Below are 288,358 nucleotides of genomic sequence, written 5' to 3'. Positions count from 1 at the left end.
CAAAGATATCCCAGGGCTGATCTCCTTCTGAATGGACTGGTTGGATCTCCTTGCAGTCCAAGGGACCCTCAAGAGTCTTCTCCAACACCACAGTTCAAAAGTCCATCTAGTCAAGGCTATGGTTTTACCTGTGGTCATGTATGGATGTGAGAGTTGGACTGTGAAGAAGGCTGAGCACCGAAGAAATGAATTGATGAGGGGTTAACACATATAAATGTTGTCCCAGGGTGACCTTGGAAGCCTCATTAACCAACAGGGCTGTGATTGTTACTGCCCACAGGCATCTTGGGCTATCCCAGAGCCACCAAGTCTAGTTTAGAAAAGTAAGCCACTGGTCTCTGATTGGTTCCAGCTTTAGGGTCAGGACTCCTAGTGCTATCACTGACCTCTTGTGAACACACGGAGTAAAGGACTTGTCCAAATTTGGAAGCCCCATTGCTGGTTCTCTACTCAGTCTTTAGAGTCTCAAAGGCCTGCTAGTTGTCCTTATTCCATTGAAGGGGCTCCCTTTCTCCTCTCTTTAGAGCCTCATATAGGGCTTAGCTATAAGGCCATGATTTGGAATCCTGATACAACAGAATTCAGCCATTTCAAGAAAGCCTTGGAGTTCCCTCTTTGTGGCTGGAGATGGTAGTGCACTAACTACTGTCTATGATCTATGGCCAGGGCACATGCTCCTGGAGTCAACACAAATCCTAAATATTGAACCCATTGCTTTAATATCTGAGCCTTGAAGAGATTTTATATTCCCTTTTTGCCATAAATTTAGGACCCTAACAGTATTTTGATTTTATCCCGTTGCTCATCAAAAAATCATCAACATTTAATAGCAGAGTTCCCTTCTCAAGACTTAGTTCCCTTGCTAATGTATTTCCCAAAAGATAGGGGCTGTTCTAAAAACTCCACAGAAGCATTGTAAGATGTATATTGTGTAGCCTCCAGGGTGACAGGGTCTCTTCATTCAAAGGCAAAATGGTATGGAGAGTCTGGATGTATAGGAATACAGAAAAATGCATCTTTGAGGTGAGGTCCCAAACAGAGAAATACTGGCTATTCCCTGGCACTTGCATGAGGAATGTGCCAGGGTTTGACACTCATGGGTGATTGGAGATGACTGCTTCATTCACTGCTCATAAGTGTTACACAAACCAATACTCCCCAACAGTCTTCTGAACAGGGAAGATTAGGGGTTGCAAGAGGATTGGCAGGGCCTAATGAGTCTGTGCTTTAGGAATTTGCTGAGGAGAGTTTGGATTTTCCTCAGGACTTCAAAGTATAAAGGATATGATCTCTTCCAGGGGTATTTCCCCCAGGCTTTATTTTTAATGAGGGAACACATTTTGTCCTTCCTGGTACCAAGGTATCCCAAATTTCAGAATCTACTCTAACTTGGGAGGGAAGGTCTTGGGGAATATTTTGTTGCCCAACAGGTGACCTGGGACTACTAATGGGTTCATTCTCTGTTTGGATTCCTTATATCCTTTTACTCATCCTGTCTAAGAGTGTACTAGCTCCTAACTTATTTAGCAAATCTCTCCTGATGAGGGGGACAGGGCATTCTGGTATATACGAAAGAAGAGTGAGTAATAATAATGGACTGGATTCCATGAGTAAGGGCAGATGCAAATCGCCCTACCTTTGGCTGTCCATCAACTTGTCACAGTATAGTTACAACTGGAGACGGAGCCACCTGGCGAATTCAGAACAAAGCAGGTGGCTCCAGTGTCTACAAGAAATTCAGTTCTCTTCCCTCCACATCAAGGATGACCTGAGGCCCTGCTCGAGTAATGAGGAGGGACAGAGTGAGATCTGGCACCCCATTGGTCAGTATGCAGAAGTCTCTCATCCAAGAGATTTGCAAGGAACTGGGGCCTGTTGGGGTCACCCCATGGGCATCCCACAGGAGGGCATTCAGGACATTCCCGCTTCCAGTGTCCTCTTTTCTGACAAAAGGCACACTGGTTCACACCCAGGTGATTTCTTGTTTTGTTCAGTCTCCTCTGCCCTCCAGGGTCCCCTCAAGGTGGTGGTTGAATCAGGCAGCCAAAAGCTGTGTTTTTTATTTATCCCTATTAGCCTCCTCTGTTAAGTCTCAGTTGTTGTAGACCTTGAAGTCCTCCTTTACCAAGTTTGACAATGGGGTTTGGGGCCCAGCCTGAAGCCTTCATAATTTTCTCCAGGTGTTAGGAGTAGCCTGAGTGATAAAATACATGGCCAACTGTATCCTCCCTTCTGTGAAGTCAGTATTTGTGTACCTCCCAAACACCTCCTGCTTTCTTCAGATTAGTATTAGCATGGTGTATTCGGCCCCACCCCCCACCCCCCTGCTTATATTTACTGTTCATCTATTTTATCCTTAAAGTGAGTTTCTTATCTTTATTGACTGAGAATTTCCCCATGCAACATCAGTTCTCTAGAACAAATTTCCAGATCTCCTATATGTCAATGCTATGAAGTTTCTATGGGTGCCCTATGGTGAGTCATCAGGAAGTACTAGAACCTGAGGGCTGACTAGAGAGTATTTACTCAACACTGGTAAGACCTATATGGAAATAAGTGCCAGAACATTACCTGGAATTGGAAATTTTGACAATAGGAAGCCAATGGAGAGGGTTTTTCCTTCCAATTAAAATTTATATTATTTAGAACCATTAATTATTCCCATTTACTTAAGATTTCCCTGGTCTCACTTAGTATTTCTTCTTTCTTTACTCAGTTTTTGCTATTTTTGTTTCACTGTAACTATTACTTTGTGGCTATATGTATTTCACTTCTGTTTTCATCTCTCTCTTCCTTGGAAGGAAATTCTGGCTGATTGAGGGTCCCCTTTTAAATGATGCATTTGCACAATAAAGTAAAGTGAAAGTCACTCAGTCGTATTCAACTCTTTGCAACCCCATGCACTACACAGTCCATGGAATTCTCCTGGCCATAAGACTGGAGTGGGTAGCCTTTCTCTTCTCCAGGGGATCTTTCCAAACCAGGGATTGAACCCAGGTCTCCCTCAAAGCAGGCAGATTCTTTACTAGCTGAGCCACGAGGGAATACCAAGAATACGGTTGTGGGTAGCCTATCCCTTCTCCGTGGATCTTCCAGACCCAGGAATTGAACCAGGGCAGCAGATTCTTTACCAACTGAGCTATCAGGGAATCCCCCATTTGTACAATAAAATTATTATATTCAGTTCAGTTCAGTTCAGTTCAGTTGCTCAGTCGTGTCCGACTCTTTGCCACCCCATGAATCGCAGCATGCCAGGCCTCCCTGTCCATCACCAACTCCTGGAGTTCACTCAGACTCACATCTATCAAGTCAGTGATGGCATCCAGCCATCTCATCCTCTGTCATCCCATTCTCCTCCTGCCCCCAATCCGCCCAGCACCAGAGCCTTTTCCAATGAGTCAACTCTTCGCATGAGGTGGCCAAAGTACTGGAGTTTTAGCTTAAGTATCATTCCTTCCAAAGAAATCCCAGGGCTGATCTCCTTCAGAATGGACTGGTTGGATCTCCTTGCAGTCCAAGGGACTCTCAAGAGTCTTCTCCAACACCACAGTTCAAAAGCATCAATTCTTCGGTGCTCAGCCTTCTTCACAGTCCAACTCTCACATTCATACATGACCACAGGAAAAACCATAGCCTTGACTAGACAAACCTTTGTTGCCAAAGTAATGTCTCTGCTTTTCAATATGCTATCTAGGTTGGTCATAACTTTCCTTCCAAAGAGTAAGCGTCTTTTAATTTCATGGCTGCAGTCACCATCTGCAGTGATTTTGAAGCCCCAAATAATAAAGTCTGACACTGTTTCCACTGTTTCTCCCATATTTCCCATGAAGTGATGGGACTGGATACCACGATCTTCGTTTTTCTGAATGTTGAGCTTTAAGCCAACTTTTTCACTCTCCACTTTTACTTTCATCAAGAGGCTTTTTAGTTCCTCTTCACTTTCTGCCATAAGGGTGGTATCATCTGCATATCTGAGGTTATTGATACTTCTCCTGGCAATCTTAATCCGTGCTTGTGCTTCTTCCAGCCCAGTATTTCTCATGATGTACTCTGCATATAAGTTAAATAAGCAGGGTGACAATATACAGCCTTGACGTACTCCTTTTCCTAATTGGAACCTGTCAGTTGTTCCATGTCCAGTTCTACCTGTTTCTTCCTGACCTGCATACAGGTTTCTCAAGAGGCAGGTCAGGTGGTCTAGTATTCCCATCTCTTTCAGAATTTTCCACAGTTTATTATGATCCATATAGTCAAAGGCTTTGACATAGTCAATAAAGCAGAAATAGATGTTTTTCTGGAACTCTCTTGCTTTTTCGATGATCCAGTGGATGTTGGCAATTTGATCTCTGGTTCCTCTGTATTACAAACTATTTTGAAAATAAAATTCAGATTATTTCCTAAGGAACATGTTTAAACAAGACTGATACAGAATGTAATATCTTCCTATACAAATGAAAAAGTCATATATAGTTGCCATTCTGTGCATGAAAACTGGTTTCAATTCCCCTTCAATTTATTGGAAGAAGCTCTTTTGTTTTTAGTTATCATTTAAAGGGACTTTACTTAGTCTTGGTATAGCAGTTAAATTAGTATTACCTTCTTACTAGAGAAATGAGGTCATGGATATTCCAAAATCATTTTCTCTCTGTACCTATGATTTGGCTCCAAGATCCCCTACTTCCCATACCAAAATCCACAAGTCCTTTATATAAAATGGAGGAGTAGACAGGCTGGAATTTGAGACATGATTTGAAATAGCTGCTATGTTACGTTTTTAGTAATTTCTGGCATTTGGTTCAAAAACCAACAAAACCTCAAATCATTTTACTGTGATGAAACTTGCATCAGTCATTTCTCACTCACACTGTCAGCATGGTTTCAGTGTGCTTTACTGTCTTTCCTGGGAGTTACTGATGGCATACTTCAGGAAATAAACTTGCATTATAAAATTGTTAGGTACTAACTTTAGCTTAATAATGAAAATATTAGTTGCTGCTGAAGGCAGCCCGCAGGTGCAACCATATAAGGATAGGGTTGTGTTTATGTAAATTCCAATTAAATTTGTTGGTTGTAAACTAAGATCCCCAGGACTCTTGTGCTTATTAAATCTGTGTAATATGTTTATTAAATCACACAAATCCTTTGCCAGATTTAAGAATGTAATTTACTTTCTTGGTTTGACTCTCATGCACGAATATTTATCCATGGTCAGTTTGTCTGTATTCCACAATATCAGTTTTTCTATTACATTTTAACTCATTTTAATGTCACATCAGGGAATAGAACCGATATTTTCCTTACAACTAAACCCTTTATATAGAATTGGTGCCAGCAGTACTTATAAATTCAGCAGGTGTAATGTATAACTATGACTATTTATATAATTTGCAATGTTACGTTACCAATTTTTGTTTAGTTAGTTATATATACGTGCATATTAGTTATATATAGTGCATAAACTATGTGTGTTGCCATTAAGGAATATATTATATTGGGCTGGACATAAAGTAAGTTCAGGTTTTTCCATAGCATCTTATGGGAAATCCTGAACAAATTTTTTTGCCAACTCAATAGAAAGGATATGCTATTGCAGTATGACTGAGAATATAATTTGTAAAATCCAAAGCCCTTATAAGAGCCTTGCAAAGTCCTTCATTATGTAACCTAGACTTCATTTCTTAAAACTTTCCTATTCACCTGTCATGCTTCAGCACATTTACCTCCTGTTGTTCTTCAAACACAATACACCTCAAACATGAAGTAACATTAGGATAGCCTAGTCTGCAGATTGCAGTGCTCAGTTCCAGAGCTTCTGGGTTAGTAGTTTGAGGTAGAGAGCAAAATTTGCCTAACAGGTTCATTGATGATGGTGATGCTGCTAGTTCAAGGACCCCAATTTGAGAACACCTGCTCAAACAAGGAAAGCTATTTCCCACCTCAACCCTCTTCTCACTTCCTATTTCATGTCCCTGGAAAGCCCTTCCCCTAGAGACATTTTCCTTGATACCCTTCAGGCTTGTACTCAGTTGTCGTATCTTGGGCCATTTGTCGGGAAACGTTTCTCCTATCTAAAGTAGCGCTCTTGTGACTCTAGACCCTTTATGCTCTTACATGGGCTCTACTCCGTCCCTGTATCTGTCTTTTTCAAGCACACATTATAAAACTATGTGTTTATATAATATATAGTATACTGTTCAGCTGAAAGATTTATGGTCTGCTAAAAGATTTACTCTTGGTTTCGGGTTCAGAGGATTTACTGGCAAAATATCTGCTCTACACTGAAGTAAGCAAGAAATAAGAAAGTTTTTTATAGTAGTAGTATGTTACAGTAGGAGGACAGGTAATATAGTAAGATGTAATTATGTATACATGTATACATTGCTGCAAGAAATATATGTCACCAAATTGGGGAAACATATCCAGATTCAAGCAATACTGGGAAAGTCCCTCATTGAGAGGTCCTGGGCAGTATTGAAAGGTTGTTGTTGAATCACGCGAATACACCGGGATTCTTGGCCCCCGGAGGAGAAGAATTCAATCCGGGGCCAGAGACGAGGCTTGATCGCTCAGAGCTAAAATAAAGTTTTAGTAAAGTATAAAGGAGATAGAGAAAGCTTCTGACATAGTCATCAGAAGGGGGCAGAAAGAGTACCCCCCTGCTAGTCTTCAGCTGGATGTTATATAGTCACTAGCAGTCTGTTAATGAAAGAAAGGAATGTCTTAAAATTCAGAATGGCACCACAGGCCCCTCACCCATAAGATGCATTTTGGGATAATCTTGGAACCAAATGGCCTATCCTGGGCCATAAAATGATTAACTTGAATCTTGAAGAAGGGCAGAGCACCATACAAATAGTTTCATTTACATAGATGAGGGGAACAATATCTGAGTATAACATACTGGTTTGTCAAGTAGGTTCTGGGCCAAGAGGCGGAACCGACTTGGAGACAGAGTTTGGGGTAAAGGCATAGTACATTAGCATGGCTTAAGACAAACATTTCCATAAGAAAAAGGCATTGGTTATCTCTAGGCTCAAGAATAGCTAACTTCAGGCGAAACCAGGTGTCGTTTTGGCAACACAGTATTTTAAGAGAAACCTGCCTTTAAATTTGTATAGAGAAGGAAAAAATATTGCTAGTTTGTTTCCTCCTGCCACTTAAGAGAGATAAAAATGTCTGACACTTGTAGGCTATTTCCTCCATTTGGAGACCCCTGGCCTTCCTGCCTGTTACCCTCTCATTTTCATCGACTCCAGTCCCCAGGTCCTGGTCTACAAAGACTGTGAAAAGTTTGTCCTTTCTTCCTCCTTGAGAATTCCAGACCCCTCTCTCCTTGGGGATCCCTAGATTTCCTATCAACCTGCCTAGGAAATGACTCTCTCAGTATGTCCACCCCACGGTTGAGACATCAGACTGCCATCCAAAGGAGTTCTTCTTTTATCACCAAGCTGTAAGCAGATAGCCATCAGCTTACATGCAAAGATGCACCTCTGACTATTATGTTAAATGGTTACATCTCTAGTAGTTAGGAGAAGGCAACGGCACCCCACTCCAGTACTCTTGCCTGGAAAATCCTATAGACGGAGAAGCCTGGTAAGCTGCAGTCCATGGGTTGCTAAGAGTCAGCACGACTGAGCAACTTCACTTTCACTTTTCACTTTTCACTTTCATGCATTGGAGAAGGAAATGGCAACCCACTCCAGTGTTCTTGCCTGGAGAATCCCAGGGACGGGGGAGCCTGGTGGGCTGCCCTCCATGGGGTCGCACAGGGTCGGACACGACTGATGTGACTTAGCAGCAGCAGCAGCAGCAGCTAGTAGTTAAGTCTGAGAATGTTCGCTGATCTCCAGAAACTGGACAGATTCCCACGGCCCAGGGAACTTTGTGACTTATTATCTGTTGGTCCCTAAGACCTGTTAATACTTTCGCCATTTCTGCTGGTCAGCAGCTCCTCATGTAATTCCTTTCAGGGTCTCTGTTCAATTAAAGGCCTATTGTTGCATCTAAAGCCTGAACAGGACTACTTATATTAATTGTCCTAACATATAGGGAATAAATAAATATAGAACTTTTTTATTCATTTATTTGCATGAAATCTGCCTCGTGTATTAGAATGTGATACCCTTGATGAAGAGGACTTTTTTGTTGTTGTTGTTTAAGTAGAACAATGCCAGTCACATAATAGGCTTTCAACAAATATTCATTCATTAAATGAATTCATTGTGAATCTGTCATACTCCCTTTTCTAAAAGTATGAGCCAAGCTGAAAGAGTTATGAAGAGTAAAATTTGAGGCTATATAAAAAATATACTCTTTATATAGAGTAAAGAGTAAGGCATACTGAGTAAGAGTAAGGCATATTGGTCTTTATGGTACAGTAGAATGGTTCAAAGGAAAGAATATTAGACATAGAAGAGTGCTTCCTGAATTTCAGCTCTGATCATGTCAAGTAAACTGTGAAACTATGAGTGAATCTCACTTTCTTCACCTAATGACCACACGGTTATGATGACTAAGTGAGACAACCTCTTTAAAAATCTGTTATTCAGTAGGATCTGAAAAGACTCTATAATCCCCTTTGGCATAATCCCTTTTAGGTAACAGAGATTAACGTTTCCTGATATCTCTCAGTGATTGAAAATTAGAAAGTGAAAGTTAAGTTGCTCAGTCGTGTCCGACTCTTTGCGACCCCATGGACTGTAGCCCACCAGGCTCCTCCGTCCATGGGATTCTCCAGGCAAGAATACTGGAGTGGGTTGCCATTTCCTTCTCCAGGGGATCTTCCCAACCCAGGCATTGAACCCAGGTCTCCCACATTGGAGGCAGATGCTTTAACCTCTGAGCCACCAGGGAAGCCCTCTCAGGGATTACATGACTCTATAAAGAACTGCTATAGGAATCTAAGTTACACTAGAGTCTCTCTTGATACAAGGAGAAGTATTGTTACTATGATATCAACACAGTGCTTAAATAACTCAGATATCCATTAGAATTCATGGGAGGGCAATTCCTTTCAGGAAGATGATAAAGATTCAAAATACAACCGTGTAGATTCAATTATTACTTAGAAATACCCATCCCTTCCCCCCTTCCTGCCCCCCAACACTCCATGTACAGAGTAGTCTCTGCCCCTTAACTTTGGGTTTATCCCTGGAATATGCTTAAGCCAATATAATGTTAGTAGGCCTGATGTAGTCATAAAGTTGCAAAATTCTTATATCATTGTGCTTTCCTTCTTATACTTTGCCTTTGCTAAAAGAATTACATATTCAGAGTGGCCTGACAATCCCATAATAAGTATTGCAAACATGTGGAACAGAGTCTCCTGTTGAGCCTACAAAGTAAACTTAAACTTAAAAGCTTTGACACAGCAAAGAAAATCATTAATTAAAAACAACTACTGAATGGGAGAAAATATTTGCAAATGATATGAGTAATATGGGGTTACTGTCCAACATACATAAACAGCTCATAAAACTTAACATCATAAAAACAGCTCCATCAAAAAATGGGCAGAAGGCCTGAATAGACATTTTCCAAAGAGTAAATGTAGATGGCCAACAGGCACATGAAAAAATGCTCAACACCACTAGTCATGAGGGAAGTGAAAACCAGAACCACAATGAGATTATCACCTCACACGTATCAGAATGGCTATCATCAAAAAGACCACAACAAATTTTGGCAAGGATTTGGAGAAGAGGGAACCTTCTGACACTGTTGGTGGGAATATAAATGGGTGCTGCCACTGTGAAAAACAGTAGGGAAGTTTCTCAAAAAACTAAAAGTAGACCTACCTTATGACTCAGCAATTTCACTCCTGAGTATACATCCAAAATATCCAAAAACAGTAATATTAAAAGATAAATGCACCCCAATGTTCATAGCTTTATTATTTATAACTATCAGGGTATGGAAGCAACCTAAGTGTCCATCAACATATGAATGGATGAAAAGATGTGGGGGGGGTGTGTGTTTATAAATATATGTATATAGGTAGACAATAGAATACTAAGGTATAAAAAAGAATAAAATAATGCCATTTGAAGCTACATGGATGGGCTCAAAGGATATTATGTTAAGTGAAATAAGTCAGAGAAAGATAAATACTGTATAATATCACTCATATGTGAAATGTAAAAAAAAATATATATATATGACTGCCTAGGTAATAAAACAAAAAGCAGACTTGGATCTAGATAACAAACTAGTGGTTATGAGTGAGAAGAGGAAAGAGGGCAAGGGTGATAATATATGTATAGGAGGTTAAGAGGTTCAAACTATTATGTATAATACTTGTACAAGGATATATAAAACACAGGGAATATGGCCAATATTTTATAATTATAAGTGAAGTATAACCTTAAAAATTGTGAATCACTCACTATATTGTACTAGTAACATGTAATATTGTACATCAACTATACCTCAATCTTTTAAAAAGTGCATCTATAGCTCTGTTGGGAAAACATATTTTCTTCACTAGGAAATATATTCTATTATGTATTTATGACTGTGTTTGGTCTTTGTTGCTGTGCAGGCTTTTGTTTAGTTGTGGAGAGTGAGGGCTACTCTAGTTGTGGTGCACTGACTTCTCATTGTAGCAGCTTCTCTTGTTGCCAAGTACAGACTCTTGAGCACTCAGGCTTCAGTAGTTGCAGCACATGGACTCAGCAATTGTGGCTCCTGGGCTCTAGAGCACAGACTTAGTAGTTTGGGTACATGTGCTTAGTTGCTCAGTGGCATGTAGGATCTTCCCAGACCAGCAATTGAACTCATGTCTCCTACATTGGCAGGTGTATTCTTTACCACTGAGCCACCAGAAAAGTCCAGAAATATATTCTAAATAAGAATTTTTTAACAGAGTTGCTATGGATTTTAAATGAAATGCTATAAGTATTAGGTAGTACTCTGTTATAATCATATGCACTTATCAGGCACTGTGCTAAGTCCTAAAACTCAGTTAACCATTGCAATAACATTGTAAATTAGAAACTATTATTATTCTTACTTATCTCAAATAAGGTAACTGACGTTTTTAGAAGTTTGGAAATTTTCCTACAGACAAACTGCTAAGAATTATTAGCAGCTCTCTCTTGGTCCAGAGTTCATGACATTAACTACACATTTGTGCTACTATGCAACTATCCTGATTTCTTCTCCCTACTGTCTTACTTTATAAGACTATTTTTGGGGGGGGCGGGGAACTGCTTATGGATTTAGCATTCAGTGAGTTTTTCCTATTAGTTTTACTTTTATGATAAGTAAATATAAGCCATACCTATGCTGTTTTGATTATTAAAAAAATATTGAAACATTCTAAAGAATGTTTCAATGGTTCCATATGTAGGATACAGGGATTTCCTCGTGGATTTGATAAATTGCTGATAACATTAAGCCCACTGTTCAAACATATAAATTAAATGTTCGTGGATTGTTATATTTTTTAAAGCTTCATGAAATGTTATATGCAACTTCTGTCATTTTATATAATATTCTCTGAAATGTTTTAACACATAACTTCCTTCAGTGCATTAGATAGCTTTATGTATTTTTATATTAGGCCCAAATACTTCAAAAAAAATTATCCTCCCAGAAAAAGATGGTAATTTAAAACCGATATTTTGTTTTTATCCCCAGAGAGTATGTCTAAACATTTTTTGGGAAAAGTCTTTGAAAGGAAGCAATTTGTAAGTGTTTGTTTTCAAATAAATGTTTGGCAATTATGTATCCTAACTTCCTTGAAATCAGAACACACCAATGACCTGTTCTGGACCTATTTTTCTATTACTCAGATTGTCCTCTTCTTAAAGCCTAATGGATCAATCTCTCTGATTATAAATCATAAGACTTTCTTCATGTATTTCCTAGTAATTTGAACTCACCAGTTTCTTCTTATCTTGATCAGATAATGTTCAAAATATTCCTTCATACCAACAATTACATAGTTGGCAAGTACCTTCTATACTTTAAATGTTTGACTTATACTGTCCTGTTGCCATTTAAGTCTCAGAGAATGTGAATCTTCATTTTATAAAACAATTCACCTATAAATGCAGGCATGAATTGTATTAGCCAATCAAATGTCAGCCTTGGAATATATTGAATATAATTTTATAAATGCTTATCTGTGTGGGGCACTTACTTTGAAAATGTGACATTTGTCATTAGGTTATATTGCAAAAAATTTCCTTATACTCTAACCAGAAAATAGCCTTATTAATTATTATACATTATTGGAAATATCAATAGATATACAATCACAGGCTATGATTCACCTGGAACCCATAATTTCATGGAAAATAATTTAAACTCTTTTCTAAAGGTTGAAACATGTAGTAATAAGCCATTATTACTCATTACATAAGTAATTACATGTAATTACTTATTACATAGTAATGCTTATTAATTATTACATAGTAATACTTATTACATAAGTAATAATTGATTACTTATTGCTTATTACATAATAATAAGCCTGCTGTAAGCCATTTTGAATGGAAAAATAATAAATCTCAAAACTTTTCAGGAAGAAATTTCTGTAATATAAAGGAGCACTATTATATGAACCATACTCAAGGGTCAGGGCTTACTAATTAGAAGCAAGAAGTGGTTACTGGAAAAATGTCAAAATAGACTGGCATTTCCCATCCTCCAGTATCACTTTTGAATGAAATATTCTGTGCAAGGAAAGAGAAAGAAATGTGCTAAAACTGAAAGGATCATATTTATTATGTGCCAAATTCTCTGTTGGTAGGAGAAAAGAACTCATAAAGATCAGAGGAGAAATAAATGAATAGAGATGAAGAAAAGATCAATGAAACGAAAAGATGGTTCTTTGAAAAGATAAACAAAAGTGATAAACCATTAGTGGAAATTCCAGGAAAAAAAAAAGGGGGGGGGGACACTAAAATCAATAAAATTAGCAATGAAAAAGAAGAAAGTACAACCAACACCACAGAAATACAAAGGACCATAAGAGATTAAAATACTAGAAAACTGAATCTAACAATATATTGAAAGGATCATACACCATCATTAAGTGGAATTTACCCCAGGGATGCAAGGATTTTTTTCAATATCAGCAAATTAATCAGTGTGATATACCACATTAACAAATTGAAAAATGAGAAGCATATAGTCATCTCAATAGATGCATAGAAAGCTTTTGATAAAATTCAACATCTATTTATGATTTAAAAACTCCAGAAAGTGGACACAGAGGGAATATATATAGCAAACCAACACCTAACAGCATATTCAATGGTGAAAGTGAAGTTGCTCAGTCATGTATGACTCTTGTGATCCCATTGACAGTAGCCTACCAGGCTCCTCCATCCATGGCATTTACCAGGCAAGAGTACTGGAGTGGGTTGCCGTTTCCCTTTCCAGGGGATTTTCCTGACCCAGGGATGGAACTCAGGTGTCCCGCATTGCAGGCAGACGATTTACCCACTAAGCCACTAGGGAAGTCCAAGAAATAAAATAGAGGTTTTCTTCTAGAGAATTATCTTTTATAGGTTATATTTTCTCACCATTTTTGGATTTAAGTTATATATATCTGAGTATTGGGGGAGAACAGATACTACTTGGAAGAAACTTTTCAGGTGACATATATACTCTACTTTTTGTCTCATTTGAACTAAATCAAGGTTTATTTTCAGTTCATTGGCTCTGAATATAAATAGATATTTGATCATCATGCCAAGAGGCAAAGCAATTTATCTGTAGTGATTTGGGAACTTTAGAGGTGGGGAAGACAGCATTTCTTCCTGCAAGAGGCTTTTATTGAAATTGATTTTGTTTTTAGCTTTAAGTTGGTTTTACTTGGAATATGATCTATACCTTTTTAAAGCAAATAGACTTCTAGAACAACTCTCTTGAGAGTCAGAATGACTTAACAGACATGAGAGTGCATCCTGGATCCAGACTGTTAGGGTTTGAATTCTCACCTTTGTAATGTGAACAAATTATTCAACAACTCTTGCCTTTATTTCCTTTTACACAAAAGAAGATAACAGCATCTGCTTTACATGTTTGTTGTGAGGATTAAATGAAATAAACACATTAAGTTAATAGTATGCATTCAATAAAAGTTAGCTATTAACACTATTGCCCCAGGAAATGTCCTTTTATATTTTAATCAACTATCTAAAAACAAAGAGTTTTATCCAACCCTCTTCAGGAGCTACATTCCCTAATAATCACTTTACCTTAATCCTTCCAGTGCTCATGAAAGCAGCAAAACTCATCAACCTCCTAACAAAACTGATTCATTGTGCTCTCTTGTCTTAACAATTTGACTTTATTTTTGAATGCCTTCTTTTCTCTACTAAACGGTGCTATGTTCTTACTAGTCTTTAAATTTTTCTCCTTTTCAAGAAATTCTTTATTAATTGCCTCTCTAACCCAGTTTCTTTCAACATTTGAATGTGTTTAATACGTTTGGTTTCTTCAACAAAATTATGTCACTGAAGAGACATTTATTTCACATTAATCCATTCTCTTAAGCATCTCTTACAAATGAAAAGTGGATATAAATACATGGTGGAAAGCTACTGATTTCTCATCTTACATACTTTAGCATTGCACGTATAAAAATGCTATCCACAATGCTTAGATTTTATTTATTGATATCTCAGTTGCCTTTTGAAAATGTTATATTTTTCATTAAATCTCTAATGGCTTTCCCCCTAGTATGAAGGCAAATAAATCACTGAACTTTGAAAAGTACATAGACATGTTATATATATGATTTTAAAGTTAAGATTAAAAACCACAATGGAAGCCATTTGTCCTAAAAATCTGGTGGGTTAAGGTCTGGAGTTCAGCTCAGAACTTTGCTTTCTGAGCTGAACTCACACTTTTTAGGTCTCTTTTCTCTATCTCTCATTAATTTATATTCCACAACTAAATGCACATTCTGTCAGAAATTACATTAAGCATAGTTTAGTTAATGGCTTATGTTGGGTCTCATATGTCCTTCAGGTTGCTAGAAAACATCATTTGCATTTCAGGAAGATTTTCTTGTATAAATTGTTCCCTTGATGAAGCCTGAATGGCTTTTCAGTTGATAACTAATTCCCCTAATATCTCATTCTCATTGTTAACACTGTTGTGTGCCTAATCTCGGACTTACCTTTAACATGGTCAATGTTGCATTCAAAGTGTTATTGAGAGCACTTGAGTATAAAGTACCTGCATTCTCAAATAGAAAACTCTATTTTATCTATTAGTTCAGCTTTAGAAAATAAGTTAATTGTAACCCATAAAGTATATTCTGAGGTAAGGTCATCAGCTTTACCATGTTGATTTAATGAATATGAAATTATAACCATATTAGAGAGTTTTACTTACCCACTTCCTTCAATAAAGATAAACACTGAAAATAATTGGACATATTACACTCAAAATTTTGGGAGCTTTGACATTCTTTCACATATTGTGACAGTGTAGAGTCTGTGTCTTAATGTTGAATATTATACATATTGTATTCAACAATGTATATTATATATACATATACACATATATACACATTATATATACACACACACACACACATATATATGTCTCATATTCAGCAGCACACATTTTTTGATGATCTACTATTAATATCTGTCAAATGTTTTGCTGGGTATCAAGAAACAAAAGGAAATGATATATCCTTCAAGGAGGTTATAGTCTAGAAGAAAGGTAGATGAGTGAAAATTAGTGCTAATATAATGATCAAGCACTAGTTAAAGAATGAACACAGTCTTTTCACAAAGGTGAGGGAATATTTCTCAAAGATCTCAATACATTATTTCTCAATACATCTCAAAGATGAGATGCATTTAGAAGGAAAATTTCCTAAGTTACACTTACATACATGTTTTTGATTCCTTTATGAGTGAATGAGTGAAAGTTGCTCAGTCATGTCTGACTCTTTGCTACCCCATGGACTATACAGTCCATGGAATTCTCCAGGCCAGAATACTGGAGTGGGTAGCCTTTCCCTTCTCCAGGGGATCTTCCCCACCCAAGGATTGAACCCAGGTCTCCTGCATTGCAGGTGGATTCTTTACCAGCTGAGCCACAAGGGAAGCCCTTCATAGAGTCTCTAAATTCCATAAGTTAAAGACTGTGGACTTGTGCTCAATAAATGTTCTACAAAGCATGTAGCATTAGTCCATTTTTTGAGATGGAAAAATTTGATTCCTGACTTGTCTAATATAATTAGCTTTTAAGTGGCTCAGCTTTGAGATCCAGTTTTTAAAAACCATGATTCATAGCCTGACCTTTCATTGAAAATATTAAACTGACAGTTTATATAAGAGATGTAAGATACATTCACTCTTAACTTGTTCATTTTCTGTCCTGTGGTTGTCAGCATAAGGTATTCTACCAATAAAAAGCATTCATATAGGAAAATTGAAATAGATGATTATGTAGATAAGACTGACTCCATAGCCTTCAGAAAAATGTAACTGTGGATTCCTGCTAAGTATAGAAAAAACAGAGGAAGATATGAGTTTAAAGGCCTTCTGTTTAGCAGAAATTATTTTAATTTTAATACTAGTCATCCATAGGGTTACAAATAGCATATGTAAATTTAGGACTTTGAAACATCAAAAAATTTACCTTTTATAGAATGAATTAATAATCAAAGAATAAATAAATGAATCCTAATACAAAAGTTCACTGGTTCCAAATCCTTCTACTTCCTTTATTCTCTTAGAACTTTCTCTAAACAGTGCCATAGACATTTGGTTGCTTACAATTCTTTACCTGGGCCCATCTGTATCACATGCTCTCATGTTTTCCCACTCATCTTCCCATTTTTGGACTTTGGCATTCCCTTTATTCCATACTACTTCTACAGTTTATATAATCACCTCTTCCCTGGCCTATAGTTGAACTCTGATTTGGATTAGGCTGTCTTTAGCATCCATGGACCTGACGTTCTCTTAGATGGTCTTAATTAAAATAGTTCCCCTTCAGCAAAGTCTTTATTAAGAGCGTAAGGTAGGAGAAACATTTCCCTCTACCTTTCTAGTGTCTTGACTGAGAACTCTCCCCCAGAATAAGAGATAGATTAACAGGAGAAAAAATATAAATTTAATTACATGTATACCCCGTGAATACATGGGAAATACTCCGAAAAACTGAATAACTCTCCAAAGAGGACCAGGCCAGTACCTTAAATACTATCTTCAGCTAAAGACAAAAAATGTTGGTGGGGTGGAAGTAACTTTTTAACGGTTACCAGGAAAAGCACATTAAACAAGAGTAAGGTAGTTTTTCAGATTTAGGCTGTTCCTTTCTCTATTGACAAGAGTTTGCAGAGATTGAGAGTCACCCTTTTTGATACAGAGAAGGAGACAACTTTACAAATGATTTCCCTTATACATATAAATATCTCTCACAAAAAACCAAGTTCTATCTACTTTTCAGAGATTCACTTGTGTCTGTTTTTCTTAAAATTAACCAGCTCAAAATAACCAATATGCTAAAGGGGCACATGTTGGGGGGTATATTTTGCTCCCATTCAGTAGGAACAAGACAAATTCAAATGGCACAGTTAGTACTGCAAAGTGTAAGAAACAGAAAATAAAAATAGAGAAAGGTTATCATCTTTTTCATTTTTATGAATGTATTTTCTAGCTTGACTTCATCCAGAGTGATTTTCACTCACATTTCTCTTTGTACATTGACATCAGCCTACAGTTAGGAGTCAAAATTCAAGCTGATGTGAAGTTATATTCTCTATAATTACATTTTTAAAAGGCTCACAAGATATGATATTCCATATCCTTTTCATTAAGTGTGCTGTCTGTTTCAAAGTTTTCTTTGAAATGGAAATGAGGGAATGAAAGAGCAACTTTTAGCTGATATGATTGAACAAAAAAGCCATTATCTTTGTTTATGCATAAAGCTCTGCCTACAAATGGAGACACTATGAAAGTATTATCATCATTCTTTGCACTTTCCTAGTGAATGTTAAAAAATTTAAGTATTTATAAATTAGCATTGATGAACTTTGTTCTCTTAACTGAAGAAAACACTCTGCCACTTCTACTGATTCAATGCTCCAATTCATCATTTCTCAACAATAACCTGAGCCAACACAAATGGCTGCTAGATAATGCTGAATTATTTTTGGATGACAGACGACTGGGCCCAGCCCCACCTCCACACTTCTGTTGCCATGGTTTTCAAATTAGATGTTTCTATGGTCAAAGCAGACTCTCACTGTTGTATTCATCACCATTTAACTACAAGAGCTGCTGAGTACATCTATGATCTCTCTTTCTCGTGATGGCAGACGGGATGAACATAAATGATTAGAAAACACCACCTGCTCAGTGCTTAATGCAGGAGGGAAAAAAAACAGCTGTGCCATTTGGGATGGAAAACACATTAGCTTAAGCTCAGCATGCCACTTATATAACCAACCATGAAAATTGCAAGTTATTGAGAATGTAGGATGAAATACTGCATGACATATAACCTGTTTTCTATTCAGGAATTTCCATCTGAAGACTGTCAAGCACACAGTGACTGACGATGCCTCTGTGGAACTTCCTCTAAATCTCCATACTTGCTATTTGAAGTGTGAAAATAAGAGTTCTTGTGAAAGCCACAAGTCATCTATAAAGTGCCTACAGAGTGGTTGTAGCTATGGCAGCCCTGTTGTAAAGAGTGACAGAAAAGATTGTTTTCAGCTGGCTTTCATTGACATAAATACATCAACCCAGAAAATTTTCTCTGCAGCTGGATAAGAGAGCCACAGATCATATGAACTGATAACTTAATTTTTGTGCAAACAGTTAATTGGAATCATTAAAGTATGAATGGACAGATTAATCGCCAACAAAAGTTGATCTCCTTTTCCAGATGTGTCTTCCCTCTCTTAGCATGCTGCCAGGAATGAATGTCTTCTTTTTTAAATTACCTTTTTTAAATTAAATAATCACTTTTCCAGGTTTTACCTTTAATCAGTCAGTTCAGTTCAGTTCAGTCACTCAATTGTGTCTGACTCTTTGCAACCCCATAAATCGCAGCACGCCAGGCCTCCCTGTCCATCACCAACTCCCGGAGTTCGTTCAAACTCACGTCCATCGAGTCAGTGATGCCATCCAGCCATCTCATCCTCTGTCGTCCCCTTCTCCTCCTGCCCCCAATCCCTCCCAGCATCACAGTCTTTTCCAATGATTCAACTCTTCACATGAGGTGGCCAAAGTATTGGAGTTTCAGCTTTAATCAGTCAGGTGATATCTAATGTGACAAAGTTGTATTTGACAGGTTATTATAGATTTTACTCAAAAAAAAAAAAAAAAAAGTTGATCTTGAGGACAGTAATATATACACTATATATATATACACACACACATACATAATTAACCCACATATGTGTACTATATAACCCCAGTTTAAACACAAAATGAATGCATAAAATTATTGAATTCCAGTTACTATTTTTAGTTGGCATAGGTTAGCAAATATAATTGAAGAAGGAAATGGCAACCCACTCCAGTACTCTTGCCTGGAGAATCCCATGGACGGAGGAGCCTGGTGGGCTGCAGTCCATGGGGTCGCTAAGAGTCGGACACGACTGAGCGACTTCATTTTCACTTTCACTTTCCACTTTCCTGCATTGGAGAAGGAAATGGCAACCCACTCCAGTGTTCTTGCCTGGAGAATTCTGGGGACGGGGGAGCCTGGTGGGCTGCTGTCTATGGGGTCGCACAGAGTTGGACACGATTGAAGTCACTTAGCAGCAGCAGCAGCAAATATAAAACTACTATGTATTTCAAAATTGAGCAACTTAGTCATGATTATGAGAAAAATTGGAGCCAAATTTCTTACTTCTCCAGCTTGCCTGAGATAAAATTGACATATTAACACTGTATAAGTTTAAGATATGTAATGTGAAGATTCAATGTATGTACATATTGCAAAATGATTACAATAAGTTTAGCTAACATCCGTAACTTAACAAATTTACTTTTTTGGTCTGTGGTAAGAACTTTTAAGATCTACTCTCTAAGCAACTTTCAAGTATTTCAAGTATATTAATTTTTCACTATAATCATCATGCTGTACATTTGATCCCCTGAAGGTTTTAATCTTATAATTGGAAGTTTGTATCCTTTGACAACCTTTACCCATTTCCTCCACTCTCTGGGCCCACACCCCTTGCAACCACGATGTACTCTATGTTTCTGAGTGTTTCTTTTTAGATTCCATATATAAGTAAGATCATATAGTGTTTGTCTTTCTCTGTCAGACTTACTTCACTAAACATAATACTGTCAATATTTATCAATGTACTAATGTATTCATAAATGGCGTGCTTTCCATCTTGATTATGGCTGAATAATATCCCACTGTGTGAGTATATGTATGAGTGTGTATACACACACGGCACATCCTTCTTTATGAATTCATCCTTTGTAGTATACTTAGGTTATTCCCCTAATTGGCTTTTGTAAGGGAATTCCTGATATTTTATGTAAGTTTGAAATGACATAACAAAAAGCAAAAACATATTGTTTAGAAAAAATAAGTAGTAATTAAGAAAACAAATTAAACTAATAGAAAAAGGAAATATCTATGAGACAGTGGTTTTCAAACACTATTTCCCTAAATATTAAGAATCAACACAAATAAACTGAAGCAAAAAAAAAAAATAATAACAAACAATATTAAGTGAAAAAGGCTAAAAATGAATCTGTCTATATCTTTGTATGTTATAGACTCCACACAAAACTTACTCAAATGGACAATAAAATGATGCCATAACTTGTGTCATGTAAAGGAATGGGGAAAGACAACATTTGAATAAGCCTTTACCGAAATGCTGAAAATAAACACACAAAATTGTATTTAGAGTAAGAATGTCTGAGTACCTTATAGTTCTGGAAAAGTCTTCAGAAGAAATTACTTTTACAGCTTGAATTCTTTTAAAGTGCTACTATTAAAGATTCAGTGAATGTTATTACAGTATCAAGCATTCTGTAACAATACTATTCTGTGAAGCTGAAAGCAAGATCTTTCTGTGGCAAAAACTTATATGCTTCTTCTGGCAAAGAGACTGAGAACTCATAGAGACTTTGACTCTGGAGGCCAGTGGGATTTCACTGCAGAACTTACACTGGACTGCAGAAACAGACTCTTGGAGAACACAAACAAAATCTTGTGCATACCAGGACCCAGGAGAAAGGAGCAGTAACCTAACAAGACACTATCCAGATATGCTTGATAGTGTCCAGGAGTCTTCAGCGGAGGCATGGGTCAGCCATGACCTACACCAGGGTAGGGGGCACTGAGTACAGCACTGCATACACAGAACCTTTTGAAGGAGGTGCCATATTTTCATTACCTCCACCATAGTTTGGCCTCAAGTCAAACAAGAGGGAGGGAGCAGAGGCCCAGCAATCAACCGTAGATTGAATTAAAGATTTACTGATGGCCCCATCCATCAGTCCAGTTCAGTTGTTCAGTCATATCCAACTCTCTGTGACCCAATGGACTGCAGCACACCGGGCTTCTCTGTTCATCACCAACTCCCAGAGTTTACTCAAACTCAAGTCCATCAAGTTGGTGATGCCATTCAGCCATCTCATCCCCTGTAGTCCCCTTCTTCTCCTGCCTTCAATCTTTCCCAGCATCTGGGTCTTTTCCAAAGAGTCATTTCTTCACATCAGGTGGACAAAGTATTGCAGTTTCAGGTTCAGCATCAGTCCTTCCAATGAATATTCAGGACTGATCTCTTTGGGATTGAACGGATGTATCTTCTTGCAGTCCAAGGGACTCTCAAGAGTCTTCTCCAGCACCACAGTTCAAAAGCATCAATCGTTCAGTGCTCAGCTTTCTTTATAGTCCAACTCTCACATCCATATAGGAATACTGGGAAAAAAAAAAAAAAAAGCCTTGAATACACAGATCACTGTTGGCAAAGTAATGTCTCTGCTTTTTAATATGCTGTATAGGATGGTCATGGCTTGTCATCCAAGGAGCAAGGGTCTTTTAATTTCATGCCTGCAGTCACCATCTGCTGTGATTTGGAGCCCAAAAAAGTAAAGTCAGACACTGTTTCTATTGTTTTCCCCTCTATTTGCCATGAAGTGATGTGACTGGATGCCATGATCTTAGTTTTCTGAATGTTTAGTTTTAAGCCAACTTTTTCACTTTACTCTTTCATTTTCATCAAGGGATCTTTAGTTGTTCTTAGCGTTCTGCCATAAGGCTGGTGCCATCTGCATATCTGAGGTTATACATATTTATCCTGGCAATCTTGATTTCAGCTTGTACTCCATCCAGCCTGGCATTTAGCATGCTGTACTCTGCATATAATTTAAATAAGCAGGGAGACAGTATACAGGCTTGACGTACTCCTTTCCCAATTTGGAACCAGTCTGTTGTTTCATGTCCAGTTTTTATGTTCCTTCTTGACCTGCATTTAGATTTCTCAGGAGCCAGGTAGGGTGGTCTGGTATTCCCATCTAATGAAGAATTTTCCACAGTTTGCTGTGATCTACATAGTCAAAGGGTTTGACATAGTCAGTAAAGCAGAAGTAGAAGTTTTTCAGGAACTTTCTTGATCATCATTTTTTTGATGATCCAATGGGTGATGGAAATTTGATCTCTGGTTCCTTTGCCTTTACTAAATCCAGCTTTAACATATGGAAGTTCACCTTCATGTATTATTGAAGACTAAGTTGGAGAATTTTGAGCATTATTTTGCTAGCATGTGAGATGAGTGCAATCATTCAATAGTTTGAACATTCTTTGGGATTAGAATGAAAACTGACCTTTTACAGTCATGTGGCCACTGCTGAGTTTTCCAAATTTGATGGCATACAGAGTGCAACACTTTCACAGCATCATCTTTAAGGACTTGAAATAGCTCAAATGGAATTTCATCACTTGCACTAGCTTTGTCCACAGTGATGCTTCCTAAGGCCCACTGGCATTCCAGAATGTCTGGCTCTAGATGAGTGATCACACCATTGTAGTTATCTAGGTTATGAAGATCTTTTTGTATAGTTCATCTGTGTATTCTTGCCACTTCTTCTTAATATCTTCTGCTTCTGTTAAGACCATACCATTTCTGTTCTTTATTGTGCCCATCTTAGCATGAAATGTTCCCTTGGTATCTCTAATTCTCTTGAAGAGATCTCTAGTCTTTCCCATTCTATTGTTTTCCTCTATTTCTTTGCACTGATCACTGAGAAAGGATTTATTTTCTCTCTTTGCTATTCTTTGGAACTCTGCATTCAAATGGGTATATCTTTCCTTTTCTCCTTTGCCTTTAGCTTCTCTTATTTTCTCAGCTATTTGTAAGGCCACCTCAGACAACAATTTTTCCTTTTTGTATTTCTTTTCCTTGGGGATGGTCTTGATCATTACCTTCTGTACAGTGTCATGAACCTCCATCCATAGTTCTTCAGGCACTCTATCTATCAGATATAATCCCTTGAGTTTATTTGTCACTTCCACTGTATAATTGTAAGGGATTTGATTTAGGTCATACCTGCATAGTCTAGTGGTTTTCCCTACTTTTTTCAATTTAAGTCTGAATTTGTCAATAAGGAGTTCATGATCTGAACCACAGTCAGCTCTCAGTCTTGTTTTTGCTGACTGTATTGAGTTTCTCCATCTTTGGTTGCAAAGAATATAATCAATCTGATTTCAGTACTGACTGTCTGGTGATGTCCATGTGTAGAGTCTTCTGTTGTGTTGTGGGAAGAAGGTGTTTACTATGACCAGTGCGTTCTCTTGGCAAAATTCTGTTAGCCTTTGCCCTGCTTCGTTTTGTGCTCCAAGGCCAAATTTGCCTGTTATTCCAGGTGTTTCTTAACTTCCTAATTTTGCATTCCAGTCCCCTATGATGAAAAGGACATCTTTTTTGGGTGTTACTTCTAGAAGGTCTTATGGGTCTTCATAGAAACATTCATCTTCAGCTTATTCAGCATTACTGGTCAGGGCATAGACTTAGATTACTGTGATATTGAATGGTTTGGTTCGGAAATAAACAGAGATCATTCTGTCGTTTTTGAGATTGCATCCAAGTACTGAATTTTGGACTCTTTTGTTGACTGTGGTGGTTACTCCATTTCTTCTATTGGATTCTTGTCCACAGTAGTTGATATAATGGTCATCTGAGTTAAATTCACTCATTTTAGTTCCTTTTAGTTCACTGATTCCTAAAATGCTGATGTTCACTCTTGCCATCTCCTTTTTCACCATTGCCAATTTGTCTTGACTCATGGACTTGATTTATTAACATTACAGGGGCATCTGGTCCCATCACTTCATGGGAAATAGATGGGGAAACAGTGGAAACAGTGTCAGGCTTTATTTTTTGGGGCTCCAAAATCACTGCAGATGGTGATTGCAGCCATGAAATTAAAAGACAATTACTCCTTGGAAGAAAAGTTATGACCAACCTATATAGCATATTCAAAAGCAGAGACATTATTTTGCCAACAAAGGTCCATCTAGTCAAGGCTATGGTTTTTCCAGTGGTCATGTGTGGATGTGAGAGTTGGACTGTGAAGAAAGCTGAGTGCCAAAGAAATGATGCTTTTTCACTGTGGTGTTGGAGAAGACTCTTGAGAGTCTCTTGGACTGCAAGGAGATCCAACCAGTCCATTCTAAAGGAGATCAGCCCTGGGTGTTCTTTGGAAGGAATGATGCTAAAGCTAAAACTCCAGTACTTTGGCCACCTCATGCGAAGAGTTGAGTCATTGGAAAAGACCCTGATGCCAGGAGGGATTGGGGGCAGGATGAGAAGGGAACGACAGAGGATGAGATGGCTGGATGGCATAACCGACATGATGGACATGAGTCTGAGTGAATTCTGGGAGTTGGTGATGGACGGGGAGGCGTGGCGTGCTGCGATTCATGGGGTTGCAAAGAGTCGGACACAACTGAGCCACTCAAATGAACTGAACTGATGCAATATTGTCCTTTACAGCATCAGACTTTACTTCCATCACCAGTAACAGACACAGCATGGTGTTGTTTTTGCTTTGGTTCCATCTGTGCCCATCAGAATAAGACCCAGTTTCCTCACAGTCAGTCTCTCCCATCAGGAAGCTTGCATAAGCCTCTTATCTTTCTCCATCAGAGGGCAGACAGAATGAAAACCACAATCAAGAAAACTAGCAAAATGATCATATGTACTACAGCCTTGTATAACTCAATGAAGCTATGAGCCATGCTGTGTAGGGCCACCCAATACGAATGGGTCATGGTGGAGAATTCTGACAAAACGTGATCCACTGTAGAAGGGAATGGAAAACCACTTCAGTATTCTTGCATTGAGAACCCCATGAACATCATGAAAAGGCAAAAAGTTATGACACTGAAAGGTGAACTCCCCAGTCAGTAGGTGCCCAATATGCTACTGGAGATCAGTGGAGAAATAACTGCAGAGTGGAGAGATGGAGTGAAAGCACTAGCAAAGTAATGCTCAAAATTCTCCAAGCTAGGCTTCAATTGTATGTGACCATTAACTTCCATATGTTCAATCTGGACTTAGCAAAGGCAGAGGAACCAGAGATCAAATTGCTGACATCTGCTGAATTACAGAAAAAGCAAGAGAGTTCTAGAAAAACATCTACTTTTGTTTTATTGATTATGCCAAAGCCTTTGACTGCATCACAATAAACTGTGGTAAATTCTTTAAGAGATGGGAATAACAGACCACCTTACCCGTCTCCTGAGAAATCTAAATGTGGGTCAAGAAGCAACAGTTAGAACTAGACATGGAACAATAGACTGGTTCCAAATTGGAAAAGTGGTATGTCAAGGCTGTATATTGTCACCCTGCTTGTTTAACTTATATGCAGTGTACATCATGCGGAATTCCAGGTTGGATGAAGCACAAGCTGGAATCAAGATGGTCAGGAGAAGAATCAATAACCTCACATATGCAGATGACACCACCCTATGGCAGAAAGCAAAGAGGAACTAAAGAGCCTTTTGATGAAAGTGAAAAGGAGAGTGAAAAAGTTGGCTTAAAACTCAACATTCAGAAAACTAAGATCATGGCATTTGGTCCCATCACTCCATGGCAAATAGATGGAGAAACAATAGTAACTGTGACAGACTTTATTTTCTTGGACTCCAAAATCACTGCTTATGGTGAATATAGCCATTAAATTAAAAGATACTTGCTCCTTGGAAAAAAAAGCTATGACCAACCTAGACAGAATATTAAAAAGCAGAGACATTACTTTGCCAACAAAGGTCCATCTAGTCAAGGTATGGTTTCTCCAGTAGTCATGTATGGATGTAAGAGTTGGACCATAAAGAAAGCTGAGCACCAATGAATTGATGCTTTTGAACTGTGATGTTGGAGAATATTTTTGAGAGTCCTTTGGACTTCACAGAGGTCAAACCAGTGAATCTTCAAGGAATTCAGTCCTGATTATTCATTGGAAGGACTGACGCTGAACCTAAAACTCCAATACTTTGGTCACCTAATGCGAATAACTGACTCATTGAAACAGACTCTGTTCCTGGAAAAGATTGAAGGCAGGAGGAGAAGAGGACAACAGAGGATGAGATGATTGGGTGGCATTACCGGCTCAATGGTTATGAGTTTGAGAAAGCTCTGGGAGTTGCTGATGGAACAGGAAGACTGGTATGCTGCAGTCCATGGGGTTGTGAAGAGTCAAACAGGACTGAGCAACTGAACTGTCCTGAGCTGATATTGTATGTCCTGCTACTCAGAAACAATTTGTCCATTAGTATTCCTCAAATCTTCTGAATGTGGACCCGATTCACAACTGTAGTGAGACTGCATTAAAACATACATTGTGGAAACAAATTTTTTACTTATAGGATTTAGATAGTTTTGTCTTCATAGCAGAAACCTTGGATGAAGCATTGAAAAGTTTATGCCATCTGATTGAAAATTATAATTGTTTTTAGCTCAAGGGTTTTTAATTAGTATGTTTGCTTGGCTAGTCTACCTGTATTGATGGCTAATTTTAATCAGATAAATGTAGTTCAAAGAGAAAGGTAATTATTAACTTGCCTACAAGCCTACTCTGACTTTTGGTTTCCTGGCCCTCCTTTGATCTTATTATAGGATAGTGGTTCTTTATTGGTGCAGTTTGCATTTAGAGATATAGATTCTGGACCAAGTCATGTGTGAATTCTGGGCTCTGTCTTGTATCTCTGTCTTCTTGGTCTTTCTGGCACTAATTTCCTCAACTCCAAAATAAGGTAAACTAATTTTAATTTCTTAAGTGCTAAATATTTCAGAGATCCTAATGATGGAATCTTGGGCCACTGGATTAGCTTTCTAAAAAAAAAAAAAAACTTTGAGAGCTTATTGGTGAAAAATGCAGTCAAAAATTTTTATTTGACTATTGGTGGACCATGCTGGTTAGCAGTTATGCAGATCCCAATCGGACTGCTACTACTTATTGTGTCAGCACCAGCCAGAATGTCAGTCAGCTGAATTTCTATACATGGAAACATAAGCAATATGATATTATTTAGGAGAAAGACTTGTGTCATATACTTCTGCTCTGTTTCCTTCCAAACAAGAGCGCACTTTTGACTGTGAGGTGAAGATCATCAATAATATGAATTCTAGAATAAGAACCATCCATTCATATGTTGGAATTTTTCATACTATATTTGCAATATCCCTAACTTAGGTTTAATATCCATTCCCCAGAGGTAAAAAAATCTGGGTATCATGATCATTTTACATGAAAATCTCAAAAATAATATATAATATGTATATTTCATATTGCAAAATGTACTATTTTGAAATATCACTTCATATATTTTGCCTTCCTATGAGCTTCTCTATAAGTGGAATCTTGCAATATTTGTCCTTCTGTGACTATTTTATTTCATTTAGCATAATGTCATCCAGGTTTATACAGGTTGTTGTAAATGACAGGAGTTCCCTTTTCTTAAGACTAAATAATATTCCTGTATATTTATATACCATATTTTCTTAATCCATTAATCTTTGTAAGCAGGAAATAGGGTAGTTGCCATGGGTAGGGGAGAGAGATATAGGGAGTTGTTGAATTGGTGTAAAATTTCATGCAAGGTGGCTTAAGTTCTAGAGATTTGTTGTACAACAGGGTTATTATAATTATCAGTACTGTGTTATGCACTTACAAATTTAAGAGGCTAGATATAAAATAAAAGGGACACAATGATATTTCTGGAAGTAATGGATATGTCTACTACCTTGATTGTGGTGATGGTTTCAAGTACATAAGCCTATATGCAAACTCAAACTGTATGTGTTAGATAAGTTCAGTTTCTGTGTATCTATTACAACTCAATCAATCTGTTTAAAAGAAGAAATATTCTAAACCTTGGTCTTATTCATTAAACATGGGTAGTATTAATGCCTTTCTCATTGGGTTGTTTTGAATTTTAATGCATGGATCCATTCACTCAACAAATATTGACTGAGCAACTTATCTGTATCATAACTATTCTAGGTAATGTTTGGCCTTCATTGAAAATCAGATTTCAGTGGCAACAGACAAATAAATAGAAGTATATTTATATTGCAATATTTGCTTTCCCTTCTCCAGGGCATATTCCTAACTCAAGGATTGAACCCTCGTCTCCTGCATGATAGGCAGATTTTTTACTGTCTGAACGACCAGGAAAGCCCAAAGTAATACACAGTAAGAGAAAGATAATATTTTAGATAGTCATTAAGGAAAGCTGTCTGATATGGGGACATTTTATAAAATAAGTCAGATATGTGAAAAATTCTGTGTGTGCTAAGTCACTTCAGTCATGTCCAACTGTTTGCGACCCCATGGACTGTAGTTTGCCAAACTCCATCTGTCCATGGGATTCTCCAGGCAAGAATACTGGAGTGGGTTGCCATGCTCTTCTCTGGGGATCTTCCTGACCCAGGGATCGAACCTGCATCTCTTATATATCCTGCATTGGCAGACAGGTTCTTTACCACTAGCGTCACCTGGGAAACCCTGGAAAATTATGGAGAAGGGTTAAAACTCTAACTCGGTAAATAAAAGTCTTGAAACATGCACGAATTTAAAGAAGAGAATGGGGTGATAACAAAATGGACAATGACTAAGAATTCATTATCAACACATGGCTGAAAGGCTACAGCCATAATGTGACCATGGCCACAGCAGGTAATGAAAAAGATGGAGTAAGAATAGAATCTTAAACACCTTGGCCTGGAAGAGCAGATAATATGTACAGAGGTACATGACAGTTAGTGAGTAACATTTTCTGCTATATAGTCAATTCACTAACTCCTCATTTATCTAGGTTCATCTCCCCTTATTTCTCACCTAAAATATATTTTTTATTTGCACCAAACTTGTATCATGCCATCCATACACCATGAAATTACATTCACATGTCCCTCATTCTTTCAACTTTATGGGTTCATTAATGGCCCACTCACAAGTGAAGACTTCTCCAAAGCACCATCTCCCCCAGGAAGTTTCCTCTGAAATTCAGAGCTGAATTAAGTGACATTCCTCTATGCCCAATAACATCTTTATTGTAGCATCTACTACATTTATGAAAATGTTTAAATACAAGTCTGATTTTGTTTTATCAATCATTTATTCTAAGAAATCAAAGAATATATGATATGTATTTGATGACTGATATATGTTTATTGGGGTTTCCCTGGTGGCTCATTGGTAAAGAATTGGTCTGCCAGTGCAGGAGACATGGGTTCAACCCATGGGTCTGGAAGATCCTCTGGAGGAAGAAATGGCAACCCATTCCAGTATTCTTGCCTGGGAAATCTCATGAACAGAGGAGCCTGGGAGGCTACAGTTCATGGGGTCACAAGAGAGTCAGACACAACTCAGTGACTAAACAACAACCCCGTTTATTATCTATAATTTTATTTAGAAAGAGAACTAGATTTCACGACAATTCTAAGAACTAATCTTACAATTATTTACTGGAGAATAAGATCAGCAACTGAGTATTACACTTCCCTTCTACAAGACAGTTCAGAGAATAGACTATCAGAGCATGGTGTCTGGAGTCAGGCTGCACAACTTCATATTATCCTGAATCCCTTAATGGCTTGCTACATGAGCTTCAGATAGTCATTCAATTTCTATGCCTTAATTACTTTGGCTATGATATAGGAATAAGGATGACACTTCCTAAACTGATTGAGGATTAAACAAATTAAACTTATAGTACGGTTAGGGCCAATGCACGGACTGTAATAAATAACTGATAATATATTAGCTGAAATTATTAGCAGCTGTCAATATCAGAAAAGTATGGATAACAAACATTTAAAAGTAACTGCTTAAGATAATTTCAAAAATTATTAAAAATTACTGGTAAGACAAAGGAAAATCAGATGTCATTTTTGAATAATCAGGTAAGAAATTTTAAATGTGAAATGATGTTTCAGTCATTTCAGTTCATCGCTTAGTCATGTAGGACTCTTTGCGATTCCATGAATTGCAGCACACCAGGCCTCCCTGTCCATCACTAACTCCCAGAATTCACACAAACTCATGTCCATCGAGTCAGTAATGCAATCCAGCCATCTCATCCTCTGTCATCCCCTTCTCCTCTTGCCCCCAATCTCTCCCAGCATCAGAGTCTTTTCCAATGAGTCAAATCTTTGCATGAAGTGGTCAAAGTATTGGAGTTTCAGCTTTAGCATCAGTCCTTCCAAAGAACACCCAGGACTGATCTCCTTCAGAATGGACTGGTTGGATCTCCTTGCAGTCCAAGGGACTCTCAAGAGCCTTCTCCAACACCACAGTTCAAAAGCATCAATTCTTCGGCGCTCAGCTTTCTTCACAGTCCAACATTCACAGCCATACATGACCACTGGAAAAACCATAGCCTTGACTAGACAGACCTTTGTTGGCAAAGTGATGTCTCTGCTTTTGAATATGCTATCTAAATTGGTCATAACTTTCCTTCCAAGGAGTAAGTGTCTTTTAATTTCATGGCTGCAGTCACCATCTGCCTTGATTTTGGAGCCTCCCAAAAATAAAGCCTGACACTGTTTCCACTGTTTCCCCATCTGTTTCCCATGAAGGGATGGGATCAGATGCCATGATCTTCATTTTCTGAATGTTGAGCTTTAAGCCAACTTTTTCACTCCCCACTTTCACCTTCATCAAGAGGCTTTTTAGTTCCTCTTCACTTTCTGCCATAAGGGTGGTATCATCTGCATACGTGAGGTTATTGATATTTCTCCTGGCAATCTTGATTCCAGCTTGTGCTTCTTCCAACCCAGCATTTCTCATGATGTACTCTGCACATAAGTTAAATAAGTAGGGTGACAATATACAGCCTTAACATACTCCTTTTCCTATTTGGAGCCATTCTGTTGTTCCATGTCCAGTTCTAACTGTTGCTTCCTGCCCTGCATACAGGTTTCTCAAGAGACAGGTCAGGTGGTCTGGTATTCCCGTCTCCTTCAGAATTTTCCACAGTTTATTGTGATCCACACAGTGAAAGGCTTTGGCATAGTCAATAAAGCAGAAATAGATGTTTTTCTGGAACTCTCTTGATTTTTCCGTGATCCAGCGGATGTTGACAATTTGATCTCTGGTTCCTCTGCCTTTTCTAAAACCAGCTTGAACATCTGGAAGTTCATGGTTCATGTATTGCTGAGACCTGGCTTGGAGAATTTTGAGCATTACTTTACCAGCGTGTGAGATGAGTGCAATTGTGTGGTAGTTTGAGCATTCTTTGGCATTGCCTTTCTTTGGCATTGGAATGAAAACTGACCTTTTCCAGTCCTGTGGCCACTGCTGAGTTTTCCAAATGTGCTGGCATATTGAGAGCAGCACTTTCACAGCATCATCTTTCAGGATTTGAAATAGCTCAACTGGAATTCCACCACCTCCACTAGCTTTGTTTGTAGTGATGCTTTCTAAGTCCCACTTGACTTTAAATGTGTATGCAAAGTAAATTTGTTAATAGCACTTATGCTTGAGTTTGTTTTAGGTGGCCAAAAGTGGATTAGAGATTTTTATTCTCATGTGGAAATTTAAAATAATTTGAATCTTGTTGACAGATAAACCACAAGCACCACATACTACTCATATCAATGTATACATTATTGTAGTATTTGGGGCACAGTAAATGTTCTCTATTACTTATTGCTATCTTTATTATTTTTAACTCACTTATTTTGTTATTTAATTTAGAAGAGGAGTAGATAGACATATTATTGAATATATTTGGAAAAAGCAATTTCTTTCAATGAAACAATCTAAGTGTCCATAGGTGGATGAATGGATAATGGAAATTGAGGTGTGTACACACACACGGAGAAGGAAATGGCACCCCACTCCAGTGTTCTTGCCTGGAGAATCCCAGGGACGGGGAAGCCTGGTGGGCTGCCATCTATGGGGTTGCACAGAGTCAGACACGACTGAAGTGAGTTAGCAGCAGCACACACACACACACACACACACACACACACACTGAAATATTATTCAACCATAAGCAAAGAATGAAATTTTGCCATTTGCAGCAACATGTCTGTGCCTCAAAGGAATTATGCTAAGTGCAGTAAGTTGATAGAGAAAGACAAATACTGTATGATTCTTTATATGTGAAATCTGAAAAACAAAACAGAGAACAGATTTGTGGTTGCAAAAGACAGGGGGTAAAGGTAGTAGAAGTGGATAAACTATTATTTTTGCTTAGATAAAAAAATCACAAATAAAAATAAACTTCAAAATGTGTTTCCAGAATGAAATATAATTTATAACTCCTTTGAATAAAGTTCTTTAACAATTTTGTTCTAGAAGGATCAGTTTGTATAAATGATACTCCTCAAATCTTGATTATGACACTGAGATTGTGCTTTAAGTTCTCAAAGAAAGTACTCTTCTCAAGCCTGGGATGACAGAATTTAGAATATTTTGGAAATGAATGCTTTTACTCCTCTATCTTCTGGAGTGAAACACAAGGCTATGAAGTCTACAAGGACATTTCATCATAAAATCTCGTGCATCCTATAATATTCTATCATAATTACTATGAGGGGTTTCAGCACATGTAAGATTAAGGCAGAAAAACTGAGATGGAGATACCCCAAGGAGATGAACTAGAGGGAGAACTCTGTTTAGGAATTAAGTTATTTTGGGAAGAAATGAGTCCTATAAGCAGCAGGTGTGTATGCTAATAGAATGACTCTGTTTTAATTAAGCAGCATTTCCTCACAGAGTAATTACATATGTTGTTTACTCAACTTTTTTTAAGTTCATTAACACATCTCTATACTTTTTTCTTCCCATCTTACAAGTTAAAAGTTTTCTTTTAATGTGTTCTCATTATGAAACTTTTTCTTAAAATGAAAGAAGCATATAACATGTAGTACTAAGCTTTATGGAAAATGTGTGTTCCTCAATTCAGGAATTTAAATAAAAATTCTCATAATCTTACATACATAGTATTCTCTGAATCTATAAGATGCATTGGGATGTTTTATTCTAAAGAATTATGCTTTAAAATTTACAGCAAAGAAAAATGTTTTGAGATAGTCTCAAGTGAGTATCACTGAAGGAAACTTCTGCCACTAGCTCTTCTGGGTGCTGCATGAGCTGTAATGAGAGGCATTATGAGTTAATTCTTATAGCTGGGAGCTGCATGGCATGTTATATTTTGAACTGAACAGTTGTAAACTGAATTTACATGGACATATCCAGAAATATATCACTTTTATTCCTTATGAAAGAAAATATCTGGAAGTCACTACAAAGTCATCATGAGAACTCTAAAAGTTTCATATTTGTTAACATTCCTAGAAGATCCTATAAAAATAGAGCACATGTTTAATACTCTTATTTATACTTAGACAGTCACAGATTCCAAGTGCTTTATGAAAATATGTACTGGAGTTGCGTTCCTAAGAGAAAGACTACTCATTAGAGGAGGCCAAGAGATTAGATAATTTAAAAAATTTAATTAGAAAGTCTCAGGACTAGAATAATCCTGCTCTATTATATTTCACAAGGTAAGGGGGAGGAGTAGAAGATGGAAGAGTAGAAGGATGTGCATTCATCTTCTCCAGCAAGAATTCCAAAATTACAACTCACTGCTGAACGACCATCAACAGGAGAATGTTGGATCCCACCAAAAAAAGATATCCCACTACAAAGGGCAAAGGAGAAGCCCCAGAAAGATGGTAGGAGGGGCTAAATCTTATTTAGAATCAAACCCTATACCCTCCACAGATGCTTAGAAGGCTCAAAAAAACCTTGTGCACACCAGGACACAAAGACCCCACAGAGACTGAGCCAGAATTTTGTTTCAGTGTCTTCTATGGAGCCACTGGTCAGCAGTGGCCTGCCTCAGGGGCAGAGGCTCTAGTGCATCAGTAGGGCATAAGTCCTCTTGGAAGAAGTTGCTATTAACCCCACCATAGAGCCACCAAAACTTACACAGGACTAGGAAAACAGACTCTTGGAGGATGCAAACAAAACCTTGTCTGCAACAGGACCCAGGAGAAACGAGCAGTGACCCCACAAGAGACTGATCCAGACTTGCCTGTCAGTGTCCATGAGTCTCCAGCAGAGGTGTAGGTCAGCAGTGGCCTGCTACAGGGTCAAGAGCACTAATTACAGCAGGGTGTGCATGGGACTTTTGAAGGAGGTCACCGTATCTTCATTACTTCTACCATTGGTAATGGTGGCTCAGGTCAAACAAAAAGAAGGCAACAGAGATATGCCTATCAATAGAATAATATTGGATAAAAAATTTACTGTGCATAACCCCACCCATCAGAACAAGACCCAGTTTTACCCTCAGTCAGTTTCTACCATCAGGAAGCTTCCATAAGCCTCTTATCCTTGTCCATAAGAGGGAAGACAGAATGAAAACCACAATCACAGAACTAGCCAAACTGAACACATGAACCACAGGCTTGCATAACTCAATGAAACTATGAGCTATGCTGTGTAGGGCCACCCAATACGAAAGGGTTATGGTGGAGAGTTCTGACAAAACGTGGTCCACTGAAGAAGGGAATGACAAACCACTTCAGTATTCTTGCCATGAGAACCCCATGAACAGTATGAAAAGGCAAAAAGATAGGACAATGAAAGTTGAACTCCCCAGGTTGGTAGTTGCCCAATATGGTACTGGAGATCAGTGGAGAAATAACTCCAGAAAGAATGAAAGGATGAAGTCAAAGCAAGGACACACCCAGTGTGGATGTGACTGGTGATGGAAGTAAAGTCCAATGCTGTAAAGAGCAATATCGCATGGAAATCTGGAAAGGTAGGTCCATGAATCAAGGCAAATTGGAAGTGGTGAAAAAGGAGATGGCAAGAGTAAACATAGGCATTTTGGGAATCAGTGAACTAAAATGGACTGGAATGGGTGAATTTAACTCAGATGACCATTATATCAACTACTGTGGACAAGATCCCATAGAAGAAATGGAGTAGCCATCACAGTCAACAAAAGAGTCCAAAATTCAGTACTTGGATGCAATCTCAAAAACGACAGAATGTCTCCGTTTCCAAGGCAAACCATTCAATATCACAGTAATCCATGTCTATGCTCTGACCAGTAACACTGAAGAAGCTGAATTTGAAAAGTTCTATGAAGACATACAAGACCTTCAAGAACTAACACCCCAAAATATGTCCTTTTCATCATAGGGGACTGGAATGCAAAGTAGAAAGTCAAGAAACACCTGGAATAACAGGCAAATTTGGCCTTGGAGCACAAAACGAAGCAGGGCAAAGGCTAACAATTTTGCCAAGAGAACGCACTGGTCATAGTAAACACCCTCTTTCAACAACACAACAGAAGACTCTACACATGGACATCACCAGATGGTCAGTACTGAAATCAGACTGATTATATTCTTTGCAACCAAAGATGGAGAAGCTCTATACAGTCAGCAAAAACAAGACTGGGAGCTGACTGTGGTTCAGATCATGAACTCCTTATTGAAAAATTCAGACTTAAATTGAAGAAAGTAAGGAAAATCACTAGACCATTCAGGTATGACCTAAATCAAATCCCTTATGATTATACAGTGGAAGTGACAAATAAACTCAAGGGATTATATCCGATAGACAGAGTGCCTGAAGAACTATGGATGGAGGTTCATGACACTGTACAGAAGGTGGTGATCAAGACCATCCCCAAGGAAAAGAAATACAAAAAGGAAAAAATTGTTGTCTGACGTGGCCTTACAAATAGCTGAGAAAATAAGAGAAGCTAAAGGCAAAGAGAAAAGGAAAGATATACCCATTTGAATGCAGAGTTCTGAGAATAGCAAAGACAGATAAAAAAGGATTCCTCAGTGATCAATGCAAAGAAATAGAGGAAAACAATAGAATGGAAAAGACTAGAGATCACTTCAAGAGAATTAAAGATATCAAGGGAACATTTCATGAGAAGATGGGCTCGATAAAGGACAGAAATGGTATGGACCTAACAGAAGCAGAAGATATTAAGAAGAGATGGCAAGAACACACAGAAGAACTGTACAATAAAGATCTTCATGACCCAGATAATCATGATGGTGTGATCACTGACCTAGAGCCAGACATCCTGGAATGTGAAGTCAAGTGGGCCTTAGAAAGCATCGTTACGAACAAAGCTAGTGGAGGTGAGGGAATTCCAGTTGAGCTATTTCAAATCCTGAAAGATGATGCTGTGAAAGTGCTGCACTCAATATGCCAGTAAATTTGGAAAACTCAGCAGTGGCCACAGGACTGGAAAAGGTCAGTTTTCATTCCAATGCCAAAGAAAGGCAATGCCAAAGAATGCTCAAACTACCACACAATTGCACTTATCTCACACACTAGTAAAGTAATGCTCAAAATTCTCCAAGCCAGGCTTCAGCAATATGTGAACCGTGAACTTCCAGATGTTCAAGCTGGTTTTAGAAAAGGCAGAGGAACCAGAGATCATATTTCCAACGTCTGCTGGATCATGGAAAAAGCAAGACAGCTCCAGAAAAACATCTATTTCTGCTTTATTGACTATGCCAAAGCCTTTGACTTCGTGGATCACAATAGACTGTGGAAAAATTCTGAAAGAGATGGGAATACCAGACCACCTGATCTGCCTCTTGAGAAATGTGTATGCAGGTCAGGAAGCAACAGTTAGAACTGGACATGGAACAACAGACTGGTTCCAAATAGGAAAAGGAGTTCGTCAAGGCTGTATATTGTCACCCTGTTTATTTAACTCATATGCAGAGTACATCATGAGAAATGCTGGGTTGGAAGAAACACAAGCTGGAATCAAGATTGCCGGGAGAAATATCAACAACCTCAGATATGCAGATGACACCACCACCCTTATGCAGAAAGTGAAGAGGAACTCAAAAGCCTCTTGATGAAAGTGAAAGTGGAGAGTGAAAAAGTTGGCTTAAAGCTCAACATTCAGAAAACGAAGATCATGGCATCCAGTCCCATCACTTCATAGGAAATAGATGGGGAAACAGTGGAAACAGTGTCAGACTTTATTTTTCTGGGCTCCAAAATCACTGCAGATGGTGACTGCAGCCATGAAATTAAAAGACACTCCTTGGAAGGAAAGTTATGACCAACCTAGATAGCATATTGAAAAGCAGAGACATTACTTTGCCAACAAAGATCCATCTAGTCAAGGCTATGGTTTTTCCTGTGGTCATGTATGGATGTGAGAGTTGGACTGTGAAGAAAGCTGAGCACAGAAGAATTGATGCTTTTGAACTGTGGTGTTGGAGAAGACTCTTGAGAGTCCCTTGGACTGCAAGGAGATCCAACCAGTCCATTCTGAAGGAGATCAGCCCTGGGATTTCTTTGGAAGGAATGACGCTAAAGCTGAAACTCCAGTACTTTGGCTACCTCATGCGAAGAATTGACTCATTGGAAAAGACTCTGATGCTGGGAGGGATTGGGGGCAACAGGAGAAGGGGACGACAGAGGATGAGATGGCTGGATGGCATCACTGACTTGATGGACGTGAGTCTGAGTGAAATCCGGGAGCTGGTGATGGACAGGGAGGCCTGGCGTGCTGCGATTCATGGGGTCGCAAAGAGTCGGACATGACTGAGCGACTGATATGATCTGAAGCCTTTGGAGAAGGAAATGCAACCCACTCCAGAGTTCTTGCCTGGAGAATCCCAGGGACAGAGGAGTCTAATGGGCTGCCATCTATGGGGTCGCACAGAGTCTACATGATGGAAGCGACTTAGCAGCAAGCCTTTGTCTGTGTGAATCAAAACTAACTGTGGAAAATTCTTCAAGAGATGGGAATATCAGACCACCTGACCTGCCTCCTGAGTAATCTGTATGCAGGTTAAGAAGCAATAATCAGTACTGGACATGGAACAAGAGACTGGTTTCCAGTTGTGAAAGGAGTATGTCAAGGCTGTATACTGTCACCCTGCTTATTTAACTTATATGCAGAGTACATCATGAGAAATGCTGGGCTGGATGAAGCACAAGCTGGAATCAAGATTGCCAGGACAAATACCAGTAACTTCAGATATGCAGATTACACCACCCTTATAGCAGAGAGCGAAGAAGAACTAAAGAGCCTCTTGATGAAAGTGAAACAGGAGAGTGAAAAAGTTGGCTTAAAACTCAACATTCAGAAAACTAAGATCATGGCATCCAGTCCCATCACTTCATGGCAAACAGATGGGGGAAAAAATGGAGACAGTGAGAGACTTTCTTTTCTTGGGTTGCAAAATTACTGCAGATGGTGACTGCAGCCATGAAATTAAAAGACCCTTGCTCCTTGAAAGAAAAGCTATGATTAACCTAGACAGCATATAAATACCAGAGACATTACTTTGCCAACAGATGTCCATCTAGTGCAAATAATGGTTTTTCCAGCAGTCATGTATGAATGTGAGAGTTGGGCTATAAAGAGAGCTGAGCGCCAAAGAATTGATGCTTTTGAACTGTGGTGCTAGGGAAGACTCTTGAGAGTCCCTTGGACTGCAAGGAGATCCATCCTGTCCATCCTAAAGGAAATCAGTCCTGAATATTCATTGGAAGGACTGATGCTGAAGCTGAAATTCCAATACCTTTTGCCACCTGTTGCGAAGAACTGAATCACTGGAAAAGACCCTGATACTCGGAAGGATTGAAGGTGGGAGAAGAAGTGAACCCCAGAGGTTGAGATGATTGGATGGCATCACTGACTCAATGGAGATGAGTTTGAACAAGCTCTGGGAGTTGGTGATGGACAGGGAAGCCTGTCTTTCTGCATTCCATGGGGTCGCAAAGAGTGGGACAAAACTGAGCGACTGAACTAAACTGAAGTGATTGCATTTCAAAATGTTGCATAATTGGGTCCTGTATATTTTCATTTTAGTGCTTCTGATTGAGTTACTCTATATTGTTATAGTGATATCACAAAAGTAGTCACAAAATACTCAGTTACATCATAAGAATCTTAAGGAAAGAAGAGAAAGTGTTTATAAACTAAATTACAAGATTGAAAAAAACAGTTATCTTCTTTATTTGCTTGTCCATATCAATTGTAGAAACAGATGTTCAAAAAGCATGGCTTCAAAATACATATGTAGATTTTTATTCCTATTGCAGTTAAAATAATGAACCAATTATGGCAATATACTACATATATGTTTTCATATCTGAATGAAAGTATTCTGCCTGGCTGCTCAAGGAATGATTTTTTTTTTTTTAATGCCTTTTGAACATCTGTTTTTGACAATTTCAGTATGAAAACCTTGCTGGGAATTTCAAAGTTCTATTTTTGTGAACAGAAACACCAATGGTGTGTTGTTTTTAAGTACACCTTCCCAGACTTGAACTGCAATGTTTTTCTGAGTAGATATTACTGCAACTGATATCTGCAACATGATGATAGGTTTTATAACAAAACAACGTGTTTGGGTATTTCCCGCATATAAATTGACTGCATTGACAGTTACACACATTTCCTTAAATATAGAATATGAAAGTTTTCCTTATAACTTATTTTCACTTATTGAAACAAAATAATAAAGCTAAACTTTGTAATGCATTTCATAGATATCACCTTATATTTGCATGAATTAGCTGGCATAATTAGATTAAAAAATAAGACTAGAGTCTCATTTGTCAATCCAAAAGCTTCCCAATTTTTAAGGAATATAGGATACATCACCACTATTTTTTTGTTAATCTAAAACTGGCCTGTTTCATGGAATCTTAAAAATATGCAAAAATTAATCCAACACTTAACTCTATGCAAAACAGTCTTTAATACTTACAATGAATTACTTATAAATCCTTTTGCATCTAATGACCAAACTAGCAGTATAGTTGATTTTTTTTGTTTTGCTTTGTTTTTTTGTTTGTTTGTTTTACTATCTTCCCTGAGTTTAAGGCCCATTAATAGTCTTTATTTAATTGTTGTGAAATTGCCTTCAAGGCCCTTGGTCTTATCACCTTTTGCTATACCTTGCTTATACCTGTCCTCAAGGAATGTGAGAGTGAATTTGACTATGATATAATTGTAAAGTTCAGCTTTATTGTCTTCTATGTATATTACATAGATGTGAGGACTAGACTGTCATGAGAACTATGGATTTATTACTTTGTTTCTTCTATACCAGACAGTTGGTGTTCCACAAAGAAGGTTTCTGAGATTTATATGAGAACCTCAAGTAAATCTTGAGCATCAGGAATTAAGTGAAGAAGTATAATACAGATTAAGATTCTGACATTCTCCTTTATGTTTAATATCATGGGTGAATGAAATATATATATATATATATACACACACACACACACACACACACACACACACACACACATTCATGGATTTAAATCTTATAGTGATAGTATTCTGGAAGGAAGAAATAATATCAGGTCATATTCTTGTATGAAGAACTGAGAATAGGATAATTATCTATTCAGTCCTGGTGGTAGCTGTTTCATCATGATATTTCAGGAAGACTTCCTGCATAATATATGCTTTGACCTCATATTTCCTTTCTGTATTTCTAGACACACTACCCAACACTTTGTTACCCTATGAACTATAGCCCGACCAGGCTCCTGTGTCCATGGGATTTCTGAGACAAAATACTGGAGTGGTTTGCCATTTCCTTCTCCAGGGGATCTCCCCAACCCAGGGATCAAATTCATGTCTCCTCAGTCTCCTACATTGCACACAGATTCTTTACCCACTTGAGTCATCAAGGAAGCTCCAGACATGCTACAGTATTTCCTAAACCGTGTTTTGATTTTCAGTAATGAAGTGTGAAGTTGCAGTGTTTCCTGCTTTATTTTTTTTAATAAAATTGCAAGAAATAAGTAAATGGCAGCATTAACATTTTTAGGTTAACACTTTAAATGTAACGCCTTCAGTAATATTTTACTCTTTTAATGCTTTTAAAATTCTTTAGATTTCACTCTCACTTAGTCTAAATGAATATATTCCTGCTGTGCCATATTTTCATTAAAAATTACTAAAAAATTATTAGGATATTATTATTTTATCCATTTTGCTTTATTTTATGATATGCTTATTGTTTTAGATACAGGAACTAAGCAAGATTTCTTTATACAGGGGAATTAATTGGTTTGCGAATGGCCATTATTTGAAATAAATGCAAATTTCATCTAAATATAGTCTTGAGATACTAGCAAAAGACAAATTTGACTCATGAAATAAACTGCAATAAAAACATATGACAATAAAAGTCTTCTAATAGCAAATATAAATTAGAAATTAAATTTATGATTGCTTCCTGATGCTTTGAACTGCCCTGAATAACAGGTTCCCAGCTGATAGCTCCATTGGATATTTCTAGCATTTTCTTTTAAAAGGGAAAATTGATGGATGTATTTAAATTATTTTGGCTCTATCAGCTTTAATGAAGATCTATGTCTCTAAAAAATAAAAAGCTAAAGATTTTTATGAACTCTGGATTCAAGTTTAGGGTCAGGTGTGTGTGGGCTTCCCCATGGCTCAGCAGTAAAAAAATCTGCCTGCAGTGCAAGAGCCCCAGTAGATGCAGGTTCCATCCCTGTGTTGGGAAGATCCCCTGGAGGAGAAAATGGCAACCCACTCCAGTATTCTTGCCTGGAAAATTCCATGGACAGAGAAGCCTTGTGGGGTTATAGTCCATAGGGTCCCAAAGAGTCAGACACAATTAAAGTGACTTAGCACAGCACATGTTTGGTAAACAGAATTCTGAGATGGCTTCCCAAAGATTCTCACACCCTAGTTTAACTGCTTTCTATAATTTTTTTTCTTGACCAGGAGTAGGAAATGGAAACCCACTCCACTATCCTTGCCTGGGAAATCCCATGGACAGAGAAGCCTGATGGGCTATAGTCCATGTGGTTGCAAAGAGTCAGACAGGACTGAGCATGCACACATACACACACACATGATTTCTTCCCTTAATAGTACATATGACAGGTAAATAGCAAAAAAAAAAAAAAAAAAAGTACATATCAGTCCTACTGATACAAGAAAATATTTCATCAGCTGAGAAATTCACTTTAACTTTATTATCTTTTGCTCACATTATTTGATTTTACTTGACAATGAAAATAATTTACCTGTGGAGGCATTTTCCAGATTGACTTGATAAATGCCCCCATCAGAGTTAAAACATGTTGCCTTCTACATTATTTTTTGCTTGTAATACAATAGATTAATAAAAGGGTGCTGTTAATGTGCTTCATTCAATATGCCAGCAAATATGGAAAACTCAGCAGTGGCCACAGGACTCTAAAAGGTCAGTTTTCATTCCAATCCCAAAGAAAGGCAATGCCAAAGAATGTTGAAGCTACTACACAATAACACACATTTCACACAATAGCAAAGCAATGCTCAAACTTCTCCAAGTCAGGCTTCAACAGTACATGAACCGAGAACTTCCAGATGTTCAAGCTGGATTTAGAAAAGGCAGAGGAACCAGAGATCAAATCGTCAACATCTGTTGGATGACAGAAAAAGCAAGAGAATTCCAGAAAAACATCTACTTCTGCTTCATTGACTACACTAAAGCCTGACTGTGTGGATCACAACAAACTGTGGAAAATTCCGAAAAGGATGGGAATACCAGACCACCTTATCTGCCTCCTGAGACATCTGTATGCAGATCAAGAAGCAACAGTTAGCATCAGACATGGAACAATGGACTGGTTCCAAATTGGGAAAGTAGTACATCAAGGCTGTATATTGTCTCTCTGCTTATTTAACTTCTATGCAGAATACATCATGAGAAATGCTGGGCTGGATGAAGCACAAGCCGGAATCAAGATTGCTGGGAGAAATATCAATAACCTCAGATATGCAGATGACACCACCCTTATGGCAGAACGTGAAGAACTACAGAATCTCTTTTGAAGGTGAAAGAGGACAGTGAAAAAGCTGGCTTAAAACTCAACATTCAACAAACTAAGATCATACCATCTGGTTCCATTACTTCATGACAATTAGATGGGGAACCAATGGAAACAGTGACAGACTTGGGCTCCAAAATCACTACAATTGGTGACTGCAGCCATGAAATTAAAAGATGCTTGCTTCTTGGAAGAAAAGTTATGACCAACCTAGAGAGCATATTTAAAAGCAGAAACATTACTTTGCCGACAAAGTCTGTATAATCAAAGTTACAGTTTTACCAGTCGTCATAAATGGATATGAGAGTTGCACTTTAAAAAAGACTGAAAATAAAATAAAATTTAAATTAAAAAAAAAAAAATAGACTGAGTGCCGAGGAATTGATGCTTTGAACTGTGGTGTTGTAGAAGACTCTTGAGAGTCCCTTGGACTGCAAGGAGATCAAACCAGTCAATCTTAAAGGAAATCAATCTTGAATATCCATTGGAAGGACTGATGCTGAAGCTCCAATACTTTGTCTACCTGATGTGAAGAGCTGACTCATTAGAAAAGGCCCTGATGCTGGGAAACATTGAAGGCAGGAGGATAAGGGGATGACAGAGTTATGAGACAGTTGGATGGCATCACCGACTCAATGGACATGAGTTTGATTAAACTCTGGGAGTTGGTGATGGACAGGGAGGCCTGGAGTGCTGCAGTCCATGGAGTCCCAAAGAGTCGGACACAACAGAGTGACTCAACTGAAACGAATCATGGTTTGGTCTTTCTGAAGGCCAGTCCCCACCCAGGAGCCCATCAAGAGTCACCTCATTAAAACAAAAGACATTGCTACCTCACAGGAAATTCCAAGGGATATTAGGGATCTGTGTCAAGATTAAACTTTAGAACACAAGATGCTCCTGTGCTCTTATAACTTTCAGAATGACAGTATTTTTAGGACTTCTCTTCAGGAAGTAGAATGAAAGACTAAACGTTAGAATAAATGTTCTGTTGGCACTCTTCCCAGGGTTTTAGGAGCTCTGTTTCAAGAACTGAAGGACAGAGACTAATATATGTATTTCGTACCTCACAGGTAGCTAAGAATTAAGGACTAATCATCTGCAGCAGTAAAAAACAGTTCAGCTTCTGGAAATAATCTGTATGCTGAGCTGTAATTTGGTAATCTGCTATTAATAATAGGTTTCATCAAATGTATGAAGATGGTGAGAACTTGTCATTGAAGGTGAGTATCAGGAAGGAATCTGGGCAAAGACAACAAGATTAGAAGAGGAACATGATCGTCAAAATAAATAAACTGCCTTCTACTGGAGAGTCTAATCCAGTAGAGATATAACTGTAAATGTATCATCTATACCAACAAAGATAATTTAGTAGAAGAAAGGACACTTAAATATTCATGCAAAAATTTTCAGTATATCTTTATCAAGGCCCTCATTCTAACTAGGAGTTGATTTTGAAAGTGAAAGTGAAGTCACTCAGTCGTGTCCGACTCTTTGCGACCCCACGGACTGTAGCCCACTAGGCTCCTCCGTCGCTGGGATTCTCCAGGCAAGAATACTGGAGTGGGTTGCCATTTCCTTCTCCAGGGGATCTTCCCGACCCAGGTTTGAACCCGGGTTTCCCGCATTGCAGGCAGATGCTTTAACCTCTGAGCCACCAGGGAAGGCCAGGAGTTGATTTTAGGAAGCGTTTTCTAGAGAGCTGAGTTGGACCGTTTCTAACTCTCACTGTCCTCTGATAGAAAGTTTAACAGAGCTGTAGCTTTGCCACACAAATTATGGATACATCAATCTTAAATAAGTGTACTTTGAAAACACTTGGAAAAATACTCTTTGAAGAAAAGCTAGTGTTTTTTTGAAATTTTCTTATCCTGAATTAAAGTGTTGTGAAAGTGAAATTGACTGTCTTATGTACTGATCCTTAGTGCTGGCCAAAATCAAAGTGCACTGTTGAATCCATCAGTATAAATTCCCTACTTACAAACTGCAATGGAAATTGCTTAAAAATCTTCTGAGTTGGCATTTTTATACATATTAAATACGAACTGTTTACTATTCATATTATTCATAGCAGGCAGTACAGTAGAGCAGGCAAGAGTAGTAGAGTTAAACTCAGACTGCCTGGATCCCCATTCCACATCTGTTGTCTTGACAAAGTGAGTGAATATGGGCAATATATGAGTAAATTCTCTCCATTCCTGCTCATATGTAAACTTTTGTTAAAATGCGTGGCTCTTTCGTGGAGATTGATTCTGAAAATACATTAAAAAAAATCTTGCTACATATCTGGCACATAGTAATCCTTCAACAAATTATTATGGCATTATGATAAAATAAGAAATATATAATACTCTTACTACCAAGTACTTATTTAATCTTGAGAGTGTGTATTGATCTCTCTTGGCCTCTTCCTTATGGTACCTCCCACCTCACTGTTTCAACAATAGATTATCTCTGTCTGGGTGGATACATAACCCCATAAATGATCTCACATAATTTCAAAAGGAAATAATTTGATGATGGGCTGCTTATTCAATAAAAAAGTCTCCACACTAAGCTATCTTCATATTTATTCTCCAATCCCTGATAGTAAGCATCATTATGTTATCATAAATAACACACAGTAGGTTTTTAAGAAATACATATATAATCTTTAGTTATTTTGATTAGATATTATCCTCAATCCTAAGAGATTTTGAAATATTAAAACATCAAGACTAAATAAAATACTTCTATGGAAAAATATGGAACCTCATTCTGTAATGTATGCGATTTTATTCCTATAACTGTTGCTTTCACAAGAATGCTTATGTACCTTCTCACCTAGGGAAAAGCATCTTCCTATAACATAAATGTTGTTTCAACTTCTATATCTAATAAGTAAGGTCCTAGTATGAATGGGCCTTAGTAAAAAAATCTATTAAAATGTCATAAAGACTAGAAATATTTAAAAATCAGGAATCAGGACATAAAAGTCACTATTATACAACATTATATGAGTTACTATCTGACATAATTAAGTTAACCAAAATAGAAAATCAAAAATAAATAATAGTATAGAAATGAAACAGAATAAATCAAGCTGCAATTATAAGTAGATTATATGGACTCTGATAGATTTTTTCATTAAGATATTTTAGTAATGTTATCTATAAATAAGGCCAATGTACAAAATTTATTTACAGTGCTTTAGACTAAAAACAAATTTTGAAAGATAAGAAGTAAACATCTAAAACTATATAATATAGATGGCAGTCATTTTAACAAAAGCTATTTAAATTCTGTGAGGCGCAAAGGGTACATCTTTAAACAAAAACAGCAGAAAAAAACCTATATATAGGACTATATCCATGGATTACAATTCTAAATATAAAAAAAATCTTTACTTCCCAACCTGATGAATGGAGTAAATGCTCTTCTGAACAAATCCTAACATTGCTTATGTGGAACTGGCATACTCATTATAAAATTTAAATAACCATGCCTCTCTTGAAGAACAAAAGAAAAGGACTAGTCCTGACAAGCAAAAGGAAATTGACAACTTTAAGTCATTAAAGTACTAATGCAGAAAGACAGAAAATACCAATGTTAGAGTGCAGGAGGACCCATATTATTCATATGTTGCATAATATATGGCAAAATGGGCTCCAGTGATCTGTAAAGATGTGCTAAACTATTCAACTGAAACAACTGAGTTGTTTCGATATAAAAACAGTGAAGTTTTAGTCATACTGTGAACAAAAAGAATTACTACATGAATTAAAGGAAAATTTGAAAGTGAAAACTTAAAACTTATGAAAGAGAATATAAGAGAATAACATTATGACCTTGGTGTTAGATTTCCTAAACAAAATCGTAAAAGGAATAATCAGCATCAAAGATTGATAATTTAAGCTTTTTTAAAAATTACAGTCTTTCATTTATCATAGAATACCACAAAACCAAAAATACAAAAAATTATAAAAGTTATATGACATAAAAATAAAAGCATATAATTACCTCATTAAAAAGCACATACAAATAAAAAGAAAATTCTGATGGAAAAATATGAATAGATTAATGAATAGAAGATACTAATGTCTAATAAACAAAATTAAATATTCATAATGATTAGAAAAGTTTGAGATAAACTTGCAGGAAATACATTCTCCAACCAAAAGAATGGCAAAAATTTTAAGGTTAGGTAATAACAAGAATCAATAAAGAAAAGGGAACGAGAATTCAAACTCCTCAAAAAGTCATTCATTAAAACTGCTTTCCTTATTGAAATATAATTCACATGTGATAAAATTCACATTTAAAAAACTTACAATTCAGTTGCTTTTATTATGTTCACAAAGTTGTGAAACCATCACCACTATGTAGTTCAAAAATCTTTCCATTCAGTTCAGTTCAGTTCAGTCGCTCGGTTGTGTCTGATTCTTTGCGACGCCATGAACCACAGCACACCAGGCCTCCCTATCCATCACCAACTGCCAGAGTCTACTCAAACCCATATCCATTGAGTCCGTGATGCCATCCAACCATCTCAAACTCTGTCGTCCCCTTCTCCTCCTGCCCTCAATCTTTCTCAGCATCAGGGTCTTCTCAAATGAGTCAGCTCTTCACATTAGATGGCCAAAGTATTGGAATTTCAGCTTCAACATCAGTCCTTCCAATGAACACCAGGACGGATCTCCTTTAGAATGGACTAGTTGGATCTCCTTGCAGTCCAAGGGACTCTCAAGAGTCTTCTCCAACACCACAGTTCAAAAGCATCAATTCTTTGGCACTTAGCTTTCTTTATACTCCAACTGTCACATCCATACATGACTACTGGAAAAACCATAGCCTTGACTAGATGGACCTTTGTTGGCAAAGTAATGTCTCTGCTTTTGAATATGCTATCTAGGTTGGTCATAACTTTCCTTCCAAGGAGTAAGTGTCTTTTAATTTCATAGTTGCAATCACCATCTGCAGTGATTTTGGAGCCCCCAAAAATAAAGTCAGCCACTATTTCCACTGTTTCCTCATCTATTTCCCATGAAGTGATGGGACCGGATACCATGATCATATAGATGAAACAGACAAATTTCTAGAAAAACACAAACTACCAAATCTGATTTAATAAAGAGAAAAGCTGAATAGATTTATAATAAGTGAAGATGTTAAAATAGCAATAACATTTCCCACAAAATATTACTCTTGCCTGATAACTCAGTAGGTAGAGAATCTGCCTACAATGCAGGAGACCCTGGTTCAGTTCCTAGGCCAGGAAGATCTGCTGGAGAAAGGATAGGCTACCCACTCCAGTATTCCTGGGCTTCTCTTGTGGCTCAGCTGGTAAAGAATCCACCTGCAATGAGGGAAGTCTGGGTACAGTCCCTGGGTTGGGAATGTTGACATATCAACACCATTGGTGTTAGCCATTCCACTAAGTGTGTGGTCACATACCATTATGGTTTAAATTACATTTGCATAATGACTAATGATGATATGTCATTTTATAGCTTATTTGTCTGGAGAAGGCAATGGCACCCCACTACAGAACTATTGCCTGGAAAATCCCATGGATGGAGGAGCCTGGTAGGCTGCAGTCCATGAGGTTGCGAAGAGTCAGACATGACTGAGCAACTTCCCTTTCACTTTTCACTTTCATGCATTGGAGAAGGAAATGGCAACCCACTCCAGTGTTCTTGCCTGGAGAATCCCAGGGACAGGGGAGCCTGGTGGGCTGCCATCTATGGGGTCACACAGAGTCGGACATGACTGAAGTGACTTAGCAGCAGCAGCAGCAGCTTATTTGTCATCCCTAATAATGTATATTTAGTTTTAAAAACTAAACAATTGATATAAAAATATGGAAAGATTATTTCTAGAGCCTTTGAGTTAACTGGAATCACCAAATAATATAAAACACAATGAATTTATTCTTGGTAGTGATATCTATGATTACATCAAAATTTACTTTACAGAAATTACCTTTGGTTACTAAAATATGTAACACATTCATCATTGAAGGCATGTGGGCTCTGCATATGTTTTTCTAGGAAATCCTAAAATTCTGGAAGTGGTTTCCTAAATGTGTGTGCTGTATTCTATCTTAATCAACTTTCTAATGCTTGTAAAGTAGTTAATCAGAGTAAGTTGCATATTTTGGAGAGAGTTAGAAAGCTTTGCATTATATCAAGAATTTACATAGAACTTCAAATCCAATAAGACCTCAATGAAGTGGTTAAGTTGTAATTTAGATGCTACACTTAATCCTCCAATGTAATAAATGGAGAATTTCAACTATACATTTACTGACCAAATAGTACCCTAGATATCTAAAATGTTTAATGCAACATTCAGTGCTGATTTACTTTAAAGCAAAATATTATGCACCTGATTTTGACTTAGCAATGATATTACTTCATTGTAATTTTCACTCAACTTTACTAGAATATAATAGTTTGTATTGTACAATATGCTATGGAAAAAGGTAACGCCAAGGAAAGTATTAATATTATAAAAAGTAAGTAATTTTATTCATTGGTATCATTTAAACCAATATGATGATCATAATTATTTTTCTATGAATTAAAAACATATATTAATCCAAGATAATTTTTTAAAACTATAGGTGTGCTTTGCTGTGCTTATTCACTTCAGTCATGTCCAACTGTTTGTGACCCTATGGATTATATGCCCCCTTGCTTCTCTGTCCAGGGGATTCTCCAGGCAAGAATACAGAAGTGAGTAGCCATGCCCTCCTCCAGAGGATCTTCCCAAACCAGAAACTGAATCCATGCCTGTTGCATTGAAAGTGAACTATTTACCACTGAACCACCAGTGATCCCTTAAAAACTACACACCAAATTCTCAGTTATTTGAAAAGTGTGAAAATGAGAAATTGGTCTTAAGTAAAAAAAATAAAATAAAATTCTCATTGGACACTCAGTTCAGTTCTGTTGCTCAGTCTTCTCTGACTCTTTGTGACCCCATGGACTGCAACACACCAGTCTTCCCTGTCCATCACACTCCCAGAGCTTGCACAAACTCATGTCCATCCAGTCAGTGATGCCATTCAACCATCTCATCTTCTGTCATCCCCTTCTTTTCCTGTGTTCAATCTTTCCCAACAAAAGGGTATTTTCTAATAAGTCAGTTCTTCACATCAGGTGGTCGGAGTATTGGAATTTCAGCATCAGCATCAGTCCTTCCAGTAAACATTCAGGACTGGTTTCCTTTAGGATAGACTGGTTGGATCTCCTTGCAGTCCAAGGGACTCTCAAGAGTCTTCTCCAACACCACAGTTCAAAAGCATCAATTCTTCAGCACCCAGGTTTCTTTATAGTCCAACTCTCACACCCATACACAACTACTGGAAAAACAAAAGCTTTGACTAGACAGACCTTTGTTGGCAAAGTAATGTCTCTTTTTTTTTAAATGCTGTCTAAGTTGTCCTTTTCTTCCAAGGAGCAAGCATCTTTTAATTTCATGGCTGCAGTCACCATCTGCAGTGATTTTGCAGCCCAAGAAAAGAAATTCGCTCACTGTTTCCATTGTTTCCCCATCTCTTTGCCATGAAGTGATGGGAACAAATGCCACAATCTTAGTTTTATGAATGTTGAGTTTTAAGCCAGCTTTTTCACTCCTCTTTTTCAATTTCATCAAGAGGCTTTCCAATTCTTCTTCACTTTCTACCATAAGGATGATGTCATCTCTATATCTGAGGTTATTGATATTTCTCCCGGCAATCTGGATTCCAGCTTTTGCTTCATCCAGCCCAGCATTTCTCATGATGTACTCTGCACATAAGTTAAAGAAGCAGGGTGACAATATACAGCATTGACATACTCCTTTCCCAATTTGGAACCAGTCTGTTTTTCCATGTCTGGGGCTAACTGTTGCTTCTTTACCTGCATACAGATTTCTCATGGGGCAGGTAAGGTGGTCTGGTATTCCAATCTCTTTCAGAATTTTCCACAGTTTGTTTTGATCCACACAGTCAAAGGCTTTGGCATAGTCAATAAAGCAGAAGTAAATGTTTTCCTGGAACTCTCTTTGCTTTTTCTATGATCCAACAGATATTGGCAATTTGATCTCTGCTTCCTCTGCTTTTTCTAAATCTAGCTTGAACATCTGGAAGTTCATGGTTCACATACTGTTGAAGCCTGGCTTGGAGAATTTTGAGCATTACTTTGCTAACATGTGAGATGAGTACAATTGTGCATTAGATTGAACATTCTTTGCTATTGCCTTTCTTTGGAATTGGAATGAAAACTGATCTTTTCTAGTCTTGTTGCCACTGCTGAGTTTTCCAAATTTGCTACCATATTGAGTGCAACACTTTAACTGCATCATCTTTCAGGATTTGAAATAACTCAACTGAAATTCCATCACCTTTGACACTAATTAGTATTAACTGTTTATTAATATTGATCCTTAAATTCACTTGCTATCAATTTAATCTGCATGGAATTTGAATGGCTGCCTTACAAGAAATTCAGGTCCCACATACCTAAATTGCCCATAGAAAAGAATACCATTGCTCATTAGAGAGCACTGTGGAGAAAATGACTATTATCTCATTGGATCTTGCTGGAAGTCCCCATTATCACTAATACTTTATTAATTAAGGATACATAGGAGTAATTATTTTTTTCTTTTTATCTTTCTTCTTTCATAGGGAAATGTTACTACCTTGGATCATACAGAGTATCCAATATATTAAATCACTTATTACTTTTTGGTTTTTAAAGGTATAGAACATTAGTTTATTCCTACTTAGAAACAGGTTAATATTGGAAAAGGAAAGTTTAAATAAACCTACCTGTAACATGTTTCAAAAGTTTAAAAGAATATGGTAGCTATCTTTAAAAGAGACAGTCTTCTCATTTTTTCTTTTATAATTCCAGGATTATAAAAGTACAAGAGGTTTTCCAGATAAAAATCACATTTTGCTGCTTCTCTCACTGCTACCTATGGCCCTGCAACCAGTCTGCCCTATATACTGGAAGTGGAAGGGATGGGGCATTTTCTGAACAACATTCTGCTGAGAAACTGCTTGACTCTCATGTCCTCTATTCCCTGTTCACAGTCTGTACAGAAGATAGGAACAAGGTTTTTACCATGCAGGGGGAACACTTGGGGATGGTAGATTAAGATACAGAGAAATCTAAGCCTCAGAATGACAGCAACACACTCAGTTGAATGACGAAAATTTGGAAAGACTGATAGTTTCAAATATTGGTGAGGATGTGGAGTACTGCCATCTCCTGTGCATTGTGTGTGGGAGGGTGTAATGGTAGAATCACTTTGGAGAATTCTTCAGTAGTTTCTTATAAAATTAAACACATACCTGCCCTAAGACCCAGCAATTCCATACCTAGGTATTTATACAAAAGAAATAAGAAGATGGGCACAGAGGAGAATATAGAGGTTTTGTGTAATGAGCAGTTTCTTCCTGGTATGATGAAAACACTTTGAAATGATTGTGGTGATTGTAGTACAACTCTGTGCATGTACTTAATGCTACTGAATTGTACATCTAAGATAATTAAAATGTAAAATTAATGTTATGTATATCTTGTTACAATAAGAAAATATATGCCTAGAAAGACTTCCACAGAAATTTCTTTGGTAATTTCATTCATAATAGTGCAAAACAAAATACAATCAAAACATCTATCAAAAATTGAATAACAAAAGATACTCTCACTAACTCACACACAATATGGGTTTGCAAATTACAATCAACTGGACAAATCTGGCCTGGGGCTTATATTTATACAACTTGAATGCCACAGATGGTCTCTATATTTTTAAACAGTTATACATTTTTTAAGTTAATTACATAATAGAGACCAGTGTGTGACCAGAAAAATCTCAGATATTACCATATGACTTTTACATAAAATTACCAACTTGAGTTAGAAGGTAACTACTCAGCAATAAAAAGAGCACATTATTCAAACAGGCAACACTGAGGCCAGGAACAAAAGATATATATCCCATGGTTCAATTCATATGTAGCTATGGATAAGAACAAATAAATGTATTTAACACCAACAAATGTGATTAAATTGATAATGCATGTCTCTCAATGTGATCTTCTGAAAAGGATAAAAAATCAATTATATGATGTCAGTGCCAAATATGCACAATCAAAATTTAATCATCAGAATACATCAGTAAACAAAATCTGAGGGGCATTCTACAGAAAAACTGGCTCAGATTCCTTAAAACTATCAATGCTATGAAATACAAATAGGGACTGAAGATTTATTTAAGTTTCAAAGTAACAAAAAGATTATGATAATTAAATTTAAAGTGTGACATAAAAATATATTCAATTCTATTTATTAGAGAAATGCAAATCAAAACTACAATGAGTTACCATCTCATTCTGATCAGAATGGCCATCATTAAAAAGTCTACATATAACAAATACTGAAGAGGGTGTAGAGAAAAGAGAACTCTCCTACACTACTGGTGGGAATGTAGTTGGTGCAGCCATAGTGTAAAACAGTAGAAAGGTTTCTCAGAAAACTAAAAATGTAACTGCCATATGATTCAGCAGTCTCACTCATGAGCATATATCCAGACAAAACTCTAACTCGAAAATATAGAGGCACCACAATACTTTGGCCACCTGATGCGAAGAGCTGACTCATTTAAAAAGACCCTGCTACTGGGAAAGATTGAGGGCAGGAGGAGAAGGGGATGACAGAGGATGAGATGCTTGTATGGCATCACTGACTCAATGGACATGGGTTTGGGTGAACTCCGGGAGTTGGGGATGGACAAGGAGGCCTGGCATGCTGCAGTTCACGGAGTCACAAAGAGTCGGACACTACTGAGCGACTAACTGAACTGAGCTGATATTTGCAACAGCACTCTTCTCAATAGCCAAGACATGGAAAGAACCTAAATGTCCATAGATAGATGAATGGATAAGAAGATGTGGTATATTTTATATATACAATGGAGTACTATTCAGCCATAAAAAGAATGAAATGTCATTTGAAGCAACAATGGATGCTACTAGAGATTATTGTACTAAGTGCAGTAAATCAGAAAAAAAAAAAAAGGAAAGCACCATATGATATCACTAATATGTAGAATCTTACATATGACACAAATGAACATATCTATGAAACAGAATCAAGGACATAGAGAATAGACTACTGGTTGCCAAGGTGAAGGATATGAGAGGGTTGGGATTAGGAATTTAGGATTAGCAGATACAAACTGGTATATATAGAATAGATAAACAAGGTCTGAGTGTATAGTACAGGGAATATATTCAATAACCTGTGATAAACCATAATGAAAAAGAATATGAAAACAATGAACCATGCTGTGCAGGGCCACCCAAAATTGACAGGTCATAATGATGAATTCTGATAAAATACAGTCCACTGAAGGAGGAAATGACTACCCTTCATTATTCTTGCCTCAAGAAGCCCATGAACAATATGAAAAGGCAAAAAGATATGACACTGAAAGATGAGCCCCCAGATTGGAAGGTGTCCAATAGCTAAGGGGGAAGAGCAGAGGGCAATTAATAATAGCTACAGAAAGAATGAAGCAGATGGGCCAAAGCAGAAATGATGCTCAGATGTGGACATGTGAAGTCTGATGCTGTAAAGAAACATATTGCATGGGAATCTGGAATTTCAGTCCATGAATCAAGGTAAATGGGAAGTGATCAAGCAGGACATGGCAAAATTGAACATTGACATCTTAGAAATCAGTGATCTAAAATGGACAAGAATAGATGAATTTAACTCAGGTGATCATTATATCTACTACTGTGGGAAAGAATCCTTTAGAAGAAATGGAATAGCCCTCATAGTCAACAAGAGTCTGATATGATGTGATGTACTTGGGTACAACCCAACTCTAAAAAAGACGGAATGATCTCGGTCTGTTTCCAAGGCAAACCATTCAACATGATAGTAATCCAAGTCTGTGCCCCAATCACTGATGTCTAAGAAGCTGAAGTTGACCAATTCTGTGAAGACCTACAACACATTCTGGAACTAACACCAAAAAAAGGGAGATTTCCTTTTCATCATTGGGGATTGGAATGCAAAAGTAGGAAGTCAAAAGATACCTGGAGTAACAGCAAGTTTGGCTTTGGGGTACAAAATGAAGCAGGGAAAAGGCTAACAGAGTTTTGCCAAGAGAACATACTGGTCATATCAAATACCATTTTCCAACAACACAAGAGACTACTGTACACATGGACATCACCAGATGTTTCTATTTCAATCAGATTCATTATACTTTTTGCAGCCAAAGATGGACAATCTCTATATTGTCAGCAAAAACAAGACCTGGAGCTGACTGTGGCTCAGATGATCAGCTTTTTATTGCAAAATTCAGGCTTAAATTGAAGAAAATGGGGAAAACCACTAGGCCAATCAGGATGACCTAAATCATATCCCTTATGATTTTACCCACTGGTGGCTCAGATGGTAAAAAATCTGCCCACAATGTGAGAGACCTGGGTATGATGCCTCAGTTGGGAAGATCCCCTGAAGAAGGGAATGGCAGCCCACTCCAGTATTCTTGCCTGGGTAATCTCATGGACAGAGGAGCCTGAAGGGCTACAGTCGATGGAGTCACAAAAAGTCGGACATGACTGAGTGACTAAAACTTTCACTTATAATTACACAAAGAATTGATGAATAGATTCAAAAGATTAGATCTCATAGACAGAGTGCTTGAAGAATTATGGATGGAAGTTTGTAACACTGTAGAGGCTGTGGTGACCAAAACAGTCCCCAGAAAAAGAAATGCAAGAAGGTAATGTGGTTGTCTGAGAAGGCCTTACAAAGATCTGAGAAAAAAAGAGAAGTGAAAGGAAAAGGAGGAAGGGAAAGATAAACCTAACTGAATGCAGAGTTCCAGAGAATAGCAAGGAGAGATAAGGAAGTCTTCTTAAATGAACAGTGTAAAGAAACAGAGAAAAACAATAGAATGGGAAAGATTAGAGGTCTATTCATGAAAATTAGATATATAAAGGGAACTTTCATGCAAGGATGGGCATAATGAAGGATAAAAATGGTAAAGACCTAACAGAAACAGAAAATGTTAAGAAGAGATGACAAGTATACACAGACGAACTATACAGAAAAGGTCTTAATGACCCAAATAACCATGATGGTGTGGTTACTCTCCTAGATTTATCCTGGAGTGGAAGGTCAAGTGGGCCTTAGGAAACATTAGTATGAACAAAGCTAGTGGAGGTGACAGAATTCCAGCTAAGCTATTTCAAATCCTAAAATATGATGCTGTTAAAATGCTGTACTCACTGTATCAGCAAAATTTGGAAAGATCATCAGTGGCCACAGGACTAGAAAAAGTCAGTAGTTATGTAATCCCAAAGAAAGGCAATGCCAAAGAATGTTCCAATTATAACTGTACTCATTTCACACGTTAGTAAGCTTATGCTCATAATCCTTTAAGTTAGGTTTCAGCAGTACATAAACTGAGAACTTGCAGAGGTACAAGTTGAGTGTCAAAGAGGCAGAGGAACCAGAGATCAAATTGCCAACATTTGTGGGATCATTGAGAAAGCAAGGGAATTCCAGAAAAAAACTCTATTTCTGCTTTACTGATTATGCTAAAGCCTTTGACTGTGTGGATCACAAAAACTGGAAAATTCTTAAAGAGAAGGGAGTATAACAGATCACCTTACCTGTCTCCTGAGAAACCTATATGCGGTCAAAAAGCAACAGTTAGAACCAGACTTGAAACAACTGACTGGTTCAAAACTGGGAAAGAAGTAGGTCAAGACTGTGTACTGGCATCCTAAGTTTATTTAACTTAAGTTTATTTAACTTATATGCAGAGTACCTCATGTGAAATGCCTGGCTGAATGAATCACAGGCTGGAATCAAGATCGCCAGGAGAAATAACAACCTCAGCTATGCAAATGAAACCACTGTGATGGCAGAAAGTGAAGGGCAACAAAGAACCTCTTGAGGAGGGTGAAAGACGAGAGTGAAAAAGCTGATTTAAACTCAACTATAAAAAAACTAAGATCATGGCCTCCGGTCCCATCACTTCATGGCAAGTAGAAGGGGTAAAAAGAGAAAGAGTGACACATTTTATTTTCTTAGTCTTCAAAATCACTGTGGACAAGGACTGCGGCCATGAAAGTAAGATATTTGCTCCTTGGAAGGAAAGCTATGGCAAACCTAGGCAGCATATAATCTAGAGCCTATTATATAGAGTAAAGTAAGTCAAAAAGAGAAAAACAAATCTCATATACTAACAAATATATATGGAAACTAGAAAGATGGTACTCATGAAATTATTTGCAGGGCAGCAATGGAGACTTGGACATAGAGAATAGATTTATAGGCATGGTATGGGGGAAGGGGGCAGAAGGAGGGGAGAATGTATGGAGAGAGTAACATGGAAATTACACTACCATATTTAAAATAAATAGCCAATGGGAATTTCCTGTATGACTCAGGGAACTCACATCAGAGCTCTGTAACAACCTAGAGGGGTGGGATGGGGAGGGAGATGGGAGGGTCATTCAAGAGGGAGGGGACATATGTATACCTATGGTTGATTCATGTTGTTGTTTGGCAGAAAACAACCCAATTCTGTAAAGCAATTATCCTTCAATTAAATAAATAAATTTAATTAAAAAAAAAAGCAGAGAAATCACTTTGCCAACAAAGGTCAGTGTAGACAAATCTATCCTTTTACCAGTAGTCATGTACAGATGTGAGAATTGGACCATAAAGAAGGTTGAGTGCCAAGGAATTGATGCTTTCATCAATTCTTCAATGGTGTTGGAGAAGACTCTTGAGAGTCCATTGGACAGCAAGGAGATCAAACCAGTCAACCCTAAAGGAAATCAACCCTGAATATTCATTGGAAGGACTGATGCTGAAGCTCCAATACTTTGGCCACCTGATGAAAAGAGCTGACTCACTGGAAAAGACCCTGATGCTGGGAAAGACTGAAGGCAAAAGGAGAAGTGGGCAACAGAGAATAAGATGGTTAGATATAATCATCGACTCAATGGACATGAATCTGAACAAACTCCTGGAGATAGTGGAGGACGGAGGAGCCTGGGGTGCTGCAGTCCGTGGGGTTACAAAGAGTCAAATATTACTTAGCATCTGAACAACAACAAAAATGTATAACTGGGTTATTTTGCTATACAACAATAATCAACACAATATTGTAATTCAACTATACTTCAATAAATATAAATTAGAAAGTAAATGCAATGGGTGACTAGAGGAAAATGGTATAAAATAATTAAATGGAATAATTGACAAATCTTGCCTAAGGATGGTAGTTTATATACTGAATCAGCTATGTTTTTATATGCAACATTATTAATATATTTTCAAATATATTAAAGATAAGAGACTATTTTTTAAATATCAACCTTTAAAACAATAACATCAGATCAGATCAGATCAGTTGCTCAGTCGTGTCTGACTCTTTGAGACCCCATGAACCGCAGCATGCCAGGCCTTCCTGTCCATCACCAACTCCTGGAGTTCACCCAGACTCACGTCCATCGAGTCAGCGATGCCATCCAGCCATCTCATCCTCTGTCGTCCCCTTCTCCTCCTGCTCTCAATTCCTCCCAGCATCAGAGTCTTTTCCAGTGAGTCAACTCTTCACATGAGGTGGCCAAAGTACTGGAGTTTCAGCTTTAGCATCATTTATTCCAAAGAAATCCCAGAGCCGATCTCCTTCAGAATGGACTGGTTGGATCTCCTTGCAGTCCAAGGGACTCTCAAGAGTCTTCTCCAACACCACAGTTCAAAAGCATCAATTCTTTGGTGCTCAGCCTTCTTCACAGTCCAACTCTCACATTCATACATGACCACAGGAAAAACCATAGCCTTGACTAGACGAACCTTTGTTGGCAAAGTAATGTCTCTGCTTTTGAATATGCTATCTAGGTTGGCCATAACTTTCTGTCCAAGTAGTAAGTGTCTTTTAATTTCATGGCTGCAGTCACCATCTGCAGTGATTTTGGAGCCCAGAAAAATAAAGTCTGACACTGTTTCTACTATTTCCCATCTATTTCCCATGAAGTGGTGGGACCGGATGCCATGATCTTTGTTTTCTGAATGTTGAGCTTAAGCCAACTTTTTCATTCTCCACTTTCACTTTCATCAGGAGGCTTTTGAGTTCCTCTTCACTTTCTGCCATAAGGGTAGTGTCATCTGCATATCTGAGGTTATTAATATTTCTCCCAGCAATCTTGATTCCAGCTTGTATTTCTTCCAGCCCAGCGTTTCTCATCATGTACTCTGCATATAAGTTAAATAAACAGGGTGACAATATACAGCCTTGACGAACTCCTTTTCCTATTTGGAACCAGTCTGTTGTTCCATGTCCAGTTCTAACTGTTGCTTCCTGACCTGCATACACATTTCTCAAGAGGTAGATCAGGTGGTCTGGTATTCCCATCTCTTTCAGAATTTTCCACAGTTTATTGTGATCCACACAGTCAAAGGCTTTGGCATAGTCAATAAAGCAGAAATAAATGTTTTTCTGGAACTCTCTTGCTTTTTCTATGATCCAGCAGATGTTGGCAATTTGATCTCTGGTTCCTCTGCCTTTAAGCAAAGGAGAAAAGGAAAGATATAAACATCTGAATGCAGAGTTCCAAAGAATAGCAAGAAGAGATAAGAAAGCCTTCTTCAGCGATCAATGCAAAGAAATAGAGGAAAACAACAGAATCGGAAAGACTAGGGATCTCTTCAAGGAAATCAGAGATACCAAAGGAACATTTCATGCAAAGATGAGCTAGATAAAAGACAGAAATGGTATGGACCTAACAGAAGCAGAAGATATTAAGAAGAGATGGCAGGAATACACAGAAGAACTGTACAAAAAAGATCTTCACGACCCAGATAATCATGATGGTGTGATCACTGACCTAGAGCCAGACATCCTGGAATGTGAAGTCAAGTGGGCCTTAGAAAGCATCACTACGAACAAAACTAGTGGAGGTGATGGAATTCCAATTGAGCTATTTCAAATCCTGAAAGATGATGCTGTGAAAGTGCTGCACTCAATATGCAGCAAATTTGGAAATCTCAGCAGTGGCCACAGGACTGGAAAAGGTCAGTTTTCATTCCAATCCCAAAGAAAGGCAATGCCAAAGAATGCTCAAACTACTGCACAATTGCACTCATCTCACATGCTAGTAAAATAATGCTCAAAATTCTCCAAGCCAGGCTTCAGCAATATGTAAACAATAACATACTAGGCTCTAAAAAGCTTATTTAAAAAAGTACCCACATAAAATTCTTTATTTGAAGGAAACTAAACTCAATCCTGGATTTCCCTGTAAGCTCAGCTGGTAAAGAATCTACCTGCAATGCAGAGGACCCTGGGTTGATTCCTGGGTTGTGAAGATCCCCTGGAGAAGGAATAGGCTACCCACTCCAGTATTCTTGGGCTTCCCTGGTGGCTCAGACAGTAAAGAATCTGCCTGCAATGGAGAAGACCTGGCTTCAGTACCTGGGTTGGGGAGATACCCTGGAGCGGGGCATGGCATTCAGGCCAGTATTCTTGCCTAGAGAATCCCCATGGACAAAGGAGCCTGGCGAGCTACAGTCCATGGTATCGCAAAGAGTCGGACATGACTGAGTGACTAGGCACACAGCACAAGCATAATCCTAATTATAAAACTGAGTTAGAGATTACATTACTGATTTGGTACTTCAAACAGATTGAATTGTTATGGCTCTTACTGCTCTAGATAGTAGCAAAGGGACAGATTTATGTTTTTTTGTTTGTTTATTTGTTTTTCTCTTCATTTTATAAGGTTTGTGACAGGAATTAGGCTTCAGAATTTAAGAACCTCATATGTTCTCTGAAAGATAATACTAGATTGTATACCTTTGACCTTTTCCATGTTATACAATGTCACTGAATTGTCACTCTGATCCTTTCCTTTACATGCTCAGCATAAAATCATAAGATTAATAACAACACAGAAAATACTATTTGGATTAAAAAGTGACTGAAAACAGATGGTTCAGGCTTGTCTTGTCCAGTGACTTTCTCAGTGTTGATTACTTACTTTGTAACCTAAATAGTACACAGACTTAAAACAAACCAAACAAAAAGATAAGTCAGTTATTGGAGGAAAATATTCTATTGAGGAGATTTATTAACCTCAATTCATTCAAACAAATTTGTTACCTGGATCAGTATATAATTTACACTTTGAGTCCTATAAATACACAATGAAAATTCTGCCACAGTTCACACATACCTGTGATACCAAGAGCTATTATTCACATAAGTAGATACATCCTGTCACCATCAACAAATACTAAGTTCTTGTTACATGTCAGACACTAGAGATAGCAAGTTACAATCCTTCCATTTATAATCTATTTGATCTTATTTATCTGGCAGGGCTGCTATCTGGAAATTAGAATAAAATCAAAATTATTATCTTATTCTCAGGTTTAGAATTCCTGATACTGATATATAGATCCTTAGAATACTCAAAAGTGTTAAGGATATAATGTTAAATAAAATAGACAGCCACTTTTACATGATCTTTGGTCATTCATCTGCCCAGTGTAGGAGACTGGTCCAGATGATGGCTGACAAGCCCTATCAGGTCTCTGATAACACTGAGTCTGCTGCAAGGGATGTACACCCATCTCCCAGCTATTCCCTGTCTATCCATGTTCTGTGGCTACAGGGTGAAGAAAAGAGAATATACCATTCAACTGCTTTTCAGGTAAATACTTATCGACAAACCTGCCTAGCATGGACTCTCTAAGTTGTACCAGGTAACAATAGATAACATTGAAATAGGAGCACAGGGACTGGTGTATTAAAAGCACTGTCAACTGAGAGGAAAAGTTATCTAAAAGTAAACATTTTGTAGCTCCCGCTGCTCTGAAAAATATATTAATTAGCTAAAGAAGTAACTGAAAACCAGAAATAAATATCTCTTTAATTAACCTTTGGCATTCCCAAATAAGGGTATATTAATAACAGAAATCAGAAATATTATGTTAATAAGTTAATATATGTGGGTGCTGTGAATAAAAAATAATCTTGGATCAAGATGTGAAAAAGTTTCTCAATAATCCATTGGTTTATTTATTATGGAGCTTTATTATGCATAAAGTCATAGAACTTGTCTACTTATTTATAATTATTTATTTAAAATTAATAAGCATTTGAGTCTCCTATAGTTTGATACCTTACTACCTTATCTCATATCACGATAAGTATTTGAGCTCTAATTTGAGAAGCAAAGATGAAGAAAGTAAGATAATGAGATAGAAACTAACTCTACCTGAAACACAGCTCAAAATTCTACTGAGTGGTTTTCCTAATAATGAGTGATAAGTCATTATTATATAGAAGGTAAGAATGGAGAATATCTGAAAGGAGACTAGAAACTATATGAAAAAATGTATTATGTGTTCACTAATATATGGTCGAAATCACTCCTTGACTGTTACTAGGATAAATTACTCATGAAGACATTGCTAATAGATGACATATATTGTCATTTTCTCCAGACATAACAGAATGATTTATATCCAAGAATTAGCTGTTTGGGGTAGTTCTTGATTTTTATTATTTATTGCTGTTTCCTTCCAAAGTTTTCATACTTTAATCAATTGATTTATATTTGGTGGTGATCTCACTAATGTTAAAAAGATTACCTAATAAACATTATAGAAGTGGCTTTTCTTTTCTCACTACTCTATTTAATAAAAAAGCATTTCTCAGATATATCATTCATTTATGTCAGACTGCCTGAAAGTGATGAGAGAATTATAAGTTCTTAAATATTATTAAGAGCTTTGTTTTTGACAAATTCTCCTTGATTTCTAAAAATGTTTTAAAGAATTTAAACATGACCTGAATACATTACAACATGACACTTCAGTTTAGATTCTCACATTCTACTCATTTACCTTATTGTAATAAGTTTTTTTAAGCACACTTAGTTATTAAAATGGAGAAGGCAATGGCAACCCACTCCAGTACTCTTGCCTGGGAAATCCCATGGATAGAGGAACCTGGTAGGCTGCAGTCCATGGGGTCGCAAAGAGTTGGACACGACTGAGTGACTTCACTTTCACTTTTCACTTTCATGCACTGGAGAAGGAAATGGCAACCCACTCCATTATTCTTGCCTGGAGAATCCCAGGGACGGGAGCCTGGTGGGCTGCCGTCTATGGGGGTCACACAGAGTTGGACACGACTGAAGTGACTTAGCATAGCATAGCATAGCATAGCATAGCATATGGCAACCCACTCCAGTATTCTTGCCTGGAGAAACCCAGGGACGGGAGTCTGGTGGGCCGCCGTCTATGGGGGTCACACAGAGTCAGACATGACTGATGTGACTTAGCAGCAGCAGTTATTAAAAGCCAAATTTCCAAGTAGTTTTCTTAGCTGGCATTAAACTGTCACATTCAAATTTTGCTTTAAATAGTAATGGCTCTGATTGTACCCCTAAAACATATGTACCTAATTTAATTTTGCGGGTGCAGGAGTTGTGGAGCATCATGACTCAGGTAGAGAAATAGATTTAGAAAGACATTTGTCATAAAATTAGTTCTGCCTGAAATGCCAGGTTTAGAAATATCTCAAATCCTTAGTGTTCTTGGATAACAAAATAAGTGGTCACTGAAGACAAACAGACAAACTAACAGCAAAGTGTATGAGACCCTCAGGGACAACTTCAGAAAAGTATGTAATAATAATACACAGTCTGTAGATTCAGAGATAACGTATTAGAGTAGGGATCGGTTTTCCCTCCAATCCCAAAGAAAGGCAATGCCAAGAATGTTGAAACTATCTTAAAACTGCACTCATGTCACATGCTAGCAAAGTACTGTTCAAAATCCTCCAAACCAGGCTTCAACAACATGTGAACCATGAACTTCCAGATGTTCAAGCTGGATTTAGAAAAGGCAGAGGAGCCAGAGATCAAATTGCCAACATCTGTTGGATCATAGAAAAAGCAAAGAGAGTTCCAGGAAAAAAAAAAATCTACTTCCGCTTTGTTGATTACATCAAAGCCTTTGACTTGTGGATCACAACAAACTGTGGAACATTCTTAAAGAGCTGGGAATACCAGACCACCTTACCTGCCTCCTGGGAAATCTGTATTCAGGTAAAGAAGTAACAGTTAGCACCAGACATGTAACAACAGACTGGTTCCAAATTGGGAAAGGAGTACATCAAGGCTGTATATTTTCATTCTGCTTATTTAACTTACATACAGTGTACATTGTGAGAAATGCTGGGCTGGATGAAGCATAAGTTGGAATCAAGACTGCCAGGAGAAATGCCAATAACTTCAGATATGCAGATGACACCACCCTTATGGCAGAAGGTGAAGAAGAACTAAAGAGCCTCTTGATAAAAGTGAAAAATGAGACTGAAAAATCTGGCTTAAAACTGAACATTCAGAAAAGTAAGATCATGGCATCTGTTCCCATCACTTCATGGCAGATAGATGGGGAAACAATGGAAACAGTGAGAGACTTTATTTTGGAGGGATCTAAAATCACTGCAGATGGTGACTGCAGCCATGAAACCCTAGACAACATATTAAAAAGCAGAGACATTACTTTACCAACAAAGGTCCATCTAGTCAAAGCTTTGGTTTTTTCATCAGTCATGTATGAATGTGAGAGTCAGACTATAAAATAAGCTGAGTGCCAAAGAAATGATTATTTTAAATTGTGGTATTGGAGAAGACTCTTGAGAGTCCCTTGGACTGCAAGTTCAAACCAGTCAATCCTCAAGGAAACCAGTCCTGAATAGTCATTCGAAGGATTGATGCTAAAAATTCCAATACTTCAGTCACTTGATGGGAAGAACTGACTCATTGGAAAAGATCACGATGCTGGGAAGGATTGATGGTGGGAGGAGAAGGGGATGACAGAGGATGAGATAGTTGGATGGCATCACTGACTCAATGGACATGAGTTTGATTAAGCTCTGGGAGTTGGTGATGGACAGGGAAGCCTGGCATGCTACAGTCCATGGGGTTGCAAAGAGTCACACATGACTGAGCAGCTGAACTGAACTGATTCTATTCTTATTTTACAAACCATTTAAGCATGTATCTTTGATCTTGTTTGCCCAATTCTCTGGCCACATTTCCAGACCTATTCCTGTTTAACTTTTTCCTAATGCAAATTTGGAAAACTCAGCAGTGGCCACAGGACTGGAAAAGGTCAGTTTTCATTTCAATCCCAAAGAAAGGCAATGCCAAAGAATGCTCAAACTACCGCACAATTGCACTCATCTCACACGCTAGTAAAGTAATGCTCAAAATTCTCCAAGCCAGGCTTCAGCAATATGTGAACCATGAACTTCCTGATGTTCAAGCTGGTTTTAGAAAAGTCAGAGGAACCAGAGATCAAATTGCCAACATCTGCTGGATCATAGAAAAAGCAAGAGAGTTCCAGAAAAACATTTATTTCTGCTTTATTGACTATGCCAAAGCCTTTGACTGTTTGGATCACAATAAACTGTGGAAAATTCTGAAAGAGATGGAAATACCAGACCACCTGACCTGCCTCTTGAGAAATGTGTATGCAGGTCAGGAAGCAACAGTTAGAACTGGACATGGAACAACAGACTGGTTCCAAATAGGAAAAGGAGTTCGTCAAGGCTGTATATTGTCACCCTGTTTATTTAACTTATATGCAGAGTAAATCATGAGAAACGGTGGACTGGAAGAAGCACAAACTGGAATCAAGATTGCCAGGAAAATATCAATAACCTCAGATATGCAGATGACACCACCCTTATGGCAGAAAGTGAAGAGGAACTCAAAAGCCTCCTGATGAAAGTGAAAGTGGAGGGTGAAAAAGTTGGTTTAAAGCTCAACATTCAGAAAATGAAGACCATGGCATCTGGTCCCACCACTTCATGGGAAATAGATGGGGAAACAGTGGAAACATGTCAGACTTTATTTTTCTGAGCTCCAAAATCACTGCAGATGGTGACTGAAGCCATGAAATTAAAAGACGCTTACTCCTTGGAAGAAAAGTTAAGACCAACCTATATAGCATGTTCAAAAGCAGAGACATTACTTTGCCAACAAAGGTTCATTTAGTCAAGGCTATGGTTTTTCCTGTAGTCATGTATGAATGTGAGAGTTGGACTGTGAAGAAGGCTGAGCACCGAAGAATTGATGCTTTTGAACTGTGGTGTTGGAGAAGACTCTTGAGAGTCCCTTGGACTGCAAGGAAATCCAACCAGTCCATTCTGAAGGAGAACAGCCCTGGGATTTCTTTGGAAGGAATGATGCTAAAGCTGAAACTCCAGTACTTTGGCCACCTCATGTGAAGAGTTGACTCACTGGAAAAGACTCTGATGCTGGGAGGAATTGAGGGCAGGAGGAGAAGGGGACGACAGAGGATGAGATGGCTGGATGGCATTACTGACTCGATGGACGTGAGTCTCAGTGAACTCCGGGAGTTGGTGATGGACAGGGAGGCCTGGTGTGTTGCGATTCATGGGGTAGCAAAGAGTCGGACACGACTGAGCGACTGATCTGGTCGGATCTGAATGTCTGAATAGAAAGTCCTTGTGTGTCCTATCATCTTCTAATGCAGACTGAAATTTGTATCAAACTCTCAGTGCTAACTGCAACTATCAATTAACAGAGGCACTGAGGGTCTTGTTTAGCATTTTAATGTCATTTCTTTACACTTGTGTTCCATGGATATTCTCTCAATAAACTGCTTGAATGAATACATGGACCTGTTATCATTTAAGCAATGACTTTTCTATATTGCTTAATATGAGCTTCTAAGTAATCAAAACCCAACAAATACTGTCAACCAAGTGTGAATTTCTTTCTCTCTCATAACTGAAAGTAAGGAAACTGGCATTCTAGAGAGTAAAGTACACAGTGTCCTCAGGAATCCTGGCTTCTTCATCATTACATTATGCCATCGTGTTGTGTTGCTCTTCTCAAGTTTGCAAGGACACTGCTGCTAACTAAACAATAACTTTAAAAAGTGAAAGTTTATTGCTTTTACTTAAGATATCAAGATATAGGCAGGTATAGTGATTCTATGATAAGATTGTGAACCAATATCTCTTCTCCTTTTTCTGCTCCATTACTATCATCACTTGGCTTTTCTCCATCATACTTGCCATGTTTCTGCTACATCTCTGGGTATCATTGAAGCAGAAAGATGACAAAAGCAGTACAGTGGTAAGATAAAATCAGCACAGGAACAGAGACAATCCCTTGTCTAAAAGCCTTTTCAGAAATCTTATCTCGCAATTCTTGTTTATAATTTAATGGTTAGAAATAGAACCTGACTCCTGTAAGTGGAACAAAGTTTAAATAGATGAGAATTTTTAAATAGAGATAGCAACCCAGACGAGAAAAGAAAAATAATGTATATATTCTGCCTTCCATATTTAATCTATGCTAAGACAGTATATATGGTTCTCTGTGATATTTTATGCTTCCTTGTTCTATTTGTAAACATGCACAAACCTCCCCTTAAAACCTTAAACTGAAATTAATAATAGTGAAATAATCTATATTCATATTTTTACAAACTTGCTTCAATGCCCAAAACTTAACTCAATATAAAAAGTGAGAAAATTTATTGATAATAAAATAACATGCATTTAATTTTGCACATTTACAGATACAACTATAGAACTCATAACAAAGTAGATGTTTATCCTATACGTGGAATCCCATCCAGTGTATGAGTCACAAATGCAGACATACACACAATATTGGTGACCAAACAAAATATTTAGCATTACCATTAGTGATGTGATTTTCTACTTGGAACGTCTCTGACTAGCGTTTTCAACAAATTTAAGTGTAATTTCTATAGATTCACACTGAGGTCTTTTGATTGTAAAAATTTAATGTTTAGTAAACCTGAGAACAATAAATCTTCTGTTTATATGCATAGTGGAGTTAAACTTTATATACTTTAAACAAGAATTTCCCTAAATGAATATCCTAAGGAACTTTTGAAATGTCACTGGGCTCAAAATAATTCATTTTTTGTGTGGGACTTCTAGCACTAGCTGTCTAATATCCCCAAACCCTACATAGTAAATGCCGGCAATGTCCAACAATCTTTGAAATAAAATGTCCCTTATGAAGCTGAACAACCCTCTTGAGAACTACTGGCCTATATTAATATAATTTTTTACTGAACAGAGATATGTTTTTCTATTACCTGTTTTTCTTCTGTTGTAGTTCAGAATGGTATGACTGAGTTCCTTTCTTTACCCAGCTAAAAATGTTGAGGTCACACCACACCATTCGCAATCTTCAAATGGCTCACATCTTTACACTCCCTCAAGATACTGTCAAGGCTGCTTCCTGTCTAAGGAAAGTGTTATTCTGCAGTGTTCTTTTCTGCACAAACCTGCTCACTCATAAAAAAATCAAATAAAAGCCTTTCCTCTCAACCTCACTGATCAGAAGTATCTCATTTATCAGGCAAATTGCTTGATTTGTTTGAATTTAAGCTTCTTAATTCAGGCAAAAAGGATTATGGCAGTATCTCTAATATATGGTTGACTGTTCTAAATTTTAAATGGATGATATATTAAAGGTGCCTAGCACTGTACTTGGAACACAGTATGTTTCCGATAAATGCCTACTCTAATTATTATCATTACTCTGAGAGCCAAACACATAGTATTCCATAGCTCCTTTTTTTTTTTTGGAAAAAGTTATCTTCCTCTTCTAGCTATAAAATCCTTAAAGATATTAATTTCTCCATCAAGTACATGTTTAAGACAATGTGTAGCTGATAGCAGGCATTCAATAAATGTCTTCTTAAGAGAGATTAAGAGCATATATTAGAGTGAAAATGTTAGTTGCTGAGCCGTGTCTGACTCTTTGAAACACTATGGACTGTCTGCTAGGCTCCTCAGTCCATGGAATTCTCCAGGCAAGAATACTGGAGTGGGTTGCCATTTCCTTCTCCAGGGGACCTTTCTGATCCAGGGATAGAACCCAGGCCTCCTGAATTGCAAGCAGATTTTTTACTGTCTGAGCTGCCAGGGAAGCCCAAGAAGAGCATTTATTAATCCTTACTAATTCATCTCTTTAAATCTACTTTTCCACAATATATGTAAAAGTTCTAGGTTAAAGCTAAATAGTATAAATTAATGTAACCACCATGTGATCATCATCCACATAACTAAGAAAGAGGTATTTCTGGAGTAGACTTCATTTTCTTTAAGTAGAAAATCTAATACAAATGAGCCATGCTCAATTTTTATTAAAATACCATACTGCATAAAGCTACATTATTCCATGAGATTCAACAGAAGCATCAGGGTGAAAGGAGAACTACTTGATATACAGAGGAGTTTGGGAATCAGTGGGTTAAATTCCATTAGATACAGTTGAACATATCTCTTTATTGCATGACTTTTCAGAGAATTTTATTTGATAAACTGCATTGTGAGCTCCCAGAGAATGATATGAAAGTCATATTTTCCATCTTTTAAATTAAAAACAATTGCTTTGCTTTTTGTATTTGTTAATTTGTGCTGCTATAAGAAAAAGATACCACAGACTGTGTGGCTTAAACAGAAATTTATTTTCTTTCATTGGGAAACTATTATTGTGATCTCATTTAACATCAATTACCTGCTTAAAAACCCTATTTCCAATAACATCACATTGAGGGTTAGGGATTCCATACCAGAATTTTGAAGGTACGCAATTCAGCTCTTAACACTCCTTTTAGAAAAACTTAGTTTTTGATTAATGTAAATTTAAGAGTAAATTAAATAAAAATGTAGGAACATTTTGGCTAAAGCCTTTGGCAGAATGAATTTTCTAAAGATGCTTCCAAAAATATAGCCCATTCTACATGCTCTTCTTACAATGAGACCTTAATATTCCTCCCACTGAGTACTGAGTTCATGTCCCCTATTCTCGCACTTGGGTAGACTTTGTGACCACTTCAGCCAATGAAGTTTAGCATGAATGATGCTATGACTGAATTCTGAAGCAAATATTTACCCACAGTTCTATTCTTTTGGAACTATGGCCCTGAGAGAAGCCAGCTACCATGTAGAAAGTATAGCTGCCCTGAGGCTCCCATACTGGGAAGAAGCCCAGACTACTGAATGTGAAAACATTATATGGGATGACCTTGAGACTACATAAAGAGAGACATGTCTGAACAGTATCTAGCAGCTCCAGTACCCTGCCATTTCATATCCAGTCAATATCCAACTGCAGTCACATGAGATATTTTGAACCTGGGCTGCCCATCTGATCTTTTTCCAAATTATTGACCTACAAAAGTCATGAATGATGATAAAATGATTATCCTTTCTTTAAGAGGCTATGTTTTGGGGTGGTTTGTTATATAACACATACTAACTGCAAAATAATTTAGGTCTTGGACATATGATAATGAATTCAGGTGTCAGGAGAAAATAGAACATGAATGAATGTTTGCAGAAACATAAAAAGAAAGCTGAGCACTGAAGAATTGATGCTTTTGAACTGTGGTGTTTGGAGGAGATTCTTGAGAGTCCCGTGGCCTGCAAGGAGATCCAACCAGTCCATCCTAAAGGAAATCAGTCCTGATATTCACTGGAAGGACTGATGGTGAAACTCCAATACTTTGGCCACGTGATGCGAATAACTGACTCATTTTAAAAGACCCTGATGCTGGGAAAGATTGAAGGCAGGAGGATAAAGGGGACAACAGAGGATTAGATGGTTGGATGGCATCACTGACTCAATGGGCATGAGTTTGAGGAAACTCTGGAAGTTGGTGATGGACAGGGAGGCCTGGTGTGCTGCAGTCCATGGGGTCACACAGAGTTGGACATGACTGAGTGACAGAACTGAACTGAACTGAAAGGTCCTAAGATGCTGTTCATGAGGAAATGAAAGAAAGCAAGCAATGAATGTGAGTGGAAGCTAAAGATATGTGATCTTTGTTACTGTAATAGTGGAAAGTTTGCAACACTGCTTTCTGCAATGATTTCCTTCACTTAAAATGTACAAATAGGAAATGTACCTAAAAAATTTATTCCTAGTTAGGAAATTTCCAGACTGAATGTGGAAGATACCAGCTGACAACTGATTGACAATATAGAAGGAATATAGAAATTTTCTTAGAGTGCCAGGTTCTGAATGAATAAATGAAAGCAAAAAAGAAACCTAAGACTAATACATACACACACACACACACACACACACACACACACACACACTCTGATGAAGCTCTTGGGCTTAAAGACACCATAAGATTTGAAAATACAAAGCAAATGCTATACAAAACCTGCTGTTTAACCTAGAAAAAGAGGAAAATATATACATGTATCAAAAAAACCCAGGAAGCTACAAAAATATTGCAAAATTCATTAAAAAATTTTGGTCAAATTTTCAAGAAGAAAAAGTATGTTCTATATGAAATTAGCTTAAGAATAACAAATTTCAAGTTTGAAATGTATATAAGTCTTTAGCCCAAAGTAGAGCAATAGAAACTAATGACTCTTCTACAATAGCTAAGGACAGCAAGGAAGTTTTGGGCAAAGACAGAGCTGAAATTGTCAGAGACAGTTAAAATGTACATATAGAAAATTCATGAAATGGTTAACAATTTATGTAAAAATAAGAAGCTCCTGTAAAATTCAGAGTAAATGAGAGCCCATGTCTATTCCATCCTGCTTAGGCTAAAGATAAAGATTTTTCTAGAGAGATGATGTACACTGTCAATCAGGAAGCCTACTAAGAGAAGCAAACCAAAATACTTTAATAGATAACAGGTAGAGACTGAAACCACTCTCTCAAAGTAATAATTAACTGAATTCTTCCAATAAAAGGACCTCCAAGGCAAAATATTAACAGCTTTAATTTGTCCCTCACATGAAGAGATGCAGAATCCTCTATGATCAGTGAAAAATATGCTAGTCTGAAAATTTTTTTTCCCTCTTATAAAGAAAGACATGGGTCTATGTCTGAAGATGGGCCTCATCCTGGCTCTAAAAGGCTAACCAAAATGTCCAGTGAAAGTTAAAGTGTTAGTCATTCAGTCATGTCTGACTCTTTGTGACCCCATGGACTGTAGCCCACCAGGTTCTTCTGTCTAGGGAATTCTTCAGGCAAGAATACTGGAGTGGGTTGCCATTTCCTTCTCCAAGGGATCTTCCCAACCCAGGGACTGAACCCAGGTCTCCTGCATTGCAAGCAGACTCTTTACTGACTAAGACACCAGGGAATTCTATTCTGGTTTTAGGCCACAAGGCAATTACTCATCTAAGAATGCAAAAATGACTTGGTCTTTAATACTATACTAGGGGATGGACTGGGTATGCCTAAGCCTTCAAGCACCAGCCACCTGTGCTCTTAAGACTCACCCTTGGAAGAGTGACCACCTCCATCCAATCACCTCTAATCATCTCTCTAAATATGGAGGTTTGGGGTTCTAACAACTTGCTCCTTCCATTCATGCTGAGCTTTATTTTTAAGAGAATCTCTTTTGGTTTTCATACTTGAGATCTGCTCTCTAATCATTAAGAAAAAATTCATTGAAAACTTTGTCTGATATTTAACTCTGAATTTTGCGATTAAAAAAAAAATGAGATTTCTAGGCAGAATACTTCTGTAGATTTATCTGTTTCAGTTCAGTTCAGTCACTCAGTCATGTCCGACTCTTTGCGACCCCATGAATTGCAGCATGCCAGGCCTCCCTGTCCATCACGAACTCCTGGAGTTCACTCAAACTCATGTCCATTGAGTCAGTGATGACATCCAGTCATCTCATCCTCTGTTGTCCCTTTCTCTTCCTGCCCCCAATCCCTCCCAGCATCAGAGTCTTTTCCAATGAGTCAACTCTTGGCATGAGGTGGCCAAAGTACTGGAGTTTCAGCTTTAGCATCATTCCTTACAAAGAACACCCAGGACTGATCTCCTTCGGAATGGACTGGTTGGATCTCCTTGCAGTCCAAGGGACTCTCAAGAGTCTTCTCCAACACCACAGTTCAAAAGCATCAATTCTTCGGCGCTCAGCTTTCTTCACAGTCCAACTCTCATATCCATACGTGATCACTGGAAAAACCATAGCCTTGACTAGATGGACCTTTGTTGGCAAAGTATTGTCTCTGCTTTTGAATATGCTATCTAGGTTGGTCATAACTTTCCTTCCAAGGACTAAGCGTCTTTTAATTTCATGGCTGCAATCACCATCTGTAGTGATTTTGGAGCCCAACAAAATAAAGTCTGACACTGTTTCCACTGTTTCCCCATCTATTTCCCATGACGGGATGGGACCAGATGCCATGATCTTCGTTTTCTGAATGTTGAGCTTTAAGCCAACTTTTTCACTCTCCTCTTGCACTGTCATCAAGAGGCTCTTTAGTTCTTCTTCACTTTCTGTCATAAGGGTGGTGTCATCTGCATATCTGAGGTTATTGATATTTCTGCTGGCAATCTTGATTCCAGCTTGTGCTTCTTCCAGTCCAGCATTTCTATCTGTTTAGTTTCCTATAAATCATATACCTAGTAAATAATTTAAAATTTGTGTATGTATCACTTTGCACAAATGTTTCTGTTTTATGTTTTTAAAATGTCCTGTTGCTCTAAAAGTGATTGGAAAGCATTGGTGTACATCATACATTTGATTCAGAAATTCAGGAGTTTCCTTTGAACATTAAATATAACTAAAAGTATAGTTTCTAATATTTTGGGAAGAAAAAATAGCCCTCTACAGTAGCCATTTGTGTGCATGTGTGTGTGTATATATATAAATTAAAAAAATTTACAAATATTTGTTTTATAGTAAAAGAACACTTAAAAATCTGTTAAGAGCATAGATCTTATGTTAAGTGTACTATGATTACTTAAAGACCCAATGTTGTATATCAGAGAGAACTTTTCATCTTTTGTAACTGAAGAACTTTTTCATACACTGATTAGCAACTTTCTGTTTCCCCCTCCCCTCAAACCCTGGCAAACACCATTCAATTCTTTTATCCTCTGAGTTTCATTAATTAGAAACATCATGTAAGTTAAATCATGCAGTATTTGTCCTTCTGTGACTGGGCCACTAAATGTTTTCGACTATTACATAATTCCTTGGTTTACATGCCTGCAGACTATTTTTCTAGCATTTAATCATCTTAACTATAACATTTACATTTGATACATTACTTTCTCCCTTTTTTGTTTAAAAAAAAAATGCACTTAATAAAAGCACATCTGTTTCCTGAACCAGCGTCGGTCACTATAAAAGTCAATGTATAAAACTAAAATGGTGAAATGGCAGACATAAAAAGCAAATAAACCCTTAATCACTTCATTTAAATGTTTAGGAGAAAGAACATTGCAGCCTGGTGTGTGAATTTCTTGTTCCCTTTATAGAGATTTTCAACCAAATAGTCATTAAATGCTCTGTTAAACTGCTCCAGTTTACAACACATGTTCCTAGTTTGTTGGAGTTCTACATCTCAAGATATGTGCTGAGAAGCAGCCTACCCAAATTGCTACTGTGTAGCCAAGTTGTCAAATAAATTAGGCCTAACCATTAAGACACCTAAGGGAATTTTAGTCTTAAAGCCTTACTCAATCATGTGTAGAATAAAGATCATAAAAGAGGCCCTAAAGCTTTAATATGTAGCTTTCAGAATGATCTCCTTAGGTGTGTTAGCATTTCCCTATCAAAAAGTCAATCATCTTCTGTTGCACACTTTCACGCTCAAATAAGCAAACAAAAGCAAGATCATCCAAAGAACTTTGCAGGAATTTGCCAAATTTACTACTACATTCTGCTTAAGGAAATGAACTTGCATAATACTATGATTCTCTTTTATCATTTTAATGAAGTATATTTATCTAGATAATAGTAAAATAGATACATGACATAATAGATTTTAAAAAAAGGACATAATGTATGAAAAACAATACCATACTTACTTCTATAGAAATGAATTATCTTTTTTATTAATACTCTAAAAGTAAAACATCTTTCTTATTATCTGTTGGTGATATTTTAATTTATTTATTTAATTTTGGTTTAACTGCTCAAGTGAAATCAAGACTTCAGTGTTTTCTAGAACAGAAACATGGTTAATGTGATTTTTTTTTTTCCCAGATTTATCTAGTGGAATGTCCATGGTACATTAGCCTACTATAAGAGTCACATAGCATTAGTAAATTTTTACTAGTCTATAAAAATGTCAGTATAGACTTACCATTGTCTGTTGGGTCCAAGTTTTATCCTGAGTAAGGAAATAGAGGAAAGCAATAGAATGGGAAAGACTAGAGATCTCTTCATGAAAATTAGAGATACCAAGGGAAATTTTCATGCAAAAATGGGCATAATAAAGGACAAAGACAGAAAAGACCTAACACAAAGAAAAGAGATTAAGAAGAGGTGGCAAGAATACACAGAAGAACTGTATGATAAAGGTCTTAATGACCCAGATAACCACGATGGTGTGGTCAGTCACCTAGAGCCCGGCATCCTGGAGTGTGAAGTCAAGTGGGCCTTAGTAAGCATTACTACAAACAAAGCTAGTGGAGGTGATGAAATTCCAGCTTAGCTATTTCAAATCCTAAAAGCTGATGCTGTGAAAATGCTGCACTCAATATGCCAGCAAATTTGGAAAACTCATTAGTAGCCACAGGACAGGAAAAGGTCAGTTTTCATTCCAATCCCAAAAAAAAACTCTGCCAAACAATGTTCAAAGTACTGTACAAGTGTGCTGATTTCACATGCTAGCTCAAAATCCTTCAAGCTAGGTTTCAACAGTACACAAATGCAGAATTTCCAGATGTACAAACTGGATTTAGAAAATGCAGAGGAACCAGAGACCAAATTCACAACATCCATTGGATCAGAGAAAAAGCAAGAAAATTCCATAAAAATATCTACTTTAATTATGCTAAAGCCTTTAACTTAGTGGATCACAACAAACTGTGGAAAATTCTTAAAGAGAGGCAAACCACCTTACCAACCTCCTAAGAAACCTGTATGCTGGTCAAGAAGCAACAGTTAGAACCAGACATGGAACAATGGACTGGCTCAAAATTGGAAAAGAAATCATTAAGACTGTATACTGTCACCCTGCTTATTTAACTTATATGCAGAGTACATCATGTGAAATGCCAGGCTGGATGAATCACAAGTTGGTATCAAGATTGCCAGGAAAAATATCAACAGCCTCATATATGCAGATAATACCATCCTAATGGCAGAAAGTGAAGAGGAACTAAAGAATCTCTTGATAAAGATAAAAGAGGAGAGTGGAAAAACTGGCTTAAAACTCAACCTTCAAGAAATTAAGATCATGGCATCTGGTTCCATCATGCAATGGTAAATAAATGGGGAAAACGTGGAAACAGTAGCAGATTTTATTTACTGGGCTCCAGAATCACTGCAATGAGTGCAGCCATGAAATTAAAAGACACTTGCTCCTTGGAAGAAAAGCTATGACAAACCTGGATAGTGTATTGAAAAGCAGAGACAGTACTTTCCCAACAAAGGTCCGTCTAGTCAAAGCTATGGTTTTTCCAATAGTTATGTATAGATGTGAGAGCTGGACAATAAAACAGGCTGAGCACTGAAGAATTAATGCCTTTGAACTGTGATGTTGGAGAAGATTCTTGAGAGTCTCTAGGACAGCAAAAAGATCCAACCAGTCAATCCTAAAGATAATCAACTCTGAATGTTCACTGGAAGGAATGATGCTGAAGATGAAGCTCCAATACTTTGGCTACCTGACACAAAGAACTGACTCATTGGAAAAGATCCTGATGTTGGGAAAGATTGAAAGTAGGAGGAGTGCTGAGGTCCAGCCCTGGCTGATCCAGGGAGTTCGAAGGGGAGACAGCTTTGGTGAGTTCACTGAATACAATAGCTTTATTTAAATATTCATCAAAAATATAAAGAGTAATAGAATGAGGATAGCTCAGCAGGAAAATTCAGTGGAGAAAAGAGGCTGAGTAGCTTGGTTTACGTAGAAAATCAATATAAGCTGTGACATCAGGTTAGCTCTGACCATGGAGGCTGCAGGCACCCTCTTGAATAGCGGAAGGTGCTCCACTTTAGGCACCTTCTCGAGTGGGTCTTAGAAGCCCAGGCAAATAAATGATCGCAGAGGACCTCTGCACTCCAGATGGAGACTCAGCCAGAATATGAAAGAAAGAATGACATGGGGAGACCAAGATTCAGTGAGCAAGGCCTGTAGCTTTATTTTCAACAGGGGCTTTTATACCATAAGTTGTACATAGAGGATAATAGGGGGTGTGAAATCATGCAAAGTCAGCAGTCTTTGATCCTTATCGAAACCAGGGTTTCTTTCCTGCAAATTTATCATATACAAATGGTTTAGGTGATTTACATCATCTTCTGGCCAGAAGGCCTATTAACATTTTATGACTCTGACAAAGGTTTGTCAATCCATAAGACTTATTTTCTCTAAGAGTAATTATTTTAAGGTTTGGCGCCATCCTCTGAAGGTGTTAGATAAAGTTGCATTCCTACAGGGCAGAAGTGCAGTGGGTTTACAACAAAGGAAAGAATTTATTACCTTAAGGGTCTAAAGTTGCTAACACCAAGGCCACTACTTATTTTTTTACATACCAACTATATTAATTAATACACATTCAAGGATACAATACAGGGGATGTGGAAACTTGGCAGCAAGCATTGGCTCATCAATGAAATCTTTTACTAGTTTTATTCTGACAGTTCCTAACTCTCTGAGAGGCTCTAAGCTATTTGAATATTTTAAGCATCCCTTGCCTCTCAAGGCTGGGAGACTGTAAACAATTGTATGCATAGCTGTAGGAGTCCAGGTAAACTTGTCAGGCGAGTTAGAGAGCTATCTGAGGTGTTTGGATTTAAACACTCCTAATGCCCAGGAACTTTATTAACTGGAGCTGTAAGTTAACTCTTTATCAGAGAGAGTGAGATGGTGGTGGGGGACAGCCCCCAGTAAAGTCAGAGGTGAGAGCACAAAGCAATAAAGTAGGCAGACTCTGGTTTTGGGGTAGATGCTCAAGAATATCCAGGGGGACTCCTGAGGCTCGATCCCGCCTTTGTGTTTGCTGAGCCTTTCTTCCTCATGACCTCTGCCACATGTGGAGCTCCTCACGCTGGCTCCTGGCAGAGGAGAAGAGGGTGACAAAGGATGAGATGGTTGGATGGTATTGTTGATGCAATGAACATGAACTTGGGCAAACTCTGGGAATTGTTGAGGGACAGAGAGGCCTGGTGTGCTGCAGTTCATGGGGTCACAAAATTTGGACATTATAAGGGCTGAACAACAACAAATGAATTCTCTAGAGTAAAAGCATATTTGTTTAGGCCTATGTATAGCATTAAGTTTTCTGAGACAGAAAAATGTCATTGGTTTTATAATATTATTATTTCTTCTCCCAACAACTGAAAATAGAAGTTGGCAGTGAGTGCTGAGCAGGGAAGAAACAGGGGGGATTCCCCCAAAACAAATAGTTTTGGCAGTTAATGGGAACATCCCCCAAAATACCTGTCTTGGAACCATCTAGCCATGCACAGCTGGCTCATTATGACCATTCTAGTGTGATGCCATACCTGATGGCTTTCCTTCAGGAAACTCAGAGGAGCAAGACACTATGAGGGTACAGCCCTATGCTTATTGCCAAAATCTATCATTGACCTCAAGCCCAGCTGATTGGCATTCAAAATCAAATACTTGAGAGGCAAGTGTTGTAGAAAGGAAAGTTTGCTTTATTCAAGAAGCTGGCAGCCTGAAGAGAAGTTAGATTCCTGTCCAAAGGCCAAATCCCTACCACTGAGCAGGGGGCAAGAATTTTTTTAAAGGGGAGTTTCAGAGGTGTGTAGGTGGGAGGAAGGGATTATGTGCAGAACAGCACAGTCAGCCCTGACAGTCATCGTAAAATTGGCTGTTCATGCCTGTTTTTCATAAACATAAATACCCTCTGGCATTCCTATAACACTTTAAAATATAAAATAATTTAATATATAAATTTAATGAATTGACATTTTTCTCTAGCAATCAAGTGCATATGAATACATCTTTCAGAATCATGTGTTCTCTTTGCAATACCAGAACTCCTACATGTGGCTGAAAAACCTCAGCAAATCAATATTCCATGTTATTTGAAGTAATTAAAATGTCATAACCTATTGAGCTCTTTTTGGGTACAGATTGCAGTTCAACCATTATGCATTTATTGTGTAGCTAGATGATATGCTAGATGGAATATAAGCTTTTATCTTGTAAGTAAGACTAAAGACTGTAGTCTTACTCTTAATGTGCTGAATTCAGAGTAATGGACTTAACTTCTCTAAGAACTAAAAAAAAAAAAAACAAACAAACAATAGAACAGTACTAAGGAAGGATATCTAGAATTTATCTTAGAAAAAAAGTTTTAATTATATATATTTAAAAAACATTATCAGAGGAAACATTTTAAACTACTAGCAACTATTAGGGAGAAGGCAATGGCACCCCACTCCAGTACTGTTGCCTGGAAAATCCCATGGATGGAGGAGCCTGGTAGGCTGCAGTCCATAGTGTCACTAAGAGTCAGACACGACTGAGTGACTTCACTTTCACTTTCCACTTTCATGCATTGGAGAAGGAAATGGCATCCCACTCCAGTGTTCTTGCCTGGAGAATCCCATGGACGGAGAAGCCTGGTAGGCTGCAGTCCATGGTGTCGCACAGAGTCGGACATGACTGAAGTGACTTAGCAGCAGCAGCAACTATTAAAGCAATCAACTTGGAAAATGGTTTTTGAACATTTTTTTATGTGAAATCCAGTGGAGGGCTGCTTATTTTTTTAAAAGCAATTAAAATTAGTCAAATAATATAACATAGAGCACAAATATCGAATGTACTAGTAATGTTTGCTATATATATATCTCTCTCAGGATATACAAATATAATGATTTGTGATATATAAATATATCTCCATATCCTAATTCTCAGAATCTATGAGTATGTAATGTTACCTGACAAAGAATGATTACCTAGTTAACATTGCAGGTAGAATCAAGGTTGCTAATTAGCTCACCTTAAAACAGAGATCTCTGCCTTGGCATGATGAAGGGGCTTGCATAACTCAATGAAGCTATGAGCCATGCCATGCAGGGGCACCCAAGATGGATGAGTCATAGCAGAGTTCTGACAAAACATGATTCACTGGAGGAGGAAATGGCAAACCACTCCAGCATGCTTGCTGTGAGAACCTCATAAACGATATAAAAGACCAAAAAAATACAACACCAAAAGATGAGTCCCCCAGATATGAAGGTGTCTGATATGCTACTGGGAAAGAGCAAAGGAGAATTACAATAGCCCCGGAATGAATCAAGTGGCTGGGCCAAAGTGAATACAATGCTCAGTTGTGGGTGTGTCTGGTGATGAAAGTAAAATCCGATGCTGCAAAGAACAGTATACAGTATTGTATAGGAACCTGGAATATTAGGTCCATGAATCAAGGAAAATTGGGGGTGGTCAAGCAGGAGATGGTAAGAATAAACATTGACATCCTAGGAATCAGAAAACTAAAATGCATGGAAATGGGTGAATTTAATGCTAGGTTTCATCATTATGCAGATCAAGAACTTCCATATGTCCAAGAAGGGTTTAGAAAAGGCAGAGGAACTAGAGATCAAATTGTCAACATTTGCTGGATTATAGAGAAAGCAAGGCAATTTCAGAAAAACATCTATTTCTGTTTCATCGACTACTTAAAGTCTTTTACTGTGTGGATCATGACAAACTGTGGAAGGCTCTTAGAGATATGGGAATACCAGACAATCTTACCTGTCTCCTGAGAAACCTGTATGTGGGTCAAGAAGCAACAGTTAGAACCCTGTATGGAACAACTGGTTCAAGATGGGTTCAAGATCGAGAAAGGAGTATGACAGGGCAGTCTGCAGTCACCCTGTTTTGCTTAGTGTAACCTATACACTTGGGCACACCATGAGAAATGCCAGGCTGGATGAGCTCAAGTGGAATCAAGATAGGTGGGAGAAACATCAACAGCCTCAGACATGCAGATGACACCACTCTAATGGCAGAAAGCAAAGAGGAATTAAAGAGCCTCTTGAGGGTGAAGAACGAGAGTGAAAGAGCTGGCTTAAGACTAAATTAAAACTAAGATCATGGCATCTAGCCCCATTACTGTATGGCAAACAGAAGGGGAAAAGGTGGAAGTAGTGACAGATTTCTTCTTCTTGGGCTCTAAAATCACTGCAGATGGTGGCTGCAGCCATGAAATCAGAGGATAATTGCTTCTTGGATGGAAAATGATGAGAAAACTAGACAGTGTGTTGAAAAGCAGAGACCTTACTCTGCCAACAAAGGTCCATATCATCAAGGCTATGATCTTCCCAGTGTTCACACACAGTTGTGAGAGCTGGACTGTAAAAAAGGCAGAATGCTAAAGAATTGATGCCCTCCAACTGTGGTGCTGGAGAAGACTCCTGAAAGCCCCTTGGACAGCAAGGAGATCAAACCAGTCCATCTAAATGGAAATCAACACTGAGTATTCACTGGAAGGACTGATGCTGAAGCTCCACTATTTTGGTCATCTGATGTGAACAGACGACCCATTGGAAAAGTCCCCGACACTTGGAAAGATTGAGAACAGGAGAAGAAGTGGGCATCAGAGGATGAGACGGCTGGATGGCATCACTGATGTAATGAACATGAACTTGGGTAAACTTCAGGAGATGTTGAGGGACAGGGAGGCCTGGTGCGCTGCAGTTCAAGGGATCTCAAGAGTTGGATACTACTGGGCAACTGAACACAGCAACAACAAAATAGATTATCCTAGATATTCTGGGAGGATCATATATAATCCCAAGTGTCCTTAAAAGTGAAGGATGGAGGTATTGTTCAGAGTCAAAAGGAGATGTGACAAAGGAAGAATGGTCAGAGAAATGGAATGCTTCTGGCTTTAAAGATGGAGCCAGAGGCTGTGAGACAAAGAATGTGTCTGCCCCACAGAAGCAGAAAAAGGCTAGAAAATAGATTCTTTCATACAGAATCCAGAAAAACATGCAGTCCTGCCAAGATCTTCGTTTTAGCCCACTGATATGTGTGAGAAACATCTTATGTACAGAACTATTAAGTAATAAATCTGTGTCAGTTTCAGACACCAGGATTGTGACAATTTATAAAACTACATTGCACACATTTTTGCTAAAAATATGACCTCTTCTGTGAAATTTCAATTTTTGACTTTTACCTAGTCCATTTTAGAAGCATATTTTAAGCAAGGTTTTTTGTTTTTTTAATATAGTTTTCATTCTTAAAATTGTTAAAAATTTAGTAAAATTGGTAACACTTAGTAGCACTGATCAAAAACATAGACCCTATAGATGGAGTAACACAAAGGAGAAACTGACCAATTCTGAGTAAAATTCAGTGGAGGCTTACATATAAAATATTGAAAGTCAGGAAAGAATTCTTGAAGAAGAACAAGTATTTACATTTTATTCATTATTTGATTCAGCAAAATATTTACTGAGAAACTTTCATGTAATTGTATTGTCTCAGGATCCAGGAATATATGGTTAACATAACAGACAAAACCTCCTATTCTCAAAGAGTTTACAGTCCAGTAGGCATTTAAAGCTAAGGGAATAAAAAATGTTCCAATAACATAAATAATTTGAAGCATATGGTAGTAAATACTGAAAGCAATCAATTCCATTGTATATCCTAAATGGGGTAAACATTAAAATAAGGCCAAAAAAATTAAAAGCACATGAGAAAAATAATAAGTAGAAAAGCTAGCTATTGATAATAAAATGTAATCTGAAAAAACTTCGTCTAAAACTCCATTGTTTAGAAAATTCAGTGCAATATATGAACATGAAAATAGTAGGTAGGGGAGGAATTTTTCATTCATTTGTTCAGCAGTTTCCTTTTTGATTTATAGTAATTGAAAGGTTAAACTTTTAAACAATAGCATCTCCTTTTTATTCTCCAAATTAAAGATTTGACTGAATGTCAAGTTCTTTCATCATTTTGGATAATAGTCTTTTATACAGTTATCTGCAGATGTAGTTAGAGGGTAAATACTATGGCATCTTTGACTATAACAATTCTCTTTTTTTACAAATATACAGGAAGATAGCTATATTAGAGAGGGCGGAAGTGAAATGTTGACAATTGATAAATCTTGGTGAAAATAAATGGAGAAAATTATTTTATAAGATTTTGATCAGTTTGTTGTTCTGTTGCTAAGTTGTTTCCAACACTTTGTGACCCCATGTACTGGTCACTTTATATATTTTCAAAATTAATGTGTGCATCAAAATAAAGACAAACATTGTTATAGGGCAATAGTGGGTTTTGGAAGGAAATAGATGATTGGAACCTGAACATACCTTAGTTAGGCTTATGTGATAGAAGGAAGTAAATCCTGTTCATCTAGGATCCAGGAGTCAGGAGTCAGGATGTACAATACACATTAGTTCAGTTCAGTTGCTCAGTCATGTCCGATTATTTGCAACCCCATGGACTATAGCACACCAGGCTTCCCTGTCCATCACCAACTCCTGGGGCTTCCTCAAATTCATGTCCATTGAGTCAATGATGCTATCCAACCATCTCATCCTCTTTGGTCCCCTTCTCCTCCCACCTTCAATCTTTCCCATTAAAAGGGTCTTTTCCAATGAGTCAGTTCTTCACATCATTGGACAAAGTATTGAATTGGACAGACTTTCAGATCTAGTCCAAGCTTCATACACACTTCTTCTTTTTTTTTTTGGTCTGCTCCCAATGCTTAAAATAATTTTGTATTCCTGGAGAATTGGGGGAACCACCCTCTTTTTTAAACACTGTGCTCTTAGAATGATATCTACTATGTTTAATATGTCAGTGCTGAGTGTCTTTGATAGGCATTCCCTACCCTAACAAGAAGAAACATTTTTTTTGTACTTTATGAAAGTTATCCTTTATCTAACATAGTCTAAAAGTTCAGTTGAAAAGATTAATTACACAAGTTATTTGGTCAAATATCTATATTAATAATAAGACTCATTAAAAAATCTTAAAGAATCAAGGATATTTATAGTTCAGCATTCTGATTTATACTTCATACTGATTAGCATACTAAATAAACAAATAGAAATTGAGTATATTGAAATGAAGGTATATAAAAGATATTTTGATGTTTGAATATTCAAGTGAATGGATTTTCTCCATTGTTTAATTCTTATTATTCAGTGCTGCTATATGTACCTGAAATTGTTATAGAGGATATTAATACTGCCTTTTGATTAGAGTATGGTTTGGTCACCTCAAATGTCACAGGATAGATGGATTATTCTTGACACTATAGATAGAAATGAGAGAACAAGTTAATCCTTATTGTGTAGATATATGAAATAAGAAAATATGCAAGTAAAATATAGATACCTAAAGTTATTATTCACATTGAAGAGCAATGATGATTTCAAAGACTATATAGGTATTTGGTGCCCTGTGTTTGAAAGAATAGCTAGAAAAATACTGCATACAGGTACTTTGAAAATCAGTCAAAATTATGTATGCCTTTACATTTTTTTTTCCTTGGTGGCAAGCTCTATGAAATCTATTCTATTCATAAAAAATTTCTAGAACCCCAAAATTTCAACATTTTCAGCATTTCTAGTGGGTTAATACTTGCTAAAACCTCTTTTAAAATTAATTTCAGAAGAAAAAAAAATTCTCATTTGCTTATGGCAGAAAAATCTCAATAATTCATCTTAAAAACTGTACATGTATTTTAAGAGTATTTTATTGCAATTGAATCTCATTATCAACAAGCTACCCAGAGAAAATGAGTTCAGTCACTGTTCATTTATGTCCAGCTTATATGTCTGGCTACAGTTACCAAAATCACTTTTGATACATATACCTATTTGAATGCAGAATTCCAAAGAATAGCAAAGAGAGATAAAGAAAGCCTTGCTCAGTGATCAATACAAAGAAATAGAGGAAGACAATAGGATGGAAAATACTACATATCTCTTCAAGAAAATTAGAGACACCAAGGGAAAATTTCATGAAAAGATGGGCTCAATAAAGGACAGAATGGCATGGACCTAACCGAAGCAGAAGATACTAAGAAGAGGTGGCAAGAATACCCAGAAAATTATACAAAAAAGATCTTTATGACCCAGATAACCATGATGATGTGATCATTCACCTACAGCCAGACATCTTGGGAATGCATAGTCAAGGTGGTCTTAGGAAGCATCACTATGAACAAAGCTGGCGGAGGTGATAGAATTCTAGTTGACCTATTTCAAATCCTAAACAATGATGCTGTGAAAGTGCTGCATTCAATACACCAGCAAATTTGGAAAACTCAGCAGTGACCACAAGACTGGAAATGCTCAGTTTTCATTCCAATCCCAAAAAAGGCAATGCCAAAGAATGTTCAAACCACCACACAATTGCACTCATCTTATAAAACAGCAACGTAATGCTCAAAATTCTCCAAGTCAGGCTTTAACAGTACGTGAACTGTGAACTTCCAGATGTTCAAACTGGATTTAGAAAAGGCAGAGGAAAGAGATATCAAATTGCCAGCATCCGTTGGATCATCAACAAAACAAGAGAGTTCCAGAAAAATATCTACTTCTGCTTTATTGACTATGCCAAAGCCTTTGATCGTGTGTATCACAACAAACTGTGGAAAATTCTGAAAGAAATGGGAATACCAGACTACTTGACCTGCCTCCTGAGAAATCTGTATGCTGGTCAAGAAGCATCAGTTAGAACTGGACATGGAACAACAGACTGGTTCCAAATCAAAAAGGAGTATGTTAAGGATGCATATTGTCATTTTGCTAATTTCACTTATATGCAGAGTACATCATGTGAAATATTGGGGTGTATGAAGAACAAGCTGGAATCAAGATTGCTGGGAGAAATAGCAATAACCTCAGATATGGCAGAAAGTGAAGAAGAACTAAAGAGACTCTTGATGAAAGTGAAAGAGGAGACTGAAAAAGTTGGCTTAAAATTCAACATTCAGAAAACAAAGATCATGGCATCTGGTCCCATCACTTCATGGCAAATAGATGGGGAAACAAAGGAAACAGTAAGAGACTTTATTTTGTTGGGCTCCAAAATCACTGAAGATGGTGACTGCAGCCATGAAATTAGAAGATGCTTGCTCCTTGGAAAAAAGCTATGATCAACCTACCCAGCATATTAAAAAGCAGAGACATTACTTTGCCAACAAAGTTCCATCTGGTCAAAGCTATGGTTTTTCCAGTAATCAGGTATGTATGTGAGAATTGGAGTATAAAGAAAGCTTACAATATTGTAAAGTTTAAAAATAAAATAAAATTAAAAAAATAATAAAATAAAGAAAGCTTAGCACCAAAGAAATGATGCTTTTGAACTGTAGTATTGGAGAAGAGTCTTGAGAGTCCCTTGGACTGCAGGGAAATCCAACCAGTCTATCCTAAAGGAAATCAGTCCTGAATATTCATTGGAAGGACTGATTCTGAAGCTGAAATTCCAATACTTTGGCCAATGATGTGAAGAACTGACTCATTGGAAAAGAGCCTTTTTCTGGGAAAGATTGAAGGTGGGAGGAGAAGAGGACAACAGAGGATGAGATGGTTGTATGGCATCACTGACTCAATGGACATGAGTTTGAGTAACCTCCAGAAGTTGGTGATGGACAGGGAAACCAGGTGTGCTGCAATCCATGAGGTCACAAATCCAACAGGACTGAGCATCTGCACTGAACTGAAGCTAATGAAATAAGAGCTAGTACAGATAATAAGAGATGACTGCTTGGATAAATAATTTAGGAATCAGTGAAGAAATTTACTTGTATATTGTCTCCAATATTGACACACATGTGCAAGCATTTATATTTTTCTTCACTTTGGTGTGTGGTTGTTAGTCACTGTCATGTCCAACTCTTTGCCGTCTCATGGACTGTAGCTCACCAGGCTTCTCTGTGATGGAATTCTCCAGGCAAGACTACTGGAGTCGTTTGCCATTTCCTCCTCCAATGGATCTTCCCAACTCAGGAATCGAAACTGGGTCTCCTGGTAGGCAGATTCTTTATCCTCTGAGCCACCATACTATTCCATAATTATAATAGAAACTTCAAAGGGAACCACATAAGTTGATGTTTTCACTTACCTGAAATGTTGGTTGATGGTGTATGTGCACTGACTAGTCAATAAAAATGTCTAACAGATTAGAAAGGTTTTGGTTATTGCTCTGGTCTAGATCTTCCCATCTTAATATCAGAGACAGCACAGGGCAACATCTAAGAGCCTTAAGTTAGCAAATTTCACATCAGTTGTTCTGAGTGGTTTTGTTGTTAGTTATTACTGAAAGGAACTGTTCTAGTGTCTGTAAAAGCTAAATGCCAAGTAGATGAGTGAAGTTTCATGCATTATTAACCATCTTAAAAAAAAACTCCTAGATGTTCTTAACATCCTCCTATAAATCATAACTCTTGGTTACTTCAGAAATTGCAAGCTCCATTCATGTTGATAAACCAATATTTCATACTACTCTTCATGGGTATCATGGTGACGTTCATAAGCCCAGACAGTTGAATAAAATATAGGACAAAAGAAGCTATGAAATATATGTCTGGAGAATCTTTGATATTTTTTTTTTAAAAGAAGAGAGACTTGAATGTGAAGCTGGGAAAATTAGATTACAATACTGCCAGAGCCGGAGGCATGATTACACAACTGCTGTTATTCTTTGTATTTTTTAAAGAGGCTCAGGAGGATAGATTTTGGAATTAATATATAAAGTTGTATATTTAATAGAATTGTATTTATGTCAAGTCATGTTTATATAAAAGTAGCATTTTGATTAAAAGTTGCAAGCTTAAATTATTTAATGCCACTGCTACGTCGCTTTAGTCATGTCCAACTCTGTGTGTTCCCATAGACGGCAGCCCACCAGGCTTCCCGTTCCTGGGATTCTCCAGGCAAGAGCACTGGACTGGGTTGCCATTTCCTTCTCCAATGCATGAAAGTGAAAAGTGAAAGTGAAAGTGAAGTCGTGTCCGACTCTTAGCGACCCCATGGACTGCAGCCTACCAGGCTCCTCCGTCCATGGGATTTTCTAGGCAAAAGTACTGGAGTAGGGTGCCATTGCCTTCTCTGAATATTTAATAGTGTATCTTAAATATAGTAATTACACTTCATTTTTTTGTTCTTATTTTATTCACTTTGTTTTTTTCTGTGCTTCTTCTGATTAACTAAACATATTTTGCTACTCAATAACTTAGTGATCTCAAGAGGGAAAAATTACATTTTATTCATTGTTCTATGCGGAAAGAAGTTGAACTGTTTATTTCAAAATTGCATATCTTTCTGTACAGAGTTCACTATTTCTTTGTCATATTGTGCTCTTTTTATGCTTTACTTTTCCTGTATCAACTGTGCCTTTATAGAAATATAATTTATATACCATAAAATCTATTTTTAAAGTGTACAATTCAGTGGTTTTTAGTATAGTCACAAAGTTGCACAACCATCAACACAATCTAATTCCAAAACAATTTAATCCCCCCAAATAACTCCCATACCCATTAGTAATAGTCCCCCACCCCCAGCCCCTGGTAACTATTTTCTCTTTTCATATTTGCCTGTGCTGGATATGTCATATAAATGGAGTCATAAAATATGCAGCACTTGTGTCTGGCTTCTTTTACATACTATATTGCTTTCATAGTTCATCAATGTTATAGCATGCAGTCGTACTTCAATCACTTTTATGGCTGAAAACTATTACATTGTATAGATATACATTTCATTTATCTATTTATCAATTGATGAACATTTAGATTATTTCCACTTTTTGCTATGGTGAATAATGCTGCTATGAACATTTCTGTACAAGTTTGTGTGTGTACCTGTTTCATTTCTCTTGGGTGTATACCTATTGTGAAACTGCAGAACCATATAAATATCTCCATATTAAATTTACTGAATAGCTGCCATAGTATATTCCAAGTGCCTGCATGTTTTACATTCTCATCAAAATGCATGCAGGAATTTCAATTCTCCATAATACTTACCAATACCTGTTATTTCTGTCTAGTGTTAAATCTTTACAAACTAAAATTTTACCCTTTTTTTTTTTTTTTTTTGCTTTCTTTGGTTTAATTTCTTTCCATTTTTTTCCCCCAGTTGCTGGGGTCCAGCCCCAGCTGATCCAGGGAGTTCGAAGCGGGGACAGCGTCGGCGAGGGTCAGGATACAATAGCTTCAATTAGATATTAATTAGAGATATAAAGAGTAATAGAATGAGGATAGCTCAGTAGGGAAATTCAGTGGAGAAAAGAGGCTGAGTTGCTTGGTTTACGCGGGAGACCAATAAAACTTCAAGACAAGAAGCTGGCACCACTTACGTAGGCCGCAGGCGTCCTTCCATTCTCCCAAAGGAGAGGAGACACTGAGACCTCCCCAGTCAGATCTTAGAAGCCCAGGCATAGTAAGCATGGTGGGTTCCACGCTCCAGATGGAGACTCAGCCAGAGTTTGAGAGAGAGAGAGACATGGGGAGACCATTCTTTCGAGGAACTGATGCCAATTCTTTATTTTCCATGGTCTACTTTTATACATTGAGATGTTATGCAAAAGTCACGCGGGGTCAGCAGTCCTGACTTTTATCAAAATCAGGTGCTTCATACAAATGTATACAGAGGTCTTAGGGGTGTTACATCATCTTCTGGCCAGGGGGCCTGCTGACAATTTATGACCCTCTCCTTGTGACAACGGTCAGTCAACCAGGACACTTATTTCTCCAGGGGTGATTATTCTTAAAACAGATGTCACCCAAATAAAGTTACATTCCTATAGGGTGAGGGTGTAGTGCGTTTTAATTAAGGAAAGAATTTACTTAGCTTAAGGTCTAACGTGATTAATATCAAAGGTTAATACTTATTTCTTCTATATATTCATTAATGTGTGTAAGGGCAGGGGATGTGGAGACTTAGCAACAAACATTGGCTCAACAAATGAAAAACCCTTCACCAATACAATTTCTAATCAGCCCACTATACTTATACTAATGGTTTTCTAACTTTTCTAAGGAACCTGTTTTTAGAAGGTTTAAAGCATCTCGTGCCTCTCATGGTTGGGAGGCTGTGAGCAATCACATGTGGCCAGAAAAGCCTGTCAGGCAGGCTAGAAAACCTTCAGAGGAGTTTGTAGGTTGAAACATTTCTATCATGCCCAGGAATTATTATTAACTGGAGCTCTAAGTTAACTCCTTCTCCAAAAGAGGTGGTGGGGGACAGCCCCCCGTAAAGTCAGAGGTGTAAGTGAGAGCACAAAGTAGCAAAGTAGGCAGGCTCTGGTTATGGGGGTAGATGCTCGAGGATTTCCAGGGGGACTCCTGAGGCTCGATCCCACCTTTGCGTATGTCGAGCCTCCTTCCTCATGACCTTTGCCATGGGCGAAGTGCCTCATGTTGGCTCCCCGCACCCAGTGAATAATGTTCTTATTCTCTCTGTACTTGCCCTTCTTCTACTCCTCCTTCTTTAGTTAATTTTATACTTTACAGCAGGACTTCCCAGGTAGCACAGTGGTGAAAGGATCCACCTGCCAATGTAGGAGGTGTAAGAGATGCAGGTTTGATCCCTAGGTCAGGAAAGATCCCTGGGGGGGGGGGGGGGGGGAATGACAACCTGCTCCAGTATTCCTGCCTGGAAAATTTCATGGACAGAGGCACCTGGCAGGCTGCAGTGCCCAGGGTTGCAAAGAGTGGGACATGACTGAGCACACATGCACACACATGTACAGACACACACACACACTTTACAATAGCTGAACTATCAATTCTGTTCAGTTCAGTTGCTCAGTTGTGTCTGACTCTTTGCGAAACCATGAACTGCAGCATGCCAGGCCTCCCTGTCCATCACCAAATCCTGGAGCCTACCCAAACTCATGTTCATTGAGTCTGATGATGCCATCCAACCATCTCATCCTCTGTCGTCCCCTTCTCCTCCTGCCCTCAGTCTTCCCCAGCATCAAGATCTTTTTCAAATGAGTGAGCTCTTTGCATCAGGTGGCCAAAGTATTGGAGTTTCAGCATCAACATCAGTCCTTCCAATGAACATTCAGGACTGATTTCCTTTAGGATGGACTGGTTGGATCTCCTTGCAATCCAACGGACTCTCAAGAGTCTTCTCCAACACCACAATCGAAAAGCATCAATTCTTCAGCGCTCAGCTTTCTTTATACTCCAACTCTCACATCCATACATGACTACTGGAAAAATCATAGCTTTGACTAGATGGACCTTTGGTGGCAAAGTAATGTTTCTACTTTTTAATATGCTGTCTAGGTTGGTCATAACTTTCCTTCCAAGGACTAAGCATCTTTTAATTTCATGGCTGCAGTCACCATCTGCAGTGATTTTGGAGCCCAAAATAATAAAGTCAGCCACAGTTTCCACTGTTTCCCCATCTATTTGCCATGAAGTGATGGGACTGGATGCCATGATCTTAGTTTTCTGAATGTTGAGCTTTAAGCCAACTTTTTCACTCTCCTCTTTCACTTTTATCAAGAGTCTCTTTAGTTCTTCACTTTTTGCAATAAGGGCTATAATAAGGACCTGAGATTATGTTATCCTGTTTAATATTCACAACAACCTAACATGATAGCTATTATTATCACCAGTTTGTAGATTAAAAACTACACAAAACGGCTCAAAAACTTTCCTGATGATATACAGATACTTGGTGGCAAAGCCTGCATTTAAATATATCCAGCTTTGGAGCCCACATTTTAGTCTCCACCTCATATTCTCACATTTGCATTATTTCTCTGTGATCTTCTTTCTGTCATGTTTCTTTCCTATTGATAAGCAACCCAATTACCCCTATATCACCAGTCTCCCACTCACCTCCTGTGGGACTGAGAGGAGTTCTGAGAGCTGTGAATTACAGCACTTCCAGAACCCCAAGAGGTTCAGGATAGAAGGAATAGGATTTATTTCACATATGAAAGGGGAAGAGTTTCTCAGTCCTAATAGGGACTGGCTATTAGGAAACAGAATGGGAAACAGATTTTAGTCATGTGACAATACATTCTGTACAAGTTCAGTGTTTTCTGGGCACAGTAGCCATGATTGCCATAAAATATTTGTCTCCAAAATGAGTTTTCATATTGTAGACATCAATTAAAGTGTTTTAAAATGAATTATTTTTGAAGTGGATAAAAATTATATTTATTCTTATTGATAACTTACTATATATTATATAACATGATAAATATTTTGCACAAATTATTTCCTCTTCTGAGGTGAGTTTTTTTTTTTTTTTTAATCATATACTGTATGTAGAACAATTGAAATGTAAAGGCATTACCTAATTCCCCAAATCTCATAGCTGCAAAGTGATAAGATGAGATTCAACATCAGGTCAATGTGACTATAAAATTCCTCATTTTAGGATCTAATAAATATTTGTTCTTAAAGTTAGGATCTAAGTCTTCACCTCATAACCATTATCAAATAAAGATTAAAGAAAAAAAAGTATCTAAGAACTCAAATATTTGATTGATAGACTGATTAATTGATTACAGAGTTTGGTTTTCTACTAATTTATTATATTGTTTAAGAAATGGGGAACACGTGTTTAACTGTGGCAGATTCCTGTTGATATATGGCAATACAATACTGTATTGTTAAAAATAAAATTAAATTTAAAAAAAGAAAAAAAAGAAATATTATAGAAGAAATAGAAGACATTTTTTGTAGTATTTAAGGAAATAGGAAAGATTAGGCTCCTCTTGACTGTTAATAAGATGATTTTAAGGATAAGGTTGAAGGGAAAACAACTTCTAGTTTTCATAGGTGTTTATTGCTTAAATTTACACTGAAGTCTTCAATATTATTACAACCCAATTTATGTATAAGTATTGGTCTTTTGTCCTTATAATCTGTTAAACGTCAGAAGCATGCAAAATTCAGTCTTAGAGAGTTTTCTGTGGGCAAATTTCCTCTACAAATTTCTACCTTCTTCAAGGTAACTAGCCGTTGTTGTCGTTCAGTCACCCAGTCATGTCCAACTCTTTGTGACTCCATGGACGGTAGCACACCAGGCCTTCCTGTCCCTCACCATGTCCTGAAATTTGCCGAAATTCATGTCCATTGCATTGGTGATGACATAGAGCCATCTCATCCTCTGATGCCCTCTTCTCCTTCTGCCCTCAGTCTTTCCCAGGATTAGGGATTTCTCCAATGAGTCAGCTGTTCCCATCAGATGACCGAAATACTGGAAATACTGGAGCTTCAGCTTCAGCATCAGTCCTTGCAATTAATATTCAGGGTTTATTCCCTTAAGATTGACTGTCTTTATCTCCTTGCTGTCCAGGGGACTTTCAGGAGCCTTCTCCAGCACCACACTTTGAAGGCATCAATTGTTTAGAGTTCTGCCTTTTTTACAGTCCATCTCTCACAACTGTACCTGACCACTGAGAAGACCATAACCTTAACTATACAGACCTTTATGGCAGAGTAAGTCTCTTCTTTTCAACACACTGTCTAGGTTTTTCATAGATTTCCTGCCAAAAAGCAATTGTCTTCTGATTTCATGGCTGCAGTCACTATCCACAGTGATATTAGAGAGCAAGAAGAGGAAATCTGTCACTACTTCCACCTTTTCCCCTTCTATTTGCCATGAAGTAGTGGGGCCAGATGCCATGATCTTAGTTTTTGTTAATATTTAGTTTTAAGCCAACTCTTTCACTCTCCTTCTTCACCCTCAACAAGAAGCTCTTTAGTTCCTCTTTGCTTTCTGCCATTAGAATGTTTATGCCTATGAAGCTCCACAACCTCAGATATGTAGATGAAAATAACTACTATCCCCCATTAAATAATAGTAATTTTGGATACTTGAAAATGGAGAGAAATGTTAAAGTTATGAACTATTGAGAGAATCATGGGGCTTAGAATCAATAATATTTATGCATATAATTTAACCAAACTATTAACAGATTGTTAAGAACTATCACATTTGTTCACCTGAAGTTTGCAAAATCATGAGTAACTGTGGTGTTGGAGAAGACTCTTGAGAGTCCCTTGGACAGCAAGGAGATCCAACCAGTCCATCCTAAAGGAAATCAGTCCTGAATTTTCATTGGAAGGACTGGTGCTGAAGCTGAAACTCCAATACTTTGGCCACCTGATGCAAAGAAGTATGGCAAAACCAATACAATATTGTAAAGTAATTAGCCTCCAATTAAAATAAATACATTTATATTTAAAAATAAAATAAAAAAAGAAAAGACCCTGATGCTGGGAAAGATTGAAGGCAGGAGGAGAAGGGGATGACAAAGAATGAGATGGTTGGATGACATCACTTACTCAGTGGACATGAGTTTGGGTAGGCTTTGGGAGTTGATGATGGACAGGGAGGCCTGGCATGCTGCAGTTCATGGGGTCACAAAGAGTCAGATATGACTGAGCAACTGAACTGAACTGATGAGTAAAAAAGATACTGAAATTACCTAGAGTGCTACAGGCCACATCTTTATCCTTTTCTACTGCTTAGTTAGAATCAGCTTGGAGGCTAAACAGCTTAGAAAATGGTGAACTTTATAAACATGAGTACTTTCAGAACTTACTTTGTGAAAAGAATAATAGCTATGCTACATAGTTATTTTAGGCATAAATAAAATGGCAGAATACAGTCTTGATTGTTCTTTTTGTGCTATACTTCTATAATTTTAACTGTGTTTTCTTCAATAGAAATCAAAAGGTGCCAATGAGTGACAGAAGAAAAATAAATCTATCACTGAAAAATAATGGATCTGAAAATAAATCCATCTTGTTGTTGCTGTTCAGTCATTCTGTCATATCCAACTCTTTGCAACCCCATGGACTGAAGTATGCCAGGCTTCCCTGTCCTTCACCATCTCCGGGAGCTTGCTCAAACTCATGTCCATTTTGTCAGTGATGCCATTCAACCTTCTTGTCCTCTTACATTCATTTAAATTCATTGTTTATTTTTTTATTACTCACAAGTAGAAGAAAATGAGGAAAATGTATAAGATATACACATATACATATATATACATATATATATATATATATATATATATATACGTTTCTTTCTAAGCTGAATAATTTTTCAAACTTACAAAAAATAATTTGCAAAGGTTTTATTTTATAGCATTTCCATAAAAGGACATAATGCTTTGAAAAACTAGCCTTTCATGTCAATTTCTGAACTTAGTCAACCTCTAAATGTTTTTTTTTTTTTTTTAATATGTAACATAGTGATTTCAATTTGAAATTCTACAACCAGTAAAATCCACTCTGATCTAACTTTCCAAAATATGAAAACAGAGCATTTGCCAATTAGATGTTTTGCCATCTAAAGATGTGAACATGATGATATATTTTCTAAAAGAAAGACAAATGACATAAAGCATTTCATATAATTAAGAGAGTCCATATCATTTGTGGGCTTCCTTTGTGGTTCAGCCCAAGGAACCATGGAACAACAGACTGGTTCCAAATAGGAAAAGGAGTACGTCAAGGCTGTATATTATCACCCTGTTTATTTAACTTCTATGCAGAGTACATCATGAAAAACGCTGGACTGGAAGAAACACAAGCGGGAATCAAGATTGCGGGGAGAAATATCAATAACCTCAGATATGCAGATGACACCACCCTTATGGCAGAAAGTGAAGAGGAACTAAAAAGCCTCTTGATGAAAGTGAAAGTGGAGAGTGAAAAAGTTGGCTTAAAGCTCAACATTCAGAAAACGAAGATCATGGCATCCGGTCCCATCACTTCATGGGAAATAGATGGGGAAACAGTGCAAACAGTCAGACTTTATTTTTCTGGGCTCCAAAATCACTACAGATGGTGATTGCAGCCATGAAATTAAAAGACGCTTAATCCTTGGAAGGAAAGTTATGATTCGATGGACATGAGTCTGAGTGAACTCCGGGAGTTGGTGATGGCCAGGGAGGCCTGGCGTGCTGCGATTCATGGGGTTGCAAAGAGTCGGACACGACTGAGCGACTGATCTGATCTGATCTGATCTGTGGTTCAGCTGGTAAAAAATCTGCCTGCAGTGTGGGAGATCTGGGTTCAATCTCCATGTTGGGAAGATCCCCTGGAGAAGGAAATGGCAGTCCACTGCAGTACTCTTGCCTGGAAAATTCCATGGACAGAGGAGCTGGACAGGCTGCAGTCCATGGAATCACAAAGTGCGGACATGACTGTGCTCCTAATTTTCACTTTCACGTGTCACCTTTAACTGCCAACCTAACTCAGATGATTTTACTTCTGGATAGCAGAAACTTTGTCTCATCATAACCTGCCTTCTCTCTGCAGACTGGAATTAGGATTAATCTTTTCTTTTGCCTGAAAATGATGAGAGTTTCTTATTTTGCAGAATCATTTTATTCTCAGTTGCTTGTCTTTTGTTCACGAATAAAAGTAAAATACTAATGACAATAACTAAATTTGGAGTAACTGAAGTTCTCTATGTTAGCAAGATTCTTAAGGGCAACATGCATATGATACTTTATAAACCAAGTATTTCTGTGTAAGCTTTAGCATAACTTTTGCTTTAATCTGAATGGGCATAATAATGATTTGTATTTTAATGTTTACATTTTTATTTTCATAACCACTTTTATTTTTACTTAGAAATTTATCAATTAAATCACTGTTCAACAGCTAAGAAAATTATAGATAAACACTTACTATCTCACGCACAGATAAAAATGTTTTTGAACATAAATTGTATAAGCCACAGTAAAAGAAAAAGATAAATCATGAAAAACATAGATCACATAAAAGAAATGTTGAAACACTAACTAGAGAAATGCAAATCAAAACTACATTGAGGGAGTTCCCTGGAGGTCTGGTGTTTAGGAGTCAGTGCTTTCTCTGCCGTGGCCAGAGTTAAATCCTTGGTGAGGTATCACTTTACCCTGGTCAGAATGGACATCATCAAAATGTCTACAAACACTAAATATTGGAGAGGATATGGAGAAAATGGAACCCTCCTACACTGTTGGAGAATGTAAATTGGTATAGCCACTATGGAGAACTGTATGAAGGTTCCTTAAAAAAAAAAAATAAAGCTACCATATGATCCAGGACTCCTACTTCTGGCCATATATCCAGAGAAAACCGTAGTTTACAAAGATACATGCACCTCAGTGTTCTCTACAGTACTGTTTACAACAACCAAGACATGGAAGCAACCTAGATCAGTTCAGATCAGTCGCTCAGTCGTGTCCGACTCTTTGCGACCACATGAATCGCAGCACGCCAGGCCTCCCTGGCCATCACCAACTCCTGGAGTTCACTCAGACTCATGTCCATCGAATCAGTGATGCCATCCAGCCATCTCATCCTCTGTCGTCCCCTTCTCCTCTTGCCCCCAATCCCTCCCAGCATCAGAGTCTTTTCCAATGAGTCAACTCTTCGCATGAGGTGGCCAAAGTACTGGAGTTTCAGCTTTAGCATCGTTCCTTCCAAAGAAATTCCAGGGCTGATCTCCTTCAGAATGGACTGGTTGGATCTCCTTGCAGTCCAAGGGACTCTCAAGAGTCTTCTCCAGCACCACAGTTCAAAAGCATCAATTCTTCGGCGCTCAGCCTTCTTCACAATCCAACTCTCACATCCATACATGACCACAGGAAAAACCATAGCCTTGACTAGACAAACTTTTGTTGGCAATGGAAGCAACCTAAGTGTCCATCAATAGATGAATGGATAGAGAAGATGTGGTATATATAGGGCTTCCTTGATAGCTCAGACTGTTAAGAATCTGCCTGCAATGCAGGAGACCTGAGATCAATCCCTGGGTTGGCAAGATCCCATGGAGAAAGGAATGGCTACCCACTCCAGTATTCTTGCCTGGAGAATTTCATGCAATGGGATATTGCTGAGCCATATGAAAGAATGTAATAATGCCATTTGCAACAACATGGATGGACATAGAGATTATCATACTAAGTGAAGTAAGAGAATGACAAATATTATATGATAACACTTATATGTGGAATTTTAACAATGACACAAGTGCACTTATTTACAAAACAAAAACAGACTCCTAGACTTTAAAAGCAAACTTACAGTTACCAAAGGGGAAAGGAAGGGGGTCATAAATTAGGAGATAAGTATTAATAGATACACGCTGCTATATAAAATAGATAAGCAATGAGGACCTACTCTATAGTACAGGGACTCTACTCAATACTTAGTAATAACCTAAATAGGAAGACCTAAATACCAGGCCCCCTGCCTCTTGAGAAATCTGTATACAGGTCAGGAAGCAACAGTTAGAACTGGATATGGAACAACAGACTGGTTCCAAATGAGGAAAGGAGTACGTCAAGGCTGTATATTGTCACCCTACTTGTTTAACTTATATGCAGAGTACATAATGAGAAATGTTAGGCTGGATGAAGGACAAGCTGGAATCAAGATTGCTGGGAGAAATATCAATAATCTCAGATATGCAGATGACACCACCCTTATGGCAAAAAGTGAAGAAGAACTAAAGACTCTTGATGAAAGTGAAAGAGGAGAGTGAAAAAGTTGGCTTAAAGCTCAACATTCAGAAAACAAAGATCATGGCATCTGGTCCTCTTGCAGAAAGGTAGACCCTTTCCAGGGCCCGAAACTGGGCTGTTGCCTAACACTCAGAAATGAATTGTCTGAGGAGACACATGTGCTGACAAAGCAAGAGATTTTATTAGGAAAGGGCATCCGGGTGGAGAGCAGTAGGGTAAGGGAACCCAGGAGAACTGCTCTGACGCGTGGCTCACAGTCTCAGGTTTTATGGTGATGGGATTAGTTTCCGGGTGGTCTTTGGCCAATCATTCTAATTCAGTGTCTTTCCTGGTGGTGCACGCATCGGTCAGCCAAGATGGATACTAGCGAGAGGGATTCTGGGAAGTGAATGGACATGAGCTGTCTCCTTTAGACCTTTCCTGAACTCTTCCAGTTGTTGGTTGCTTATTTGTTCAGTATTCCTTATCAGGATCCCCTGTCATAAAACAACACATGCAAATGGTTACTGTGGTGCCTGGCCAGGGTGGGTGGTTTCAATCAGTGTGCTTCCCCTTACAATTACCCCCTGACAGACTTCATACTCAAGATACTTCTTGGGAATTGGGGCAGAGGTCTCTTCCTTCTATAACATCTTCCTGCTGTGCATGGGCCTAGGCCTGCCTAGCAGAGCAGATGTCTCTCTCTACCTGATCTAAGTTGGGGTGTTCCACATCTGAAACCAGCTTCCACCCTTGTAGTAACAGCAATTTAGTTTGAAACTATTGGCCCCTTTCAGAGATGAAATAGACAAGGGCCAAATGGTAGACCTAACAGGATGGTCATCTCTGATCCCTGAAAACAGAAGGCAACATTTGGGGTGAGGGTTGCAGGGTTTGTGACCCTTTTTGATTGATTGGTGGTGAGGCAACAGAGCTGTGCTCCAGGAATCTTGTGTTCAGTCTGAAGTTACCATCCTCCACCTGGGTGGGGTCTCAAAGACATTGTTAATGCATATTTCTTTGGGTAGGAACCAGGACTCTGGAGGCTGTACCAACCTTTGATTGTTTCTCTGTTTCTGTATCCCCTCCCTTCCCTGATTAACAACGGTTTGAATCCACCCTTTGGAACTCAGGGAAGGTCAAGGAGGCTGAATGAAGACTATATCCTACAGACAAGAAATGAAGAACACAGAACAGATTTCTACTCCAGAGCCCCACAGAGTTATACTCAGTTTTAATTTAGGGAACTAGGCAACTATGACTGTGATAACTTCCTGTCAAAATGGAGCATAGAACTGCCTCAGCTTGGAGTATAGACACTGAATTGGAAGTATTTCTGAGTTCCAAGTTCTAGATCTGAGTCTTGTATGATTACAAAATCTCAATCCCTTGGTCTGCCATTTTGGTGTAACAAACCCAGTTAGAAGTAGTTGGAGGAGTGATAACTGGAATTTAGTAGACAAAATAAATCTCATTTATTTTTAAAAGAATAGGCTTGAAACCCAGTCTGGACCTGTCACTTCAGGGAGACATGTAGCCAGTTGCCTGTTTTATAAAAAGTAAGGGCACAGTTACTAGCTTCCAGCAGACACTGTTTTGAGAATGGTGGCATCCAAGCCTGACATGACTCAGAAAACTCAAGTGTTTAGCAATAAAAGGTCTAATCTGAAAGTACACCCATAGCATCACCTAGTTATTTCCCAGAATATCTGAACCATAGCTACTCTAATAGCCAAAGCAGATTTCACCATTAATGACGTCAGTGTTTCTCTAGGTATGAGAAGATGCAAGAATTGGGACTCATAAAACCTTCTCCTGAAAAGATTTAACTATGTGAAGGCCTGTTCTGCCAGGTTTTCCCAGAGCACAGAGTGCCTCATTCCTGATTTTCACCCTGAACTACTTTCAGGGGCATTGAAACTCAGTAGTTGCAACAGCCATGATTTAATCTTTGTAGGTGTAGATGGCAAGTGTCAGTCGTCAGTTGGTAGAGCCCCTTTATGCTCATAAACTTGACCATGATTTTGAGGGGGGCATTTCATGACCATTTTATCCCATGGTGCTGAGAATGTCCATTCTCAGGTTTGGCAAAGATTTTGTTGACAGGCCACTCAATGTGCTGTTATTGGATTAGGCCATAAAACAGTATTCAAAATTCTCTGGACCACCTGTCTTGCTAGCCTCTTGGTCCAGGAAAATATTCCCTCTTTTTGCTTCTTCCCATATCTAGAGTTACACTGTTACCATCATCGATCTCATATGGGACTATATATTATTCTATTAGAGGTCTCAGACACACATTTGACAGTGTAAGAAACAGCAATTTTGTAAAATAGGTGAAATACAAATAACATAGCCAGCAGTATTAGTAAAGTCACAAGTAAGACTTAAGTTAATAGCTTCCATTAGATGTAGCCCAGTATATCTCAGGTCATCTGACTTAGTCTGCTCTGTAGAATCTTTATCTTCCAGGGAAATTATATATTGGTACCATCTATAAGGCACATAGCCCCATTTTCTAGTGTTACTAGACTGATTGTCCTTAGTATGATTTAATTGTTTCCTACACAGAGGAGACTTTAAACCTAAATTACCACACCCTGGTGTTATCTATATAAATCCATCCCATAATTGTGGGAGATTTTTTCCTCCCTTGCTGAAACTTTTCTTATTGCTCTGATTGAGCTTGAGTAATAGAAAAAAGCTCAAATTTATGGCCAGAGTCAGAGCAGTCATTATTAATTGGCCCGGTGGGGGATCCCACCTAGTAATATCACAGTAACCTGAATATGACTATAATATTTTTAAAGTAAATTTTCTCAGGGCCAACCAGTTAGAATCTTGTATTAGAGAAATTTAACAAGGTAACCAAGAACTAGACACAGGTAATTGGCCATAAACTCAATAATTGAATTGATTTCTAAAACTAGCATAGAATCAGGCTTATGATAGAAAAACATTTGATTTATATGCAAAAGTCTAAGAAGTCAAGAGTGATCATACGAATCAGGTCCAGCATCTTGGGCAAGCTGTCCACCTCTGATGTCGTCATCTTCTCATCCTGGTGTACTGTAGTTTCTCCTGCTTGAGCATCATTTTAAGGTGAGATCAGGTCAGCTGTCTTCTCTATAGACCAATCCACTGTAGGGGCCTTTGGAAGTGGGAATTAATCTAAGAGTTAATTTCCCTTCAGTTTCATTGTGCATGAGCTAGTTAAGAGTAACTGGTAAAAAAAAAAAAAAAAAAAAGTCCCTCCATCCAGGTTGGAAACAGTCCCTTAAATTATGTCTTTTTCCAGTCCTGGTTGCAGGTCATAAGCCATCTGATCTTCATCCAAAGATAGATTACTGAGATAAGCTTCAGAAACAAACTTAGGGTGTTCTTTAAGAATTCAATTAAATTTTACATTAATATCACATAACAGCAAAGAACTACCTAAGAGATGAATCTTACTAGATGCAGATCTCCATTAACAAACTGGGATTTAATATTTTTTGAAATATCTTTTTCTCCCTAAAGTTATCCTCATTTTTATCAAATATAACCAAATTAAGGCTAGCTTGTTTGCAAAATAGGTCTGTTCTCATTAATTTTGGTCTGATGGTTTATATAACCATCATATGATCATATTGATCATAGACTTTTTATTTTGCTGAAACATTTATAGTGTCTAAGGCTGAACTTTTAAAATAAAACAGGGCTGGGAAACTCACACCAAAGGCTTATCACAGATTTTGCATAACAAATCTAGGTGAATTCTTCCCTTTTTAAGGTCTCAAAAATTTCTTGAGATTTTTCTACTCGTGAGATAACTTTCCTAACTCATTTGATAGAAACCTAAGAATTTCCAATTTTTGGAGGAGTCAGATAGAGAGAAAGTATAATTGTTTTTTTATAACGTTTAATTTTACCAAATTATTGTCATAATTCGTTTGAGAGGAAGGTTTTCCCTACTCCCTGAAAACCCGTAATTTTTCAGATAGAAACCATAAAAGTTATAAGCATATTCATTGGTTCATTCAGTCCTTTTGTTAACTTTTGTGAAGTCATCAAGTTTTCTATTAGAATACCAGGACGTATCAGAATGTTAAGAAATCCATATAATTTATAGGATATCTGTATTAGTAATTTTAACATACATTATACCATGAACGGATTTATTACTAATTTGATCATCTTTTTCATATAATTTAACCAATCAAATAAACACAGTTTAATATCTCTCTTTGGGATGTTTCAGGGGCCCTCTGAAGAACCCCAAAGTTACCCAGAGGTCAAAAGAACTTCAAAAGAAATCTATTTAGGAAGTTTTATTTAAAAGATCAATTAAAAGGGTTTATAACTTTTTGGTCAGATTTAGTCAGTGTGATGGGTGTATCATTCAGCTTGCTGACATGTCACAGATCAGATCAGATCAGTCGCTCAGTCGTGTCCGACTCTTTGCGACCCCATGAATCACAACACGCCAGGCCTCACTGTCCATCACCAACCCGAAGTTAACTGAGACTCACGTCCATCGAGTTGGCAATGCCATCCAGCCATCTCATCCTCTGTCGTCCCCTTCTCCTCCTGCCCTCAATCCCTCCCAGCATCAGAGTCTTTTCCAATGAGTCAACTCTTCGCATGAGGTGGCCAAAGTATTGGAGTTTCAGCTTTAGCATCATTTCTTCCAAAGAAATTCCAGGGCTGATCTCCTTCAGAATGGACTGGTTGGATCTCCTTGCAGTCCAAGGGACTCTCAAGAGTCTTCTCCAACACCACAGTTCAAAAGCATCAATTCTTCGGTGCTCAGCCTTCTTCACAGTCCAACTCTCACATCCATACGTGATCACAGGAAAAACCATAGCCTTAACTAGACGAACCTTTGTTGGCAAAGTAATGTCTCTGCTTTTGAATATGCTATCTAGGTTGGTCATAACTTTCCTTCCAAGGAGTAAGCATCTTTTAATTTCATGGCTGCGGTCACCATCTGTAGTGATTTTGGAGCCCAGAAAAATAAACTTTGACACTGTTTCCACTGTTTCCCCATCTATTTCCCATGAAGTGGTGGGGCCGGATGCCATGATCTTCGTTTTCTGAATGTTGAGCTTTAAACCAACTTTTTCACTCTCCACTTTCACTTTCATCAAGAGGCTTTTGAGTTCCTCTTCACTTTCTGCCATAAGGGTGGTGTGATCTGCATATCTGAGGTTATTGATATTTCTCCCGGCAATCTTGAGTCCAGTTCATGTTTCTTCCAGTCCAGCGTTTCTCATGATGTACTCTGCATAGAAGTTAAATAAACAGGGTGACAATATACAGCCTTGACGAACTCCTTTTCCTATTTGGAACCAGTCTGTTGTTCCATGTCCAGTTCTAACTGTTGCTTCCTGACCTGCATACAAGTTTCTCAAGAGGCAGATCAGGTGGTCTGGAATTCCCATCTCTTTCAGAATTTTCCACAGTTTATTGTGATCCACATAGTCAAAGGCTTTGGCATAGTCAATAAAGCAGAAATAGATGTTTTTCTGGAACTCTCTTGCTTTTTCTATGATCCAGCGGATGTTGACAATTTTATCTCTGGTTCCTCTGCCTTTTGTAAAACCAGCTTGAACATCAGGAAATATACAGTTCACATATTGCTGAAGCCTGGCTTGGAGAATTTTGAGCATTACTTTACTAGCGTGTGAGATGAGTGCAATTGTGCGGTAGTTTGAGCATTCTTTGGCATTGCCTTTCTTTGGGATTGGAATGAAAACTGACCTTTTCCAGTCCTGTGGCCACTGCTGAGTTTTCCAACTTTGCTGGCATATTGAGTGCAGCACTTTCACAGCATCATTTTTCAGGATTTGGAATAGTTCAACTGGAATTCCATCACCTCCACTAGCTTTGTTCGTAGTGATGCTTACTAAGGCCCACTTGACTTCACATTCCAGGATGTCTGGATCTAGGTCAGTGATTACACCATTGTGATTATCTGGGTCGTGAAGATCTTTTTTGTACAGTTCTTCTCTGTATTCTTGCCATCTCTTCTTAACATCTTCTGCTTCTGTTAGGTCCATACCATTTCTGTCCTTTATCGAGCTCATCTTTGCATGAAATATTCCTTTGGTATCTCTGATTTTCTTGAAGAGATCTCTAGTCTTTCCCATTCTGTTGTGTTCCTCTATTTATTTGCATTGATCGCTGAAGAAGGCTTTCTTATCTCTTCTTGCTATTCTTTGGAACTCTGCATTCAGATGTTTATATCTTTCATTTTCTCCTTTGCTTTTCGCGTCTCTTCTTTTCACAGCTATTTGTAAGGCCTCCCCAGAGAACCATTTTCCTTTTTTGCATTTCTTTTCTATGGAAATGGTCTTGATCCCTGTCTCCTGTACAATGTCAGGAACCTCATTCCATAGTTCATCAGGCACTCTATCTTTCAGATCTAGGCCCTTAAATCTATTTCTCACCCATTGTATAATCATAAGGGATTTGATTTAGGTCATACCTGAATGGTCTAGTGGTTTTCCCTACTTTCTTCAATTTAAGTCTGAATTTGGCAATAAGGAGTTCATGGTCTGAGCCACAGTCAGCTCCTGGTCTTGTTTTTGCTCACTGTATAGAGCTTCTCCATCTTTGACTGCAAAGAATATAATCATTTTGATTTTGGTGTTGACCATCTGGTGATGTCCATGTATAGAGTCTTCTTGTGTTGTTGGAAGAGGGTGTTTGTTATGACCAGTGCATTTTCTTGGCAAAACTCTATTAGTCTTTGCCCTGCTTCATTCCATATTCCAAGGGCAAATTTGCCTGTTACTCCAGGTGTTTCTTGACTTCCTACTTTTGCATTCCAGTCCCCTATAATGAAAAGGACATCTTTTTTGGTGTTGGTTCTAAAAGGTCTTGTAGGTCTTCATAGAACCGTTCAACTTCAGCTTCTTCAGCGTTGCTGGTTGGTGCATGGACTTGGATTACTGTGATATTGAATGGTTTGCCTTGGAAACGAACAGAGATTATTCTGTCGTTTTTGAGATTGCATCCAAGTACTGCATTTCGGACTCTTTTGTTGACCATGATGGCCACTTCATTTCTTCTGAGGGATTCCTGTCTGGAGTAGTAGTTATAATGGTCATCTGAGTTAAATTCACCCATTCCAGTGCATTTCAGTTTGATGATTTGTAGAATGTTAACATTCACTCTTGCCATCTCTTGTTTGACCACTTCCAATTTGCCTTGATTCATGGACCTGACATTCCAGGTTCCTATGCAATATTGCTCTTTACAGCATCGGACCTTGCTTCTATCACCAGTCACATCCACACCTGGGTATTGTTTTTGCTTTAGCTCCATCCCTTCATTCTTTCTGGAGTTATTTCTCCACTGATCTCCAGTAGCATATTGGGCACCTACTGACCTGCAGAGTTCTCTTTCAGTATCCTATTATTTTGCCTTTTCATACTGTTCATGGGGTTCTCAAGGCAAGAACACTGAAGTGGTCTGCCATTCCTTCTCCAGTGGACCACATTCTGTCAAATCTCTCCACCAGGACCCGCCCATTTTGGGTTGCCCCACGGGCATGGCTTAGTTTCATTGAGTTAGACAAGGCTGTGGTCCTAGTGTGATTAGATTGACTAGTTTTCTGTGAGTATGGTTTCAGTGTGTTTGCCCTCTGATGCCCTCTTGCAACACCTACCGTCTTACTTGGGTTTCTCTTACCTTGGGCATGGGGTTTCTCTTCACGGCTGCTCCAGCAAAGCGCAGCCATTGCTCCTTACCTTGGATGAGGGGTATCTCCTCACTGCTGCTCTTCCTGTCCTTCAATGTGGGATAGCTCCTCTAGGCCCTTCTGCACCCTTGCAGCTGTGGCTCCTTGGACATGGGGTTGGTCCTCCCCGCCACCCGCCTTGGCCTCGGGCTCACAATAGACCTAAATACCAAGGCTCAAGGTCTCGTGAAGTCAGCTGCACCAATTTGGACCTACTTGCCTCTAACCAGTTTTCTTATGGCTGTGTCATTTCTAACAAAATCCATTTATCTAACTAATTGTAATCCAGTTTTAAAAAATCCTGATCATGCATAACTCTTTAGTATTTTTCATACCTTTTTATTTCTTTTTTTTTTTTTTTTCATACAGAAAACACACTTCCAAGTTTCATTTAGTCACCAAGAACTAACTTTTATATTAGCATTTTATAGATTGGTGAGCATAAATACCAGTGATAATTTCTAAAGCCCTTGCTTTCTTAGAACATTTTAGGATGGCACCAAACATTATTCATCTATAGTCCCAAATCTCTTTAGTTTCTCTGTAAAAGGAAATTAGTGTTTAGTAGTAAATGTTTCAAAATCTTATTTTATTTGGAAATGACCTAACTATTCAATAGACTTCCAACACTTAGCACACTTAGCACAACCCTTAGAAATTTAAGTTTCACCAATCTGGAGAGACTATTTTAAACAGATATTTCTAAAGAATAATTATTCTTAATAGAGTTTATATAAAAGCTCATATCTCATTTACATTTTTTTAGAAGTTTCTTCACTCGAGGTAATTTCCTGGTTGACAAACTTGTAACAGATATAATATTTAACTTATATTAAACCTAGGTACAATGAAAATATTCTACTTAATGTTAATTACTCTAAGACATGTCTATATTAGATAGGTCAACAAACAAACATTAATATTAGGTATTTAATATTGAATGTTTCCCAGTTCATATGAACCTGGAATTAATTGTTTAATTTAGAATTATTTGATTTGTAAGCACTTACCTTTTTTAAGCCAGTTAAATGGAGCTCATTCACAAATTAACCTCAAAAATATTACCCAGAGACAAAGACATACCAAGACATATTTAGACAGACACAGTGCAAGATCTAGCTTCATTTTCTAAGTTAGTCATGAATTAGACATTACAATATAAAATTTACTAGTTTATTAAAAAAAACAGTTGAAATAAATAAAAATTTTAAGTCCTTTTCCCCTTTTCCCTCAGTCTCAGGAGTTAGAGATGGTCTAGATAAGTGTTCCTGAGAGCTCTGGTCTCAAGGCACAGGGAAAGAAAATCAAGTTCTAACAAAATGGCAGCAGGTCTAAACCAAATGGTGGCCAGACAAAGCAAAATGGTCATCAAAAATCAGAACAGAGTTAAAATACACACATATAAACCTGGCAGTCCTCATCAGACACTCCCTTAAATAAAAGAATACAGTCTCTCAGAAAACTTCCTATAGAGACACAGAACTTCAGATCCAAGTACTAACATCAAAGATTTCAAAGGGAGGAAAGGAAGCCAGGTTGAAAGAAGAAGGGGTAGGAGGCAGGAAAGGGGGGTGAAAGGGGTGGCCTTACAGATGTCTCCTGCGACCTACAGATACCCAGGCATTATGGGACTTTTCCCTGGGCCTCCAGAGAAGGGAGGACTGGAACTCGGCCCTACTAGAAATCAGACCAGAACAGAACCAGAATTTGAATTCTCTGCCAAGAAGAGGTGATCAGTCTCCAATTCTCAGCTCAGGCTGAGGGCCCTTCGACCAGATTCCTGGGTCCAGGACCAGGGAGTAGAAAAACAGGGAAGGATAGGAAGGGTTAAGGAGAGGAAAGAGAGAGGGAAGGGGAGAGAGGTCAATAAAGTCTCTTGTTCCTTACTGGTCGGGGCACTCTGGCCAGTTGTCCACGTCAGGAGGAGACCAGGGACAAAAGGGTCCCAGTTGTGGCCGCTGGGTCTGGTCCATTGGCAGGCAAGCTGGCCCCTGAGTACCCCAAATGCTCAGGATGTCAGTCTCAGAGAAGAAGAGTCCCCGCCAGAGTCGCCATTTGTTGCAGGAAGGCGGACCCCTTCCAGGGCCTGAAACAGGGCTCTTGTTTAACACTTGGAAATGAATTGTCTGAGGAGACACATGTGCTGATAAAGCAAGATATTTTATTGGGAAAGGGCATCCATAAGGGAAGTTTCCATTTGTAAGGATTTCTTCCACTATGAAACCAAGAGGAAGATGATCGAATCTTTAGAAACTTATCAACAGAGAAGACAATGACCTAAATTTGCATTAAATCCTTAGATTGGTTTACTGTGCATTTCCTGGTCAATTACCCTTCATAATTGACTTCCCAACTCTTTCACCCTCTTTTGTTTTTAGTTGAAGATGATATTTAAGTAGTGGCTTTATCCCTTTTCAGGAATTACTCAGTTTTCTTGGGTTTCTCCCATGTGTATGGGTGAGACATTGTTATTAAATTTAGTTTTTTTTTGTTTGTTTGTTTCTCTTGTCAATCTGTCATATCAATTTAATTGTTAGACCAGCCAAAGTACCTAGAAGAGTAGAAAAAATTTCCATCTCTACATAAAATACTATGCACTTCTTAGTCACTTTTGTGAAAACACAGATGGAATTATGGAAATTCAAACAAACTAATGCTGCTTGATGAATTATAATTTTTAGAGTGTAAGTCTGAAATAACAGGACAGATGCTTGAGCCAAAACCCATTGTGGCACATAACTTATAATCATATTTATATTTAATATCTTCTATAGAGTATAAAAGATTTATATTTGTAAAATAGTCAGTACCCCAATGTTCATCGCAGCACTGTTTATAATAGCCAGGACATGGAAGCAACCTAGATGCCCATCAGCAGATGAATGGATAAGAAAGCTATGGTACATATACACAATGGAGTATTACTCAGCCATTAAAAAGAATACATTTGAATCAGTTTTAATGAGGTGGATGAAACTGGAGCCTATTATACAGAGTGAAGTAAGCCAGAAAGAAAAACACCAATACAGTATACTAACGCATATATATGGAATTTAGAAAGATGGTAACAATAACCCTGTGTACGAGACAGCAAAAGAGACACTGATGTATAGAACAGTCTTATGGACTCTGTGGGAGAGGGAGAGGGTGGGAAGATTTGGGAGAATGACATTGAAACATGTAAAATATCATGTATGAAACGAGTTGCCAGTCCAGGTTCAATGCACGATACTGGATGCTTGGGGCTAGTGCACTGGGACGACCCAGAGGGATGGTATGGGGAGGGAGGAGGGAGGAGGGTTCAGGATGGGGAACACATGTATACCTGTGGTGGATTCATTTTGATATTTGGCAAAACTAAGACAATTATGTAAAGTTTAAAAAATAAAATTTAAAATTAAAAAAAAAATAAAATAGTCAGCTATTATATATATATATATATATATATTTTTTTTTTTAATTTATAGCTTGTATGTCATGCATACAGAATGTATAGAACGTAGAATATACTGCCTGTACCAAATGTCACTAATCAAACATAGCACTTATTTTCAAACAAAGGTATGTGTTCATTTTCAATGAAAAGTTTGAAGAAGCTGGCATATAATTTGAAAGACATTTGAAATCCCAAATGAGAAGTTTTAATGAATTCAAATGGAAAACATAATTAGTAACATTTCATATACTTTTTTCTCTATATTTATTAATTTGTTAAAATAAATAAGTTATCAAAATTGGAACACAGCAGTACCCTCTCCAAGTGCAAAGGATCCATCCTGCCTCCTGCCTCTAGTTTATAGAATAGCTGAAGTCTCTCAGGCATCCCAAAGTCACAAAGAAGCAGACTCAAGCTGCTAATGATTGGAACAATAGAGTCACACAGACTCAGAGTCTGATGCACATTCCTGACTTGTTTTGCAGATACCATAACTGCCAACAGAGGGGAAAAGCTGAATGCATAATGACCAGACTGCAGCCATGACATAAACTGTTTCATCTTGAACAATACTGAGTCTATGGCTAGCACAATTCCAATAACTGGCCTTAAGAGAATGCAATTAACACTAGTGCTCATAATAATCTATATTTTTGTGGGCATCAAAATAACTGTAGCTTGTTCTGTCCATTTATATAAATTGGCAACCACAACTGTCAGCAAAGAGATGTTACAGACCCATGTGGACATCTTCCACTCTAAGAATATAGCACTTTATATCAGCACAAAGAAGTTACAGAAGACAGACCTTTGTCCATGATCCCACAGAAATGGAATGACAAGTAAGGATTTGTAAGCAGCTTTTGGCAGGAAAAACCCCTTTTCAGGAACGAGCTCTCTGCATGAGTTCCCTTTTGTCTTGCCACTAACCTCAAACCAGTCACCCTCAAGCTCTACTCATCTCCAGTTTTAGCACACCTTTCATATCTTTTGATCACACAATACAATGCCTAATTTGTTGGTACTTCCCATAAATTAAAGAAGAAGAAATGAAGAATAATTAACAGATGATCAGGTATCTTCCCTTGTTTCCCCTTCAGTAAACTCACAAACAAACTGTGTGAACAAGATAGCATCTAAAGAAAGATCATAAAGAATCAACAAGCCTGCACATGGGGGTGGTGGCAACAACTCTGACTTCCTATCTCAATGATTAACTGAGATAACTTCCCTGTTTACCTTTAAAAACATTCATGGCCAAGCATAATCTTCAGAGGTGGTTTTGGGGGGACACTAAGTCTACCATTTCCTCAGATTGTTGGCATTCTGATGAAAGGCATCTTTCCTTTCTACCATTTATGAGTATTGCTTTTGTAAGCTGTGAGCAGTGGGGACACCCCAATCCCCCCCCCATCTCCAATTCATTTGGTAACATCACGATCCAATACTATCTGTATTAAATTTAGCAAATAGAAAAAAAAATGAGATTTGCTCTGAAAAATGCCTCTTTTAATTATTAAAGGGAATTATGACTACAAACACATGTTGATGAGAATAAATACTAACTTTTTTTTTCCAGTAATTCCAGAGTTGAAAATCAAATTTCAAAGAATACAAGGGTCCACAGCTTTAATTTGCCCTATGACTAATAGGGGCTTCCCTGATGGCTCAAAAAGTGAAGAATATGCCTACAATGCAGGAGACCTGAGTTCAGTCACTGGGTTGGGAAGATCCCCTGGAGGAGGACATAGCTAATAGACCAAATACAGTTAAATCGCATCTCTTGGAATAATAAGATATTGTATGGAAAAAAATAAGAGAGAAAGGCTTCTTTATTTCATTCTTGATTTGTGTACCTGCTATTAAGTGTTTTTGTTTTTAATTATTGAACAGTTTTAACTAGCACTAGAGTGAATGCTTCTTAGGGATGGTCTATTTTTCTGCATTACCACTGTGAACTGGGCTTTAATATTTTGTGTCTTGAATATGTTTCACATTTATAGTGGTGTGAAAATTAAAAAGAACAAAATAAATTCTTGATATACAACTTATCCATTTGTTTGAAAAACTAAAGTCTTCACTGAGGTCATCTTTATAGTATGTTAATGGATAACAGCCTTTTGTCAATGAATTTAGGCATTTCTGTCCTCAGTTCAATTTTTTTTTTTTTTCTCTTTTTAGGACTTCTGGGAAATACATTCATTTTTCAGAAGTAAATGTGAATTCCACTTATAGTTTAAGAAATTATAAAAAGACATTGTTTTCTTCTTAATTGGAAAACTGGAATGACTAATTATCAAAGCTATTTGATAAACACTCTTAACTTTAGACTTTCTACTGCTTAATAACTTTAGGTCAGAGAACATGTAATACTCAAAAGGTCATCTGATATGGGATACACTCCTTGTTTTTCTATGAATAGCTTTAAATTCATTCTTGCCTTATGCAGGCCATGATAACTGTGTGCTCAGAAAATATTATTTAGTGAATGTGATGGTTCAGCTGTAAGGAACTAGGCTTTATTATATTAATGAAGGTATATATTTAAATGTGCTAAGGCAAAGAATCCTTCAACTCCAGCTTCTGTATCTGTGGTAAGTATGTCACTCATACTACATTACATAGCATCATAAAATACACAAACTGTTTGCTACATTATATAACATTCTATATGACATAAGGGAATATATCCCTTTAGTTGTTAATAAGAGTAATATAATACTCTCACTTACCCTGAGCAAGTACATTTAATTTATAAACATTATGGATCTTATAATTACTATGTTTTCATATTTACTTGCTTGGAAATACAGGATGTAAAACTACCCATATTAGTAAGTTAAATGATTCTTTGACATGGTTTCTGTGTGTTAAATTGTAGTTTCATGTGATTTTTCCTTCAATTGTTGCTTTCCTTTGTCTTTATTTTTCTTTAGATTGTTTTATATGTCCCATAACACTGAAAACACACATTGTAAATGAGTCATGTAAGCATATGCCTACGTCTTCTTGTTTTGCCAGGAGAATTTAGCAAAAGAGAAGAGGAAAAAAAAAAACTGGCTTCAGATATGCAAACAGATGAGAATTTATATAGTTGCTTTAATTTGACATTTTTATATATAATCATATTCCCTCAAAGAAATGAGATTTTTTCTTTCCTTTAAACTTTAGGATAAAGAAGGTTATAATTATCTTATTTAGGATTTAACATTAAAAAATGAATAGAATTAATGATACAGATAAAGCTAAAACCAGGAATTCTAAGAAGCAAAGAATTGTTTTGTCCATCCGCCTGAGTAGTACAGATGTTTTTTGGCCACATTAATTTATTATCATTACTTTATATACATGCAAATCACAGTAATATTCCACAGGCTGAGACATGATTAATTAGGTTTTATCCAGCAATTCTTATCCAGATAACGGCAGCTGGCTTGTACTCTCCAAAGTTTGGAATTATTCTGTCATTGTCACAATCAGTTAATATGTAGTACAGTGATTTAGGCTAAATTAATATTCAATCTATATCCTGACACTTGGTAACTTAAAATAATCAAGAGCCGTCCTACCCACACGGAAAAAAGGCTCAATCTGTTACAGTATGATATTCCAACACAAATGTGATTAGAATAGAGATAAACATAAAACTTTGGAGCTGTATTATTTTAATTGAGTCAGAGAACATCTCTTATCAGGATCCTATATTAAAATTTAAAAAAAAACTTAGTAGAGGGGCAAATCACAGTGTTTCTCAGAGAGTAATGAATTTGAATTGACAAGAATAATTACAGTCTGCAAATGCAAAGAAAGGAAAAAAAAAAACAAAAAACTGCCTAACTAAAAATGGTACGTACAGGCATGGTAATTATAGCTACCATATATTTGACCTATGTCTTCAATATTCTTGACAAGTTTAAAAATAAATTTAATTAGTAGAACCTCCAAAGTTATTTTCTAATAAAAAAGGAAAGATACTACTTTAACTTTTAATTACTGATTGTCATAAAAATAGAGTGAGTTGGCAGTTAATTTTGTCAATATTAAATCTGTTCATAGTCAACTATGTTTAATAATCTTCCTGTGTATGTTTTTACAAATATTACTAATACTCAAGAGATAGAATCTCAGAAGTCCTTTCTAGTAGTATTATATTTAATTTGCTGAAAAGAGGGCATTTACAAATCTAAGCAACAGAATGAAAATGAGTTGGCCTCGGATTCATTTCAAATGTCTGAGGATTTCCTTTTGGAATGAATATAGAATTGAACAGAGAGACAGCAAAAATTGAGTATCTATGATGATATAAGATTAATTACATATGTGACATACTATGAAATACCAAACACATGTTTTCCTTTTCATATATATTCTGTATGCTTCTTAACAGCTTCTTAAACTGTATGTGTATTAGGCTTTCCTGAATTATGTACTTAAATTACAGATTCACATATTTTAAATTCTAGATTCTTATTTAGTGGGTCTAAAAATCTTCCTTTTTAATCAGCATCTCTGATGTTTCCTCTGCTGAAGTTACAACATAAGCCACATTTGCAAAACATTGATCTGAAAAATGTTCATGAAATCCAACTACTAGTTTTAAAGCTTATAACTTTTATAATCATTGTGAAGCACTGAAAGTGGTCTGGAAAATCTTGAAGAGTTGACCAAAAAGGAACTTGGAAAAAGTAGAGGAATGAAGACAATTTAGTTAATTATGGTCTTCCCTCATGGCTCAGATGGTAAAGAATCTCCCTGCAATGCAGGTGAGCTGGGTTTATTCCTTGGTTTGGGAAGATTCCCTGCAAAAAGGCATGGCAACCTACTACAGTATTCTTGCCTGGAATGCCCATGGACAGAGGAGCCTGGCAGGCTGCACTCCATGAATTTACAAAGAGTCAGACACAGCTGAGCAACAAAGCACAGCAGAACATGATGATACAGGTAAACCCATCATAGTTTCCATAGTTGACATGGAAAGAGAATGATTTTAGAATTAGGTCTACATAATCTGCCTGCAATGCAGGAGACCTGGGAAGGATCCCAGGGTTGGAAAGATTTCCTGGAGAAGGTCATGACAACCTACTCCAGTATTCTTGCCTAGAGTATTCCCACAGACAGAGGAATCTGGCAGGTCAGACACGACTGAGTGACTAAGCATAGCACAGCAGCTACATGCTTAGAAATATATTCTAGTTCAAGTTTCTCCCTTTGGTAAGCAAGAGTGTTACTTTTAATGTTTATTTCTAAACTGACCAGTTCTACTTCAACAGGATTTGAATTGGTTGAGGATGAAGGTTGATTCCTTCTTCAGTAATAAAAATTGTGTTATCCACCCTCTTAAAAGGACTACCATAGATTCTGGATAAAGACTATGGATGAAACACATCAAATATAAAAATATATGAGGAAGTTAGTGAAAATGGTGTTTTATTATTCCTTTTGGACTTAAGGTAAAATTATAGATAGATACATATGTGTGGGCTTCCCTGATAGCTCAGCTAGTAAAGAATCCACCTTCAATGTGGGAGACCCTGGTTCAATTCCTGGGTCAGGAAGACCCCCTGGAGAAAGGGTAGTCTACCCACTTCAGTATTCTTGGGCTTCCGTGATAGCTCAGCTGGTAAAAGAATCCATCTGCAATGCAATGCAATGCAGTAGACCTGGTTTTGATCCCTAGGTTGGGAACATCCCCTGGAGGAGAGCATGGCACCCACTCCAGTATTCTTGCCTGGAGAATCCCCATGGACTAGACTACATGGCACCCACTCCAGTATTCTTGCCTGGAGAATCCCCCTGGTAGACTACAGTCAATGGAATCGCAAAGAATCATACACAACTGAGCAACTTCACTTTCTTTTTCAACCAGTTGATTTAGTGCTTTTCAAAATAACTTTCTGAAGTTAAAAAGATGATATTCTTAGCTTTCTGTTACTTATTTAACTCACAAAGCCTTCTGATTTCTACACTTGAAGTCTTTTACAGAAGGAAGGAATACATGCTATTACAAATCAGAAAATCTGTTAAACTGTTCTTCATTGTTTATTTTCTCTATGATATAGGACAACTAATACTATAAACTGAGGTCCTTCATTTGCAAAAAGGAGATATTAGCATCTGGTCTGCATATATTACAATTATTTTGTGGATATAAAGTGTGATAATTTAAAGCCCTATCATCAACCACTAAGTCCAATACAAATATTAGTAAAGAAGATAGTTATGGTAAGAGACCAAAAATAGAAATCTCTTAGAATTTAATAACCAAGCCAATATATTCAAAGTGATTCAGTAATATACTATGTATGTCATCCTGCTTATTTAACTTATATGCAGTGTACATCATGAGAAACCCTGGGCTGGATAAAGCACTAGCTAGAATCAAGACTGCCAGGAGAAATATCAATAACCTCAGATATGCAGATGGCAACAGCCTTAAGGTAGAAAGTGAAGAAGAACTAAAGAGCCTTTTGATGAATATGAAAGAGGAGAGTGAAAAAGTTGACTTAAAACTCAACATTCAGAAAACTAAGGTCATGGCATCTGGTCCCACCGCTTCATAGCATTTGGATGGGGAAACAGTGGAAATAATGACAGAGTTTATTTTTTGGGCTCCAAAACCACTGCAGATGTTGACTGCAGCCATGAAATTAAAAGACGCTTGCTTGTTGGAAGAAAAGTTATGACCAATCTAGACAGCATATTAAAAAGCAGAGACATTACATTGCCAAAAATGGTCCATCTAGTCAAAGCTTTGGTTTTTCCAGTAGTCATGTATGGATGTGAGAGTTGGACTGTGAAGAAAGCTGAGCACCAAAGAATTGATGCTTTTGAACTGTGGTGTTGGAGAAGACTCTTGAGAGTCCTTTGGACTGCAAGGAGATCCAACCAGTCCATCCTAAAGGAAAACAGTCCTGAATATTCATTGGAAGGACTGATGCTGAGGCTGAAGCTCCAATACTTTGGCCACCTGATGTGAAGAACTGACTCATTTGAAAAGACCCTGATGCTGGGAATGATTGAGGGTGGGAGGAGAAGGGGATGACAGAGGAAGAGATGGTTGGATGAAATCATTGACTCAATGGGCATGAGTCTGAGCAAACTCCAGGAGTTGGTGATAGACAGGGAAGCCTGGTCAGCTGCAGTCCACTCGGTTGCAAAGAGTCGGGCACAGTAGAGTGAACTAAACTGAACTGAACTGATGTGTATATATATATATATATATATGCATATATACATGCATATACACACCTGTATATACATACATATATAGGTACATACATGTACATACATGTGCGTGTACACATACCTGTATATATGTATATATACATACTTGTATATATAAAACTTATATGCATGTACATATGTATGTGGATATGTATACATATATACACATATATGTATGCATAAACATACCTGTATATATAAAAACTTGTATGTATGTACACATGTATGTACATACATATATATGTACATGTATACAAACATACCTCTATATATATACACACAGGTACATATATGTACATATATATACCTGTGTGTGTGTATATATATATATATATATATATATATGTACACACACATACCTGTATATACATACATATACAGGTACATGTATGTATGTGTGTGTGTGTGTGTATATTAGGGTTATATATTTCCCTAATAACTAAGATTGAGCTACATCTAACTGTATCATCCTGTCTAGCTCAATGAATCTATGAGCCGTGCTGTGTAGGGCCACCCAAGATGGACGGGTCATAGTGGAGACTTCTGACAAAATGTAGTCCACTGGAAAAGGGAATGGCAAATCTTCAGTATTCTTGCCTTGAGAAGTCCTTGAACAGTATGAAAAAGCAAAAAGATAAGACACTGAAATGTGAACTCCCCCATGTCGGTAGGTGCCCAAAATGCTACTAGAGAAGAATGGAGAAATAACTCAAGAAAGAATGAAAACATGAAGCCTAAGTGAAAACAATGCCCAGTTGTGGATGTGACTGGTGATGGAAGTAAAGTCAGATGCTGTAAAGAACAATATTACATAGAAAGCTGGAATGTTAGGTCCATGAATCAAGGTAAATTGGAAGTGGTGAAACAGGAGACGGCAAGAATGAACATTGACATTTTAGGAATCAGTGAACTAAAATGGATTGGAATGGGCAAATTTAATTGAGATGACCATTATATATACTACTTTGGGGAAGAATCCTTTAGAAAAAATGGAGTAGCCCTCATAGTCAACAAAAGAGTCTGAAAGGCAATACTTGGGTGCAATCTCAAAAGTGACAGAACGATCTCTGTTGGTTTCCTAGGCAAATCATTCAATACCACAGAAATCCAACTCTATACCTCAACCACTAATGTCAAAGATGCTGAAATTGAAATGTTCTATGATGACCTACAAGACCTTCTAGAACCAACAGCAAATAAGATATTCTTTTCATCACAGGGGACTGGAATGCACAGCTGGAATCAAAATTGCTAGGGGAAATATCAATAACCTCAGATACACATATGACACCAACCCTTATGGCAGAAAGGGAAGAGCAACTAAAGAGCCTCTTGATGAAAGTGAAAGAGGAGAATGAAAAAGCTTGCTTAAAATTCAACATTCAAAAAATTAAGATCATGGCATCCAGTCCCATCACTTCATGGAAAACAGATGGGGGAAACAATGGCAGACTTTATTTTCTTGGGCTCTAAAATCAATGCAGATGGTGACTGCAGCCATGAAATTAAAAGACACATGTTCCTTGGAAGAAAAGCTATGCCCAACCTAGTCAGCATATTAAAAAGCAGAGAAATTACTTTCCTAACAAAGGTCTGTCTAGTCAAAGCTATGGTTTTTCCAGTAGTCATGTATGGATGTGTGAATTGGACCATAAAGAAAGCTGAGCATCAAAGAAGTGATGCTTTTGAACTTTGGCGTTAGGGAAGACTCTTGAGAGTCCCTTGGACTTCAAGAAGATTAAATCAGTTAATCGTAAAGGAAATCAGTCCTGAACATTCCTTGGAAGTACTAATGCTGAAGCTAAAGCTTCAATATTTTTTCCACTTGATGCAAAGAATTGACTCACTGGAAAAAGACCCTGATACTGGGAAAGATTGAAGCCAGGAGGAGAAGGGGAAAACAGAAGATGAGATGATTGGATGATTGAGAGGGTAACAGGCAGGAAGGCCAGGGGTCTCCAAATAGAGGAAATAGCCTGCAAGTGTCAGACATTTTTATCTCTCTTAAGCGGCAGGAGGAAACAAACTAGCAATATTTTTTCCTTCTCTATACAAATTTAAAGGGAGGTTTCTCTTAAAATATTGTGTTGCCATAATGACACCCGGTTTCGCCTGAAGTTAGCTATTCTCGAGTCTAGAGATAACCAATGCCTTTTTCTTATGGAAATGTTTGTCTTAAGCTATGCTAATGTACTATGCCTTTACCCCAAAACTCTGTCTCCAAGTCGGTTCCGCCTCTTGGCCCAGAACCTACTTGACAAACCAGTATGGATATTGTTCCCCTAATCTATGTAAATGAAACTATTTGTATGGTGGTCTGCCCTTCTTCAAGATTCAAGTTAATCATTTTATGGCCCAAGATAAACCATTTGGTGCCGAGATTATCCCAAAATGCATCTTATGGGTGAGGGGCCTGGTGCCATTCTGAATTTTAAGACATTCCTTTCTTTCATTAACAGACTGCTAGTGACTATATAACATCCAGCTAAACACTAGCAGGGGGGTACTCTTTCTGCCCCCTTCTGATGCCTATGTCAGAAGCTTTCTCTATCTCCTTTATACTTGTAATTAAACTTTATTACACAAAAGCTCTGAGGATCAAGCTCGTCTCTGGCCGGATTGAATTTTTTCCTCCGGGGCCAGAATCCGTGTCATTGCGTGATCAATACAACTTTCATGATAACACCAACTCAGGACAGTGAAGGGACACTTGCAGGAGTTGTAGGCGGGCACCTGGAGCCTTCCTGAGTGGCTGGAACTGAGGGACGTGAAAGTAGGAAGGTTAAAGACACTTTCTTTAGACACACTAACCCTAGGTTACTTTTGTAAATGTTGTTTTCCACTCAATAAACTACAGAGTTTATAAAAGAGAACCTTACATAAGGGTTGATATTTCACATTTCCAAAGAAATGTTTGCTGTGGATCCTGATTTTGGCTTTCAAAAATAACTATAAAAAGACTTTTCCACCAATAACATTGTATATGAGAAGCAAACATAAGTTTCATTTACCAATTTAGTCATTTTGTTTCAGGGATACAGAGGAATTTTAATGGCAGAAAGAGAAAAATTTATAAGGTAGTCCTAAGAAACAAATAAATAGAAGATATATATAATTATATATATTCTACAAATGTATGTCTATTACACTGTACAATATGAATAAAGAATATTAAGTCTATTTTATCTAACCTCCTCCACACCCCAATAAATAATTCTACCGTTAAGGATGTGCCAATTACTAATCATAAAGCTAGAAATTTCACTTAAAATAAGTTAAAACTTCAGGACTGATAAAGTCTAAATTAACTGGATATCTCTTCCAATTATTTTTGAAAGAAAGTAATGTTCATAAGCATTTATTATTACTTTATAGCAGAGTGCTTCAAATTGAGAGCAAAGTGATTACAAATATGAATTTATCTAGCACAATGACATATTTCTAAATATTACTCTAATAGACAGGTGTTCAAAATATGCAAACATACAGTAGCTTAAATGCATTTATTAAATAATTTAAGTATTAATAGTTTTGATGCTGAAATACTAATGCAAAAATATATATGACTGTGCATTAGAAAATGGTAGAATCTGAGTTTCTTGAAGGCAAAAACTAGGTCACCTCCATCTCTGAATATTTTTAATATAGTCTTTTAGGTTGTGTGCATGTTCAGTCACTAAGTTGTATCCAACACTTTGTGTTCCCATGGACTGTAGCCCACCAGAGTCCTCTGTCCATGGAATTTTTCAGACAAGAATACTGGAGTGTTTTGCTATTTCCTCCTCTAGAGATTCTTCCCCATCCAGGGATAGAATCCATGTGTCCTGCATTGGCAGGCAGATTCTTTGCCACTGACCCACCTGGGAAGCCAATCTTTTAGGTTAAATCCCTAGAAAAAAATTCTGAGATGAAGGATTATGTGCAAGAGTTTATTTGCTTTCAGGAACAGCGATTTTAAGGAATGGAGGGTGTAAGACCTAGTAGAGGGAACACTGAAGCTAACATGACAATTCAGTTGAGCTAAATTGTGTCAAGGGGACGTTTTTATTCAAATCAACCAGTTGTTCCATGCAAGTTATTAATACTACTAAGGAAATGGAATAAATTTGGGAAAGATAGCTTCCTTATATAAATGCAATTTAGAGCAAAAGGAGCTTTGTCAGCAGCCAACATACCCAGAAGCTGGGAAGCTATATACTTCAATCACCTGTATACCTGTATATCTTGGAGGTTTGGGGTGGCACACCATTGTATCCACTACACCTATAAAAATCTTGATCTCAATAGGTTGTATATTTTTCTTATCTATTTCTTCTATAATATGGAATAAAAATTTGTGTGTGGATGTGAATGTGGGTATAGGGAGATGAATTTGACATAATAGAAGCTAAATGGTTTCTGCTCTAAGAGCAAATAAAACAACTGATGAGAAAGAAGTATTTTAATAAACATTTTCATATAAGCCAAGACTTGTGTCTTGGCTCTGAACTGACAGGTTTTAATGTCTTGTTATAGCCACCCTTAGCCTTTCTTCAGGATGGAAGATATTGAATGGGTCTATAATTCATAGGTCTTATCTTCGGTTTATATCTTTGTTTCATCTTATTTATTGGTAAAATTCTAGTCACTTATAACCCATACTTCTAAGGGAACCTCCATGTTCAAATGTTGACATCTTAATTGTAAATGGAATGACATCTAGAATAAATAAGCCCAATTTATTTAAAAAAAATTCATCTTACAGGTTAGTCTGTCTTGTTTCCTTTCATTGGTTGTAAACATGGGAGACATGGGAATTCCTTACATTGTCAAATCCTGATCCAGTCTGCAGTGTTCTCTGAAACTTTCCACTTCTAATAAGCATGCTGAAGGTGCAGGAGTAAATGTCTCAGTGTAAGGAGGGAAATCTAGGGAGAGGGTACTGTTGGCCCCCTTGGTGAGGAAGAGGAATTGACAAAAGGTATTCCATTCTATAAAAGAGGGAAGACTAAGGATTATTCTTTTTCCAGTTCCAACTCTGCCCTTTGATTCATAAACTTGGACTATATTAGAAAATTCTTCAAATTTCAACAGAACTATGTAGTACACACTTAGTGCTTAATATGTCCCTGTACTGTATTATGTGCTTTATGGAAATGAATTCATTAAATATTCATAAGAAACCCATAAGATAGATGCTAAAAGTATCCTTCTTTTACAAATGAAGAAACTGAATCACAAAAAGTTTAAGAAACTTGACAAATATTAGGTGTTTATTAAAGGACTAAGATTCCATGTCTTGCATTCCAGAGTACAAGCTATATAAAATACTCTACACTGGAATCTTGGCTACCTCCCTACTCTCCGTTCCTATGTCATACCACTAAGAAAGAAAGAACTGAGGAGAATTCAGATATCAAAGAAGAATTGCAAATTATCTAAAAATAAGATTACTTCATTTACAAACTATTTATGAGTACTTCTTAAATGCTAGGAAACCACATATTTTACCAGGGCCAACTAAAGGGAAAATATATGTAGCTCAGATTCCATATCTTCGTTCTTATTTTGTTATCTACCTCAATGCCTCCATACCTCCTCCTCAAATCTTATCCCCATAATCACAACTTGAAGCCATTTATGAAGTCTGAAAAGAAGCTATAGCTTTTTACACAAATGTCACATAAAAATGGATTTTAGTATGTGGATGTATCTTGACAACTGATCAGGTTAACATATTTCAGAAGATATTCTTCTGCCGTACTACTTTTATAAAATAATATATAATCTCTGGTTGAAGTCAGTGGATATTTGAAAATACCAGCAGCAACATCACTCAGAATAGATAGGAAAGATTAATTTCCAAAGTTAGCGGAAAATGATGGCTTTTAGATTGCTCACCAACTGCAAATGATGATCACATAATACAGGGCCTCTTTTGTATGCAGCACTCCACATGAGAGGCAGTCATTGAAAACAGAAGTTTACAAGAGGAAAAAAGTGAAAATATGTATATTTGTTTTCCCAAGAAAATTCAATGATGACCTGTCACTCCTAAATTAATTTAGCATATATCTAGAAGTGGTAGGTGTAGGTGTATGCAAGTTAGAAAGAAATAGTATGTGCTAGACATTCCAGTAAATACAATGGCTAATTTTAAGAATTTGATACATTTGAATTGCTGCTATTATTTTACTCATTCTGAATTCTTATTATAGATGCAACAAATAAAGTTTTCCCCAACCTGATTTTACACAACCTGAGTTGCTTTAATAAAGGATCACAATTTGATAGTGTAATTACTACCTAATTAAAACAGTTAGAAATTGACTTAAGACATCTCTGGAACTAGCTTCAAATTGTTTTAACATTGGTCTTTTGCTGGAATATTATTTCAGTCTATATTTAAGCCAAAGTTTATATCACTTGATTTGCAGGTACAGGTTTAGGATTAGAATTAAGGAGAGGAAATAAAAAAGAAATTCCAATAGACAATTAAAAAAACCAAACTATTGGGCTTTTGTAACAACAAAAACCTATTGTACTATTGTTTTAAATTGAAACTAAGCACATATTACACACACACATTTTTCCTTTCTTTTTAGTTGCCTGTAATTTAGGATTATGTTCCTCATTTAATGTAAAACTGTTGCAGCTAATGGTCATTTGCAATATTGCTCTTTACAGCATCGGACCTTGCTTCTATCACCAGTCACATCCACACCTGGGTATTGTTTTTGCTTTGGCTCCATCCCTTCATTCTTTCTGGAGTTATTTCTCCACGGATCTCCAGTTGCATTTTGGGCACCTACTGAGCTGGGGAGTTCTTCTTTCAGTATCCTATCATTTTGCCTTTTCATAATGTTCATGGGGTTCTCAAGGCAAGAATACTGAAGTGGTTTGCCATTCCCTTCTCCAGTGGACCACATTCTGTCAGACCTCTCCACCATGACCCGCCCATCTTGGGTGGCCTCACAGGACACGGCTTAGTTTCATTGAGTTAGACAAGGCTGTGGTCCTAATGTGATTAGGTTGACTAGTTTTCTGTGGTTATGGTTTCAGTGTGCCTGCCCTCTGATGCCCTCTTGCAACACCTCCAGTCTTACTTGGGTTTCTTTTACCTTGGACTTGGGGTATCTCTTCATGGCTGCTCCAGCAAAGTGCAGCCACTGCTCCTTACCTTGGACGAGGGGTATCTCCTCAACGCTGCCCCTCCTGACCTTGAACGTGGAGTAGCTCTTCTAAACCCTCCTGTACCCATGCAGCCACTGCTTCTTGGAAGTGGGTTGCTCCTCTTTACCACCACCTCTGGCCTCGGGTGGGGGGTAGCTTCTCCCAGCCACCACCAAGAGGTAACAAGGGAACATTTCATGCAAAGATGGGCTCGATAAAGGACAGAAATGGTATGGACTTAATGGAAGCAGAAGATATTAAGAAGCAGTGACAAGAATACACAGAAGAACTGTACAAAAAAGATCTTCATGACCCAGATAATCACGATGGTGTGATCACTCACCTAGAGCCAGACATCCTGGGATGTGAAGTCAAGTGGGCCTTAGAAAGCATCACTACGAATAAAGCTAGTGGAGGTGATGGAATTCCAGTTGAGCTATTTCAAATCCTGAAAGATGATGCCGTGAAAGTGCTGCACTCAATATGCCAGCAATTTTGGAAAACTCAGCAGTAGCCACAGGACTGGATAAGGTCAGTTTTCATTCCAATCCCAAAGAAAGGCAATGCCAAAGAATGCTCAAACTACCGCACAATCGCACTCATCTCACACGCTAGTAAAGTAATACTCAAAATTCTCCAAGCCAGGCCTCAGTAATAGGTGAACCATGAACTTCCAGATGTTCAAGCTGGTTTTAGAAAAGGCAAAGAAACCAGAGATCAAATTGCGAACATCCACTGGATCATGGAAAAAGCAAGAGAGTTCCAGATAAACATCTATTTCTGCTTTATTGACTATGCCAAAGCCTTTGACTGTTTGGATCACAATAAACTGTGGAAAATTCTGAAAGAGATGGGAATACCAGACAACCTGACCTGCCTCTTGAGAAACTATATGCAGGTCAGGAAGCAACAGTTAGAACTGGACATGGAACAACAGACTGGTTCCAAATAGGAAAAGGAGTCCGTCAAGGCTGTATATTGTCACCCTGCTTATTTAACTTCTATGCAGAGTACATCATGAGAAAGGCTGGGCTGGAAGAAGCACAAGCTGGAATCAAGATTGCCAGGAGAAATATCAATAACCTCAGATATGCAGATGACACCACCCTTATGGCAGAAAGTGAAGAGGAACTCAAAAGCCTCTTGATGAAAGTGAAAGAGGAGAGTGAAAAAGTTGGTTTAAAGCTCAACATTCAGAAAACTAAGATCATGGCATGTGGTCCCATCACTTCACTGGAAATAGATGGGGAAACAATGGAAACAGTGTCAGACCTTACTTTGGGGGGCTCCAAAATCATTGCAGATGATGACTGCAGCCATGAAATTAAAAGATGCTTACTCCTTGGAAGAAAAGTTATGACCAACCTAGATAGCATATTCAAAAGCAGAGACATTACTTTGCCAACAAAGGTCCTTCTAGTCAAGGCTATGATTTTTCCAGTGGTCATGTATGGATGTGAGAGTTGGACTGTTAAGAAGGCTGAGTGCTGAAGAATTGATGCTTTTGAACAGTGGTGTTGGAGAAGACTCTTGAGAGTCCCTTGGACTGCAAGGAGATCCAACCAGTCCATTCAAAAGGAGATCAGCCCTGGGTGTTCTTTGGAAGGACTGATGCCAAAGCTGAAACTCCAGTACTTTAACCACCTCATGCAAAGAGTTGACTCATTGGAAAAGACTCTGATGCTGGGAGGGATTGGGGGCAGGAGGAAATGTGGACGACAGAGGATGAGATGGCTGGATGGCATCACCGAATCCATGGACGTGAGTTTGAGTGAACTCCAGGAGATGGTGATGAACAGGGAGGCCTGGCGTACTGCGATTCATGGGGTTGCAAAGATTCAGACACGACTGAGAGACTGAAGTGAACTAATGGTCATTTAGGTGTTTCTTTTGAAAATATACAAACAAAAGTGCGAAAATGTAATTTCGGAGACTTGCTTCTTTGGAGATATTGATGTATAATTGAGCTCGATCTTTCCTTACTGAACTGGAAATGATTTAAAAACATACAATTATAGCAAAATAACATATCTGAATAAATTATTCAGTTTTTCACTCCTTACTCCATGTGCTAGAATATCCCAAATTTCAGAATACTTTTGATATTTAAGATAGGAAAAGTTTTGGGTAATCATTTTAAACTGTTTTTTTCTCGTGTAGTGATAGCTAAAGAAAGCATTTTATAAATCCGTTCCTTTATTTTACAGGGATATTTATCCTTAGCACCCCACAGTGAAAATTGGGGAGCTGATAAAATGAATATTTAAATGATTAGTGTACCTTATGGAAAGTCTTCTAAAGTAGGGCTAGCACCATTCTTTATAAAGTGCAGATAAATACGACCTATTCCCCCATCTTTGGATATCAGACAGGACTCTGAGACTCATTTGTTCTCCTGTGCTGTTCATCATTAGTCATTTAAATATATGGTGTTCAAACCACAGGCATTAAGCTTTATCGTTTCTAGTTCCTCACTGATTTTAGAGTTTAATGGAGTGCTTTCTGTTTTTTGTTTTTTATATACTTTGTATGAACTTTTTCCCATAAATTTCTAAGCCCATAATCACGTTTTGCTTTGTAATCCATCCTTCAGTGTGTCTGCTTTTTACCTTTAAGTTTCTTTTCTCAGGAGGAATGCTCCCCTTTACATAGATACACAATAGTACCAGGATGCATTATTTATGAGCTTGGATTGCCTGGGTTTCCAGCTATAAACACCTATTGCAACCTTTGAAATACTAAGATATTTCTAAAGTTGATTTTACTCTTAAAACAGTTTTATACACTGGCTTTGAATGTGCATCCTTAGATTTTCATGACCCTGTGAAGGTGAAATATATCACTCAAGGAAGGACTCTCCAGTGACATCCTGTCCCAGTGCATCATCAGTACAGTGGGGCTTTAATAATATATTGCCAAGTGTCACATATCAGTAAGCACTGGGGCAAGGAGAGAAGTCACTTTAATCAATTATTAGTGTGATGTATCATCATAGTGTCACCAGCTGGCACTCAAGAACACAAACCTATATGAGACAGGTGATGTCACTGCTATTTTTGTTAGTATCTTTGAATCCAAGGTGAATAAAAATAAGGTTGTTAAGAGGCTTTTTAAAAAGTATGGTGATTTCAATGTTTATAGAAACACTTCCAATGTTTACAAGTAGCAAATAGAAATGTTAGCTTAAATTTCTCCTTAGAATGTTAAGCTATTTGAAAATTCTACACACACATTGTAACTGATTTTACTTTCTTCAGGGTACATTTGATTGTGGATCATGAATATTTTAAAAATTATTTTTGAAGAACTAAAACGTGTACATACCTATGCAACCACAAACTTTTGTCTTTATATGTCTTTTAACTATCTTCATTTACCTAAATTAATATACATTCCAAAATAACTGTAAAACAAACTCAACAAAGCTATGTGCTTGGTTCCTTCATTCTTTTATTTTTTTTAAGATTTCAATTTAATTCTAGTGAAAAACATTGGCTGCTATCATTTCTTGCAAGGGATATTTCTGTGATAGCTACTATAGATTATTAAGTTCAAAAAGAAACACGATCTTAAAAATTTGCTTTAAACTAGCAATTTTTTAAAATGACTTTTGCTTATGATTAAAAGACAAGAAGTTTTACTTCTGAGACTGGATTTTTCAGCTGCCATCCAGGTATTGTGAGTTGGGACTACAAAGAACAGAGAAAAGGCCTTTCTTCTCAGACGTGTCTCCTCCAGTACCTGCCGACAGAGGATTATGTGCTATAAACAGTGGCGAAGTCCGTAGACAATATTTTGCTGTACATTCTAAAGAATGGTCACTAGTTAGGCTTTGGGAATAGATGTTTGAAAACATGTGAAATCTGCTTCTTCCAACCAGTCTTAAATGCTTTTAGGCATTATTTGCCTGTTGTTCAAAGATGACTCAAAATTCACTCCTAAAACTTTAGCTTAAATGTCTTTTAAACCCATCAAATACAGTTAAGTGTTATCTTATTATCATGTCTATGCCACTTTGTAACTATCCCTGTTTCTTTATATTATTAAATTCCTTATGATGAAATTCTATCTCTTTGGATGAACTGTAAAGCTTTGAACCAAAGGACTATATCATTTTTATCATTGTAATCCCATCATCTAACTGAGCGTCTAAAGCAGAGTAGGTCTTATCTGTTGAATTAAATGTAATTCATCTTTAATTTATGTATTAAAAATAGATTTGGAAATGGTGGTAAGTCTCCATAAGTTAATTCCAATAATAAAAATGTAAATGACGTGTAATCAAGGATATGTGTAGCTTGAACTACACATGAAATGTTCCTGAAGACTAGATTTTTCAGCTGCCTTCCAGATGTTGTGAAATTGACCTTTGAAAAAGATTTTCCAGGTCTCAAACTCAGCCTTGAAACTGAAATTAGGATCCTAATTGCTGAGATTTCCATTACATTCAACTGATTGCAATGCTTCTCCTACAAAGTTATATCTGCTTAACTTTCCTAAAGTTATCATGTGAAATGCTGGGCTGGAAGAAGCACAAGCTGGAATCAAGATTACCAGGAGAAATATCAACAACCACAGATACACCAATGATACCACTCTAATGGCAGAAAGTTAAGAGGAACTAAAGAGCTCCTTGATGAAGATAAAAGAGGAGAGTGAAAACCTGGCTTGAAATTAAATATTAAAAAAAAAAAAAAAGACCAGGATCATGGCATCTGGTCCCATTACTTCATAGCAAATATAAGGAGAAAAAGTGGGAAACAGTGACAGATTTCATTTTCTTGCACTCCAAAATCACTGTGGACAGTAACTGCAATCATGATATTAAAAGACATTTGCTCTTTGGAAGCAGAGCTATGACAATCTAGCAGTGAAAATGAAGTGTTAGTTGCTCAGTCATATAATGTCATGTATAATGTAAAATACATTTGATATAGCATAATATAAATCATGCAATATAGAGTACATACATAAGAAACATGAAAATACAGTATTATATTTTGTATTAGGGAATATTAGTATGTATTTTATATTAGGAAAATTTGACATTATAAATGAGCAAAAAAATGATAAAAAGAAAATCTTTTATATGTTGTATTTATGTTATACATATTATAAAATATGTTACAATATTCTTATAAATTACATGATATTAAATATGTTATTCAAATTTAATCTACTACTTATTTTACAGTCTGTTTCCTTGATGAAGAAAATATGAAGAGACTCTATCAAGAGAATCTATTCTCTATTCAAAGAGAATATTCTTTTAAAATGATAGATTTATCCAGAAACAAAATAATTCTTTTACCTCTTATAAAATATGAAGCACTATTTAATTTCTTTCTTATTTAAATGAAGAGATATAGAGATTATATTGAAATGAAAAGACACTGCTGGATGGAATATGACATTCAGAATTCAAGATTTGGGAATTCAGTCTTCTCTTTTAACAAGGAAGACTCAGTCCTTGAAGGCAGATGATGAAAAACTGCCTCCAATATTTTCGTAACAATGCTCTGTGCTCTCATCTCCAATTTCCTCACTCTGGCAGAAGTCACCCTACACTATCTCCCAGTGTCAGCCACTTTTCTGTCATGGGCTCAGCAGTCACTGAGTGTGAAAGGCATAGCTTTGATCTACTGAAAAGCTTAGGCTTTCCCTGGAGATTAGGCTGTCAGTCAGAATAGAGAAAGTATACCACTTGTCAGAAAACTCGCTCTAGTAACACACAGAGAAAGGATTAAAAATAAGAAAGAGACAGTATATCTTCTCACTGAACCTATTCTATTTTTTAGAGTCACTTCTTCTGACTTACTATTTACAACAACTCTCATTTCTAGCAAGTCAAAGATATGTATGTGAGCAATTGTTTATTTGATTCTTCTGCCAGAAGTGGCTTGGTCAATTTATTATAATTAAAGAGTTACCTCCACTAGTGTGGTAACAGAGAACAGAGGACTGGCAAGTAATCTTATATGTTTAAATCGTATGCTATATAATGCCAAAAAAGTCTGTATAAAACTGAAATTTGGTGCTAAAATTAAATTTCTTTTCAACTACTTGCCTCTTTAGCATCATAAAAATTTAAACATCTAAATTTTTTCCTACATTGTTCAAATTATCCTCAACTGCAATTTATAAATCTAGAATCACTGGAATATCCTTCCTCATTAAAGTTATCAAAGAAAATAAAACTTGTTGGTCATAATAACTTTAATTTTAACCTCAATTATTCCATTTAAAGTAATTATTCTAATCTTGATTCGTCAGTTAATAAAAAATATTTATTTTGTATCTGCTTTACATCAGACATTATTCTAGAAGCTGAATAAAAATACCAATGGACAAAAAAGGAAAGTTCCTTGCCCTCACAGAGTTTATATTGAGTTACAGTAAACAGTAAACCAATAAATGAAAAATATTATTACAGATTCAGATCAGATCAGATCGGATCAGTCACTCAGTCGTGTCCGACTCTTTGCGACCCCATGAATCGCAGCATGCCAGGCCTCCCTGTCCATCACCAACTACCAGAGTTCAATAAGACTCATGTCCATCGAGTCAGTGATGCCTCCAGCCATCTCATCCTCTGTCGTCCCCTTCTCCTCTTGCCCACAATCCTTCCCAGCATCAGAGTCTTTTCCAATGAGTCAACTCTTCGCATGAGGTGGCCAAAGTACTGGAGTTTCAGCTTTAGCATCATTCCTTCCAAAGAAATTCCCAGGGCTGATCTCCTTCAGAATGGACTGGTTGGATCTCCTTGCAGTCCAAGGGACTCTCAAGAGTCTTCTCCAACACCACAGTTCAAAAGCATCATTATCATGTTATTAGCCCATGGAAGAAAAAAAAAAGAATATTCTTAAATTAGATAACCAGATTCACACTAGAAAAATCCAAACAACTTATTTGTATTCTTGCTTGCTGATTTGTTTTGTCTACAAGAAAGGTCTGTTTACAAAGACTTGTGCTTAGTGGAATACCAAGAGATCATGCAGTGACTTATAGCTAAGAATAGTTTACCACCCTAGGCCTAAGGTGATATGAAGAGGGAAGGGTTACAAGAAACCACAAGTGTGAAGTTGTCCAGGATTCAGGAACCAGCACAAAGAAACTTCACAGGGAGGGAGATGGAGCTGTAAATTCTCTGGCTTTGTTCTCATTTCCCACCTTCTACCAAAACTCCTCCCAAGCTGAAGCCAAGCAGAAAGGCTATTGATATTTTTATACAGTGAGCCTCGCTGAGAAGAATCCCAGGTGGAGACTCACAAAGAGAATGGATCTGGAGGGGCAAATGGAAGAAATCTGGAACAATACTATAATATATCAACTCGGTGGGCCAGGAGAGGGCAAGCAGGGGCCTACAATGAAATAATAGTGAGGAAAAGCATTTTAGAAGGGATAATGCTTGTGTGATGACACCTAAAGAATGAGAAATGTTCAGCCAACTTGGAATCAGCAGGGAGAGCATCATTTACCTGAAATAAGAAAGAACTTGATGAGTTTAAAGAAGAGAAAGAAACTAAAATGACTGGAGCATACTGAGAAGTCCAAGAATGCAAGAGATGAGAGTGGAGGTTGGAAGGGGCTGGTTACTCAGACTGCTAAATAAATATAGATTATGTATAAGCAAGAGTGGAAACTATGATATAGATAGGAGGCTGTTGTAGGAAGGTAAGAGGGAAGAGTGGTCATATTCAGTCTCCTCTAGAAGTAAATATTCCTAATGAGAGATTATAGTAGAAGATTATATAGCAGGAGTGTTACCAAAGAGGAGAGAAATGGGGAAATATGAAATATATTTTGAAATTAAACTAGTAGGTCTGCTGATGGGATGGATGTGGGAGACAGACTCCAGCAATAGTATGAATGATTGGTGATTTACTAAAATGGAGGCAACTAAAGGGAAAGAGCTTGTTGAAGGATCTAGGAATAGGGAATTCTGTCTTAATGACACTGATTATAAAATATCTAATTATCAAGGTGTACATTTTAACTTAGCTAATTGGTCTTCAAATCTCTAGTTCAGAGTAGAGATCAGGGCTAACCATAAAATTGTTGATGAAGAGATGATATTTAAAATTATGAGGTTAAACAAGCTCACTGATGGAAAGAAAGCAAAACAAGAAAGATCTCATGACTCAGACTGAAGCTTGCCAAAAAACAGTAGACTAAAACCTGGAAATATAATAGACAGTACTGAATATTACCATAGATACCTCATATATTCTCTCATCTATTTTATAAACAAATATCTCTGAGTTCAATTTTCAATTCCTAAAAGGAATAGGGGAATACTTGTGTGTGTGTGTGTATGTGTATACACACATATGCACATAAAGTTTTAGTACATCAAAATAGTTTTCAAATAAATTTTACAGCATATTTCAAATTAAACCATTATGCAACATAAGTGATGATATTTTTCAGAAAATTTAAGTACAAAAGATTGCTTTCTATAATAAGACTTTGAAAATAGAAAAAAAACTGGGTACTATCTAGTTAGGTGATATATTTTTAGGGTGTGCAAAGAGGCTTCTGGAGTCCCAATAAATGAAAAGTAAGTAACATGATTTAGAGTGCAGGATAGGTTATAAATTTAAGGAGAAATATTCTGATGTGTCCTTTCCCTTCACTGGTGTATTGTTAAGAGTAACAAGTGAATTCATAAGACACAGTAGAAATTCAGAAAAAAATCTTTGAAATACAGGGCTAAAATATTTTCCTTTGATATAACAGAGGCAGTGAAAAGTTGGAAAACATTTTTGAGAACGTGATTAAAGCAAACGTGCGTATATTCTATGTGTGTGTGTATTGGAAAGATAAATCTATTTATAGTTTTCATGACAAATTAGTGAGTACTAAAGTTGAAGGCAGATAGATAAATTAAAAGGTTATGATAATAGCCTATGAAATAAGTAATAAAACTTGATTACAACAAACTGTAATTCCGAAAGTGAATCTTACTCTTTCTGGCCTCATGCCAGTTCTTCATCTGAATCTAGGACTTTAAATACATTTTTATATATCACATTCCTTAACATTAACCAACCTTCTTCCATGAGAAACAGACGTGGATATGACTCTTTTTCTAACCTCTTTGTAGCTATCATGTAAGAATTTCAAGTCAAATTAATCCAAATAAGATATCTCTATGCCCTAAAATATTCATTTCTACTGTAGTTTTATACAGTCTCTTCAAAAATGATAATGCAATTGCATTTGGACTCTGCTTTCACTTGTTAATTTAGTAAATATTTTCAACACTCACTGAAAAAGTCACTCTCTCCATAAGTATACCCTAAACTTCGTTGGCAGGAAATCCCTGGTAGCTCAGCTGGTGAAGAAGCCATCTGCAATTCTGGAGACCTGGGTTTGATCCCTGGATTGGGAAGATCCCCTGGAGAAGGGCATGGCCATCCACTTCATTATTCTTGCCCAGAGAATCCCCATGGAGAGAGGAACATGGTGGGGGTACAGTCCATGGGATCACAAAGAGTCAGATGCACACACAGCACAACTTCCTTGGCATCATTAAGTGCATTCTCCTTTATAGTCTCACACATAATTCTATATATCTTGATTATTATATTTGTTCTTTTTATAATTATTTTTTCATCCCCTTTTTCCTTGCTATTCTGGAGTTCCATTAAGAAAATAAGTCATGTATACATAGCTTCTATCATATTACTTGTGTGCAATTCACGTACTTAATAAATGCTTGCTGAGTATATTTTTAAGAAGTGCTCAGAATTAGGCTATACTGTAAAATATTGTAAACATTCCTAGTTTACTTTAAATATTTGATTCTGAACTTAAATTTATATTTTCATTAAAAAATGCATCAAACCAAAATTACAATCATCTTTGTCATCAAATATTAAAAAAGTAACATTAAATGTTCATGAAGACATAAACTGAACTTATTTGTGATGATTTATTCAAATTCTACACATAATATCTAGGAGAAAATAATACTGATCCTGGAGTCATAGCCTTGTCATCTTTATACAATTTAAAAAGCATTATACTTTTCCGTGTATAATGTGTAGCTCAATATTAGATTTCAATTCATATGTGCTTTGCCTTTTCACCTTTGGAAAACTGAAGTGCTTTGTAGAGACATGTATATGTCTGTACATATATACAGGTATACATATGTACATGTATACACATATATATGTATACATATACATGTGAGACGTGGTTTGAAATTTGATTGAGACATAATCAAATTCATACTAACATACAGGATAGTCTAAAGTTTCTAAAGTATATATATTAAGAATATTATCTATTACTATCCATTATTCAAGAAGCACTTGTACATAAAATAAGTTATGAAAATAAGTTAACATTACAAATTCATCTCCATCTCTGTCATCAAAATAGATTATTTGTTAAAATGACATTTGAGCTGATGGTTTATGTTACACTAATCAAGGCAAAAATTAGAAAAATGAAAGAAATTTGTTTTGTAACTATGAATAAGTCATGACTTGCTTTGAAGTCTTACCAGAAACTTTCCTTTTCACAATAAATATATGAGTCTTGTGATAGTGGTAAAAAGTGAAAAGTGAAAGTGTTAGTCACTCAGTCATGTTCAACTCTTTGACACTTCATGGACTGTAGCCTGCCGGGGTCCAGCCCCGGCTGATCCAGGGTATTCGAAGGAGAGACGGCATAGGCGAGGATCAGGAAACAACTTTAATTAAACGTTAATTAAGGATATAAAGAGTAATAGAATAAGGATAGCTCAGTAGGAAAATTCAGTGAAGAAAAGAGGCTGAGTAGCTTGGTTTACACGAGAGACCCATAAAACTTCAAGACGAAGTTTGCACCACTTACGTAGGCCGCAGGCGTCCTTCCGTTCTCCCGAAGGAGAGGAGACACTGAGGCCTCCCCGGTCAGATCTTAGAAGCCCAGGCATAATTAGTAAGCAAGGTGGGTTCTGCGCTCCAGATGGAGACTCAACCAGAGTGAGAGCGAGAGACATGGAGAGATCAAGTTTCGATGAACAAGGCCCGCACTTTATTTTCCAAAGTAGTTTTTATACCTTAAGTTGTGCACAGAGGATAATGACGGAAGGGGTAGAGTCATGCAAGGACAGCAGTTCCTGATCCTAATCAAAGCCAGACTTTCAAACTTATCATATGCAAAAGTTCAGGTGATTTACATCATCTTCTGGCCAGGAGGCCTGTTAACATTTTAAGAAACTTACTTTCCTCTAAAGGTGATTATTCCAAAGTCAGAAGCCACCCTCCAAAAGCATTAGATAAAGTTGCATTCCTATAGGGCAAAGGTGTGGTGGGCTCAATCAAGAAAAGAATTAACTCAAGGGTCCAAAGTTACAAACATTGAGGCTACTACTTACATTTCTATACACCCATTATATCAATCAATACACTCCCAAGGACACAGTAGGTAAGGAGTATGGAGACTTAGCAGCAAACATTGGCCCAATAAGTGAAAAACCCTTCACCAATACAATTTCTAATCAATCTTTTAACTACTCAAAGGAATCTGTGTTTAGACAGTTTAGAACATCTCCTGCCTCTCACAGTTGGGAGGCTCTGAGCAATCACATGTGGCCGGAAAAACCTATTCAGGCAGGCTAGAGGACTTCCAAAGGAGTTTGTAGGTTGAAACACTGTCACACCCAGGAATTATTAACTGGAGCTGTAAGTTAATTCTTTTTTCAGAGAGAGGTAGTGGGGGACAGCCCCTTGTAAAGTCAGAGGTGTAGGTGAGAGCACAAAGCAGAAAGTAGGCAGACTCTGGTTTTGGGGGTAGATGCTCGAGAATTTCCAGGGGGACTCCTGAGGCTCGATCCCGCCTTTTCGTATGCCGAGCCTCCTTCCTCATGACCTTTGTCATGGGTGGAGCTCCTCACGCTGGCTTCCGGCAGTGATAGAATTCCAGTTGAGCTATTCAGATCCTGAAAGATGATGCTGTGGAAAGTGCTGCATTCAATATGCAATATGCACTCAATATGCAATATGCCGGCTCCCGGCAGTAGCCCACCAGGCTTCTCTGTCCATGGAATTTTCCAGGTAAAAATACTAGAATGGGTAGCCATTCCCTTCTCCAGGGAATCTTCCTGACCTAGTGATTGAGCCCAGATCTCCTGCATTGCAGGCAGATTTTTTTACCTTCAGGGCCACCAAGAAAGCCCTGATAGTTGGTGGTACTAGGCTTTTAAATAATACTGAGCAAACTAAGAAAAAAAAAAAAAATGGAAATCTCATCATACTTTTAGGACAAAGGATGAACATATGTTTCAGAAGGCATTCTTCAGCAAAGCTAGAAAAATAAATGTAGTTATCAGAATAATATTATTTTAACTTAATATTTAAGCAGCATTATATTTTGCAAATTTTTGCCTGACCTGAAACTATTACACATAGATTTATATTCAATGTGATGATTTTTTTAAATTTACAGTTATTTACCCATGTTAATGGCATGAGCATTGGAAATCTGAGATTCTAAGATATTTTATATAACAATAACCTTTTAAAGGATTTTACCAAAATTCCTGACTAGACTTCATTTGTTATTCTCAAATGAGGTGTCTGATTATATTTAGCTGGACATTATGAACATTCTCGTCCCCAGGACATAAACAAAAAAGTCAACATGAAATAATACTTGCTGTTAGACTTATAGGCTGAAAATCTGGAATCAACAATGATCTATTTTCTTCTATACTTCCCATAATAGTAATTGTCCCTGTTAATCGAAACTGTACAAATTATATCAATATTTTATAATTTTATGCCTTGCATTTTTGTTGTTACTGCTCTCTTCACTAAATGAGCTCTTTCAAAGAAAATACTGCTCATGTGGTTTGCTTTCAGTGTCTATTCTCCCCATCCATTTTCTTTTTTTGTTTGTTTTGTTTTTGTTTGTTTGCTTTTTAAAAAAAAAAAAAAACTAGGTATCAAGCTGTTAAGCACTTTAATTTTAATTTTATTTTTTTAAATTTTAATTGGAGGCTAATTACTTTACAATATTGTAGTAGTTTTGCCATACATTCACATGAATCAGCCATGGATGTACATGTGTTGCCCATCCTGACCCTCCCTCGCATCTCCCTCCCCATCCCATTTCTCAGGGTCATCCCAGTGCACCAGCCCCAAGCACCCTGCCTCAAGCATCAAACCTGGACTGGCGATCAATTACACATATGTTAATATACATATTTCAATGCTATTCTCTCAAATCATCCCACCCTCGCCTTCTCCCACAGAGTCCAACAGTCTGTTCTTTACATCTGTGTCTCTTTGGCTATCTCGTGTATAGGGTCATCTTTACCATTTTTATAAATTTCATATATATGCATTAATATACTGTATTGGTGCTTTTCTTTTTGACTTACTTTGCTCTGTATAATAGGCTCCAGTTTCATCCACCTTATTAGAACTGGTTCAAATGCATTCTTTTTAACAGCTGAGTAATATTCCATTGTGTATATGTACCACAAATTTCTTATCCATTCATCGCTGATGGACATCTAGGTTGCTTCCATGTCCTGGCTACCGTAAACAGTGCTGCAATGAACATTGGGGTACACATGTCTCTTTCAATTCTGGTTTCCTCGATGTGTATGTCCAGCAGTGGGATTGCTGGGTCGTATGGCAGCTCTATTTCCAGGTTTTAAGGAATCTCCACACTGTTCTCCATAGTGGCTGTAATAGTTTGCATTCCAACCAACGGCATAAAAGGGTTCCTTTTTCTCCACACCCTCTCCAGCATTTATTGTTTGTAGACTTTTGGATAGCAGCCATTCTGACCTGCGTGAGATGGTACCTCATTGTGGTTTTGATTTGCATTTCTCTGATAATAAGTGATGTTGAGCATCTTTTCAAGTGTTTGTTAGCCATTTGTATTTCTTCTTTGGAGAAATGTCTGTTTAGTTCTTTGGCCCATTTTTTGATTGGGTCATTTATTTTTCTGGAATTGAGCTGCAGGAGCTGCTTGTATATTTTTGACATTAATTATTTGTCAGTTGCTTCATTTGCTATTATTTTCTCCCATTCTGAAGGCTGTATTTTCATTTTGCTTAAGTTTCCTTTGTTGTGCAAGAGCTTTTAAGTTTAATTAGGTCCCATTTGTTTATTTTTGCTTTTATTTCCATTACTCTGGGAGGTGGATCATAGATGATCTTGCTGTGATTTATGTCAGAGTGTTTCACCTATGTTTTCCTCTAGGAGTTTTATGGTTTCTAGTCTTACATTTAGATATTTAATCCATTTTGAGTTTATTTTTGTGTATGGTATTAGAAAGTGTTCTAGTTTCATTCTTTTACAAGTGGTTGACCAGTTTTCCCAGCACCACTTGTTAAAGAATTTGTCTTTTCTCCATTGTATATTCTTGCCTCCTTTGTCAAAGATAAGGTGTCCATAGGTGCATGTTCTAAAAGTATAGTAAGTGCCTAACTGAAATAAGCATACTTATATCAGTTAGATGTAGTATGAGTTCACCTCAAAGGCTTTGTCAACATAGGATTGGATATAATTTTTGTCATAAGTATGGAATTATAAAATATTAAATGGCCATAGTTACAAAGCAGTTATATTCCTTAGTAGACATATCTCTATATTCATACTAATACTTTGCCTAAAAGAAACTGTCAATTATGAATTCTATTATGAAGAATTTTCTCTACTAAGTAATGCTTATCCAGAACTCATATTTACTCCTGAAATTTTCTTGTACTCCATGGATATATGCTCTTCAGAGTAATAATATGCAATTATAATACTAACCAAAAATTTTGTAAGAACCTAATAATAATTATTTTTTAAACAAAAAGTACTCTGACTTCCATTAGTATGTGCAAATGAAATTAATATTCTCATATCAACCTATATCTCCATAAAATTGTGTTAAAAGGTAACTTCTTTAAAAACAAAACCACAGCAGAAACATTAACAATCAAAACACCCACAACATAACTACATTTTTAGGTGAAATAAAACTATAAAGACTATAAACATGTGACTTGTAACTGTTATAAAATCAAATAAACACAAAAGAAAACTAGATTCTAAACTGAATGCATAGTTCATGACTCTGCTGAAAATACCTACAATTTCAAGGATACATTTAATATTCTATCATTTGGAAATCACTAAGAAAGGTATCTTTTCTTCAGTGAACAAAATTGCGATAATCCTTCCCCACACCCCAGATAGCCTCTGAAATCAAAAGACTATGAAAAACAGAGACTATTAAGCATTCAGGAACAATGGAAATCCGTGGACTATGTTAATTAATTCAATTAATATTACTAAATTATTAAGCATTTCATATGTATCAGTTACTGGACTTGATAATATGACCAAGAAAAACATAATCCCTGCTCTCTTAAGATTTAACATTTTGAAAAGGATGATAAGCAAAGAGCAAATAATTACACAATTAATAAATTATCCATGTAATAAAGGAATATCATGTTCTATAAAAATTCTTAAATTTTTTTGTTTACAGAAGTTAAATAAATCATAGATGCTCACAACGCATTAATAGAGATCATCTTTATTAAACGTAAAGATGACAAAGAAGAAACAATGTCTCCAAGAGCCTCTTCACCTTCACATGCACCACATCCTACTCTGTCCTCATTTATACAATACAAGGTCTCTGTCAATACTTTGTAGACAACTCATATATTTTGCCCATCATCAAGTGAATAGGAATGTGATCATTGTATCTCAATTGCTTTCCTTACTTTCATAGTCATGCTCTCTAAACTAGAAACTTATGTGGGTCTAAATTTAAGAACTGTACTCAATAGGATGGCATTGCTATTGCTCACTTAATCACAGACCTAAAGAAAAAGCAATTACTCTATAAAACTACTTTGAACTTAATCCATTATTGTTGCTTTCTTGAGTTTTAAGAAACTGAGTGTCCACAGAAATGTTCATACTTCTTAGACCAATAAATGTCCAGTCAAAACAGGTTTGAATTTGTCAGGCTTAATACAAGATCATATTTTTAAAAAATTTTCTAGCTGTAAAAAGCAGCTTGAAAGTGAAAGGAAAATCATAGCTTTAGCAGAGAATGGAATAAATTAAATACCAGAAAGGTTAGCATAAAGTCATTGAAATGGACTTTCATTAATTTTAAAGGACAGATTTGTTTGCATATAATATTTGAAATGGAAGGGCTACCAGGGAGCATTAAATCCAACTGCCTCACTTTGGGTAAAAGAAGACATTACTTAACTTCTTTAGAGTCACTGTATTATTGTTAAGTAGCTTCCTGGGATTGAAAAGATTTCTTGTGATCTGAGTAGTGTTCTCAGCAGCACTAGATGACTACCCTCCACTGGGGTAGACATTTTCCCCTTAAAATAAGGACTTCTTCATAAAATAACATTTCAATTTCCACTGAGAATTCAAAATTTTGTTAAAAGTAGTAATTTGTGTTTAATTACTGTTGGTAAGATAAATTTTCAGATATCAGTACATTGGGATTTATTATCATAATGAATTTTCTTAGTTTATTATAGGTAAATCAATATAATGCAAACATGCAAAGTCCTAGATGAAAGAACTTAATCGATGTAATTAAGAAATCCAATGGAAGAGCAAGACAATTATAAGGGGATGGGTTTGCTATCAGAACATGAAACACTAGAAAACTGTGAGACATTTTCATTCACATACACATACATAGTAATTAAGCTTTATGACTGTGACTGTACTGAATGCAAAAGACACAAATGATGGATGAAATGGAGTTTCTGTTGTCAAGGGCATAGAAAGATGGAAAAAAAAAAAAAGGAAGATAATTGTAAACTTAAAAACAATGACCACACTGGGACAACCCAGAGGGATGGTATGAGGAGGGAGGGGGAGGGGGATTCAGGATGGGGAACACGTGTATACCCGTGGCGGATTCATGTTGATGTATGGCAAAACCAATACAATATTGTAAAGTAATTAATCTCCAATTAAAATAACTAAATTTATATTTAAAAAAAGAATAAAAAATTAAAAAAATGAGCACATAAATATATAGTAACAGATACATACATAAGTCTTTACAATAGCCTGAAGATTGGATAAAATTATGGAAATCTTTCTAAGAAAATGATACAAATGCTGGGCTTTCAATGGTAGAGTTTTGGTGACAGTTTGTAAGGAAACAAATTCCTGATGAGTAGAGGCAGCCATAGCAAAACAATAAAGGAAGACACATTATTATAGTAAAGCTTTCATCATCAGATTCGAAATATTTTGAAGACATTGGGTAGATGTTTGTAGTGTCCTTGGATTTTCAAAGAGAGTATGCCCTTAGTCAAAGTGACAAATCAGGATTGTTCTACAGGTGCAATTACAATTTGAGGATATTACTTTTCAATTGACAAACAAAAACATCCTGATTTACTCAAAAGCAACTACTTGAAGTGATATGATCTGGAAAGCCAAAATTAAGTTCACACTTTTGTCACTATTTCACAGAATAAAAGAATGTGGCAAAATACAGTAATTCAATATTAGAAACATGCTGAAATATAGTTTAAAAGCATTATTTAATCGTGTTCTTATAAATTTTTCATATGTTTACAACACATTTCTCTTAAAATAAATGAGTCTACAACTGTGACCTAAATGTAGTATACGTGTGTGTGTGTGTATATATATATATACTCCTTAAATATTAAACATTCCACACCTTTCTTCAATAATAATTCAGAATAAAATTTCTGCTAAATAGTTTAAAGGCTTTTTTTCTCCACAATAAATATTTCACATACAAAAGGTAACACAAATACAAAACAATTAAGTTTGGGTTTGTCTAGTGCATAGTTTAATATTCTCTCTTTCCTCACATTTCCTTTTCTAAGAAATAATATCTTAGTTCTCACTGTTAACTTTTCAAGATATTTAGATATATATTTGACTGATTTTTAAAATTTACATAAGGGTTCACTTCAGTGATAAATAATTGTTTTGCACAATTACAAATTTGTTTTTTAGCTCAAATAGACCTGGAGTTTAACAGAATTTCTTGAAGCACTAACTCACTATAGAAATTTTTTATGAAATTGCTAGTAGGCTTCCAGAGAACTAGATAGAATGAACACTATTTTGTCTTCCACACCAATCCTCCATTGAAAAGTTTTGTTAATTATGGGAGAAATTGCAGCGAGGAGAAGGGAATGAAGATTACAAATACCAACGAAGAAAGTGTATGTTATAATAGATTACAAAGATGAATCTTATATACCATCTCTACCTCTCTAACTTTCCTCCTATTGCCTTCTGTGTGAGAGTAGAATCATCAATCAATGTTAGCAGGTTATGCTGTGTATTTCTCCCAGTCCTCCTAATATTTATAGGTTATACAGAAGATAAATGACCTGCCTACCTGAAGTTTATAAGTTGCTAATGGTATGTTGTTTTTAAAAGGTTAATATGTTAGTTAAAATATATTTAGGAAAATCTAACATTGGAGTGAGTGGTACCATGTATCAAGGGATACACACACAAATACACAGGCACACAAACACATGCATGCACATTATGTACATTTATATTTCACATAAATATCCAATCAATTATCTACTCTTGCTCTTTACTAAACTAGACCAATATAGCTAGAATACACAACTGTGGATTGGGTACCAAAAAAAAAAAAAAAAAAACAGAACTCAAAATTAGAGACCTTATTAAGCTGTTTCAGCATTCAGAGTTTCTTCTCAATAGAATAATGTAATGATTTCCTATTTTGTTCCATGGTCTCTAGAACATAAGTATCACTATGATTACTTATCCAAGAAATAACTCACAAGAGATATGTCTTTAAAGCATATCTTTCCTGGCTAAAATAACACTAAAAATTCATATTACATATAGGCTTTAGCAAATGCATCAGTGTTTCAAAGACAAGGGAAAAATCTTATGATCCCGTACTATGGATTCCAACTTCTCAATGTTATACAGTTTTCTTTGTGCATTTATCAAATATTAATCAAAGAGGGTCAAGTTGGTGAGGACAAGAAATAAGAAAGATGTCTGTCATTTAGTAATAGCTACAAATCTATAGTGGATTGTTAATTTAAATTTTGTAAGGTTTCTCAGAACAAATGGGTTATCTATTTTAGAAAGTTGTGTTTGTTTCAAATAATGTATCCAGTATAGTTTACATTATTGTAGAATTGTGCATACCTATAAAGACCATGTCAATGGTTCATAACAAAGAAAATGCCAATAATGTTGGACTTTCTATCAGTTAAATAAGGTTTACATATTGCTTACCATGAGATACAGAATATAGTTCCCTATAGTTGCAGTATGAAGGACACACTGGCAGTGAGTGCTCTGTAATGTCTGCCCTATATTTAGAAATTTATCCTTTATAGAAAAGATACTGAACTTTGGGGAAATCTGAAACAAATGTTCTGGTTTTTAAGTTGACTATTTTCAAGTCAACTATGTTTTTCATGAGTTTTGCCAAATCCCTCCCAACATAGTTATAGAAAGATATGTCTTCCCCTAGAATGACAATCTCATAATATTGTTACCTAGGAAGAAAGGAAAGGAAAGTGAAGTCGCTCAGTCGTGTCCGACTCTTTGTGACCCCATGGACTGTAGCATACAAGGCTCCTCCTTCGTCAAGAGTACTGGAGCAGGTTGTCATTTCCTTCTCCAGAGGATCTTCCTGACCCAGGGATTGAACCTGGGTCTCCCACATTGCAGGCAGATGCTTTACCATCTGAGCCATGTAGGAAGAAGGCAATAATAATATGTATGGTTGGAGGAATATTAGTACAAGAAAGAAGTTGACAGGAGTTTAAAATAAAGCATGATTTGTTATGATTATATTCTGTCTTGACCTCGGCTACCCTTAAATAGAATAAAATGGCAATATTTCCCTGTATGTTACTTAATTATCTGTGTCTTATTTGATTTTGTTTGTTGTTGAGCAATTTCCCCAGAGCATCTTCTTTCAACCATCTTTTAGGAATAATATCAATTACATTATGTAAAATTACAGTTGTCATAAAAACATGAAAAAAAATGGGTGTTGTATAAAGATAGAGATTAATATCTTTAAATGTAGGGTTTATTTTAGTGGAAAAAAATTCCTGTAAATGAAGACATCCATGTGATAAATAAGAACTAGAAAGGGAAAGATAAAATCTTGTCAAATAAGCAAGTGTGTCTTTTATCACCTAACCACTGGAAATAATATACATTTGTTCCAGTGTGTGGATGATGAAGTGTGTAAATATTATGCTTCAGAAATAAGACTAATTCAGCTATTTCAGAATGATTTATGATTACATATCATTATTTCCATACAGAATTTTTATACATCAACTTAATGGGAATTTTAACTGACTTAAATTCAAGTTTGAAACAATTCTAATGGTAGATATTTTAACTTCAAAGTTATGCTTGATTTGTGTGATTCAGTGATTACATGACATATTTCACAAGAAATACTTGCTATGTAAAATGAGAGAATGAAAGTACCATACAATGCTTATGCTTAAACTCTTTGTCCTGATCACTTTTAAATCATCTCCTACTTTGTAGGTGATAAAGGGAACTAATTTTTCTTGGCAATAAGAAGTCCTTCTATGTGCTTTTCACTTAGAAAAGTCAATCTTCAAAATAGATGAAATTGGATTGACTATAAAAATAGAATATAAGTATTTCTACTTTTGGAAGCAAGAATAACTAATTTAATTATAATTGCCTTACTTGTTTTATGTTTCTATGTCTTGTGTTTGTAAATTTGGGGAGAATATACATGTTAAATTAAATTTCTTGTTTTCTAGGCTCCTCTTTCCATGTGGATTCTCCAGGCAAGAATACTGGAATGGGTTGCCATGCCCTCCTCCAGGGGGATCTTCCCAACCCAGAGACTGAACCCAAGTCTCCCACAATGCAAGTAGATTCTTTACCTACTGAGCTACCAGGGAAGCCCAAGAATACTGGAGTGAATAGCCTATCCCTGCTCCAGGGGATCTTTCCAACCCAGGAATTGAACCAAGGTCTACTTCACTGCAGGTGGATTCTTTACCTGCTGAGCTACAAGGGAAGACCAAGAATAACTAATTTAATTATAATTGCCTTACTTTTTTTTTGTTTGTTTGTTTCTATGTCTTGTGTTTGCAAATTTGGAGGGAATATACATGTCCTATTAATTTTTTTTCTATTTTTTATTCTTTCCTTAAATTTGTCTAATTTTAACAAACAATAATTAAATGATTATTTAAACACATTAAAGGGTGAAATCACAATAGGCTCATTTCTTGATTAATAACATCCTATCTTTTTCATAGTTAATGTTAGTTAACCATTTCCATATCTCACTTAGCCAACTGCCTTACAAGTATAAATTCATTCATTCATACTATCACAGTATATATTTGCTATTATTACTAATCTACATACACATGAAGTGTAATATTAAGAGAGGTTCAAAAGATATAAGTATAGTTTGTGTGTGTGTGTGCTAAGTCTCTTCAGTTGTGTCCCACTCTTTGTGACCCTATGGACTGTAACCTGCCAGGCTCCTCTGTCCATGAGATTCTCCAGGCAAGAACACTGGACTGGACTGCCATGCCTTTTTCCAGATGATCTTCCAGACCCAGGGATCAAACCACGTCTCTTAATACATCTCCTACATTGGCAGCCAGGTTCTTTACCATTATTAGCACCATCTGGGAAGCCCCTAAATGCAGTTTACTAATTTACTAGTTTACTGCTACTTAATCAGGAGTAGAATTGTGAATCACACCAAGTCATGCTTATTCTAGAAAAAAAACATATATATATATATATATATATATATTAAATAATTTCTGATGTATTTATTAATGGAGATCTTAATCCTTCATGTACTAAGTGATATATCATATATGGGTGGCCCCCCTCATATGAAAATGATGTTATTAACTCAGCATCACTGTATCATGTATTTTGAGGTTTTTTCCAATAAGGATGATCACACTGTAGTAAACTATTCACGTTTCTTTACCATGCCTACCTTCTAAGTGCAGTTTAACTATGAGACCATATGTTCTTTTATCATATTGTGAGTTTTTTAACACCTTTAAGGACAACTAGAAAGAGAAAGTAGGTAGGACTATGTGTAACGAGGTGAGAGAAGAGAATTTTGAATGCCTTTTGCTATATCACTGAAGCCTGGTACATAATGAATTTCAATTGGTTATCTTTTTTAGTAAATCAATTTAGAGTATGATACATCATCTTCGGTTATTCACAAGGCATATAACTTGCATGTTAAATCAGAAACTCCCTTCATTTCTCACCCCAAATCTGGGAATGCCCACTTTCTCCCAGTAAGTAGACTCCATTATTCCAGGTTTTGCCTTCTACTTAAACCAGAGATTCTATCACTGATCTACAATCTCTATCCTCCAGGCAACTGTCTTTCCCTCCTTCCTGACCTACACAATAAAAGCAAAGTGCAGGGATTTTTATTCCATAGCACAATTTAAAAGAGTTATGTAACCAAAGTCTGGTGTCAGAAAACAAAGGAAGGTGAGAAATGATACACAACAGTATAGATGACATAAAATGCTTAGTTTAGTATTTCCCTGGTGGCTCAGATGTTAAAGAATCTGCCTGCAATGTGGGAGACCTGGGTTTAATCCCTATGCTGGGAAGATTCCCTGGAGTGGGGCATGGCAACCCACTCCAGTGTTCTTACCTGTAGAATCTCCATGGACAGAGGAGCCTGGTCAGCTGCAATCCATGGGGTGGCAAAGAGTTGGAAACAACTGAACAACTAACCACACAGTAAAAACTATTAACAGAGTGTAACCTAAAAACATTTTTACAGGGTATGTTCCCAGTTAACCACTTTTGATATTATATCACAAATTATACATATTTAGAGATGATTTTCAAACACACTTTGAATTACTACATAAAAGCTGATCATAGCTCTCATTTTATCTTTGACAATGTGGCACTAAGAAATTTCAGAAAATCACCACTTATCATTGTCAACCTTCTTGTAAGATCATTTCTGTGGTATTAAGTGAAGTGAGGACATCTCATAATTACTTTCAAGTCAATCTAACACCTTCTATGTAAAGATCTTTTTCTAGGAGCAGATGAAGATTCAATAAAAAGTAAAATAACGTCTCCCCTAAAGAAGATAGAGTCTAGTCTTGGACACTGATATATGCACAATTATCTGTAATAGAGGACAGAGTGTGTGAATGTGCAGGACAGGGAGCAATTACCAGAAGGTTCAGAGAGTCAGAATAATTTTGAAAGCAAACCTCTAGTAGCTGATTAGCATTTTAGCAGGTAGGAAAGGAAAAGAGATTTTTAAAATTAGAGAAATATGTATATATGTGCAATATGCAAAAATAATAGTCTGGTGAAACTTGACTGTAATGCATGTGTCATTCACGTGAACTTGAGTTCAGATCTGGAAATCCCTATATGTTAGACTATGCAGAGCATATCATGAGAAACCCTGGGCTGGATGAAACACAAGCTGGAATCAAGATTGCCAGGAGAAATATCAATAACTTCAGATATGCAGATGATACCACCCTTATGGCAGAAAGTGAAGACCTAAAGAACATCTTGATGAAAGTGAAAAAGAGGGTGGGATGAATTGGGAGAATGGCACTGAAACATGTATAATATCATATAAGAAATGAATTGCCAGTCCAGGTTCAATGCAGGATACAGGATGCTTGGGGCTGGTGCACTGGGATGACTCAGAGGAATGGTATAGGGAGGGTGGTGGGAGGGGGGTTCAGGATTGGGAACACGTGTACACCTGTGGCGGGCTCATGTTGATGTATGGCAAAACCAATACAATTTTGTAAAGTAATTAGTCACCAATTAAAATAAATAAATTTAAATTAAAAAAAAAAAAGAAAGTGAAAAAGGAGAGTAAAGCACTGGCTTAAAACTCAACATTCAGAAAACTAAGATCATAGCATCTGGTCCCATCACTTCATAGCAAATAGATTGGAAAACAGTGGAAACAGTAACAGACTTTATTTTTTGGGCTCCAAAATCACTGCAGATGATGAGTACAGCCATGAAATTAAAAGATGCTTGCTTTTTGGAGGAAAAGTTATGACCCACATAGACAGAATATTAAAAAGCAGAGACATTACTTTGTCAACAAAGGTCTGTCTAGTCAAAGCTTGGTTTCTCCAATAGTCATTATTGGATGTGAGAGTTGAACTATAAAGAAAGCTGAGTACCAAAGAATTAAGGCTTTTGAACTTGTGGTATCGGAGAAGACTCTTGAGAATCCCTTGGCTAGCAAGAAGATCAACCAGTCTATCCTAAAGGAAATCAGTCCTGTATATTCATTGGAAGGACTGATGCTGAAGCTGAAACTCCAATACTCTGGCCACCTGATGTGAAGAGCTAACTCGCTGGAAAAGACCTTGATGCTGGGAAAGATTGAAGGTGGGAAGAGAAGGGGACGACAGAGGATAAGATGGTTGGATGGCATCACCGACTCAATGGACATGAGTTTGAGTAAGCTCTAGCAGTTGGTGATGGACAGGGAGGCCTGGCGTACTGGTCGCAAAAGTTGGACATGACTGAGCAACTGAACTGAACTGAATTGCAGGACTTTGCACCTTTTACTAAGATCATCACTGGGGAGGGCTTTACATATGTACATTTCAGTTAAATATTGCTTTTTCTTCTCTAAGAGAAAAAATTCAGGAAATAAAATCCTAGTTTACACATATCTTTTGTCATTCAAAATTTAAACATTTAACTTAATCTAAGGGGAAAAAAAGTGCATCCTGGAAGCTTTACTTTACCAGTTAGAAAAGGTTGTTTCTCAGCCCTCAAACATTGTCAATAATGTATATTTTCATAATCCAAGATTTACAAAAATAATACCTGTATATCAAAAGATTAAGACAATATCTCTTTCCAACTATCTCATTCCCATTCTATTCCTTGAGGTGATAAACATGCTTCTTATGTAAATGAATTATAATATGTACAATATTCTGCACCTTGATTTTTTTTCACTTAAAAATGATGTTCCATCACTAAATTCTCTGATATTATAAAACGTGTTACAATGATCTATCTTTATTCTGCATGCCTCTTAACTCACAAATGCAAATTTTATCTCAGATTTTAAAACATATGTTCTACTTTTTCCTGATTCAGTCTTGGGAGACTGTACATTGCTAGGAATGGTCAGGAAGATCCCCTGGAGAAGGAAATGGCAACTCACTTCAGTATTCTTGCCTGGGAAATCCCATGGACAGAGGAGTCTGTGGGACTACAGTCCATGGGTTGCAAAGAGTCGGACAGGACTTAGCAAGTAACAGAAGCAGCAGTATTTCAGGTTGTCCTCAGAGATAGTTGCTCAGTCAATAGTTATATTTTGGTGTGTCCATGGGAAATGATGAGCTCAGGATCCACAATCTCAATATCTTGATCCAGCAGGATGTTTTCTTACTGCTGAGTTTTTTAAAATTCTTTGTATATTTTATATACAAGTTCTTTATCAGATATATTTGGAAATATTTTTTCCCAGCATTTGGTTTGTTTTCTCAATCTCTTAACAGTATCTTTCACAGAGCAAAAGCTTTTAAAAAAGTTTTTCTAATTAATTTTAACATTTTTCTTACAATATCATACCTTTGGTGTTGTCAGTAATCTATTCTACCTTTTAACTAAGTTACTCATATATGTTCTTTATAATTTTTTTAAAATTATGATTTCTATTGAAATGTCTTGATGGAATACTATTTTATACTAAGAGATAAAAATTTCAGGATTTACTCTTCTATTGAATATGAGGATTTATGTCTTATACCAATTTGTGTAATTTTCAAATATTATATTTGAATACTACATTTCTTTATTCTTTCTAATTTATACTTCTGCAATTTTATCACAGGCATGTTGAACTTTCTCATTAATAAAGCTCTGTCTCTCACATTTGAACTGAATTCTTTTTCACATCAAATCTATTCTACAGTTTTTCAAATTTTCATTTTGTTATTATCCAATGTGTCACTAGTCATTAAAATTTTCATTTTAATGACCATCTGAGTGAATGTGTATATACATATAACCACTTTACAAAATAGTTGGCATCACTTTGTAACTATGAATAATACACCCTAGGAGCTGAGCTATTGGCTTCCCCAATAGGTCAGTTGGTAAGGAATCCACCTGCAATGCAGGAGACTCCAGTTCGATTCCTGGGTTGGGAAGATCCGCTGGAGAAGGAAAAGGCTATCCACTCCACTATTCTGGCCTGGGGAGTTCCATGGCCTATACAGTCCATGGGGTCACAAAGAGTTGGACATGTCTGAGTGACTTTCAATCACTCCCTCACAAGCAATTTGAAAATGCAATTTGAAAAACTTGGATAAGACTGCTCTAGACAGTATTTTATAATAAAAAAAAAAAAAAGGAAAGAAAGAAAAACATAGGAAGAATGACCGTGAAAAATAAATGAACTAGAACTTTGCACAAATTATGTTTTTAGTCATCTCAAGATTAAAAGCAGATTGATAAATAAATTCTAATAAATAGGAATAAATTCTAATACAGTACATTTAATATGCACACCAATTATTAATAGAAAAATTATAAGAGTGGTTAACCTCTGGAAGAAGAGAAATGATAAACTTGTAGAGGGACATTCAGGACTATTCAAAGTTACTGGTTTTTACTTTGGGTAGGAAGTACATAGATTTGCTTTTTTCATCAGTACTTAGAAGTGCATATGTTAAGTCTGCATATGTGCATTCCATATGCAAATGTATGTGCATATTTATATTTATCTTTAGGTGAAGAGGGGCAGATGGGAGCTGAAACACATAACTTTATCTTAGGAGGTATTTGTCTTTAGAAATGTTAAATATTATCTGGAGCTATACGTTGGTTATATGCTCAGCAGCTGCTGAAATGCAGAGCTTGCTTTTTACAAATATTGCTTCACTGCCTTCTGTTCAATTTTAATGTCATTTCCTAATATCTCAACTTTAATTGACTGTAGTCTCCCTGTTAGTTAAGAAAATGGAAAAGGTCCAAGCTTATTAAATCAATATACTTAACTTAATGGTCAATTTAAAACCACTTTTTAAAGTGACAATGGCTCTACATATTTCTTTGGAGATAAATTTTTATCTTGATGAGATTTTTATTCAAAGATAATTCTATATCTTGCTACATAAAAAATGTATTTTTAGTAGCTAAGAATGGTTTATAACAACCTAGGCTTTTGCTATGTATAAAACATACATCTAAATTACTTTAAATGGTGTGCCACTGAACTTATGAAAAAAAAAAAATTAAAATACTCAGTGCCACATTTTACCAAAACCAGTTGCTGAGTGCATTTCTGCAAAAATTGTCTCTATGTAATGTTCAAAATGAATTAACCTGGCTGTGCAATTCTCCACTCAAGGGCATCTATGATTATATAGATAAGTAAAAATAACACACATATGATAAACAAACAAACAAGTAAATTAGTGAAGATAATATTGTGAGAGATGAGCAAGGGACAATACAGAAATTCGTGTTTCATCATCAAAAAGAAGTCTTCTCTTTTGATCAGTATTTGTAGTAAAAAATCATTTTTATTTGTTTATATAAAATTCATTTTGTTCATTTACACTATTCCTCCCTATTCCAAACTGAAATAGAGTCATTCTATTTTACATATTTTTTGTCTGTATTATCTTTATTTAACTGCTGTTCAGTTTTACTCTGGTAGGCAGTTTATTTATCATCCTTCTTTTCCTAACAAGTTAATTTTATTCTTTGTTTAAGAAGTTCTATTTTATTTTTATCCCTTAGTCTGATGATCTAAATTACGGTCCTCACTTCTAAGCAGTGGCTTGTCTGAAGTCTCAATTGAATGCTTAAAACACTTCCATCTCTTGCTAACTCAGAACTCTAATATATAGTTGTGTAATTCTTCTCCACTTCTATTCAACTTCTAGCTTGCAATAGTCACTCTTTGAGGCCACAAAGAATTTCCACTGATTATTTATAAGCCAGTCTTTTGACAAGAACCAGAAGAGAAACCAGTAGGCATTTAAATTTTTGTGCTCCATCTGTGCAGTTTCCTTATTTCTAGGGCCATGACATATATACTCCTGGGAATTTGCAGTGGGGTACTTACATATAAGCTGCTGCCGCTAAGTCACTTCAGTCATGGCCAACTCTGTGCAAACCCATACACAGCAGCCCACTAGGCTCCCCTATCCCTGAGATTCTCCAGGCAAGAACACTGGAGTGGATTGCCATTTCCTTCTCCAACTTACATGTAAGGGTGAGTGCATATTGGACAGCTGCATGCATGTTAAGAAAAGACATGAAAAGACCCTAAATTCTCACCGCTAAATGAACTTGAGGCTTTGTACACAGAGAAATTGAAGGCTAAAATGGCAAAGCTGTAGACTTGTACTAGAAATTGACTAAAGGGTTGCAAAACTTAAGTTAGAAGAAATTTATCAAAGAAAAATGGTTAAATTTGGATGAGAAGACAAAGACTATTCAACTTGGCTGGCTGTTAACGATATGTTCCAACACACACACACATCTCTTTGAAAGGCTGGGAGACATGCTGGAGCAGGAAAGGAAATCTCTGTCTTAACTGGCCACTAAGTTTGGCACCCCACTCCAGTACTTTTGCCTGGAAAATCCCATGGACGGAGAAGCCTGGTGGGCTGCAGTCCATGGGGTTGCTAGGAGTCGGACACGACTGAGTGACTTCACTTTCACTTTTCACTTTCATGCATTGGAGAAGGAAATGGCAACCCACTCCAGTGTTCTTGCCTGGAGAATCCCAGGGACGGGGGAGCCTGGTGGGCTGCCCTCTATGGGGTCGCACAGAGTCGGACACGACTGAAGCAACTTAGTAGCAGCAGCAGGCAAGTTAACAGAATAGAAACTTCACTAGACTGAAACGTCAAAGAATGCAGGTTTGATGGAATTAGTTCATAAAGGTACTAGACAAACTGAGTTAATAACTACAATAACAACTAAAACAGAAATAACAAAACATAGGATTGAATCTGTTTTCCAGAGTCATCACATTATATTATATAAAATGTCAAGTGCTCATTAAAAATTGAGACATAAAAGAAATAAGAAAGTATGGCCCATACAGAAAAGATAGCAGACAAAAGAAAAGTTATTGAGGATACAACTTATTCTTATTAGGCAAAAATTATAAAGTCAACCATTTAAAATTTTTTCAATGATATAAAAGAAACCATGCTTAAATAACTAAATGAAAGTATACAAATTATGTCTCACTAAAGATAGAATATTGGTAAAGAAATAAAAATCATAGAAAACTAAAAATCACAGAATCAGAAAGTATAATACAATGCTTAATGTAAAAAATTCAGAGAGGCTCAAGAGAATATTTGAGCTGTCAGAAAATGCATTGGCTAAGTTAAGAGAGAGGAACTGAGGTGGTCCAATATATGGAACAGAAATTTTAAAAATAGGGGAAAGAATAGTCTTTTCAACAAATGGTGCTGAGATAACTGGATATCCACTGGGAAAAGAATACAACTGGACTCTTATCTGACAATATATACAAAATTAACTAAAATTAGATCAAATATTTCAATGTAAGTAGTCAAAATAAAAACAACATTTATATAAATCTTCTTTGGATTAAGCAATGATTTTTTAGATATGGTACTTTAAGTATAAGCAACAAGAGTTAAACTGGACATCACTGAAATTAAAAACTTTGTACTTCAAGTGGCTCTATCTAAAAAGTGAAATGAAAACCTACAGAAAGAAATGTGCGTGTGTATATATATATATATATATAATATATGAATAACCTATATGGAAAGAATCTATAATCTAGAATATATTTTTAAAAACACTTTAAAAACTCCAAGAAAAATACTTGCAAACCAAATCTAACAACAAATTTAAAACATCATACACCATGATGAAGTGGGATTTATCCCATGGATGCAAGGATTTCTCAGATCAATCCATATGATACACTACAAATTGAAGAATAAAGCCATTTCAACAAATGCAGAAAAACCTTTAATAAAATGTGAACTGTATCAACGTTTGTTTAATGTTGATAAAAACCCTCCAGAAAGTGAGCATAGAGGAACATACATCAGCATAACAAAGGCCATATATAACAAACCCACTGGTAACATCATACTCAATTGTGAACAGCTAAATGCATTTTTTCCTAAGATCAGCAACAAGACAAGGATGCCCATTCTTGCCACTTTTATTCAACATTGTTTTGGAAATCTTAGCCACATCAATCAGGGAAAAGAAATAAAAATAAAAGGCATCCAATTGGAAAGGAATAGGTAAAAGTGTCACTGTTTACAGATAATATGATACTATTAATAGAAAATTCTAAAGAGCCCACTAGAAAACTATTAGAGCTCATTAATGAATTTGGTAAAGTTGCAGGATACAAAATTAATATACACACATCTGTTGCATTTCTATACACTAACAATGAAGTATCAGAAGAGAAATTAAGGGAACAATCCCATTTGTAATTGCATAAAAAGAATAAAATGTCTAAGGATAAACATACCTAAGGGTGCAAATGACTTGAATTCCAAAAACTGTAAGTTTCTTATGAAGTAAACTGAAAATGACACAAACAAATGGAAAAATATATATTCTTGGATTGGAAGAATCAATATTGTGAAATAACCATACTACTCAAAGCAATCTACAGATTCAATGCTGCTGCTGCTGCTGCTAAGTTGCTTCAGTCGTGTCCGACTCTGTGCAACCCCATAGACGGCAGCCCACCAGGCTCCCCTGTCCCTGGGATTCTCCAGGCAAGAACACTGGAGTGGGTTGCCATTTCCTTCTCCAATGCATGAAAGTGAAAAGTGAAAGTGAAGTCACTCAGTCGTGTCCGACTCTTCACGACCCCATGGTCTGCAGCCTACCAGGCTCCTCTGTCCATGGGATTTTCCAGGCAAGAGTACTGGAGTGGGGTGCCATTGTCTTCTCCAACAGATTCAATGCAATTCCTATCAAAACACTAGTGGGGTTTTTCATAGAACTAGAAGTAAAAATTGTTAAATTCATATGTAAACATGAAAGGCCCCAAAGAGCAAAACAGTCTTGAGAAAGGATAATGGAACTGGAGGAATTAGGTTCCCTGGCCTCAGGCTATCTTACAAAGCTACAGTAACCAAAACAGTATGGTACTGACACAAAAATAGACACATAGATCAGCATAACAAGACAGAGAGCCCAGAAATAAATACATTCACTTGTGGTCAGTTAATCTACAATAAAGGGAGCAAGAATATACAATGGAGAAGAGAGTCTTCAGTGAATAATGCTAGGAAAACTAGACAGTTACATGTAAAAGAATGAAATTACAGCATTATCTAACACCGTTTAGAAAAATAAACTCAAAATGGATTAACAAACTAAACATAAGACCAGATTATATAAAACTCCTATAGGAAAACATAGGCAGAACACACTTTGACACAAATCACAGCAATAGTTTTTTGGGTCCATCTACAAAAGTAAAGAAAATAAAAACAACAACAAATAAATGAAACCTAATTAAACTTAAAAGGTTTTTTTGATAGCAAAGGAAACCATAAACAAAAAGGCAACCTACTGAATGGGAAAAAATATTTGCAAATGATATAACTAATAGAGGCTTAATATCCAACATTTATAAGCAGCTCACACAATTCAATATAAAAAAAATCTGATTAAAAATTGGGTAAAGGAACTGAATAGACATTTTTACAAAGAGGAAATGCAGATGGCCAACAGGCACATGAAAAAAGGCTCACCATAACTAATTGTCAGGGAAATGCAAATCAAAACCACAATGAGATATCAACTCACACATGTTAGAATGGTTGTCATTAAAAAGAACACAACTAAAAATTGCTGACAAGGATGTGTAGAAAAGGGAACCCTTGTACATTACTGTTGGGAAAATAAATTGGGTTAGCCACTGCAGAAAATGGTATAAAAGTTTCTCAAAAAACTAACAGAACTACCATATGATGCAACAATTCCCCTCCTGAGTATATATGCAAAAAAAAAATAATAATAAATAAACACTATACATGCACCTCGATGTTCATAGCAGCATTATTCAGAATTGCCAAGAAAAAGAAATAACTTAAGCATTCATTGACAATGAATGAAGAAGACGTTGGTGTACATATACAATGGAATACTAATCAGTCATAAAAAGAATGAAATTCTGACACAGCAACATGGATAGATTTGGAAGGCATTATGCAAGGGAAATAAGCAAGAGAACGAAAAATACTATATGTTATCACTTAATGTGGAATCTAAAAAATTTAAGAAACTAGTGAATATAACAAAAAAAAGAAACAGTCATAGAGACAGAGAACAAACTGGTGGTTACCAGTGGAGAGGGGCAGGGAGTGGGGAAGTGGAAAGGAACAAACCATTTGGTGTAAGATAGGCTCAGGATCTATTTATTGTACAACACAAGGAATATAGCCAGTATTTTGTCATAACTGCAAATAGAAAGTAACCTTTAAAAATTGAGTAAATTTTTAAAAAATGTTAAATACTCATAATTCAACCATACATGACAAAAAGCCCAATTTAAAAAAGGAGCAATGGGAAATATGAGCAAATATTTTTAATCAATATTTTTCCAAGGAACACATATTAATATCCCATACGAAGAAGAAAAGATGTTCAATATCATTAGTCACTCTGGAAACACAAATCAAAACCACAATGAAATATCACTTCACACCCACTAGGATGTTTATAATCAAAAAGACAGAAAATAAAAAGTATGAGCATGGGTGAAGAGAGGGTAGAACACTCATATTTTGACAGCAGGGTGGTAAAATGATAGAGTTGCTTTGAAAAATGGTTTGGCAAATACACCAAAATTACACACTCAACTAACACATCACCCAGCACTCCTTCTCCTAGATGAATATGAAAAAGAGTTGAAAACACAGATCCATGTAAAATTAGTATATGGATGTTCACAGCATCATTATTTAAAAATCCAAAACATGGAAATAATATACATGTTTATCAATGGTTAATAAAATTTGGTATTGATAAGTAAATGGAATATATCATTAAATAAGGAAGCATTGATCCAGGCTATAATATATCAGAGGTTTAAGAATTCAGGCACAGATGTCATATATTATATGAATGAAGTTGTATAAAAGATTCAGAACAGGCAAATCCATAGAGACAGAAACTAAGTTAGTTTAGTTTAGATCTAGAAGAGTGAAAGAGTTGGCTTAAAGCTCAACATTCAGAAAACTAAGATAATGGCACCCGGTCCCATCACTTCATGGCAAACAGATGGGGAAACAGTGGAAACAGTGGCTGACTTTATTTTTGGGGGGCTCCCAAATCACTGCCGATGGTGATTGCAGCCATGAAATCAAAAGACACTTTTGGAAGGGAAGTTATGACCAACCTAAACAGCATATTAAAAGCAGAGACATTACTTTGTTAACAAAGGTCCATCTAGTCAAGGCTATGGTTTTTCCAGTACTCATGTATGGATGGATGTGAGAGTTGGACTATAAAAAAGCTGAGGGCAGAAGAATTGATGCTTTTGAACTGTGGTGTTGGAGAAGACTCTTGAGAGTCCCTTGGACTACAAGGATATCTAAGTCCATTCTAAGGGAGATCAGTCCTGGGTGTTCTTTGGAAGGACTGATGTTGAAGCTGAAACTCCAGTACTTTGCCCACCTGATGTGAAGAGCTGACTCACTTAAAAGACCCTGATGCTGGGAAAGACTGAGGGCAGGAGGAGAAGGGGATGACAGAGGATGAGATGGCTGGATGGCATCACTGACTCGATGGACATGAGTTTGGGTGAACTCTGGGAATTGGTGATGGACAGGGAGGACTGGCATGCTGTGGTTCATGGGGTCGCAGGGAGTCAGACACGACTGAGTGAACGGAACTGAACTGAGCTGAATGGAAGGGCTAGAGGAAAGAAAATTGGAAGGTGACCGCTGATGGGTACAGGGTTTCTTTTTGGGGTGACAATAGTGCTGTATGATTATATAGTAGTAATGTATGCACATTTGGTAAATATACTAAAACCCACTGGATTTTACACCTTAAAGGAGTGAATTTTAAAATAGGTAAATAACATCTCTGAAGCAAATAATTAAAGTTTTTAAAAGGATCATCAATAATACTCTTTTAAATTTGAGTTCATTTTCTAGCAATAATGCACTCCGGTGAACACCTGAACTCAGCCTCTGTAGCAGGAACAAAGGAAACAAAATTGCTTTAAGAGACTTAGGTAAAAGGGTTAATGAAAACAGAAATGCCATTTTGTTTTTTTTCAAGTAGGTTGAGAAAAAGAGATGTATACTCACATTTAAATGAAAAAGATAACTGTAATATACACTTTAATTCCTCATGGTGTCAAAGGATCCCAAAGATTCCTTTATCCTAACTGTCTTTCAGGGAGAGAAACAGAAATTTAAGGACCAATCTCAGCCAGTAGAAACACTTGACTCTAAATGAGTGATTAAGACTCTACAGAACACTTTCTGAATGGAATTAATAGACTGATAGATAAAAACACATTTAATTTTTGCCCTTGTCTAAATACATCACATTATTTCAGCAAATCTGAAACCAATGTAAAAAAAAAAAAAAAATAAGAATACTGCAAATGTTTTTTAAAGTCAAAGTAGAAAGTGCTTCTTCGGCTCTTATAAACTGCATACAGTAGAGAAGAATTCACATGGTAACTAGTAGACAGTGACCATTAGCTCTCTTACCATGCAATAGGAACACACAACAACTTAGGGAGTAGTCAGCCTTCAAGTGAGCTTAAGTTTATAAAAAAAAAAAAAACAAAACGTATTTCTTATCAGGAAGAGGCCAATCCAAGAATGTATATAAATGTAGTTAGTAGATATATCTGACTTTCATTAAAAGATACATTGTATTTAGATTTTAATGAATACTGTGGTGTAATACATGGGTAAAAACTACTTTTCCTTCCTTTGAGGATATTTTGCTTCAAGGAGCCTGAATTATTTAATAATATATGACAAATACAATGACACACAGTACACATATGCGTGCATGCACATATACATCCTCAACATGAGCTAAACATGTGGATAGGCAGAGTATAAAATTACTGATGCTCTGTGGAAATGAATGCAATCAGTACTACTTCAAAATAAAAGGGCACTTCTAAGTCATTTTTTAAAACATCATTAAGTAACTATGTGGCAAACACTTAAACTTAACTAATTCTCTTTTGATACGAACAATACTTTTGAGTACTCAGCTAGGTTCAAAGTTGTTTTGCAAAATGTTGCTATCAGAAATAGTGCAGATGTTTAATGCCAAGGATCATGAATGACTTGAGTTACTAATAATTTGATAAGGCAAGAAAACATAATTCATGTATTCAGAGTGGTATAGTATTTATAAAAATTAAAAATAAATGAACAAAGCTTGATATACAAATTTCATTAATTCAACTGTAAAATCTTACTACTAAGGGACTATATATTATTGAATTTATTATTCTTGATATTTCCATTAAATTAATATCAAAGATAGCACATAAAATTTGTTATTTTTATACGAAAGAGATTTACATGTGCAATTTGAAAAAAACAAAAACAGAGTGGTATAAATTAGTGGAAAGAGTTTTTAAAATAATATAATAAGAGGCATATTTCTATAAAATATATCTGGATAATTATTTACTCTTTCAGTATGTGTGTGTGTTTTCAATAAGCAACATAGTTATTCTGTGACCTAAATATTTTTCCTACGACTTAATAATTTCCAGTAGAGACATTGTTTTGCCTAAACTGTTTCTTTGGATAACAAAAATTCATTTTAAGGAGTATAGAATATATTTCACTTACTTATATTTTGGAAATATGTTTCAAAAAAAACTTTTGGACCTTGCAATATATGAAAAGTACAGAAAGATAATTTAGTCCTTTCCAAAATGTGGTTACATTTGAAAAAATAATTTCTTTGAGATACATAAGTTTCTGTGCAAAGTTGATTTGGTTTTATTGATTAACCAAAAAAATGATGTTAGAAACAAGTGTATAAAGAAAAAACTAAAAAACATACTCACATAGCAAAATAAGGGCAAAGTTTAGAGTATTAAGGATAACAATAGATCCTTATAAAGTGAATTTTTAAAATATCATATATGGATGTGAGAGTTGGACTGGGAAGAAGGCTGAGCACCCAAGAATTGATGTTTTCAAACTGTGGTGCTGGAAAAGACTCTTGAGAGTCCCTTGGACAGCAAGGAGACCAAACCAGTCAATCCTAAAGGAAATCATCTCTGAATACTTATTGGAAGGACTGACACTGAAGCTGAAGCTCCAATATTTTGGTCACCTGATGCAAACAGCCAGCTCACTGGAAAAGACCCTGATGCTGGGAATGACTGAGGGCAGGAGGAGAAGGTGGCGACAGAAGATGAGATGGTTGGATGGCATCACTGATTCAATGAACATGAGTTTGAGCAAACTCTGGGAAATAGCAAAGGACAAGAAAGCTTGGCGTGCTGCAGTCCATGGGGTCACAAAGAGTCCAACACGACTGAGCAACTTAACAATCACAACAACATTTGCTATTAGTAGGACAGACAGAGCATTGGACTTTTGCATACCTACACAATGATTATAAAACACTAGTCATCTACCCTGTCTTTAAATATAAACATCTCACTTTCCAGGTAAAATTTCTCAATCTATGGTACAGACATCATATGCATCAGCCCTAACCTGACAAGTCAGAATCTCTGGATTTGTGACACTAAAGTGTGTATGTTCAGTAGCCCTTTATTTCATCCCAGTTATTCTTATGATGAAGTATGAGGAAAGGGGAAAGAAGGTCTAGCATTTAATGATTTGGTTTAAATGGCAGACACAGATCATCCTTCATCTCCCTTTATCCTGAATGCTGTTACTATTTTAAATAGTATTACTGCTATACTATAGACTAGGAGACAGAGGTTCAGAGAATTTAAAATGATGTAAAACTTGTAAGAGGACATGTAAGTATTCAACATTCTATAAGTAATCTTCCTACAGAAGTTATTTCCTACTTGATACATACTTAGAGGGATTTTCAGAGTGCAGGTATCTGAATGAATAACCAGATTAGCTTTGTCCCACCAAATGGAATCACACATACCCAATAAAGTCTGTTCAGCTCAGTTCAGTTCAATTGCTCAGTCATGTCCGACTCTTTGCAACCCCATGAATCGCAGCACGCCAGGCCTCCCTGACCATTACCAACTCCCAGAGTTCACCCAAACTCATGTGTATTGAGTCGGTGATGCCATCCAGCCATCTCATCCTCTGTCGTCCCCTTCTCCTCCTGCCCCCAATCCCTCCCAGCATCAGGATCTTTTCCAATGAATCAGCGCTTCACATGAGGTGGCCAAAGTATTGCATTTTCAGCTTCAGCATCAGTCCTTCCAAAGAACACCCAGGACTGATCTCCTTTAGAATGGAGTGGTTGGATATCCTTGCAGTCCAAGGGACTCTCAAGAGTCTTCTTCAACACCACAGTTCAAAGCATCAATTCTTCGGCACTCAGCTTTCTTCACAGTCCAACTCTCACATCCATAGATGACCACTGGAAAAACCATAGCCTTGACTAGACAGACCTTTGTTGGCAAAGTAATGTCCCTGCTTTTGAATGTGCTATCTAGGTTGGTCATAACTTTCCTTCCAAGGACTAAGAGTCTTTTAATTTCATGGCTGCAATCACCATCTGCAGTGATTTTGGAGCCCGGAAAAATAAAGTCTGACACTGTTTCCACTGTTTCCCCATCTATTTCCCATGAAGTGATGGGACCACATGCCATGATCTTCGTTTTCTGAATGTTGAGCTTTAAGCCAACTTTTTCACTCTCCTCTTTCACTTTCATCAAGAGGCTTATTAGTTCCTCTTCACTTTCTGTGATAAGGGTGGTGTCATCTGCATATCTAAGGTTATTGATATTTCTCCCGGCAATCTTGATTCCAGCTTGTGCTTCTTCCAGTCCAGCATTTCTCATGATGTACTCTGCATATAAATTAAATAAGCAGGGTGACAATATACAGCCTTGACATACTGTATAACTTATAAATCTTATAATACACATCTGTCCTCTTAAAAAATACTGAATATATGGTGACATGATTGTTCTTATTGTTAGAAAGTCAGTTGTGGATATAATTTTCCAGAAAATTAAGAAACATGCAATAGTGAAATAAACTCTAACAGTCTAAAAGCAAAGCTTCAGCCATCGTTATCATACGATAATATAGGCAATGCATTCAGAAATGTTATCTCCTTTTAGGTACCTAAATAACAAATTGCAAAATGGCCAGTGAAAAAAGTCTATCTATAGAAGCCAAATGTAATAATAGTTCACCTGTTGATATGTGCATATTGACTTAAGAATTTTTTCTTAACAGCAGTAATTCCATAAACACAACTTAAACATTCTAAGAAGCTGTGTATCTGGCTCTCACTGAAGCACATCACTAGGTGTATCGGTTACATTTTACTAAGAACATATTAATTAAGAAAGTTTAATGTTTAGCTAAATGAAAACAGATTTGGAAAGACTCTGTCAGTACTCCATGAAATGCACAAAAATAAAAAAATAATAAAGAAATTGAATCATTTGTTTCAAGATAACAAATAATATAGTTTTTAAGTTTTTCTGTATTATTAAAAGAACAAAGATTTTTATCTATAGCCAAATTCAGTACATTAGATACAGCTAGGATTTGTTGGATAGATTCTTCTTGTTCTTTTAATAAAATTATTTCATCTGTGCCAAATGTAAAAGTTTATTTTCTATACCTTCCTTCCTTTGCAAGCAACTGTTCAGTTTTGTTCTTTAATCTTTTAATTAAGTCAGCTCTGATTTTAATTCCATCAATTAAACACCTGTACTATGTAACTTTGGGTTGATACACTGAAATTTTCCAGACTAGCCACATAACTCCTATTAAAATTAATGGTTCTGCATGCTAATTATCCATGTTCCAGGATGAAAATTTCCCCATGGTGTTCAATAACCCTTAAAATCCCCCAGTTCTTATTTTGTCACCAAATGCCAATGAGGAGATTGTGCCACCTGCTATCAATCCATACTTATAAAAAGAGGATAGAAAGAAAAAAAAAATGCAATTTAGAATCTTTTCTCATACAGGGAATTTAAACCATGTTATAGTTTTGAACATATAGGTAGTAGCTATAAAGAATTGTTTTGATGCTTGATTAATATACTGAAATGAATATTAATGTAAGAAACTTCTCACATATTTCTAAGTAACATGAGTTCACTTTGATTCAACCTTTAGGCAGCTTTTGATTCAACTTTTTTTTATTAACAAAGTGAAAAATATAAATCAAAGTCACCAACAAATATCTTTAACAGACAGCAAAAAGGAGTTATGTAGCTTATCAAGATCTGTTGTTATAGACTTAACTTGTTATTACATTTTTTAAGTTGATTTTAATTTTATTAGTTGTAAGTAATTTTGATATAATATTTGATAAGAAAAATTTTTCAATAGGACAATCTTATATTAAGTATAACATTTACTATTTTCACCTAGAGCTACTATTCACTTCACTGTCCTCTACATTATCATGGTGTCTTCCATATTAAGGTGATCATCCTGGGATCAGTTCCTCCTGTGGCCAGCATTAAAATCATTCCCTGGCTTTCAAGGAGGCTGAAACAGGTATTTCTTCAGGCTCTGTCTTCAGCAATAGATCTAGCTAGACCCTCATCTCTGATAGGCAACTCTCAGACTACTCTGATAACTAAAATAACCCTCAAGGAAATGTGAACATAATCGCCTTTAATATATTACGAATTCATTGATAAAAATTTTGTAGACAAAATATTCTCAATGAGGGAAACTTTGCACCTCAAGAAAGATTTGGCAATGTCTGGAGACATGTTTAGATGTCATGAGTGAGAGGAATGCTACTGGCATCTAGTAGGTAGAAGCCAGAGATGTGGTTAAATATCTACAAAGCATGAGACAGCTCTGCACAACAATCATCCAATGTAAAATGTCACCAGTCCCAAGGTTAAGAAACCTATTATTAAACCAGATATTAAAATGATCATTTCTAAAACTATCCAGAAGAGAATATAGAAAATGTGTATTATATATAAGAATAGTTTAGGTTAATAAACAACTAAATGTGTTCATTATAAAATAGGAAATATCTTTAAAGTCAAAATATTTACTTTGATTTTTTACAAAGACCTTTACTTATTTTTAAGTTCTGTCACATGTGTGCCTTGCTCACCCAGCTGTAAGGTTTGTGAGGATAGGAACTAACTCACAATGCTCCTGAAATAACAATTTATTTTTTCCCCAATCTTTCATGATTGGTTTATGTTAACAAGAGTCCTTATTATAATCTCTTATTTGTCAATCCATTCTTAGAAAAGATAATTTTGGAATAAAACATGACTACCACCTAGAAGACTTTGATTCCTTTCAGGAAAAAATGAATAATTTGACTTACCAAGAGATGAAGAGGTATCTGAACTCTGGCAGAGGGAAAGGCAGGATTGATTGCCTTTACTGTAACCAACACTGTGAAAAGAAATATAATTACCCTTATTAGTCAAACTTTTTGTTTAAACAATTAAACTTACTATCATTGATAATTGGTTATTATACTACAAGTATTTTTGTTTATATGCATTATATGCATACATACATGTATTTGTTTCTCTTTTATTTTTCAAATACATAACCTCATAATAATAGTAAGCAATATAAGAAAACAGAGTATAGAAAAGGTACATACAGAAAACTTCACTAAAATATCAATTTGATTAAAATTATGTTTTCCTAATTTAAGACATTTATATTAGTATGAATATACATGTTAGTATATTATTTACTCTATGCATGTACATTATAGACCATATAATATATATTAGATCACATGATTATATATGTGACAATGGAGGCTCCTTTTGAACTGAAACAATTCATATAGATGGGTAAGAGACATTGAAGTAAATAGTGGGCTGGTTTTGTTAGGGACCTAAGCATTTGAAAAAATATCTAAAATGCTTTTTTTAGTTTAATGATGTTCCTAAATTTTTACTCTAAGTTTCTCCCAATTTTCTCATCTATTTGCATTTTTTAATATTGGACAAACTAAATAATGGAAGGTAAATAATGTTAATAGTTAGCAGCTAAACATTTAAATTCAGGCACAAATATATTGCAGAAAAAATATTTTGTTTTAGTGAAAAGAAATATATAGTTTTTGAAAGAAAAGAGTACTTATGCTTTTTTATATAAATTGTTCCCACTGTTAGTAGTGAAAATTTCAACGTGGCAACATAGGTTGATCCTGAACTCACTTCCTCCCAGGGAATACAGTTAGTCTAGGGCTACATATGGAACAATTTTCTCTGAAAAGAACCTAATGGCTGACTTAGTGATGGTTACACAAGGCAAATGAGAAAAAAAGACACTGAAGCAGCTAGGAGAGCTATCTCTCCATAAACCCCACCTCTGACACTGTGACCTGCTGAGTTTCTCCATAAGGAGTGAAGATTTAAATGCCACATTGGGTATTTCAACTTTTAAGACCTCCAGCTGAAAGACAAGCTCCCAAAATATATAATTTTGAAAAACCCACAGAATGAAGTAATCTGACAATGGCTTTTAAAGCATCTGTACAATTAGACTCATCACACCAGGGATCATCTCAAAGGCAGCTTATCTCACCCAGACTTAAAGTGAAGGAAGTTCAAAGTGTTAGTCACTCAGTTGTGTCCGACTCTTTGCAACCCCATGAACTTGCCCCTGCCAGGCTCCTCTGTCCATGGGATTTCCCAGGCAAGAATACTGGAGTGGGTAGCCATTTCCTTCTCCAGTGGATCTTCCTGATCCAGGGATCGAACCTGGGTCTCCTGCATTGCAGGTAGTTTCTTTATCATGTGAGCCACCAAAGAAGCCCCAAAGTGAAGGAAGCTCACCTGCTAATGTTAGAGTTTCAGCTACAGGAATTGGCATCTAATATAACACAGACCTCAAGGAACTTGCTGGAAACATTCACTGGGGACAGAGACCAGTGGATGCTGCCATTGCATTTTCCTTTCACCATGCTGTTAGAGTGCCAGTATCTCCCAGAAAGACAGACATCTAGTGCCCTGATATTTGTGTCTGTTTCCCAGGGGACATTTCTTGAATACATGGTTCTGGAGGCCAGTAGAGCTTCTGTTCAAGGTCCTGTGGAACTTTGACAAACACAGTTATCTAGAGAGGAGGTTATACACTTGTCTAGCACCACAACTATTTTGGCTGTTGCCAGGGAACACCTCCACATAACTCGGGTCTGGTGGGCATGAAGTTTATGCTTGTGGGTCTCATAGGCTGTAACCAATGGAGAAAGAGTTCTTACACAGCTACCACACCTAGAATAGAGTGAGAAGCAACAAACACAGGAGACAAATTTTTCTCTAAAGGAGGCCTATGAGCTAATTATTATAGCTGTGGCCTCTGGAGCAGGCTTCTAATTAAATGTACACTTTGGGGATGGCTATAATCCTTTTCAGGAACCTTGGAGGGAAGGTGCTATTTTTGCATTCTCTCTCTGCTGCACTCCAGAGATCCAGAGTCTTTCAGGGATTTAACATGTATCTGACACCCTGGTTTTAGGTATGATGCCCCAGGTTTTGTGGCTGCTATTCAGAGAACACCCTTTGATTATGTGGTTCTGGTAGCCAGGAATGTTTGCATTCCTGAGTCCAGAGGACTATGATAATCAGAGAGACAGTTCTTGGCAGGCTAATAGCCTAAGGCACTGTACGGACAGCAGACCAGTGCACATTTACCCAGTCATTCTCTGAAGAGGCCTCTTTGCTTATCTAGTGGCTGATGGAGCCACTCTCAAGGAGCATGGGCAATGAAATCCATCTTGGCGCTCTCCCTCTGCCTGGCCCTAGTTAACTGATGACTCCCAGAAAAGAATTTATGTACTCATCTGACATTCCAATATTTATGATTGTCACTCAGAGAACACCTCCAGATTGCCAGGCTTTGGTGGCCAGTGGGGCTTATGCTTGCAGTCCCACTGGACTATATATATTTGCATATTTTTAAAAACTACTGCCTAAGGGTCTGACCTCCAATCAACTTGAATCTAGATGCTGAGATCCTCTCATCTGAGACACTGACAGGTGTTGGCATATAATTAACCAGTGGGAGCTATTAAAAATATAACAGACTGCCTAGACAAGCACGAAGTTTTGGGAGATAAACAAGATCTAAGGCAGGATTTGTCAAGAGCCAGGTCAGGCGGTGAAGAATTTTCCACAGTTTATTGTGATCCATGCAGTCAAAGGCTTTGGCATAGTCAATAAAACAGAAATAGATGTTTTTCTGGAACTCTCTTGCTTTTTCCATGATCCAGCGGATGTTGGCAATTTGCTCTCTGGTTCCTCTGCCTTTTCTAAAACCAGCTTGAACATCAGGAAGTTCACGGATCATGTATTGCTGAAGCCTGGCTTGGAGAATTTTGAGCATTACTTTACTAGCATGTGAGATGAGTGCAATTGTGCAGTGGTTTGAGCATTCTCTGGCATTGCCTTTCTCTGGGATTGGAATGAAAACTGACCTTTTCCAGTCCTGTGGCCACTGCTGAGTTTTCCAAATTTGCTGGCATATTGAGTGCAACACTTTCATGGCATCATCTTTCAGGATTTGAACTAGCTCAACTGGAATTCCATCACCTCCACTAGCTTTGTTCATAGTGATGCTTTCTAAGGCCCACTTGACTTCACATTCCAGGATGTCTGGTTCTAGGTCAGTCATCACATCATCATAATTATCTGGGTCATGAGGATCTTTTTTGTACAATTCTTCTGTGTATTTTTGCCATCTCTTCTTAATATCTTCTGCTTCTGTTAGGTCCATACCATTTCTGTCCTTTATCAAGCCCATCTCTGCATGAAATGTTCCCTTGGTATCTCTAATTTTCTTGAAGAGATCTCTAGTCTTTCCCATTCTGTTGTTTTCCTCTATTTCTTTGCATTGATCACTGAAGAAGGCTTTCTTATCTTTTCTTGCTATTCCTTGGAACTCTGCATTCAGATGCTTATATCTTTCCTTTTCTCATTTAATTTTCACTTCTCTTCTTTTTCACAGCTATTTGTAAGGCCTCCCTAGACAGCCATTTTGTTTTTTTGCATTTTTTTCCACGGGGATGGTCTTGATCCCTGTCTCCTGTACAATGTCACGAACCTCCGTCCATAGTTCATCGGGCACTCTATCTATCAGATCTAGGCCCTTAAATCTATTTCTCACTTCCACTGTATAATCATAAGGGATTTGATTTAGGTCATACCTGAATGGTCTAGTGGTTTTCCCCACTTTCTTCAATTTAAGTCTGAACTTGGTAATAAAGGATTCATGGTCTGAGGCACAGTCAGTTCCCGGTCTTGTTTTTTTTGACTGTATAGAGTTTCCCCATCTTTCGCTGCAAAGAACATAATCAATCTGATTTCAGTATTGACCATCTGGTGATGTCCATGTGTAGAGTCTTCTCTTGTGTTGTTGAAAGAGGATGTTTGCTATAACCAGCGCATTTTCTTGGCAAAACTCTATTAGTCTTTGCCCTGCTACATTCCGTATTCCAAGGCCAAATTTGCCTGTTACTCCAGGTGTTTCTTGACTTCCTATGTTTGCATTCCAGTCCCCTAAAATGAAAAGGACGTCTTTTTTGGGTGTTAGTTCTAAAAGGTCTTTTAGGTCTTCATAGAACCGTTCAACTTCAGCTTCTTCAGCGTTATTGGTTGGGGCATAGACTTGGATTACTGTGATATTGAATGGTTTTCCTTGGAAACAAACAGAGATCATTCTGTCATTTTTGAGATTGCATCCAAGTACTGCATTTCAGACTCTTTTGTTGACCACGATGGCTATTCCATTTCTTAGGAGGGATTCCTGTCCAGAGTAGTAGATATAATGGTCATCTGAGTTAAATTCACCCATTCCAGTCCATTTTAGTTCGCTGATTCCTAGAATGTCAACGTTCACTCTTGCCATCTCTTGTTTGACCACTTCCAATTTGCCTTGATTCATGGACCTGACATTCCAGGTTCCTATGCAATATTGCTCTTTCCAGCATTGGACCTTGCTTCTATCACCAGTCGCATCCACAGCTGGGTATGGTTTTTGCTTTGGCTCCTTCCTTTCTTTCTTTCTGGAGTTATTTCTCCACTGATCTCCAGTAGCATATTGGGCACCTACTGACCTGCAGAGTTCCTCTTTCAGTATCCTATCATTTTGCCTTTTCATACTTTTCATGGGGTTCTCAAGGCAAGAATACTGAAGTGGTTTGACATTCCCTTATCCAGTGGACCACATTCTGTCAGATCTCTCCACCATGATCTGCCCATATGGATGTGAGAGTTGGACTGTGAAGAAGGCTGAGCACTGAAGAATTGATGCTTTTGAACTGTGGTGTTGGAGCAGACTCTTGAGAGTCCCTTGGACTGCAAGGAGATCCAACCAGTCCATTCTGAAGGAGATCAGCCCTGGGTGTTCTTTGGAAGGACTGATGCTAAAGCTGAAACTCCAGTACTTTGGCCACCTCATGCGAAGAGTTGACTCATTGGAAAGACTCAGATGCTGGGAGGGATTGGGGGCAGGAGGAGAAGGGGACGACACAGGATGAGATGGCTGGATGGCATCACTGATTTGATGGATGTGAGTCTGAGTGAACTCTGGGAGTTGGTGATGGACAGGGAGGCCTGGAGTGCTGCATTTAATGGGGTCGCAAAGAGTCGGACACAACTGTGCGACTGAACTGAACTGAACTGAAGGCAGGATTGATCAACAAATTTCATCTCCTAGAAAAAGCTACTCTTTCAAGACTGAAAGAGGTGATAATTTCATCTACTGTGGAAAAACCAACTCAGAGAATCAAGAAAAATGAATAAGTAAATGACTCTCTTCCAAATGAAAGAACAAGATCAAGCCTCAGGAATAAAACCTTAATAAAATGCAGATAAGTAATTTACCTAATAAGGAGTCAAAAGTAAAAGTCATAAAGAGGCTAATCAAACTGGGGAGAAGAAAGATGAAAACACTTAGAATCTCAGCAAAGAGATGAAAAATATAAGAAAGAACCAAATAGAAGTATAAGAGCTGCAGAATATATTAATTGAACTGAAAAATAAACTAGAGGTGTTCAACAACAGACTGGATGAGAGAAAAGAACAAATCCGTGAACTCAAAGACAAGTACTTGGAACTCACCAAATGAGACATAAATATAAAAAAATGAAAAAAAAAAAAATTGGAGATACCTTAAGGGTCTTATGGGACAAAATTAAATGAACTAATGCTCAGTTTAAAGAACTCCCAGGAGGCAAAGAGAGCAAGAAAGAGGCAGAAATCATATTTGAAGAAATAATAGCTGAAAACTTCCCTAAAAATGAAGAAGGAAACAGACTTACAGATCCAGGAAGACAAGAGAATTCCAAACAAGATAAACCTAAAGAGATACTCATCAAGACACATTATAATTAAAATGTCAAAAGTTAAATACAAGGAGAGAATCTTAAAAGCAGTGAGAGAAAAATGATTTGATACATATGAAAGAAACTCCATAAGACTATCAGCAGATCTCACAGGAGAAATGTTGTAAAAAGAGAAGGGAGTATCATGAAATATTCAAAGTGCTAAAAGCAAAAAACTACTAACCAAGAATACTCTATTCATCAAAGTTATTCAGAGTTGAATAGTTAAAGAGATTTTCAGACAAGCAAAACTAAAGGAGTCCATCTCTACTAAACGGGCACTACAAGAAATGCTAAAGGTATTCTAATTTGAAAAGAAAAGGTAAAAACTAGTAGCAAAAAAGCATTTGAAAGAATAAATCTCACTGGAAAGGTAAATATATATTAAACGTAGTGCTTTCAGTTCAGTTCAGTTCAGTTCAGTCACTCAGTCATGTCAGACTTTGAAACCCTGGACTGCAGAACACCAGGGTTCCCTGTACATCACCAATTCTCGCAGCTTGCTCAAATTCATGTCCAGTGAGTCAGTGATGCCATCCAACCAGCTCAGCTTCTCTGTTGTCCCCTTCTCCTCATGCTGTCAATCTTTCCTAGCATCAGGGTCTTTTCTAATGAGTCAGTTCTTCGCATCAGTGGGCAATGTACTGGAGCTTAAGCTTCACTATCAGTCCTTCCAATAAATATTCAGGACTGATTTCCTTGAGCATTGACTGGTTGGATCTCCTTGCAGTCCAAGGAACTCACAAGAGTCTTCTCCAACACCACAGTTCAAAAGCACTAATTCTTCAGTGCTCAGCTTTCCTTATGGTCCAAATCTCACATCTATTCATGACTACTGGAAAAACCATAGCTTTGAATAGATGGACCTTTGTGGGCAAAATAATGTCTCTGCTGTCTAAGTTTGTCATAGCTTTTCTTCTTAGGAGTAAGTGTCTTTTAATTTCATGGCTGCAATCACCATCTGCAGTGATTTTGGAGCCCAAGAAAATAAAGTCTCTCACTGTTTCCATTGTTTCCCCATATGTTTGCCATGAAGTGATGGGACCAGATGTCATCTCAGTTTTTTGAATGTTGAGTTTTAAGCCAGTTTTCTCACTCTCCTCTTTCTCTGTCATCAAGATGCTCTTTAGTTCCTCTTCACTTTCTGCCATAAGGATGGTATCATCTGCATATCTGAGATTATTGATATTTCTCCCAGCAATTTTAATTCCAGCTTGTGCTTCATCCAGTCTAGCATTTCACATGATGTACTCTGCATATAAGTTTAAAAAGCAGGGTGACAATATAGAGCCTTGATGTACTCCTTTCCCAGTTTGGAACCAGTCCATTGTTCCATGTCTGGTGCTAACTGCTGCTTCTTGACCTGCATACAGATGTCTCAGGAGGCAGGTAAGGGGCCTGGTATTCCCATATTTGAAGAATTTTCCACAGTTTGTTATAATCCACACAGTCAAAAGCTTTAGTGTAGTCAATGAGCAGAAGTAGAGTGTTTTAATCACTTAAGCTAGTATCCATAATGCAAGACACATATATAACAAACTTCCTAGTAGCCACATTTAAATATGTAAAATAAAATATAAATAAAACAACAGGTTAACCTAGCTTTAGTATTATATTTTATTTAACCCAGTATGTCCAAAATACTATTTCAACATGAAATCAGTGTAACAAAACTACTAACAAGCTCTATTTTTTTTCTTATTGATAGTAGTGATTTAATGGCATATGATGTGGCAAAATTGGGACTTGCAACAACTGCTGTGTATTGAGATGATGAAGAATAAATGGTTATCAGAAAGAGTTAGGGAGAGAAGATGCTTGAGTCACATTAGAATTATTGTGAATATTGGTAAGTGGAAAACAATAATTGTGGCAGCAACAACAGCAACAGGAATGACAGCCATGAAACACATTCTACTCAGTGGTAGGTGAGAAAATTAAAACCAGCTTTACATTTCATAGAAACTTAATTCTGGGCCTATGAGATATTTAAAATTAAGTATTCCTGGCTCACTCATTCCCTTTGTCCCCCATAAGAATACAGCAAATATAAATACATTTTTAAACCTTTAAGAGCTAAAAAAATTTCAGTCACTGTTGACAAAATTTATATTATTTTGTAGCAATAGAATAAGGAAGAACAAAATAAGGAAAATGTGTAACTATTGTAAATATGAGGAAATTTAGCCAAAATAAGTGATTGCCTTATTTTGAGAGTCCCTTGAACTACAAGGAGATCAAACTAGTCAATCCTAAAGGAAACCAGTCCTGAATATTCATTCAGGAGGGACTGATGCTGAGGCTGAAGCTCCAATACTTTGGTCATCTGATACAAAGATCTGACTCATTGGAAAAGACCCTGATACTACTGGGAAAGATTGAAGGCAGGAGGAGAAGGGGACAACAGAGGATGAGATGGTTGGATAGCATAACCGACTCAATGGACATGAATTTGAGCAAGCTCTGGGAGATGGTGAAGGACTGAGAAGGCTGGTGTGCTGCAATCCATGTACAGTCAGACATGATGGAGCAACTGAACAACAACAAAGTGCTTGTCTAATGTTGCCCATTTGCAAATTGGCAGAACTGGAATTTGATACTGAAATCTCTGAATTCTGGATGAGCACATTAGAGAAAAGAGATAAGTACTCTTCTATCAATCTTATTTTAAACTTTCATTTGGTCATTCAGCATTTAACTGTTAATGCATAGTCCTAACCTGTGGACAAATGGGTTACAAAATAAGCATGATTCCTGCTGCGATGAGAGGGTAGTTTCTCAGAAATGAATAAATAAATAAATCATGATATGCATATGAAAATAAATGTATAAGAAACAAAAAAATAAATTAAAATCATAATGAAATACCATTATATGCTTACTAGAATCACAAAAATTAAAGTCAATAGCAAGACCAACTGTTGACAGTAATTTGGAATCATTGATATTTTCATACAGTGCTGCTAGGATAATAAGAAACAATTACATGGGGAAAATTTCTGTTCATTTCTTATGAATTGAAACTGATGCCTATCCTATGACTCAACACTTCCTAAGTATGTATTAAACAAATATAAACTTATGTTCCCATTCAGTTCAGTTCAGTCACTCAGTCATGTCTGACTCTTTGTGACCCCATGAACTGCAGCCCACCAGGCCTCCCTGTCCGTCACCAACTTCTGGAGTCCACCCAAACCCATGTCCATTGAGTTGGTGATGCCATCCAACCATCTCATCCTCTATCATCCCCTTCTCCTCCTGCCCTCAATCTTTCCCAGCATCAGGGTCTTTTCCAATAAGTCAGCACTTCTCATCAGGTGGCCAAAGTATTGGAGTTTCATCTTCAATATCAGTCCCTCCAATGAAAACCCAGGACTGATTTCCTTTATTATTTTTTTTTCTTTTTTTTTTCTTTTTTTCCTTGCTTGCTTTATTTATTTATTTATTTTTTTCTAATTTTATTTTATTTTTAAACTTTACATAATTGTATTAGTTTTGCCAAATATCTAGCATGGACTGGTTGGATCTCCTTGCAGTCCAAGGGATTCTCAAGAGTCTTGTCCAACACCACAGTTCAAAAGCATCAATTCTTCGGTGCTCAGCTTTCTTTATAGTCCAACTCTCACATCCATACATGACCACTGGAAAAACCACAGCCTTGACTAGACAGACCTTTGCTGGCAAAGTGATGTCTATGCTTCTTAATATGCTGTCTAGGTTGGTCATAACTTTCCTTCCAAGGAGGAGGCATCTTTTAATTTCATGGCTACAATCACCATCTGCAATGATTTTGAAGCCCCCAAAAATAAAGTCTGACACTGTTCCATTGTTTCCCCATCTATTTGCCATGAAGTGATGGGACCAGATGCCATGATCTTAGTTTTCTGAATGTTGAGCTTTAAGCCAACTTTTTCACTCTCCTCTTTCACTTTCATCAAGAGGCTCTTTAGTTCTTCCTCACTTTCTGCCATAAGGGTGGTGTCATCTGCATATCTGAGGTTATTGATATTTCTCCTGGCAATCTTGATTCCAGCTTGTGCTTCCTCCAGCCCAGCGTTTCTCATGATGTACTCTGCATATAAGTTAAATAAGCAAGGTGACAATATACAGCCTTGATGTACTCCTTTTCCTATTTGGATTTTCCTATTTTTAATGTTTGCATTAAAAACTTGTAAAGAATATTCCTAGGATTTCTCTGTTTTGCAACCAAACGTCCCTCAAGTGCAGAATGGTTGAAACACACTGCAATATATTCATAAAAGGGTATTCTACTCAGCTATCAAAATTGCAAACTACTAATATATGCAGCAACAAAAACCAATCTTTAAAAATACAAAGAAACAACACAAAATAATAGATACTGTATGATTTCATTTATACAATTATCAGGTGAAACCAAACAAAAATATGAGGAGGTAACTGTCTGCAAGGAAAGGAATTACTGCAAAATATATTCACCTATTTTCAACATTTCCTAAAATCTTATCTACTATGGTATCAAACTTAAACTCAAGGCCCAGGTTTTTGCATATGATTGCATTCATTTTGTAGGGTAACTCTGAAACTTAAGTTTCTCAGGTGATTCCTCTCAATATAAATACCTAGTACTAAAGAGACACATTTTCTTTCCCAACTATACCTCACAAGTAATGGTAAGTCAAAGATAGCACAATAGCAACAAACACTTCCATTTAATAAGGGCGAAAATGGTAGGCACATAATAATTAGTATAAAAATTCTGAAATCCCACCAGGCAAATATCATCAGCTCCTTGGTTACAGTCCAGTACTTTTCCTCTTCCAACTATTTGCCCTGAATCTTTTTGCTCTCTGGGCTCCTCTGCCCATGCCTATGTCATCTTCCTTTTTTCTATTCATAGATGACAAGCCTTCTCAGTCTGTTACTTGCCTAATGAAAGAGCAGACATCACAATGGATGTCAAAGAAATAAAAAGGAGCACAAAAGACTATCAAAATTTATATACCAACAAACTGAATAACCTAAGGAAATGGATAAATTCCTAGAAACACACAACCTACCAAGACCAAAGCATGAAAAAATAGAAACTTGAATAGATGGAATCAGTAATCAAAAACTATTGAATAAAGAAAATTCAGAATAAGATGACTTCACTAGTGAATGTCACCAAACATTAAAAGAATTCTAAGAATGCAAATTCTTCTTAAATTCTTCCAAAAACTTTAACAACAGGGAATACTTCCAAAATCATTTTATGGGGCCAGCTGATCCCCAAACCAAAGACATTATGAGAAAAGAAAATTATAGACCAATATCCTTCATACACAAAGATGCAAAAATCCTTAGGAAACTACCAGTAAATTCAATTCACCAGCATATTAAAAGGATCATATACTATAATCAAGTAGAATTTATCCCTGTAATGTGAAAACTGTTCAAAATACACAAATTATTTTATGAAATATACCATATTAAAGGAATGAAAGATAAAATAACATAATTTCAATAGATGCAGGGAAAGTAGTTGGTCAAATTCAATACCTTTTCATGATAAAAGCTATCAAAAAACTGGGTGTGGAAGGGATGTACTTCAACATAAAAAAAGTCTATATAAACCCATGATAAAGCCATAGTTAACATCATGGTCAAAAATGAAAAATTGAAAGGTTTTCCTCTAAGATCAGGAACAAGACAAGGATGACAACTTTCACCACTTTTATTCAAAATACTGGAAGTCATAACCAAAGTAACTAGGCAATAAAAAGAAAAATAAATTACACAAGTTGAAAGAAAGATGTACAATTGCCTCTACTTGAAGATAACATGGTACTATATATAGGAAATTGTAAAGACTGCACAAAAGAAAAAAACAAACTTAGAATTAATCAGTAAATCCAATAGTGTTGGAGATTACAAAGTAAAAATACAAAAATCAAAGGCATTTCTATACACTAGCAAGAAACCACTTGAAGAGGTAATTTTTAAAAACTTCCCCTTACAATAGCATCCAAAAGAATAAAATACAGAGGAATAAACTGCCTAGGAGGTGCAAGATCTACATAACATAAATTAAAAAGTACTAATGAACAAAATTGAAGGAAACAAGTAAATGAAGACATTTCATGTTCATAAATTGGAAGAATGAATATTGTTAAAATGTTTGTATTACCCCAAAGCAATCCAGAGAGTCAATGCTAGCACATCAAAATCTCAATGCCATTTTTTAAATACAAATAGATAAAGCATCCCTAATACTCATATGGAATCACAAAAGACTCAGAATACCTAAAGCAATCCTGAGAAAGAACAAAACTGGAGACATCACTCTCACTGACTTCAAAATATAGTCCAAAGCTACAGTAATTAAAACAATATGCTACTAGATTAAAGACAGACATAAAGACCAATGGAACAGAACAGAGAGAAAAAAAATAAACCCATGTAAAAACTTAAAACTGTACCTTTGTCAAGGATGCCATTATAACACAGTGGAGGAAGGAGAATATTTTAAGGAATATTTAAAGAATTTTAAAGAATTATTGAAAAGGGGATATCCAAATGTAAAAGAAGTAAAATAAAATAAAATTGGACACTGACCTGATACCATATCAAAAATTCAGCTCAAAATGAATTAAAGCCATCACACACCTGGTAGGATAGCTATTATAGAAAACAATAATAGTAAGTGTTAACAAAATTGTGGAGAAATTGCAACTTTTGTACTCTGCTGGTAGGAATGTAAAATGGTGCCACAGCTATGGAAAACAATATGAAAATTCCTCAAAAAAACTGTACTAACATTTGATTCTGCAATCTGACTTATGGATATGTACACAGACTAATTCAGATAAGGAACTCAAAGAAGTGTCTGTACTCCCTTGTTTATTGCTGCATTATTCACAATAGCTGAGATATGTAAACAACTCATGTACAGTGACAGATGAATAGACAAAGAAAAAGGTGGATACACACATAAACACAGATACATTACAAAACGATGTTTGAATGCTTGCCTGTTTATGTTCTGCTTTTTATTACAATTTTGATTTACTTATTAAAAACTTACTCAATTAGAACCAGCTGTTTCCTTGAGCTCACTCACATGTTCATGAGAATGGGTTCAGGAATAGGGGCTAGGATAGGTCATGATATGGATTGGTTTCTTAGTACATCCTTTCTTGTTGTTGCTGTTTCCTCTGAAATTATATTTGAAATTGTTCTATTGCATTATAGGTCAACTCAATCATTCTCCTTCCACTTAAAACTCTTCATTGAAGGTGGATGTGAATATTGAAATTAATTAGATCTGGTATCAGGATATATTTGACTCGGGATAAATTGTACACTGGGCTGGAAGAAGCACAAGCTGGAATCAAGATTGCCAGGAGAAATATCAATAACTTCAGATATGCAGATAACACCACTTATGGCAGAAAGTGAAGAGGAACTAAAAAGCCTCTTGATGAAAGTGAAAAAGTTGGCTTAAAGCTCAACATTCAGAAAACAAAGATCATGGCCTCTGGTCCCATCACTTCATAGGAAATAGATTGGGAAACAGTGGAAACAGTGTCAGACTTTATTTTTTGGGGCTCCAAAATCATTGCAGATGGTGACTGCAGCCATGAAGTTAAAAGACACTTACTCCTTGGAAAGTTATGACCAACCTAGACAGCATATTAAAAAGTAGAGATATTACTTTGCCAACAAAGGTCCGTCTAGTCAAGGCTATGGTTTTTCCAGTGGTCATATATGGATGTGAGAGTTGGACTGTGAAGAAAGCTGAAAGCCGAAGAATTGATGCTTTTGAACTGTGGTGTTGGAGAAGACTCTTGAGAGTCCCTTGGACTGCAAGGAGATCCAACCAGTCCATTCTGAAGGAGATCAGCCCTGGGTGTTCTTTGGAAGGAATGATGCTAAAGCTGAAACTCCAGTACTTTGGCGAAGAGTTGACTCATTGGAAAAGACCCTGATGCTGGGAGGGATTGGGGACAGGAGGAGAAGGGGACGACAGAGGATGAGATGGCTGGATGGCACCACCGACTCGATGCACATGAGTTTGAGTGAATTCCAGGAGTTGATGATGGACAGGGAGGCCTGGCATGCTGCAATTCCTGGGGTCGCAAAGAGTCGAACATGACTGAACGACTGAACTGAACTGAAATTTTCTACACTGGGAAAACTTACTCCATGGTGATCTTTTAAAAAGATATACCCAACTATTCTAATCTACAATTAATTATATCTCAATGAATTTTTCTCACTTTTGTTACTACTGTCATCTGATACAATTGAGATAATCATATAGTCAATATTCTTGGGAATTTGAAGAGAGAGAATAGCAATTTTTGTAAATGTCATTAATTCTATGGGTTGCTTGGGTCAAAGTTAAAAAATTACTGCCTTATGTTGGACTGAGCAGTGTCCTTATGATATAAAGCACTTAATGTAATTCCCTTACTTAAAATTTAATTAGCTGGGATTTACAACACTTGAGAAACTTCGTGGTGAATTTTCAATTGGCAATAAGTGTTCTTGGTCTCTTCTGCTTAAGCAAATCATGAAGAGTGACATATTTAGATGTTGACTGGCTATTTCCTTTATTTCTAATTAGGCAAGTTCTGAGTCTGAATAACTCTAGTGTCAGAGTGCACACTAGAGTACAAAAGTTTGGCGGAAGTCTACAGTAACAATGCAGATAAATTTCAAACTTAAAGCAGACCAAGGACAAACTCCCCTTGTTCTCACATGTCACTATTTTTCTTCCTGACCTACTTCCTCAAAAATGATTAGCACTTGACATTTATTTACAATATGTACAACATTGTAAATGTACAATATGTGATGATTCACACCTTGTTAAAATAAATGCTACCTTTTTGTGCTACTCAAAACACTTTAACTCTATCTCTTATGACTGTGATCCCTTAATATATTTCAAATTTTATATCCTTGGGTAAGATTATTTAAGCAAGAAAGACATGTAATATAATCAGATTCTCTAAAAATACATAATTTTGATGTTATATAAATGATACCATATCCAGAATTAATTGACTATCTGATATTGATAAATGTATTACCAAGAAAGGAGAGTTACAAACTTAGTAAGTACAGATGCAAAAGTTCTAAATAAGATATTAGCTATGGAAAAACTAAAAGTATATCTAAATAATTTATGACCAAACGGGTATATTCAGTGATGCAAAAATTAAACAAATTAATCAATATAAACCATTCTTACATCATAAATGACAGAATATAAAATGCTATGATAATAATAGATACTAGAAATTGTTGATAAGCAGTGTAGTCATTACCAATAAAACTTCAAGTGAAATAGAAATAATTTCATATAATAAAATTATTTTGTTAAAAATACATATATTATGCTAGATGTTGACATTATAAAATATTTTCAATTAACATCAAGTAAATGGGATGCTTAAACTATGATTTAACATTGACTCAAAGGTAAAATGATATTCAAAGAGGAATATCTTTAAATTCCAAGGAAGAGGACTCATGTTATCTTCTAATATATAAAGATCTTGAAGGATCTTATTATGCTATTAAAATAATCTTTCCTATGTCAAAAGTACTTGACAGCTTTATATTCATAGTTTTTAAGTTTTCCCCATATCTAATATTTTCCTATTTACTAAGACCTTTGCTCAAGGAATTTAAGCATAAAAGTATGTACTGACTAAACGCATTAATAGGACTGTCATGCCATGATAAAATTTTCAGTGATCTAGCAGAATATTTTTTCTTTTCTTCCAGATTTAATGAACTTAATTAGCATTCATCACTGTATCAGTTTAAGGTATTCAGCATAATGATTTAACTTTACCAACATCATAAAATGATTATCATAATAAGTTTAGTGAACATCCATCATTTTGTATAGATATGAAATAAAAGAAAAAAATTATTTTTTCCCAGTAATGAGAACTCTGTGCTTTATTCTCTAAACAACCTTCATATATAATATGCAGTAGTATTCTTTATATTAATCATGCTACTAGTACTTTATTTATTTTATAAGGAAGTCTGTACCTTTTGCGGAGAAGGCAATGGCACCCCACTCCAGTACTCTTGCCTGGAAAATCCCATGGACGGAGGAGCCTGGTGGGCTGCAGTCCATGGGGTCACTAAGAGTCGGACACGACTGAGCGATTTCACTTTCACTTTTCACTTTCATGCGTTGGAAAAGGAAACGGCAACCCACTCCAGTGTTCTTGCCTGGAGAATCCCAGGGATGGCAAAACATGGCGGGCTGCTGTCTACGGGGTTGCACAGAATCGGACACGACTGAAGCTACTTAGCAGCAGCAGCAGTACCTTTTGACCATCTTTGTCACCATACAAAGGTAATACATTATTATTGACTACATTCATCATGCTGTACATTTCACACCAAGACACATTTATTGTAATTGGAAGTTTGTGCCTCTTTATATCCCTCACCTATTTCAATCATCTCCCGACCTCTGTAAAGATAAGCCTCCTTCTGTAAAGATAAGCTTCAGACTGGGAGAAGATATTTTAAACTGCATATCTGACAAAGGGCTAATAACTATGATATTTGGTATACAAATAATTTTTGAAATTCAGTAGTAATATCAACATATAGCCCAATTAGAAAAAGGACAACAGGCACAAAAAGACATTTCACCAAAGAATATATACAGATGGAAAATCAGCTCATGAAAAGACTTCAATATCATTAGACATAAGGGAAATGCAAAATAAACTCATAATGTGATCTCACTATACACCCTATTAGGATGGCTAAAACAGAAAATAGAGACATCAAAATGCCAGAAATGAGGCAGGGAAATCACATCACTCAGACATTGTTGATGGGAATATAAAATGGCATAGTCACTCTGGAAAAGCAGTTTGGAAGACTGAATAACTACATATGTAACTACTACACCAGCAGTTGCACCCCTGGTCATTTATTGTAGAAAAATGAAGGCTTATTCACATGAAAATCTATACTTGATAGCTTATAGAAACTCTACTGATAATTAAGAAAAACTGGAAGTAACCTAGCTGTTCTTCAGCAAAGCAAGAAAATTGAAACATATCATAGCATGAAATACTATTTGGCAATATAAAGGAATATACTATTGATATACATATAAACCGTGATGAATCACCAAGAAATTATACTGAGTGAAAAACAATATCCATAAGTTATACATAGCATGATTCCATTGGTATATCATCCTTGAAGTGAGAAAATTAAAGAAATGAAAAACAAAAGAACTTAATTCCTGGGAAGGAACTGAGTATGGGGCAACATGATGGGCAGATGTTGATCAAAATGTTCTGTATATTGAGTAAATTAAAGCCAATATCCTGGTGTGACATTTATTGTATTGTTATCATTGGTTGAAACTCCATAAAGTATACACAAGATTTCTCCATATTATTTTTCACAATTGAAGCTGAATCTATAATCATATTAAAAATATGACATTTAATTTAAAACTAGTGAGTTAACATTGCATGCCTTGACAAATTGATGCCAAATTATAGAGCTCGTTTGGTAAAATATGATTCAATAAAGCAGAGGTAAAATTTAGCACCCTTTGGGTAAAATTGGATGCCTTTATTTGACCGGGAAAATATTTTTTAAAAATGAGATGGCATTAGTTTGCTGGGGCTGCCATAACAAAGGGGTTTCTCTGATACTCAGTTAGCAAAGAATTCGCCTGCAATGCAGGAGACCCCGTTTTGATTTCTGGGTTGGGAAGATCCCCTGAAGAAGGGATAGATAGGATACCCACTCCAATATTCTGGCCTGGAGAATTCCATGGACTGTATGGTCCATGGGGTCACAAAGAGTCAGACACAGCTGAGTGACTTTCATTTTGGATGGCTTAACCAATAGAATCTTTTTGTTCTTTTTTTATAGTCCTATAAGCTAGAAATCCAATATCAAAGTGTCAGCACATTTTGTTTCTTCCAAGACCTCTCTCTGACTTGCAGGTGGCCCTCTTGTAAAGATCAAGAAGCAATAGTTAGAACCAGACATGGAACCATGGACTGGTTCTAAATTGGAAGAGGAATACATCAAGGTTGTATATTGTCACCCTACTTATTTAACTTATATCCAGAGTACATCATGCAAAATGCCAGGCTAAATGAAACACAAACTGGAATCAAGACTGTCAGGAGAAGTATCAATAACCTCAGACATGCAAATGACACCACCCTTATGGCAGAAAGCAGAGGAAGTTAGGAGCTTCCTGATGAAAGTGGAAGAGGGGAGTGAAAAAGCTGGCTTAAAACTCAATATTCAAAAAAGTAAGATCATGGCATCCTGCCCCATCACTTCATGGCAAATAGAGAAAGTATGGAAACAGTGACAGACTCTATTTTCTTGGGCTCCAAAATCACTGCAGATGGTGACTGCAGCCATGAAATTAAAAGATGCTTGCTTCTTGGAAGAAAAGTTATGACCAACCTAGACAGCATATTAAAAAGCAGAGATGTTACTTTTTTGACAAAGGTCCATCTAGCCAAAGCTACGGTTTTTCCAGTATCATGTATGGATGTGAGAAGTGGACCATAAAGAAGGTTTAACACTGAAGAATTGATGCTTTTGAACTGTGGTGTTGGAGAAGACTCTTGAGAGTCCCTTGGACTGCAAGGAGATCCAACTACTCCATCCTAAAGGAAATCAGTCCTGCATATTCATTGGAAAGACTGATGCTGAAGATGAAGGTCCAGTATTTTGGCCACGTGATGAGAAGAGCTGACTCATTAGAAAAGACCCTGAAGCTGGGAAAGATAGAAGGCAGAAGGAGAAGGGGACAACAGAGAGGGTGAGATGGTTGGATGGCATCACCGACTCAATAGACATGAGTGAGCAAGCTCCAGAGATGGTAAAGGACAGGGAAGCCTGGAGTGCTGCAGTCCATGGAGTCTCAAAGAGGTGGACGGGACTAAGTGACTTAACAACAAGAAAGACCTCTTTCTCTGACTTTCGTATAGCCTACCTCTTGCTGTCTGCTCTTTGGGTCACCCCTTTAGAATTGTCTGTGTCAGAAACTCCTCTTCTTATATGAACACCAGTCTTATTGGACTAGGGCCGATCCATATGACCTCATTTTACCTAATTTGCTTCTTTAAAAATCCTATCTCCAAATACAATTACTTTTTGAGTTACTAGGGTTAAAACTTCAACATAAAATTGGTGGGAGTCAGAGGAAACACAATTCACCCCATAATTGAAACTGACATTTAGAAATGAAGAGATTCCAAATAAAAATGTAGTCTCTATGTTATTTTGAGAGCACATAATTAGCTATGGCAGCAATTAGAAATACTTGAGAGTCCCTGCTTCAAAATCACATGCATTCAAAAATTTATAACACTCATACATCACACACACACACACACACACATTCATAATGTCCTCTTAAGTCTTTTACTAAATGCCTGGCCTTTGTGTCTTTTAATTTGTGATGGCTGTAATACAGCATTATATAGGCTTCCAATGAAGTCAAAAGACAGAAACGAAGAGAAAAACTCTGAAAGGAGAAATATGAAGCCTCCATAAACAAGTAGTCTTCTTAACAATTTTGTAAGCAACACTATTTAATTGTCAAGAAGTGGCAGCTAATTGGTGTGACATTTGTAGAGAGCACATAGTGTCTGTCTCAAAAGAGTTTAAAAGCATTCTATCAACAATGAATCAATCCATTATTTTAATCCTTCTTTATCCTTCTTTATTTGATCAAGAGTTGAAATTTATCCCAGGCTCTGCCCTTTCAGTTTACCAAGTATACAGATTCAGTTTTCTGGTTTACTGAGAGCATTTCTATGTTTACTGAGAACATATAGAAATGATGATCTTAATGTGAACCATTAAACCAGTTTGGCAAGAATGTCACTGCAGTTTGTGGATGCAAATATTTTGCTAAATAAGGAAAAAACCAATCCTTATTAGTATGAAAGTTGTAAAAGAAGAAAAAAAGGTAAAAAGGTGACAAGCATTTCCTTAAATACAAAGTAAAAATCTCAGTTCTACATGATGCAAAATAGAGAAGTGACATTAAATATAAAGAAGCAGATGACAATTTTATCATTTTATTTTTTAATATAAATTTATTTATTTTAACTGGAGTTTAATTACTTTACAAAATACATTAGGGCATAGAGGGAGCTTGTCGAAAAAGGCCTGGGATTGTGGTTACATCCCTGTATCACACTGTTTCCTTGCCTAGTAAGTAATTCCCATTTCACTAAATGAAATGTCACTAATCAACTTAATAAAAGGAAAACAACCTGGAAAAAAAATCACATGCCACTGCATTAGGCCATTTTATTTCAGAAAATAAAATGTTTATAAAGTGAAGAATTAACCAATATGTGTATAATAGTGTTTTCATTTCCAGTATAACGTTTGATTTTATCCTCATCAATTTGTGAGGAAAATTAAAACAAAAATGTGTTTTCCAAACAGATTTATATTTGAATTTAACAATTGAACCTAGTGTTTCCCAGCAGCGATGTTGACTTAGCAAGTATACAGGACACTGGTTGTCCAATCTAAGGAGATTAAATGGCCAGTTTAGCTCACTGAGTTACACACACACACACACACACACACACAAAAGAATCTTCAAGATTCATTGAAATAACCCATAAGTTTCCTCTGATTTTATATTTTATAACTTTATAATCCTGTTTGTTTAATTAGATTATTCTTGCTCATATAGGACACTAGCAAATCAATAAAGCCTAAGGAGATAACAAATAAAAGTTAAAACAGAATTCTGTTTAAAAGCTGCTAGGGTAACAGGTGGAATAAATCTGTTTTTGTATCTATGGCCACCCAGAAGAGATAATCTGTCATATAAATTATCTTTAAGACAAAATAAATTTGTAAGCTATGTTTTCCAGAAAATTACAAAGTAAGTAATTTTCTTTAAAACAGTTTTAACATCTGTTTTTTTCCTCCTTCTTCTCAAGACATACTGGAGGTCATAAAATCAAAATGTATTGTTATAATAATATGCCTTTTAGTAAAAATAACTCATAATCTTAAGCTCATACTTTGAATACTGAGTCTTTTTTTGGCTTTAGAATTAAGCAATGAGTGATTCCAATATATGAGGAAAACATCTCTCGATGTGTAGTTGAATGTCTGTTTTCACAGAAGAAAAAGAGAATTAAGCAGAAAAGTAGATCCTGAATCGTTATATAAATAATATACAGAAAAATATAGATATATGCCTGTTTTGGAAAATATCAGATTAAGTTAATATTTATCTTTGAAGTAGAGGTTTACCTTTTACAGTACATTTCAAAGCCTTGAAAAGCCAAGCTAGATGCAGAAAATCACAAGAATTCAAAGCATAAATTTTATACCATTTAGGAGGTAAATAATCTTCAATACAATTGGGATATGATATGAAGTGATAAAGGAGTAATTAATGTTATAGATATATTCTCAATTAAGACTGCATTATTATGTAAAAGTTGAAGCTCATTCAAAACATTTTTTAAAGAGGAGAACAAGTGGATGGGCATGGACTTTGTATACAAAAAGAGATTCTAACTGACCTAAATTGCAAACTCTTCTTGATTTTGACCCTTACACAACTGAATTTCTAAAATGTAGATAAAATCACCAATATTTATGTATCCTTAAGAAGACTACTGATTTTTTGGTCAGTAGTATTTACTAAGAGAGTCTATTACTACTACCGTTTCTTTACCACTACAAAGAAAAGTACATGGAATTTGTACTGAAAAGATTTATAACTAATAGTGTTGATAAGAACAATACTACAAAACTTTCATTGTATGAAGACAACTAATCCTGTTTATGCTGGATAGCTGCTCTTATTCTTTGGTTGTAGTGGTGGTATTTATAATTTTCCTCTCTCAAAGGTTTTATACTTACTGTCTTTAAGCTTCTTCAAAAATATTCTGAAAGTAAGGGATGAATACATCTTTTTAAGGGCTTCCCATGTGGCTCAGTGGTAAAGAATCCACTTCAATGCAGGAGATGCCGGTTTGATCCCTGGGTTGAGAAGATTCCCTGAAGAAGGAAATGACAACCCACTCCAGTATTCTTGCCTGCGAAATCCCATGGACAGAGGAGCTTGGCAGGCTGTGGTCCATGGAGTCACAAAGAGGTGGACATCACTGAACACACACACACACACGGCCACTTGTTTCCTCAGTGGGCTCTTGGGAGTTTTGGGTGTCCCCTCCAGGCTCTTTGGAACTAGCTCTTCCTCTTTTTTCCATGATGGGGGTAAATGCAGAGCTTTCTTTGCTGTGATTTACAGGGATTTTCAGAGTTGAGAAAGCATCTTCCTGACCATCTTTTTTGAAGCGGGATAAAAGACATCCTTCCAAATGTCACCTCTCTAGTGGTATTATTTCTATCTTTTATTTTGTGTAACACTTCCAAAACTGATGTCATTTGGGGGACAACAGATTGTGTCAGGGTTCCTCAAATTTTAAAACAAATATTAAATTTGAATTTCAATTTGACAGCTATCTCAACAAAAATAAATTTGAATATATATTAGCTCAACTTGATGACCCAAGGAAAAAATTCTAGGATGGGATATTAGCACTTGGGTTGAAGCAAAGTGAGTTCCCCAAAGAGATAACATTTAACATTTGGTGTTGGTAAATGCCAGTATGTCTGATGCCTTTAAGTTGACATAATATAATGTCAAAATTACAATAGTTTTACACTTTTGTGGTTAAATTGAATTATTATCTTGCTATGCTATGCTATGCTATGCTGCGTTGCTTCAGTCATGTCAGACTCTGTGCGACCCCATAGACGCAGCCCACCAGACTCCACTGTCCCTGGGATTCTCCAGGCAAGATTACTGGAGTGGGTTGCCATTTTCTTCTCCAATGCATGAAAGAGAAAACTGAAAATGAAGTCGCTCAGTCGTATCCTACTCTTAGCGACCCCATGGACTGCAGCCTACCAGGCTCCTCTGTCCATGGATTTTCCAGGCAAGAGTACTGGAGTGGGGTGCCATTGCCTTCTCCGGACAGTGACAATCCCTGTATGACTGAAGAACATTTTTTAAGAACAGGTAGAATGTGGTCCACTGGAGAAGGGAATGGCAAACCACTTCAGTATTCTTGCCTTGAGAACACCATGAATAACATGAAAAGGCAAAATGATAGGATACTGAAAGAGGAACTCCCCAAGTCGGTAGATGTCCCATATGCTACTGCAGATCAGTGGAGAAATAACTCCAGAAAGAATGAAGGGATGGAGCTAAAGCAAAAACAATACCCATTTTATTTGACTTAATATAATTAGTCTTGAAATAAAATTCTAATTTTTATAAAATTTTAATCACTCTCATTTAACCATGATCTCCAAATTATTTAACATATTAACAGCAGTTATGAAAAATAAAAAGAACTTATAACATCATCAATTTACATCTAGAAATATATTTTGGTATCATGGAACATCTGTGTCAGTAATTCAGATTTCTTCTATTTTGAGCAAAGTATATTCGTTATTATAAATTAATTCAATCAGTAGATTTATAACAAATTTATAATAATTTTATTAAATTATCTATAGAAGTGTCTATATATGACAAAATTTTTAAAAAGTATAATGTAGCATTATCTTCATCACAAATATAAGATACTGAAAATATATCTTTTATTTTTTCAATTATGTTCTTTATGAGTTACACTTTCTCTCATAAAAATCTCCAAATAAATAACAAGTTGTGCTTAGAAAGCTATTTCTAACATATTTAGGTTTTCATATTTCTACCATGTTATTTTATTATTAATTTATATTTTTAAATTATATGGTTAAATTTAGAACTAAATTAGATACTAAAGTATTAATTTCTGTATTTATATGAAGAAAAATCTTAAAAGCAATCTTGGTGGTTTTAAAGACTCAGTTCAGTTCAATTCAGTCACTCAGTAGTATCTGACTCTTTGTGACCGCATGGACTGTAGCACACCAGGCTTCCCTGTCCATTGCCAAGTCCTGGAGTTTACTCAAACTCGTCCATTGAGTCAGTGATGCCATCCAACCATCTCATCCTCTGTTGTTACCTTCTCTTCCAGCCTTCAATCTTTCCCAGCATCAGGGTCTTTTCAAATGAGTTCGTTCTTCGCATTAGTGGCCAAAGGATTGGAGTTTCAGCTTCAGCATCAGTCCTTCCAATGAATATTCAGGACTGATTTCCTTTAGGATGAAGTGGTTGGATCTCCTTGCAGTCCAAGGGACTCTCAAGAGTCTTCTCCAACACCCAAGTTCAAAAGCATCAGTTCTTCAGTGTTCAACCTTCTTTATGGTCCAACTCTCACATCCATACATGATACTGGAAAAACGATAGCTTTGGCTAAATGCAACTTTGTCAGCAAAGTAATATCTCTGCTTTTCAATATGCTGTCTAGGTTGGTCATAACTTTTTTTTTTTCAAGGAGCAAGTGTCTTTTAATTTCATGGCTGCAGTCACCATCTGCAGTGATTTTGGAGCCCAACAAAATAAAGTCTGTCACTGTTTCCACTGTTTCCCCATCTATTTGCCAGGAAGAAATGGAATCAGAGCAATGGGATGAGATGTCATCTTAGTTTTCATTTTTTAATTAATTAATTAATTTTAACTGGAGGATAATTACTTTACAATATTGTAGTGGTTTTTGCCATACACTGACATGAATCAGCCATGGATGTACATGTTTCCCCCATCCTGAACCCTCCTCCCACTTCCCTTCCCATCCTTAATGTTGACTTTAAGCCAACTTTTTCACTCTCCTCTTTCACTTTCATCAAGAGGCTCTTTAGCTCTTCTTCGCCTTCTGCCATAAGGGTGGTGTCATCTGTATATCTGAGGTTATTGATATTTCTCCCGGCAATCTTGAGTCCAGCTTGTGCTTCTTCCAGCTCAGCTTTTCTCATGATGTACTCTGCATAGAAGTTAAATAAGCAGGGTGACCATATACAGCCTTGACGTACTCCTTTTCCTATTTGGAACCAGTCTGTTGTTCCATGTCCAGTTCTAACTGTTGCTTCCTGACCTGCATACAGATTTCTCAAGAGGTAGGTCAGGTGGTCTGGTATTCCCATCTCTTTCAGAATTTTCCACAGTTTATTGTGATCCACACAATCAAAGGCTTTGGCATAGTCAATAAAGCAGAAGTAGATGTTTTTCTGGAACTCTCTTGCTTTTTCAATGATCCAGCAGATATTGGCAATTTGATCTCTGGTTCTTCTGCCTTTTCTAAATCCAGCTCGAACATCTGGAAATTCATGGTTCATGTGTTGTTGAAGCTTGGCTTGGAGAAATTTGAGCACTACCTTAGTAGTGTGTGCTGCTTCTGCTGCTGCTGCTAAGTTGCCTCAGTCGTGTCCAACTCTGTGCGACCCCATAGACGGCAGCCCACCAGGCTCCCCGGTCCCTGGGATTCTCCAGGCAAGAACACTGGAGTGGCTTGCCATTTCCTTCTCCAATGCATGAAAGTGAAAGTGAAAGGGAAGTCACTCAGTCATGTCCGACTCTTAGCGACCCCATGGACTGCAGCCTTCCAGGCTCCTCCGTCCATGGGATTTTCCAGGCAAGAGTACTGGAGTGGGGTGCCATTGCCTTCTCCGTAGTAGTGTGTGAGATAAGTGCAATTGTGCAGTGGTTTGAACATTCTTTGGCATTGCCTTTTTTGGGGATTGGAATGAAAACTGACCTTTTCCAGTCCTGTGGCCACTGCTCAGTTTTCTAAATTTCTGGTATATTGAGTGCAACACTTTCACAGCATCATGTTTTAAAGACTAGCAAAACTTTAAACTATTTTCTTCTGGATATACAATCTGCAGAAATTTTAGCTCTATACATGGATATATTTATTTTTTGTGAATATTTATAAGAATTTCTTTTCCCTTAAGTTCGTGTTGTATTTCACCTTAAAGAATCAGTTTTAATTATTAGAAAATTTAGAGATAAGTGTGTTCATCTAAAAAGAAGATAAAAATATTGTGGTCTTAAAATTTTCTCATTTTCCCTAATAAACTGCTGTTTTCAATTAGAGTGACTGCTGGGAGAGGCAGGAATGTGAGAGCCGTATTTATCCTCCAACACCAGACTATAAAGGGCCTTACTAGCTTCATATTACCCCATGGATTTTGCTGAGACAATTATTGAAATATCAGCCAATTCCCCCTTTTATGGCATAGATAACAATATAATTGTTAAAATCCTACCTGGTGGTGAACTATGTGGTGTACCAGTTGTGGGGAGGGGTGGATAGAGCTAGTGGTGAAAGGTGTGAGGTACCTAAGACATGTGAGGAAAATAGCAATTTCAACAGCAATAAAATTGGATACTTGTAGGGGCAAGGGATGCTCTAGATAAATCAAATGAAAGGCTAAGGGTCATAAATCATCAGTTAAGAGCTAAGTGTGAACACAATAGTGCCTCTTTCACAGTGTATTAAAAGGCTTTTATAGCTACCAGCAAATGGGCAGAGAAAACATAGAATCAGACTCAGAATTTTTCCATAAAAGTAGCAGAATTTATAAGAAACTAAAATTCTCAACCTAGACGTGTCTACTATACTAACCAGAGCTCTGATTAAGAAAGAACAGGAGTACTTGCCTATGGGTTGGAGGTTGATGAAACTAAGAATCTTAAATTATTACAATTCCTTCCATGCAGAGAGCTCCCTAAAGTGGCCCATGCTTCCATGTTAAGGTTCAGTGTTCCTCTCTGGCTTGTGGCTGGTACAGACAGCCCTTCCCTGCCACACAACGGTGAGTGAGTGACTGAGTGAAAGTCGTTCAGTTGACTCAGACGGTTTGCGATCCCCTGGACTTCCACACGACAGGCTTCTCTGTCATGGGGATTCTCCAGGCAAGAATACTAGAGTGGGTTCCCATTTCCTCCTCCAGGGGATCTTCCCAACCCAGGGATTGAACCCAGGTCTCCCTCACCACAGGCGGATTCTTTGCCACCTGAGCCACTAGAGAAGCCCCGCACAAGGTAAACTTCCTGCCAATTTTCCCCTCAATTGACTCCTGGTCACCAGGTCAGTAATTAGGAACTGTACTCTGAAGGAGTTTCAGGAACTAGTAAACATATATATGGGTACCTTTGTGTACACATACATATGTGTACCTTCCTTTTGGACACACTAGCTCAAGAGAGGAATGTGTAATGTATACTGTTTAAGAAAGAATTTAATGAGATGAGGGGAATCCCTTGCAATACAGGATTTAACATTTTAGAAAAACTCCACAGGGTGATCCAAAATGTTGTCAAGATGATCCCAGAAACTCAGGAAGAGCAATGGCCCACATAACGGTAGAAATGCAATAATTGCCCTGGAAGCTCCTGGAAGAATTGAGCAAGAAAGGACATGTAAGATGTTCTGTAACATGTTCCAGGAGAGTTTACATTTGCTCATTATTTAGTGAGAAATACACAGCAGAGAGGAACCCCAGCATCTAGAGAAGAAGCTCAGTGATGTCTGTTTTCTTATGGGTAGGGATTAATTGTAGCAGATGTCATTATTGAACTATACTCATTGATGCTGGATTTTGTCAAGTGCTTTTTCTGCATTTATTGAGATAGTCATATGATCGTTATCCTACATTTTGTCAATATGGTGTATCATGTTTATTAATTTTCTTATGTTGAAACACCTTTGAACCCTAGCTTTATAGAGGTGTAATGCTGGGAGGGTTTGGGGGCAGGAGGAGAAGGGGACGACAGAGAATGAGATGGCTGGATGACATCACCAACTTGATGGACATGAGTTTGGGTGAACTCCGGGAGTTGGTGATGGACAGGGAGGCCTGGTGTGCTGCAATTCATGGGGTCACAAAGAGTCGGACACGACTGAGCGACTGAACTGAACTGAACTGAACTGAATTGCTATAAAATTGTAAAGTATTTAAAGTATATACCATGTAGAATTGATATATATATATATATATATATATATATATACACACACGCTGTGAAAAATTTTCCTTTTTATAAAATTGATAGATTACCAAAGGAGAAGACACCACAGAGACCAAAAAGCAGCTGATGTATTTCTGAATTAAGGAATATAAAATTTATCAATGAGTAGATCTATTGTTTATATGTTCCCCTGCTATCTTTATTGAGCTTCATTTTTTTTTTTTTTACTTTTATTTAAGTCTTGCACTACAGGGTAATTGTTTTCCATGTTCATGTACTTTCTCTTAAATAAGATTCTAAGCTGGTTGAGCAGCAACTCTGAAGCCTGACCATCTAGGTTTGTATTCCATTCTCCACTAGCTCTCAGCTGTGTGTGACTCTGAAGAAGCTGCATAAACAGCTTGTGCTGCAGTTGAATTTAAAAAATCAGAAAAATAATAAAATATTCCCTATAATTTATGCAGGCTATTTTAATTTGTATATTAAAGTACTTAAAGTTTTATATCATTATTAGTCAATACAGACTCCAGCATAAAGTGGGTCAGATACTTCATACCAACATTTTTCAATTAAATAAATGAATAATATGAATATTCATTAACAGGAATCTACATGAAAATATAAATACTATATCTTACATATAATATAAACATAAAAAGACACATAAGACCATCACTGAATGAGAAAACAAACATATGCTCCATTGTAGTTTATGCTGCCACATAATAGTTGCTGAAATAAATTATGATACAGATTCATCTATGTGTCCTCCCTTGTTCTGAGAGGAACTTTTAACTTGACCTGATCTTAAGTGCTCCTGTGACCACATTTCCAGAGGCTTATATGTTTTATAAAAACAAACTAAATTTTTTTTTTGACTAATTAAAAGGCTTGGAAGTTACTAAATCCTCACAACATAATCTTCTAGAACAGACGCCATCTCTTTTTAATTATCAGTGAAAAAAGGTTATTAAAATACTATATTTTTTACCTTTTTAATTACATGATTTATTTTGTGTATTTTTAAAATGAAGGCTTTCACCTAACTACAAGGCTGTGGAAAATCCTTACTTTCACAATATTAATATGAAAATTCCATGACGCTATTCACCATGCATTAATTCTCAAATGATGATTCTCTATATTAGCAGGTTTCATGGTTCACTAGTGAATGCATGCAAAAAATAATGGATTAACAATGCAAAAAAAAAGGAAGTTGTATGAATTTTTTATTTTCCTCATTTCCAATCTACCTTCTCTAGTAGGAAGAAAAAAAAAAAGAAAATGGGATAATACCACAGCCAATCTTATCTATGCTGAAGGTCATAGTCCATAATCATTACTGATATTCATTTAAAATTTAATAATGCCTCTGGAGATGCATGCTCATATGACTCTTATTCATCATACTAATACATGTGATTGTAGAACTAAGGGCTAAAAACAGCTTTTCTAACTACTTCTTAGGTTGCTAATTATGAAACACATTTTATTAATTCCCCAAAGCTAATGTCTCAAACAAATTTATGCATCACCAATTATTTCTGGGTGGAAAATTTCAGATGTATCCTGTTTACAAAAACATGTTTTGAATTCTTCATATTCTTACTATTCTTTTCACAAACTGTTGAGTAAACATTTTTCTTAAAATTTGAAAACTGGATTAAATATAGCACATTCTGACAGAATTGAATCAGGCTGTGCTTTTCATTCTTTTTTGTAAGTTGAACTGTTCTGAATATTAGAAATCGAATTTCTAATTTCAGAGTTAAATTACTAACAAAAAATTAAGTTCACTAAATTTATATTTTAAGTATTTTCAGTTAAGTTGCTCAGTCGTGTCCAACTCTGTGACCTCATGAACTGCAGCACGCCAGGCTTCCTTGTCCATCACCAACTTCCAGAGCTTGCTCAAATTCATATCTATTGAGTTGGTGATGCCATCCAATCATCTTATCCTCCATCATCTCCTTCTGCTCCTGCCTTCAATCTTTCCCAGCATCCAGGTCATTTCAAATGAGTCAGTTCTTCTAATCAGGTGGCCAAAGTAATGGAGCTTCAGCATCAGTCCTTCTAATGAATATTCAGGACTGATTTCCTTTAGGATTGACTGCTTTGATCTCCTAGCAAGGAAATTAATTATTTTAGATACTGACAATTTTCTCAACGGTTTCCTACAAGGCACAGTGGTAAAGAATCTGCCTGCCAATATAGGGGACTTGGGTTAAATCCCTGAGTTGGGAAGATCCCCTAACATAGGAAATGGCACCCCACTCCAGTATTCTTGCCTGGAAAATCCCATGGACAGAGGAGCCTGGCAGGCTATAGTCTATGGGGTCACAAAGAATTGGACATGACTGACTGATTGAGCACAATTTTCTTAATATCTATGGATTATCTACTGTCATCACAATTGTGACATTCAATCTGACTGCCATTGTATGGGTATAGCTGAGTTTATTGCTCTCACTAAGTTCCCTTACACACTTATGAGGCAAGGGCTTTGTGTTCTCCATGTGTTTTCATTTATGACAGTTTGATGTATACAAAGATTTACCTTTATTTACTGGAAGTACTAGGAATCTTCTTACATTTTCCTTCTTTGATTTACACATAACTTTCATGTACAATTGTTGCTTCAGGGCAATATAAAGTGGTACAATTGTTGCTTCAGGGCAATATAAAGTGAGTTTTTAGATTTTTATGTCTCTACTAATGCTTTAAGGATTGAGATTTAAATCAATTAACTTCAGTGGAACTCTGCTTCCAATCACATCACAGTGCAAAATAGAGACTGCCCCTCAGCTAACTTATCGATAGAAACAAATGTCTGTTGCTGTACCCACTCTTTTCAGGTAATATATATTGTTCTGAACATCATTCTGTGCCATGTCATGATTACAACGCAGAATTTTTTACTCCATATGGCATGAAGTGAAATTTGTGAGTCAATTTCTAGGTAGGTTGATAAGAAGTCTGGGGTCCCCAAGGAGGAGAGAGGGGTCTAGGGCTTCTCGAAGAAGAGACAGGGGACTAGAATTCTCAAGGAGGAGGAAAGGAAAAACATCTTTAATTTATTAATTTTTTCCCTACATTCCTTAATCTTAGTCACATAAAATATTTCTTTCTTTAAGCCTGGAACTGATGATCACACAACAAAAATCTCAGCTTAAATTCTGTAATAAGTATTCACTTCAGTCAATCAGTCATGTCCAACTCTTTGTGACCCCGTGGACTACAGCACGCCAAGTTTCCCTGTCCATCAACAACTCCCGGAGCTTACTCAAATTCATGTCTATCAAGTAGGTGATGCCATCCAACCATCTCATCCTCTGTCATCACCTTGTCCTCTCACATTCATTCCTTCCGAGCTTCAGGGTCTTTCCCATTAAGTCAGTTCTTCACATCAGGTGTCCGAAGTATTGGAATTTTAGCTTCAGCATCAGTCCTTCCAATGAATTTTCAGGACAGATTTCTTTTAGGACGGACTGGTTGGATCTCCTTGCAGTCCAAGGGACTCTCAAGAGTCTTCCCCAACACCACAGCTCAAAAGCATCAATTCTTCAGCACTAAGATTTCTTCATAGTCCAACTTTCACATCCATACACGATTACTGGAAAAAATCATATCTTTGACTAAATGCACCTTGTTGGCAAAGTAATGTCTCTGTCTTTTAATATGCTATGTAGGTTGGTCATAGCTTTTCTTCCAAGGAGCAAGTGTCTTTTAATTTCATGGCTGCAATCACCATCTGCAGTGATTCTGGAGCCCCCCCCCCCCCCCCCGCCAAATAAAGTATCTCACTGTTTCCATTGTTTTCCCATCTTTTTGCCATGAAGTGAAGGGACCAGATGCCATGATCTTAGAACACATGTATACCTGTGGCGGATTCATTTTGATATTTGGCAAAACTAATACAATTATGTAAAGTTTAAAAATAAAATAAAATTAGAAAAAAAAAACGTAAAAAACAAAACAAAACAAAAAAAGTTTTCTAAATGAGCTTTAAGCCAACTTTTTCACTCTCCTTTTTCACTTTCATCAGAAGGCTCATTATTTCTTCTTCACTTTCTGCCGTAAACATGATGTCCTCTGCACATCTGAGGTTATTGATATTTCTCCCAGCAATCTTGATTCCAGCTTGTGCTTCATCCAGCCCTGCATTTCCTATGATGTACTCTGCATATAAGTTAAATAAGCAGGGTGACAATATAGAGCCTTGACATACTCCTTTCCCTATTTGGAACTGGTCTGTTGTTCCATGTCCAGTTCTAACTGTTGCTCCCTGACCTGCATACAGATTTCTCAAGAGGCAGGTCAGGTGGTCTGGTATTCCCATCTCTTGAGGAATTTTCCACATTTTTGTGTGATGTGCACAGTCAAAGGCTTTGGTGTAGTCAATAAAGCAGAAGTAGATATTTTTCTGGAACTCTTTTGATTTTCCGATGATCCAACTGATGTTGGCAATTTGACCTCTGGTTCTTCTGCCTTGTCTAAATCCAGCTTGAACATCTGGAAGTTCATCGTTCATGTACTGTTGAAGCCTGGGTGGAGAATTTTGAGCACTACTTTACTAGTGTGTGAGATGAGTGCAATTGTGCCTTGGTTTGAGCATTCAGTGGCATTGCCTTTTTTTGGGATTGGAATGGAAACTGACCTTTCCAGTTGTGGCCACTGTGAATTTTCCAAATTTGCTGGCATATTGAGTGCAGCACTTTCACAGCATCATCTTTTAGGATTTGAAATAGCTCGACTGGAATTCCATCACCTCCACTAGCTTTGTTCATAGTGATGCTTCCTAAGGCCCACTTGACTTCACATTCCAGGATGTCTGGCTCTAGGTGAGTGATCACACCATCATGATTATCTGGGTCCTGAAGATCTTTTTTGTATAGTTCTTCTGTGTATTCTTGCCACCTCTTCTTAATATCTTCTGCTTCTGTTATGTCCATACCATTTCTGTCCTTTATTGTGCCCATCTTAGCAAGAAATGTTCCCTTGGTATCTCTATTTTTCTTGAAGAGATATCTAATTTTTCCCATTCTATTATTTTCCTCTAATTTCTTTGCATTGAGCACTGGGGAAGGCTTTCTTATCTCTCCTTGCTATTCTTTGGAACTCTGTATTCAAATGGGTATATCTTTCCTTTTTTCCTTTGCCTTTCACTTTTTTTCTTTTCTTGCCTGTTTATAAGGCCTCCTCAGACAACTATTTTGCCTTTTTGCACTTATTTTTCTTGTGGATCGTCTTGATCACTGCCTCTTGCACAATATCACAAACCTCCATCCATAGTTCTTCAGGCACTCTGTCTATCAGATCTAATCCCTTGAATCTATTTGTCACTTCCATTTGATTTAGGTCATACCTGAATGGTCTAGTGTTTTTCCCTACTTTCTTGAGTTTGAGTCTGTATTTGGCAACAAGGTGTTCATGATCTGAGCCACAGTCAGCTCCTGGTCTTGTTTTTGCTAACTGTATAAAGCTTCTTCCATCTTTGTCTGCAAAGAATATAAGTAAGTAAGTGAGTGTTAGTCGCCCTCTTTGCAACCCCCTGGACTGCAGCCCACTAGGGTCTTCTGTCCATGAGGTTTTCCAGGCAAGAATACTGGATCGGGTTGCCATTTCCTTCTACAGGGGATCTTCCAGACCCAGGGATTGAACCCGGGTCTCCTGCACTGCAGGCAGATTCTTTACTGACTGAGCTACAAGGGAAGCCCAAAGAATATAATAAATCTGATTTTGGTATTTACCATCTGGTGATGTCCATGTGTAGAGTCTTATGTTGTTGGAAGAGGGTGTTTGCTATGGCCAGTGCATTCTCTTGGCAAAACTCTGTTAGCCTTTCACCTGCTTCAGTTTGTACGCCAAGGCCAAATTTGCTTGTTACTCCAGGTGTTTCTTGACTTCCTACTTTTGCATTCCAGTCCATTATAATGGAAAGAACATCTTTTTGGGTGTTAGTTCTAGAAGGTCTTGTAGGTCTTCATAGAATCATTCAACTTCAGCTTCTTCAGCCTTACTGGTCAGGGCATAGACTTGGATTACTGTGATATTGAATGGTTTGCCTTGGAAACAGAGATCATTCTGTCATTTTTGAGATTACATCCAAGAACTGCATTTTGGACTCTAAGGATTATATAACAATAATTTATCCTGCTTGAGGACAGTTTCTCCTTCCTGAAGACCTTCTGACTAATCCTGTTATTGGAACACATGTATACCTGTGGTGGATTCATTTTGATATTTGGCAAAACCAATACAATTATGTAAAGTTTAAAAATAAAATAAAATGTATATTATGGAAGTTGTTCCGGTAAGATCTTTCTATTATTAAACTCTAATCCTGTACCTTAAAATGTATATTGTGGGAGTGGGTCTGGTAAGATCTTTACAACCTTGAGACATTCTTTTGATTTATTTTAATAATTAATTAAAAAAGTATATAGCTCCCATGCTAAGACTAGCAAGGGGGGTGCCCTCCATCCCCCTTCTGATGTCTATGTCAGAAGCTTCCTCTGTCCCATTTCACTGTAATAAAACTTCTGCCACAGAAGAGCCCTGAATGATCAAGCCTGGTGTCTGGTCCCGAAACTAAATCTTTCTTTTTTGGAGATTACAAATCTGACAACATTCACCATACGCTATCACTTGGTTTAATTCTCAGCTGAAAATGTGTGCTACATTGTCAAGAAGCATGCAGCTTCTTAGAGAACTATGAAACACCACTGACTCAGTGTCCTATAGCCTCCAGGTATTTTTTGAGTATCAAATAGTAGAAATAGAAAAAAAAAAAAAATAGGCAAGTTGTGCTCCAGCAGCCCTTACATGCCTTATTTATCACTGGGTAAGGAAAAGCAAAGACAGATGAAAGATCAAGGGCAGGAAATATGTGAAGTGCTCAAATGTATTGTGTAGTCAGTATATGCTGTAAAAAGTCAAAAAAGAAACAACCATTAACATTATAACACTTGTAGAAGAAGTATGGAACACTTATCTCTATGTAAGTTTAAAATATGGACACTGATCAAAGGATTTTATTTTAAAAGCCATGGGGGCTTTAGGAACTCTCAGGAGGGACATCTGAGCAGTCTAGGGATTGGGGGTAGTTAGAAGGAGCTACCTAAAAAAGGTGTATCTTAGCTTGGTTTGAAACCTAGCAGACTTATGTAGAGGCCTTCCTGGTGAAAGGATCTCCAGTGAGTCCCCTGCTTGCTGGTAATTACAGAAAAAAAAAAAAAAAACTGTGGCCATATACTATGACTTCTGAGACTTTCCATGAGTAAAGAAAGAAAGAAACAAGCTGTAACAGCTATCTTTAGAAAAGCTAATAGATGCAGAAACAAAGAAGGACAGTCAGGCCTTTAGAGCAATAACTATAACTTAAATCCACCACACGGACTCCTAGTTCTGTCTCAAAGGTAAAGTCTAATGCACATTTTTAAGTTGTTTTTCAGAAACCAGACCCCAATCAGATGGAGAGTGATGGCCATAAGCAGGTAGTCCACAGACCAGTTGAAGCCTGAACATTGATAATTTATCCCCGGTAGCATATCTGCTTACTTCACAACTCACCACTCAGAGAACTGTGCAACAGCTCATCACGTTCCTCAGAATACTCTCCCTCACCTTGCTATCACAGTCCCTTCCCTGAAAGCACTCAGAGAGTTCAGGTCTTTTGAGCATTAGCCACTCTGTATTCTTTGTTTGGAACCTTGCAATAAATGTAATACTTTCCTCCAAAAAGTACAGTGGATTGGCTTGGCCGCACATCATGTCACTGGACCCGAGTTCTATTCTGTAACAGGTTTTCCCCCAAGAACGGACCAGAGACAAAGACTTATGTCCAGGTAGGTTTTTTAGGTGATCCCAGAGAGCACAAGTGAGAAACTGGTCAGAGGGAGAAAGGAACAAAGAAAACCCAATAGAGTCTTCATTATCAAGGGCCTACCACAAGGATAAGGCGCTTGATCAAAAGGATGCTGCAAATATTGAATGAACATTCAAAACTGTAAAAGAAAAAAGTAGGAAGGAATTTTACTTTTATCTATTGAACTATCTCAAGTATTTTTTCTGTTGCTTGTGAAAACATGGTTTGACATATATTCTTTCCTCATTGTTTCATATTTGATCAACTAAATAAGACAGAAAATGAGATTGGGGATATCTGAAGGAGAAATAGTGATTAGCCTGAGAGATGTATAATACAGTAGTTAAAAACATAAACTTTGAAGTTACACAAACTTTGTTTTGAAAGTGATTATTTATACTTATTAATAGGGCCATTAGAAATACAGTTTCCTCATTTGTAAAATAAATACATTATCACAAATTTTGTAGTGTTATTATTCTGTTAATTAAATGATATGATATATGTAAATATCTTAACCCAATCTGATTCACAGTAAATATTTCTGCTTGATTTTACTGCTCCAAGAGATAAAATTTGCCTTAGGCAGAGAAAAGAACAGCAGCACTTTAAAAATAGTTTGCACACTGATCTCTTAGATTTAGTCTAGCTAATCTACATTTTGAAGTATTCTATGTGTTCCTATTGAATAAAAATGAGATATTCATTTTCCTAATTTGAATACCAAGATTTTTAGTTAGGCGTAGACCTCTTCATATATACACTACATCCAAACTTGGTGCGTAGTTGATTTTCCAGACTTATATCAGAAAGTGAAGTATAACGTGACCCTATTTTGTGATATTTCTGCATTAATTAGATCATCACCTAAAGAAAAATAGAAAAACAAGAGTGCAACTCTTTCATTATTTCTAATTCTGTTTTATTTAAAAACAATTTCCACCATACTCTTTGGGATTCTATGGCAGTATATTAACTCCAAAAAGACTATTGCTGCTGCTACTGCTGCTAAGTCGCTTCAGTCGTGTCCGACTCTGTGAGACCCCATAGACAGCAGCCCACTAGGCTTCACTGTCCCTGGGATTCTCCAGGGAAGAACATTGGAGTGGGTTGCCATTTCCGTCTCCAATGCATGAAAGTGAAAAGTGAAAGTGAAGTCGCTCAGTCGTGTCCGACTCTTTGTGACCCCATGGACTGGAGCCTACCAGGCTCCTCTGTCCATGGGATTTTCCAGGCAAGAGTACTGCATTAGGTTGCCATTGCCTTCTCCGAAAAAGACTATTACTATCTTCTAAATCAGAAGTTGACAAACTACAGCTCACTGACCAAATCTAGCTTTCTCCTTTGTTAATAAAGTTGTATTGGAACACAGTAACATTCATTTATTTAGATGACCTCATAAACCATCAAATTCAATGTCTTTTGATTTGCCAATGAGAAAAATAATATATCAAGCAGGTTAGAACATTCACTCAAAGTTACAGGGCAAGTCAGTGACAGAACATAAGACCTAGTGCCCAGTTTCCTCTTTGATATTTCAATGCATTCAAATTTGAAAGTAAGTTTACCCTTTTAATTAATAGGGATGATGACATACACAACCTATGGTTCCTCAGAAGTTTGAGCTAATTTATAAAAAGTAAAGCCTGCTTTTCTTCAAGCAATTTTGTTGAATATTAATAAAATAAAAAGTGAAATGTATTGAAAATACTAGATTATGCTCTCCTTGTTTGGGCAGTCTCCCTCCAAAAATAACAAAATATACATAAAGGCATACAGCTATTCAGTTGAGTTCAGTTCAGTTCCTCAGTCATGTCTGACTCTTTGTGACCCCATGAATCGCAGCACGCCAGGCCTCCCTGTCCATCACCATCTCCCACAGTTCACTCAAACTCACGTCCATCGAGTTGGTTATGCCATCCAGCCATCTCATCCTCTGTCGTCCCCTTCTCCTCCTGCCCCCAATCCCTCCCAGCATCAGAGTCTTTTCCAATGAGTCAACTCTTAGCATGAGGTGGCCAAAGTACTGGAGTTTCAGCTTCAGCATCATTCTTTCCGAAGAATACCCAGGCTGATCTCCTTCAGAATGGACTGGTTAGATCTCCTGGCAGTCCAAGGGACCCACAAGAGTCTTCTCCAACACCACAGTTCAAAAGCATCAATTCTTTGGCGCTCAGCTTTCTTCACAGTCCAACTCTCACATCCATACATGACCACTGGAAAAACCATAGCCTTGACTAGACCAACCTTTGTTGGCAAAGTAATATCTCTGCTTCTGAATATGCTATCTAGGTTGGTCATAACTTTTCTTCCAAGGTGTAAGCGGCTTTTAATTTCATGGCTGCAGTCACTATCTGCAGTGATTTTGGAGCCCCCCCAAAAATAAAGTCTAACACTGTTTCCACTATTTCCCCATCTATTTCCCATGAAGGGATGGGACCAGATACCGTGATCTTCATTTTCTGAATGTTGAGCTTTAAGCCAACTTTTTCACTCTCCTCTTTCACTCTCATCAAGAGGCTTTTTAGTTCCTCTTCACTTTCTGCCATAAGTGTGGTGTCATCTGCATATCTGAGGTTATGGATATTTCTCCTGGCAATCTTGATTCCAGCTTGTGCTTCTTCCAGGCCAGTATTTCTCATGATGTACTCTGCATAGAAGTTAAATATAGCTGATAGCAAAATCAATAAAGAAGCAATATTATATTGCATAAAAATGTGGGAATTTAAATGAAATTTCTAACATTTATAAATTATAAGACATTGATTTTAATCTTTCAAATTCACTTAGCCCTTAGATTTTAATATAAAAATGAAATGAAATAATCTGAAGCTATAAACAGAAAAACAAAATTGATCAAAGAGATCATCTAGGAAACTAATGCGACTGTTTATTAAAATCTCACAATATGTATCTGCAGAACTTGTGGCAATTAAATTCTAGAAACGAGGTCTTTGACCCGTTCTGCCTTTAGCTCAGTGGTTTTGCAGAAAGGCATTCCTTTCCATATATCTCAAGCTCTTCAAAGAACTATTAGAGAGTAAATGAAAGCAGTAGCTATATCATGTAAATAAGTAATATCCTTGGACATTTACTGCCTAAAGGCATAACATGAGAGAGAGGAGCACAATACTGACCACTGGTTTATCTTAACAACTATTTGGTTGTTGTTGTTCAGTCACTAAGTCGTGTCTGACTCTTTGTGACCCCATGGACTACAGCCAGGCTCCTCTGTCCTCCACTATCTTGAGTTTGCTCAAATTCATGCCCACTGAAAAAATAAATATCTGCATTCTAGTGCTACATTGGACTCTCCAGGTAGAGATGGATAAAGGTGTAACCATTTCCCTAACACCACCATCATAAAATGACACATTAAGGTTTGCAAGTTAGTGGCTAAAACTGATTAAAAAAATTTAATTTTCCTGTTTTGGTCTTATCATCTGGGCACCAGGAAGGTAACATATTAATCAAGGTTTATCATAGATTTTAAAATGAACACACTGGCAAAAATGGACATAGATGTACTGCACACACACACACACACACACACACGCCATTGCATTAATATATGATGGGACATGCTAATTATAAAATGATGTAGATTATCATTCTTTCCCTTTAGTAGAGTTTCAATAAGTGAAATAATCAGAAATGAAGTTTATTAAATCAGAGATAAAAAAATTGATTACTTGACTTGTCCATTCTACTCTATGGATGCACTTAAAGACCTGGAAGATATGCATGTATGAAGGGTTGTGGAGTCCATTTAACAGATAGTACCACCTATTGTGAGTGACTTCACTTCACTCACTTCATACTGTATCACTGGAGAAGGAAATGGCAGCCCACTCCAGCATTCTTGCCTGGAGAACCCCATGGACAGAGGAGCCTGGCAGGCTGTGGTCCATGGGGTCGCAGAGAGTGAGACACAACTGAAGTGACTGAGCACAAGCACCACCTATGGTGGGAAGGAAGATAAAATATTTTGTTCTGGTTTTACATTCCTAGTCAGTTAGTGCCAACACTAATACTTTGGTCTCTTCTAGGTCTGTATAAAAGTTACAACAACTCTGAAACCAGTGTAAGAGTCTATTCACAGTTTGTCTCTCATTTTATCAAAGCCATTGAATTCAATTTACATGAAGGAATTCTAAAGAGGCTATCCATGGACTTCTGCAAGAGATCACCAAAGATGCTATCCTTGTGGAAGAACCAACTATGACTAGCAAATACATGAAATGAAAAGAAACTAATGGCTTTGTACTGTAAACACCTACTATAAGATATATTTTGACTTAAGAGATAATAAAAAATGCAATTCTGATATAGCTAAAATTTCAAAATATAAAAATGCAATTAATCATCTTTCTTGGAAGGAAAAACATGCATTTGGAGAGTTGAAACCATCACAAAAGTCTAACCAAAGGCTTTAAATACTATTTAGCAGGTAGAGACATATGTACTTTATAAAGCAAACTTGTATATGCTTCAAGACACAGTATGAATATTTTATAGTGAAAAGTAGAATAAGAAGGGATAGTGCATTAATCAAGAATATTTTATTGTCTAAATGCCCTGACAGACAGCATAGCACTGTAAGTACATATTATACACTCCAAGCTGTTTCAACAGTAATAGAATACTTCTGCACTGAACTCTTCAGTGTGTAATAAATGTTATAAACATTACAGAGTACCAAAATCATTTGCAGGCTGTCTGCCCATTATAATGGAGTTTTAAAATTTTTTACTTACACATTATATTTTATGAGCAGAGAGCTCTGCAAACCAAGGGAGTTACCAACCATTTATATCTCTGATAATCTTAATATTAGAATAATAAATGCAGCCCAGTATGACTGATGATTATGCAATAATGAGATTAGTTCACCATTGTACTGACAGATAATTTTGTTCCCATTATGCCTAAGGTCTCATTTTAAACAATTATTATCTTGTAAGTTGGTCCTCAGATTATTTTAAAGGAAGAAAAGAGTATTAGACAAGTTCTTTGGATTTACTCAGGCAACAATATGTAATATCATTGCTAGAATGAGAACTTGAAAGGTAACATTTTAAGATAAACATTAATTTTTTCTTCAGGCTGTACTTTCACATTGTGCTCTTATGTTAATCCTATCTTTATTTAAAATCAATCACTGATGTCAGAAGAGACATTCAAGTACAGTCCCTCATCCTTCTTATTTATGTTACAATTGATAAAAAAAAAAAAGAAAATCTTCATTGGGATTGGGATTTGGAGATAGAATAAATAATTCTTCTCACAACTGTAATTTCTTAGGTTTTTCTCCTTAGGTTACCATGGTTTTTTAACAGACATATAAGTAGACACTTATTCTGTTATCAGTAGTATGACATAATAAAAAGTGGTTACCTATATTTGGCTTGGTCTTATGTTTAAGAGACAAAAGCACTTCAGTACTCTGAGATGGCACAGTTAATACTTCTCCAAAATACTGTGTGCTCTAGCTGTTATCTTTATTCTGCTACCTACTGTAGGATAAAGATACAACTAGAGGACAAAGGGTATAAGAGGATCACATGAGAAAGGAAGCTGACTTGGTGTTTGGGGTGAAAATATCACCTGTTTTCATTAATCTCTCTTCTTTTTAAGAGAATTTAAGTTTCAACAGGCCAACATGAACTGTTGTCTTGAGACAATGTGATATTATTCTCTACAGTGTTTATCAGTCAGAAATATAAACTGTTTCTCATATCATTTGTAAATACAAAGATGCAGCGGACAAAGATGAGAGGCAAGAAAGAAATTTGAGGTTGGAGTTTGAATTGAAATAGTTGTTTTATCTACTTGACGGTGTATGTGCTGTCACTTCAGTCATGTCCAATTCTGTACAGCCCTATGGATTGTAGCCCACCGGGCTCCTCTGTCCATAGGATTCTCCAGGCAGGAATACTGGAGTGGGTTGCCATGCCCTCCTCCCAACCCAGGGATTGAACCCATGTGTCTTATGTCTCCTGCATTGGCAGGTAGGTTCTTTACCACCTGTGCCACCTGGTAAACCCTCATTAATGGTATTAGAATTCAATTCAGTGTTCTGTGATTTTGTGAGGTCCAACTATCTAAATTGTTGGCTCTTGATTACATATTTTACTAAGTTTTTCTGGATTGCATAAACCAATCCTTTATATGGTCTGTTTTTAACCAATGCTACAATTTAACAAATTTTATTTATCATACGTCTCTTACTTTTCATAGACAAATATTGAAAAGCTTCAAATGTATTGAGAAACCAGAGAGAAAAATCCTTTGGTGGTTATTTAAATCTCGAGGGTCTCCAAAATACTCTAAAAATACTATAAATCCATTTCCTTTGATCTCCATATTTTTGTTACTATGGCTTTATCAGTGGGTGATTATCATGGCTTTTAAAAATACAGTTAGTTTCTAATTTTGCTTCAGACCAACCTAATATCTCCACAGAAAAACAGAATAAACTGAAATATACACAGTTCTGTATTCAGAACCAAATTTACATAGGGTCATTAGAGAAAGATGTTGTTTAAGTTATAGCTGGACACTACTGACACGATTTTGCATAAATCACTGGTAGCACCCAGCTACAACTTAAACAACATCTTCTCTGATAACCCTATATAAACTTGGTTCTTACTTCTTAATATCAAAAAGGATAGAACTCTACTTACTTATGGCGCTCACCATCATTTATACTCATATATGTGACTATATTTATGTTTGTATATACCTGTATACATATTTATATTTGCTTCATAATATCTATATTTCTTTAAATAATTATTTTCTTCTCCCCACTCCCAAACACACACAAAGAGAGGGAATTCATGAGGGTTAATTTCCTACCTATTTCATTTAACAGCACTTATTAAAGGACCAAAAATACTTATTAATAAGTCTAATTATAATAGAGCTATTTCTCTATGAAATTAACTTTGTGTCAAAAGAAAGTTATATCAAAAACTAAGAAATTAAAGCTTTTGTAGTTATTCTTCCTTATGCGATTAGGTTTTGTATTTTTTTTTTTCTTTTTTCAATATTCTGGAGTTCATAGAATCCTGCTGTGATGTATGTCGGAGAGTGTTTTGCCTATGTTCTCCTCTAGGAGTTTTATAGTTTCTGGTCTTACGTTTAGATCTTTAATCCATTTTGAGTTTATTTTTGTGTATGGTGTTAGAAAGTGGTCCAGTTTCATTCTTTTACAAGTGGTTGACCAGATTTCCCAGCACCACTTGTTAAAGAGGTTGTCTTTAATCCATTGTATATTCTTGCCTCCTTTGTCGAAGATAAGGTGTCCATATGTGCGTGGATTTATCTCTGGGCTTTCTATTTTATTCCATTGATCAATATTTCTGTCTTTGTGCCAGTACCATACTGTCTTGATAACTGTGGCTTTGTAGTAGAGCCTGAAGTCAGGTAGCCCTCTTACACTGTTGGTGGGAATGCAAACTAGTACAGCCACTATGGAGAACAGTGTGGAGATTCCTTAAAAAACTGGAAATAGAACTGCCTTATGATCCAGCAATCCCACTGCTGGGCATACACACTGAGGAAACCAGAAGGGAAAGAGACACGTGTACCCCAATGTTCATCGCAGCACTGTTTATAATAGCCAAGACATGGAAGCAACCTAGATGTCCATCAGCGGATGAATGGATAGGAAAGCTGTGGTACATATACACAATGGAGTATTACTCAGCCATTAAAAAGAACACATTTGAATCAGTTCTAATGAGGTGGATGAAACTGGAGCCTATTGTACAGAGTGAAGTAAGCCAGAAGGAAAAACATAAATACAGTATACTAACGCATATATATGGAATTTAGAAAGATGGTAACAATAACCTGGTGTACGAGACAGCTAAAGAGACACTGATGTATAGAACAGTCTTATGGACTCTGTGGGAGAGGGAGAGGGTGGGAAGATTTGGGAGAATGGCAATGAAACATATAAAATATCATGTAGGAAACGAGTTGCCAGTCCAGGTTCGATGCATGATGCTGGATGCTTGGGGCTGGTGCACTGGGACGGCCCAGAGGGATGGTATGGGGAGGGAGGAGGGAGGAGGGTTCGGGATGGGGAGCGCATGTATACCTGTGGCGGATTCATTTTGATATTTGGCAAAGCTAATACAATTATGTAAAGTTTAAAAATAAAATAAAATTGGAAGAAAAAAAAAAGAAAAAAAAAAAAAAAGAATAACACACAGTTTGATTTTTTTTTTAAATCATTAGCCTTCTATAGAATGAATAATGAGCTTTGTTAAATGAGTAACTTAATGCTTCATGCTAGGACTTTACTAAGGACTATGCAAAATACAAATACCAGCCCTAATCAGTTTCTTTTCTTTAATTCTTTATTTTTATTTTTTAGTTGGTAGAAAATTGTTTCAAGGAGATTATAGTCTAGTTAGGGAGATAAGTTATAACATTTTGCTAGATGTTCACTTAATATAAAAGCTCCCATAGAGTTGTACTATATACAGAGAATACACGGGTAAGTTGGAAAGACAGGTCTCAGGAAAACATTTTTGCACTGCTAGACCACGTAGGCAAATTCTTTTGGATAGATAATTTACATCACTGAATTAAACAGATCTATTTAAATTACATATTTAACTAAAACTGAAAGAAAATGGGTAGTTCTATTTCCCTAAACTATGGACATAATTTTGTGCTAAACATTTTTCTCTCAGGTTATTGAAGTTCTTAATTAAATACAAGTGAATTAAATTTAAGGAAGCCCAAAAGAGTTTAATTAGAGATTTTATAAAGCATGTTAGTAGTTGTTTCAAGGTCAGAGACTGTGATATAGAGAAGTGATTTTTCCTCATGTATTACAACTCCCTTTACTTTTAGACACGCTTTCTCCCCTTAATCTCTGCATGTCTCATGAATCACAGTTCACTGTTTGTGCTTATTAATTAATTTTAAAATAGAAATAAACTATTTTGGAATCAGAAGAATGATCCTTTACCTTTACCTGTTACTTCTATGTGCTTTAAGAAATAGAAAATAAAAATCTCTTTCATCTCATTTAAGTGTCCAGTGTTCTTCTGAGCCCATTGTTTATTTGAAAAAAAGGCAGAATATTGAGAGGATATTTTTAAAACACTGAGAAAAATATTCACTGTTCTCTTGTCATTTCTTTAGGTGCTCTCTTATAGGACCTATATATTTCAGTGTTCTTTTTATCTTCCCACTATTTTCAAGGTTCCCAGCAGATGTAATTCACAAAGGTGAGAAACATTTATCAGATAGTTATTTGAATAGCCTTGCCACCCCTCACGGAAATCTTTCTGGTTCAATAGCAACAATCTATGACTGAAAGAAAAAGACTTTGAATCTTGCTTTGTCTAACAATGCCACTACAGGAAAATCATTAATCAATCTGTCTCAATTAATTTAATCTCATAGGAAAATGATATCTCTTTTAAGCACAAAATATCTAGCTAAATATAGTCATATGGTCATGGGTCTTGTTGAAATATTTGACAAATGAATAGTAAGGCATAACTCGTGTGTGTGTGTGTGTGTGTGTGTGTGTGTGTGTGTGTGTGTGTTTAGTCACTCAGTCATGTCCAACTCTTTGCGACCCTGTGGACTGTAGCCCACCAGGCTCCTCTGTCCATGGGTTTCTCCAGGCAAGAATACTGGAGTGGGTTGCCATATGCTATGCTATGCTATGCTATGCTATGCTATGCTATGCTAAGTCACTTCAGTCGCGTCCAACTCTGTGTGACCCCCATAGACGGCAGCCCACCAGGCTCCCCCGTCCCTGGGATTCTCCAGGCAAGAACACTGGAGTGGGTTGCCATTTCCTTCTCCAGTGCATGAAAGTGAAAAGTGAAAGTGAAGTTGCTCAGTCGTGTCCAACTCTTAGCGACCCCATGGACTGCAGCCTACCAGGCTCCTCCATCCGTGGGATTTTCCAGGCAAGAGTACTGGAGTGGGGTGCCATTGCCTTTTCCGGGGTTGCCATATAGAACATGTTAATTTAGATTGAACAGAAAAATAGGAACTTTTTTCTAATTAAAAGAGAAAAATATTTCATTTGTATCTCAAGTGTTTTTATTTGAATTTTTTTAATGTGAGTGAATGGAAAATTTTGAGTAAAATATTAATTAATGGTAGATTGAAATTGGAAATCAGATCCAAGAAAAAATAAAGCAAATGTTAGGGAGAAAGGTGTTTAGAGTAGAAAACAGAAAGTCAGGAAATGTATTCTCTTGATATTTAAAAGCATGATTTTTCTTATAATTACAAGTTTGTATTTAGGACTTTTGTAGTCTTCATCAACATCTTTGTTAACAAAGACAGATATAAGCATATGAGATTATGCAAGACATAGTGGATTTATTTCGGGACAGCTCTACAAATAGGAGAAGGCAATGGCACCCCACTCCAGTACTCTTGCCTGGAAAATCCCATGGACGGAGGAGCCTGTTAGGCTGCAGTCCATGAGGTCGCTAAGAGTCAGACTCGACTGAGCGACTTCACTTTCACTTTTCACTTTCATGCATTGGAGAAGGAAATGGCAGCCCACTCCAGTATTCTTGCCTGGAGAATCCCAGGGACGGGGGAGCCTGGTGGGCTGCTGTCTATGGGGTTGCACAGAGTCAGACACGACTGAAGCGACTTAGCGGCAGCTACAAATAGGAGTCCCAAAAGTTAGTCCCCAAAATGCTTTGAGGATACATCATATAACCCCCATGTCTACTAAGGGGAAGAAAATGGGAAATAATTGCAAATTACTACTAGATCTCTCCCAAACTACTGTAATAATCTCCCATCTGGTCTTTGCCACATTAATTTCTCTAAAATATAAGTTAAATTGTGTTACCTCCTTGCTTAAAAACAATATTCAGTAGTTTCCCTTGTCTTTAGGGGTAAAAGCCAACTTTTGTTCATGACCCACAAAGCTTTTCATAATAAGGCTCTTACTTACATTTCCAATTTCGTCTTATCCCATTCTTCTATCGTTCAGTATATTTCATTCCCATTGTACAACCATGAGTTCATATAGTGCACCAACTTAGTTCAATCAAAATGTTTCAGCACACGCAGGTCCCTCTGCCTGTAGTGCTCCTTCAGCCACTCTTCATATGACTCCTTCTCATCCTCTAGATCTGAGTTGAAGTCTCATCTTCTAAGGCCTTTCTTAAAGTATCCTTTATTTAACTGGATAGGTTAGATTTTCTTCATTATAACTACTCCAGTGACATTTTAAAACAATAACTGTTTGTAGTTCATGATTCTTTCAGTAAATTATTTTGGCTGAGCTCAGCTAGGCATGTTCTCCTGGTCTTGGTCAGATCATTCATTCAGCCCATTCAACTGTGTGTCATTAGGAAATAGGAAGACTAATCCATGTGGCTTCATATATTCTAGAAGTCTAGGCCAGTTTGTTCACATGATGAAAAGGCAGGTTACTATGCACATGTGTGTATATGTGTATGTGTATTTGTAGCAGAGAGAGAGAGAGTCAGAGAGACTCAGAAACATGCTAGGTTTCTTGAGGCTAGTGCTCAGAGCAGGAACACTGTCATCTCTACCACAGTTCATTGTTCAAGGCACCAGACAGTGCAGAATCAAGGGGAGAGGAAACAGACTTCAGCTTTTAACAATAGAAGCTACTGTGTCACATTGCAGGGCTGTGGAAACAGAAAGGATGACAAAGTGTGGTGATTTTTGCAGTCGACTACACTGTTATAAGTGAGAGAGTACCCTGTCAATTCTTTTTATGATGCATAACAAGGGCTTCCCTGGTAGCTTTGTGGTAAAGAATCCTCCTATCAATGCAGAAGACTTGCGTTTGATGTCTAATCCTAGAGGATGGCACATGCCGAGGAGCACCTAAGCCAAGGAGCCACAATGACCAAGCCCACAGGCCACAACTACTGAAGCCCACGAGCCCTAGAGCCTGTGCTCTGCCAGAGAAGGCCCACAGTGAGAACCCCACACACCACAACCTGAGAGTAGCCTCCACTCACCACAACTAGAGAAAAGCCCACAGCAACAAAGACCCAGTACAGACAAAAATAAAAATAAAATTATAATACATATCAAATATGTTTCACCCATTTGATATTTGCTGGGTTATTGTCTGTTATTCCCTCTAGATTATAAACTATATGAGAGTAGAGGCTGTTTTTTCTTTATTAACATAGGACATGATCTGACTGTGGCTCAGATCATGAACTCCTTATTGCCAAATTCAGACGTAAATTGAAGAAAGTAGGGAAAACCACTAGACCATTCAGGTATGACCTAAATCAAATCCCTTATGATTATACAGTGGAAATGAGAAATAGATTTAAGGGACTATCTGATAGAGTGCCTGATGAACTATGGACGAAGGTTCATGACATTGTGCAGGAGACAGAAATCAAGACCATCCCCATGGAAAAGAAATGTGAAAAAGCAAAATGGCTGTCTGAGGAGGCCTTACAAATAGCTGTGAAAAGAAGAGAAGCAAAAAGCAAAGGAGAAAAGGAAAGATAGAAGAATCTGAATGCAGAGTTCCAAAGAATAGCAAGGAGAGATAAGAAAGCCTTCCTCAGTGATCAATGCAAATAAATAGAGGAAACAACAGAATGGGAAACACTAGAGATCTCTTCAAGAAAATTAGAGATACCAAGGGAACATTTCATGCAAAGATGGGTTCGATAAAGGACAGAAATAGTATGGACCTAACAGAAGCAGAAGATATTAAGAAGAGGTGGCAAGAATACACAGAAGAACTATACAAAAAAAGATCTTCATGACCCAGATAATCACGATGGTGTGATCACTGACCTAGATCCAGACATCCTGGAATGTGAAGTCAAGTGGGCCTTAGAAAGCATCACTACGAACAAAGCTAGTGGAGGTGATGGAATTCCAGTTCAGCTATTTCAAATCCTGAAAGATGGTGCTGTGAAAGTGCTGCACTCAATATTCCAGCAAAGTTGGAAAGCTCATCAGTGGCCACAACTGGAAAAGGTCAGTTTTCATCCCAATCCCAAAGAAAGGTAATGCCAAAGAATGTTCAAACTATTGCACTCATATCACAAGCTAGTAAGGTAAAGCTCAAAATTTTCCAAGGCAGGCTTCAGCAATATGTGAAGCGTGTACTTCCAGATTTTCAAGCTGGTTTTAGAAAAGGTAGAAGAACCAGAGATCAAATTGCCAACATCTATTGGATCATGGAAAAAGCAAGAGAGTTCCAGAAAAACATCTACTTCTGCTTTATTGACTATGCCAAAGCCTTTGACTGTGTGGATCACAATAAACTGTGGAAAATTATGAAAGAGATGGGAATACCAGACCACCTGACCTGCCTCTTGAGAAACCTATATGCAGGTCAGGAAGCAACAGTTAGAACTGGACATGGAACAACAGACTGGTTCCAAATAGGAAAAGGAGTACGTCAAGGCTGTATATTGTCACCCTGCTTATTTAACTTCTATGCAGAGTACATCATGAGAAACGCTGGGCTGGAAGAAGCACAAGCTGGAATGAAGACTGCTGGGAGAAATATTAATAACCACAGATATGCAGATGACACCACCCTTATGGCAGAAAGTGAAGAAGAACTCAAAAGCCTCTTGATGAAAGTGAAAGAGGAGAGTGAAAAAGTTGGCTTAAAGCTCAACATTCAGAAAACAAAGATCATGGCAAATGGTCCCATCACTTCATGGCAAAGAGATGGGGAAACAGTGGAAACAGTGTAAGACTTTATTTTGGGGGGCTCCAAAATCACTGCAGATGGTGATTGCAGCCTTGAAATTAAAAGACACTTACTCCTTGGAAGGAAAATTATGACCAACCTAGTTGGCATATTCAAAAGAAGAGACATTACTTTGCCAACCAATGTCAGTCTAGTCAAGGCTATGTTTTTTCCCAGTGGTCATGTATGGATGTGAGAGTTGGACTGTGAAGAAAACTGAGTGCCAAAGAGTTGATGCTTTTGAACTGTGGTGTTGGAGAAGACTCTTGAGAATCCCTTGGACTGCCAGGAGATCCAACCAGTCCATTCTAAATGAGATCAGTCCTGGGTGTTCTTTGGAAGGAACGATGCTGAAGCTGAAACTCCAGTACTTTGGCCACCTCCTGCAAAGAGTTAACTCATTGGAAAAGACTCTGATGCTGGGAATGATTGGGGGCAGGAGGAGAAGGGGACAACAGGGGATGAGATGGCTGGATGGCATCACAGACATGATGGACGTGAGTTTGAGTGCACTCTGGGGAGTTGGTGATGGACAGGGAGGCCTGACGTGCTGCAATTCATAGGGGGTCGCAAAGAGTTGGACACGACTGAGTGACTGAACTGAACTCAACATAGGACAGCCATGGGCTGGCATAATCTCTGGCAATACAATTGGCATTTTAAAAAATACCTAAATAACAACTAAAAAACAAAGTAAGAAATCTATGTAGGGAAGATTTCCCTTATACTTTTGCAATTATGAAGGTCTTGTCGAGATTCATATGTCTGTCATATATTCACAATCTTAGTAAATAGGAATGGCATTAAAATGTATAATAGCAATGGAAGAAAGTTCTATCACAGCAAGTGAAAAAGAAACTTGTAGAAGGAATGTATTGCCTTATTAACAGAATAGAGATGACTTACATTTGCTCTGTGCATTCAATGTGTCAGGCACTATGCTGATAAATTTGCCTACACAATCACTTGTCTTCAAAGCTAATGAGAGAGTAAAGGTGACCTAAGGGAGATGGAATGAATTCTCTAACTTGGGGATTGAAGCTAGTGTTATCTGGCAGGAATCTAGGAAAGGCTGGCACATACAGTAAGGTAGAAAGAAATTGCATAAAAAATATATGCTAGTATGTGATTACCTCAATTCAGTTCAGTTCAGTTCCATGGTTGCTATCTAATCTAGATCTTGTTCATAGGTAATCTGCCTCAGTATATTATAACTCCAGAATTTGAGCCCAATTACTGAAACACCCAAAATAGAATACACTTTAGAATCCATTAGTATTTAAGGATCCTAAATGTACTTGAGATTTCATGAACTATAATTTTCAGATGAAGCTTGGCATCAGAGAATACTGAGAATAAATGCTATGACTGTTTCTCTAAAGTACTTATTCCTTCATTCAAACCCTTCCAAAGTTGAGTTTAATATTTACAATGCCAATATATAGCTTGAGCATGAAAAAAAAATTTTTTTGAACTAATGATAAGAAAAGTGTAATAAGGTAAATTAAACTTGTTCTTATAAAAATGGAATAGCTATTATAATACTAATGCTGTATTTATGAAGCACTATGTGTTTTCAAAATTTTTCACACGGTTTAAAGCCTTTGGCTAGTGAAATTCAGAATTAAAGAGGTTAAATAACTTGCATGAAGTCTACGAGGTGTAAGTACAAATAAATTCAATGCTCCTAATTTACAGTCCAATGTCTTATGCTGGTTCCTGATTCAACAGCAAATATAGAAAGGCATTTACAAACAAACAAATAAAATTCATAGAATTGAGTGGCATAATACTTAGCAAATTGTATGATCCTTAAGAGTGTATTAAATTTCTGTTTAAACAGTCATTATTTATCAAAGAACACACTAACCAAACTATCAACAATTAAAAGATTAAAATACAGTTTTAATATTGTTTTATAATGATGCAAGCATGCTCAATTTATTTATCCCAGTTTCTTCAATCTTCCATCCTCTCTAGATTCCCCATTCTTCAGTCTTTAAGCCAAAATTATATTAGAAGAAAAATTTTGTTTTTTGCTAAAAACAAAATTAAAAATAGTCTTTCAAGAGGATATAATATGACCTTACTTATTATGCTTCTATACTACTTTCAAAATAAACCTGTAAATATTTCTAATGAGAAACATATTTTAATAATCACAATAGAAATAACAGCCTCCTAAAAATATTAGTATTTTTGGATCATTAAGATTTTGCCACCATTTATTTACATATCTGAAAACAAGGTAAGCTTTCCTTTACTAAGCTGTGTCCTGGTCAGCCTTGTTTATTGGTATGGACTGAATTGTGCACTCCTAAAATTCTTGTGTTAAAGCTGTAACCCCCACCACCTTAGAATGTGACTTTATTTGGAGATATTATTTGGAGATAGGGACTTCAAGGAGCAATTAAGATTAAATGAGGACATATAAGTGAGCTCTAGTCCCATCTGACTGATGTTTTTATAAGAAGAGGAAATTTGAACAACATGAGAGACACCAGGGGTATATGTACATAGAGATAAGACATGTAAAGGTGTGAAGACACAGCAGAAAGGGAACCATCTGGAAGGCAAGGGCAGACCTCAGGAGACCCCCAACTGTGACATCTTGATCTTAAACTTGCAGCCTCTAGGACTGTGAGGAAATATTAATATCTGAAGTTTAAGCCACTGAGGTTGGTATATTTTGGTATGGCAACTCTAACAAATGAAAACATCCAATTTCAGCAAAAATATCTCTTTTTTTTTATGAATTTACTCTTTTTATTTTTAATTTATTTTATTTTATTTTACTTTACAATATTGTGTTGGTTTTGCCATACATCCACATGAATCCACAACGGGTATACACATGTTCCCCATCCTGAACCCCCTTCCCACCTCCCTCCCTGTACCATCCCTCTGGGTCATCCCAGTGCACCAGCCCAAAGCATCCTGTATCCTGAAGATCTGGCTGAAGACAACTGGCTTCTATTATAGGAGCAACAGTCATATCTCGTTATACCTCTTGAGTCTAACAGAGCCTGTAAAGATGATAACCTTCTAGGAATCCACTTCTCTTCAGCCCTTTCTTCTTTGAAATGACTAATGAAAGACTCATCTATGTCCCTTCTACTAAGAATTTCCTGTCTGTCTGACTCCTGACAGATGATCACAGAAACAGAGTTTGGATGTGAGTAGACCCTCTGTTACACACTGCATGTGAAGTGAAGTGTTAATTGCTCAGTTGTGTCCAACTCTGCAACTGCATGGGCTGGGGCTCACCAGGCTCTTCTGTCCATGGGATTCTCCAGGCAAGAATACTGGAGAGGGATGCTATTTCCTTCCCCAACACACTGCATACACTTCTAAGTTTTTTGACTGTTCCTTTGCACTGTATTCAAACTCACTCTATCATGCCGGCTTCGCATTTGTGGCTCTTTCTAGCAAGTGCACTGTTCGGTTACTGGCCAAACTTTAGTCCTACCCAATAAATTTGATGACCAGCATATCAAAGAGATCATTAATGGTGTAGGAGATTATGATGTAGAAGCAGCTCATGTGTTCCTCTGTACACAACTGTACTACTGAGGAGTGGCAGTAATCCAGGTGGAAATTGACCCTTTTGTCTATGCAGGTCAGGAAGCAACAGTTAGAACCGGACATGGAACAACAGACTGGTTCCAAATGGGAAAAGGAGTACATCAAGGCTGTATACTGTCACCCTGCTTATTTAACTTCTATGCAGAGTACATCATGAGAAATGCTGGGCTGGAAGAAGCACAAGCTGGAATTAAGATTGCTGGGAGAAATATCAATAACCTCAGATATGCAGATGACACCACCCTTATGATAGAAAGTGAAAAGGAACTCAAAAGCCTCTTGATGAAAGTGAAAGAGGAGAGTGAAAAAGCTGGCTTAAAGCTCAACATTCAGAAAACGAAGATCATGGCATCCAGTCCCATCACTTCATGACAAATAGATGGAGAAACAGTGGAAACAGTGTCAGACTTTATTTTTTTGGGCTCCAAAATCACTGCAGATGGTGACTGCAACCATGAAATTAAAAGATGCTTAGTCCTTGGAAGGAAAGTTATGACCAACCTAGATAGCATATTCAAAAGCAGAGACATTACTTTGCCAACAAAGGTCTGTCTAGTCAAGGCTATGGTTTTTCCTGTGGTCATGTATGGATATGAGAGTTGGACTGTGAAGAAGGCTGAGTACTGAAGAATTGATGCTTTTGAACTGTGGTGTTGGAGAAGACTCTTGAGAGTCCCTTGGACTGCAAGGAGATCCAACCAGTCCATTCTGAAGGAGATCAGCCCTGGGTGTTCTTTGGAAGGAATGATGCTAAAGCTGAAACTCCAGTACTTTGGCCACCTCATGCAAAGAGTTGACTCATTGGAAAAGACTCTGATGCTGGGAGGGATTGGGGGCAGGGGGAAAAGGGGATGACAGAGGATGAGATGGCTGGATGGCATCACTGACTCAATGGATGTCATTCTGAGTGAACTCCGGGAATTGGTGATGGACAGGGAGGCCTGGCGTGCTGAGATTCATGGGGTCACAAAGAGTCAGACATGACTGAGCGACTGAACTGTACTGAACTGAACACATGGGCTTCCCTTGTGGCTCAGCTGGTAAAGAATCGCCTGCAATGAGGGAGACCTGGGTTTGATCCCTGGATTGGGAAGATCTCCTGGAGAAGGGAAAGGCTACCCCCTCCAGTATTCTGGCCCGAAGAACTCCATGGACTGTATAGTCCATGGGGTAGCAAAGAGTTGAATACAACTGAGTAACACCCAATCATTCAACACGTGGCAAAAAGCTCAAGTTTCACATCACTACAGCACATGCTTTTACAGCATTTAGAGGCCAAAAATGTAGAAAATCATGTTAAAGTTGTAACTTGTGAATCAGGATAAATGCAGGACTGATAAGCTATTCACGGTGATCTCAGATCTATACAAGCCTGGGTGAAAGCAATGGAGAGGACAGCTGACCAACACTTTCCTCTTTTACACTATGATGCTTCCTGTTCATCTTGGAGGAGGAAGAGAGATGATGACACTGGAGTTTTGTTTTTGTTTTTTTTTTTTGTTTTTTGTACTTTGATTTATATCTTGAGAAACCCAAAATAACCCAAGTTATTTTGAGAGAAATGTACTATATTTAATGTTGTTAGGGCACTTATTTGCCATTATATACTCCTGGAAAAGAAAAAGGAGGCACAACTGGTGATTTGAAAGACACATTTTGAGTCTATCTCACAAACCCTGAAAACATATGAGTCACTGATGTGCAGCAATTTTTATATAAAGCTAACTTTGTGTGTAAAATAACTTTTTTTTTTTCTGAAACTGTGGCAAAACTTCTGATCTGGATATAAACTAAAGAAGTATAAAAGTGCTAGGGCTCCCCCTAATGATCATCAAACCAAAACAGGACCTTTTTTTTTTTCCTTTTACAAAATACATTTGTTCACTCCTTTGGCAAATTATATTAAACATGCTAATCTACTCATGTCTCTTTGCTAAAATCATTCAGATTCCCTGGTGTTTGAGTTCTGAGTGTCCCATGGGAACGTTAACCACAAGTTGTTTAATCCTGAAATCCTAATGTCTTCTCTCCAAGTCTGCTTCTCCCCTCTCCTGGTCATTTTACAAAGTTACCAAAGCCAGTAGATTGGAAGCCTTCTTAGTAACATCCGTATCCTCCTAAAAGGAAGATTATTCTCCCACCCTAAATTCTGATGTCTCTGTCCTAATTGAGAATCATCAGCACAACCAATCTCAATAATCACAAAGTCCTTCTTGCCTTTCCCCTTACTTTGCTCTGTCATTCTCTGCTCCCCTAGATCTATCTCTTCACTATTGTCATGTTACTCTCATTTATCTTCTCTTCAGATCTCTTCATATCAATATTCATTCAAAAATGTTCAGTATCTTCCTTTTGTCCATATGTGAGACCCTTGACTTGGCTGATCATGATCTGATTTAAAGTACTTCCCTAATAACCACTGAAGATAAAAAGAGTTTGAATCACTAATAGTGATATCTGACGAATGACGGGGAATTATCTTCACTGGTCCCTCATTTTTTTCAAAAGTCCTTATAAATTTTCCTACTGCTGTAAAGGTGTTATCACCATGGGTTTTGCAGGCATTTGTCTAATAGTAGTAAATGAATGAATGAAACCTACTGGTTCAGAGGGAGATGAGACTATATGTGCTTTTAGAGGACAATGAATAGCAATATTTTCCTCTAATTACTTTCTTGCATGGTATTATTCCAATGCAAGGCATGAGTTACTCTCCTTCTAAACCTTGTATTCTTTAGTAATAAGTTGATTTGTACACTTCAAAATGACATGTAGAAAATATGTGTTGCTTATGCTACCTAACCCTTAAGGTTAAATTTAAAAGCACCAAGAACCATGTTTCACTGTCCTAGACTCATTTGTCTCACATCATAATATCAATATTTTAAAAAATGTATAATAAAGGTTTCACCATCACATGAAAGCCTTGAGTAGGCACTGGTAAAACATTTGGAAGGTTTATGAAGCCTCATGTACCCTTAGTATCTTAATGACACAGTGATAATCTCTCATCTTTGCTTTAGATATTGGCTTGCATTTCTGTCAGGGAGGAAGTCCTTAGGTCTTATTTCAATATAATTACTATAGCAAGTTCTTAGTTTTATTTAGATGTAACTATCCCAGGTGGCACTGGTGGTGAAGACCCTGTCTGCCAAAGCAGGAGGCATAAGAGATGTGGGTTTGACCCCTGGGTTGGGAAGATCCCCTGGAGGAGGGCAGCACAACCCACTCCAATATTCTGCCTGGAAAATCCCATGGACAGAGGAGCTTGGCGGGCTACAGTCCATGGGATTGCACAGAGTCGGGCACAACTGAAGCAACTTGGCACATTAAACAGGTCTATATTAAGCAGTCAAAATAATAGCATGTTTACCTAAAAGAGATATTCTTAAATGAAAACTATTATTTTGACATTATTGTTTTAAAATATAGTAACAGTACACTGAAATTTAACCCTTTAACACACTCACACACAGAAACACACACATTACTACTAAATATTTCATACTTTGGAAAGAGAATGTGAGAATTGGTTTTGGAGAAATCATGAACACCCCTAAATATAAGGCAAGCAATTAGGAACATTAAGACCATAAACAGGAGTCTCTCAGAAAATTTATAAAAGTTTGAGCAAGGTTAAGCTCTGTAAAACAAAAAAGTATTATTGTGTTAATTTTCACAAACACTCCCTCTTGCATTGCAGGGATAATTCTAGCTTTGTCTATAATTTTCCTCCCTTTGCCCCAGTCATGTATTTTTTTTAATATATTTTTTTAAAATTCTGCTGTGCCAGGGTTTGTGATGAAAGAATGTGAGGAGATTTAGAGAAAATGATAATCCATGCCAATGATTAAGGATGACTAAGGCTTGGGGCTGGTGCACTGGGATGACCCAGAGGGATGGTATGGGGAGGGAGGAGGGAGGAGGGTTCAGGATGGGGAACACATGTATACCTGTGGTGGATTCATTTTGATATTTGGCAAAACTAATACAATTATGTAAAGTTTAAAAATAAAATAAAATTAATAAAAAAAAAAAAGAAGGATGACTAAGAAAGGGTTTTTCAGTAGTCTGGAGGAAACAGGCTCTGGTGTGCTCTTCAACTGCCTTTTATGCAAACATATTTTAAAGGAATAAATGATTTGGGATCTGATGAACAGGGTAAATTTTGTTTACTTAATGTTTTTCCTAGACTTTGCTTCCACTGTGACCTTCCTCTCTATCCCTTCCCTTTCTATGCTCCCTTTTCTACTCTCCATATCTCTTCTCCCCCACCTCCTTTTCCCCTTCTTTCTTCTCTTTCCTTTCCTTCTCCTCTCCTCTTTCCCCTTTGTTACTTCTATGTGTCATAGATTTTGTACAAGAATTAGATGAATAATTTTACTTCCAGTTATTGGGATAAAATGTTGACCTATGGGTTATTCTCATACAACATAATGCTGCTTTTAACCATGTAAGGTATGTGTATACTTGAAAAGATACTTTTACTTCCAGCCGTGGATAGCAATCTGTTAGAAAACAGACATATGAAGGTAATGACAGCTGATTCTTTTATCCAATAACCCATATGCAATATAACACAGCTAGGAAAATGTGGAGACTATTATAATGGAAACTAGTAAATCATGCTAAAATATTTTAAGTGTATGTATTATTTAGCCAAAACTTAAATCATAAATCCATGAAATCAAAAGATACTTGCTTCTTAGAAGGAAAGCAATGACAAACTTAGCTAGTGTATTAAAAAGTAGAGACATCACTTTGCCAACAAAGATATGCATAGTCAAAGCTATGGTTTTTCCAGTAGTCATGTATGGATGTGACAGTTGAACCACAAAGAAAGCTGAATGCCAAAGAACCAGTGCTTTTGATTGTGGTATTGGACAAAACTCTTGAGAGTCCCTTGGACTGCAAGGAGATCCAACCAGTCCATCCTAAAGGAAATCAATCCTGAATATTCATTGGAAGGACTGATGCTGAAGCTGAAGAGCCAATACTTTGGCCACCTGCTGTGAAGAACTGACTCACTGGAAAAGACCCTGATGCTGGAAAAGATTGAAGGAAAGAGGAGAAAGGGGTGGCAGAGGAGAGGATGAGATGGTCAGATAGTATCACCAACTCAATGGACTTTAATTTGAGCAAATTCTGGGAGATAGTGGAGGACAGAGAAGCCTGGCATGCTGCAGTTCATGGGCTTGAAAAGAGTCAAAAATGGCTTAGTGACTGAACAATAACAAATTACCTAGTTTAGTTTAGTCTCTCAGTCGTCTCTGACTGTTTGGTCATAACTTTCCTGCCAGCATATTAAAAAGCAGAGACATTACTTTGCCAACAAACATTTGCCTAGTCAAAGCTTATGTTTTTTTTCCAGTAGTCAGAATTGCTTTTTATGGTACACAAATTTTTCTCCTTTTATGTCTATGAGAAAAGACCTCAACAGAGTATAAACACTTGAAGGATATAATAAAGGTATGGCAGTTGTTCATACCAGTATCATGAAATACTAATAACCCAAAGACAGATTGTGGATAAAAAATACAATTATTAAATCATTTCATACCTGAGCATGTGAAGATATCTGGAGGAAGAGTAGTCTAGGCAAGGGAACATGCTGCGACTGACCCAGAGCCAAGAATACTGCTGTAGTTTTCAAGGAATGGCAAAGAGTCAGCATTGATAGAGACAAGTACATCAGAGGACAGTCAGAGTAATTGAGGACAGAATGTTAGGGGTAGCCAAGATATGTGAGGCCTAATATGCTTTTTTAAATTAATTTTTATTATCAAGGAATGTATACCCATTTTGAATTAAAGGAAAAAGAAAAATATGTGGACTCAACAAACTTTGAGAAATCATGTTCAACTGGATCCAGGGGCTCACATTATGTCATTTTTTTTTTCTGTTTCCCTCTCTCTGATGACAATAATCTCTGTTTGTGCTATTGGACTGCTTTATGAATCTTGAACATGGCCAATAGCAGTAGTTGTCGCTACCAGTTTAAAACTCCCACTAAAAAGAATTTGCTCCTGATGCTAAAATAGCAATACAATTGAAGTACTTCAACTAATTTTGCTTAATCATTTTCCCATTCCTTGAAACTGAAAATTGGCAATGTCATGCACACTAAAATGTGATTTAAGCCTAGATCACAAAATAACTCCTGTATCCTGGGTGAGATGCTAAGACTGACATCCATCAATGTCACTGATGAACATAGATGCAAAAATCCTTAACAAAATTCTAGCAATCAGAATCCAACAACACATGAAAAAGATCATACACCATGACCAAGTGGGCTTTATCCCAGGGATGCAAGGATTCTTCAATATCCACAAATCAATCAATGTCATACACCACATTAACAAATTGAAAAATAAAAGCCATATGATTATCTCAATAGATGCAGAGAAAGTCTTTGACAAAATTCAACACCCACTTATGATAAAAACTCTCCAGAAAGCAGGAATAGAAGGAACATACCTCAACATAATAAAAGCTATATATGACAAACCCACAGCAAACATTATCCTCAATGGTGAAAAATTGAAAGCATTTCCTCTAAAGTCAGGAACAAGACAAGGGTGCCCACTTTCACCATTACTATTCAACATAGTTTTGGAAGTTTTGGCCACAGCAATCAGAGCAGAAAAAGAAATAAAAGGAATCCAAATTGGAAAAGAAGAAGTACAACTCTCACTATTTGCAGATGACATGATCCTCTACATAGAAAACCCTAAAGACTCCACCAGAATATTACTAGAAATAATCAATGACTATAGTAAAGTTGCAGGATATAAAATCAACACACAGAAATCCCTTGCATTCCTATACACTAATAATGAGAAAACAGAAAGAGAAATTAAGGAAACAATTCCATTCACCATTGCAATGGAAAGAATAAAATACTTAGGAATATATCTACCTAAAAAACTAAAGACTTATATATAGAAAACTATAAAACACTGGTGAAAGAAATCAAAGAGGACACTAATAGATGGAGAAATATACCATGTTCATGGATTGGAAGAATCAATATAGTGAAAATGAGTATACTACCCAAAGCAATTTATAGATTCAATGCAATCCCTATCAAGCTACCAACGGTATTCTTCACAGAGCTAGAACAAATAATTTCACAATTTGTATGGAAATACAAAAAACCTCAAATAGCCAAAGCAATCTTGAGAAAGAAGAATGGAACTGGAGGAATCAACCTACCTGACTTCAGGCTCTACTACAAAGCCACAGTTATCAAGACAGTATGGTACTGGCACAAAGACAGAAATATAGATCAATGGAACAAAATAGAAAGCCCAGAGATAAATCCATGCACATATGGACACCTTATCTTTGACAAAGGAGGCAAGAATATACAATGGATTAAAGACAATCTCTTTAACAAGTGGTGCTGGGAAATCTGGTCAACCACTTGTAAAAGAATGAAACTAGAACACTTTCTAACACCATACACAAAAATAAACTCAAAATGGATTAAAGATCTCAACGTAAGACCAGAAACTATAAAACTCCTAGAGGAGAACATAGGCAAAACACTCTCTGGCATACATCACAGCAGGATCCTCTATGACCCACCTCCCAGAATATTGGAAATAAAAGCAAAAATAAACAAATGGGACCTAATTAACCTTAAAAGCTTCTGCACATCAAAGAAAACTATTAGCAAGGTGAAAAGACAGCCTTCAGAATGGGAGAAAATAATAGCAAATGAAGCAACTGACAAACAACTAATCTCAAAAATATACAAGCAACTCCTGCAGCTCAAATCCAGAAAAATAAATGACCCAATCAAAAAATGGGCCAAAGAACTAAATAGACATTTCTTCAAAGAAGACATACAGATGGATAACAAACACATGAAAAGATGCTCAACATCACTCATTATCAGAGAAATGCAAATCAAAACCACTATGAGGTACCATTTCACACTAGTCAGAATGGCTGCGATCCAAAAGTCTACAAGTAATAAATGCTGGAGAGGGTGTGGAGAAAAGGGAACCCTCTTACACTGTTGGTGGGAATGCAAACTAGTACAGCCGCTATGGAGAACAGTGTGGAGATTCCTTAAAAAACTGGAAATAGAACTGCCTTATGATCCAGCAATCCCACTGCTGGCCATACACACTGAGGAAACCAGAAGGGAAAGAGACACGTGTACCCCAATGTTCATCGCAGCACTGTTTATAATAGCCAGGACATGGAAGCAACCTAGATGTCCATCAGAAGATGAATGGATAAGAAAGCAGTGGTATATATACACAATGGAGTATTACTCAGCCATTAAAAAGAATACATTGAAATCAGTTCTAATGAGGTGGATGAAACTGGAGCCTATTATACAGAGTGAAGTAAGCCAGAAGGAAAAACACCAATACAGTATACTAACGCATATATATGGAATTTAGAAAGATGGTAACAATAACCTGGTGTACGAGACAGCAAAAGAGACACTGATGTATAGAACAGTCTTATGGACTCTGTGGGAGAGGGAGAGGGTGGGAAGATTTGGGAGAATGGCATTGAAACATGTAAAATATCATGTATGAAACAAGATGCCAGTCCAGGTTCAATGCACGATACTGGATGTTTGGGGCTAGTGCACTGGGACGACCCAGAGGGATGGTATGGGGAGGGAGGAGGGAGGAGGGTTCAGGATGGGGAACATATGTATACCTGTGGTGGATTCATATTGATATTTGGCAAAAATAATACAATTATGTAAAGTTTAAAAATAAAATAAAATTTAAAAAAATAAAAAATAACACACACACACACACACACACACAAAAAGAACCACATGAATGACACAGATGAGTTTCCCCAAAAAAAGGGATGCTGGGAAGACCTAATGAATCTACCAATAGGTATTTCAATTTCCCAGTAAATGGAATAAAATAAAGTATGTCTTTGGATTTAAATCTTGTCTTCTTCTATCTGCAAGGACATTATTAAAGATACATATGAAACCCCTAACAAGGTCTAGGGTTATATCTGTTGATATGGCTAACTGACTAGATATCTTCTTCATGCTACCACATTTCATGATCTCATGTGTTCATGTCTTTTCTGAAGTCATACGCACAACTGGTGAATATGCCCTCTCTAAACAGAGGAAATTCTCAGTTCAGAGAGTGTAAACACAAATAGCACTAATCTCCTTCTTAGACTTTCAAACCAGTACTCAAAATTGCTCTACAATTGCACCTATGAAAGAAATCTGAGTGTAGAATCAAATCCTTAGCAGATAAGATATAGAAGATATAGCATTCTTTGAAAAATTACACATGACAATGAGTTTGTTGAGATCATTGTCTGTCTCTCATAGACACAATGTTTTATCATCTGATAATGGGCTATGAAAAGGCCAAATATAATGGTTACATGACTCAAGGTTATTAATTAGGTGGGGCTCTGGAAACCTGCAGTACTTTGACTTCTCAAGTAAATGCCAGGGTACTGTCATCTTTAGATTGATCTCTTTAGAGCATGGACTTTTAAAGAATGAGCATCAGTAATCCCTTGGATATGACCCCAGATGAATACAGGTTATCTGAATTCAGCTCAATGCTGTATTTACTATTAGACATATTGACTTTGTATAGGAAAAATTGATAATATATTCTATGCAATTTGCCTTTAGAAAATAGAGGGTTGTAGAAAACAATTTCTCTAAATAAGTTGTTTATTCTAGCAGAAATTTTGGTTTCTGCTTTTTTTTTTTTTGTATATTTCTATTTTTGTTTATCTGAAAAGAAGAGTGAAATACAGGCAATGCCGAGCTAATAAGAAGTCCCAACTATTACATAATTATAAACAGCTAATTTGTTACCTTAGGTTGTTTGTTTATTCACTGAACCTGAAAAAAAGTTGAGGTTTGTTTTTTTGAAATTCTTTTATAGTCTGTATTTTCTTAAGTCATGTAAAACTAAATTTACAGTTACCCCTCAATTCTGAAATTTTAACCTCCACAATACTACCTTACTTATAATTAAAAATAAGGGAAATACTATAAAATGTTGATCTTATAACTCTGTTAAAATAACTGTCATGATACTCTGACTAATGTAATTAACCTGCACTATTTCTAAATACAACAATGATAAACATCTCAGGCAAAGATTTCAGCAGTAAATAAGAGGCACATGATTCATTCACTTTCACATTGGGTCCTGAAATTATTCATCGAGTCTTGGTTGATTTCCAAAATATCCAGAAAGTTATTTTATTTCTTGTGTACTATTAGTTTCCAGTAATTAAGATGGCAAAGTGAAATACTTTGAAGTTATCCCATTTTTAGTTGATAGAGAGGCATTCATTAGTTTGCCTTAAACTCAATTTTATCTGGAATTGCATCACTTTTACCAGTTTAAAAAATAACTTTTCTTTTGCAAAAAAAAAAAAAAATTATGAATACTTTGTTTCTATAAGCAAGATTTCTCAAGATCAAGACTACTCACATTTTGAGCTGGATAATTATTTGTTGTCTGGGGCTGTCATGTGCATTGCAATTTGTTTAGCAGGATCCTGAAATTAACTCAGTACACGATAGTATAACCCTCCCCACCACCAGCACACACTTACACTCACATGCATGCACACACAATACACCCCACATGCAGAAACATCAGGTCATGACAAGCAAGACTGTCTCCAGATACCAAACGTCTACTGCACAGATAATCTCCCCAGCTGAGATGCACAGCTCTAAAATTACACCAACTGTCATATACAGAAGGTGCAGTCATATGTTTTTCAAGGTGAAAGTAAACTTAAAAGTTATATAGTCTAGCAATCATTCCATCACAAATAATTAATTTAAATAGGAGAGATCTATGGAATTGACTAAGGTCACACAATGTTAGGATTTGAATCCAGCTTTTCCAACACTTCTCAAATGTCTTACACTTAATTCAAAGGAATTAATAAAACATGTCAATTAATTCCATTAATTAATAAGGGAAAATAAAACGTCATAAAAATTATGAATTATGTGAATCCAGTGGTTATTTTCTATTTATTGACTTACTTAAGTTAAATAAATTCTTCAAAGTGATATATATTTTATTTTTTTAATTTAAATTTGTTTACTTTAATTGGAGGTTGATTACTTTACAATATTGTATTAGTTTTGACATACATCAACATGAATCCACCACCAGTGTACACGTGCTCCCCAACCTGAACCCTTCTTCCCACCTCCCTCCCCATATCATCCCTCTGGGTCATCCTAGTGCACCAGCCCCAAGAGTCCTGTATCCGGCATTGAACCTGGACTGGCGATTTGTTTCTTATATGATATTATACATGTTTCAATGCCATTCTCCCAAATCATCTCACCCTGTCCCACAGAGTCCAAAAGACTGTTCTGTACATCTAGGTCTCTTTTGCTCACATACAGGGTTATCACATACAGGGTTATCATTACCATCTTTCTAAATTCCATATGTATGCATTAGTATACTGTATGGGTGTTTTTCTTTCTGGCTTACTTCACTCTGTATAATAGGCTCCAGTTTCATCCACCTCATTAGAACTAATTCAAATGTATTCTTCTTAATGGCTGAGTAATACTCCATTGTGTATGTGTACCACTGCTTTCTTATCCATTCGTCTTCTGATGGACATCTAGTTGCATCCATGTCCTGGTTATTATAAACAGTGCTGCAGTGAACACTGGGGTATATGTGTCTCTTTCCCTTCTGGTTTCCTCAGTGTGTATGCCCAGCAGTGGGATTGCTGGATCATAAGGCAGTTCTATTTCCAGCTTTTTAAGGAATCTCCACACTGTTCTCCATAGTGGCTGTACTAGTTTGCATTCCCACCAACAGTGTAAGAGGGTTCTCTTTTCTCCACACCCTCTCCAGCACTTATTGCTTTTAGACTTTTGGATCGCAACCATTTTGACTGGCGTGAAATGGTACCTCATAGTGGTTTTGATTTGCATTTCTCTGATAATGAGTGATGTTGAGCATTTTTCCATGTGTTTGTTAGCCATCTGTATGCCTTCTTTGGAGAAATGTATATTTAATTATTTGGCCCATTTTTTGATTGGGTCATTTATTTTTCTGGAGTTGAGCTGCAGGAGTTGCTTGTATATTTTTGAGATTAGTTGTTTGTCAGTTGCTTCATTTGCTATTATTTTATCCCATCCTGAAGGCTGTATTTTCACCTTGCTTAGAGTTTCTTTTGTTGTGCAGAAGCTTTTAATTTTAATTAGGTCCCATTTGTTTATTTTTTGCTTTTTATTTCCAATATTCTGGGCGGTGGATCATAGAGGATCCTGCTGTGATGTATGTCAGAGAGTGTTTTGCCTATGTTCTCCTCTAGGAATTTTAGAGTTTCTGGTCTTACATTTAGATCTTTAATCCATTTTGAATTTTTTTTTTGGTGTATGGTGTTAGAAAGTGTTCTAGTTTCATTCTTTTACAAGTGGTTGACCGGTTTTCACAGCACCACTTGTTAAAGAGATTGTCTTTTCTTCCTTGTATATTCTTGCCTGCTTTGTCATCAGTAAGGTGTCCATAGGTGCTTGGATTCATCTCTGGGCTTTCTACTTTGTTCCACTGATCTATATTTCTGTCTTTGTGCCAGTACCATACTGTCCTATTGACTGTGGCTTTGCAGTAGAGCCTGAAGTCAGGCAGGTTGATTCCTCCAGTTCCATTTTTCTTTCTCAAGATTGCTTTGGCTATTAGAGGTTTTTTGTATTTCCATACAAATTGTGAAATTATTTGTTCTAGCTCTGTGAAAAATACCATTGGTAGCTTGATAGGGATTGCACTGAATCTATAGATTGCTTTGGGTAGTATATTCATTTTTACTATATTGATTCTTCTAATCCATGAACATGGTATATTTCTCCATCTATTAATGTCCTCTTTGATTTCTTTCACCAGTGTTTTATAGTTTTCTATATATAGGTCTTTAGTTTCTTTAGGTAGATATATTCCTAAGTATTTTATTCTTTTCATTGCAATGGTGAATGGAACTGTTTCCTTAATTTCTTTTTCTATTTTCTCATTATTAGTGTATACGAATGCAAGAATTTCTGTGTGTTGATTTTATATCCTGCAACTTTACTATATTGATTAGCTCTAGTAATTTTCTGATGGAGTCTTTAGGGTTTTTATATGTAGAGGATCATGTCATCTGCAAACACTGAGTTTTATTTCTTCTTTTCCAATTTGCATTCCTTTTATTTATTTTTCTGCTCTGATTGCTATGGCCAAAACTTCCAAAACTATGTTGAATAGTAGTGGTGAAAGTGGGCACCCTTGTCTTGTTCCTGTCTTTAGGGGAAATGCTTTCAATTTTTCACCATTGAGGATAATGTTTGCTGCGGGTTTGTCATATATAGTTTGTATTATGTTGAGGTATGTTCCTTCTGTTCCTGCTTTCTGGAGAGTTTTTGTCGTAAATGGATGTTGAATTTTGTTAAAGGCTTTCTCTGCATCTATTGAGATAATCATATGGCTTTTATTTTTCAATTTGTTAATGTGGTGTATAACATTGATTGATTTGTGGATATTGAAGAATCCTTGCATCCCTGGGATAAAGCCCACTTGATCATGGTGTATGATCTTTTTAATGTGTTGTCAGATTCTCATTGCTAGAATTTTGTTAAGGATTTTTGCATCTATGTTCATCAGTGATATTGGCCTGTAGTTTTCTTTTTTTTGTGGCATCTTTGTCAGGTTTTGGTATTAGGGTGATGGTGGCCTCATAGAACAAATTTGGAAGTTTACCCTCCTCTGCAATTTTCTGGAAGAGTTTGAGTAGGATAGGTATTAGCTCTTCTCTAAATTTTTGGTGGAATTCAGCTGTGAAGCCGTCTGTGAAGCCGGACTTTTGTCTGCTAGAAGATTTCTGATTACACTTTCAATTTCTGTGCTTGTGATGGGTATGCTAAGATTTTCTATCTCTTCCCGGTTCAGTTTTGGAAAGTTGTATTTTTCTAAGTATTTGTCCATTTCTTCCACATTGTCCATTTTATTGGCATATAATTGCTGATAGTAGCCTCTTATGATCCTTTGCATTTCTGTGTTGTCTGTTGTGATCTCTTCATTTCTAATTTTATTAATTTGATTTTTCTCCCTTTGTTTCTTGATGAGTCTGGCTAATGTTTTGTCAATTTTATTTATCCTTTCAAAGAACCAGCTTTTGGCTTTGTTGATTTTTGCTACGGTCTCTGTTGTTTCTTTTGCATTTATTTCTGCCCTAATTTTTAAGATTTCTTTCTTTCTGCTAACCCTGGGGGTCTTCATTTCTTCCTTTTCTAGTTGCTTTAGGTGTAGAGTTAGGTTATTTATTTGACTTTTTTCTTGTTTCTTGAGGTATGCCTGTATTGCTATGAACTTTCCCCTTACACTGCTTTTACAGTATCCCACAGGTTTTGGGTTATTGTGTTTTCATTTTCATTAGTTTCTATGCATATTTTGATTTCTTTTTTGATTTCTTCTGTGATTTGTTGGTTATTCAGAAGCATGTTGTTCAGCCTCCATATGTTGGAATTTTTAATAGTTTTTCTCCTGTAATTGAGATCTAATCTTACTGCATTGTGAGCAGAAAAGATGCTTGGAATGATTTCTATTTTTTTGAATTTACCAAGGCTAGATTTATGGCCCAGGACGTGATCTATCCTGGAGAAGGTTCCATGTGCCCTTGAGAAAAAGGTGAAATTCATTGTTTTGGGGTGAAATGTCCTATAGATATCAATTAGGTCTAACTGGTCTATTGTGTCATTAAAGTTTGTGTTTCCTTGTTAATGTTCTGTTTAGTTGAGTGGGGTATTAAGTCTCCCACTATTATTGTGTTATTGTTAATTTCCCCTTCCATACTTGTTAGCATTTGTCTTACATATTGCAGTGCTCCTATGTTGGGTGCGTATATATTTATAATTGTTATCTCTTCTTCTTTGATTGATCCTTTGATCATTGTGTAGTGTCCTTCTTTGTCTCTTTTCACAGCCTTTGTTTTAAAGTCTATTTTATCTGATATGAGTATTGCTACTCCTGCTTTCTTTTGGTCTCTATTTGCATGGAATATCTTTTTCCAGCCCTTCACTTTCAGTCTGTATGAGTCTTCTGTTTTTAGGTGGGTCTCTTGTAGACAACATATATAGGAGTCTTCTTTTTGTATCCATTCAGCCAGTCTTTGTCTTTTGGTTGGGACATTCAACCCATTTACGTGTAAGGTAATTATTGATAAGTATGATCCTGTTGCCATTTACTTTATTGTTTTGGGTTCGAGTTTATACACCTATTTTGTGTTTCCTGTCTAGAGAAGATCCTTTAGCATTTGTTGGAGAGCTGGTTTGGTGGTGCAGAATTCTCTCAACTTTTGCTTGTCTGTAAAGCTTTTGATTTCTCCTTCATATTTGAATGAGATCCTCTCTGGGTACAGTAATCTGCACTGTAGGTTATTTTCTTTCATCACTTTAAGTATGCCTTGCCATTCTCTCCTGGCCTGAAGAGTTTCTATTGAAAGATAAGCTGTTATCCTTACGGGAATCCCCTTGTGTGTTATTTGTTGTTTTTCCCTTGCTGCTTTTTAATATTTGTTCTTTGTGTTTGATCTTTGTTAATTTGATTAATATGGTCTTGGGGTGTTTCGCTTTGGGTTTATCCTGTTTGGGACTCTTCGGGTTTCTTGGACTTGGGTGATTAGTTCCTTCCCCATTTTAGGGAAGTTTTCAACTATTATCTCCTCAAGTATTTTCTCATGGTTTTTCTTTTTGTCTTGTTCTTCTGGGAATCCTATGACTCGAATGCTGTGGCATTTAATATTGTCCTTGAGGTCTTTGAGATTGTCCTCATTTCTTTTAATTCATTTTTCTTTTTTCTTCTCTGATTCATTAATTTCTATCATTCTATCTTCTACTTCACTAATCCTATCTTCTGCCTCCATTATTCTACTATTTGTTGCCTCCAGAGTGTTTCTGATCTCATTTATTGCATTATTCATTATATATTGACTCTTTTTTATTTCTTCTAGTTCCTTGTTAAACCTTTCTTGCATCTTCTCAGTCCTTGTCTCCAGGCTGTTTATCTGTGATTCCGTTTTTATTTCAAGGTTTTGGATCATTTTCACTATCATTATTCGGAATTCTTTATCAGGTAGATTTCCTATCTCTTCCTCTTTTGTTTGGTTTGGTGGACATTTATCCTGTTCCTTTACCTGCTGGGTATTCCTCTGTCTCTTCATCTTGTTTATATTGCTGAGTTTTGGGTGGCCTTTCTGTATTCTGGCAGTTTGTGGAGTTTTCTTTATTGTGGAGTTTCCTTGCTGTGGGTGAGGTTGTACAGGAGGCTTGTTAAGGTTTCTTGATTAGGGAAGCTTGTATCGGTGTTCTGGTGGGTGGAGCTGGATTTCTTCTCTCTGGAGTGCAATGAAGTGTCCAGTAATGAGTTATGAGATGTCTATGGATTTGGAGTAACTTTGGGCAGCCTGTATATTGAAGCTAAGGGCTGTGTTCCTGTGTTGCTGGAGAATTTACATGGTATGTCTTGCTCTGGAACTTGTTGGCCCTTGGTTGGTGCTTGGTTTCAGTGTAGGTATGGAGGCGTTTGATGAGCTCCTGTCAATTAATGTTCCCTGGAGTCAGGAGTTCTCTGGTGTTCTCAGGATTTGGACTTAAGCCTCCTGCTTTTGGTTTTAAGTCTTATTTTTATAGTAGTCTCAAGACTTATCCTTCTATACAGCACCATTGATAAAACATCCTGGACATGGGGTATCTCTTCACAGCTGCTCCAGCAAAGCGCAGCCACTGCTCCTTAACTTGGATGAGGGGTATTGCCTCACCACCGCCCCTCCTGACCTTGAACATGGAGTAGCTCCTCTAGGCCCTCCTGAGCCCGTGCAGCCACTGCTCCTTGGATGTGGGGTATCTCCTCCTGGCCACCGCCTTTGGCCTCAGGCATGGGGGTCCAAAGTGATATATATTTTAATAGATACTCCTTGTTCAGTAAAGTCAGCTAACATTTTTATGTATAATCCTTGGAGAAGGAAATGGCAACCCACTCCAGTATTCTTGCCTAGAGAATCCCATGGACAGAGAAGCCTGGTGGGCTACAGTCCCTGGGGTGGCAAAGAGTCAGACATTACTGAGCAACTAACACTTCTTTCTTATTAAACTAAAATACTCAAATAAAATGTTACTTTACATAAAACTCAAATCCTAATGCATATATTATTAATATAAAAGAATAACAAATGTTTGTCATTTGAGTTTAAAATGTCAGTGACTCAATCATATTTGTTAAATATAGGTTTTTTATATTGGAAATATTCCATATCGAAAAGAATTAACTAAAAAAGAATTAAAATATGGAGTTTTTCCCAAAAAAATCATATTTGGAAGTTTTTCATTATCACCAGATTTTTGTCTGACAGAGATTACTATACTATGTGTGAGTGTGTATGTAAGTTGTAGAAAGTCAAAATTTAAATGTGCTTTACTTACCTAATTAAAATTTTTCTAAATGTTATCTTTACAATTCACCCAGCTATATGTCTGGAACATATTGCACAAATTTTTCATCTTAGCTCTTTTTTTTTTTTTTTTTTTTTTGCTGATGCTGTAATAAATACCATGTATTTGGAGGCCTAAAATAATTCAAATTTACTATTATACAGCTCTCTAGTTGAGAGGTCCAAAATGGCCTTACTAGGCTAAAATCAAGGTGTTAAAAAGGCTGTGTTCCTTTCTGGAACCTCTTTTCTTATATTTTTAGATTTCCAGAGGTTGCCCATATTCCTTCATTTGTGCCCCACTTTTTCCATCTTCTAAACCAGCCACATCAAATCCTTCTTTTTTTTATTTTCCTACAGTCATAACTCTTTTTCTGACCATAGTTGGGAAAAGTTCTTAAGTTTTAAAAATTCATGATTACATGGGTTCCACTTGCTAGATAGTCCAGATATTGTCAAGTTACTTAATCATGTATACGAAGTCCTTCTTGCCATGTACGGTATTGTATTCAAAGGTTCTTAGAATTAAGATGTGGACAACACTAAAAAACTAAGATCATGGCATCTGGTTTCACCACCTTATGGCAAATAGAAAGGAAAAAGTGGAAGCAGTGACAGATTTTATATTCTTGGGCTCCAAAATCACTGTGGACTGTGATTGCAGCCCTGAATTAAAAGACACTTGCTCCTTGGTAGGAAAGCTATGATAAGCCTGCTGCTGCTGCTGCTAAGTCACTTCAGCCTTGTCCAACTCTGTGCAACCCCATAGATGGCAGCCCACCAGGCTCCCCCTTCCCTGGGATTCTCCAGGCAAGAGTACTGGAGTGGGGTGCCATTGCCTTCTCCAATGATAACCTTAGAGAGCATAATAAAAAGCAGATACATCATTTTGACTACCAAGGTTCCAAAAGTCAAAGTTTTTCCAGTAGTCATGTAAAGTATGAGAGTTGGACCGTAAAGAAGACTGAGTACTGAAGAAGTGAAGCTTTCTAATCGTGCTGGGAGAGACTCCTGACAGTCCCTTGGACAGCAAGGAGATCATACCAGTCAATCCTAAAGGAAATCAACCCTAAATATTCACTGCAAGGACTGATGTTGAGGCTGAAACTCCAATATTTTGGCCACCTGATGAGAAGAGTCAACTTATTGGAAAAGACCCTGATGCTAGGAAAGATTGAAGGCAAAAGGAGAAGGGGATGGCAGAGGATGAGATAGTTAGATACTACCACTGATTAAATTAACATGAATGTGAGCACTTTTGGAGATAGTGGAGGATAGAGAAGTCTGCTGTGGTCCTGTCCATGGGGAAAAGAGTCAGACCTGACTTAGCAACTGAACAACAATGACAACAACATATTTCAAGAGTCATTATCTTTCCCGTCACACTTCTAAGTGGTACTTTTTCTCACTCACAGGACAACTGAGACAGATAATATCTCAAAAAAATGATAATTTTATCTATAAGCGATTTACCAAAACCTTTTTATGCTTAGAGACAAAGCAAAGGGGCGGAAGGGGGTGTTAGAAGTTAAAGTCCTGATATTCTCAATAAAAAGCACTGAGCTTTTATATCTATTTTAGTCCCGATATTCTCAATGAAAAGCACTGAGCTTTTATATCTATTTTATATCAAGATCTTTATCTTCCATTTAGAAATAGAAAATTCACATATGACTTTTTGGAAATACTATTGTAACGGATAAATTCAGCTAAGAAAATAAGCCCTCTCCATTTTTAAAGGGAGTATACTCTGGTCCTTTATTTCTTTTAAGCTTGAATATATATTAAATATTGAATTGGTTTTTGACCTTTGATAGCTTAATAAACAGCTTTGCAACTCTACAGTTTAATTATCTTTACATAGCTAAAAAAAAAAAAAAACTCACTAAATATTTTCTCCTGAGGATTTCACTAAAATAAATCATCTGGGTATTTTCCTGGAAGGTGTGGGGGGAAACATGCTATCCAAATACACATAAACACACACCCCAAAGTTGACAAACAATTATGGAAAAATAGTTTTGTAATTGTAACTAAATGTCTTTGATACTGACTTACATAACTCCCAGCATATTACCTGGCTAATAGAATACATTTAAGACATTGTAAATTAATATATTATCTTTAAAAGATCAAGCCAATTAAGACCATTCTTAAATTTATAGTACAATATTTTGTCTATGTAGATGGGATATAATGACAGTGAGAATATAATATTGAGTTAAGGAGGTCAAAAACTCCACCTGCCAATGTAGGAGACGCAGGTTCAATCCCTGGGTCAAGAAGATCCCCTGGAGGAGGAAATGGCCACCCATACCAGTATTCTTGCCTGAAAAATCAAGAGGCAAGAGGGATGAGACTGACAGGCTATTGTCCAAAGGATGGCAAAGAGTTGGACACAACTGAGTAACTATGCACACAGCAAGGAGATCAAACCAATCAATGCTAAAGGAAATCAACCCTGAATATTCACTGGAGGGACTGATGCTGAAACTGAAGCACCAATACTTTGGCCACGTGGTGTGAAGAACCAAATCATTGGGGAAAATCCTGATGCTGGAAAGATCGAAGGCAAAAGGAGAAGCGGGCAGCAGAGGATGCAATGGTTAGATAGTACTACCTAGTCAATGGGCATGAATTTGAGCAAAATCCAGGAGACCGTGAAGGACAAGGGAGCCTGGCATGGTGCAGTACACTGTGTCATAAAGAGTTGAACAGGACTTAGTGATTGAACAACAACAATAGTGAGTTACTTTCTGCCAAAATACTTTTTTACCACTATCACAAATACATACTCTGAAAATTTTAAATGATTAATTTTATTTATTTATTTTTCTTTTTTTCAAGTTTTAAACTGAAATATGACCTATATATGGGCTTCCCTGGTGGCTCAAACAATGAAGAACCTGCCTGCAATGAGGGAAACCCAGGTTCGACCCCTGGGTCAGGAAGATCCCCTGGAGAAGGGAATGGCTACCCACTCCAGTACTCTTGCCTGGAGAGTTCCATAGACTGAGGAGCCTGGTGGACTATAGTCCATGGGGTTGCAAAGAGTTAGACACAACTGGGTGACTATAACATGACCTATATATAGAAAAATAGAACAAATTATATATGTACAGCTCAATGGGACAACACAAAAGGACAGTTGCATAAATATGCTGCTGCTGCTATTTAGTCACTTAGTCATCTCCAACTTTTTGCGACCCTGTGAACTGTAGCTCACCAGGCTCTTCTGCCCATAGGATTTCCCAAGCAAGAATATTGGACTGGGTTATCATTTCCTTGTCTATGGAAAAGAGACCCAGGAATTGAACCCATGTCTCCTGCTTGACAGGCAGATTCTTTACCATTGAGACACCCAGGAAGCCCCATATAAACAATAGATTTGTTTAAAAATTAATTTTTAGAGTCCCCCCAAAGTCTCCTCATAGCCCCTTACATCTACTGTTCCCTCTCAACTTTTTTTTTAATTTTATTTTTAAACTTTACAATATTGTATTAGTTTTGCCAAATATCAATATGAATCCACCACAGGTATACATATGTTCCCCATCCTGAACCCTCCTCCCTCCTCCCTCCCCATACCATCCCTCTGGGTCATCCCAGTGCACCTGCCCCAAGCATCCAGTATCGTGCATTGAACCTGGACTGGCAACACGTCAACTTTTCAAAGTTAACTATTATCCAGGCTTCTAAAACCAAAATTGCTTTTTCCTATTTTTTTAGTTTTATAAGAATGGAATCATGCAATGTGATCTCTTTTAGATTTTTTGACTCATATTATGTTTATGTGATTTATCCATGTTGCTATATGTAGCTCTGGGGCCTTCCCAGGTGGCATTAGTGATAAAGAACCCACCTACCAATACAGGAGACATAAGAGACATAGGTCTGATTCTTAGCTCAGGAGGAGGGCATGGCAACCCACTCCAGAATTCTTGCCTGGAGAATCCCATGGACTGAGGAGCCTGGCAGGCTACAGTCCATGGAGGTTCAAAGAAACAGACATGACTGAAGAGACTTAGTATGCAGGCATGCACATCTGGCTCTAGTTTGTTCTTTTTCATTAGAGTAGAACATTACATTATACATTTGTATGTATATACATACGTGTATATTTTTGGTAGATGGCTTAACATTTTTTCATTAAAATACTGTTGCTAAGTGAAAAACTATTAAGGGAAATCAACTTTTCATTAAATTCAATTGGAAAAATTTTATTTATTCCATTTTAACTCAAAATATACACAATAATTACATAAAGTCTTTATTGTCTAATGAATAATCACCACCAGAATCAAGTGCTTACTTTTATTTGATGGATACATGTAAGAATCTAGTTGGAAAGGGCATTCCTTTCTGTACTTAAGCATCACTGGCACTAATTCTATGACTGACTAGTCACCCCTCCATAAAATGTGTCTTAGCAATTTTCCAAAGACAATGAGGAAAACAAATTTAAATTATTAATAAATACTGAAAGAATAAAATTCTACCTCTCTCTGTGTAGGCTCCTCATTTTTAAACAATATTCATTTAGTGTTTATATATCTATCTTTTCTAAGGCTATCTGACACTAGTTACCATTATTTCATCACACTTCTTAAAATATGACAAATATTCAAATAAATTTCCCCTTTCAAAGTGCTGATGGCTTGTGAAAATAGATTCAGAGAGATAGCTTGGAAAAATGCTGTTTGCCTCTCTCTCTCCAACTCAGATTTTCTGAATAAATACCATTTCCTCTATTTGAGCCATTTTTATGTTTTACTTTGTAAGCATCAAATGTCTATAAAGATATAAAAATGAGAGTCAAGAAGACTGATACTTTTTGAATGAAGATATCAGGTAAGAATTTGGGGTCAAATGTAGGGACAACCAAAATACCAAATTTATGGCAATCATTAAGTAAGCATAACTATTTAATTCTGGAGAATTGCCTCAATACAATCTAGGAATTAAAAATATATACATGTATTTTAAGTATCTCTCTTCCTTATTGGAAAAGGCAATGGCACCCCACTCCAGTACTCTTGCCTGGAAAACCCCATGGACAGAGGAGCCTGGTAGGCTATAGTCCATGGGGTTGCTAAGAATCTGACATGACTTCACCTTCACTTTCACTTTTCACTTTCATGCATTGGAGAAGGAAATGGCAACCTACTCCAGTGTTTTTGCCTGGAGAATCCCAGGGACAAGGGAGCCTGGTGGGCTGCCATCTATGGGGTCACACAGAGTCAGACACGACTGAAGTGACTTAGCAGCAGTAGCAGCTTCCTTATTAAAAAGGACTTTTACATAGCTTTCAATTGATTCATTTAATAGTAATATGAATCAAAAAGAAATAAATTAAAATGTAGGGGAAAACTTCATACAAAAAGAGTCATCAGAAGAGAAAATAGCTTGTAATAGTCTGACCTCTGCCCATTCATTATATTACAAGATTCTGGATTTACATGTTTTTCATAATTTGAATGGCTTCAAACAAACAAACAAAAATGCTAATATGGAGCAGAGGATTTGACCATTTTATAATGTATAAATGGATATTTGAGAAGCTGAGATGCGATTTCTTCATGATGAATATTTTATACTAAAACCAAAATTACTTTAATCAAGTATCTAACAAGTTGCCAGGAAGGACTTTTGTAAGTGGACATCATTTCTGAAACTTGTAATTCTCCCTAGCTCTAAATAATCTACATGATTCTGTCCCTGAAATTGCAAACAATCAACTACAACCAAGATTTTTCAGAAAAGTTTTTCCATGATCTGCCCAAGTGAAACGAGCAAAACCAGCTGTCAGTGTGAATTACCTTGCAGGAATATTCTAGGTAATTCAATTCAGGTGAAATAATGGAAAATAAGATGATTGTCTATTATCTGAATTGTTTTGGGTTTTCTCTAGCCCTAGAGATATTTTAGAAAGGTCAAATAAATGAATGAATATTTTAAAAAGAAAGAAAGGAAAATTATGGCAACTGAAATCTTACCCTTTGAGATTATCTTCAGACTTGTCTCCTGCCTCCTGTACACTCAAGAGGACACACAAGATTATAAGTAGAACTCCGTCTCAGGTTCTCTAATGCTGTCAGAACTCAGCACTGTCCAGTTGATCACTGTGATGATTATACCATAAAGTGCCAGAAAGATATTGTTAGCAACAGTGTCAGAGATTTGCAAACATTTGTACATCAATAATCTCCAAATTACTCATTCAAAATAACAAAGAATCAAATATAAGGAGCATGGCAATTTTCTGAAGGATCTGAGTATCTTGTTATCAGTGTTCTCGTTTGTTTTAGATTATTCAGATCTTAGTAAAATGATTCCATTTCCCTTTTGGTCATCTATTAAAGATATTGATGACTTGAGGTTCTGGATGGGCAATAAGAGACATTTAAAATGATTAAATGGTTTAGTTGTCTCTTTCAGTTAAATAATGGCTACAGATAAGGGGGATTAAAAGTGTTTATATCAGTTTTGCTCAAGCTCAGGCTCTGTCTCCTTGTCAGTTTTGTAAGGCCCACATTTGTATGCACACACACACACACACTCCTTTACACTTGGTTCTTCATTTAGTATCTGCTGAGTGTCTTTTCTATTTCAGATGCAGTCCTAGGTTCTGTGATGGGAAAAAATGGATAAGGCAAATTGGTTGTCAAACAGAGACTTGCAATTGAGTTACTTCCTATTCTATTTTATGTTAATTAATTGAAACAATTAGGGTTCAAATGTCTTAACGTAATTAATCAGATTTTTTAATCTCACAGAAGAACTTGATTCTTTTTGATAATATGTGAAATACTTAATTTCAAGGTCAAGATTATTTGGGAAAGAAAGGCCCTCAAAGTTCAAAAGATTATTTTAATGTGATGACTTGGAAATATAAATCAGATGCCATCTATGCAGCACTCTGCATGTCATGCCACAGGGCTCCACAAAGGCCTTGGTGTCACTTTCCACTGCCTTGAGAAAGCAGTCAACAGCAGCCATAGGACTGGCTTTCTCTTTGAACTCCTGGGCACAGCTCCCTGAATCTAGCATTTCTATATTTCAGGTTCATTGGGGGGATTAGAGGCAGAGTATGGAAACATTGGTTGTATGTCCTATGGCTATCTCTAGATTCTTTTTCTTCCAGTATTTGGTCATCTTTGTTCCCTTATTTGGGCTTCCCTGGTGGCTCAGACAGTAATATGCCTGCAATGAGGGAGATCTGGGTTCTATCCCTGGGTTGGGAAGATCCCCTGGAGGAGGACATGGCAACCAACTCCAGTATTCTGGCCTGGAGAATCCCCAAAGACTGAGGAACCTGGCGAGCTACAGCCTATGGGATCGCAGAGTCGGACAAGACTGAACGACCAAGCATAGAGCATTTTACTATACAGCATATTTACTAATAGTAAATTTTGGATATTTTAATAACATCTTTTTTTTTGCTTTATTCATTATAATTGAATATAATAAAATTTTATATATATAAGAAGTATAGTGTAATGATTTAATATATGTGTATGTATTGAAATGATGACCACAATAAAGCTAACACATCCATCGCCTCATGCAGTTACAAATTTTTGTGTGTGTGAGGAGAAAAATTAAGCTCCACTCAGTAAATTTTAAGTATATGATACTTATTTGTTAACTATAGTCACTATGCTGTACATTAGATCCCCTTAAAACTTACTCATCTTAAAGCTCTGAACTCTTTTACCAGTGTCTCCCTATCTTCCTTAAACCCTCAGGCCCTGTCAATCACCATTCTACTCTCTGTTTCTATGAGTTCAAGTTTTTTTTTTTTTTTTTTTTTTTTTTAGATTCTACATCTAAGTAATACTGGACAATGTTTGTCTTCATCTGTCCAGCTTATTTCACTTTGCATAGTTCCCTCCAGGTCTTCCATGTTCTTGCAAATGGCAGGATTTCTGAGTAATATTTCATTGAATATAGAGACCACTTTTTTATATTTTAAAAATGGTAAGAATAGCATCTAGCATTGTTTAACATTTAAGAGGACCAAGAGACTATGATAAGGACTTATATATAATACTCATTTATTCAACAAACATTTGTGTCTACTCTGTGCTTCTCTGATGGTAAAGAATCTGCCTGCAATGCAGGAGACTCAGGTTTGATTCCTGGGTCAGGAAGATCTCCTGGAGAAGGGAATGGCAACCCATTTCAGTATTATTGCCTGGAGAATTCCATGAACAGAGGAACTTGGTGGGCTACAGTTCATGGGGGTGGCAAAGAGTTGGACACGGCTGAGTGACTAACACTTTCACTTCACTCTGTGCTAGGAACTAGTGTAGGCTAGGGCTTCCCACATATTTTCAAAAAGAAAATCCTTAGCCTTAGTCAAATAAGTTGTGATTAGCCTCTAGCTTTTATAACCAATTGAATGTGATAAAAGTTTTATGTACTCCAAACTCCTCTACTTTTTTTTTTTTTAAACACACTATGAATTGAACAAGTGCATAAACAATTCTAATTTCCAGCATGCCCTAGTAGGAATACTCTCTCTCTCTTTCTGCCATGCCCTGCTAAGTCGCTTCAGTCATGTCCAACTCTGTGTGACCCTATGGACTGTAGCCCACCAGGCCTCTGTCCATGGCATTCTCCAGGCAAGGATACTGGACTGGGTTGCCATGACTTTATCCAGGGGTTCTTCTCCACCCAGGGATTGAACCCGGCTCTCTTAAGTCTCCTGCATTGGCAAGTGGGTTATTTACCCCTAGTGGCACCTGGGAAGTCCCTCTCTCTTTCCACTCTATGGCAACTTAATTTTTAGTGCAAAGCTCCATGAAAAAAAAAAAAAATTACGTGTGTTCTTCAGATCCCAATTCCTTGTGAATCATTATTTTTTAATTTGTTGTGCCTTTTCTCTTCAAAATAATTTTAAATATATTGAAAAGTTTTAAGGACTGAAAAAAGATCTCAGACCAAAACTCTCCAAGTAGGAGTTTCTATTTTTTTTTCCTTTTTACAGAAATTGACCAGCCCAAAAGTATATTAGGTTATAAAAATTGTTATTGGAATTTAATTATAAAGCATAAGTGAAACAACAAATTGAAAAGTCATAAGATAAATGTGAACATCCAAAGTATGAAGCCTATGCAGGCTTGGAAATTGGGAAAGCAAAGGTTAGAAAATTAGAGGACTAATTTAGGCAGCAATTGTTCAGTTGCTAAGTCATGTCTGATTTTTTGCAACCCCATGAACTGCAGCACGCCAAGCTTCCCAGTTCTTCACTATCTCCAGCAGTTTTCTCAAAATCATGTCCAACTCACTGACTGGTATCAACCATCAGTTGGTGATACCAACCCAGCTCATTCTCTATCTTCCGCATTTCATTTAAGCTGTACATCTTTTAAACAAATCATACTGAACTGATCTTTCTGGGAAGGTGATGGAATCCTTCCAAAGAAAACTTAAACAGACAAAGTAGGGAAAAGGACTAATTTCAATAAGCAGATTTTAATATGACCTTTGGAAATTAAATGGAATTCAGTTGTGCTTGGACAACATAATCTTACATAGTCAATGGCTGTCATAGTTTAGTTGAAATACAGAGATGAGACAGAGGAGGGAAAAGCCTATCCTTTTCATCACTACAGAAGATCCAATTTAGCCTAATCAGAATGTGGGAAGAGAGCTGCCAACTGTAATACAGCCCTATACGTTGGCAGGGAAGGATAGAATCTCTCTCAGACCTTCTTCTGTTTGTTTTTAAATAGGCAAAGATCATTTAAAATTAAAATAAACAAGCAAAAATCCTCCCCTAACACCTTTCATACCATAATATACATCATAATACTTAAAACTTAGATTCTAATAGCTCCTTGGAGAAAAAAATAATTCAAGGTTCCTGTTTCCCACATGGCCCACATCTGGTCAACATGTGACACGCATTCCTTGCCTTGCCATTGTTGGGTGTGCAGTTAATGCCCCAGTAGTCATGTGTTTTTGCTTTCCTTGGTATGAATAAGAACTAGTCAACCGGGTCCCTCAGCTGCAGGAAGCACTTAAAAAGCAAGCTTCTGGGGTTCCCACTGAAGAATGCTTCAACAATTTTAAAGCTGAAAAGTAGCACCCTCAACCCTCCCAATCAGTGGGGTTTGGTTGGAGAGCTCTGGGACAGATTGATTAAAGAAGATAAAATGTGTAGAATATATAAAATTCCTGAAAATATTAAGAGATACATTACACAACTGGAAAGTTCTGAATTAGTGTTAGGTACAAAGAAGACCTAAGTAAATAATAGGAGGCCTTTATTAACACAAGAGAAAACAAAATGCTAGAAGAAGAGATAATGTAGCTCAGTGCATGACTGAGCTCTAAAAGCTTTCATTTAGCCATAAAATGATAAACATGAATATTCATTTAATCAAAATTATGATATATTATTTCAAGAGGATGGGAGCTCAAAAGTGTGCACGTGTGTGATAGGGGCCGGAAGATGAAAGAGAGCTAAAGTCTAATTTCCCACAGTAGGAAGTCAACAGATAAAGCCTATTAATAACAAACCAAAAAATAGCGATATAAGCATGTTATTTAGAGATATGGAGAGATCTTAAAAGAATCAGCTAATATAGTTGAAAGTGTTTGCATCTGTACAACAGGAAATGGGATGGGTAAAAAATGCAAGAACCATTTGACACTTTAAACTGCATGAATACACAAATTTGACTAAAGTAAAAGATAAATTGAAAAATACTATACAGCATATATTGAAATCTAAATCATGTTGGAGTTGGGAGTTTAAGAACACAAAACTAAAAATATTTACTTTCCTGTAAATTAAAAAAGTCTTTTAAAGCTGCTGAAGTTGAAATAGAATATTTACTGTAGAAACCATAACCATGTTCAACAGCAATAAATTTGACCAATGAGAAAAAGAATTTGATGTAAAAAATTCAGAATTACATGGATAATAAGTCATATGTGAAATATTGAAATGAATGTGCCCCATAGGAAAATGTCATGGAAGGTTTACCGCCCCCATTTCACAGTTAGCTGGATTATGGATGACCCTGAGAGATGTCACACATCAAAGCTGTGTCCTCCAATGTTGCTTTCAGACTTTAACAGTCATAGGAAAACCAACAGTAAAAGAATATTCATCATCAGTGACTTTAACAAATCTGTAATGATATGAAAAATTTTTATTTGGTTTTTGGCCACCTCATGTGAAGAGTCGACTCATTGGAAAAGACTCTGATGCTGGGAGGGATTGGGGGCAGGAGGAGAAGGGGACGACAGAGGATGAGATGGCTGGATGGCATCACTGACTCGATGGACGTGAGTCTCAGTGAACTCCGGGAGTTGGTGAGGGACAGGGAGGCCTGGCGTGCTGCGATTCATGGGGTCGCAAAGAGTCGGACACGACTGAGCGACTGATCTGATCTGATCTGATGGAAACTACTTTTTTATATTTTAACTTCAGTTATCAATGTATTAGTAATTCAAAAATCCAACACAGTGATATGCTGAAATGAGCATAGTATAATAAAAATTTATACATGTCTTATTGTTTGGTCCTAGAACTGTCTTGACCCAAGCAAGTACCAATTAATGTTTTTAAATGTATAGATTTTAAAAAGCAAATAAATTACTGCAAAATACCTAAACACCAGAGACCTCAATTTATATGAGTTAGACATAGCCCTAAGATACAGAAACTTAATAAAATGAATGGGATTTTTGATCCTTTTAATCTAAATTTTTGCTCAGCTTTATGTTTCTACCAATCTGAGGACAGCAAGACAAGACTAGAAGAAAATCCAGCTAAAAAAAATGCAAGCAATGGAATAAGAAAAGGCCTAGAGGAGAGCTTTCCTAGGCCCCACCTTGGGATTCCATATCCATTTTAACTCATCAGTGTTAAACATACGCATATGATATTTCCACATAATTTCTAGCCTTTGCCCCATGAGCATTGCCAAAACCTTCCTTTCAGGTTCTGGATCTGGGATCCATGAACATAAACAAAAATTAGGTTAATAAATCTTCTTCCAGGGATACAGAGTAAAAAGCTCAACCTAAGCACATCACAATGAGATGTGAAGATTTTACCATAGAGGCTAGCAGGTATTCATATTTGGAGGTTAGGTCATATATATTGTAGAGCTTCTGTTAATAATTACAACTAGGTGCAAAGAGAACCTCAGCAATACTCAATTGCAGACTTGTGAGCTGGGACCATTCCTCATGAAAATAAGCCAAGAAATAAGCTGAAATTGATTCATATCAGCATCATCTCCCAAGCATGTTATTGTAAGGGCTGGGCATTTCATTCAAAAATGTATACAACTTAAAGCAAGAAAACAAACAATACACATTATGGTCAGAAAAATTCTTACTGAATCTCTAATCTACCTGTCACCAAGAAAGATACAATGACGTGCTCCAATCCTTTTGCCAATTGTTTGTTATTTTATGCTCCTTAACGCTAAAACCTTCATGCAAATATCACTGGAATTTCCCACAGCCTGCCATACATATATAGGTTAAAACAGATCTTAATGGTGAACACATACACTTGAGCATGCACACACAACAGAGGAAGACAAATCAAAATCACCCTTTTGAGATACAGGTACTAAATGACCTCTCTATCTCCTCTCTCTCAATGAATATTTAAATATAAAATATAGAGAAATGAATCTATCTAATAGAGTAGATAGAAATTAATATATGCATATCTTTTCTAGAAATGAATAAAATAACCCCATGTAGCCATCATTTAAAAAACAAAGCAAAGTAATTTTGTACCTGAATTTTATAATGATGAAATGAGAAGCAACAACACCTTGAGGTTAAAATCTCCTTGAATACCTAATTTCAAAAGTGCTGTTTACTGAATAAGCCTATGAATGCTGAAAATTCACCTTGCACTCTGCTTACTAAAAACATTTATTAGGTCAAGGTGCCTGCTGACATGCTCATAAAATGTCCTGATAAAACACACAGCATAAGAAAACAGCTAAACAAAATGGTTCATAAACAGTTCATAAAAACTGTTTCCATACATGCAACTCAAAAAAACAGATTTGCTGCACATGCAATTGTTTCAAAGTGCAACCTCAATGAAGAGTCCAGGTTGGCAGGTGTTATATTCTGTGTGGCCAATGTAGTAATCTCCAGTCAAAAAAGAAAAAAAAAAAAAAAAATAGAAGGATGGTAGAGACTGCCCAGGTGGTCCAGTGATTAAGACACTATGCTCCCAATTCAAAGAGTCTGGGTTCCATTCCTGGTCACAGAACTAGATCCCACATGCCCCAACTAAGAGTTCCCATGATGCAATGAAGATGCAACTGAGACTTTCTTTAGTCAAATGAATAAATTAAAACTAAATAAATGAAAGGATGGTGATGCAGACTGGGCCCTCATTATGACCGAGAGAGTAAAACTGACATGGTATAGAGTTCAGTCCCAAGTGGAAAGTAGTAGGCAGCTGCTTTGAAAGTGAAAGTGTTATCTGCTCAGTCATGTCCAACTCTGCGATTGCATGGACTGTAGCCTCCACCAGGGTCCTCTGTCCATGGAATTCTCTAGGCAGGAATACTGGAGTGGGTAGTCATTCCTTTCTCAAGAGGATCTTCCTGACCCAGGCATTACACCCAGGTCTCCTACATTGCAGGCAAAATCTGCACTGTCTGAGCTCAGTTGAAAATACACTGAACTGCAGGGAGGGGCCTGTGTTACCCTGGGTGAGGCCCTGGCCTATCTGGACCTTAGGTTCTTCATTTGTGTCATGAGAGGTTCAAGCCTCCTTATCATTTTCAGGTTATAGATTTACGGAGAGTTTGGTAGAAAACAGTGTGCATAGCCACTTACATGTGATAACTGGATCCTAGGTGCTGAGGACCCCTAAATTAAATCATATTTATTGTCTTTCCCAGCTTTTACACTCTTTCATTTTCCTTTCTAATACAAAATAAGATTTTTTGTACAGAATAAGATTTGATTTTTTTCTTATGACTATTTCCAGAGTTTAGACATCATATTGAAATAGTGATACTTTGACACTATATATGTATTATTGGGTGGTTATGCATGTGAATAAGTGTAAGTTTTAACCACTGTCTTCCCCAACAGAAATCCAGGTTACTATGAATTTTACTTTCTGTTTCACTGTAACAGTGACGCTGTGATTAGAGACACCATTTTTTCTTTCAGGAAAATTTAAAATGGCTAAATCTCCAGCTGCAGACAAATTTCGTGCTTGCTGGACAATCCAATGGTAATTTATAGTCATCTCTTAGAGAAAATGACAGTGACTATACAGTGGAAGTGAGAAATAGATTTAAGGGCCTAGATCTGATAGACAGAGTGCCTGATGAACTATGGAATGAGGTTCATGACATTGTACAGGAGACAGGGATCAAGATCATCCCCATGGAAAAGAAATGCAAAAAAGCAAAACGGCTGTCTGGGGGGGGGCCTTACAAATAGCTGTGAAAAGAAGAGAAGCAAAATGCAAAGGGGAAAAGGAAAGATATAAGCATCTGAATGCAGAGTTCCAAAGAATAGCAAGAAGAGATAAGAAAGCCTTCCTCAGTGAAACAGAGGAAAACAACAGAATGGGAAAGACTAGAGATCTCTTCAAGAAAATTAGAGATACCAAGGGAACTTTTCATGCAAAGATGGGCTCGATAACGGACAGAAATGGTATGGACCTAACAGAAGCAGAAAATATTAAGAAGAGGTGGCAAGAATACACAGAAGAACTGTACAAAAAAGATCCTCATGACCCAGATAATCACAATGGTGTGATCACTGACCTAGAGTCAGACATCCTGGAATGTGAAGTCAAGTGGGCCTTAGAAAGCATCACTACGAACAAAGCTAGTGGAGGTGATGGAAATCCAGTGGAGCTATTTCAAATCCTGAAAGATGATGCTGTGAAAGTGCTGCACTCAATATGCCAGCAAATTTGGAAAACTCAGCAGTGGCCACAGGACTGGAAAAGTCAGTTTTCATTCCAATCCCAAAGAAAGGCAATGCCAAAGAATGCTCAAACTACTACACAATTGCACTCACCTCACATGCTAGCAAAGTAATGCTCAAAATCCTCCAGGCCAGGCTTTATCAATACATGAACTGTGAACTTCCTGATATTCAAGCTTATTTTAGAAAAGGCAGAGGAACCAGAGATCAAATTGCCAACATCTACTGGATCATGGCAAAAGCAAGAGAGTTCCAGAAAAACATCTGTTTCTGCTTATTGACTATGCCAAAACCTTTGACTGTGTGGATCACAATAAACTGTGGAAAATTCTGAAAGAGATGGGAATACCAGACCACCTGACCTGCCTTTTGAGAAATCTGTATGTAGGTCAGGAAGCAACAGTTAGAACTGGACATGGAACAACAGACTGGTTCCAAAAAGAAAAAGGAGTACGTCAAGGCTGTATATTGTCACCCTGCTTATTTAACTTATACGCAGAGTACATCATGAGAAACGTTGGACTAGAAGAAGAACAAGCTGGAATCAGAATTGCCGGGAGAAATATCAATAACCTCAGATATACAGATGACACCACCCTTACGACACAAAGTGAAGAGGAACTAAAGAGCCTCTTGATGAAAGTGAAAGTGGAGAGTGAAAAAGTTGGCTTAAAGCTCAACATTCAGAAAACGAAGATCATGGCAAATGGTCCCATCACTTCATGGGAAATAGATGGGGAAACAGTGGAAACAATGTCAGACTTTATATTTGGGGGCTCCAAAATCACTGCAGATGGTGACTGCAGCCATGAAATTAAAAGACGCTTACTCCTTGAAAGGAAAGTTATGACCAAACTAAATAGCATATTCAAAGGTAGAGACATTACTTTGCCCACAAAGGTCCGTCTAGTCAAGGCTATGTTTTTTCCCAGTGGTCATGTATGGATGTGAGAGTTGGACTGTGAAGAAGGCTGAGCACCGAAGAATTGATGCTTTTGAACTGTGGTGTTGGAGAAGACTCTTGAGAGTCCCTTGGACTGCAAGGAGATCCAATGAGTCCATTCTGAAGGAGATCAGTCCTGGGTGTTCTTTGGAAGGACTGATGCTAAAGCTGAAACTCCAATACTTTGGCCACCTCATGCAAAGAGTTGACTCATTGAAAAAGACTCTGATGCTGGGAGGGATTGGGGGCAGAAGAAGAAGGGGACGACAGAGGATGAGATGGCTGAATGGCATCACCGACTTGATGGATGTGAGTCTGAGTGAACTCTGGGAATTGGTGATGGACAGGGAGGCCTGGTGTGCTGCGATTCATGGGGTTGCAAAGAGTTAGACAGGACTGAGCGACTGAAGTGAACTGAACTGAAGGTCTTAAGAACAGATCCCCTGCTGATCTCAGAAAAAACTGGCTGTGTTTCTCTACTCCTGGACCACCACAGGTCAGATTACACCTCTCTGGCATGTCTGCCATTAGAGATTTCAGGATATGGTGAGAGAGATTGATATAGAGGGTCTTATACATGCCCTGCTCTGGCAGGTTCCTCACCAGGGACAAAACAGATCTTGAACCACCTTGTTAGACCATTCTCCAGATACTCAGAATACCCTGCCCCTACCCAACTGAAATTTAGACTGCTTCCAGGTCTGAGCTTCCAGGTGGGCTGGAAAAGTGGCCATGTATTGACTGTTTTCCAGGAGTGTGGAAACTGGAGTGCCTGCCCAAGTAAGATGAGTGCAGGGTAGAATGAAGGAGAGAGCAGGAAGAAAAGCAGGATGCTCTGCAGGCCAGATGTTGAGGACTGGTTAGGACAACATACTTGTTTCAAAGAAAAGCCCTGAGAGTTTTAAATGAGAGCCTGTACACGCTAGTAGTTATGAAGGTAGAACACTTAAGTTTTTAGTTTTTTTGCTTGACATATATTTTTTTAAGATTTTTTTTGATGTGGATCATTTTTAAAGCCTTTATTGAATTTTTCACAATATTGCTTCTGTTTTTTGTTTTAAGTTTCTTTGGCCATGAGATATATGGGATTTTAGCTCCACAGCCAGGGTTTGAACCACACCTACTTCATTGGAAGGTGAAGTCTCAACCATTGGCCTGGAAGGGAAGCCCTGACAATTTTTTTTTTTAATAATAGAACTATGATATATAGGCTTCCAGTCATACACTTGCCCCAGAAACATGATGCTACAGATGAGTTTGCACATTTTGCTCCCACAAGATTATCCCCTCTTATCTACCCCACAGTCTAAATCACCCTCATCTAGTCTCCTGCAGAGTGAAGTAGTCTTTCTCCCTCTACTATTTTTCAAACTTATTATATAGTATACACTCTATGACATATGTTCTGTTAACACATCACTTGTTTGCAAATAAAGTTGAGCTTTGAATGTTATCATTAAGATGTGGATTTTTAGGGCCTGCTTTGGAAATAAAGAATAAAAATAATGATAAAATCCAAAATTTTATGAATGTCTCTGGAAGACTGAGGATAGAGATACAAGGAGACTTGGGAAAATAGCACAAAATTTGCTTTGTAAGATATTGTCTCATTTCTTGTAAATCATCATTTTTCAAAAAAATCACATAATAATTGGGGAGGGGGCAATTAATATCTTGTGATCACTTAGGGCTAGGCAATTATTTGGAGACCTAAAATTCACATAGGTGTAAAGGGTGAAATTCAAGGTAGAGGGATTGTATATAGATATGAAATGTCTACTCCTCAAGAATAATACTTGGCCTTTTCTTGTGTAAGAGCATTTAGGTTGTTCTTTTTTATGATTCTGATCTTCTTGAGAACACTAATACCTAGTATTACTAGATTGAACACATATTGACAGTCATCAGAAAAAAACAAGAGTACCAAAAACAGCTCAGCTGTCATGCTTTGCTGTCTATCCCTCATTCTACACACACACGCACAAATTCTATACAGCAAACACCAAAGAAATGGTTTAATATGTGTGGTATTAGTATAAACTTGGTATAAATGAGAACACAATATGTGTTTTTCATTAAATTGGAAAAATCACTCTATAATTTTAAAATAATGGCTCCCAGATAGAAAAACAGTGCTGAAAAAGTTTATTCTAAACATGAAAGCATGATAACAACAATTACAAAATGACCGTGACTTTTATTTTTAAAAGGCGAGCAGCAAAGGAAGAGGGTGAAAGGTGTAAAAGTCAAAAATTAACTTTGGAAAACATACTCAAAATATGGCAGTTCAATACTCTCAGTGATTTTAAGACAGATAGTCTGTCAGTATTATGACAAGCTTTCCCAATGGAGATAAGCAGAAGAAATTCCTGAAGATTCAAACCGGCTGCATCTAGAGTCTTTAGTGTTTATAAATTGGGAGAAATTCTTAACAATACAGAATGTTAAATTATCTATATGTAATAATACATATATACGATATACATATATTTATATTATACACACACACACACATATATATATAAAGTTTATATGCATTCATGGCAATCTTGATAATGCATTTGAAAATTCTAAGAAATAGTCTTCAAATTCTACTTGATCAGGAAAGTTATTTATTCAAAAATAAAAATAATATCTTCTTTTAAACATTGCTCTAATAAAAAATTTTATGCACAAGCAAGCTGCTAAATATTTGTTCAACTCACAGGGTAATGATAATAGATTTATATACTATCTCACAAGGTTACTTCAAAATGATACCTAGATAGTTTCACTGAAATCAAATCATTACAAATGAATCCTTAGTTATAAGGTAGAATGCTATATTCAGATTCAAAAGCCTATACATAACTTAAATTCTTAAATTTCATGGTCAAATAATATGTTTGAACAATAAAAGGGGAATATTCATGGAGAAAAATTTATCTTAGCCACACAAAATAAATTATCTACTAAGGACTCACTTTTCACATGAATTATGAAATAGAAGTCAAATATAAAGTATCATTAACCTGGTAGGGTACCAAATCTTTCCAGTCTTATTATGAAAAAAGCATTTTCTAGATCTAGGTACAAAAGCTGATCTCTTAGGAGAAGGGTATGGGCATAAAAACTGAATAATATATGCAATATTATTTTTTCTCTTTTTATTTTTATTGAATGATAATTGCTTTTACAGAATTTTGTTTTCTGTCAAACCCAAATATGAATCAGCCATAAATATACATATATTCCCTCCTTTTTGAACTTCCCTCCCATCTCCAGCCCCATCCCATCCCTCTGGATTGATACAGAGCCCCTGTTTGAGTTTCCTGATCCATACAGAAAATTCCCTTTGGCTATGTCTTTTACATATGGTAATGTAAGTTTCCATGTTACTCTTTCCATACATCTCACTCTCTCCTCCCCTTGTCCATAAGTCTATTCTCTTTGTTTCTCCATTGTTCTGTTTCTCCACTGTAAATAAATTCTTCAGTGATAGTTTTTTAGATTCCATATGTGTGCATTAGAATATGGTATTTATCTTTCTCTTTCTGACTCACTTCACTCTGTATAATAGGTTCTAGGTTCATCCACCTCATTAGAACTGACTCAGATGTGTTCCTTTTTATGGCTGAGTAATATTCCATTGTGTATATGTACCACAAATTCTTTATCCATTCATCTGTCAATGGACTTCTAGGTTGCTTCCATGTTCTAGTTATTGTAAATAGCACTGCAATGAACAATTGGATACATGTGTCTTTTTTAATTTGGGTTTCTTCAGGGTATATGCCTAGGAGTAGAATTGCTGGATCATATGGTGGTTTTATTCCTAGTTTTTTAAGGAATCTCCATACCATCTTCCATAGCGGCTGTATCAGTTTACATTCCCACTGATAGTGTTAGAGCATTCCGTTTTCTCCACATCCTCTCCAGCATCTATTGTTTGTAGACATTTTGGTGATGACCATTCTGACCGGTGTGAGGTGATGCAATATTATCTTTGAAGATTGGATTGGGTGTTATGTTTACTATTAAAGTCTGAAATATATGATTGTCTTGGTGCATCCTGAATGACACCAAATAACAGGAGCTCACAAAGATGAGACTGAATTTCAAACAAAGAATTTAAATTACAAAGAAAACTCTATCTTCCCTGTTAATGGTCTTCATCTCCCTCTCTCACCCTACTTCCTGCCAACATCACTAGCATTGCTGCTTAAAGTTAGAAAATAACTAGTAACTGAGAGCTTTGGAGGATATTATAATGGTATTTCTTTTAAAATTTTATTGAAATCCTTTAATTTTTTTTTGTCTTTTGTTGAGATATGGCTTGACTTCCATGAAATAAAAAACATAATAAAGCCAGTGAAATATCCTAAACCTTATCTTAAAAGCATTATCTGTCTCGTCTACAGCATGCTTGTTTTCCTGTTCCTAGAGTCAGTTCTCTTACTAGCCTGATTCATGATGGAGTTAAAAAAGAAATCTTTACCACATAAAAGGGCACTAGTTACCTACTAATTTTACCCATATGACAGTCTTGGACTTTGAGGTCTATTTTTCTACTTTATATTCTCTCCCCAGTTCCCACACCACCTCTGTAGAGTATCTGCCACCCAGTGGATTAGTTTTCCATTGCTGCAATAACAAATACATATAAACTTAGTGGATCAAAACAACACAAACTTGTGTTTTACAATTCTGTAGGTTGAAAGTCCAGCATGGGTCTCACCAGGCTAAAATTAAGAAGTCAGCAAGCTATAATTCTTTCTGGAGTTTCGACAGGGAAAAAAAAAAAATGTGTTTCTTGCTCATTCAAGTTTTTGGCAGAATTGTTCCTTGGGGTCGTAGGGCAAAGGTCCTTATTGTCTGGCTGTAAAATGAGAACTGCTTGCAACTTCTAGAGGCCACCACATTTCTTGGTTCATGGGCCTCTTCTTCCATCTTCAAACCCAGTAACAGAGAAATAGTGTCCCTCTCATGTCTTATATCTGACCAAAATTTCTGCCTGCCCTTTCCATTTTTGAGGAATCATGTGATTGTGTTGGATCCTAATAATAATTCAAGATAGTTTCCCCACCTCAAGGTCCATGCCCTTAATTTCCTTTTGCCAATGCAATTTAACACAGTCACAAGTTCCAACGAGTAAAACAAAAATGCCCTTTCTTGGAGTTTCAGGTTACCCCCACCCACCCCAACCACAGATCAGATTTTCCACACTGTACTTGCAAGAATTTCCTGCTTTTATTCGTTTTTACACCTCTCAATACCCTAAGAGTCTCTTCCTGAAAATTGGATAATGTTTTAAGTCAATGGGTGAGAATTCATATTCCTTCCCCCAGTAAACATTTATTCATTGTCTCACAAACAGGGCTTCTCTATACATCAATCCCAAATTATAACATAAAAAGCATACACTGTACAACTCTTGATAAAATCATGTGATTAATATTGAAAGCAGCATGGTCCTTTAGTAGCCATTAATTCCTACCACATATTTGACTGCATGTAATTACAGAACCAGAGGGGGGAATGGCAAATCACCCAGTATACTTACCATGAGAACCTCACGAACTGTATAAAAGGACAAAAAGATATGACACGAAAAGATGAGTCCCCCAGTCAGAAGGTATCTGATATGATACTGGGAAAGAGCGTAGGAAAACTACCAGTTGCTCCAGAGAGAAGGAAGTGGCTGGCCCAAAGCGAAAATGGTGCTTAGTTGTGGATGTATCTGTGATGAGAGTAAAATCCAATGTAGCAAAGAACAGTATTACATAGGAACCTAGAATGTTAGGTTCATGAATCAAGGTAAATTGGACATGGTTAAGATGGTTAGAATAAACATTGATATCTTAGAAATCAGTGAACTAAAATGGATGGGAATGGGTGAATTTACTTCAGTTGACCATTATATATACTACTATGGGCAAGAATTCCATGGAATAGATGGAGTAGCTCTCATAATCAAGAAAAGAGTCTAAAATTCAGTACTTGGGTGCAACCTCAGAAATGACAGAATGATTTCCATTCATTTCCAAAGAAAACCATTCAGCATCACAGAATTCAAGTCAATGCCCCTACCACTGATGCCAAAGAAACTGAATCTTATCAGTTCTATGAAGACCTAGAAGACCTAGAACTAACACCAAAAAATGATGCTCTATTCATACAGTATACTAACGCATATATATGGAATTTAGAAAGATGGTAATGATAACCCTGTATGCGAGACAGCAAAAGAGACACAGATGTATAGAACAGTCTTTTAGACTCTGTGGGAGAGGGCGAGGGTGGGATGATTTGGGAGAATGCATTGAAACATGTATAATATCAAATATGAAACGAATCACCAGTCCAAGTTCGATACATGATACTGGTAGCTTGGGGCTGGTGCACTGGGACGACCCAGAGGGATGGTATGGGGAGGAAGGAGGGAAGGGGGTTTAGGAGAGGGAACACGTGTATACCTGTGGCAGATTCATGTTGATGTATGGCGAAACCAATACAATATTGTAAAGTAATTAACCTCCAATTAAAATAAATAAATTTAAAAAAAAGAATTGGAATACAAAAGTAGGAATTCAAGAGATATTTGGAGTAACAGGCAAGTTTGGCCTTGGAGAAAAAATGAAGCAAGGCAAAGGCTAACTGAATTCTACTGAGAGACTGCACTGGTCATAGCAAATACCTTTTTCAACAACACAAGAGATGACTCTACACAAGGACATCACCAAATGATCATTACCAAAATCAAATTGATTACATACTTTGTAACCAAAGATGAAGAAGTTGTATACAGTCAGCAAAAACAAGACCTGGAGCTGACTGTGACTCAGATCATCAGCTTCTCATAACAAAATTCAGGCTTAAACTGAAGAAAGAGGGGAAAACCACTAGGTCAGCCAGGTACGACTTAAATCAAATCCCCTATGAATACGCAGTGGAGGTGTGTGTCTGAAGAACTATGGATGGAGTACTGTAATATTGCACAGGAAGCAGCAAATGAAACCATCCCAAAGAAAAAGAAAAGCAAGAAAGCAAAGTGATTATCTGAGGAAGCTTTACAAATAGCTGAAGAGAGGAGAGAAGTGGAAAACAAAGGAGAAAGGGAGGGGTACATCTAACTAAAAGCAGAGTTCCAAAGAAAAGCATGGAGAGACAAGAAGGCCTTCTTCAATGAACAGTGCATAAAACTAGAAGGAAAAAAAACAGAAAAAGAAAGACAGAGATCTCTTCAGGAAAACTAGAAATATCAAGGGAACATTTTGCACAAAGATAGGCACAATAAAGGACAGAAACAGTCTTAATGAACAGGATTACCATGATGGTGTGGTCAGTCACCCAGAGCCACATATTCTGGAGAGGAAGTCAAGTGGCCCTTAGGAAGCACTGCTGTTAATAAAGCTAGTGAATGCAACAGAATTCCAGTAGAGCTATTCAAAACCCTTAAAGGTTGATGCCATCAAGGTGTTGCATTCAATATGTCAGCAAGTCCGGAAGACCCAGCATTGGCCACAGGACTGGAAAAAGTCAATCCTCATCCCAGTTCCCAAGAAGGGTAGTACTAAAGAATATGCTAATCATCAGACAATTGCACTCATAGCCCATGCGCATGCTAGGCTTCAGCATTATGCAAACCAAGAACTTCCAGATGTCAAAGTTGGGTTCAGAAAAGGAAGAAGAATCAGAGATCAAATTGCCAACATTTTGCTGGATCATAAAGAAAGCAAGGGGATTCAGAAAAACATCTACCTCTATTTCATTGATTATGCTAAAGCATTTGACTGTGTGGATCATAACAAACTGTGGAAAGCTCTCAAAGAGATGGGCATATCAGATCAACCTACCTCTCTCCTGACAAACATGTATGTGGGTCAAAAAGCAACAGTTAGAACCCTGTAACTGATTGGTTCAAGACTGAGAAAGGAGTACGACAGGGCTGTCTGCTGTCACCTTGTTTGTTTAACCTATACACTGAGCATATCATGAGAAATGCAAGCCTGGATGAGTTATAAGCTGGAATCAAGATAGGTGGGATAAACATCAACAATTTAATATATGCAGATGATACCACTCTAACGGCAGAAAGTGAAGAGGAACTAAAGAGCCTCTTAATGAGGATGAAGGAGGAGAGTGAAAGAGCCAGCTTAAAACTATATATTAAACAAACTAAGATCGTGGCATCTAGTCACATTACTTCATGGCAAATAGAAAGGAAAAACATGGAAATAGTGACAGATTTCCTCATCTTGGCCTCTAAAATCACTGCAGCTGGTAACTGCAGCCATGAAATCAGAAGACAATTGCTTCTTGGCAGGAAACCTATGACAAACCTAGGCAGTGTGTTGAAAAGCAGAGACATTTTTCTGCCAACAAAGTTTTGTATAGTCAAGGTTATGGTTTTCCTAGTGGTCATGTACAGTTGTGAGAGCTGGACCATAAAGAAGAAAGATTGCCAAAGAATTTATATCTTCAAACTGTGGTACTGGAGAAAACTCCTGAAAATCCCTTGGACAGAAAGGAGTTCAAACCAGTTAATCTTAAGAGAAAATAACTCCAAATACTCATTGGATGACTGATGCTGGAGCTGAAACTACAGCATTTTGGTCACCTGATGCAAAGCCGACTCATTGGAAAAGTCCCTGATTCTGGGAAAGATTGAAGGCAGAAGGAGAAGAGGATGTCAGAGGATGAGATGGCTGGATGGCATCACCAGTGTAATGGACATGAGCTTGGGCAAACTTTGGGAGATGGAGAGGGAGAGGGAGGCCCAGTGTGCTGCAGCCCATGGGGTCTCAAAGAGTCAGACACGAATGGGTGACTGGACAACAAATACAGAGCTAATAAAGCTCCTTAATTTCCCAGAGTCTCAAGTTCCATAAGAGGAATAATTCCCTTCTTTTTATTTTGTCAATAAATGTATATAATGTTTATTTATTATCCTGGAGTAGAGATAAATGCTTGGCCCTCATCAATGAAGGGTAATTTGATTCCATTTTACATTTCTTTCTTCTGTATTATTTTTTAGAGAATTGTATTCTTGGCTTATTTTTATTACTGTTGAATTTGAATCCTAATAATTTTAGGATGTAAAAAGTAAGTTAAAAATAAACTTCTCCAAAACTTGGAAGGTAGGACAGTATATATAATTCAAGAAAAATAACATGATCTGATTTATTTATAAAGTATGAAGACTTAATACCTGAATTCTATCCCACTATGCATCTAAAATTCTTATAGACACTCTGTTTCAAAATGCACAAAAAAAAAAAAAGAAAAATAAAAGAAACTTATTTTGAATTACTACTTTATACTTTCTTTTCCACTCTCTAACTCCATTCCCCTGAAATAAGTCGTTTCAGATATTTTCTATTTTCAAATAGTAATGCAGTTTTGAAAATAACAATAAAACCTCCACTTGCATTGCTAGTCAACCTAGGAACTCAAAATTAAATTCTTCTGCACATTTCCACTATAAAATTTACCATCAGAACTTGTAAAATGTACTGATGATGCACAAAGGAAAATAAAATCCATTGTGGGGGTGGATAAATTAGCTCTCTGCAATGGGCAGGCACAGTCCCCAAGCAATAGCCTTGAATCTACAAAGGACTGAATGCTTGAAACCAGGACAAATATAAATTCCAGAGAAAGGGTCATACCCTCTTTATATATTTTTCCAGTTTAAGCATAGCTTACACTTTTTTGTTAATCTCATATTCCTCTATTATTGAAATTTTTTTTCAAAATCAAATAAATGAAAATGCATATCTATATTATTGTTTACATCCTAGGCACAAAAGTGTTCTTCAGAGGATTGGTAATTATTAATAACTCATTATTCTATTTTTCACACTGATTTTGAGTAAAAATACAGTATGTTATACATCTAAATCCAATAATAATCTTTGAATGTGCTTTATAATACACATGAAATAAAATCTAACTTGTAACTATTAAGGAATAAAGAATAGTCTTGAAATTGAATTTTCCATGGTGCCCTTTAGTAAAAAGTAAAATATAATAGCAACTGACCAAAACGTACACATAAGTGAAAACATAAGTTTTTTAAAATATTATTGGAGATAAGGAAAAATGGGAAAGCAGGGAATAAGAAATCAAATCAGATTTTGAATCATATTTTTAAATGTAAAATCTCCAAGTGACCATCAATGGCTGAGATTAAAGGCTAATGATTATTTATTATTTGCAAATTCTTTGTGCTGCCCAGGAAGGATTCTTTAAAATATTTGTTTAGATACTTGGTTGTATTAGACACAGACTAAGAAAAGGAAAAAAAAAAAAAAAGATGACTTTCAATTATTAATTCATCCACCCATATAATTGTGTGTCTATGGATCTATTTACTCTTCAAACTCCCATTACCTCAGAATGTTTTCAGAGTAGAAAAATGACTCTTTTATTTTATTTTTGCAAGAGCTATGTGTTCCTTTTAGTCTGTTTCTCTGCCATGTTTGGAATATACTGATAAATAACAATTAACTATGCTAAGAAGTGGAGCAAGACATAATCTGCAAGACTATAAATCCCATGCTCATAAGCATACAAATTGTTTTCCTTGAGAATGAAAGAGAAAATAATTGATGACTTTGAACTAGTTACTTAATTTTTCTGTGCCTCAGTCTTTCTGTTTTTTTTTTTTTTTGTAAAAAAAAACCAATTAGCTGTAGTATCTGCCTCATAGGTGAGGATTAATTTGATACCATAATGTGAAGTCCTTAAGGCTGAGTTTGGTATATATCAAGTGTTCAGTAATTCAGTAATTCTTAGCCATATTTTTTAACTTGATTCATATTTATAGTTCAGTTAACCACAGCCACTCCTCATAGTAGCAGCCACAGTGGCCTCAAAGAATAAAAACTCACATACTCTCAGATGTGCAAACTATTACTAAATCAAGGGTTCTGGTCCACACTGGATCTTGTCAAATTTTGTTCCATTTCTACTTGCACAAGCCCACTCGAGAAAGGCTGCTAGGAACACACTGAAAGCAAAGTACAGTCCATTTTACTAGCTTTTTTAGCAAATGCAAAGCAACATCATAGGACCATCAGACCAGATCAGTCGCTCAGTCGTGTCCGACTCTTTGCATATCATAGGACCACATGCTTCTCTAAAGGGGAGAATTAAGTGTGAACTTAGAAAATTTGAAGATATAGTCACAGAACAGTTTTGGCAGAACTTGGCCAGAATATGTAAACCAAGTGATTTTCTGGAAAGTTAGTGTTCCTGAGCTTTAGAACAGAAAACCTAATGCCAAATTACCATTAGACTAGTTTGGCTGAGATGTCATCATTAATATATGAGGATTAAATAGAGTTGGTTTGATACAGTATATCTATTTCGTCACTCATAGTAGTGTTTTATAAGTTTGGTTTATGTTCAATTCTAAAGTTCCCCCAGTCACAGCCGATATGCCAGCAGGGCCATTTTCACAACATCACCAATTACTTTGGAGACCTACAGTAGTTCTGGTAAGAAATAATTGTAGAAGATTGTTGTAAGTGAAAATGGGAATAAATGGCTGAGCTTGAGGAACATGATGAGGAACACTGCATTCTTAGAATGTTCTATCTGGTATTGGTGATTGATGAGATGCTAGAAGATAAAGGAAGAAGAATTTTACCAAGGATGCCTGCTACGTGTTTAACATCTACCAAATTTTTTGACAAATATTTTAATATATCTACACAGAAATGGCAAAATCATTATCTGTATCAAAATCCACCACAACACATACAATGATGCCCATTATTCAGCTAAACTATTAATACTAAACTGATTGGAAAATCAAGTGATCTTTTTAAAATATGGCATACTCCATAAAGCATTTACATTAATAAGATGAAGGAATTTTGAGCATGGAAATTAACTAGGGAAAACAATAATACAGTAATGAATATTTCTAATCCATTCCATTGAGAAACTGCCTATATTTTATTATAGTCAGATTTTCAGAGCAACATTTCATTTTGTCTTTGATGCTATGATCTGAGCACAAATGTTTTCCTTAACTATTCTATTGGATTTGATCATTTGGGCAGCACAGATTTTAATAATTCATTGATTTTTTAATCCATGTAAAAATTATTCTTCTTTACTGAATAACATTGCTGCTGCTATCATATTCCTAATGCTTGTTCATTCCACACACAAGAGAACACTTTGAAATAATATTCAGCATCTGACCTGTGCTTTCTAACATTCACATATGCACAGGGCAGCAGTAAATCAAAGGTTCCTTGTAAGCACTAAGGAAAGCAATATAAAGGATGAAACGAAGCTTAAAATTAAAGCTATATTAAAAGGTCCAGCTAAATTCTAGAAGAGAATTATGCAACAAAATTGGCTTATAAGCTGCCTGAAGAACCCTGCTGCTGTGGTGTATGTGTGAAATCCACCTCCCCAGGGACAGCTTTGACCATGTTTGTGCTTTCCTTATCTGATAACTAGTAAGAGAAACAAATGAGGTAGAGCCTTGTAATACAAGCTGAAAAGGTAAAGGCAAAACAAATCAGACTCTTTTCCCAAATATGCTAGAAAAGTATAGGCTGCTGATCACCTATTCCAATTTCAGTTCAGTTCAGTTCAGTTGCTCAGTCGTGTCCGACTCTTTGTGACCCCATGAATCGGAGCACGCCAGGCCTCCCTGTCCATCACCAACTCCCAGAGTTCACTCAGACTCACGTCCATCGAGTCAGTGATGCCATCCAGCCATCTCATCCTCTGTCGTCCACTTCTCCTCCTGCCCCCAATCCCTCCCAGCATCAGAGTCTTCTCCAATTAGTCAACTCTTTGCATGAGATGGCCAAAGTACTGGAGTTTCAGCTTTAGCATCATTCCTTCCAAAGAAATCCCAGGGCTGGTCTCCTTCAGAATGGACTGGTTGGATCTCCTTGCAGTCCAAGTGATTCTCAAGAGTCTTTTCCAACACCACAGGTCAAAAGTATCAATTCTTCGGCGCTCAGCCTTCTTCACAGTCCAACTCTCACATCCATACATGACCACAGGAAAAACCATAGCCTTGACTAGACAGACCTTTGTGGGCAAAGTAATGTCTCTGCTTTTGAATATGCTATCTAGGTTGGTCATAACTTTCCTTCCAAGGAGTAAGCGTCTTTTAATTTCATGGTTGCAGTCACCATCTGCAGTGATTTTGGACCCCCAAAAAATAAAGTCTGACACTGTTTCCACTGTTTCCCCATCTATTTCCAATTTACCCAGTTATAATAGTCAGCTCAGCTCTAGTTGACTTATCCTTTGGCCTAATTGTCTTTACGAATACTCATCCTTTTCCCTTTAAGATGTCACCTTCTACTCCCCTTGGTGAAATTGAAGACTCTTTCTAAATGCTCTCAACCACACAGGATGCAGGCATTCCCTATATGCTTTACCCCCAAACAAGTGCTTGTCACTAGGTATTACCCATACATATAAAAACCTATACAAAAAGTTATTTGTCATAGCCAAACACTGGAAACAACTCAGTTGTCCTTCAATAGGTGAACTGTTAAGCAAACGACAATACATTCATATCACAGAATGTTGCTCAGCAATAAAAATGAATAAACTGTTGATAAACACAACTATTTGAAATGACCTCAACGGTATTATGTTGGGTGGGAAAAAATAGCTAAAGGTTAAAGACTATATGATTCCATTCATATGCCATTACCAAAATAACAGTATTTTTGCAACTTCCTCTGAATCTATATTTTAAAATAATGTTACTAAAGTCTAAAACATATAACACAATTCATCTGAATGTTGATTAGTTTATAAATGGGCTTCTGGCTAAAGAGATAGACAAATATGTGAGGAAAAGATATTCTAGAAAGTTCCTTTACTTGTAGAAAAATGTGGGAGGAGAAAACTATCATTTATGGCTCTGGCCTCTTTGTTATGCTGGGAACTGGGAAGTCATCTTGAGACCAGGGTACTAAGCCACCATAGTAGTACAGAAAAAGCCACTTTTTGGAATGTCAAAGTAGAAAACAAAAGTTTAAAACCGGCCATTCATAATGTCAGTGATTTACTGATTTAAGGAAACCTGGTAGTCTCCTTAACTTGGAACTTCTATACTTATTCATGTGACAAATACTTACTGAGTGCCAATTATGTACCACTCACTTATAAGTACTCAATATTTCAGCCACATTCCATAAGATTTTTTTATGAAATAGAGATGAATATTAGAGAAACCATGTAGCATCTATTGAACCACACAATATGTAAATAACTGCCTGAGCTTATTATATCCAAATCTCATATAGAGCTAATTTTGTGGTTTTCTAATTATATTAAGCTATCTTTTTATCTTATACATCAATATGTTAACCATTGACTATCTCTAGTACCACAGACAATTTTTTAACTAATAAAATTATTCCTACAAAAGGTGTAAATAGTAGCTATCTTTTTGGAAAAGAGACTGAAATCATGGTGAAGTACATAGAAGACTTCAAATACATTTGATTTATTTCATCCTTAATCTGGCAGATAGGAACATAAATGCCCATTATAGTTTTCTTCTATTTTATATATGCCTTAAATATGTCATAAGAAATTTTAAAATAAATAAAATTTAAACTACCTTTTATTTAAAATTTTAGTTTGAAGCAAGTAAACATTCTGGAGGAAAAAAAAAACACATCTTTTTAAATGTCAGCCAAGAGATATGGAATTTTATGAAGGCATACACACCAAAAATTAGAACTTATGGACCATAATTGTTAATAGATACAAGTTCATATAATGTAAGGTCAGAGTTTCTGGCCCAACAACATCTAGAACAGGTAAATATTACAAGCCTTGTCCTTATATGTAACTCAAAAAGGAATTTCTGCATCATTATGCTGGGATCACTAAGCAAATAAGACTTTTTACAGATGAATACAATAGTCTGGATCACTTTTGAACTGAGGTAGACACATGTTTCAGAGCAGGCAATGGCACCCCACTCGAGTACTCTTGCCTGGAAAATCCCATGGGCGGAGGAGCCGGGTAGGCTACAGTCCATGGGGTCGCTAAGAGTCGGACACGACTAAGCGACTTCACTTTCACTTTTCACTTTCATGCATTGGAAAAGGAAATGGCAACCCACTCCAGTGTTCTTGCCTGGAGAATCTCAGGAACGGGGGAGCCTGGTGGGCTGCCGTCTATGGGGTCGCACAGAGTCGGACATGACTGAAGTGACTTAGCAGTAGCAGACACGTATTTAGGGCTTCCCAGGTGGCACTAATGGTAAAGAACTATCCTACCAATGCAGGAAACATAAGAGACACAAGTTTGATCCCTTGCTTGGGAAGACCCCCTGGAGGAGGGCGTGGCAACCCACTCCAGGATTCTTGCCTGGAGAATCCCATGGATGGAGGAGTCTGGCAGGCTATAGTTCATAGGGTCACACATGACTGAAGCAACTTAGCATGCACATACAGACACATATTTATCAAATATATCATCAGATTAAAAACCACATTCTACATTATCTCCCCAAAAACCATATAACAGGTTTGCAAGATGTTTGTCACCTTCCATAAAGTTAGGACTACAGTCTCTAAACATAGATTAGTCAGTTATAGTAACCTCTTGCCTGGAGTATCACAGGCAAAGATCAAAAGAGTTTTCAGCAAGTTTTGTAAATGAGAGATGATGTATCACCTTGTATCCTGATTGGCTGTTTTCTGAAACTGGATGGATGTGATAAAGAGACTGGGACTCCAATTGTGGCCCCAGTGGGTTACACTTAATTTAACTTCCAGATGGTAAAACAATGAAGAGGAAAATATGGCCCTATAAACATACAGATGTCCCATGAAAACAAAGAGCAGTGTACATCATCATTATTACTGGTTGTTATTCAGACATATGAAAGGCATCACACTTTAAACAAGATGAAGAGATTTGCTGTGCATCACAACCAGGAATTATCTTTTTAGTGAAAGCTAATAATGACAGAAAATATTTTACTGCACCCATAAATATATGGAAATACATTTATCACAATGGGATACATTTTGAGAACTATATGATTAAGGTGAATTATGGAGAGTGACAGCAATTATTAAATAAATCTACTCTTATAAAATAAATTCAAACTGAAAAAAGTGTCAGACATTCCAGATATCTTTCTGCATATTCATAACAAATTAAATTTTATAAAATACATTGTGTTTTTCAAAATTAATGAATTCCTTAATTTTGCAAAGGCAGTTTGTTTCTTTACACAATGACTTGGAGTCAGTGTCATTATCAGTTAAAACTGTCAAAATCTCAATTGGAAATATGTAATATACTAACTCATAAAAATACCATTCTGAATCAGCATGATAAATTATGTTAATGCCTTTGAGAAATATATTTTTATGAATTCATATAGTACTTAAATCTGGTGAATTTCTAAATAATACTACACAGTATTTATCTTTATCTGCCTTATTTCACTAAGCACAATACCCTCCAAGTCCATCCATGTTGTTGCAAATAGCAAAATTTCATTCCTTTTTTCTGCATATTGGTTTAAGAAAAAAGCCAATCTATCAGCCAAGGGGAATTTAGTCTAAGCCATTGTTTTAAAGCTACACTGACTAGTGTTCAATCTGTAAACCTGAACTCCAGCTCAGGAAGTAAGCTTGGTCAGGCCTTCTGTGTAGAATGAGGCACTTTTATTATACAGAACCTTGCAGGAGGCTCTCCTGATTGTAAACAGAGACCTTGAAAATCAGAGATTAGTAGGTGCATTTATATAAAGCCCTGTAATTGAGAAGGTAGCCTCTCCCTATTATAAAGAAAAGAATGTGGCTTTAACATTTTGTAATTTTTAGCTTTTGGTTCAGTGGGATATATATCTTGGTCTGTTTATAGTCACCTTTTAAATTTTATCTATTCATACTTTGTCTATCAACTATATCTCCACAAGAATGCTAATAGAAGCTCAGTCTGAGAAAAATAGTTACTGAAATACAGATTAAACATTCGATGTTATAGAGTTAATATTTTAAGTAAGCTATGTAATTATTGAGAAAACAGGGGAAAAACAAATAGTTTAGTTTACAAAGTATCTACTGCATGAAAATGATCCAGCTATCTTCCCTTTTATGACCACAGTAAAGCTCTCTTCTGTAATCAGTATTCATGTGAACACAAATCTACATGCCTGATGGTTAGTAATATTGAAGGACTGTTTCCCTTCTTTGCTAGATCTTTTTAATTTGAGCTTATGTTGCAGTCAATAATCATTAGCCTTAACCGAAAACTCTTTTCTCCCTATTTATTCTCCCCTGTCACCAAGAAGTTGATGCTGCATATAAACAGAGTATCTCCTTGGCAGCCCCCAAAAATGAAAACAAAGCAAGCAAAATGAGTGCAAGCCAACTAGAAGACTTCATCAAAGATTATTTTATCTATCCAAATCAAAAGCATTATTAATTATTACTTCACTTCAGCAGAGGAAGTTTAACAAATTCATATTATAAAAACTTCAGTCTTGCATAACTATAATGTATCTCTAAATCACTCATAGAACTAATTAATAGTTCCCTTGTTTGAAATAATTCCCTTGTTTGAAACTTCTGCCTTCTGTGATGGGGGAAGTGGAGACTTGCTGGTATGAACACATGCCCTCTGTTCTAAAGACACCAAAGGATTGCCAGTTAAATGCCTTCAACCCTATATTTTGGAGCTTAAACCCAAGTTTAAATGACATCTTTCCTGTTATGAAACCACTTTCCTTGCCTAGAATACTAAATTTCTTGCCCAATGTCACTTGCCCAGTATCAACATGAACAAATTGGAAGTGGTAGAGCCTGTTCAATTTTTAGCTAAGGTGTACAACTGTCTCTTGGCATTCCATCCAATCAAAGCAAGGAAGTATCTGTTTCCACCCATATTTTTTTGTCAGCTGTGATTGCATTTTGGCAATTGCATTAAGCGGCTGACTCCAAGACTAACTCTATCTTTTCAAAGCATTATTGATCATCCTGCTCCACCTTTTGTAAGGATAATAGGAGTAGATGAAAAGCTTTGTTCTCTGTGGATTTATATACATCAAAGAATTAACCTCTGACCTGCTTTTATAAGTATGAAAATGTGTCCCTTTGAGTCAAGAGTCCTTTGTCAATTGGATCGCTTTAAGAATCTTTATTTAATTATACCTGACTGGGTATATTTAACTTGAAATTCATTAGGTTAACAAAAGGATTAGTTGTTAAAAATATAAATATACCAATGCGAAATGTAAACAGAAAATATGCAAACAATTAAGTTTAAATTAGGTTTTAAAAATTCATGATCTTTCTTTTTACATTTAAAGAAGTAGATGTTTTGTCATTTGCCATCTAAGTAGCATACAATTTGCATACCGTTCATTATGTCACTGTGTTTTGGGTTGTCTTAGTAGGCAGCCCTATGCTCAAATATTGGCACTGGTTCTAATGAAATGACAGTTTATATTACCTCTCAATTTTAACCTTTTCATCTATAAAATGGGGATAATAGCTTATTTCACATAGCAATTCTAAAGATTTAATGAAATGCTATGCCAATGATTTGCCAACTTGAATATGCATAAGAATCACCTGACATGCATGTTTAAATGCACTTTGTATAGGTTACAACTCTATAGATTCTAATTCAGAATATCAAATGTGTTCGTGGTGTGTGAGAATATGCATTTTAAGCATGAACCACAGTAACTTGATTTAGGTGGTCAACAGATACATCAGTTCAGTTCAGTTCAGTCGCTCAGTTGTGTCGGACAGCTTGCAACACCATGGACAGTAGCACGCCAGGCCTCCCTGTTTATCACCAACTCCCGGAGTTTACTCAAACTCATGTCCATTGAGTTGGTGATGCCATCCAACCATCTCATCATCTGTCATCTCCTTTTCCTTCCGACTTCAATCTTTCCCACCATCACGGTCTTTTCAAATGAGTCAGCTCTTTGCATCAGGTGGCCAAAGTATTGGAGTTTCAGCTTCAGCATCAGTCCATACAGTGAATATTCAGGACTGATTCCCTTTAGGATGGACTGGTTGGATCTCCTTGCAGTCCAAGGGACTCTCAAGAGTCTTCTCCAACACCACAGTTCAAAAACCATCAATTATTTGGTGCTCAGCTTTCTTTATAGTCCAACTCTCACATCCATACATGACTACTGTAAAATCAAAGCCTTGATTACACAGGCCTTTGTTGGCAACGTAATACCTCTGCTTTTTAATATGCTGTCTAGGTTGGTCACTCCAGTGTTCTTTCCTGGAGAATCCCAGGGATGGGGGAGCCTGGTGGGCTGCCGTCTATGGGGTCACACAGAGTCGGATACGACTGAAGTGATTTAGCAGCAGGTTGGTCATAACTTTTCTTCCAAGAAGTAAGCATCTTTTAATTTCATGGCTGCAGTCATCATCTTCAGTGATTTTGGAGCCCAAAAAATAAAGTCTGTCATGGTTTCCACTGTTTCACCATCTATTTTCCATGAAGTGATGGGACCAGATGCCATGACCTTAATTATCTTCTGAATGTTGAGCTTTAAGCCAACTTTTCACTCTCCTCTTTCACTTTCATCAAGAGGCTCTTTAGTTCTTCTTGACATTCTGCCATAAGGGTGGTGTCATCTGCATATCTGAGGTTATTGATATTTCTCCTGGCAATCTTGATTCCAGCTTATCCTTCATCCAGCCTGGCATTTTGCATGATGTACTCTGCATATAAGTTAAATAAACAGGGTGACAAAATACAGCCTTGGTGTACTCCTTTCCCTATTTGGAAGTTGTTCCCTATTCTGTTGTTCCATGTCCAGTTCTAACTGTTGCTTCCTTACCTGCATACAGATTTCTCAAGAGGCAGGTCAGGTGGTCTGTTATTCCCATCTCTTTAAGAATTTTCCACAGTTTGTGGTGATCCACACAGTCAAAGGCTTTGGCATAGTCAATAAAGCAGAAACAGATGTTTTTTCTGGAATTCTCTTGCTTTTTCAATGATCCAATGGATGTTGGCAATTTGATTTCTGGTTCCTCTGCCTTTTCTAAAACCAGCTTGAATATCTGGAAGTTCATGGTGCATATACTGTTGAAGCCTGGCTTGGAGAATTTTGAGCATTACTTTACTGGCATGTGACATGAGTGCAATTGTGTGGTAGTTTGAGCATTCTTTGGCATTGCCTTTCTTTGGGATTGGAATGAAAACTCACATTTTCCATTTTTGTAGCCATTGCTGAGTTTTCCAAATATGCTGGCATATTGAGTGCAGCACCTTCACAGCATCATCTTTCAGGATTTGAAATAGCTCAACTGGAATTCCATCACCTCCACTAGCTTTATTCATAGTGATTCTTCCTAAGACCCACTTGACTTCGCATTCCAGGATGTCTGGCTCTAGGTGAATGATCATACCATTGTGATTATCTGGGTCATGAAGATCTTTTTTGTATAGTTCTTCTTGTGTTCTTGCCACCTCTTCTTAATATCTTCTGCTTCTGTTAGGTCCATACCATTTCTGTCCTTTATTGTGCCCATCTCAGCATGAAATGTTCCCCTGGTATCTCTCATTTTCTTGAAGAAATCTCTGGTCTTTCCCATTCTATTATTTTCCTCTAATTTCTTTGCATTGATCAATGAGGAAGGCTTTCTTATATCTCCTTGCTATTCTTTCAAAATCTCCATTCAAATGGGTATATCTTTCTTTTTCTCCTTACTCTTCACTTCTCTTCTTTTCACAGCTATTCATAAGGCCTCCTCAGACAGCCATTTTGCTTTTTTGCATTTCTTTTTCTTAGGGATGGTCTTGATCCCTGTCTCCTGTATAATTTCAAAACCTCCATCCATAGTTCATCGTCCACTCTGTCTATCAGATCTAATAGATACTTAAGAATCTTTAATACATACATAATACAGTACATACTTAAGGGTCATTAATACATATAAATTATTACACTATCATAGGTTAATTATTTTACTGGTTCTAGGAATTAGATAACATGGAGTTACAACTAGAATGACATATTGGTATTAGCTACAAAATCGTCCTGTAACTGGAAAGGGTTAATTTTGACTTTATACTGGATCTACTTCTATGACTGTAACCCTTAACTTTCCGCTTTTATTATTATCAGCAGCAAAGTTTCTCAGTCATGTCCGACTCTACAACCCCATGGACTGTAGTCTGCCAGGCTCCTCCATCCATTGGATTCCAGGCAAGAATACTGGAGTGGGTTGTCATTTCCTTCTCCAGAGGATCTTCCTGACCCAGGGATCGAACCCAGTTCTACCACACTGCAGGCAGACATCTGCCATCTGAGCCATTATGGAATCTCTTATTATAGGCATACATAATGGCCTACCTCCTGGAGACAACCTAAGCTCGCCCACCTGTGAAATGACTGCAAGGAAGCGAAACTAACACATCCCCATACCTGATGCTTGCCATTCTAGGAGATATTTGCAAGAATTAAATGGTCTTTTTACTTTGTTTCCTTACCTCCTCCCATCTCTAATCCATGAAAGAACCCAGCATCCAGGCACTGACAAGTTGGGTTTATTTTGAGATGCAAGTCTGCCATCTTCTCTGAATAAAGTCATAGTCCTTGCTTCAACACCTTGTCTCCCAGATTTACTGGCGTAGCAGAGCAGAGCAAATGAGGGTAACAGTCTCTCACAAGGGTGGTGTTCAGCCCTCAACTAGAAATAACTAGAGAAGTGATTCCTGCTTAGCACTAGTCCACAGCCACTTACCATTGTACTTAGTTTCTGATCATATTCTCAGATTCTGAATCTTATATTAGTCAGTCTTTCTAATATAAATGCAGAAATCTTATTATCCCCATTGGCAATTGCTCAAATTTTTGTCTCCCATTCTGATATTTATCTTCCTAAATGTTCTACACAAGTCTAAGTTACACAGGAATGGATGTCAGTGCCCTCTCCTGGCTGTCTCCCTTTAGGTTTCCTGGAAGGCTTTTGCTTGTTTTCTTTTTTTTTTTTTTCTTGACAAATTTTATTATAGATAAAATAACTGAAAGAAACCTGATTTGGCTTCTCTCAGAAATACTAGATTCAGGCAATCTCCCCAAAATTTCTTTAAAAGATTCCCTCATTAAGACCACATATAGTATACATATTAATGCAAACAAAATTCCACATAATTCTTCCCCCATTATCATTAATAAACACTGGCCCTATAAAGTAAAAAATTACTTTGCTTTCTTCCATTTCTATCTGCTGCACACTGGTGGCTTTTTTTACCTCCTCTGGACAGAGTTCACAAGCTTTTGCAAGTGTCATCCTAGCGCTATGTGATCTCTCCAAGAAATAACCATTTGATGTTTCATTGCTTTGCACTGGAGGAGACCAATTGTTGTAAGTGTATTGAGGACTGCCAGTGTATGGTCGTCTTTCAAGTTCATCCCCAAGCCATTCCACTGCCCAGGTCCACTTCCTTTTAAGATCTCCATTTCCCTGTAGAATCTGGTAAGCAACAGGACAATTGCTAAAGAGCGCTACCATACATTTTATACACTGGTATGCTCTTTTTTGATAGTGATTCTTAGAGCGCTGGATTGTGTCAAACAGCCCATCTCGGTCATCTGGGATTCCTTTAAGTGCGTTGTTATCTTTTGCTTCTTTTCTTACCTCTGGTATTCACAAGTCCTTTCAGAAACATTACTGATGAAAAAGACAGACTTTTATGGGAACCAAAGTAAATCAAGTAGGAACCTAGACAGAGTTCATGCAAATGATCAATATTTAAACATGATGGCCAGTTCATAACATGGCCAGAAAATACAATATTTAATTTATAAATAAAGTGATCTTAGATTAGTATCCTATATCTTTCTCTACTTTTAACTGGAATAGTACTTAGAGGAATCTTGGGAATTTATCTGATTTCAAACTACTGCCTTCATAGGACTGTCACAAAATGTAAATAAAATAGTATAACTAGCAAAATTATGTAGTTTGTGAAGAATCACCTTCACAGCCTTCTCTTTGCAGTACTATAAAAGCCAATGAACAGAGACTAATTTCCTCAATTAAACACTGAAACTTAAGGAGTCCCTTATTAAAATTGAAATAAATTGTTAGGGGAGTGTGTAATTTCCTCGGTTCTGTCTCATCACAACAAAAATTTGAAGTGATGGATGTTAAAGCCCTTGGCCAGAATGTGTCTCAGCTCTCGGACAGACCATGTTACAGCTCTCAGTTCTTGGACAGACGTGTTATAACTCCGTGTTACAGCTCAGTTTTATTTAGAAAATAAAAGGAGGCTACATTCTCAAGGCATGAGGGCATGCTGAACCAAAAGAAATGAAGAAAAGAGAGAGGCCCAGCTGTTTTGCTCCTCTTTTTATATATTTTTTCCCTCCCCCTGGGCCTGCCCTGTGTAAATTGGATAGGAGTGCTGTTTGTTCTACCTCACTCCGATCCTCAGGCCTTCCTTTATTTTATTTTCAAGGGCTTTTCCCTTCCTTGTCTTTTAGCCACCGCCACTCTGGACTCCTTTTTCCTATTCTAACTACCTAACATAAATTATATATTTATTACATTAATTACCCTGTTGGAAAACTTACCTCAACAAACTGGCATTTTAAATTAAAGCTTTAAGACACTGAAGAGGAATACAGAAAGACATGTTTCCCAGGCAGTGGCAGAATGCCTCCAGATGGCTGGGGTTTGGTTGTCACATAGGAACATATACTAAGAGGAAAGACTCATGCAATAAAAAGAGTAATAAGGGCAGAAAGGAAAAGTGGATAGAATGAAACCAAAAATTCAATTATTTCACAATTTTTCACAGGGTTTTCATGTTCCTAAATCATACTGAGAGGCAAAGTGGATTCTGTGCTAAGCCCTAAAGCAGGTGAGCAATAAGAGCTATTCTGTATCCTCACCTTTGGGCAGAAGGTGTAAGAAAAATATCCTCTAATTTTCTTAAATCCCAAGCATCATAATAAGGAATTTACATTATTTTATGGTGGCTGTTGCATTTCTAATTTAATTATATGCTTTGAGATTTTCTTATAATTTTAAATAGAAAAAAATGAAAATAATGACTTGCAACAGGAACAGGTTGATTTGTGAAAACATTTTTTAAATTTAGTTTCTTAGATGCTATCTCAGTTACTCTTCATAATGTTTAGTGAAATCAACTTTATGCAGGGCACAGCACCATTTGAATCAGGGGTAGACAAATAACAACCTGCCAAATCTGGCCTATCACCTGTTTTTGTAAATAAAGTTTTATTGGAACACGGCCACCTGCTGGCTACCTTCCAGTATTATTGATAGAATTAAGGCTTCAGCCTTACAGAGATCTATGACCTTCAAAGTCTACAATATTTGTTTAAACTTTTTTTTTTTTTACAATGATGTTTTACAATGTTTGCAGGTGACAAAAGAGGAAAAAGAGGTGATTTGATGGGTGGCACATTACAAACAGGTCTTCAGGGAAGCTATCTCCTTCACTCCATTTATAATGTCCAAAGCACAACACCAGGCTTGAACATGCCTGTCTGTGGAAGCCTTGACGAGCTGTCATTACTGCCCTGAATATCTGCTAAATGGAAAAAAGTTTGTTATGATCATGGCATCTAGTCCCATCACTTCACGGTGAAGAGGTGGGGAAAAAGTGGAAGCAATGACAGATTTTACCTTCCTGGGCTCCAAATTCACTGCAGATGTAGACTGCAGCTATGAGCTTAAAAGACTCTTGCTCCTTGGAAGGAAAGCATTGACAAATCTAGACAGTGTATTAGAAAGTAGAGACATCTTCTTGTCTACAAAGTTCCATGTAGTTCAGTTCAGTCACTCAGTCATGTCCAACTCATTGCCACCCCCATAGACTGTAACATCCTAGGCTTCCCTGTCCATCACCAACTCCAGACTTGTTCAAACTCATGTCCATCGAGTCGGTGATACCATCCAACCATCTCATCTTCCATCGTCCCTTTCTCCTCCTGCCTTCAATCTTCCCCAGCATCAGGGTCTTTTCCAATGAGTCAATTCTTTGCATCAGGTGGCCAAAGTATTGGAGCTTCAACTTCAGCATCAGTCCTTCCAATGAATATTCAGTACTGATTTCCTTTAGGAAGAACTGGTTGGATCTCCTTGCAGTCCAAGAGACTCTCAAGAGTCTTCTCCAACACCACAGTTAAAAAGCATCAATACTTCAGCACTCAGCTTTCTTTATAGCTCAACTCTCACATCCATACATGACTACTGGAAAAACCATAGCTTTGACTAGATGGACTTTTGTCAGCAAAGTAATGTCTCTGCCTTTAATATGCTGTCTAGGTTGGTCATAGCTTTTCTTCCAAAGAGCAAGTGTCTTTTAATTTCATGGTGGAAGACACCATCTGCAGTGATTTTGGAGTCCAAGAATATAAAATCTGTCACTGCTTCCATATAGTCAAAGCTATGATTTTTCCAGTAGTTATGTACAGATATGAGAGTTGGACTATAAAGAAAGCTGAACAGTTAAATATTGCTGCTTTCAAACTGTAATGTTAGAGAAGACTCTTGAGAGTCCCTTGAACTGCAAGGAGCTCGAGATCAAACCAGTCAATCCTAAAGGAAATCAACCCTACATGTTCATTGGAAGGACTGATAATGAAGCCTTAATAGTCTGGCAGCCTGATGTGAAGATCCAACTCATTGAAAAAGACCCTAATGCTCGGAAAGAGTAAAGGCAGATGGAGAAGGGGGCGGCAGAGGATGAGATGGTTAGATAGTAACACGGTATATATATATTGTAACGTGAATGTGAATGTGAAGTTGCTCAGTTGTGTCTGACTCTTTGTGACCCCATGGACTGTAGCCTACCAGGCTCCTCTGTCCATGGGATTTTCCTGGCAATAGTACTGGAGTGGATTGCCATTTCCTTCTCCAAGGGATCTTCCCAACCCAGGGATCGAACCCGGGTCTCCCACATAGTAGACAGATGCTTTACCGTCTGAGCCACCAGGGAAGTCCATATATATTGTAATATGCATACTATATATATATAATATTATATAATTATATTATATAATTATTATTATATAATATTGGGCTTCCCTGATAGCTCAGTGGTAAAGAATCCTCTTGCAATGCAGGAAACCCTGGTTCAATTTCTGGGTCAGGAAGATCCGCTGGAGAAGGGATAGATTACCCACTCCAGATCAGTGAATGCTTATCCCTGTTAATATATATGTATATAATATATACATGTATATATATGTATGTGTATATAATATACATATATATTAAGAGGGATAAACATTCACTGATCTAGAAATCTTCCTTGCTTTATAATAAAGTCCAAATTCTTTACAGTCAGTGCAGTGCCTAAAAACATAATCCACAATGATGATCTTGATATTTAGAATAATAATAAGTCTATCATTTATTTCCCAATGTGCTTGTCACATTAAAAACATTAAATATAATCCTCCCAAAACTATAAAGAATATGATAATATTTTCAGCAAACAAATAAGAAAGGCTAAGTATGCCTGCTTTCCCTATACTATTGCCAGGACCCACCATGGGAAATCCCACCCATGACAAGGTCATGTGGAAGAGATCTGACGAGCAAGGCAGATCAGAACTTGAGGGATGCCCTGGATCTGCTTGAGCATCTACCCCAAAACCAGAATCTGTCTGTCTTACTATTTTGTGCCTTTCACCAACTCTTCTGACATTAACAGGGGGCTATCCTCGACCACCTTTCTCTGGAAAAAAGTCAACTTAGGGCTTTAGTTAAGTCTCCTGGGCATGATAGATCAGATCAGTCGCTCTGTCGTGTCGGACTCTTTGCGACCCCATGAATCGCAGCACGCCAGGCCACCCTGTCCATCACCAACTCCCAGAGTTCACTCAGACTCACGTCCATCGAGTCAGTGATACCATCCACCCATCTCATCCTCTGCCGTCCCCTTCTCCTCCTGCCCCCAATCCCTCCCAGCATCAGAGTCTTTTCCAATAAGTCAACTGTCCGCATGAGGTGGCCAAAGTACTGGAGTTTCAGCTTTAGCATCATTCCTTCCAAAGAAATCCCAGGGCTGATCTCCTTCAGAATGGACTGGTTGGATCTCCTTGCAGTCCAAGGGACTCTCAAGAGTCTTCTCCAACATCACAGGTCAAAAGCATCAATTCTTCGGCGCTCAGCCTTCTTCACAGTCCACCTCTCACATTCACACATGACCACAGGAAGAACCATAGCCTTGACTAGACGAACCTTTGTTGGCAAAGTAATGTCTCTGCTTTTGAATATGCTATCTAGGTTGGTCATAACTTTCCTTCCAAGGAGTAAGCGTCTTTTAATTTCATGGCTGCAGTCACCATCTGCAGTGACTTTGGAGCCCGGTGATTTTCTGGGCATGATAGGAGTGTTTCAATTCAAACCCCTCTGATGGCTTTCTAGCTTGCCTGACAGGTTTATCTAGACTCTTGCAGCTATGCATGTGATTGTTCACAGCCTCCCAACCGTGAGAGACATAGGAAGCCTAAAACATTCTAAAAATATAGAGCCTTTCGAAGAGTTAAAAACTATTAGAGTAGTGTTGAGGTAGGATTTCATTGTTGAGCCAATGCTTGCTTCCAAGTTCCCATATCCCTTATCTGTTGTGCACCTGGGAATGCACTGGTTAACATAGTTGGAATGTAAGAAAAACAAGTAGTAGCCTTGAAATTAACCACATTAGAACTTTGAGCTAATTGGTTCTTTCTTTGTGGTAACTTACTGCACCTTTGCTCATGAGAATGTAACTCTGTTTAGCACTTTCTAAGGCTGACATAGATTAGAAATATAAAGAAAAAACACTTCAAGGGAAAATAAGTTTTCTGGTTGAGTAGCCTTTATCAAAAAAGGGTCATAAAATGTCCACAGGCCTCCAAGGCCAGAAGATAATGTACACAACATTGTTTATGGGAAAGGTATGCAGAAAAAATCCTGGTTTCGATAAAGACAAAACAGATGTAATGTTTGGGCTGACTCTGTATGACTTTGCATCTTTCATTTCCCTCTATGTACAAGTCAAGGTATAAAAGTTCCTTTTGAAAATAAAGTTATGGGCCTTGCTCACCGAAGCTTGGTCTCCCCGTGTCATGCTTTTTTCCTTTTCTCTCCTTTTCTCTCTCTGTTCTTCTTTCAGGATGACTCCTTGGAACATAGGAGCTTTATTGGCTTTCTGTGTAAACCAAGGAAGATCAAGCCTCTGTTCTCTCCTCTTTGCTATCCTTTCGCCTATGCCATCATCCTGAGGGTACCCCTGGATCCTGCTAGGGCTGGACCCTGGCATACTATCTTATATTTTAAACCTGGCAACTATAATTGTGTTTAAATTGTGAAGTTAATAAAAGTTTATGCTCACATAATAACCACATTCACATACTGAAAGAGAATCTAACTTAAGGACTCTGTCAAACTGCTACTCACAACAGTTTCTTAGCAGATAATGAGTCTATCAAATTTAACAATTTTAAATCCAGTAATTGTTCCTTGAAGTACAGCTATAAATGCATCAATGGCCTGAAAACCAGACCATTTCCTTTACAGAAGTGAAAGTAGTTTTATTCATTATAAAGCTACAGAAAGACAAACCTAATCATTCTCTAATTATAAGAAATGCATATATGTTTATCCTCTGCAAGTAGTATTTGTTCACATCTTAAAGGAACTCTCACAATGGTCTTTGTAAATAGCTCTGGTTATTTCAAATACTTTAATTTTGAAGAAAATTGGTCTATGTTAGAAAAGCTCAGAAGTTTCCAGATGTAAACCACAAACTTTTCATTTTTGCCTTCTCAATGTAATAAATAGAAAATCAGTTTAGGATGTCATATGAGAAAATAAAATAATGTCATAGATTAATACAACAAATCCATATCATCCTACTATTATGGGAACAGAGAAGGGAAAATACATAAATAATTAATCAGAGATTATGATACTAATGAAAATAAACTGAATGATAGCATAAGCAGTATAGTTTGAAAAATTAATTGGACTTCTAATCACATACTGAATTTTGTTTATTTAATACAGCTGGAACCCTAACTGCACACAATCACTCAGATTTCACATTAATATATTTATATTTATCAATTCATATGCAGAGTTACTGGAACATGGAAGTCTTATTGCCACATGGAAGTCTTATTGCCAATCTAAAAGAGATAATGTATTAATAGCTTGGTCTACCCAAACAGTGTTTGTTTGAAACATGAATATTTCATAGTCACATCTTAGCACAGCACAATGCTCATATAAAAACCACATTCATATACTAAAAGATAATCTAACTTAAGAATTCTGCCAAACTGCTACTCACAACAGTTTCTTTGCAGATAATGTCTATCAGATCTAAAAATTTTAAATCCAGCAATCTTTACTTGAAGTTCAGTTATCAATGAGTTAATGGCCAGAAAAAAAAACTGAAAAGAAACATGATAAACCCCAGAGGAAAAACTAAGTGAAGCAGAGATATGGGCAGTATACCTGATAAAGATTTCAAGGTAACGATCACAAAGATACTTAAAGAATTTGGTGAAGACTGGAGGAATAGTGAGAAGTTACGCATTTTTAACAAAGTAAAAAACACAAAGATGAATAAAACAGAGATGAAAAGCACAATAATTTAAATGAAACACATCCTAGAAAAGAATATAGTACATGAGATGATACAGAGGAATGGATTAAGGGTATGAAAGAAGAATACTGCAAATCACTTAAGATGAATAGAAAACAAAAACAAAAACAAAAACAAAGAATTTTAAAAATGAGGACAGGTTAAGAAAACTCTTGGACAACATCAAGATTAGCAGTATTTTTACTATAGGAGTCCTAGGGCTGCTGTCTATGGGTTTGCACAGAGTCGGACATGACTGAAGCAACTTAGCAGCAGCAGCAGTAGCAGAAGGAGAAAAGAGAGATAAAAGGGGCAGAGAATATTTTTGAAAATATAATAGCTGAAAAATTCCCTAACCTAGGAAAGTAAACACACATCCTGTGTCCTTCCTGTTCAGGAAGCACAGAAAGTCACAAACAGGATCAGACAAATACTATATCAGGACGCATTACATTTAAAATGGAAAAAATAAAAGATAAAGAGGGAAGAATATAAGCATCAAGGGAAAAGCAACACATTACTTAAAAGGGAATTCCTATAATGCTATCAGCTGACTTTTCAGCAAAAACTCTACAGACTAGAAAAGTGTGGCATAATATATTTAAATTTATGAAAGAGGAAATCTTAAAACCATGAATACTCTGCTCAGCAGGGCTTTCATTCAGATGGATGGAGAAATAAAAAATTTTATAAACAAACAAAAGCTAAAAGAGTTCAGCATCACCAAATCAGCTTTACAAGAAATGTTAAAGGATCTTTCCTAAGTGAAAAAGAAAAGGCCACAAGTAGAAACACACAAATTATGAAAGGAAAAAGAACATTGGCACAGGCAAATATGTAGAAAAGGTAGTAAATCAACCATGTAAAAAGCTCAAAAAAAAAAAAAAAAAGAAGAAAAATTATCTAAGAGATGCACAAAACAAAAACACATAAAATATGATAACAAAAACACGTAAAATATAGTAGCAAAAACAGTAATGTGGGAGGGAGAAGAGTTAAAATACAGGGTTGTTGAAATGTGTTTGAGCTTAAGAACAGCAACTTGAAATAATCATCTATCTATCTATCCACACCAATGTTAATGTTTTCAAAGTCACACATACACACACCCTTCACAGTAACCACAAACCAAAAAATTATGATAGACACATACACATGAAAAAGAAATACAAACTTAACCTGAAGACAATCATCCAATCACAAGGGAAGAAAACAAAACAAAAAAGAATAAAGGAACAAAAAGAAATAACAAAAATAAACCTCCAAGCAATTAACAAAATGGTGATACATAGCTAATCATAAAAACTCTAGGGGGTTCTCTGGTGACTCACTGGTAAAGAATTCACTTGCTCATGAAGGAGACATGGGTTCAATTCCTAATCCAAGAAGATCCCACATGCAACAGAGCAACTAAGCCCATGTGCCACAACTATTGAGCCTGTGCTCTAGAGGCCAGGAGACTCAACTTCTGAGCCCATGTGCCTCAACTATGGAAGTCCATATGCCTAGAGCCCATGATCCACAAGAAAAGAAGCCAATACAATGAGAAGCCCAGGTACTGCAACTAGAGAATAGCCGGCACTCACCACAACTAGAGAAAGCCCACATACATCAATAAAGATCCAGCATAGACAAAAATAAATAAATAGATAAAATTATTAAAAAAAATAAAAACGTTACATGCTAACAATAAAATGTTCCATTCAAGAGACATATATTGCTGAAGAGTTAAGAAAACAAGAGCAACTTGTACTCTGTCTACTAGAGATTCACTTCAAATCTAGACACAAAAAGACCGAAAATGAGGACATGAAAAAGGTTTTCCATGCAAATGGAAATGAAAAGAAGGGTAGGGTAATAATATTTATATCAATCAAAATTGACTTTCAAACACAGATTGCAACAAAAGACAAAGAAGGACATTAAATAATAATCAAAGGAATCAATTTAAGAAGTTATAATAATTGTAAATATACATGCACTCAATGTAGGAGCACCTAAAAATATAAAGAAAATATTAATAGACTTAACGAGAGAAATCAACAGTAACACAAATAATAGAGGGAACTTTAACACTTCACTTACATTAGTGGACTGATGAACTAGACAGAAATCAATGAGTGAACACTGACTTTAAGTGACACATTAGACCAAATAGACTTAGCAGACACCTATAGAACATTCCATCCAAAAGCATCAGAATACATGTGCAGATGGAATATTTTCCAAGATAGTATCACATTTGGCTACAAAACAAGTTTCAGTAAATCAAAGAAAACTGACATCATATCAAGTATCTTTTCTAATTACAACACTGTGAAAACAATACAAGTTTAAGAAAAAAAATAGCAGAAAAACAAACATATGAAGGTCAACCATTATTCTACTGAATGACCAGTGGATCACTGAAAAAATCAAAGAAATTGAAAAAAAAAAAAAAAGACAAAAGAAAACAAAATGATCCAAAATCTATCTGCATGCATACATGTGTGCTTAGTTGTATCCAACTCTTTGTGACTCCGTGGACTGTAACCCACCAGGAATTTTCTAGGCAAGAATACTTGAGAGTGTGTTGCCATTTCTTCCTTCAGAGGATCTTCTCAACCCAGAGATTGAACCCATGTCTCTGGTTTCTCCTGCATTGCAGGTGGATTCTCTACTGCTTGATCCATCAAGGAGGCAGCAAAATTAAACTTAAGAGGGAAGTTTACAGTGATATAAGCTTAAATTAAGAAACATGAAAAATCACAAATAGACAACCTACTATCAAACAAACACCTAAAGGAACCAGAAGAGTAAGAACAAATGAAACTCAAAGTTAGTAGAAGGAAAGAAATCATAAGGAACACAGCAGAAATAAATGAAACACAGACTAAAAACAATGGAAACAATTTAAAAAACTAAGAACTAGTTCCTTGAAAAGATAAACAAAATTTATAGGAATTCAGCCAAAATCATGAAAAAAAAAAAAAAAGTGGATTGAAACCAATAATGTCAGAAATAGGAAAAGTTAAACAGACACCAAAGATATACAAATGATCATAAGAGATTATAATATATAATTATAAACCACTGAAATGGACAAACAGAAGAAATAAATTCCTAGAAATGTATAATATCCCAACAGTGAACCTGGAAGAAAAAGAAAATATGAACAGACCAATTATCAGCAATAAAATTGAATCAATACTAAAACAACTTCCAGAAAACATAACTTCAGGACCAGGAGACTTCACAGGTTAATTCTGCCAAGTATATAAATGAGTTAACATCTATACTTCAAAAACAAGTCCAAAACACTGTAGGCAAAGAAACACTTCCAAACTTATTCTATGAAGCCATTATCACCCTGATATCAAAACCAAACAAAGAGTTCACAAAAATATATTACAGGCCAATATTACTGAGGAATATAGATGCAAAAATCCTCTACAAAATTCCAGCAAACAGACTCCAACAACATATTAAAAAGCTCATACACTATGAACAAATGGGACTTAGCCCACGGAGGTAAGGATTTTTCAGTATCTGCAAAAATCAATCAATGTGATATGCCATATTAACTAATTGAAGAATAAAAACCATATGACAATCTCAATAGATGCATAAAATGCTTTTACAAAATTTAATAGCCATTTATGACAAAAAAAAAAAAAAACTCTCCAGAAAGTGGGCATAGAGGAAAACTGTCTCAGTACAATAAAGGTCATATATGACAAATCTACAGCACACATCATTCTCGATGGTGAAAAACTGAAGACATTTCCTCCACAATCCAAAACAATACAAAGATGTCCACTATCACTACTATTATTCAACATAGTTTTGGAAGTCCTAGCCACAGCAATCTGAGAAGAAAAAGAAATGAATAGAATGAAATTGCAAAATAAGAAGAAAAATTGTCACTGTTTGTAGATGACATGAAACTGTACATAGAAAAATTCTCAAGAAGCCACCAGAAAAATATCAGAGATTATCAGTGAAATGGTAAACTTTCAGGATACAAAATATATAGAAATCTCTTGCATTCCTAGATATAAAAAAACTAAAAAAAATCAGAAAGAGAAATTAAGGAAACAATCTCATTAACCCCCTCAAAAAAATAATAAAATACCTCAGAATAAACTTACCTAAGGAAACAATGCACTGGTCATAGCAAACACACTCTTCCAAAAACAGAAGAGAAGACTCTACACATGGACATCACCAGATGGTCAACACCGAATTCAGACTGATTATACTCTTTGCAGCCAAGACGCAGAAGCTCTATACAGTCAACAAAAACAAGACCAGGAGCTGACTTTGGCTCAGATCATGAACCCCTTATTGCCAAATTCAGACTTAAATTGAAGAAAGTAGGGAAAACCACTAGACCATTCAGGTATGACCTAAATCAAATCCCTTATTATTATACAGTGGAAGTGAGATATCGATTTAAGGGACTAGATCTGATAGATAGACTGCCTGATGAACTATGGAATGAGGTTTGTGACATTGTACAGGAGACAGGAATCCAGACCATCCCCATGGAAAAGAAACGCAAAAAAGCAAAATGGCTGTCTGCGGAGGCCTTACAAATAGCTGTGAAAAGAAGAGAAGTGAAAAGCAAAGGAGAAAAGGAAAGATATAAGCATCTGAATGCAGAGTTCCAAAGAAGAGCAAGAAGAGATAAGAAAGCCTTCCTCAGCGATAAATGCAAAGAAATAGAGGAAAACAACAGAATGGGAAAGACTAGAGATCTCTTCAAGAGAATTAGAGATACCAAGGGAACATTTCATGCAAAGATGGGCTTGATAAAGGACAGAAATGGTATGGACTTAACAGAAGCAGTAGGTATTAAGAAGAGGTGGCAGAAATAAACAGAAGAACTGTATAAAAAAAAAGATCTTCACTACGAAGATAATCACAATGGTGTGATCACTCACCTAGAGCCAGACATCCTGGAATGTGAAGTCAAGTGGGCCTTAGAAAGCATCACTATGAACAAAGCTACTGGAAGTGATGGAATTCCAGTGGAGCTATTTCAAATCCTGAAAGATGGTGCTGTGAAAATGCTGCACTCAATATGCCAGCAAATTTGGAAAATTCAGCAGTGGCCACAGGACTGGAAAAGTCAGTTTTCATTTCAATCCCAAAGAAAGGCAATGACAAAGAATGCTCAAACTACCACACAATTGCACTCTTTTCACACGGTAGTAAAGTAATGCTCAAAATTCTCCAAGCCATGCTTCAGCAATATGTGAACCGTGAACTTCCAGATGTTCAAGCTGATTTTAGAAAAGGCAGAGGAACCAGAGATCAAATTGCCAACATCCGCTGGATCATGGCAAAAGCAAGAGAGTTCCAGAAAAACATCTATTTCTGCTTTATTGACTATGCCAAAGCCTTTGACTGCGTGGATCACAATAAACTGTGGGAAATTCTGAAAGAGATGGGAATACCAGACCACCTGACCTGCCTCCTGAGAAACCTATATGCAGGTCAGGAAGCAACAGTTAGAACTGGACATGGAACAACAGACTGGTTCCAAATAGGAAAAGGAGTACATCAAGGCTGTATATTGTCACCCTGCTTTTTTAACTTCTATGCAGAATACATAATGAGAAACTCTGGGCTGGAAGAAACACAAGCTGGAATCAAGATTGCTGGGAGAAATATCAATAACCTCAGATATGCAGATGACACCACCCTTATGGCAGAAAGTGAAGAGGAACTCAAAAGCCTCTTCATGAAGGTGAAAGTGGAGAGTGAAAAATTTGGATTAAAGCCCAACATTCAGAAAATGAAGATCATGGTATCTGGTCCCATCACTTCATGGCAAATAGATGGGGAAGCAGTGGAAACAGTGTCAGACTTTATTTTTTGGGCTCCAAAATAACTACAGATGGTGACTACAGCCATGAAATTAAAAGACACTTACTCCTTGCAAGGAAAGTTATGACCAACCTAGATAGCATATTCAAAAGCAGAGACATTACTTTGCCAACAAAGGTCTGTCTAGTCAAGACTATGTTTTTTCCAGTAGTCATGTATGGATGTGAGAGTTGTACTATGAAGAAAGCTGAGGGCTGAAGAATTGTTGCTTTTGAACTGTGGTATTGGAGAAGACTCTTGAGAATCCCTTGGACTGCAAGGAGATCCAACCAATCCATTCTAAAGGAGATCAGTCCTGGGTGTTCTTTGGAAGGACTGATGCTGAAGCTGAAACTCCAGTACTTTGACCACCTCATAGAATAAGTTGACTCATTGGAAAAGACTCTGATGCTGGGAGGGATTGGAGGCAAGAGGAGAAGGGGATGACAGATGATGAGATGGCTGGATGGCATCACCGACTTGATGGACATGAGTTTGGGTGAACTCGGGAGTGCAGATGAACAGGGAGGCCTGGCGTGCTGCAATTCATTGGGTGGCAAAGAGTCAGACACGACTGAGCAACTGAACTGAACTGTACTGAAGGAGACAACAGACCTGTACTCAGAAAACTATAGGATACTGATGAAAGAAGTCAAAGATGACACAAACAGATGGAATGACATACCACGTTCTTAGACTGATAGAATCAATATTGTGAAAATGACTATACTATCCAGCCTTCTACAGATTCAATGCAATATCTATCAAATTACCAATGGCATTTTTTACAGAATTACAACAAAATTTTTTTTACAAATTGTATGAAAATACCCAGATACCCAAAGCAATCTTGAGAAAGAAAAATGGAGTTGGAGAAATCAGGTTTCCTGACCTTAGTCTATACTTCAAAGCTACAGTAGTCAAAATGGTATGGTACTATCAGAAAAACAGAAGGAAAAAAAAATAGATCAGCAGAACAGGATAGAGAACCCAGAGATAAACCCAAGTACCTATGGTCACCTAATCAATGACAAAGGAGTCAAAAATATACAATAATGCCGGGAGCCAGCACAGGAGATCCCACCCATGACAAGGTCATGCAGAGGAGACCTGACAGGCAAGGCGGATCAGGACTCAAGGGACTCCCTGGACCTGCTTGAGCATCTACCCCAAAACCAAAATCTGTCTGTCTACTGTTTACTATATTATGCTTTTCACCAACTCTTCTGAAATTAATAAGGGGCTATCCCCAACCACCTTTCTCTGAAGAAAATCAACTTAGGGCTCTAATTAATAAGTCTCCTGGCCATGAAAGGAGTATTTCAATTCAAATCCCTCTGATTAGCATTCTAGCTTGCTTGGCAGGTTTATCTATACTCTTGCAACTAATGAACATGATTGTTCACAACTCCCCAGTCATGAAAGGCATGGGAAGCCAAAGCATTCTAAAAGTCCTAGTGAACATAGAGCCCTTTG

This window comes from Bos taurus, chromosome 26 (assembly GCF_002263795.3).
Source record: "Bos taurus isolate L1 Dominette 01449 registration number 42190680 breed Hereford chromosome 26, ARS-UCD2.0, whole genome shotgun sequence".
Taxonomy (NCBI): Eukaryota; Metazoa; Chordata; class Mammalia; order Artiodactyla; family Bovidae; genus Bos; species Bos taurus.
Note: the sequence above shows the minus strand (reverse complement) of the source record.